The 288,358-nt window shown below is 41.6% G+C and overlaps 1 protein-coding gene, 1 long non-coding RNA gene and 1 pseudogene across 5 annotated transcripts; 2 read left to right on the forward strand and 1 right to left on the reverse strand.

Annotated features, from left to right (window-relative positions):
* Window positions 1-17,746: 17,746 nt before the first annotated feature.
* Window positions 17,747-204,863, forward strand: TAF2 (TBP-associated factor 2). 4 transcript variants are annotated; one of them, XM_087684576.1, is made up of 25 exons: window positions 17,747-18,568; window positions 82,087-82,501; window positions 82,582-82,727; window positions 82,872-82,938; window positions 83,431-83,630; window positions 85,364-85,517; window positions 85,619-85,703; window positions 86,943-87,034; window positions 104,180-104,296; window positions 104,416-104,469; window positions 104,554-104,622; window positions 122,681-122,778; window positions 156,494-156,841; window positions 156,946-157,033; window positions 157,125-157,250; window positions 157,350-157,406; window positions 158,683-158,762; window positions 158,843-158,885; window positions 159,056-159,142; window positions 159,887-159,976; window positions 177,555-177,613; window positions 202,919-203,009; window positions 203,089-203,272; window positions 203,346-203,523; window positions 203,654-204,863. In XM_087684576.1, the coding sequence occupies exons 1-25, from the start codon at window positions 18,432-18,434 to the stop codon at window positions 204,777-204,779; spliced, it is 4,191 nt and encodes a 1,396-aa protein (XP_087540702.1). In that variant the 5' UTR covers window positions 17,747-18,431; the 3' UTR covers window positions 204,780-204,863. The 4 variants fall into 4 exon arrangements, with proteins under 4 accessions (XP_087540702.1, XP_087540703.1, XP_087540705.1 ...); XM_087684577.1 differs by having other exon boundaries at window positions 203,104-203,272; XM_087684578.1 differs by lacking the exon at window positions 17,747-18,568 and adding an exon at window positions 81,869-81,946.
* Window positions 204,864-232,621: 27,758 nt separating this feature from the next.
* On the reverse strand, window positions 232,622-235,299 carry LOC148031063 (uncharacterized). Its single transcript, XR_015691976.1, has 3 exons — window positions 235,235-235,299; window positions 233,279-234,910; window positions 232,622-233,056 (listed from the first exon to the last, which is right to left on the reverse strand). It is a non-coding gene; the product is annotated as an uncharacterized LOC148031063 (long non-coding RNA).
* Window positions 235,300-276,485: 41,186 nt separating this feature from the next.
* On the forward strand, window positions 276,486-278,940 carry LOC148031064 (uncharacterized; annotated as a pseudogene).
* Window positions 278,941-288,358: the final 9,418 nt, after the last annotated feature.

Consider the following 288,358-nt stretch of genomic DNA (forward strand, 5'->3'; position numbering starts at 1 on the left):
ATACGATAGAGACTGCTCTCTCATTGGGTTGATCAGTTGTAGGTATCCTCTTATAGTAGAGACTCCTCATACATGGGTGACATAGTCTTCTATGTTCTCTTTGTCTTTATGGTTGACATTCATTAGCTTAACAATGAGGTATTACAGTATCCTGCCTCTGATAATCTTTTAATGAAGAGATCCTTCAACTGGGTGAAGTTATTACATTTAGCGTTGTCTAGACTAGTGAACCAAGTTTGTCCCTTATCTCCTAAGAAAATACCGAATGCTTATGCTCGCTGAGCAAGGTCCATGAGGTTATTAGCCTCGCATACCTACTCAAACTACTCGACGAAGCTATAGGCCTCATTCCCTGCCTAGTATTTATCTAATTGCTTTGTAACTATGGGTATTTTCATTTAGCTCCTGGCATTTGGGGTAACTCCCAACCTGGTTAGTAATGATGCCGCCAAGTCTGCCCCACTCTGCTCAGCACTAGTATTATCTAGCAATATTTTGGAACTTCCATTCGAAAAAATAAAACTGATGAGTAGCTCTCTTTGTGTGAGATCGGCTTCCAGAACTCTATTGTGGCCGAATATGACCTTACTTCCCATAGTAATGACATCTCAAAGAGGACTTGTGACTATGGAACTTACTGTGAGACTACCCATGAGACTAAAACCTTTAGAAGTCTCTACCATGGTGGTCATTATCACTCTTACCGTCATGTCTACCTCTAGCAGTCAATGCATGAGATGTGTGGACTACATCCACATTCTTTTTGTTTATCTCCTTTGTAAATAAAGCACCCTCAACATCTTAGAGTTTCAAGCCATCCTTAGGCATATTAGCACGCATGGTTGTATGTCTCATGACTTGGGAAGTATAACAAGCAAGAACAATGAAGGTAGGTTATCCTTGAACTCAATGCCCGATGAAGTCAACTAACTAAAAATTGAATAAAACTCATTCAAGTGAGCAGACACAAAAGTCCCTTCCTTTATGATGCGAAGATCCATAAGCTATTTCAACCAATATTCTTATGATGCAAGACTTTTCTTGTCATAAAGATTGCATATCTTTTCTCATAACTACCAGATATTATCCTCAAATGCAACAGCATTAAAATAAACCTATTTAAACGGTGGCAGTATAAGGGTGGACTTACATAGCTCATCCAACTCGTCCCAATCATTGTGATACATATCGTCGCACTTTACACTCTTGGTTTTCAACAACCTAACCTCCTTCTTTTGGACCAATAACTACCATATGTGTGCCTTTTTCCAATAAGTGAAATTTGTGCCATCAAGATTTTCAATATTGAAAATAGAACTATCATTCAAAGAACTAGCCATGATGACAGTATACCAATGAAAATTTAAGAGAATGGACTATTGTAAATGACTACAAAATATCCCCAAAACTCAATCAAAAGAAGGACAAAATAGGAGGGGAATACCAAAGTATAGAGTTTTCCACCAATTGTAAGCAATACACTACCAAAGTACAATGTCTACTCTCCAAGACAATGCAAAAAATTATCATTACAGCACTACTGTAATAAATCCAATAGTATGACCAAGACCACTATGGACAAATAATCAAAAAATACCAAGCTCCCATTTTCCAAAATATCTAGGTAACAATCAAGATATGTAAAAGCAACCAATAGTGAGCATGCATACAATAGATACTAAAGTCTATCATAAACTCAAGGATTTAGTAACCAATACATCCCATAGGCATAGATATTGTGTATGTAAGAGATCTCAAGATCAAGTACACAGATCCCCGTCAAATACACAACTGATCAAATAGAGAGTAATGAAGCTCAATACATAACCAAGGAACATGTATACATCACTAAATCTTACTAGCAGAGGTAAGTGTCAGTGTCCAAATCATGTAAACCAAATCAGCCCATCAATAGCTATAACTACATCCAAGAGTATCCAAGGGAGCATGTACATAAGGCAAGAGTCTAGGAGCATATATACACCACTAAATCTTACTAGCAGAGATAAGTGCTAGTGTCCAAAGCATGTAAACCGAATCAGCCCATTGGTAGCTATAACGACATCCAAGAGTATTTAAGAGAGCATGTACATAAGGCAAGAGTCCCGATATCTCAGTAAACTAAGCTCAACTGTGTAGAAAATCCAAAGCTCTAATGCAATGTATCCAAGTAAACACAAGTATCTCAAAAGCACATCTATTGAAGCATATTCGAAGTGTAAAAGAGTAATGCAAGGCTTAGTACATGAAGTGCATAAATCTGGGTGCCCATAAACATGAACCGATACATCTAGGAGCATAAAATCCAAATAAGTCTTCAAAGCCATAATACAAATCACTCTAGCAATTGCAGCATATAGCCAAAGCTCCAAGACATCAAATGTAGCTAAAAAACAAGTGCCAAAGCATTCCATAATTATATTTGGGTCCAAGCATCAATGCTAGCCATTAATACATTCAATTGCCATACCCATATAGAGCATGTAGACTTCAACTGCATAAAGTTTAATGTTAATAGCTTGCTATCCAAACTGTTATTACAACAATGAACCTTTACAAAAGTGAGTTAATCAAGCTCTAAAAAATCCAAGTAGCATCCTAAGGCATAAGCATAACATCCAGGCATCAAAACTAACATCACCAAAGCATTGAACTTGCATTATGAAGCTCATTGTTTACTACCCATAAGGTATACACCAAGTTTGTACAAAACTATGAGTCAATAGCTGAGCAAGAAATCTTCAAACGATACCCAGAAACAAGCAATGCCCAAAAACAAGCCAAACAATGTCACAATGATTGCCAAGGAGTATGTCGATTGTTAGAGCAACCAATCGATGAACTGAGTCAAGTGTGACATGCAAGGAGTAACTCACAAAATGTGCCAAAGTTTGTGGGTTGTTCCCTACTCTCTTCCCTCGGTACTACTGACCACATTAGGGCCTCAAGCAATGCCTGCCCAAATAGCCTCTTTGAAGTTTTGGATTCAACCTTGGAAGCCCTGGAGTAGATAAAGTCTCAATGTGTACCTCGAGGTGAAGAAAGAAGCTCCTTGAATGGTAGGTTCTAATACCAATTGAAGGGTGAAGCCTGAGTGAAAGCATGAGCAAGCAAAAGCAAGAGAGATGGGAACTATGGTGGATGGAGCAAGAGAGCAAAAGCGATGTGGGAACTCCAATAGTCACAATGTGTGACCAGTCGTCCCTTATTCAATAGTCACTAAAAGAATAAAGTGACAATAATGGGTGCCACTACCTCCAATGTATAAGTGTACGGTCACAATGTGTGTAGTAAATATAGGGTGGCATAAGTAGAGGTTCCTTTAGGCTTCCCAACAATACATATGGTGCATATAAAACAATCTCAACCCAAAAACTATGTGGCAAAGCATAAATCTTAATCATACATTGTGCCGTATCCAATTTAGCTTTCAACCATGCTAATAAACTACTTGAAATACAAAAACATTTCCAATTTATTTTTTAACCTACATACCCATGCATGCTTGGAATAGTCATCGATGAAAGTCATAATGTACATATAGTTGCCAAAATAGGGTGTCTACAAGGACAACAAGCATCACTATACAAGCTACAAATTGCGAAAATCGCAAAAATCTCTCACTACCCCATTTTTTAGAAATGAAGCACATTGCATTTTACCTAATATGAAGCCTTCACAAATGTGCTTGCTAGGTGATTCAAGAGTAGGCAATGATATTTTTGTAGGCACAACAAACTAGCAAATTTTAGATGACCAAAACACTCATGTCAAAGTTTTGCATTTGAAACTACCTACAAATTTGCAATTGCACATGCCATGTATTACATGAATTTTCTATAATTATTGAGCTTATGTAGCTCATGGCATAGTGACCCACATGCAATAATTATATCACCATAATAGAGATCGTGAATTATGTATCTCTCATCAATAAACTTCACAATGAAGCCAATCTCAGTAAGTGCAGAAATTGAAAACAAAATCTTCTTAATCTTTGGTACATACAAAGCATCCCTAAGTATGAAAATACAATGATTAACAGTAGTCACTACAATTTTTCTAACTCCTTTAACAAGATAAGAGGAGTTATTGGCATATGTCATAGTAGTGTCCTTAGGGGCAGAAGTAATATGCTCCATGGCACCATTCTCAAAGTACCATACATTTGAATCCACAACATACATGCAAGAATAATGTAAAGAGGGCTTATAACAACCACATCACACACTAAATGCCCACTTTGTATCTTGCACAATATTTGCAGACTCTGACCTAGAAGGATAGGTACCTACAACAACCATACTAGCGTCTTTCTCATTAGCCTCTTGCACAACCAGTTTAGGATAGTCCTTAATGACATGGTCGGCGGTCTTTTGCCTTACCATACCTACAAAACATCTAACACTCTTTTTTCTTCTCATCCTTATTAGCCTTCTTTGTCTAAACAGCATTTGTAAATTTCAACTTACTAGCCGAAAAAAAGGAAGCTTATCCTTTACTTTCTGACTAGCCACAAAAGTTGGTTTCACACACATAATAAACATGTTTTGCTTAGATTTTTTCCTTGTAGTAAAATAGAAACCAACTCATCAAATGACAAATCATTCGAATTGCCTTTCATCATCAAACAAAGACTAGATGCAAAACTTTGATAAGAATTAAAAATACCATTAGCAAAATCTCATCAATAATAATCAACTACTTCTTAAGATCTTTTATCTTTGTCGAAAAACTATCCATAGAGTAACCTTCATCTATATGTTTACTCTCTTATTGTGTATGTAAGTAAACAACATGAGGCTCATTTCTTCATTGATACAAATGTGTAAGAGTGTCCCAAGCATCCTTAGCTATCTTACATGAGCGAGTATGTGGGGTTGTGATATGTTTTAACAAACAATGCAATCAAAACATAAGCCTCTTCATCTCTACCATCCAAACAAATCTACTCAAGAGTAAGCGATAGTGGTGTTGCTCTAGCACTAGCTAGAGCAGAATTGGAACCTACAACATCCTCAACAACATTTATTTTTGTTGCTTCTATTGCACTTGCAATTTTTGAAGCACCACCAATATGTTTTTTAATTCCATATACAATATTCCAAAGCCCCTTTGCAACCAAAAAATCATGCATCATGTAAGCACATAATGGATTTTTGGTTCCATCTAACTTATTTTGAACAACTAATATCGTTGTTGTTAGCCATGGACATTAACTATAGTTGATACAAAAATTGTTGTATATAGGAAAATATACATTGAAACAACTTATGCTATGTAGCATAGTATAATGGAGATTGTAACGACTCTCATCTACAGAATTAACCATTGTAAAAAAATTTACACATGAAAATGAAACAACATGCACAATATTGGTAGCAGTGCAAAGCAAGGCTGAAATAAATCCCAAGAAAACATCTAATGATGTTATGGGACTACCCATACTACTTGTCAACTTACGAATGCTCATCAAATCTCATCCCAATCTAACAAAATCAAGCAGAGCATATTATCAACTCTACCTAAGAGGTCAAGGCCTACTCTGTACCAATTGTTGGGTTTAGGGTTGCTATAATACACATACACAACTTGCATAAGAAAAAAATTTAAGAGAGCACAACTCAAAGTGTATTGAGAGATATCAATAGAGAATATTTATAAGACTTACTATGCCTTGAAAGTGAATAGACATGTGTACAATGCCATGGTTTAAAAATCTCCTAAAGAGAGAAAAAAGATGCCTATAGGTCCTAAGTGAGTTCACATACATCACTACCAAAATATGGTAACAATGGGCGATCCTTATATGAGTAACATGTACAATTTATCCCATAGATGCAAAGCTAGGATAGCCAATAAATGTGAGATGTGAATGCCACAACTAGGCGGCTAGCCTCATATAGAGAATAGGATAAACAATTTGGGACGACCAAATACTCCGATTGAGCAGGTATCGAGACAATCTAGAAGAGTGTCTAAACCATTGTAGAGGTGCACCTCGTCTCGTGTTTATGTCATGCTTATAGATTGTAGAGAGCCTTTATTTTATGCAGATGAAATGTGTAGGGATAATATTTGTGAGTGGGAGAAGGCCATGTAATTGGAGATGGATGTATGTGTTACTATGAAAATGAGTTTATAAGTTAAACATGTCACCATCTATTGCATTTCCTAAGTATAAGGCAAGTTTGGTAGTTAATGGGCCTTACTATGGTTGCATTGGTTTGCCAAGAAAGACATGAAGCTTGTCTAGATGGATGTAAAGATACTTTCTTGCATGAGGATATCTATATGCAAGAGCTAGAGGGGTTTATTTTGTAAAGGGCAAGGAATGGTTGGTATATAGACTTCACAAGAACTTATATTGATTGAAGTAAGCTTCTAGGGTACATTCTTACTTCAAAGGAACATTATCATAATGCTTTCGTGTGGTCTCAAGGCTATATAAGAAGTGAGACAGATTACTATCTATACACATGGAAGGCAATGGATGGTAACATTATGATCTTAATCCTTTATGCGGATGGCATGTGTACAACCTAGAAGTCACTATTGAATGTGCACGCATTGAAGAAAAGGTTACATGAAGCCTTTAACATCAAGGACTTGAGGAATGCAATTCATATTCTTAGCATGCAAATTATTAGAGACAAATATAAGAAAGTTCTCTATCTATCTGAAAGGAGCACATTAGGAACATACTTGAATATTTTAATATAGAGAATGGGAAGACTATCAATGTTTTTCTCCCTCCATATATGAAACTCAGCCCCAAGAGGATAGCCCTAAGTTGAATAAGAAAATGGCCAAAATGGCCAAGTTATCTATTGAATGCAGAGATCAAAGGAGTGAAGTTGTAGATGCAGATGAGAGAGAGACAATGACGAATTAGTTTTGTGGTACTCAAGAGTACCCAATTAAGTTTTCAAATAGGTATATAAATCATGTACAAGCCCAACCCTTAGGGAGGGCATGGGCACTGCCTTTTATCCCAACAACCTCCCCCCTAAAGGCAAGGTGCCCAAAGGTAGGGGAAAAGAATCAACTAAGTCTAAGTATGTACAAAGTTGAAAGAGACTATACCTATCCAATACCCATCATCTACCTGCAATGGGAAAACCTCTTTGTTGGGAGACCCTTCGTGAAAAGGTCTGCAGGGTTGTCATCAATGTGTATCTTAACTAGCTCAATGCTCTTGCTATCAAGTACCTCCCTGATGAAATGATAGTTCACCAGTATGTGTTTTGTCTTTGCATGAAAGACAGGGTTCCGTGCTAACATGATAGCACTCTAAACTATCACAGTGGAGGATAAGAACCTCAATGATACCAAGCTCAACAGCCAAATGTGACAACCATAAGGTCTCTTTACATGCCTCAGGTAGCCACATACTCTGCCTCAGTAGTAGATAGTGCAACACACTTCTATAGCTTGGATATCCAAGAAATAGATCCTCCTGTGAAGGTAAACACATACCCTGAAGTGGATTTCCTGCAATCCGCATGTCTAGCATAGTCAGTATCCATAAAGCCAATGACAGATGCCTTCTGCTTACTAAAGCAGATGCACAAATCCCTTGTGCCCTTGAGGTATCTCATAATACCTTTCACTGCTTGCCAATGCTTCTTGCCAAGTTTTGCCATGTACCTGCTAACCACTCCCATTGCAAAGGCAATGTTAGAATGTGTAGCAAAAATGGCATACATCAAACTACCAATAGCTAAAGCATATGGAATCTTGGCCATGTCAATCTTCTCATCATTAGATATAGGAATGTCCTTTGCATTGAGTTTCACATATGGAGGCAATGGAACTCTGATTGCTTTCCCTCCCTCCATATTGAAATGCTGCAAAATCTTGGAGACATACTCCTGTTGAGATAGATAGAGTAATCCCTTTAACCTATCTCTGAGTATTTGCATTCCAATAATGTGATTGGCATCACCAAGATCCTTCATGTCAAAGCTACCATGTAGATTTTGTTTCAATGAATCCAAAGCATGAGTATCCCTACCAGCAATTAGCATGTCATCTACATACAGAACCAAGATAATCAGGTTGCCATCTGCTGCCTTCTTGGTGTACAAGTAGTGATCAACTTGACTCATCTAATAGCCTTAAGATTGCATGAAAGTATCAAACTTATGATACCATTCCCATGGTTCCTGTTTCAACCCATACAAAATCCCATTTTAGTTTACATACCATCGTCTCGTTGCCTTCAGCAACACAAAACCCTTAGGCTACTACATATATATATGTCCTCATGCAAATCACCATGGAAGAATGCAATCTTTACATCCATCTTTATGAGCTCCATATCTTTAGCCTACAACCAAGCCCAAAATGATTCTTAGAGTAGTCATCTTGACTACGAGAGAGAAGATCTCGTTAAAGTCAATTCCATGTTCTTGCTTGTACTCCTTTGCAACCAACCGTGCTTGTACTTTGGCGAAGAACCAGAAGTGACCTTCATCTTGTAAACCCACTTGCATGGAAGAGTTTTCTGCCCTTTAGGGAGCTACACCACATCCCAAGTAGCATTCTTATCAAGTGATTCCATTTCTAACAGCATGGCCTTGAACCACTTGTTGTTCAGTCTAGTCATTGCTTCCTTGAAGCATGACAGCTCACCACAGTCAGTAACCATGACATAATCTATAGCATACTATGCACCAGGAACAAACATGTCAGCTGGCCTTGATGGTCGGGTTGACTTACGGAGCAAAGGCTCAGCATTTGCAAGCTGTGGAACTTGCAAACCTACATTTTCAGCTTGTTGTCTTGAAATTTCAACATCTGCTGACTATCCTAACTGCATATTTTCTTACTGGAACTGTGGATCATCCTAGGCAATACCTTGTTAGTCATTTCTAGTACCATTTCCCACATTTTTAGGGTCATTTATAGTAGGTATATGCTCTGATCCCACTTGGCACAAACGATTGTCTAAAAGGTATATTCTCCTTGAAAAAAACCCTCTTGACTTCCTCAGTCTTCTTGGGCTACTTATGCATGCGATCTTCATAGAAGATGACATCATTGATGTGTACTAACTTTCTTTTCTCGAGATCCCAAAGTCTATACCCCATCTCACCAATGTCACCATATCCTAGGAATATGCATTTACAGGACTTTGGTTCCAGTTTGCTACATTCTTCTTTCTATATGTGCACAAAAGCCTCGCAAGCCAAACACTCGCAAATGAGCTTAAGAAGGTGGTTTGCCCGACCACTCTTCCTGCAGGACCTCCCTCCCAAAGACCTGCTCAGTGACTTGTTAAATCAAATGAACAATTGTCATAATAGCCTTTGCCCAAAAGCCATGGGGTAATGCAGCAAGAGACAGCATCGTACTACGAACCATATCCTATATACTTTGATTCATGTGCTCTATAACTCCATTTTGGGGTGGATTATGAGGGGCAATGAGCTCCCTCTTTATCCCATTGATGTCACAAAATTCTCAAAAGGCTTTGGACACATACTCCCCACCATTGTTAGAGCGAAGACACTTAAGTGCCTTATCAATCTGGTTCTCAACCAATGCTAGGAATTTCTAAAACTTGTCAAGCACTTCATCCTTGCTACGAATAGGGTAAAGCCATACCTTCTGAGTAGCATAATGACGACCGGGCAAGCAACCAAAATGAGAAAGTACTCTCATTCTTGTTTGACTCATGTGTCCCAACTGGCCATGCCACAAGGAAACACTTGGATGCTCAGTCACAGCAACAATATGGTCATGCACACTAGATATATAAAGTGGATATAAAGTATCACACTTGCAACCTTTGGTGGTAATAACCCTAGATCCCTTACAGATCTTCCATTTCCCATTACCAAAGGTGGTATGAAAACCATCATCATCTAGCTGACTAGTACTAATCAAGCTCTTCTTGAGCTGAAGTACATGCTTGACATGCTGAAGAGTGAAGTCAGAAATTGTAGCTGCACACTGCTAATACCTACAATGTCACATTCATAGTTGTCCCCAAGATGGACTGTTTACCCCCAGTGTAGTCAGAAAACCACTCGCGATGAGGGATGACATGAAAAGAGACACCTAAATCTAAAATCCAAGTGTGCATGTCATCATCTATATCTACAATTAGGGCATGTGCACTGAAACAATAAGAGACCAAGAGCGCATCATTCCCATTATCGTTCTCATGGGCTAACTACATTCATCTCTTCGATCTTTACACTAATCTTCTTAGCAGGCCGACTCTCTTTCTTCTCTTCTTTGCTATCATCTATCTTCTTGTCCTTGTCTTTATTTTTCTTCCATCTATAGCAAACACATTTGAAGTGACCCTTCTTGCCACAGTGATGGCATTCAACATCCTTACCATGGGATTTTATGTGTCCCTTGCTGTGCTGTCAGATTTCTCTTTCTGCTAAGATTTGCCTCTGGTATGCAAAGCATTGGAAGACTTGCTAGACGCATTGTTTTGCTCATTCATTTCTTCCATGAGTAGAGCACTCTCTACATTTGAATACAATAGCATAGCATTAGAATTGCTCATAGTAGTCCTAAAAGTATCCCAGCTCTCTAGCAAACTACATAGTAAGAACGTAGCTTTGAACTCCTCATCAATGTTGAACTTCAAGGTGACAAGCTAGTTGAAAATAGAATTAAACTCATTGAGGTGAGCAAACACGATAGTGCCTTCTTTCATGCACAAATCCATGAGTTTCTTTAGCCATTAGACTTTGCTTGCATCACTTTTTTGGGCATACAATTCCTCCAGTCACGTCCAATGGCATGAGTAGTATCAAGCCCTTCTATGTTGAGCAACAAAGCATTGGAGATTGACAGCTCGAGCGTCAAGCAGCGAGCAAGCTCTTTCAGCTCATCCCAATCATCTTGATCTACATTTGCTAGGTTTATCCCCTTCTCTTTGATTGGCTTTGCATGCTTCTTTTGTAACAAGATGTCATAGCACTACTTTTGCCAAACTGCAAAGTTGTGTGCTCCTTCAAGCTTCTTGATGTGCAGTAAATTGCTCCTATCACTACTTCCAGCCATAGTTGCAGCCAAAGGTACATAGATGCAAGCCAAAAAATGTCAAGACAAGTGACCAAGAAGAACTGTAAATTTCAACCAGCAAGAGATTCCAAGATCTTTGATTCAGATCAGTTTACTGGATCATATCCCAGCATATCAATGGCATATGGACTCGGTTACATACATCAGTGTGTATGTCCAACAAGCATGTGATAATTGCATGTATGACCTGTGGTCTGCAGACAAGACTTGCTATCCACCATTTACATCTTCAAAATTGTCTGCACAAACTGATGCATTTTAGCCCAAAGATGACATGTAAAGCATGTCGAATCTCTACCCTAACTATATGCGGCTAATCTAGTATCAAAACAGTCTATCGACTCAAGTGGGAAGCACATAGTCCAAGTAAAACTCTCTTAGATTTGTTCTTTTGACCTACAGTTTTATGATTGTCAAGAGCAAGATTTCAAAACTCCAAAACAAGCATAAGATTTTTCCAAGGCCATTTTCACATACATGACATCAAAGTCAAGCATCAATACATCATTCTGAACCCATGAGATCAAGCCTGGAAGTAATGCATGAGACATGTACTATCGAAATAACATTCAGCCCTGTATGTTCGAGCCAACAAATCCTTGTTAAAGCTAGGTGAAATCTCAATCAAAATTAGCCCAAATGCACTTCAATACATATGCATATCATTCCTCAATGTCTTCACATCACTTGAGCATGTATACTCATCAGCATGCATGTCCAAGGACCAATGTCATTAAAGGACAGAGAGATGCATGTAAATTGTAGGTTGTGGACTGTGTATTCTAGCCACAAGCAAGTCTACAAACTAAGCAAAATGATTGCCAAGATTAGCTCCAAATGACCTCAAGACAATGCCACATGATCCGTGAGACATCGAGTATCCATTAACATCCAATAGCCATCAAATGAGCATGATTTGTATGCACCAAACACACAAATATATGTGCTATCCTATTTCTAGCTCATAAACTGTGTAAACCATTGTCCCAAATCTGAAGGTAGGTGCTCCAAGCCGATGTCAAGACCAACAAGTCAATGCTAGGACTCAATACCAAGTATCCAAGAGCTCAAGTGTGCACTCCTTAATTGCCTATGATGAGGGGTATGTTGAAAAGTGCCAGGAGAGGGCTAACTGTCTACATGCACAAACAATGTGGACTGTTCAGGCAGGGCAGCAACACTATGTGGAGTCAATGGAGCCCAAGGAGGGGCATAGAGACTGAGCCAAAGAGGGCTTACACAATGCCCACACAAGCCTCTATGAGTGAAAATAGAGGTGGAGAAGCTTCAACACACCTAAGCTATGGTTATCCTGCAACCTATGAGAATTCAAAAAAAGATGTATTGACCCTAGTGGCAAGCTCCATATCCAAGTCCTGCACTCTGATAGCACTTTGTTGAATGCAGAGATAAAAAAGGAGTGAAGTTATAGATGCATATGAGAGAGAGAGACAATGACACATTAGTTTTGTGGTACTCAAGAGTACCCAATTAAGTTTTTAGATAGGTATATAAGTCATGTACAAGCCCACCATCCCTTAGGGTGGGCATGGGCAGTGCCCTTTATCCCAACATTATCTTATGCATCTTTGATTGGTTGCTTGATGTATGCTATGGTTGCTACATGTCTAGACATTGCTCAAGGTCTTACTATTTAGTAGGTTGAGTCTAGGTGGTTCGTAAATTTTTGGCAAATCCTCATAGGAAGCATTGGGAAGCAATGAAGAGTATCATGAGATACTTCAATGGAACAAGTATTATGTGCATTTCATTTGGAAGGAAGGATGTATCTATCCTTGGTTATGCAAATGCAAATTTTGTAAGGAATGTAAACTTTAAGAAGTTTGTGACACGATTTGTTTTCACATTCATTGGAGATGTAGTTTCATGGGTGTCCTACTTATAGGCATGCATGATCTTATGTAGCATTGAGGCCAAATATGTTGTAGCCATTGAGCCATGCAAGAAAGCTATATGGTTTACTCGTCTAGTGGGAGATCTATGAAATACAAGATATATGCCCATTTTACATTGTGATAGTTAGAGTGCCAAATCCACTTGGCAAATAACCTTGTCTTTTATGCAAAAATAAAGCATATTGAGGTGAAGTATTACTTCATTAGAGAGATATTTGAAAACAAGTGGGTTGAGCTTTTCAAGGTTCATACAAATGACAATCCTATAGATCTTTTTATGAAGGTTTTACCTTTCAAGCACTTTGTACACTACAAGGTGCTAATGGCTATCGGATAGGATCTTCATGTTTATTTTCCTTTAAAGACACATTGGCCTTTAAGTGGGAGGTTTTTGGGGGTAAAGGCCAAATGCCAAAGACTATTGAACATAGTCCCCTTATTGTATCTAAGTGAAGATAAAGAATAAGGGTATCTTAGTGCCCACCTAAAACTTATTGTGTGCTCTCTCTATCTCACCATGTTCCTCTTAATCCATTAACTTTGCATCCCCACATTGTTTCTCTCACAATGATTATGTGGACATAATATCCATATTATTATTAGTGAGGAATTTCACTTTATATAAAATAAATCACATCACTTTAGACTTCTAGTTGCATAATACTCTACTATTCTTTATGATCTTACATATTCACTTGAGTTTATGCCTTTAACAAAAGTTTGTCTTTTTATGAACGTGTGGATGACTCGTATTTGGACATATAAGCCATACCATAAATTATATTTTTTTGAAGCTTTGATTTGTGCTTTGTATGGATTCTTGCTAGTTTGAACACATGCATTTATTTGCTTCTATCTTCATTATGTCAAAGTGTATTGCTGACATACATAGAGAAAATGGCAAAATGTATTGTTGATGTATGCATATGAAATTGCAAGAACTATGGTTGATAATACACAATATGAGTGCGAGACCACTTCAAGAAATTTGTAAGGCACCATTCAAAAATTGACTTGTCCATCTTTGATTTATCTGATGCTCTATCTTCTCAACATGAAACAATGCATAGGAGCATTTTGTGTAGCATATTCATTGCAACTTTTTTATTTGAGGAGAAAAAACTTAAATAAATTCAAGATTGATTGATTGATTGCTTCAATGTGCAAATTGGTGGCATATACTTTAATATCTAGATCTCTTTGCAAACATTATAGAAAAGAAAAATAAACAAAAGCGAACATTTGAATGAATGGGCTACTAAAAATGACATGCTTTACTATGAATAATATGCTTATAAAGTGTGAATATATTGTGAGAATGCACTTATAATTTGAAATGGAAAGAGAAAACATGAGCACTAACAAAAAGAAGTGAAACTAGAATAGAGAAACTTAGAATGAATAGGCAATGGAAACCTTAAGATGAAGCATGAGATATATAGTGCAATACCTTCAAGCTAGCACTATAATGGCAATCAACAAAAGTGGAACTAGTCTCCCCCTATCTGAGAGGAGGCAAGATGATGGGATGCCACAACTTAGACTGGAGTGCAATATATATAGATGCTTAGGAAGAGACCCTTGAAAACTAAAATAACACAAAGAGAGTCATCTAGCTACCTCTAACAAGTGCCTAATTGTAGGCTAAAAATGCTTAAACCCCATGATATGTGCCAAATGAACACCCTCTTTGGGATTGTGGGTGATTAATACAATAAAATCATACAATGATGTGGAACATATATCCCTTAAGAGCCACCATCATGCCCCATACCACAACGGTGATCTATCAAAGACCTATAACATCATAATACAAACAACAATGACAATTAGATAGGACCATGGATATCCAACTAATGGCTGATCAAGCCACCACCAAGATGCCTTGGAAAGACAATAATGTCAATGTTGATTGTACTCTCTACTCACAAAAAGTGGAAATATTTGATTCGTTGCATGACATGAATAGCCCTGCACAAATACATTATGACCATGGATTCCCCTCCTTCAACCACATCATCAAAGTGCCCCCCCGTGTGAGAAAAAGATGAGAAGTAATCAACCCTCATTGTGTGAAAACCTTCCATTCTAGGTTCGGACCACACAAATCTCCAAGATTTGAACCATCAGACTAAATTGATGCATTTAGAAAGACTCCCCAAGGGTTCACCACATAAAGACATCAACAAGGTTGGGAAGCCCTGCCATCATCCTAGGTACTCACAAGAGATGATTGCACCATCAGGGCTAGAAAAATGATTCATTGGTCACTGCAACCTTAGCTATGTGATCAGAATTGGAGTTAGAGTCATCCATGCCTTTCTCCCCTTCTTCTTCTTTTAAAAAGTCACTATCTTGGTAGAGATGCCTTCTCTTGCTACAAAAGAAGCACTTCACCTTCTTCTTCATGGCACCCATCTATGCAACTACAAAAGCTCAAACATATGGAGTGTTGGGCCTCGGGAGGTTCACTTGTGTGTGTGTGAGATGTAAGTTCAACATAAGGGATTTTTCTAATAACATTTTTACTTATATTTTACATGTACAAGTATATCATATAAAGGGACTAGTTGTAGATTGAATAAAAAAGGGATGTGTTTTATTTAGGAAAAATTCACATATAAGGGTATTTATAAATAGACATTGAACACACATGATGTAGAGGATATATGTATACTAAATGCCTCGAGGTGCTACCTTAAGATGGGAATGTCCCTTGTAGTTATACAAACTTGTCTTTAAAACAACACTCTAAGTAGAGTAATCAAGGTGTTCAAGCTTGTCGTCATCAGCAGAAGAATATGAATGTGTCATGAGAATAGGTGAAGGCAGAAGGAGTTAAAGAGAAATACTTTGGGCACTCATGGTCAAAATAGCCCAATCAAAGTTCACCAATTAACATATGAAAGCTCCATGCGCATAAGGTAGTGGGTGAGAATTTTGTGCAATATGATGGAAACCTCATCATCAAGTTCTATTAGCATTTCTTGTTTTCTTCTTCCTACTATATGTATATCCTGATCTAATAATTGACTAATGTCCAATTTTAGGCCATTGATGTTGAAGGCAACTAGGGAATGGCCCATTGGTCCTATATTTTTCACTAGAAAATATGTGGTTTACCCAAAAGGCCTTAGATCTTCTATCCATAGCAAAATTACTTCATGGGATTGCTTTATTCTTTTATTGAAAGCTTGATCATAAAATGCCACAAGAACCCATATACAAAAACATAAAGATTTACTCAACAAAACTACTTCATTGGCCATTGCTGTAGAGGCCAAAAATACTACAAAAAAATAATTGTGTGTGGCTACCCAAGCTAGATGTTAACAAAGATTGTTTATGACAAGTTCATGTAGAGATTTTAACATTGAACCAAAATGAATTTAAAGCTCCTTTTGTGACAGCATTTTCACCAAGGAGGAAATATTTGAGAGCTCCTATGAGGGTTCATGCAAAATATTTTTTTGTTACATAGAGGAGCTAGTTACGTTAGACCGTAAGTAAAGATGAATTACACTCCAATCCATGGTGATTGTCAAATTTTTTGAAATGAGCAATGTCACAAATGTATTGCCCATTTGTACAACAAGAAATTTCTTGCTCAAAGCCTTTTGTCATGTGGAGACAAAGGCGAAAAGCAAAATTGTGACTAACTAAAAAGTGCTCTTATAAGGTCATAATGAGGCACTTTAAACCCAAAAGCATGATGGCATCTAAACCTAGATCGGCCAATAAGAATGGTTAAAAGCTCTCATACGAGCCACCACATGATGCATTCATGCTACATTATTGGAATTCGTTAGAATAAAAAAACATGTAATTGTATTGATATTCGTTTTTTAATGAGCTCATCTACCCTATGCCCTTTTTTTTGTAAGTAAGATATAGTGTCGAGCCATGTGCAAGCTCCTTGACTTATGCATGCAACTCTTAGTATGTAAGCAAAGCATCCCGTTCAACTCAGTGTTTTTTTGGAGGACACGATTATTGAAGTTTCATAGAGGCATAAGATAGATAGAGAGAGAAAGCTTCAAGACAAGAGAGAACATTGAGAAGGAGAGCGAATTTGAAGTGAGATGAACCACAAAATGGCACGCAGGGTTAATTTTGGAAAGTTAACAGAGTACCCTCGAGGTACTTCGTCAATCGGGTCAAGTCTCGAATTTGGAGGAGTGGAAGGCAAATCCACTTTGAATTTCATTGACTTGTGCAAACTCAAATCGATCAGCACGAGTCTTGGCTCATAGTAAACATGTCTTGAAAATTGGGAGATTGTTTCAAAAAATTTGCAATTTCATTTGGATAAAGGAAAGCAAATCTTCTTCTTCTTCTATTATCCATCTATCTATACTATTAGTTAAGAAGAGGTGGGGGGTGGGTGCCACGTGGCAGCCCCCCACCTCCCCCGCAAAAAAAAAAGAGAACGCGGGGGCGGGTGCAACGTGTCCAGCACCCGCCCCCCGCAAATATCACGCCCGCCCGCGAGTCTAGGCGCGGAGCGCCTAGTTAATATTAACAGAAGGTTTTGTGGGGAGCCACATGGCAACCTTCTGTGACTGCCACGTGGCGAGTGTGCCACCCGACCGCCCGCGCGACCCTGCGCACCAACAAACGCAACTGACTGCTCACTTGTGCAACCCTGCCCACCCGCAAATGCGACCGCCCGCCCGTGCGACCCTGCCCGCAGAGTCATGGAGAACTATAAGCTAATGAAATTGATAAATGCAAAATGTTGGGAAGCTCTATATAAGCCCTCGAGGTCCATATATAAAGGAAGGAGGGGGGGGCGGAGGAGGGGCACTGTACCTGCAGTGGAGGGAGCTCGCATCTGACGGTTCGTCTCTTTTCTCGTCGGGTGCAGCGTTTCGGCTCTTCTATTTTCGCGTGAAACGCATTTGATTGGCAAAACAGAACTGCAAGAAGACATGGTCATCAGTATCTAAAACCCTAGAGCCTGAAAAGCCGATCTTGCGACCGCTCAGGTGGACTCATCCCTCTCTGTGGAGCCTTCCTGTCCAAGAAGAACAGAGACCCGATTGCTTTGCCATAGCTGCAGTTGCATGAATCCAATTGCTAACTCGTGGCGGAACAGGCCTTCAGGTCCTCTTTGACCTGAAAATTTGAAATAACCTTCTGCAACCGCTTCAGAAATATCAGTTTCGGACCTTATTGCATGCCTGGAGCATGAGGCTTTTGTGCATTGCAGTGGAAACACTGTAAATGGGAACAGGGACTGTATACAAGGCGAGCCATACCGAAGCCATTGTTATTGGCCATTGCCCTGTCAATGGCTTCAGCTTCAGCGGCAGGATAAACTCGTGCATGGAAATCCTCGACCCTCCATCGGACAGAATTTCGGACCAGTGTCTCCACCGGTCCCTCAATCTGGACCAGTATTTCCACCTGCCGTGGTTTCTCTATTCCTATCTGTGGTGAATATGAACACTTCAATGCATGGCTAAACTTGGCAAACAAAAACCCGGGGAGCAGAAGTATCGGAGTTTCACGGAGAGCGATTATGTAGCGTGCGCAGTTGTTCGACATGAAAAACTTTGCCTCAGAGTGGATGTACGCAACCAACGGCTTCATGGGTTAGTCCATTTATCCCATGTCGTTTTCAGATAAATATCACCTGATGGATGGCCAATTTACGGCTTCTTGTTTACCCCATACTTTACCCCTTCTCAGTATTTCCTGTTGTGAAAGTTGATTTTCTCCTCCTATATCCCTTATAGACTGACAGTTGTAGCTTGTATAGCGGATCATGAGCAGACCATCTATCAGAGTTCTGACATCTTGCATGAAACATCATAGACAGTTTTGTTAAGAGCTAGCTTTTCAATTCCATGGGCTCTGTAACTAGCAACACGTGCCACTGTACCGAGCTAGGTTCTATTCGCATCTGTTTGCTGGGATCCGGCATTTTTTTGGGCTGGAAATAAATGAGGGGCATGTAGAATTCCCAAGTTCTTGGAGCATCTGTCAGCAAATCAGTGTATATGCTCTGTTTTGGATGGATTGCTAGCATTTAGGTGGCTTTACGTCTGGCTTCTACAGCCTCATTTCTTCATTCCCTTACAGCCCTCCATCTTGCGGCCATCTGTGGGAAATATCAGTCGTAATTCGATGTCCACACCATCATAGTAGATGGACTTGTATCCTCCTATTTCATTATATGGTAAAGGCTAAGTTAGTTGAACTAAATCATAGAGTTTCACTTGTTGTGATCTTCCCAGGTGAGGTGATATTCCTTGTGTTGCAATGATGAACAAGGGAGGAGTGAAGTGCATCTTATAAGTCTACATTCAATGAAGGTCCAGTTTGTGATTCCATTAGATTTGATATATTTCACATTTGCTCAAAATCAAGATATCATTATCGATAGAGGGAAGCCTCAGTGAACACAAATGAAAGGGTAAAGGTAATCCCTGACTAGTATAGTTCTAGCACCCTGCTGAATTTGCAAAAGAACAGCCAGTGGAGGTTAGCTATAAATAGATGAATATGCCAAAAACTGGCTGATTGCATGAATTTGGGCCCAAAAATGCTGGCCAAAGAAATGCTGATTGCCAATATTCAGCTGGTTGCCCTGATTTGGCAGTATGAATACATCCTCTAGTCACTGAAAACAAATGCACTGGAAAATATCCTCAACCAGTGTGAACACATGAAAAAATGACTTAGCAAGAAATGCATGCTCTAGAAAGAGCTGCCTCCTCTTGCAAAACGTGACATGACAGACAAACAGAATGTCAGAGTTCCTAATCTCCTCATTTGACTCAGATTGAGGCTCGTAGGCAAGATATGATTGTGCGTGACACAAATGACTGCTAATACGTTCATCCTTACTCCCACTTGCACTCCTCATTCTAACATATCATTCTTTCACAACTCACTTGATCTCTCCTCTCTTCATCATCCGATCACACATTCTCTGGAGCTAGCAACTTGTTTCCATCACTACTGCCACTCATCCAAAGTTTGGCGAGTAGCCATGACATGTTTTTGTGGCTCATCTCAGTAGACGACTTTTACACTGGTATCTAACTTGGTTTCTCTATCTCAGTTGCTGTGTTTTGTCATCCTAGTGGCCGCCCAGCTGATCAAGAGCCCTTGCAGCATGTCATCTTCAGCTCAGTACTTGCGTTTTGTTGATTAAAGGCTTCTACTAGTTCTGGCACTAGACTTCTTGTGTTTTACTCCAAGACAGGCCACCCTGCAATCTTAGTGCCAATACTATTAGATTCTCATTCTTGTCAGCAGTTTTCTGCTGCTTGATCTGCATGCACTGTTGCCATCTTCATCTGGAGGAGCTCTCATATTCATCATCAGTACTGCTTTGCCCAAAGGATTGCATTTTGCTGCCTTTACATTGCGCATCCCTTCATTTAGGTGTTGCTCTTTGGTCAATCAGGAAAGCACAGGCATCTTTGAGCTTTGATTGATGTTGTTGACTCGTTTGAGATCACCTCAGGTGACTTGTCATAGCTCATCTTAGTACCAATCTATGCAATGCAAAACCATTAGGCTTTGTCTTATATGTCATGGTACATGATTGTCAATTTCATTCTCTAAGTTTTTGTGTTTTCATTCATTGTCTTCGTGTTTGCTGTACATATACCCTGTTTCGCATTGCAAACCCTACTATTTTTCCACATGGTGTTAGAGTAGAGGTGCTCTCAAGAGCCAAAGATCCTAATTCTATGTGAAGGTGCATAAAGATTGTGAGGAGTGGCAACGTCGTCTTTAGATTTGAGATCCTTCTTCATTCTTGTATGGGATACAAGAGAAACCATTATTTTCTTCTCCCCCCCACCCTCACATTACAGATTTGACACATTGGTGCTTTGGCTTTTTTCGCACAAGATGAAGCATGGACCTTTGAGTGCACCTATTGTGGCAAGTCGGGACATTCCATTGAAACTTGTTGTCATTTATGTTTGCTCCATATGCTAGGGTGTCGGCGGAAGAGGTCATTCGGCATCTGCTATCAGAGTTCTATGCTCAAGGCAATAGGACACATAAGATGCACACTAAGCCCTTTCAAACAAGAGGCTCTGAGGAGGTTGTAAGCCCTCCTAGAGACTCTTGCAATGCTATGAAGGTTATCCCCATCTACTTTTGGGCTCAATGGCTTCCATGAGCCTGGTCTTTGCCAATTTGGTCCATTGAGAGACGATGGCTGTTCGCCATCACCTTTGGCTTCATGAGAGAGAGAGAGAGAGAGAGAGAGAGAGAGAGAGAGAGAGAGAGAGAGAGAGATTGCAGCCTGGTACCTTTGGTTGTGAGAGTGCACAAGGGAAGAGGAAACACAAACATTGAGAGAGAAGGGAAGAGAAAGACTGCAATTAAAGAAGAGAATGGAAGAAGAAAATCTGCATTGAACTCCAAAAGAAAGTTGAATACAACGAGGACTGATCAATCATTGTATGCAGCCCAAGGCGTCAGTTAGGGTACGGGATTAGGTTGATGAGACGGAAGACAACAAGGGAATATGGAGGAGAATCCCTGAATGTCGCAGTGTGCTGAAACCTATAGAAGATAATTAGTGAATGTGTGGCAGCAGCCAATTGCTTGGCTATATATAGTAGAGGGCTGAAAAATTGGCCGATGTGATCATGCGGGAGATGAAAAAGCTGGCTGACTTGCAAATTGGGAATAAAATAATGCCTGTTGATTTCCACCGGATAAGTGTGAATAGGTCCTAGTGCCATTGAAAAAGAAATGCAAAGACTGAAAAAATAATCAGCCTAGTGCAAACATATCTAAAACCGCAAAATAAAAGCATGCTCTATATAGAGCTGCCTCGGTCAAAACACGATAGATCGAGTGTTAGAGCTCCTAACATCGCCATCTGACTTAGATTGAGGCTCACAGGTAGGAGATGACTGGGCAAGGCACGTATGACTACTAACATCTCCTCTCAGATGTTGAATGTGGTCGAAAGTCGAAGAAAATAGAATGGATCAAGGGTGTCAGAAGAAGTGCCAAAGCTGATAAAGTTCGTTGATGAAGAAGGTCCTCATGATCATACTGCATCACCAATATCATTTCCCTTGGAAGGGGATAGGGGATATGAGGAAGCCGCCAGAGGAGATTGGGGATAAGATGGAACTTGTGGTATAGAGGGTGCACAATGGGGAACAGTAGGAAGATTGCCTTCAAGGATCTTGCACAATGAAAGGGGAATGGAGCTTGTGTGAAGATATGCTAGGTTTTGCACTGAGAAAATGTAGCACGTATGACCAAGACTAAAATACAAAGACGCAGACAGACCAACAAAACTCAAACCCTAAATGCAAAACGCAAAACTTAAAACTCAAACACAGAGAGAAGAAACTTTGAAGTGAATGAATGCTGTAAATGAATATAAGAGTTTATAGAATTCCCAAGGGTAGAGCAATGAAGTGTCGGAGAGTGACGTCCATTGGAGACGTATCCCAAGTGTTGTGACCACCAGTTGGAGTAATGGAGTAAGAGAAACACCAAATGCTGATCACCAGAGTATAAGGAGATTGAGGCGATTGTAGAGGGTGATGCTTGATGATGTGGGCGAAGCAACAAAATGAAGCAGTAGAACGCTGTAGTAAAACATAGTATTAGAACGTCGTAGTAAAACGCGGTAGCAAGATGTAGCAATTGGATGCCGCAGTAGAGGAGTAGATGAGGTGATAGCAGCAGCTGTTAAGGTTGAACCTCCACCTGGTGGGAGATTGATGGCTAAGATTTGCATAGAAGGGTGAGAAGCTTGCACGGAAGAGATGAGGATGAATGGTGGGCAACCCATTTATTTTTAGATGTTAAAGGGTGCCCCAAAAAAGTAGGGTTTTGGGAGACCATTGAAACTCTCTTGAATTGCGCACCAAATTTGTGCTTTTCATTAATTAAGTGTGTTTTAGGGCTGTTTAAAAATGCTAATCAGTTGTAAAGCGTGGTTTAGCTCAACACCTCTTCTTTGGCCCAAAATTGAGTCTAAATGGAAAGGCCGGCAATATTAACCCCAAGGCGTTCCACCCCAAAGAAGCTAGGGCATTGAACAAAGGGTGCATGTTGTCTGTCTAGTGGCCTATCAAGGCTATAGAGGCGATGGTTATCTTATCAAGGAAGTCCAAGTAGTCACCCAAGAGGGGGACAAGGTATCAGACAAAAGGTGCACACCGGTTGCCTAGTGGCCTACCAAGCCCGACAAAGGCAGATGAAACCACATTGAACCCTTTTTTGTTTTTTTTTGGGTAAAAAGTTAATTTTAGGGGGTGGTGGCCGATTAAGTAATAACGACTTGAAGACGCGCTTAGGGATGGTATACCCAACACATCACAAAATAGTACAAGCTTACCGAACCATTCCAGGGTGTGATGATGAGAGAGAGGTGATGAAGTATATGGAAAGTAGGATGGTGGTGTAATCCAACGATGGAAACACCTTAGGATGTGCTCTAGTGGTACTCTACACTGTGGGTTGCATAGCGTGCTGCATGTTGAAGAATGCTCATGCAGCAGGTCTCACTTGGATAGTGTCCCTCATGGGGAAATTGTTCACTTGCCCAAGTGCCCTAGTACAAAGATGACGAAATTGCGCAATGCATAGGGAAAGGTACAACAGGGGGGAAGGTCGATGCTGAAGACGAGTGTTGAAACTTGTAGAATACTAAGAAGGGTAGGAACCCCTTCTCAACTTGGATGTTGATGTTGAAGAAGAAAGAGAGAGCCTGAGGATGTCGGTCTTCGTGTGGGCCAAGGACCATGTGGATGAAGATGATGAAGCATCCCTACTGGAAGAGCAAGGATAGAAGTCACTACCATGATAGTATCCAGAGAGATGCTACACGATCCCCCCCGGGAGGGGAAGCCTCCATGTTGGTAGAAGAGCAAAACTCCAAGTAGATGAAACCATGAAAGAAACGGTGTGTATCTCCTGTCTCCAGCTTAGGACGGATTGGTGCAAGCTTGCATGTTAGCCCTAAACTAATATACAAAACTTGCAAAAGAGATCAAAATTTGCAAGCATAGAGATGAGTAGTGCGATGCTCTAAAAAACAAAAGTGAAAATAAAATAAAAGAAAGCAAAGCTAAGTGCAATGCAATGAGTATGTAAGTACGTAGTGGGAGTCTGAAAAGGGAAAGGTTGTGTGTGTGGCCACCATTGCGTATGGTGAGGTGGGGAAATGGTGCAATAGGTGAGTCACTAGTAGACCAATCAACCAATCCTTCAAGAGTACTGAAGGAGATAGGTTGTTGAGATTGTCTGCGTCATCTGTGCCATATATCATTTAGCTTTTGGGATAGATGGAGTAGATGATGTAGCAGCAGGGGGGTGTAGCTTCATTGGACTGGTTAGTCAGAGTGGAGATAGTCGTAGTAGTCCATGATGGTTTTCTAGGAGGAAGACCTTGGGCCTTGGTACGACACTCCTCGTCCACATGGCCCGACCTTTTTGCAGTGTGCAAAACCTATTTTTCTTCGGAATTCACTACCAAAGGGGTCGTGTTTCTTTGGTTTCGTTGGAGGAAGTGGTATCACCCTTGTTTTGGCTTGCTTCGCGTGGAGTTCTTGCCATTGTTGGTTTTCCCTCCTGAAGAAGAGACAACTAACTCTTGCCTCTCTGAATGGATGTATGTAGAGGATTCTTGTGGAATTGATCATGCAGCCTCGCATAATGTAAAAATTGGCACTCAAACTTGTAGAAGGTTGGCAATCTAGGTAGTAAGATAATATGTTGGATAAAATGGAAGTATTTGTTGAGCAACTTATTTAAGAAGAAGGTGATTTGATCGTTGTCTGACTTCGGGGAGCTAATAGTGGCAAACTTGGCAAGTAATCGCCAATATTCGGCCAACTTGACTTTCAGATCATTCCCTTTCTTAATGGTAAAATTGAGATTGATACATTGAGTGGAATTGAGGAAGCAACCCTTGCATTAACTCAACATTGGGTGTGGCATAGTGGGCTCTCCATTGATGGATGTGATTAGGGTGAGCTAATTGAGGGTCTCGGTACGAACGATGAGCTTCCAAAGTCCTTGAGATTTAAGCACTTGTTACATGAAGTTCGACTAAGTGGTGAAATTCGATCTGTTAAAATGATGAAGGCATTTTTGGCTATTGCAACATGAGTGGTAGTGCTAGGAGATGGAGAAGGTGTGTAATGGGGGTAGGGTGAATAGGGATGATAGGGTGGGGAAGCGGAGACACCGAGGAAGTAATCCCAGAGTGCCCACCATGCATATGAGAAGTATGCATAGTGGCTCCAAAGGTGGGCACGGGTGAACTGGGTATGGGTATGCTAACCGCATGAGGAGCCCAAGGTGGAGGGATAGGGACATGGGGAGCAGAAGATGAAAATTTCTATCTAGAAGTGACCCAAGGGATGTGTGACAATAGTTCATAAGTAGAGGATGGATATCCTTGCGTTTAAAAGGTTTGTGTAGGGGGATTGCAAGTGTTTGAAGGTAGTGAGGGGGATGCCCATCACAGTTGTCTCAGAGTGAAAGGAGGTGGTTAAGTGGGGGTAGATGGAAGGTACAGTGTTAAAGGGTGGCATTCCCCCTAACAATGTACCAAGAGGTGAAGTGAATGGAGGGTAGGTAGATGGTGGGTGAAACCAGCCTTTCTCCTCGGATAGGGTGGTAAATCCCTTATTACAACTTAATTACACCAGCAAACAATAAATGCAAATCTGGAAATACAAATTTATCTATTGATCTTGGACAATGCACACCCGATTGGCCCCAAAATTGGCGTTCCTTTTGGTATTTCTTTAGCTTTATTAAAGAAGAAGTTGATTTACAATGGGATTCTCCCAATCCCTTTCGGTATTTCAACTCCCCTTGCTGTCCAAAGTGACCAATAAGTCTTCAATCTGATTTGCCCCTTGATTCGGGCAATCAATTGGCCTTCACTCACTTTGATGCAGATAGAAAAATGTCCCAAATTCAATTATTTGTTGGTCCCTCCACTTGAATAGGGTAAAAATAGCTTCAGTCTTGTTGAATCCAAGACTTGGAGCTTCCAATTTCTGGCACACTTCCCGAGGCTGTTGCTAAACCCTAATTTCTGCTACAGATTAGGATTTATAGTAGAGAAATCTGAAATTTCTCAGCCTCCAAGGGTCCTAATGCTGAGATCTTCGGAGCAAGGCTGTGAAATGGCTGGGAGATGAGAGGGAAAGCTATAGAGAGAAAATTCAGAGTTTTGTCGAGAAGGATGACTGAAAATCAGTCAAATGCAGCTGTTGCCGTGCCACAACAGCATGTAAATGCAAAGAATGTTGATTGGTCTTTTTCTGCCTTTGGCTGCCTCAGAAGGTCCTCCAATGGCTGCAAATCAAACCAGCAGTCTCCCCTCTCTCTCTCTCTCTTGCAAGCTGAATTTATAAAAATGCTTCTCTCTAGCCTCCAAAGACGTTTTTCAGTCTTGCATGGGTATTTTTGACAAGTGGCAACCTTCCTAAATTGTGTTTTCAGCATTTTTTATAATTAAATATTAATTTTCAGCCTTTAAATACTAAAAATTAATCTAATAATTATTTTGGTGCTTTGAAAAATAATGACTGGCCAATAATTAAATTGGTTAGGCAACTTCCATTCGCGAGTGTCTCTGCGTTATCTTTGACCATCAGATTGGCGTTAGGTATCATTAAACGCCACTTCTCTAGTGTCACCAACTGATACTTATGGGTAAATGAATGACCTAGGCCAACAACTGGCACCAGATACCACCAAGTACCTGTGCAACATAACTTATAGCAACTTTTGCCTTTGACATCCCGTGATTTCCTCGGGTTCCGGGCCCGTAAATTTACTCTAACCCAGTTACACCTCACACATGCAACATTTACTTAACCATGTGATTAAAAATTAGTCCACATGTTAAATGTGTTAGCCTGCTCTTTTATCATTCTCAGTCAGTCATCTCCTGGTTGTGAGCTCCTGTCAGAGTCTGACAGGAGACAGAGGAGCTCTGTCAGCTTGATAGCTGCTGTTTTTGTCTGCATTCAGCTTCCGGGAGTCACACAGCCCACACTGGGCCTTTTGGTGTGCAGTTGGCCCAGATTTCTGGGCAGGTCGGCCAGATCTGGCCAAGTCGGCCAGATTTGGCAGGTCGGCCAGTTTTCCCCCCAGTCATTTCCAGCATTGTCTTCTGCAGGTTCAGCACACTCTCCGTTCTCTCCCACTCCGGCATTGGTGCTGCCATTGCTTTCAGTCTATTCTGGTGCCCTCACCGACGCTCCGGGCTGCATGCAGGGACTGATCAGTCCATTTCAGTGTATTCAGCATTCATCTCAGTCAGTGCAGACTTTTTTCCTTCATTCCCTGCTTTCTCTCTCCACTCCTCTGTGTTCGTGTTCTTCCGTTGCGCACTCTCACATGGTATCATCGCCTGACTGAGAGCACGGAGGACATAACCAAGTGGAGAGATACCTCTACTGTCATCCCATCTTCAACTGCCCAGGCGGCCCCTCTAGGTGGCCCTTCTTCCTGTGTTTGCTGTAGACGCCTTCTTCCGAGGCTGCCACGTCAACCAACAACCCTTCTTCCTTGCGTTTTCCATCAGGCTGTCCCTCCTTCTGCTGGGCGACACATCATCAGGCTGTGTTTTGCAGATCTGATGGTCGCTACCACTCTTGGCGGCACATCTCCTGCTGGCGACTTATTTCCTGGTTGCGTTTTGGTGCTAGCGCCTTCTTTTCTGGTGATCGTCATCAGTTAGCTTTGCGTTTTGCAGATCCAGGTGTTTGTAGGCTATCACAGCGTGCGTCTTGGTGGTTGGTGACCATACTGCTGGTCATACTTCGGCTTCGGCACAACTTTCTTTGGTTTTTTGGTATTTTGCAGATTGGAAGATGTCTTACCAGTTTTCAGGCTTTGACGACTCAGAGGATGAGCTCCTTTCTCATCATTCCTCTGAGCGGAGGCGGGATTATTAGGAGTTTCGACGTCGGGAGGAGCCTCCTCGCACTCGTCCCTCTTCAGTCCATGCATCTCAGAGGGTTCCATCTACCGTGAAGGTATCTTCCGTGAAGACTGCTTCAGATGTGCAGATGCCTTCCTTGATTCCCTCTATTCAGGTGCCGATTCTCCCTTCCTTTCCGAAGGAAGATAAGTTGGATGGTTCCAACTACTCCCTCTGGTCGTGCAAGGTGGCATGCATCCTCGATACATTCGACCTTTGGGAGCTTGTTTCTTCGCCCATCGACCATCCCCCAGTGGATTCGTCCGATGGCACCTCTCTGGACCGTGCAGCCTTGTGGGATAGGCTCAACTCTCGAGCCCGTTTCTTTCTTTTTATGAGTCTACATGATTCCGTTCTTGTACATGTTCACAGGTTACAGACCGCGGCGGAAGTGTGGAAGAAGCTTGCGTCTTTGTATCAGCACAAGACGTTTGCCCACAAGATTTCCTTGGTGAAGAAGTTGCGGATGCTCAGTCTTGATGATTCTTCTTCCATGAAGGAGCACGTCACGAAGATGGAGGACATGCGAGGCGAGTTAGCCTCTCTTGGTCGTATGATATCGTCTGAGGATATGGCGATGATTCTGTTGACTCAGCTGCCATCACCCCGTTATGATGTCTTCTATATCAGCCTCATCACCTCGAGGACCCGTGAGACACTCCTATGGAAGGAACTTTCCCCGCTTGTCTTGGAGCATGACGAGCGACTCAAAGAGGTGGGTGCCAGTGGCTCCACCAAGGCTTTTACGGCAGGAACAGGTGGCGGGCAAGAAGAAGAAAAAAAAGAAGGAGAAGGCCAAGGACAAGAAGGAGGAGGACAAGAAGGATGCGAAGGAGAAGAAGCCCAAATGTCCCCACTGTGGGAAGGACACTCATCCCGAGGAGAAGTGTTGGCAGAAGTATCCCCATTTGAAGCCCAAGGAGAAGGACTCGAAGGCGGCCCCAGCCACGACAGAGTCTGCGTTTGTGCATGTCTTTATTGAGGAGGATACAGCCCTAGCTTCTACCACTCTGGAGAAGCCTTGGCTGGTGGACAGTGGCGCATCTTCACATATGACCTTTCGACAGGATTGGCTTCAAGATCTTCGTTCCCGAGGGGGTACTGTCACCATTGGTGACAATTCTATAGTTCTAGTTCGAGGCGTGGGGACTCTACCTATGTTTTCTGACAGGCGGTCTTCCTCCGCCAAAGTTCTCTATGTCCCTGATTTGGGTTTTAACCTATTGTCTGTGCATGGCCTTACTCAGCTAGGTACCCGCGTCATTTTTACCCAGGATGTAGTCACAGTGGAGGATGCTTCTACAGGTGATGCTCTTTGGACGGGTACACAGGAGGGTGGGCTTTATACGCTCATATACGCTCACAGCCTTGGTTGCGAGGACCTCCCATGAGCTTGGGCTGCTTTGGCATGCTCGGTATGGTCATTTGAATCTCGATTCACTTTGGCGGGCTTCTCGGCGGAAGATGGTGGAGGGACTTCCAGATTTCCCTCCTCTTCACACTTTGTGCCCTAGCTACTTGAGGGCCAAGCAGCATAGGCAGCCTCACCCTCAGGTTGCTTCTAGGAGGGCTACTTCTCCGCTTGAGTTGGTTCACACTGACCTTTGCGGACCTATGGGCACGGCCTCCCTTGGGAAGGCCAGGTATTTGATGCTGATTGTGGACGACTTTAGTCGTTATGTGTGGCCTTATTTCTTGGAGTACAAGAGCGAGGCGTACTCCCGTTTCTGCGAGTGGCAGGTGTTTGTGGAGACCCAAACAACTTCCAAAGTTCGTGGCGTTCGAGTTGATCACGGTGGCGAGTTCACTTCTCACCTTTTCTCTCAGTTTTGCAGGGATCATGGTATTCGGGTGGAGTATTCCCATCCGAACACACCATTCGAGAATGGTGTGGTGGAGTGTGCGAATCGGACCATGGTGGAGATGGCCCGATCTATGCTGGAGCATAGGAGTCTTCCTCATTTCCTTTGGGGTGAGGCGGTGGCTACAGCGGTGCATATTCGCAACCGCTCTCCGACTTCGGCTTTACAGGACATGGCTCCTTATGAGGCTTTCTTTGGGGAGAAGCCTTCCTGTCCCATTTTTGCATCTTTGGGTGCGATGCTTTTGTCCATGTGGACAAGAAGAAGAGAAAGACGAAGTTCGACTCTAAGTCGAGAAAGCTTATCTTCGTGGGTTATAGCACGACCACGAAGGGATATCGGCTTTATGACCCGACGACACGGAAGGTTGAGGTGAGCAGGGATGTGATCTTTGATGAGGCTTCGGCCTCTGAGGATCCGACTGATGGTTCTATTACAGGTGCTTTTTCGACCTCGACGGACCTTCCCCCACCTTCTCTACCTTCTCTTCCTTCCAGGATACCCCTTAGCACCCCACCCATTCCTCCTCCTCTGGCTTCTGTTACCCCCTTGGTGGATGTGCCTCCATCTTCTACGAGTTCTTCCATCTCTTCCACCTCCCCTCCGGAGTCTTCTCGGGATACACAGCCTTCTTCAGGTGCGGAGGATCTATCTTCATTTGGTGAGGGGGAGTCCCTCTCCGATATGGGTGCTTTGCAGGTTCCGGAGACTACACGGTCTCCCTCGCAGCAGGAGGAGTCTCTTAGGATTCCCTTATGGTATCGCCGGCTCATGCAGGATTCAGGTGTTACTCACTTTCCTGCTTCTTCTACAGGTCCACATCGATCAGCCCGATTACAGGCCCAACGGGATAGTTCACTGTGTGTGAACTATGCTCTTATGTCTCAGATTCTTTAGGATTCCGAGCCTTCCACTGCGGAGGAGGCTCTTGCACAGGATATTTGGAGACAGGCTATGCAGGCCGAGCTCGATTCCATCAAGCAAAACCATACTTGGGAGCTTGTACCGCATCCCGAGAAACGGAAGGTGATAGGTGTGAAATGGGTCTTTAAGACCAAGTATCTTGCCGATGGCTCCTTGGAAGCATAAGGCTAGGCTTGTTGCCAAGGGTTTTGCACAGCGCGCAGGATTGGACTACTTCGAGACTTTTGCTCCTACAGCTAGGATGTCCACCATTCGAGTTCTTTTGGCTCTTGCCGCTCACCACCGTTGGCCCGTTTATCAGATGGACGTCAAGTGCGCTTTTCTGAATGGCGTCCTTGAGGAAGAGATTTATGTTTCACAGCCTCCTGGTTTTCTTGTGCAGGGGAAGGAGGATCATGTCTACAGGCTGCGGAAGGCTCTTTATGGCCTGAAGCAGGCTCCTCATGCTTGGTACCAGAGGATTGACCGCTTCTTTCTACAGAGTGGCTTTGCGCGCTCCGCTCATGATCCCAACCTCTACTTACTGGTTGTGGATTCTCTTTCTGTTTTCTTTATTTTGTATGTCGATGATCTTATCATTACAGGGAGCGACACTCAGCAGGTGGAGCATACTCGGTCCATTCTTCAGCAGGAGTTTGACATGACGGATTTAGGGATCCTTCACTTCTTTCTAGGACTGGAGATCTATCAGATGGCACAGGGCATCTTTATCTCGCAGCACAGGTACATCTCCGAGCTGCTTTCGGAGTTTGGTATGGTCGCGTGTCGGCCTATTTCTTGCCCCATGGACCCTGAGTCCAAGCTTTTGGCAGATGGAGTCCCCCTTACAGATGCCACTCGTTACAGGTGCCTTGTAGGCTCTCTCATCTGGTTGCTTCACACTCGGCCGGATATCTCTTTTGTGGTGGCTTTGTTGTCTTCTTTTATGAAGACTCCTACACAGGATCACTGGCAGGCAGCGTTGCGTGTTCTTCGATATTTACAGGGAACTCGATCCTTCGGGATCATGTATGGAGATGGGATTACCCTTTCTGGATGGAGTGATTCTGATTGGGCAGGTGATGTGGATTCGAGACGATCCACTACAGGTTATGCTTTCACCCTTGGATCCGGTGCTGTCTCTTGGAGCAGCAAGAAGCAGCCTACTTTGGCACTTTCTTCTACTGAGGCTGAGTATCGGGCCCTATGTTCGACCGCTATGGAGGCTGTTTGGCTCCGTCGCTTACTGGCGGAGATTGGCTTTTCCCAGACCGGACCTACGGAGCTGTGCGTGGACAGCCAGAGTGCTCTTGCTCTGGCGAAGAACCCGGTGTTTCATGCTCGCACGAAGCACATTGAGGTTCAGTATCACTATGTTCGAGAGCGGATCGTGGATTCGGAGCTTGTGGTGGTCTATTGTCCTACGGCGGCCAATGCGGCTGATCTCTTCACGAAGCTTGCTCTTTTATCATTCTCAGTCTGTCATCTCCTGGTTGTGAGCTCCTGTCAGAGTCTGACAGGAGACAGAGGAGCTCTGTCAGCTTGGTAGCTGCTGTTTTTGTCTGCATTCAGCTTCCGGGAGTCACACAGCCCACACTGGGCCTTTTGGTGTGCAGTCGGCCCAGATTTCTGGGCAGGTCGGCCAGATCTGGCCAAGTCGGCCAGATTTGGCAGGTCGGCCAGTTTTCTGGCCTGGGGCTATATATAGCAGCCCCCCAGTCATTTCCAGCATTGTCTTCTGCAGGTTCAGCACTCTCTCCGTCCTCTCCCACTCCGGCATTGGTGCTGCCATTGCTTTCAGTCTGTTCTGGTGCCCTCACTGACGCTCCGGGCTGCGTGCAGGGACTGATCAGTCCATTTCAGTGTATTCAGCATTCATCTGTCAGTGCAGACTTTCTTCCTTCATTCCCTGCTTTCTCTCTCCCCTCCTCTGTGTTCGTGTTCTTCTTCGTTGCGCACTCTCACAAAATGAGGTTTCAAAAATACATGTTCTCATGACAGTGGGATGGAGAGAGAGAGTGTTAGAAGTAGAGAGGAAGATCCAACCTCTAGTGTGCTTTGAGCGGAAGTGGAATTTAATCCTAGATTTTGGAATGAAGATGTGAGTAGATTAGAATGTGAAGAAGATAGTGGTGGGATGGGATGGTAAAGATATACTTGATGAAGGGAATCAGCTCTGAGAGCCTTTTCTATTAAAGTTAGCATATTGAAAATCACATGGATCCTGCACAACAGAGGAAGAAGCAAGAGAGGGTTTTGGCTCATACGACTCAAAAGGATTATATGAACTTGACACAAGGCTTAGCGGAGATAAAGGAGATGGATCGCCATGTTAGCGGATTAGTCAGTTCATGGTTTAGTCTGTACATGTGGTAAAGCAGGCTGGGCACATAGATATTTTAGGCATTTTATTTGTCAGCTTTTATTGTGTTTTGACATTATTTGCAGCTAGTCGGCTAGCTTTTAATGCTGGTCGACTAGTCAATATTTTTGGCATTTATTTGGCCTATATATTCTCAGGCTCCCTTCTCCACAATCATTCATCACCTGACATTTCTTGGAGAGAAGGAGCATGTGCCAGTGCCTCCACAGCCGGTGACTCACATTGCTTTTGTACTGTCTCATGTCTTGGTATATGGATTCCATTTTCCGAGCATACATCTGAGTTCTCATGTATATTGTGTTCTTTCTTTCCCTTTCTCTTTTGTCTTGTGTTTCAACAGTTTATTGCAGCTTATGTTTACGCTTTCATTGCTGCACCACTTTTGACATGATATCAGATTTCAGGATTTGCGTTCTTGCTGTGTTTTCTTGCTGATTTCAGGACAATTTTCACTTGCTAAGTAGGCGGCGGCTGCTCTAAGGCTGGGCGCTTGCATTATAGGCCGTTTTTGCTGTTTTTGGCAGTTTTTGATTGATTTCTTGACTTTTTACAGCAGCTTTTGTCTTATTTTGATCAGATTTTGGGTTCACTGTATGTGAACTCTTGCTTTTTGTAGTCTGTGCTCGTGTTTTGGCTGTGTTCCCTCTCCAAATACCTTCTTTTCTCTATTTTTTTTTCTAAATCCTCTATAGATGGCTTCTCCATGCACATCCATTGATGACAAGCTCCATGGACTTGATTATTACACGTGGAGTGTGGTGATGAAGGCTTGGTTTATCCAGAAGCGGTTATGGTACGTGGTTGGCAGAGCTATGGCACGTCCTCAACAGCCTTCTCTGTTCCATCTGATTTTGATGAAGACAACCATGAGGAGGCAATGCTTACATGGGATTCAGATGATGCACGTGCTTATTCGGCATTACTTCGGTGTATTTTCAAAGAAGTCCTATCGGTGCTCGCCTGTAGCAGGACAACTTCAGACGTATGGTTGAAGTTGTAGTTGATGTACAAGGCTCCTTCCACCATGAGGGCCATTACTCTCTATGGCCAGCTCCAGCAAGTGAAGTTTGAAACCAAAGATACGATCCAATCATTCCTACTTTGAGTTACCCAACTCCAGAGCCAGCTTCGCACTATGTAGTCTGCCCTATCAAAGGCACATCTTGTTGGTACGGTACTCTACAAGCTTCCTTGGGAGTTTGATGGAGTGGCAAATGCTTTACGAGCTTAAACATGTATGGCTCCTGTCAGTTTTCTTCAAATGTCCTCGATGCAACTTGAGTATGAAGCTACTTTGCGACTACAGGGGAGGCTTCCGTCACATTATGGAGGTTCATGTGAGGCTCTTGCAACTTCAGAGAAGGGTTCGAAGATGAAGTTGAAGGCCTAGTGTTACCATTGTGGCAAGAAGGGTCATTTAAGGAAGGACTGCAAAGAGTTAGCGGCTTCCAGGAAGAAAAGGGAGCAGAAGACGAAGCAGGATGCAGACTCCTCCGACGAGTCATCATTTGCCTTAGATTCCAACTCAACTCCTCTGGCCAAGGCAAAGTCCAAGGCGCGGAAGTTATCCTCTTCTTCGGATTGTGGGAAGGGCTTAGTGGCTCCTTCCTCAGCTGCTTTGTAGTGGTGGCGATGAGGTCATCCCTCACAACTCTCTAGTACCAGAGGGAGTGTGAGAGTGTGGTTAGATGGGGCAGTAGTGCCTCATCTATATTTCTATACAGATGCACAGGATCTAGCAAGGGATGTTCCTGACGCCTCAAACGAAGTCTGCTGGTAGGTTCAAATCCTAGAGTTGGGATTGACATCCAGGTTCATGATGGGCTGGTTCTTTGACAGAGAGCGGGTGGCTTTCGTCTGGAGCTCAGATGAGGGGACACTTTGGCGGTCTGGCCAAAGAAGGGGAATCCATGGTCATTTATGCGTTGTGGCATTGGTGACAGGATGGGCACGTATGCTACATCAGAGGCATAGTTGATAGACCTTGAGAGTTGCTATGATATTCTCTATCTTCAGGAGCTGGTACGATTGACATCAACATTAGCTTCTCTTCGAGGCACTTTGGTGGTGGCTTGCGTACCCACTACTTGGGTATCCATGGTTCTACTATGATGGACATTGTTGTACGTACTATGATGCGACATTATCATTGTATATTGTATTGTATCAGAACACCCATGATCTGAGCGAGGGTGTTAGTAGATTAGTCAGTTCATGGTTGAGTTTGTACATGTGGTACAACAGGCTGGGCACAGAGATATTTTAGGCATTTTATTTGCCAGCTTTTATTGTGTTTTGGCATTATTTGTAACCAGTCGGCCCGCTTTAAATGCTGGTCGACTAGTCATATTTTTGGCATTTATTTGGCTTATATATTCTCAAGCTCCCTCCTCCACAATCATTCATCACGGGACAGTCCTTGGAGAGAGGGAGCATGTGCCAGTGCCTCCACAGCTGGTGACTCACATTGCTTCTATACTGTCTCATGTCTTGGTATATGGATTCCATTTCCCGAGCATACATCTAAGTTCTCATGTGTATTGTGTTCTTTCTTTCCCTTTCTCTTTTGTCTTGTGTTTCATCAGTTTATTACAGCTTATGTTTACGCTTCCATTGCTGCACCACTTCCGACATGTCAGACGTGCCAAATGTCATAATCCCTTCAAGATCAGAGAGATGGCTAGCCTTACCAATCAGTCCATAGGAAGTATTAGCACTCGTTGGAGGAGTGTAAAACGAATTGTACGTGATGCGCAAGTACTCCTCAAACTCTTCATCTGTAAGATAACCAAAACGAGAAGAAGAAGATGGTAAAGGTGAAGGTGTGTCTACCTCCTCCTTGAGACCATAATGCTTTCTCGGAGTCTCCAATGGTGCAGAAGCTTGATAGGGCTTCATAGGATCCAAAGAAGAAGGTGCCTGAGACATTATGAGTTCGAATTGAGTCGCATGTGAGTCTTGCACAAAGACTAGCCTCCACAATCACCACAGGATACTCTTTAGAAGAGCACCGGCTTTGATACCATGTGAAGATTTGCTAGGGTTTGCACTGAGGAAACACAACATGTACGACCAAGATTGAAACACAAACTGAGACAGAGACAAGCAAAACTCAAGCCCTAAATGGAAAAAGCAAATGCAAAACTCAAAACTCAAACACAAAGACAAGCGCATAGAGAAGAAACTCTGAAGTGAATGAATGTAAGAGTGTATAGAATGTCCAAGGGCGGCAAAGCAATGAAGTGTCGGAGAGTGATGTCCATTGGAGATGGATCCCCAGTGCTGTGACCACCAGTTGGAGTGACAGAGTGAGAGAAACACAAACTCTTGATCACCAGAGTGTGAGGAGATTGAGGCAATTGCAGAGGATGATACTTGATGATGTGGGTGAAGTAGCAAAGTGCAGCAGTAGAATGCCGCAGCGAAACGCTGCAGTAGAACGCCACAATAAAATGCGGCAGTAAAATGTAGCAGTAGAGGAGCATACAAGGTGATGGCAGCAATCATGAAGGTTGGACCGCGTGGTGGGAGACTAATGGTTGAGAGTTGCACACAAGGATGAGAAACTTGCATGGAAGAGATGAGGCTGAATGGTGGGCATCCCATCTATTTATACATGTTGAAGGGTGCTCCAAAAAATTAGGGTTTTGGGGGATCACTGAAACTATCTTGAACCACGTACCAAAATTGTATTTTTTCATTAATTAAGCGTGTTTTGGGTGTGTTTAGAAATGTTAATCAGCTATAAAGTGTGTTTTAGCTCAATAGCTTGTATAGCCCTCTCTCTTGCTAACCTTTCGCAATAATGGCTCATGAAGAAGCATCCTAAAAAAAAAAGGCGTGCTTGGTGAAGACAACTCGTGTACCAAGTCTAGTAAGGCCATGAATTGAGAGGAGTGGGAAGCCCAAGGTTAGAACATGTAGGATGTCCAGAAACGGAGCTCGACTGACGGTCATGCAACAATGGCAAAGTGCCAACACCATAAATAGGCGCAGAGAAAATGTCACCAACAGTGACTATATCCTTTGATGGACGAACATCTTGCAATAAAGATCCTCGAGGAGTCATATGACTTGAAGTAGTGCTGGCAATAATCCAAGACCTCTAGGAAGATGAGATAGCCAATGAAAAAGACTCCATCTCATGGATTAACAATAGGTGAAGAAGTAGAGGAAGGCTCAGATAATTTAGCTCTTGTGAGCCTCCCATTTTTATTTTCATAGTTTGTCATCCCTTGGTTGTGAGTGTTAAGAGTTATCTTGTGCCATGTCACCACTGCCACGTGGCTGCAATCAGACAGTCCGACTGCAGTCGGCTACATTAAATGCAGCCGACCTACATATTTCTGACATTTTCTTTGGCATTCTTTTCAGCCTTTTTAAGGCAGAGTTTCCAGCAGACTTTAACACTTGTATCTGATAGATTTCAGCCTGCTGGTGACGGAGATAGCACTCGGGGGCCGGGGCTGACGGAGATCAAGGTCCTCAAGGCGGAGACATACACGGATATTCTCTTTGCACCCGTGTATAATTCTGCATCCTTATACAACATTCTTCATTGCAGATTTCCTACGTTTCACAGTCTCTTTCTCTCTCTTCTCTCTCCGTTCACTCTTTGTCATGGTCATTCGCTTCCGCATTGCTTCACTCTAACATGGTATCAGAGCATTGAAGGATTGACCTAGGGTGGATCTAACTAAAGAGGAGTTTTCAGCGCGACACAAGGTTGCATTTTCAGCGTTCAAGTGCGAGTAGGTGGGCTGCGCATTAGAACAAGGCTGAGGCGAGCGTGGACGTACGAGAAAAGAGAATATTTGTTGAAGCTGTTGCTGTTTTTCTGTTGTTAGAGAAGGAAGAAGGCTGTGTTTTTAGCCTTCAAGTGCAGATTTTACTTTTTCATCACCTTCAGTGGCTGAAGAAGGTTCGGGACACGGAGACGAGCCCTAGCAGGCTGCATTTTCACAGTCAAAGGGGGTTTCTTTTGCGTTTGTGCAGGCATTGCAGGTGAAGATGTCTATAGAGATTGACGTGGAGTTCCAGGCGATCATGGACCGAAAGGTGCTTGTCTTACCGGCCCTTCCATTAGATCAAAAGCTTGATGGTGACAATTACTGCATATGGCATGTGATGATGTTGGCCATATTGGAGTCTTATGATTTGGCGGAGCTTGTGATGGAGGAGATCAACCGGCCCTCGATGAGAGATGAGTCCAAACTCTCTTCTAGTGTTTGTGCGGAGTTGACCAAAGCCCAGTTTCATTGGAACAAATTGAATGCCAGGATTCGTTCTTTTCTTTTTTTGTCTTGTACAACAGCCGTGATGGCCCATATAGTGCACTTGACGGTGGCTCGGGAGATATGGTTGGAACTTGACTAGATGTACAACCGGATGACCCTTATGAAGAGGGTTTCTTTGGAGGTGCAGATGTGGACCTTGTTCGTGATTAAGTCTTTTTTACTTCGGGAACACATCAACAAGCTTCAACAGCTTGAGATGCAGGTTCAAAATGCGGGGAAGCTCATTTCCTCCGAAGACATGGCGATCACTTTATTGTCCCAGTTGCCGCCACGATTTGGTACTTTTTATTCCGCTCTTATTGCTTCAAGGTGGGAGTCGATCTTTGTTGGGAAGAGTTAGTTCCTACGGTCTTGGATCGAGAGGAACGATTGAAGGGACAGAATGCTTTCAAATTGGAGGCATTGATTGGTCAAGCCTCTCAGAGCAAGGGAAAAGACCAAAAGAAGAATGAGGACAATAAATCCAAGAAGGACAAAGAGAAAGAATTGACATGCCATATTTGTGGTATGACTAGCCATTGGAAGAAGGATTGCCCCGACAAGGACAAGAAGAACTTCAAGAAGGACACGAAGGATTCTGGAGCGGTGGTTGTACCCTCATCAGCTGCTTTTTACACTTAGCGGTCTTTGAGGACTCTACACCGAAGACTTCTAATGGTGCGATGACAACTCCCAAAGCTCGAGAGTGGATCGTGGATAGTTGTGCCTCACGGCACATGACTCCTTCAACCATAGGTGTTGCCCATTTGCGACCATCACGTGGGTAGATTCTCATAGGAGACAGCTCTTCTGTGTCTATTGCTGCACGGGGTGAGATGCAACTAATTCGAGATGGACGTGGTGGTACCCACACTTCCGAGGTGTTGCATGTGCCAAGTTTAGGTTATCATTTGCTTTTGGTCTATAAGATTTGTTCTCTTGGTCTCTTGGTGGAGTTTGGCAGTGATGCTGTTCGAGTTCTTGATCCTGGATTGAGGAAGATTCTCTGTCCAGGGTATGAGGAGAATGGTATCTACAAATTGAAGTCTTCTTCTGCTCTTACCTCTCTTTTTTTTTTTACCTCTCAAACACAGTCCGAGCTATGTATGCTCAGTTTGGGCACTTGAACTATGAGTATCTTCGGAAGGCGTCGCGAGGATCGCTTGTTTGAGGTTGCCAGACATAGTGGTTAGCCAGCAGCCATGTATCTCTTGCATTCGTGGGAAGCAACATAGGGATGTGATTTTCCACAAAGCTTTGAGGTGGTCTACTTCACCTATGGAGCTTGTATCTACAGATCTTTGTGGCCCAATGAGGAATGAGTCCTTGAAGGGGAGCTTATACTTCATGTTGATCGTAGATGACTACAGCAGGATGACATGGGCCTACTTCTTGACGTTGAAGTCAGAGGCTTTCTCTCACTTCAAGGATTGGCTTCTCTTCAAGGAAAACCGATCGGGCCAGAGATTGAAGACCTTGCGATCAGACAAGGGTGGTGAATTTGTTTCTAATGAGTGTGCTCATTTTTGTGCAGATAGGGGCATTCACTAGCAATTTGCTAATACCAACACTCCTCAAGAGAATGGCATTTTGGAACGGAAGAACCAAAGTGTGATCGAGATGGCATGCACCATGATGGAGCACCACTAGACACCTCAGTTTCTGTGGGCCGAGGCAGTGGCTATGGTAGTCCACATTCTAAATCGATCCCCCACTTCGGCCCTTGATGGGATGACACCTTTTGAGGCTTACTTTGAGACTAAGCTTGATGTCTCTTATTTCAGGATCTTTGGGTGTGACGCCTATGTGCATATCCTGAAGACGTAGTGTGACAAATTTGAGGCGGCTTCTTGACGATAGGTCTTTGTTGGCTACAATTCCTAGTCCCAAGGTTATCGCTTGTATGATCTTGTAAAGTGGGATGTCTACACGAGCCGAGATGTGCGGTTCGTGGAAGATCCGGCCACAGAGGGGGGTGAGGAGCACCCTGTACTTGGAGATCCAGGGGAAAGTTGGGCTCCCGAGACAGTTCCTTTGGAGCTAGAGCCTCTTGATAGAGATTTTTCTTTAGATTCCGAGTCTTCTCTTCCACTGGCTACCCTAGTGAGATTCCGCTGGTGGATGTACTCGAGTCTTCAGTAGATGAAGTGCGCCAAGGAGAGATCCGGCCTCCTCCTCGTTGGGCCTGTGACACCCTTCGAGATTTAGGGATCGAGGGGGGTCCTTGAGTAGTGGGAACTGCAAGATGGACCGCAGAGGTCACGGCAACACTAGGCACATTCTACGGAGCTTGTTTGCTCTAACTATTGTTTGATGTCTCGTGTTATGCAAGATAGAGAGCCTACATTAATGAAGGAGGCTTTACAGTCTGATCATTGGCGGAAGGCGATGGAAGCCGAGTTGGAGGCTATTGAGCGGAATGGCACTTGGTTCCTTGTGCCTCGTCCCTCTCATAAGAAGGTGATTGGTGTCAAATGGGTCTTCAAGATCAAGTACCATAGTGATGGCTCTTTGGACAAGCACAAGGCGCGCCTTGTTGCTAAAGGTTTTGCACAGCGCCCAGGTGTTGACTTCCATGATACTTTTGACGCTACAGCTTGCATGGCGACTATTTGTACTGTTCTTGCCTTGGCTGGTCATAGGAGATGGCTTGTTTTTTAGTTGGATGTGAAGTCGGCCTTCTTGAATGGTGATTTGAAGGAGGAGATCTATGTAGAGCAGCCTTCTGGTTTTGGTTTCTCAGATGGGCAGGTTTACCGGTTAAAGAAGGCCTTGTATGGCCTGAAGCAGTTTCCGCATGCTTGGAATGAGAAGATTGACTCGTTTCTCCAGGCCAAGTTGGGATATCGGCATTCTAGGGCTGATCCGCAGCTTTATGTGCACACTTCCAAGGGAGGTCATGTGTTGTTTGTTTTGTATGTTGATGACTTGATTATTGTCGGTGCTTATACCCAGAAGGTCGAAGAGACGATGGCAGCCCTACAACAGAAGTTTAAGATGATGGATTTAGGACTTCTCCATTTCTTTTTGGGCCATGAGATTTATCACTCTCAGAGGGGGATTTTCATCTCTCAGTAGAGATATGTACAGGAGCTCTTGGTGACTTTTGAGATGGAGGATTGTCGGTCCATTTCTACTCCTATGGATCCGAATTGGAAGGCCACTTCACATGCAGATTCTCCTTTGGCGGATGCTACTTGCTACCTCAACTGATTGGCTCATTGATTTGGCTCCTCAACACACGGGTTGATTTATGTTTTGCTATAGGTCTCTTGGCTGGGTTCATGAGTGTGCCTCAGTAGGTGCATTGACAGGTTGCTTAGAGGATACTACGGTATATATCTGAGGGGGACCTCCGGCTTAGGGATTCATTATCCAGCAGGTACAGGTGCTTTTGATCTTGTTCTTGCAGGTTGGAGTTATTTAGATTGGGCTAGCGATGTGGATCACAGGCGGTCTACTGCAAGTTATTGTTTTACCTTGGGTGCTGGTGTTATCTCTTGGAGTAGCAACAAGCAGCCCACGGTAGCCCTATCTTCGACTGAGGTTGAGTATCGGGTTGTGTCTTTTACCACGTGAGGCTATGTGGCTTCCATGGTTGTTGGAGGAGCCTGGCTGCCCATAGACTCGTCTTACTATCTTGCGGTGCTACAATGAGAGTTGCATTGCCTTGGCACGGAATCGTGTATTCCATACCCGGATGAAGCACATAGAGATCTAGTATGATTTTATCAGGGAGAAGCTTTTGGATGCGACCATTGATGTGGAGTACTATAAGACTGAAGACAATCTTGTAGATTTGTTTATGAAGGCACTTTCCCAGGCTTTACTTCATCGACATTCCAGATCCCTACATCTGCTACCTTGTCCAGGATCTGAGAGGGGGTGTTAAGAGTCATATCCTGCCACATCAACACTGCCACGTGACTGCAGTGGGATAGTGTGCAGCCGACCTGCCTATTTTTGGTATTTTCTCCGGCATTCTTTTCAGCCTTTTTAAGGTTGAGTTTCTAGTAGACTCTAACACTTGTATCTGACAGATTTCAGCCTGCTGGTGACGGAGACGGCACTTGGGGCTGACGGAGATCGAGGTCCTCAAGGCGGAGACATACGCAGATATTCTCTCTGCACTTGTGTATAATTCTGTATCCTTATACAACATTCTTCACTGCAGATTTTCTGCGTTTCACTTTCTCTTTCTCTCTCTCTCTTCTCTCTCCATTCACTCTTTGTCACGATCATTCACTTCCACATTGCTTCACTTTGACAGTGAGTTGATGGAGGCATTGGAGCTATGACTGTGTTTTCCATTTAGTTTTGAGTGCATTTCTTTTCCCTGTCTATGTCTATAGCCATTTCTCATTTCCGCCTAGAGGTTGTGCATCATGCTTATCAACGATTTGCTTGAGATGACTGGGATCAGCCCTTGACCTGAGCCCTTGATCTGCCACGTCAGCATTTTGGACTGCATAATGCAATCGGCCATGCAGCACTCAGCTAGTAACCAGTTTTGGCCCTTTTTGGCTCTATATAGCTAGTGCTCATGGTGGGGCGAATCACTCTCTCTTATTTCTTCAGTGGGTGCTTTGACAAGTTGCAGCATTCTTGCTTGTCTTGATTGAGGTTTGCTGGCTGCACGCTCGGTCTCCATCACCATCACCATCACCATCACCATCACCGCCTCCGATGTTGTCATCACTTTCTAGCTTGATCTGGGGCCCTCATTGATAGTCTTTTCTCTTCTTCTTTTCTCTCTGTGTTTCTGTTCCTCTTTCGTTGTGCTCTCTCACACGGTATCACCTCCTAAGTGAGGACATGAAGGTTTCCTAGAGAGAAGACCATCCTACTACTGAAAACATGAAATTTCAGCCTACTGTTTACTGTAGAAAACACAGTTTTTTGGGGTTTTGCAAGGGCTTTTGACAAAGGCGGGATGTCTATAATTGTTTTCTTGTAGGTGTAGCTGATTATTCTATCCTTTCGGGCTTTGCTCCACGCAACAGATTTAGTGTTTTTGTAGGTTTCGCAACATGAAATATCACTGGTTCAAGGCTTTGATGACTTAGATGAGGAGTCTTTTCCTCCTACTCCCTTTTGAAAGATGGCATGATCATCGCAAAGATCAAAGGTTAGAGACCCGTAACGAGAACCCTCTTTGATTGATCGCATCGATCAGAGCAACCCTCTCCTCCTTCCTCTCTTCATGTCTCCCATAGGGCCCATCCTTTTGGCCTTTGAATGCCTATGATGGCATCTTCTCTTCGGATGCCCGTTCTTCCTTCTCTCCCCAAAGAAGAATGTTTGGATGGATCAAATTACTCCCTTCGTCTTGCAAAGTGGAGTGTATTTTTGACACCTTTGATCTTTGGGCTTTTGTCACTACCTCTATTCCTTAGCTGGTGGAGGATCTTGCTTTTGGCTCATCTATGGATTGTGCAGCCTTTTGATATAGGCTTAGTTCTTAAGCTTGATCCTTACTCTTTATGAGTCTTTAGGACTTTGCCCTTGTTCATGTATGCAGGATAAAAACGAGGGTAGAAGTATGGACAAAACTTGCTTCTTTGTATCATTAGAAGACCTGGGTATGTGATCACCTTGGAGAAGAAACTTCAAATGCTCAATATTGATGACTCTCCTTTCATGAAGGATCACATAAACAAATTGGAGGATACGAGGGATGAGCTTGCATCCTTGGGAGGACAATATGAAACTGGTCTTTCTTTCGTGGATGGGTGGTAATTCCCTAATAACAACTTAGTTACAGCAGCAACATTTATTACAAAACTTAGAAATGCAAATTAACTTACAATCTTGGACAATGGACACTCTGTTGGTCCCAAAACTAGCACATTTTTTGGTATTTCTTTAACTTAATTGAAGAAGAAGTTGATGTACAATGCGATTCTTCGAATTCCTTTCGGTATTCCCATTCCCCTTGTTGTTGAAAATGACGAGTAAGTCTTCAATTTGATTTGCCACTTAATTCAGGGAGTCGATTGGCCTTCATCCACTCTGATGGAGATGAAAAATGCCCCAAATTCATTGATTTGCTGGTCCCTCCACTTGAATTTGATTGAAAACAGCTTCAGCTTTGTTGAATCCAAGTCTTGGAGCTTCCAATTTTTGGTACGCTTGCTGCTAAACTCTAGTTTTTGCTGGTGCCATATTTGACCATTAGATTGGCGTTATCTAACGCCACTTCTCTAGTATCACCAACTAACACTTATGGCCAAATGAATGATCCAGGCCAACAACTAGCACTAGATATCACCAAGTACCTGTGTGGCATAACTTATAGCAACTTTTGCCTTTTATATCCCGTGATTTCCTCGGGTCTCGGGCTTGTAAATTACTCTAGCCCTAGTTACACCTTACATATGCAACATTTACTTAACCATGTGATTAAAAATTAGTCCACATATTAAGTGAGGTTTTAAAAGTACATGTCCTCATGACACAATATCTTTAGAGAATTCTCTTAACTCAATTGCCATTTGCAAAGTACAATGTGCTCTACCCCAGTCTTCTTACATCAAGGACAAGAGATACCGTTCCTTGGGAGGAGTTAGCTCCACTTGTGATAAGCATCTTAAAGAGAGAGGAGCTAGTGGATTTGACTCTACTAAAGCTTTTATTGTAGGTTGAAGAGGGAAAAACAAGAAGGGGAACAAGAAGGCAAATAACAAGATACAAGATGTTGAGAAGGAAGGGAAGAAGTTGAAGCCAAAGTGTTCACTTTGTGGGAAGGGCTCTCATTTTGAGAAGTGTTGGTAGATGTATCCCCATTTGAAGACGAAGGATGGTTCAAAGGGCTCGAAGGCTACCCTTGCTACTACAGAGTTTGTTTTTGTGCATCTGTTTGAGGTGGAGGATACTGCTATTGCTTTCTTCACTAAGGAGAAGCCATGGCTCGTTGATAGTGGGGCCACTTTCCATACGACTTATTGTTAGGATTGGCTTAAGGATTTGGTCACCAGTTGATAGTTGGCCAGTTTTGGCCCTTTTTGGCTATATATATTTAGTGGTCAATGTGGAGCAGATCACTCTCTCTTTTGTCTTCCGTAGGTGTTTTGATAGGTTGCAACATTCTTCTTGGTCTCCATTCAAGACTATTGGCTACACATTCCATATTTGTAACTGTCATCGTCTCCTATGTTATTATCATTTTCTTGCTTGATTCGGTACCCTCACTTAACTTTGGGCTGTGCGTAGGGATTGATTAGTCCACCATTGTATGCAAATTTCTCCTCTCTTCATATTATCTTTTCTCTTCTCCTTTTCTCTCCGTGTTTGTGTTCCTTTTCCGTTGTGTACTTTCACAACTCCATCCTTAGCTCCCAAGCGAAGGTGAGGTTATTTTTTCCACTTCTCCTCCAGATGGGTACCCCCCATAGTGTGCGGATTCGGGCTTCTTTGAATTTGTGTTAGTTCGTGGAAGACTCCGAATCTTCAACTTGCTTCTTTTGCTTGTTCTTGGCCTTTTTGTCCTTATTGGTGTCCCCTCCCAAACATGTAGTAAAAACCTTAGTAAGGTTGAATCCACTGTCACCAATCTCTTTGAATTGCTCTTCCCATAGAAGAGTTTCCTACCTTGGAGGTTGTAAGTCTACCTATTTTAGTATTGTTAGCCCATCATCTCTTGGTTGTGAGTTCCTCTTTTGCACTCTCACAACTCCATCCTTAGCTCCCAAATGAAGGGGAGGGCATTTTTCCCACTTCTCCTCCAGATGGATACCTTCCCCACAGTGTGGGCATTTAGGGTTCTTTGAATATGTGTCAGCTTGAGGAGGACTCCAAATGCTTAACTTGCTTCTTTTGCTTGTTCTTGGCAATCTCTTTGAACCACTCTTTACAAGGGGAGCTAGCTCTTTCCATAGAAGAGTTTCTTGAACCTTGGAGGTTTGTTAGCCTACCTATTGTAGTATTGTTCGTCTGTCATCTCTTAGTTGTGAGTTCTTGTCAGAGTCTAAAAGAGACATGGGAGCTCTAGCATTTTGGCGTGCATTTCTTGAGTTGCTTGAGCATTTTATGCATTTCCCAGCATGTGCCACCTTGTCAAACATTGTCTTGCCTCCTGGGAGTTTTTTGCCATGTCAGCTGGTTTTTTTTTTCAGCATTTTATATGCTGCTGACTGCATTAAAATGCAGTTGGCCAGGTGGCAGCTGGTCGGCCAGCATCAGGTCGGTTAGTTTTGGCATTATTCAGCTATTTATAGCTGGCTGGGGAAGATTCAGTCATCTTCTACAGGTTGCTGATTGGCTCCTCTGTCTCTGGCATACTTCTCCAACTCCGGTGCTGCTGTTGCCATCATCATTTCCAGCGTGATCTAGTGCCCTCACTGATGCCTCAGGCTGCATGCAGGGATTGATCAGTCCTCCCTTTGTATTCAGCATTCATTATTCAGTCAATGCAGATTTCTTCCTTTCTTCTTCTTCTTGCTGTCTCTTTCTCTCTTTGTGTTCGTTCCTTCTTCTCTTGCGCACTCACATGGTATCGTGGCCAAAAGAGAGGACACGGAGCCAATCACCATCAAAGAAGACTTCCGGACTGCTGCTGCAGCCTTTCCCACCCTCGTCTTGCTGAAACACAGCCCTTTTGGAGCTAGGTGACAGCCCATACCCTGCACATTTTGCTGCAAACGCAGCCTTTTGGTGCCCATAGGCTGTTCTTGATCAGTGTTTTTGCTACCCACGTGGTGATTTGGTGTAGGCGACAGGTCTACTCTTCCTAGTGGACCATCTACATCATTCCTTCTATGAATCTGTAGTTGTTTTCACCTCTTGAGGAGCCCTCTATTGCAAGCATAGGTTTTCTGGTTCTTTTGTAGGTTATTGGAGATGTCTTATCACTAGTTTGAAGGCTTTGATGACTAGGATGAGGTCTCTCATCATTCCTTTGAGAGACAGAGAGGTTATCATACTAGTCCTTGCAAAGACTAAGAAGAACGAAGGTTACTAAGCCCGTTTGTACAACAACCTTCTCCTGTTAAAGAAATGCTGCAAGGGGCACTGGTTTTGGGGCCAATAGGCTGTCCATTATCTAAGATTAAAGGTGATAAAGTGTGCATTTCAATTTATGTGAATTAATTACTTGTTGTAATAAGTACTTAATCAGGTTTTTACCACCCTTGCCAAGAAGGAAGGTTGGTTTCAGAGGAGGACAAGTAGGATGATTCAAAGGATTCCAAGAAGAAGCCTAAGTGTCCCCATTGTGGCAAGGGCACTCATCTTGAGGAGAAGTGTTAGCAAAGGTACCCCCATTTGAAGCCTAAGAAGGAGTCCAAGGATTTGAAGGCCACACCCGCTACCATTGAGTTTGTCTTCATACACTTGTTTGAGGTGGAGGATACGTCACTTGCTTCTTCTGCTGAGGAGAAGCCTTGGCTTGTGGATAGTGGGGCCTCTTCCCACATGACTTAACTACTAGGATTAGCCTTAGGACATGGGATCTAGAGGGGGGTCTGTCATCGTTGGTGACAGCTCTTTTGTCCCTGTGCAAGGAGTGGGGACCATTCCTCTATTGCCTGATCGGTATTCTTCTTCGGTCAAAGTCCTCTATGTACCAGATTTGGGTTTTAACCTCTTGTCTATTTACGGTCTGACATAGCTAGGTATTCGAGTCATCTTTACCCAGGATATAGTCACAGCAGAGGATGTATCTTTAGGAGTTTCTCTATAGACAGGTATACAAGAGGGTGGACTCTACACACTCACAACCCTTGCTGCATGGTCTTTACACGAGCTTGGATTGCTTTGGTATGCTCCTTATGGGCATTTGAACCTTGATGCTATTTGATAGGCTTCTCGGAAGAAGATGGTGGAGGGACTACTAGACTTTCCTTGTGTTCACACTCTTTTCCCTAGCTACTTGAGGGGCAAGCAACATAGACAACCTCATCCATAGGTTGCTACTCAGAGGGCTTCTACATTGCTTGAGTTAGTACACACCAACCTTTGTGGACCTATGGGCACGGCCTCCCTTGGGAAGGCCAAGTACCTTATGCTGATTGTTGATGACTTTGGTTGTTATGTGTGGCTCTATTTCTTGAAGGGGAGAGAGTGCACAATGGAGAGTGAGATTGAGGCGCGAGTTGCAAAGCTAAGAGTTAGAGAGAGTGAGCTCAGAGATAGGTGTACTGGATTGTGATGGTACACAAAGAATAAAAGAATGTACTTATATGTTAGGGTACATTAAGGGCGTGTTCACACCCGTAAGACTATTTACAGGGAGATGAAGGGACTTTACACCAAACAACCTCCCACTTAAAGGCTCGAAGTGGTACCCTTTAAGCCAACCAACTCCCACTAAATGAATGCAATGCTCATGTTGAGTCTTTGCAAGACACTTAGTGAGAACATTTGCAGGGTTATCTTGGGTTTTGACCTTAGTCAGTGTGACAAGACCATCATCCAAGACTTGTCGAATAAAGTGATACCGAACATCTATGTGTTTGGTACATGCATGGAACATGGCATTCTTAGCCAGACATACTGCACTTTGGCTATCACAACCAAGTATTGGAGTACGTGAAGAAATGACAAAATCCTTGACCAGACGGCCAAGCCAAATAGCTTCCTTAGAAGCTTCTGTGGCTGAAATATATTTGGCCTCTGTAGTACTCAGTGCCATAATTTTTTGCAATCTTGAACACCAAGAGATAGCCCCACCAGCCAAAGTAAAAACATATCCACTGGTAGTTTTCCTAGTGTCAAGATCTCCTGCCATGTCTGAACTCTAGTGTACCCTTTCCATAGCATATACACTTTTCTTGTGTACCTTTCAAGTATTTGAAGATGCATTTCACTGCTTGCCAATGTGGCTTGCCAGGGTTAGACATAAATCTACTAACAACTCCCACTGCATGAGCAATGCTAGGGCGAGTTGCAACCATGGTATACATCAAAGATCCACAAGCTGATGCATAAGGTATGCCCTTCATGGCACTAGTAGCTGCATTATCCTTAGGGTAATCAGATTTGCTAAGCTTTGTATGTGGCAGTAAAGGCACACCAAGAGGCTTAGCATCAGCCATATTAAACCTGTCAAGTACTTTGCTGATGTACTTTTCTTGTGTACCTTTCAAGTATTTGAAGATGTATTTCACTGCTTCCCAATGTGGCTTGCCAGGGTTAGACATAAATCTACTAACAACTCCCACTGCATGAGCAATGTTAGGGCAAGTTGCAACCATGGTATACATCAAAGATCCACAAGCTGATGCATAAGGTATGCCCTTCATGGCACTAGCAGCTGCATTATCCTTAGGGCAATCAGATTTGCTAAGCTTTGTATGTGGCAGTAAAGGCACACCAAGAGGCTTAGCATCAGCCATATTAAACCTGTCAAGTACTTTGCTGATGTACTTGTCTTGTGAGAGGAACAACAAATGCTGCCCTCTGTCTCTTTTAATGCGCATGCCCAAAATGTGTTTAGCTACCCCCAAATCTTTCATGGAAAAGGCTGAACTCAGCTGCCTTTTAAGAGCATTCAAAGTACTCTTATGCTGTCCTGCAATCAGCGTGTCGTCCACATATAAAACCAGCACAATAAGGCTTCCATTATCAGCCTTTTTAGTGTATAAGCAGTGATCTGCATGATTGCGTTTAAATCCATGGCTGAGCATAAAGGTATCAAATTTTTTGTACCATTGTCTAGGGGCTTGTTTCAGCCCATATAAGTGCATTTCAGCTTACAAACCAAATACACTTTTCTTGGAATAACAAATCCTTCTGGCTGCTTCATGTACAACTCTTCATCCAAGTCACCATGAAGAAAAGCAGTCTTCACATCCATCTGATCCAACTCTAAATCCAAGGATGGAGTGAGAGCAAACAAAACACTGAGTGTAGTCATTTTCACCACTAGTGAAAAGACCTCTTGGAAGTCTATGCCTTCTTTTTGTGTACAACCCTTAGCAACCAGCCGTACCTTGTACTTGGGCTGCCCATCAATACATTTCACTTTGTAAACCCATTTATTAGGAATAGCTTTCCTATCCTTGGGTAAAGGAACAAGCTCCCATGTGTTATTTGCATATAGAGACTTCATCTCCTCTTGCATAGCAAGCTCCCACTTTCTCTTGTTTTCACATGACTGTGCCTCTTTAAATGTCAGAGGCTCACCCTCATCAGTCAACAAAATGCAATCCAAAGATGGCTAAAACCTCTGTGGCTGCCTTCTGACACATGTAGACCTTACCCAATGATCTGTATTATCAGGCAGTGGGCCTACTGTTAGAGAGGATCACAGCCAGGCAGGTGCAGTCCAGTCGGACTGCTGCAGTCAGACCTGCAGCAGTCGGACTGCCACGTGGCAGTCCGACTGCCTGCAGCCATTTTATTCCAGGCTGCGCCCTATTTTGGCGCCCCGTTCTAGGTGATTTTTCGCCTATTTATTGCTGACGTTTTCAGCAGTCTGGCTACTATTCTCTGTCGCAGATTACAGACCGGTGCCGTGCAGATTTCTGTCTCTGTTCACAGATTTCAGACAGCAGACAGTGCAGACTGCAGCAGACTTCGAGGTGGACAGCAGGTCGCATCGTCGAGGTGGAGACACGCAGTCCAGCGCACTGCGCCCTTGTATACCTTTGTATTCAGCATTCTTTATACAACAGATCTTCATTGTACACTATCTCTTTCTCTCCCTTTTCTCTCTGCGTTCTCTCTCTCTCAGTCCTACGCTTCCGCACCGCTGCACTCTGACATGGTATCAGAGCAGTGTTTGAGGGCTGACTGAGCGCAGAATCAACCTGAAGAGGAGTTTCCATCGCGACACAAATTTGCGTTTTTTGCGTTTAAGGGCAAACAGGAGGGCTGCGCCTTGGAACAAGGCTGAAACGAGTGTGGGCGCACAGGAAAGGAGTACAGGTGGTGGATTTGCTGCTGTTTACTGCTGTTTTATGCGGAGAAAGTTTGAGTTTTCAACCTAAAAGTGCAGGTTTTGCTTTTTCATCGCCTCCGGCGGGTGAAGAAGCTTCGGGACGTGGAAGAGCCTTAGCAGGCTGAGTTTACTCAGTCAGAGGGGGCTGCTTTTGCGTTTGAGAAGGCATTGCAGGTGAAGATGTCTACAGAGATGGACTTGGAGTTCCAGGCGATTATGGACCGGAAGGTGCCTGTCTTACCGGCTCTTCCTACAGATCAGAAGCTCGACGGCGATAACTACCGCATTTGGCGCGTTATGATGTTGGCCATTCTGGAGTCCTATGATTTGGCGGAGTTGGTACAGGAAGATATTGACCGGCCTTCGGTAAGAGATGAGTCCAAACTCTCTTCCGATGCTCGTGCGGAGTTGGCCAGGGCCCAGTCTCATTGGGACAAACTGAATGCCAGGATTCGATCCTTTCTCTTTCTATCATGCACTGCAGCCGTGATCGCTCACATCGAGCACTTGACGGTGGCTCGTGAGATATGGCTGGAGCTTGATCAAATGTACAATCGGATGACCCTGATGAAGAGGGTTTCTTTGGAGGTACAGATGCGGACCTTGTCCGTCAATAAGTCTTCTTCGCTAAGGGAACACATTAACAAGCTAAGGCAGCTACAGATGCAAGTTCAGAATGCGGGGAAGCCAATTTCCTCCGAAGACATGGCGATTACACTCTTGTCCCAGTTGCCGCCACGATTCGGTACATTTTACTCTGCCCTTATTGCTCGGATGCTTCCAAGACGGAGGCGTTGACAGGTCAAGCCTCTCAGAAGAAGGGGAAGGACCAAAAGAAGAAGAAGGGGGATAACAAGTCCAAGAAGGACAAGGACAAAGACTCCACATGCCATATTTGTGGAAAGACTGGCCATTGGAAGAAGGATTGCCCTGGCAAAGACTCGAAGGACACCAAGAAGAAGGAAACCAAGGATTCTGGAGCGGTGGCTGCACCCTCATCAGCTGCATTTCTACACTTAGTTGTCATTGAGGACGCTTCACCGAATGCTTCTGATGCTGCGATGGCTGCTCCCCAATCTCGAGAGTGGATTATTGATAGTGGTGCCTCACGGCACATGACTCCTTCATCAGATGGTGTTGCCCAGCTGCGACCGTCGCGTGGGCAGGTTCTCATTGGAGACAGCTCTTCAGTTTCTATTGCAGGTCGGGGTAAGATGCAGCTTATTCCGGATGGACGAGGTGGCACCCATACCTCAGAGGTTTTGCATGTACCAGGATTGGGGTACCATCTCCTTTCAGTTCATAAGATTTGCTCCCTTGGTCTCTTGGTGGAATTTGACAGTTCTACTGTGCGAGTCCTTGATCGTGAATCGAGGAAGGTTCTATCATCTGGATATGAGGAGAACGGCATTTACAAACTGAAGTCTTCCACTGCCCTCTCTTCTCTTCTTCTTACCTCACAGTCACAGTCTGAGTTATGGCATGCTCGGTTTGGTCACCTGAACTATGACTATCTTCGGAAGGCGTCACGTGGACAGCTTGTTCGAGGGTTGCCGGATATAGTGGTGAGCCAGCAGCCATGTGTCTCCTGCATACGGGGGAAGCAGCATCGGGATGCCATTGCCCACACAGCTTCGCGGCGGTCTACTTCACCGATGGAGCTAGTATCTACGGATCTATGTGGCCCTATGAGGAATGAGTCCCTGCGTGGGAGCTCGTACTTCATGCTGATCGTGGATGACTACAGCAGGATGACATGGGCCTACTTTTTGGCACTAAAGTCAGAAGCTTTCTCGCACTTGAAGGATTGGCTTCTCTTTGAGGAGAACCGATCAGGCCGGAAGTTGAAGACCTTGCGATCCGACAAGGGAGGTGAATTTGTGTCTAATGAATTTGCTCGGTTTTGTGCAGATAGAGGAATTCACCAGGAGTTTGCCAATACCAATACTCCTCAAGAAAATGATATTCTAGAACGGAAGAACCGCAGTGTGATCGAGATGGCGCGCACCATGATGGAGCACCGACAGACCCCTCAGGTTCTGTGGGCCGAGGCTGTGGCTACTGCAGTCCACATCCTTAATCGATCCCCTACTTCGGCCGTGGAAGGGATGACTCCATTTGAGGCTTATTTTGGGACGAAGCCAGATGTTTCTTACTTTCGGGTCTTTGGGTGTGATGCCTATGTTCACATTCCCAAGGCTCACCGTGACAAATTTGAAGCGGCTTCCCGAAAACAAGTATTTGTTGGCTACAGCTCCCAGTCCCAAGGCTACCGACTGTATGATCCCGTCAAGCGGGATGTATATACTAGCCGTGATGTGCGGTTTGTGGAGGTTCCGGCTTCTTCAACGGGTGAGGAGCATCCCGTTCTTGGAGATCCAGGGGAGAGTTTGGCTCCTCCTACAGTTCCACTGGAGCCTGTGCCGTTTGATTATGATTCTGTTTCTGACACAGAGTCTACTGTTCCACCGGATCCTTCTGAGGAGTTACCACCGGTGGACATTCCAGAGTCTTCTACTGATGGAGAACGACGAGGGGAGGTTCGGCCTCCTCCTCGCTGGGCCCGTGACACACTCCGTGATTCAGGGATCGAGGGGGTTCCTGAGGAGTGGGGACCGCAGGATGGTCCGCGGCGGTCACGGAGGCACCAGGCGCATTCTTCGGAGCTTGTGTGCTCCAATTATTGTTTGATGTCCCGAGTTATGCAGGATCGAGAGCCCACCTCCGTGAAGGAGGCTTTACAGTCCGCCCCATGGAAGAAAGCTATGGAAGCTGAGTTGGAGGCTATTGAGAGGAATGGCACTTGGTTACTTGTGCCACGCCCCCCGAAGAAGCAGGTGATTGGAGTCAAGTGGGTCTTCAAGACCAAATATCTCAGTGATGGTACTTTGGATAAGCACAAGGCTCGCCTTGTTGCTAAGGGTTTTGCCCAGCGCCCAGGGATTGACTGTCATGACACCTTTGCCCCTACAGCTCGTATGGCAACCATTAGAGCTGTTCTTGCTTTGGCTGGCCATAGGAGATGGCCTGTTTATCAGCTGGATGTGAAGTCGGCCTTCCTGAATGGTGATTTGAAGGAGGAGATCTACGTTGAGCAGCCTCCTGGCTTTGGTTCTTCAGATGGAAAAGTCTACAGGTTGAAGAAGGCCCTGTATGGTCTCAAGCAGGCCCCGCGAGCTTGGAACGAGAAGATTGATTCGTTCCTCCAGACTCAGTTGGGATATCGGCGGTCCAAGGCCGATCCGCAGCTGTATGTTCACACTTCCGGGGAAGGTTGTGTGCTGTTTGTATTATATGTTGATGATTTGATTGTCACAGGTGATGATGCACAGCAGGTCTAGGAGACAAAGTCAGCTTTACATCGGACGTTCGAGATGATGGATTTGGGGCTACTCCATTTCTTTTTAGGACATGAGATTTTTCAGTCTCAGAGGGGGATCTTTCTCTCCCAACAGAGATATGTACAGGAGCTCTTGGTGTCTTTTGAGATGGAAGATTGTCGGGCCCTCTCTACTCCTATGGATCCGAACTGGAAGGCCACTTCCCACTCAGCTTCTCCTTTGGCGGATGCTTCCCGCTATCGACAGTTGATAGGGTATTTGATTTGGCTTCTCAACACCAGGGTTGATCTATGTTTTGTTGTTGGGCTCTTGGCAGGGTTCATGAGTGAACCTAAGACGGTGCATTGGCAGGCTGCTCAGAGGATACTTCGGTATCTGAGGGGGACGTCTGATTTGGAGATTCATTACCCCGCAGGGACAGATGGGTCAGATCTTGTACTTGCAGGTTGGAGCGACTCGGATTGGGCCGGTGACGTGGACCACAGGCGGTCTACAACAGGTTACTGCTTTACTTTGGGTGCAGGTGTTATTTCATGGAGTAGCAAGAAGCAGCCCACGGTAGCCCTTTCGTCTACTGAGGCGGAATATCGGGCCGCATCTTCCACCACATGCGAGGTTGTGTGGCTTCGGAGATTGTTGGAGGAGCTTGGGTGCCCCCAGACTCGTCCTACATTGCTGCGATGTGACAATGAGAGTTGCATTGCCTTGGCAAGGAACCCTGTTTTTCATGCCCGGACGAAGCACATTGAGATCCAGTACCACTTCATCCGAGAAAAGCTTCTGGATGAGACCATCACTGTGGAGTATTGCAAGACGGAGGACAATCTTGCGGATTTGTTTACGAAGGCGCTTCCTTAGGCTCTACTTCGGCAACATTCCAGATCCCTCAGGCTTCTGCCCTGCCCAGGCTCTGAGAGGGGGTGTTAGAGAGGATCACAGCCAGGCAGGTGCAGTCCAGTCGGACTGCTGCAGTCGGACCTGCAGCAGTCAGACTGCCACGTGGCAGTCCGACTGCCTGCAGCCATTTTATTCCAGGCTGCGCCCTATTTTGGCGCCCCGTTCTAGGTGATTTTTCGCCTATTTATTGCTGACGTTTTCAGCAGTCTGGCTACTATTCTCTGTCGCAGATTACAGACCGGTGCCGTGCAGATTTCTGTCTCTGTTCACAGATTTCAGACAGCAGACAGTGCAGACTGCAGCAGACTTCGAGGTGGACAGCAGGTCGCATCGTCGAGGCGGAGACACGCAGTCCAGCGCACTGCGCCCGTGTATATCTTTGTATTCAGCATTCTTTATACATCAGATCTTCATTGTACACTGTCTCTTTCTCTCCCTTTTCTCTCTGCGTTCTCTCTCTTTCAGTCCTACGCTTCCGCACCGCTGCACTCTGACACCTACATCCTGAGGAATGTGCACACCATCACCAGATGGCTGATTTTCAGCATTTTCTTGCTGCTGTAATCTGTTTTCAGCATGTTCTTCTGCTGTCCTATTTCATCATGTGCATCTATTTGCTATCCATGATCTTTTGGCTATAGCACAATAGTTTGCTGGTTATTTTCAGCATCGAAAGGAATAGAACTTTCAGCTAATGGTTGCTGAATGGTTGGCTGTTCATGCTGAAATTTGACCTTCTTTTTGTCAAGATCACCATGTGTAGCATTTTCAACAACTTTGCCTCATTAAATACTATGTCTTGGCTATGTACTATCTTCCTGCCTTGAGGAAGCCAAACTCTATAACCCATCTCTCCCTTGATGGATTTCATGTCTAGTTTGGTTCTCTGTTCTACAAATACATGCACAAAGGCATCACAACCAAAGATACGCAAATGGTCATATGAAGCAGGTTTGCTAGATTAAACCTCTTCAGGAATGCCATTTTCCAATGTACAATTGGGAGAGCGATTGCATACATGAACTCTAGTTTTAAGAGCCTCTCCTCAAAACTACTGCGGGAGATTAGCTGTGGATAGTATGCATCTGACTCTCTCACAAACTGTGCGATTAAATCTTTCAGCCATGCCATTTGACGCAGGATTATAAGGGGTTGTCAACTCCCTCTTCATGCCATGCATCTCACAAAACTTGTTAAATTCATTTGAGACATACTCACCTCCATTATCTATTCTTATGGCTTTCAACTTAAGTCCTTTTTGTGTGATAACAAAAGCATGAAACTTTTTAAAAGCATCCAACACTTCCTTTTTGCTTTTAAGTACATATACCCATGACTTTCTACTAAAATCATCAATGAAAGTAACAAAGTAGTGTGCATTCCCATACAAATTAACACGCATAGCGCACACATCAGAGTGTACTAAGTCAAGAGCATTAGACTTCATAACGACAACAGAGTAATAAGGAGACTTCACTTGTTTTCCATACAAGCAATTGTTACAAAATTCGAGACAAGAGCCTTTTACATCAAATCTCCCTAAAGAGGAGAGAACCTTAAGGCCTTTTTGGCTCATATGACCTAGTCTTTTGTGCCTTTTTGGCTCATATGACCAAGTCTTTTGTGCCAAAGCTCCATTTGTGAATGGACTCCAACCACAACCAAGAACTTGCCAGGTAATGCTTTACAATGCAAGTAATATAAAGTCCCCCTTTTTCTGCCTTTAACAATTAGTATAGAGCCCTTATGGACCTTCCAAGATCCACCACCAAAGGTAGTAAAATACCCTTTAGCATCAAGCCGTCCAACTAATAGTAGACTTTTCTTTATGCCAGGTACAAATTTGACATCCTACAAAATCAGCTCTTGGCCATTTTCAAGAGCCAAGTGAATGGCACTAACACCCTCTATCTCACATGCATAGTTATTACCCAAGTAAACCTTGTCTAGGCAACCTGTAGTGTATTTAGAAAATGACTCCAAAGAGGGAGTAACATGAAAAGAGGCACTGCTGTCCACTATCCATGATTGTGACAACCCATCATGAGCTGAAAGTAAGGCATCAATTGCCACCTTTTTGGTGATGTGCATATCACTTGCTGCTGCCATAATATCTGCATCATTACATGAGGCTACAATAAGTATCTCTTCATTGTCAGGAAGCTCTTCAATCACCACACTAGATGCAACATTTGTCTTTGCAACTTCTTTGGAGGAAGAGATGTCATCATCTTTTTTATCATCCTTCTTTTTCTTACCCTGTTGTTTCTTTCTTTCTTGCTCTTTTTTGAAGTACTGGCAATCGGGCTTTTTATGCCCTTTACACCCACATTGATAGCATGTGACATCTTGCTATTTGCCCGCGCTTTTGCTTCGGCTTTTCCCTTTATTGGTTGCATTACTGCTCTTTTCAGACCTGCCTCTTACATGGTAAGCTGAACCACTGCTTTCACAACTAGACTTTCTTTTGATTTCTTCATTAAGGATTAAGCCTCTAACACCATCAAAAGTCAAAGCAGGGTTGTTGTTAAGTGACACAACCAAAGATTCCTAGCTGTTAGGCAAAGTCATCAATAAGAAAATAGCTTTCAATTTATCATCGAAAGCCGCTAAAACTAGAGTCTTGCAACTGACTCAAAACCCTTGTGAAAGCCTTAAATGCTCAGATGCTGGCTTAGACTCATCCAACTCCATGTTCACAAGTTTACGCATAAGATGCACTTGGTTCGCAGGAGTTGTATTGTCATAAGTGTCCTTAAGCTTTTTCCATATAGCATAACTTGTATCAAGACACTTGATATCTGTAAGTACATCATTAGACACTGCGATCTTAATGTCTGCAATGGCCTTCTTATTAAGTCTAGCCCAATCCACATGTGTCATAGCTGTAGGCTTAGTCTCCAAAAGAGCATCTTCATAGTTCTTGAGAAACAAAATGCCTTGCATCCTATCCTTCCACAAGTTGAAGCCAGTGCCATCAAATCTCTTGATTTCAAAGAGGGATTCAGTGTCATTGCTTCTAGAAGCATTTGCAATCATTTTTCAGCAATACACCAGAAATTCAATGCTGCAATTTATGACAACAAAAATGAGCTGAATATTCAGTTGATTTCAGCCCAAATTTTCAGCAAATAATAGCAAGAATCAGTCCAGGTATGTGTACAACAGTAGAACGAATGACTTTCAGTAGTATGACTGCAATTTCAGCATACATTGAATGCATACATCACTGCTAGGTAACTCCCACTTCAGCAATGTCACCAAAAATACATATGCAGCAATCCTAGATTTGCAAATGATCACTAAGACTGCTGCAACATGAATAATCAGCAATATATCGACTCAATGGGAGCTGTCTAACATGTGTACTGCATATGTATGTGCTCGTATCGACTTGTAATACCCAAAAAACCAATACATCTCTGCAATTTCTCCAAAATCACACAAGTGGGAGATAAAAATGCTCAAATCATTCTGCTTATAACCACAAGATTGCTTCAGCAATATTCCCAAAGTGCATTTCATGCATTAACTTTGCCAAAATCCATAGATTTTAGTAAAAGCCCCAAAATTTCACTATCAAATTTGCCCCAATTACATTAATACACGTTCCTGAAAGCATGAAACTGGCAAATTTAGCAAAATTTTGCAAAAGGCCCATAATTTCCGGGTCAAAGTGTACACCAATGTCAGTCAATCTGACTCAGGTGAACAAAATTTCACCAATACAGCAAAAGCCTCCAATTTTATGGGTCCAATGTTGAGAAATTTCACTCAAATTAGCAAAATTTCAGTAAATTTGGCGAAAAACCCAATCCAAACGCGCACAATGTTTGTAATTTCCGACGCAGATGCCTCAATTTTGCATGAACAACACTCGATCTGAAAAGCCCTAAATTTCTGGGCATAATTTTGCACAAATCTGAACTCTGTGCCTGCGCACACGAACCCCGTCAAGCCAAGGGAAAATTCAAAGAGAATTTTGAAGAAAAAATAGATTTGTGACTTAAAAAAATGATGTGACAAGGTTCGTTGACCTGCCAGTCACGTCTGTGACCTGGAACCTCGTTAGCTGCTCGTCTGACACAGTCACGTCGCCCTGTGATGGTCGCGTTGGTGCTTGGTCGTTGGCGTGTCGTGTTTGGCTGCGTGCGTCTTTTGCCGCATGGTCGCTGCCACCTTGTTGTCGCGCTGGACACGAAGTCTAGTGCCATCTTTGCCATCACGCAGGTGACGCCACGACTCTGTGCAGCTGTTGCTTGCACATTGGTTCCCACACTGGACTCGTCTCGTCAGCTCATTTCACTGGCGCCTGGTTTCAATGTCAACTTGCACAACTAGTCGCTTGCCTGATTGTCACGTGCGCCTGTTGCTGGCGCTTGCTCAGTTGCTTACTACTCGTCTCTTGTCTGCTGATGGTCACACACTCGGCAACTGCCCGTCACCCTGACTGGTGCTCTCGACTGACCTCCTTCTACCTTGAGTTGTTCGCCAGCTACCTTTGACCTAGGGAAGTTGCACTTCGTGCTCTGATACGAGTTTGAAGGGGAGAGAGCGCGCAATGGAGTGCGAGATCAAGGCGTGACCTGTAGAGGAGAGAGTTAGAGAGAGTGAGCTCAGAGATAGGTGTACCAGATCGTGATGGTACACAAAGAATAAAAGAATGTATTTACATGTTAGGGTACATTAAGGGCGTGTTTACACCCGTAAGACTATTTACATGGAGACGAAGGGACTTTACACCCAACATTTCTTGGAGTACAAGAGCGAAGCGTACTCCCACTTCTACGAATGGAAGGTGTTTGTGGACATGCAAACTTGTATCAAAGTTTGCGACGTTCGAGCAAACCACGATAGCGAGTTTTGTTCGAGCAAACCACGATAGCAAGCAATACGGTATTTGGGTGGAGTACTCCCGTCCAAACATGCCATAAAAAAATTGTGTGGTAGAGTGTGCCAATCGGATCATGCTTCAAATAGCCCAATTGATGTTGGATCATAGTATTTTTCCTCATTTGTTATGGGTGAGGCAGTGGCTACCGCAGTGTATATCCGCAATAGGTTTCGTATTCCGGTATTGCAAGATATGATTCCCTACTAGGCATTCTTTGGGAAGAAACCTTTAGTTTTTTTCTTTAGCATCTTTGGGTGCTAGACATATGTCCATGTGGATAAGAAGAAAAGAAGGAGCAGAGTCGACCCCAAGTTGAAGAAGCTTATCTTTGTGGGCTACAACATGACCACGAAGGGCTATTAGCTCTATTACTTGAAGACTCAAAAGATCGAGGTGAGTAGGGATGTGATCTTCGATGAGGTTGCGGCCTCTAAAGATCCGATCGATGGTTCTTTTGATTTGAAAACTTGACTCCCCCTCCCCGGGGAAAAAAAAAAACCCACCACCACCATCCACCCCTCCTCTTCTTTCCAGGTTACCCATTGGAATCTCTTCTTCATTTGACTCCTCCCTCTTCTCCCTCTTCTTTTTGCTTTCACCCTTGACGGCTCCTTCTTCTACTACCTTGTCATCGAGTGTTTCTACCCTTTTCCCATCTTCTCAGGTTTTCTCAGGGGGATTGAGCTGTCAGAGGGGGGGAGTCTTCTTCATCGGATGAGGATTTATCTTTCCTTAGTGAGGGGGAGTCCCTTCCGTAGACATGTGCTTTATAGGTATTGGAGGTCTCTTTGTCTCTTGCGTTGCTGACTGAGCCTATCACCATTTATTGGTGGTATTGTAGGCTCATGCAGGATTTAGGGATTACCCAGTTCCTTGGGACACCTCTGGGACCACACAAATTAGCCTGGATTTAGGCCCAGTGGGATAGTTCACTTTGTGTGAACTATGCCTTTATGCCATAGACTCTTTAAGATTTGTGCCTTGAGGAGAGAGTGAGAAGGAATGGTTAGATCCACATCACAAAAAAGACAAGCTATCCCAACCACTTAAGGGTATCGATGACGAGGGAAAGGATGATGAAGTATGGAAGGTGTGGTGGTAAAGAACTGTTGGCAGTGATAGGTCAGGCGCCGCTTAGGTATGCTTTGCACAATGACATGCATAGAGTGTGCCACATGGGGAGAATGCAGATATAGTAGGTGCCACTTCGACAATGTCCCTTGTAGGGAAATTGCTCACTTGTCCAAGTGCCGTTTTACAAAGATGATGATTATGATACAATGCAAAGGAAACGTACAACAAGAAAGGGAGGGCATGTGGAAGACAAATGCCTAAACGTGTAGAATACCAATGAAGGATAGGAATTCCCTCTCAACCATGGATACCGATGCCAAAGGAGAAAGAGGAACTTGATGTTGGTCTTCACATGGTGTCAAGAATCATGATGAATTGGATAATGAAGGTAGATCTTGTTGAGAAACCCTTCATCCTTCACCCGCAGTTTGCATTTTTGCGTTTAGGGTTTGTAGCTCCAAAAAGGAGTGCCACCCTAGACCGACTGTGCCTATTTATAGACCACTCTCTCACTCATTCTTTATGGCTGATTCATTCAGTCCGTCACCTCTTCTCTCTAGCCTCTCCACTACCCTCACACCCCTTCAAGAGGACATTGCGGTTTGTGGTTCGTGGCTGTCTTCATCATCTTCATTGTGCTACAACACCCTTGTTACCTTGCATCACATTCACTCCATGATTCAGAACTTCATCATTCCATTCATTAGAGTTTCTTCTCTCTTCTCTTCTTTTCTCCATGTTTGTTGAGTTCACTCCGTATTTCTCTCCGCAAATCCTACTGTCTCTCTAGTACCTCATCTTTTGATATGGTATCAGAGCTGGATATGCTCAAATAGTAGCAAAGATCCTCCACTTCAGTGAAGGCAAAGGCCGGTGGCGGGTTTGGCATCCATTTCTCTTCTTTTGTTGCATCAAAATCTCGTTTTTGCAAGTTTCAGGTGTTTTTAGCTTGCTGTCCACACTCCTTTCACGGAGAACATCATTGTCTCAGCTGTCCCTTGTTGTCATCTATAGTTTGATACATGTTTCCAGCTTCCCATCTGCAATTTGCAGCCGTTTAGAGAAGAGCGATTGTTGCTAATCATAGTATCTCGAAATGCCGTTTCAGAGCTGCGAAAACGGACCGACTGTTTCGGACCGGAATGGAAACGATAGACTGCTGTTTCGCGATCCTGTGGCTCGTTTCGGTGCTGGTTATCCAGCGCACTGGATTTCGATTTGAGTCCGTTTTCAGGCTTTCCGACTCCTGACTCGCGTGGCATGAAAATGTCAGATTGCCGTTTCGCGATCTTGTGGCTCGTTTCGGTGCTGGTTATTCAGCGTGCCAGATCGCGATTTGAGTACGATTCTAGGCTTCTCGACTCCTGACTCGCATGGCACACTCCAGCTCTTGTCTCGTCCTTCTTGGATCTCCAACTGCCGCCGCCGCCGCCGCCTCCTCCTCCTCCTCCTCCTCCTCTTCTTCTTCTTCTTCTTCTTCTTCTTCTTCTTCTTCTTCTTGGTCCGAGGAGGAGGAGGAGGAGGAGAAGGAGACTAGGAGGACGAGTCTCCTTCTTCTTCTCCTTCTTCTTAGCGCCGGACCCATATCGGAGGTATATCACTCCAATTAAGGGATATGAAGGCTTTGGCAGATCAAAGAAGTGGCGGTGCAACTATTGTGGATTGGAGAAATCGAAGTGTAATGCGCGTGAAAGACCACTTGTCATGTGTACCCAACAAAGATATCGGACCTTGTACAAATGTGTTGGCAGAAGTAACATTAAGTTTCTATCTTTGGCGCCAAAAGCATATGGGTATTGAGCTAGAAGAGGACAAATCCTCTCATCCAACACCACATCAGATAATGAAGCACAAGTGGGGCAAAGAGAGGCTAGTGGGCCTAGTGGCACTAGCCAAATTGGAGGTGCCAGCGGCCCATAAAAAAGAAATACATCCATATTTGTATCAGGTCCAAGTGTAAAAAGGACCCTGTTGAAATCTTCTAGTGGTGGTGGTTAAAAGGGCTTCTTGCATGGTGCAAGTGTCCATGCAGGACTTCAAAGACAAGCAATTGTGGAGGCAACTAGGGAACTCACACACTTATTTATTTGGTGTGTTATTCCTTTTAATGAGGCTACTACATATCAATGGAAGAAGACAATCAAGGCAGTAAGCCACATAGGGTGTGAGTGGGAAGGTCCATCTGTACATGCATTACGCATACAAGAGCTTCGAAAAGAGAAGGCATCCATAGAGGCTCAATTGGAGCCCTTGAAGGAGACATAGGTGAAATATGGATGCACAATATTATGCGATGGATGGTTAGATATGTGCCGAAGGAATGCTTATAATGTTTTGATATCTTTATGTAAAGGCATTATATTCATTAAGGCCATCGATGCCTCTACCTCAGGTCTTACCATCACACAGGAGCTTTCATTTGGGATCACATGCTACAGGTCATCATAGATGTAGTAGTCCGAAATGTGATGTAGGTGGTGACAGATAATGGAAACAATTGTGTGTCGATGGGATGTATGCTTTAGGAGGAGTTTCCTAGCATAGTATGGACTCCATGTGCATCCCATTGCCTTGACTTGCTTATTGAAGATGTTGGGTAAATATCTTGGGTGGATGATATTTTCAAGACAGCAACAAGCACGGTAAGATTTGTGAAGAAGAGGCCATCCGTCACAAGCATGTTTCGAGCCAATAGCACACTTGAGCTATTGAAGCCCTCTACCACTAGATTTGCTTATATGTTTATTGTATTGGAGATGTTGATACAGGTCTATCTAAATTTGATACGGACTATTGCATGTTAGGAATGGCTCACATAGAGTGAGAGAAAGTCTCCAAAGGCTCTTGCTTTTAGGTGCAATATTTTAAATGAGAGTTGGTGGATTGAGGTAGAGGCATTGGTGAAAAGTCTCACTTCTATTTACACTGTATTGCGCATTGTTGGTATAGAGGGGAGTACTTTGGGGCTTCTATATGAGTATATGGATAAAATTAGCGAGGCCTTGCTTTGCAAGAGCTTTTTGCCCAAGACAAGTAAGTTTTTGTTTAACTTTTACACATGTAATTATTTGGTATTAACAACTTCTTGATGATTGATCATTATTCTAAGTTCTAAGTTTTTAACTTATTTTATCTATGATCCATTATCCTTTTCTTTGAAGAGTTGATGAGATTCGTGCAATGTGGAATGTACGATGGGATTGGTTCCATAAACTAATCCATGCTGTCGCACACATCTTGCATCCCCTTTGGCGTAGTTAGGAGCAGTACACTAGCGAGGAGTTAGATAAGGGCTTTATGGAGTACACGAGGCGCCTCATAGGGGATGATATAGATATGATGAGGAGAGTAGATGACGATTTGCTAGCATTCCGCAATCATTCTCTTCATTTTGGCCGACCCATAGCTAGGCTTGGAGAGAGACAGCTTCAGCTTGTCTCTTGGTGGGAGAAATACGACAATTGTGCTCCTACTTTGGTATGTGACTGGTGGCTTAAATATTTTGAATCTTGATTATCTAATGCATTATGCAATCTAGGTAATAATAGGTTCTATAAGCTATTGTCCACTCAAATGTTGATTTTTCGGCTTGCATATTAGCAATTGCAAATTACCTAAGCTCAATCTCTTAAATTTGAATAGAAACGTATTGCCATTCGGGTCCTCTCGCAAGATTGTAGTTAAGGGCTTGCTGAGAGAAATTGGAGCATATGGGTCCTCTTTCACATCAAAAAGAGAAACAAGCTCACAACTGCCCAGCTGGAGTGTTTAGTGTTTTGCCATTGCAATCTCCAGCTTCTTGAGAGGACAGCTCTATCCTTTGAGCCTTCATTGGTAAATTGGTAATGATTAGTATTATGTATAATTAACTTTTTAACCTCGAGTCCTTGACACTTGACATTGCTAATTTGATTGGAAGTTGGATTGTAAATTGTGATATATATGAACATTGAACATGTTGAATCTCCTCTTATATGATATATCTTTGTCTCATTTACCTTTACAGGTAAATGTTGACAAGATTGATATAGAGAAGGTGCGTGACATTCCGCAGATACCATAGGAGGAGCGAGATATCTACTCCATGCTCTATGAGGAGCTATCGGTACTGGTGCATGAGACTCCTGCATAGAGGAGGGTTAGAGTGAGGGCCACACGTGGTCGTGCATCACAGATAGAGTCAGAGCCAAAGTTCGAGGCTGAGGCTGAGGCTGAGGCTGAGGCTGAGGTTGAGGCTGAGGCTACTTCATCAACTTCTCGATCAGGGTCCTCGGAGTCGGATGAGGAGATAGTGCACAGATCCTCAGAGTCCGAATGAGTCATGAGTCATGACTCGTGATATACAGGAGTTAGTTTAGCAGTGCAGAGTCTAGACTACAATTGCCAATTTTTCATTGATGTTGATACTTATAGCCTCATTGGACTTTGGAGTTTTGACAGATTATTCACATGACATAGTTACACGTATCATTGTATCTTGATCCCACTTATTATGCATCTTGATTCTTGTTCCATTGTTCTTGATGTTAGACTGTCAGTCTTCACTGCTCTTTAGATCATAGATTATTCATGAGTCATAAATTCTAATTCATTTTGTTGCCTTAAGTTTTGAAAATTGAGTCTTAATTGTGTTGAGCTGTCTTAAGTTTCAACCATTGAGTCCTCAGTCTTGACTCCTCAATCTTCACTCGTGAGTCGTGAGTTGTGACATGTGTGATGAATCATGATTTCAATCATATGACATAAAGACTCAAAGTTTTGTATGAAAAGTGGGTACATGTTGTTGTAGGCATTGTTATATTTATATACCCACATAATACTGTATGTTCTTTAGTGTACAATCCGAAATGCCGTTTTCCCTGTTTCCGAAACTCCCCATACTATGTTGCTGATCACTTTCCATTCAAAAAACAATCTCGTTTTTGCAAATTTTAGGTATTTCAGCTTGCTGTCCACACCCCGGACGCGAAGGACATCGTGGTCCAAGCTGGCCATTGCTGTCTACAACAGTTTGGCGCCTGTTTTTAGTCAATCACACATTGTTTGGAGCTGATTTTAGCATGCTGATTGGTACTGCTGGTTTTTCTTGCGTTTTTAGTCTCTCTCTCTCTCTTCTACAGCTTGCGTTTTTAGCATTTCTCTCTTCCGCTACGCTTTTAGTCTTTCTCTTTCTTGTAGCTTGCGTTTACTGTTTTCTCTCCTACAGCCTGTGTTTTTAGTCTTTCTCTCTCCTCACTTGCGTTTTTCTACTGGCTGCAACCTCTTACTACTGGTAGCATCCTTCTCCCACTGGCAACTCACTTCTTGTCCTTTCATTCATGCTTCACACTGTCCTCACACCCCTTGAGACGAACATTGCGGTTCATGGTTTGTGGCAGATTTTTTCCACCTCTTTCTTCTTGAGCAAGGCACAGTGACACCCATGGCTTCTTTACCCATAGATGACCAATCTATCGGGTGCTCCTATTGTGGCCTCATCGAACACACCACCGAAACTTGCTGACTTCGATCTTTGCTCCCCACCCCCTTGGAGTATATATGTCTTATACCAAGCACTCCTTGTGCCACCTCTCCTTTTTGGGCCACAGAGATCATTTTGCATTGGCTATCGAGTATTATGCTCAAGACAATAAGATGCATTGGATGTGAACTAAGTCCTTTCGAGCACATGGAGGATCGATTGGTGTTATGATCTCTTGGAGATTATCGCAATCTCAGTGGCAGTCTTTTCCCACCTATTTTTAGGTACAGTGGCTATCACGGCCCGCGGTTCTACAGTCCGCTCCATCGAGAGACAATGATTGTTTGATACCGTCTCCTCATTAGTCCGCTCTTTCGAGAGACAGTGGCTGCTCGATTTCTTTCTCTTATTCGGCTTCCCGGTCCATTCCATTGAGAAGCAACAATTATTGCCCACTCATTGCTCAGTCTGAGCTCCACCCTTCACCCTCGCCTACTCAAGTTCGAGAGGCCACCTCTGGGAGTTCTTCACCACCCCAGATACCTTCTTTGGCATGATGGGCGGCACTTCCTTTATCCTCAAACATTTCGGAGTCCGTGATCCATGAGTTTTTGGATTCCCTATCTACCTTAGAGGGGGATGATCTTTCTTTGCCCTCTGAGGGGGCATCTGCATCTATTGCGACTTCAGAGGTGACTCCTATTCCTCCAGTTTCAAAGGGGGTCCCCACCCCCCCGCTCAATCCTTGGCACACCCTGGCGAAGGCCTTTTACCTTCTTCTTCTACCCTTAGATGGGGTGACTTCCTTCCAGTGGTTATCTCACCTATTGATACCCAGGATCTTGAGGATCTATCTAGATCGGGGCCTTGGAGGTTCAGTCGCGACTTGGTGATGAGGCCTTCGTATTCCTTCTTGCATGGATGTACGGAGCTAGTTTCTTCTCTCACGAGGTTGAGTTTCGAGTTCTCTAGTTCACTTTGTCTACTGTTCTTTACTGCACATTACCTTTGAAGTGGAAATCTTGGATCTTAGGGATCCTGTAGATCTTTTTCCTTCTCTTTTTCTTGCCTTGGTCACTTGGTCAGCATGGAGCGAACTACGGGCATATCCTTATGTTCTCGGTACCACACAAAGTCGAACATTACTCCTTTGCATTGCATGTTTTTATCATCTTTGTACTAGGGCGCTTGGGCCAGTGAACAATTTTCCCACAAGGGACATTGTCCAAGTGGCATGTGTTGCATGGGCATTCTTTAGCATGTAGCATTTCATCTCCACCTCACTCTTTACTTTTTCCCCTTTTTGGGCTTGAGAGGGGGTGTTGAGAAACCCTTCATCCTTCACCGGCAGTTTGCATTTTTGCATTTAGGGTTTGTAGCCCAAAAAACGGGCGCCACCCTAGATTGACTGTGCCTATTTATAGGCCACTCTTACTCTCATTCTTTACAGCTGATTCATTCAGTCCGTCACCTCTTCTCTCCAGCCTCTCCACTACTCTCGTATCCCTTCAGGAGGACATTGCGGCTCGTGGTTCGTGGTTGTCTTCAGAACTTCATCATTCCATTCATCAGAGTTTCTTCTCTCTTCTCTTGTCTTCTCCATGTTTGTCGAGTTCACTCTGTGTTCTTCCTTGCAAATCTTACTCTCACTGGTACGTCATCTTTTGATAGACCTGACACTCGTTAGCCGGATGGCCAAAGGAGAATCAGCCTTTTGGGTAGTGAAATATGCTCTACTCGAACTTCGCAGAGGGCTTCGATGTTGATCAAGTGGTGTAGGCAAGCCTGAATCTCAACCTTGGGAGAGGGGTCCATGCTAGTTAGGAAGCGCCAAAGAGCAGTCCACCATGCAAATAGATCGAATGGATGAAGAAATAAGGCCGTTGGCTGAAGAAATAAGGCCTAATCCTCCCTATCTAGAAGAGTGGGGAAAGTCAGCCGCCAAGGCAGTTGGGATGGGCCCATACTTGGTTTCGAAAGAGGGCTGTAATGCTAACCAAGTGTCGTAGGCATGCCTAAAACTCGACCTTAGGAGATAGCTTTGATGCTAACCAAGAGTATGAATGCACAACCTCCAAAGTAGTAGTCCATCTGTCATGAAAAGTAAAATAGAAGTATAGATAATGATGGTTAAATGATAAAACACCTCAATTGAAAGGATAGAGAAAAGGATGCAAAGAGAAGAACGATGTCCAAGACCTGATCTCCAGAGAGAAGATACTATCTCCATCTCCATGTTGATGGAGACATACATGTGGGTGATTCCACATTCAAGGCATTGTTGGTCTACTTCATTTTTCTTTGGCTATTTTTGTGTTTGTGGACAGTGTGAGAACACATGTCTTGGTTCTCCATAGTTTCAGCAAGCTATTGTTTTCTGTGGTGGTTGGATCATTCCTCACCCTCTTTTTCTTCCTAACAGCATGATAGGCGTATGCCTATAATCCATGAGGATAAGATCTCCTTGGTTGTAGTAGCAAACAAAGGGATTAGTATATTCGTCATCGTCTTTTGCTAGTTTTTCAACATAGTAGATAAGAGCATCACTAGGAGGATGAGTAATGATTGGGCTTGATAGTCCAAGGATCCCGGAGGGATTAATTTCATTCCTCGACACTATTTGTTATTTCTCCTAGGGAGCTGGTAATGCTAACGGTGGTGCTAATTGCGGCTATCGTGGGTAGTGCAAAGCTCGATTGTATTGTGGGTAGCTGAAATTGGGATTGGGCTCTGGGAGTCTTCATGAAGCTTTGCAATAAGTGGCTTCATGCCCAAAGCATTCGCAATGTGTGCAAGTGCATTGTTAGCCTTGAGCACTCCAAAGGGAGGTGATCTCCATTGCAATGAATGCACTATGTATTTCGATATCATGGTTGGGAAAGCTTAAGGGTTTTCACTATCTTCAAGAGCTTTTGGTGCTACTTGTTGATAGCAGCCATCATTAGGTCTTGTGTGTCGCTTGTTTCACCCTTTTTGTGGCTTAGCTGAGGGTCTAATGTGGTACCTATGGCTTTCTTGTCTAAGTTTCTCTCTTGATAAGATGGATTTCTTCATCAACATGGATTTCTTCATCAAGCATGTCATTCATGTTGGAATGGTTAAGATCCAAGTTGCTTGCCATGGTTTCATAAATCCTTTCATCTCAGATAGCCTTGATGAAAGCTTTGGTTACAGCCTTTGCGGTGGGTCTATGGGCAAATTGGGATATGCTTAAAAAGGCTCCTCGCTTTTGAGACAGTCTTGCATGCTCTCTTCCTCTTGTTGCTCATTCCTAGGTTAGTACTAGAGTTGATGGGCTTGTTTGTCTATAAAATTTATTTTCAAAATGTTATTGAGTATAGATTTGTTGGGCAAGGTATATAGGTAGTTGCATATTGTGCAACATCACCCTCTCATTACATGTGTCAAGGACATAATGGAGTATCTTGCAAATATTGATGAAATAATTCTTAATGCCTCTCTTGTTTCTATAGTCTTGGTTGGTTTGCTTGATACTTATTAGAGTTTTGCGACTAGACTTTGTTTACTTGCAAAAGGAGATACTGATGCATGCCATAGGAACAAAGGCAAGTCATGGCAGCCATCAAACACAAAGGGTAAAGGCAAATCAGCTTCTTCCATGGACTCTTTAAGCACCAAGGATGATGGCGCTAAGAAAAAGAGATGTAGTTATTGCAAGAAAAAAGGGCATGCTATTGAGGAATGTAGAAAAAGGATTGCAAGTGAAAAAAGAAAGCAGTCAGACATGATTGTTGCTGAAAATTCAGCAAGTGCGAAGGATGCAACAACACATTTAGCAAGTTTGGACATTGGTTAGTCTTATGCTTTTGTTGTGCATTGTTCATATGATGACTTTTCACATCCACATGCAGTACATGGTATTTTGACAGTAGTGCCTTCAAGTACATAACATCCTTTTGTGACTTGTTTGTATCATATGCAAATGTACAAAAGGGGGGATTGGTGGTATGTGCAAATAATGCTTTGTATGCAATCCAAGGCATTGAACAAATTCCCATTATTGTAGTAGATGGAAAACTGTTATGTTTAAAAAGGTCTTATATGTGCTTGGCATAAAGAAAAACTTGCTTTTAGTTTCAGCCATTGCATGTGCTAGTTTTGTGGTTAAATTCCATATGGATCAATAGAGTGTCTATGACTGTAGTGATGGAGATGTCCTCATTATCATTGGCACATTGTACAATGTTCTCTATCAGCTTGATTTATATGAGAGGAGAGCATTTGAGGATGCATTACGAGTTGGTATTTCGTTAACTTTAATTGCTAATGGATTGACTACAAGTTGAGATTCCACAATCTTCTTTGCTGATCCAAAAGCCCCTTGCTGTACATACAATCGGCAAGCAATTTGGGCCAATTGCCCCTTGATTTTTACCCAAGAATTGCACAATTGCACAAATGAAACTACCAATTGGCCAAATGTTCTTGATGGAAAGCTTAATAGCCTAAGGTGTAGATAAAGTCTTTTTACATAGAAGAAAGAAAATAAGTTTTTTAAATTGAATTTATCCACAATAATCCATATTTTGTCATTGTGGCAGATATCGTAGGTAGTCTAGTAATAAAGTCCACAGAAATTTAATCCCACGATCCATTAGATACATGAAACAATATAAGTAATCCATAAGATTTACTAGAGTGATACTTACTCTATTGATAAACAATGCGCTAAAAAACTCCTTGGTATTGAGGTCCCCAGATGGCTGTCTTTTGCAACAAATTGCTGTCTTTGATCAGAAAATAGACTAGCATCTCTCTTTCTCTCTCTCTCTCTCTCCCCCCCCCAAAGTTGTAGACTAACTGAATGGTTGAGACCCAGCCCAAGAAACGTTTTCTTATTTGCATGGGCGTTTTTGCCAAGTGGCAGCCTTCTAAGCCCATTTTTCAACATTACCTAGCCATTTAATTAATGTTCAGAAGTTGATGAGGGAGTAGTCATCACTCCAAAATCCTTTGAAGATTTCTTTTTCTTATCCTTGTTGAAGCAATCCTTCTTTTAGTGACTTGTCTTGCCACATATGTGAGAAGTGGACTCCTTTTTCTTGTCCTTCTTTGATTTGTTCTCCTTTTTCTTTCGGTCCTTCCCCTTTTTCTAAGAGGACTGAGCGACCAAGGCCTCACATTTAGAAGCATCGGTCCCTTTCAATTGCTCCTCTTGTTCCAAGACCATAGGAAGCAATTCCTCCCAATGAAGAGTCTCCTACCCCCTTGAGGCAATCAAGGTAGAAAAAAGCCCATTGAAACAGGGTGGTAACTGTGAAAGAAGAGTTATCACTATGTCTTCAGAAGTGATCACCTTCCTTGCGTTTTGTTCTTGCATCTGAAGCTGCCCCCAGCTTATTCATATGCTTTGGCATAGAAGATGACTCGTTGACACTCCTGGTCCTCATTTGTACTTCTAAAGAAACTCATTTCATGACAGTCATGTGATTATACATCTGATCAAGCTCTTGCCCTATCTCTTGTTCCATCGTTAAATGCTCTATATGAGAGATCACAGCTGTAGTGCATGAGAAACAAAAATGAGCGGATGCGAGCATTTATTTTGTCCCAGTGTGCTTGAGCTTTTGCCAACTCCAACTTATTACTTGTAGAGAGTCTGGACTCGTCTCACGAAGAAAGACAATGGATAGCCTCTGCAACAAGCTCTGCCAAATCATAGGACTCCAAGATGCCAAGCATTATAACTTGCCAGATGTGGTAGTTCTTGCCATCGAGCTTTTGATTTGATGGTAAAGTTTCTTTCTCGCACGCCCACTCTCGCCTCAATCTTGTTCTAATGCACAACCCTCTTGCTCACCCTTGAATGTTGAAAATGCAGCCTTGTGTCGTGTTGAAATCTCCTCTTCAGGCAGGTCAGTCCTTCAATGCTTTGATACCATGTTAGAGTGAAGCAGTGCGGAAGTGTACGACCAAGACAAAGAGTGAACAAAGAGAGAGAAAGAGACAGTGGAACACAAAATCTGCAATGAAGAATGATGTATAAGGAAGTGGATATGTACATGGGCACAGAGTGTATGTTTGCATATGTCTCCACCTCAAAGATCTCACACTGTGAAACCTGAGGCAATCTCCACGATTAGCAATCTGGAAACTTGTGATCAGAAATTGTGAAAGTGTGTGGTGAAGAGAGGAAATAAATAGCATGTGAAAAAATGAGAAAAATATGCTGTTGACTGTACTACCTGATTGAACTGCTATTGTCCGGCTGTACTTCCAGATTGCCATGTGTCTTGCGCTGACTGCCACCTGCTGATGTCACCTGTATGGCCAGACTGCCACGTGCAACCGCAGAAAACTGCTCACGAATGTAACTGCCTGTCCAGGGAATGCCAATATCTAACAACCCTTGGATTCATTCTATCTCCTTTGGCCTTCCGCCACATCTAGGATTTGAGGGGGGTGTTAGCAGATATTTGTGTCTTCACTGTCTTGTATGGTCATCTTCTATGTGTGAGTCTTAGCTTGAGTCAGATGAGGACATTAGGAGCTTGTGGTCTTTGTCCTTTAGTTTATCTCTTCAAGAAATTTCAGGTGGAGGTCCTTCTTGTGTTTATTGTCTCTCGTGTTGGAGCGCGCGGGTAGCGGAAGCGTGAAGATTTGCAGCAGAGGGAGTGAACAGGTGAGTGAGTGAGAGTAAGAGTGACGAACAGATTTGGGTGTACCAACAATGTGTTGGTACACAAAGAATAAAATGTATTTATACTTAGGGCCCGTAAGGGTGCATTCACATGTACAACATAACAATACACGTGTAAAATACACGGAGGTGAATAAAGGACCTTTACATCCCAACAACCTCCCATTTAAAGGTCCGGAGTGAACCTTTAACCAACTCCCACTAGTCGTATGCAATGCTCATGCTGAGCCTTGCCTAGACTTTTAGTGAGAACATCTGCAGGGTTGTCCTGTGTTTGGATCTTGGTCAATGTGATTAGACCATCCTCCAGAATCTGTCTGATAAAGTGATATCGCACATCAATATGCTTTGTGCGTGAATGATACATGGCATTTTTAGCCAGATACACAGCACTCTGGCTATCATATCCCAACACTGGAGTACTCATGGACATGCCGAGATCCTCTACGAGTCTGCTCAACCATATAGCTTCCTTAGAAGCTTCAGTAGTAGCTGATATGTATTCAGCTTCAGTAGTACTCAGTGCGACAATGTTCTGCAACCTGGAGCACCAAGAGACGGCCCCTCCAACAACTGTAAAGACATACCCGCTAGTGGACCTGCGAGTGTCTAAGTCACCTGCCATGTCTGCATCACAATAACCTTGCAAATTAAGTGCACCTTGCCCATAGCAAATACACTTTCTTTGTGTACCCTTCAGATATCTAAGAATACTCTTGACAGCCTCCCAATGTGGTTTGCCAGGATTTGACATAAACCTGCTGACAACTCCCACTGCATGAGCAATGTCTGGACGAGTAGCCACCATAGCATACATAAGAGAGCCACAAGCTGATGCATAAGGGACTCCCTTCATAGCATTGGCTTCCATGTCATCTGTTGGGCTGTTGGCTTTACTAAGCTTAAGGTATGGAGGTAAGGGTACTCCGAGAGGCTTAGCTTCAGCCATGTTAAATTTGTCCAGTACCTTTTCAATGTACTTTTCTTGAGATAAGAACAGCAATTTCTGCGTTCTATCCCTACGAATCCTCATGCCCAATATATGCTCTGCATTCCCCAAATCTTTCATGGAAAAAGCTGACTTCAGCTGATCTTTGAGAGCATCCAAGCTAGTCTTTCTCTTCCCAGCTAGCAACATATCATCCACATATAAAACAAGTATGATAGGGCTGCCATCTGTATCCTTTTTCATATACAAACAATGATCTGCATGGCTGCGCGTAAACCCATGAGAGAGCATAAAAGTGTCAAACTTTTTGTACCATTGCCGTGGTGCTTGTTTCAGCCCATATAAGCTGCGTTTTAGTTTACACACCAACTACTCTTTTCCAGGAACTACAAAACCCTCGGGCTGTTTCATGTAGATCTCCTCATCAATGTCACCATGCAGAAAAGCTGTTTTCACATCCATTTGGTACAACTCTAAATCCAATACAGCAGTGAGAGCCAAAAGCACACGTAGTGTGGTCATCTTCACGACAGGTGAGAAGACCTCCTGGAAGTCAATCCCTTCCTTCTGTGCATACCCTTTGGCAACCAATCTTGCCTTGTACTTGGGTTTCCCATCAACTGTGTTTACTTTGTAAACCCATTTGTTTGGAAGAGGCTTTCTTCCTTTGGGCAATGATACAAGATCCCAAGTATCATTAGCATACAGAGATTTAATCTCTTCCTGCATAGCTAGCTCCCACTTATTGCTGAATTTGCATGACTTAGCCTCTTTATATGTCAGAGGCTCACCCTCATTAGTAAGCATCACATAATGCAAAGAGGGGTCATACCTATGTGGCTGCCTTCTTGGGCGTGTAGACCTGCGTACCCAATGATCTACATTCTCAGGAATTGGATCTACATCTGGAGGCATGTTGTTTTCAGCATTTATTGGCTGCTGTAAGCCATTTTCAGCATGCTGTTCATGCTGTACAGCACCTTCATTTTCATTTCCAGCACCTGCATTTTCATAATCAGCAAGTCTATCTTGCTGTCCATGACCTCCCTGTGCTTCTATTTGCTGTGCATCATCATCTGGCTCAAAGATAACCGGCTGATCATCAGTTTCAGCCTGTGGTACAGCACCATGAGGCTCATCATCTGAAGTAATAGGTGGCTGCGAATTCTGAAATTTGACATTTTTCATGTCTTCATCAGAGGCTAAAGTACTTTTCAGTAACTTTGCCTCATTAAACACAACATTACGGCTGCGAACAATTTTCTTGGACTGAGGTAGCCACACTCTATAGCCAAATTCACCCTCATCACCATAGCCCATGAAAATGCCTTTGGTGGATTTCGGGTCAAGTTTATTCCTCAGCTCAGTTTTAACATGCACAAAAGCATCACAGCCAAATATTCGTAAATGGTCATATGAGGCCGGTTTGCCAGACCAAACCTCCTCAAGAATGCCATTATTTAGGGACCTGTTTGGAGAGCGGTTGCAAATGTGAACCGCGGTTTTAAGTGCCTCTCCCCAAAATTCGTGAGGGAGAGTAGCAGTGGACAGCATGCACCGCACTCTCTCACAGAGAGTCCTATTGTATCTTTCAGCTACACCATTTGAAGAAGGGCTGTAAGCTCCCTCTTGATCCCATGCAAGTCACAAAAGGACTTAAATTCATTAGACGTGAACTCACCCCCATTATCAGTTCTCAAGCATTTTAACTTTCTACCTGTCTGAGTGGTCACGAATGTATGAAAAGTTTTAAAAACAGCAAACACTTCACTTTTCTTTTTCAACAAATAAACCCAAATCTTCCTGGAACAATCATCAATAAAAGAGGCAAAGTATGCAGCACCACCCAACGATTTCAAAGGCATGCTACATACATCAGAATGCACTAAGTCCAAGACATTTGACTTACGGGAGACACCAGAGTAAAATGAATTTTTCATTTGCTTTCCAAACTGAGAGTCATTACAAAAATCAAGTTTAGAGTCTTTTCCATCAACCCTCTTCAAAGAGGTAAGAACATCAAGACCTTTCTGGCTCATATGGCCTAATCTCTTATGCCATAACTCCAAATGACAGCCAATTTCAGCAACTGCAAGAAACTTGCCATTCAAAGCTTTACAGAGCAGACAATACAGAGTGCCCTTCTTGGTTCCTTTAGCAATCAGCATGGAACCCCTTTTTAATTTCCATAAACCACCACCAAACAGTGTGGTGTAACCATGCAAGTCAAGCTGTCCAACAGATAGTAAACTCTTCTTGATGCCAGACACATATCTGACATCTTTCAACACAAGTTTTTGCCCATTATCCAAAGACAAGTGTATGGTGCCAATCCCATCAATGCTGCAAGCATGATTATTTCCAAGGTAAACCTTGCCATAACAGCCTGCATCAAAAGTAGCAAAACACTCCAAGCATGGAGTCAGATGGAAAGAGGCACCAGAGTCTACAATCCAAGTCTGAGTGACACAATTATCAATTGACAAAAGTGCATCAATCACATCAGCCTTGGTGATCTGCATATCCTGCATGTGACATACAAGGGCATCATAATCCACTGCACATAATACATCAGCCTCTGCATCTGAGAGCTCCTCAATGACAACACTAGAGGCCACATTGGCCTTTTCCTTTCCTTTACCTGCCTCAGATGCATCTGTCTTTTCCTCTTTCTTCTTTTTGTCTCATGCACTCTTCTTTCTCTCTTGTTCCTTCTTGTAAGACCTGCAATCAGGCTTCTTGTGGCCCTTCCGACCACATTTTCCTTTTCTCTTGATCCTGCTTCTCTGTCCAGCATTTGCATTTTTCTTTTCAGCCCTGCCTCTAACATTATAAGCTGAGTTGCTGCCTTCTCCACTAGACTTACGTCTAATTTCTTCATTCAAGATCGAACCCCTCACACCATCATATGTGAGATTGGAGTTATTGCTGAGAGAAACAACCAAAGTCTCCCAAGAGTCAGGCAATGTCATGATCAAAAAGATCGCCCTCAACTTATCATCAAAATCCAAACTTGCATCCTTGAGCTGATTTAAAATGCCAGTAAATGCACTCAAGTGCTCAGCTGCAGGCTTGGACTCATCCAGCCGCATATTCACCAACTTGCGCATTAAATGCACCTGATTAACAGGTGTGGTGATCTCATAGGTAGTCTTCAACTTCTCCCATATTGCATGACCAGTGTCAAAACCCTTAATGCCTGTCAAAATGTCATCAGTGACACCCATCTTTATATAAGCCACAACCCTTTTATTGACTTTGGCCCAATCCGCCTCAGACATTTGTGCGGGTTTATCCATTTGCAAAGCATCCTCACAATCCTTTAAGAACAGTATGCCCTGCATACGATCTTTCCAAAGATCAAAGCCCTGACCATCAAATCGCTTGATTTCCATCAAACTTTTAATGTCAGAATTGGAAGAAGTTGCAGCCATTTTATTACAAGTACAAGTGTAAAAGCACTGAACTACAAGAGCACAAGCTAAATCAGCAAATACACTGCTGTTCTTGCATAACCAGCAATAATCCTCTGCTGTTTTGACATAGACCAGGCACTGCACAGGCAAATAATGCAGAAATTTATCAAATTCTACACAAAATCCCAAATTTCCAGGTCCAAATGTGCGCGAATGTCAGCCAACCTGACTCAGCTGGGCAAAATTACATCAATACATGAAAAGCCCCAATTTTTCTTGGTCCAATGCTAAGAAATTTTACTCGGATGAGCAAAATTCCAACAAATTTGAAAAATCCCCAAATTAATTTAGGTCAATGCGCACAATGTCTGCAATTTCTGACACAGATGCCACTGTCAAGCATAAACAGCATCAAATCTGGGAAAAGCCCCAAATTTCCAGGTTCAAATTTGACCAAATCTGAGAACTGTGCTTGTGCGCGCGAACTCCCGTCAATGGCAAAGGGGTTGCTTGCAGTAAACCTTAGAAAATTTTAAAAAAATTACTGGAAGAAAAATGTGTCGAATCTGCAGCTGTTGACCTGCACTGCCCGTCAGATGCCACGCAGCCTTGCGTGAGCTGTCGCCTGCTCAAAAACATGACGAAACTGCATTGCGTGACCTGTGCAGCCTGCGCCTGATGCCACGTAGCCTGTCGCCGCAGTTTCGTGACCTGCGTTGACCTGTGCAGCCTGCGCCTGGCTGCTCGTGACCTGTTCGTGACTGCCTGCTTGGTCAAAAATTGACCTGTCGCCTGTCTATCAGGCTGTCGCTTGCACAAAACGTGACCTGCAACACTGTCGCCCGATTGTCCAGCACATACACGTGCCTGGAAACAGTGACGACCTGACCTGTATGAGTGACGACTTACTAATTTCTCGCGAGCGAAGAGCTGGTGATGTCTAACACAGACTTCGAGGAGTGCGAGCACCTTAACCTCAGCTCTGATACCAGTTGTTGGAGCGCGCGGGTAGCGGAAGTGTGAAGATTTGCAGCAGAGGGAGTGAACAGGTGAGTGAGTGAGAGTAAGAGTGACGAACAGATTTGGGTGTACCAACAATGTGTTGGTACACAAAGAATAAAATATATTTATACTTAGGGCCCGTAAGGGTGCATTCACATGTACAACATAACAATACACGTGTAAAATACATGGAGGTGAATAAAGGATCTTTACATCCCAACATCTCGAGCAGGCAGCATTGCCATGTGGCAGGGTGGACAATTATCTCCTAGGTGGGCGTTGCTGGGTGGCCATTTTCAAGCCAGGCAACTGATTTATATCAGTTTGTCTTGTATGAAGTACAGATTGGCCAGATTTCCTACATGCAGCCTATTTATAGTTGCCCTTACTCCATGGAGTCTTCAGATTATTATCACCAGCCCTCATCAATTTGTATCCATCCTTCTTGCCTTCATTGGTGCCCTCACTAACGGTCCATGCTGCTTGTAGGGGCTGATAGAGTCTGGCCTCGTATCTTCAGTTTCAGTCAGCTTTTTAAATACGATTCATGATTCCAGCAGGTCCCTCGTTTCTATCTTCTCTTCTCACTCCATGTTCTTGTTCTTTTCCGCAGTGCACTGACAGAGAAACATCATTGCCTTAGTCTGAATAGCACGACTAGGAGTAGGAACAATATGGCAACAATGCAAGGTGACAAATCGGGTGGTGGGAGGCACAATTTGCTTGATTAAGCCTTCATGTGGTCAAAACCCTGTGTTCATTCACGTCTAATGCATTTCTTCTGCTACATTTTGTTTTCTTTCTCATATTTGAGTGTCCCAACTTGAAATTTTGGGCCCTGCTTGAGAAATAACTGTTAAATTACTTGGGATGCACAGAAATTACGGTTTTGTGTATGTAAATATGGATAAGTTAACTAGGATGGTTAGGTTTATTCCAACTTCATTTGGTGTTAAAGTTCTAAAATTGGCTAAATTGTTCATAGAGAACCTATACATATTATATGACCCTCTAGCAAATATAGTTTGAAATCAGGACAGAAATTGTTATAGCCACTTTTGTAGAGTTGTTCATAGAGAGCCTATACCTATTATATGAACCTCTAGCAAATATAATTTCAAATCAGTACAGAAAGTGTTATGGCAGAAGGTCCGCAAAGAGATGATCAAACTAAAAGGGTTTTGCAAATCCTACTACAAGAGATGTCCATTTATGTTAATGTTTGGGTTTCAACCTAGGGCTTACTATGGTATGGGACTGTAAAAGGAAAAGGTTCAGGGAGCTAAAGGTTCCTCTGCCTGAAAGGTTCCTTAGAGGATATGAATAAAATGTTAACTTGCTCAAAGCAACATCAGGAAGGCATAGGATAGAGCCAGGGGCTATGCGGACCCACATAGAAGACCTCTTTGAAAAAGGAGAGCAACTTTATCTTAATGCTTGAGCATTTTGAAGCCAAAAAGATGGGACAATGTCCAAAATTATCACCTAGGTATCATGGTCCTTTCGTGATACTTAAGAAGATAAGAGAAATGGATTATAAACTCCAATTACCTGCCAGCAGTAAGATCTATCCAGCATTTCATGTTAGCGACTTCAAGAGAAAACTGGGTGACATAGATAATCTTTTCTTGGAGGATGAGATAGTGAAACTACCTGGTAAGCAATCACTTCCACATGAGCATAAGCGGACTTTACATGTTCGTCATAGATGAACAAAGAGTACTAACTGTAGGAGTACCTAGTAAAGTGGAAGGTTTGTTGAGAAGAGAGTTCGAGTTGGAAGAATGTAAGCACAGCTCAGAAAGTTGAAACGGTTTATTTCTTGAGGGGGAGGAAGTGTCACACCAATTGACATGACAATACTGGGGGAAAATATATGCATATGGCATGACTAATTATTCAGATGTGACTCATGAGACACTTGTGAAAATGGGCTAAGGCCAAATGATTTATGGGCTTAGTACAATTAACGTGTTTAAATAGGTTCTTAGGCCAAGTGAGTTGGCAATGTGCCAGACCTGCTCACAGTTACTATGTATTAATGAACTAATAAATAGAGTGGTTGTGCAAAGGCTGGGAGGCGATGAGGACAGCTCTATCTCTGTTTTCTTTCATCCTCTCTCTTCAAAAAACTGATAATCAGATCAGACTAGCATCTTAACAGTCAGCCTATCAAAAGGATATTCATTAGTCCTTGAAATTGCTTGCAAGGATCCATTAAGAATAGGCAAAAACTGAAGCAATTGTGCCTTGACTTTTGACATGCAGGACAATTACACCCGTAATCAAGTACACTCTGGAAAAACTTTTGCTAATTGAAGTACTTCTCCAATATGTGCTCATTCTTCATTGATTACCTGCAATTTAACCACAACAATTGTGCAAAAGGAGTAATCTTGATTTGAGAGGTATAGGTGGTCTTGCAAAGCATGTAACCATCCTGAATGGAGTACCAGCCCAAACCTTAGTTGTCACTTGTGATCGCAGGGCACCAATTTCTAAGAAGTGTTCACAATGTCCGAGGAGTATGAACGCTTATGGTTCATCTTGTCAAGGCCTTTACAAGCTGCTATGGCTGTTTGCTTCCATGAAACCGAGGTTTGAGTATCTGGATACTCATTTACTGCCGGAAGACTTCAGTCCATTGTGCATAGGTCTGACTACAATGATATCATTGGGCATTCCAACATACTTGAGTGTTTGCTGTCCAATTTGAGACTGAAATTTATCCTATAAAAGTGTACCTCCATTGCTCGAATGCTTTGGATCACTGCCCACAGCTTCTGTCATAGACTCCTCAATTTTGCTCAACTGTAATTTGTGTGTTTTGAGTATCCTTCATTTCTCCTTTCATGAATTTTATTTCTGACTATTACTTTAACAGCTGAAAATTAATATTGTAAGCCTTGACATGGGTTCTTTTTGCATTGAGGATGTAGTTGGTAATCTTGAGCCTCTCTTGCATTTCTTACCAGTGGGAGTGTTATCCCCAATAGGGACCACTCATCTGAAGATAAAATGTACGATTTTGCTCTTGCCTTAAGCACTTAATTGGTGATCTTTTGTTTTAAAGAGCATGGAACATAATGTGGAATACCTGTTCTGCTCTCTATTCCACTGAACTCTTAATGACTTGACCTGTTTTATGGCATCAAAACAGGTTTGCAGAACTTAGAGTGGTTGCACCAGCAAAGGGAGTTGTGGGTCTTCATGCACAGGGCTTAAACATTGAAAGGGTGTTATATGATGGAGTGCCAACTGAGTTTGAAGTAATTCACACACTCAAGGATGACCATTATGGAGATGGAAACGCCCTATTTGTGAACCAAGATCATCTCTCTGCTTCTGATGCTGCTGATACTGCACATGCAAACTATCTGAGAGCCTTGGAGAAAGAGATGTTGCCAGGGTTGCTTGTATTCATTCCAGAGCTGTCTGTACCATCGCATGGGAATCATGATGTTCCACAGACTGGGTCTGATGCCGGTATAATGAAAGGAGTTGCAGGTGAAAAGAATGGGCCTGAATCTGTTCTTGAAGGTCCAAAAGAAGAGCTAGCTGATCGTACAGAAGAGGTGAGTTGTCACAATAAGCATAAAAGTCTCTAACATTTTTGCCGTTTAATCTTGCTTACAGCATTCTATTCTGCCAACAGAAAGTAAATCTTGTGCATGTGGATTACTGGTTGGAGAAACCCGAATCTGGGGCGTACTTTGTAGGCAACATGTTCCACACAAGTAATCAGTCATCTCGGGCACGCTGTTGGTTTCCTTGTGTGGATCTTGATTTTCAAAGGTGCAGGTGAGTTCAATCATGTCATGAAAGTCCTATCAATCACATTACTTATGATCAAATATCACAGCAGTATTTTGCATTTGTAGAGGGTAAACTTTCCAAACACTGCTACCCACCAATAATTCACCCCATAATTACTTTAATTGACAGCTATGAGATGGAGCTCACTGTGGACTCAGAATTCATTGCTGTTAGTTGCGGGAGGCCACTTTATCAGGTGTTCAGCTTTGTGCAATTTGAATAATTGATATTACTAATCTACAAGGTGCTGCTTCCTAGCATGTCCAGAGGCCTTACTTTGATTAGGGAGCTAATTTGAATTGGATTGGAAAAGTCCATGTAAATTTTGGCTTTAAGATTGTTTCTCTTTTGTAACCAAAGTCATACATTTAATTATATTGAAGAAAATTATGCATGCCATGTACACTTGCGGTAAGGAGAGACTTAATGCCCTCTTAGGCCCAACCAGTCTCTATTATGAACTAGTGTACATTACATTGTTGCAAACATCTGGCTGCATACATTTGTTGAGTATACTGAATGACTGATTTCACTTTATTTGTTCAGGGGTAGAGCTAGATTGAAGTTACATACAGTGTACTTTTTTTGCAACTGCCAGAATCTGAATTCATAAAGGTCTTGGATCCTTGGACAAAATTGTTCATAGTTTGTTTATGAGTATCTGATAAATCATTAAATTTATTACCAGGTTATCAGCAAAGAAGGGAGTCATCTCAAAACTTACGTTTACAAGCTTGACATCCCTGTTGCAGCTCGATTTGTATCTTTGATTGTTGCACCCTTGGAAGTGCTTCCAGATCGCCAGAACATATCTATTACACATTTTTGCATTCCTGGGAACCTTGTGCAGCTTCAATGTACCGGTGCATTTTTCCATTCTGCATTCAGGTACAACATTTCTGTGGGTCATGCAGTTTTGTTCTTTGGTAGGTTTATGTGGGCTTTTGATATTCTCCTTCTTTTCAAAAGTGCTCACCCTTGGTGATCCTATATGAACATGAAAATGGAAATAGAGACAGAAATAGAAACAGGAATGAAAAGAGGAACATCAAGAAGCTGGACTTTAGGGATTTTCTAGTAAGTACAATATTATATGAAATGATAGTGTGGAAATAATATGCTCAATGCCCCACCCTTGTAAGGTGCCACCAATGATCCATAGTTCTACGTTGTAAGGCCCCCATTTTAGGAGAAGCCAGATGATTTTAAAATTATTGGTGGCACCTTACAACTTAGAATGAGGTTGGTGGCACCTTACAACTTGTATGTTAGATGAGGTTGGTTTGGGTCTTGGCTTGTATGTTTGATGAGGTTGATGTGACTAGATGCCAGAGAAAGGTGACCTTTGTGGATCTAACCTTTGGGTTAGATAGAGTAGTTAAGTTGGTGTCATCAAGTTGTGAAGTGTGGGAGTTATTAGGGATCCCTATTTTGGGTTTGGACCAGCGGCCCCCTTGGTGAGGGTCTTGGGTTAGTGTTCCTTGGCCTAACGGTAAAGGCAATATTCCTTGGAATATTTTGTGGTCTACTAGTGAAGGTTCATAATATGGTAGGCTGGTTAGGTTGCCGACTTGATTGCCTTGGGTAAAGGCAATATTCCTTGGAATATTTCGTGGCCTATTAGCGAAGGTTCATAGTATGGTAGCCTGGTTAGGCTGCCGACTTGATTGCCTTCGCGGGCTATAGAAGGGAGACCCCTTCACCTATCATTTTTCTAGATTGCCATCTAAGCTTCAAAGTGGAAGCATACAAGTGTATTAGTTTGTTTGGAATTAAAGAAAATTTCTATTCTTCTCTTATTTGCTGTGTACTCTCTATTCCTTGTTCGGATTCTATACACTACGCCATGTAATTTTTACAGTGAGAATTTAAGCAAAAATTGAAATGGCAAAGTTTTTTCGAAGTTTTCAAGAACTATGATGCTGTCATTGCACATTCTTATGTTGCTGGTTCACATTTTGCAACCTGACTCTAGTAGATCAGTCTAGATTAATGTAGCTGAGCAGAAAAGAGCGAGCTTACATGTGAAGGTTAGAACTGGAGGCAAGCTAACAGGTTCAAAACTGTGGGTACAAGGCAAAAGGTTGAGCTCCAAAACTGAGAGCAACTGTTGGTTCACTCTTAGTTTGTGGCAATTGGCTTTTGTCAAGCAATTGTGTAAGCTGGGAATAGGCATGTATGGCTGTTTTACAGTGGGTTGCCAATGATCTACTTTGCTATTTTAGGACTTTGTTCAGGGTGAAGATCTGGACAGGATGAAGTGTGGTACTGACTAGTGTGGTTTGGCTGCTATATAGGGATTTGGCCTAGTGTGCTACATGGCATCTTTGCAACTCCTTTTAATCATCATATAAAATTAATCAAGTTTCAACCTTGCTGTGCATGAGATCCTCATCATCTACTACCAAGTGCATGAAAGAAGGGATTTTTCTTCTATCTGAAAAAAGAGAAGTTTTTGAAGGCTTAAGACAGTATTGAAAATCACAAAGCATTCAAGATATGTAGAATGGTTTGGATGTGAACAAATGATGTTTACTTTTTTACCTGCAATACTCAGAATTTTTTGTGGTCATAACGTTATCGATTTTTGCCCCTGAAAACTGCACATATATGGAATGCAGTTTTTATGAAGACTATTTGGGTGCGGGTTTCCCCTTTGGTTCATATAACCTTGTGTTTGTGGATTCTGAGTCAATGATGTCGTCAGCCGCAGTTGGCGCAGCTATTACTATCTTCAGCTCCCACCTTCTGGTTGATGAAAAAGTCATTGATCAAGTACAGAACATCTGTTTCTTATTTTTATGGGTTTGTTAGAGTCATTTAATGTGAATCATTGTATCTCTAGAGGGGACTAATGTTATGCCTTTGTTTCACAGACCATGAACACCCGGATCAAGCTGGCTCACTCTTTGGCTCAGCAATGGTTTGGAGTTTATATTTCTCCAGAAACACATAATGATGGTAATACCACACAATCCTTGAAATAAGGGTAATTAAATCTGATTTGACTTGATAGCTATTCTCTTATAGCCAGTAGTTTGGTGGGCATGAAACTTTCATGCATATGATGGATATACTTTGGGGTTGGTTTCTCTCGTGCATTCTGCTCTTCATATTAGCAACAAGTGTGCACAGATGCAAACTGCTTGCAATGAAAGTTGTTCAAGTGCTGGCTGGGTGCTTTGCAGGTGACTTGTATAGAACATTTCTTTCTGTTGTTATGCTCATTTGCCAAGCAATTATTGCAAGTAATGCCTAACTTATGAGTTCATATCTCATTCTCCCAAGTGGGGAGTAAGCTGCCTCTCTTTTTCTGGACCATGATAATGAACACAATTTGAGTTTCCTGGTAAAAGGGAACATTTTCAGGGAGTAATTATGAAGGTGCATGGTAATTGGTAATCTAGCTTCATTCCATCTATCCTGGAATGATTGATTTGTATGGATTTGATAATTAGGTTGGAAGATTAGCTGGAACTGTCAGATCGCTCCCTGTGGTTAGCTTTAAAGTGCCACCTCTTGAACCTTTGAGTAAATGTTTGCTATGTGGAAGCTACTCAATGAATATCTGTTTGTAAGGCAGGGAGCCTACCCTACTACCAATACCAGAAACAACTGAATTTGGACCTTCTACACTATGCTTTGACAGCATATGTCAGGCCTGCCTCTGAAAATCACACTGTTGCAACTGTTGAATTAAAGTTGGATGAACTTAAGCTCATAATACAAGTGATCCAAGATTCTGGCACACCAGCTCTTCTGGGGCACTCTGCTCACCTGACCCATTCCAGGTCCAGTCCTGCATGCCCTGCACAGCGGCACCTACTGCCACATCAATGTGACAAACACAATCTGAATAAGAATGCCACTATAGTGCTGACAATGAGTGTGAGAGAACATATATGGATGATAGAATGCCACTGTAGGTGGGCAATGGCAGGATGTTTACATTGGGTGCAAGTCTTCGCTGCAAAGGGTGCTGTGTTTGTACGTGGTTTAGGAGTAATTGTAGATTTGGTCCTATGGCATAAGGGCTTTGGTCCTGTATATGTGTTGTGTGCAGTGGGCTTTGGTCCTGTATATGTATTACGTGCAGTGACTGAAATGTATGCATTCTCTATGAATTGAGGCACACATGAGAGAGGGAGGGAGGGAGAGATGGAGGGACATTTTGACTTTGATTCTCTCATGTGAATGCAGCATGGCTTTTGGAAGGCTTATGTATATTTTTGACCGACTTGTTTATTAAGCGACATTTTGGCAACAATGAAATGTACTACCGCCGGTTCAAGGTATCAGATCAATCATGGTGCTTGTGTGTGTGGTGTTGAAAGACAGCTTTTTCTATGGACTGTTTAGATTTTTGTAGACTTTTTCTCCTGAGTTCATGAAATAGTGTAAGTAATATACACTGCTATGTTAGTTGGTCTGCATCCATTTTTATGGCTAATGCACACAATTATCCAATATCTTTAAGTTAAGATTATCCCTATTGTATTGATATGCAAAGTATGCCAGGCTATTGGAGGTATTGACTCTTGATAGTAGACACCTATGAGTGCAGATATCAGCAGGCCAAGGCCAAATGAAGATTAAGCCTATCAAATGTGAATAATGCTTCTAATAGCTTCCTGGCTGAGAAGTGGAAGCACAATAACTAGATGTATCAAGTCAGTTGCAGCTGAAAAGTTGCTTCCACAATTAGAAAACCGTTAGTTTCAAAGGGCTTTCCCAAGTGAGATTGTTAGACCAAATCCTTCGTTATCCCTCTTCTTTTGCCTTGTTTGTGTTTGTTTTGTTAGGTATGGAGCTGATGTGTGCCTAGCAGGCTCTGGAGAGAGAGAGAGAGAGAGAGAGAGAGAGAGCAGCCTTTACGAAAAAAAAAGAAGAAAAGAGAGAGAGCAGCCTTCCTTCTTGGAAAGGGTGGTAATTGCCTGATCAAGCACTTAATTACAACAATCAACAAATAAATATAAATTGAAATGCACAATTTACCGTAATAATCTTGGACAACAGACACCATGTTGGCACCAAAACTGGCGCCCATTTTGGTATTTCTTTAACTTCAATTGCCAATGGATATATTACAAGCCAAGATTCAATGATCTCCTTGACTAATCCAAAAGTCCCTTGCCGATCCAACAATCAACAAATAATTTGGGCAATTTGCCCCTTGTTTTTCACTAGGACTTTAATTGGATCCCAACTGGCCAAATGCTGTCCCAAATTTACAATTGATGGCTCGGCATCAGAAATCCGTGACAATACCACAAATTGTAGGTGTTGATTTCAGTGTACAATGCCTTATCTTGTTGGCATGGGTCTCGAGGTGGTTGCTAAATCCTAAATTTATGCACTAAACTTTAATTTACAGTAGAGACCCCTCTGTTGTCCGGTAAATTTGGCTGAGATTTACTTAAAATGACTGAGAAATGCTGAGATCTCTTGAGAATGGGTCAGAAAAGGTGAGAAAGTCAAGATGAAAGAGAAATCTGATTTCTTTGTAAAAAAACCCTAAAATCTACATGTTTCCTGCTCCAACCTATATTTAATATAGTCACCTATTGCTAGGGACCTCCAAAATGCTATTACCCGATCAACAATGTTGTTGCCAGCTCCTAGAAGGTATATTCTTGCTATGCCTTCCTGTTGAGGCCCCTAGATGGCTGCCTTCTGCAACAAATTACTGTTCTCTGATTAGAAAATGGACCCAACAGCTTCCTCTCTCTCCCTCTCTCTTCCTCCTAGGTTGTAAACTACCCGAATGGTTGAGATCTAGCTCCCAAAAACTTTTTTTAAGTTTGCAGAGGCATTTTTGTCAAGTGCCAATCTTCTAAACCCATTTTTCAGTATTATTCAGTCATTTAATTAATTTTTAAAATTAAATAATATTGAAAATTAATTTCAACACTTTTGACCTTGCCTAAAATTAAATGTGTCTATTCATAATTAATTTGGCTAGGCCATTTGGAACCTGAGTGATCCCCAATCTCTGTTGATCCTTAGACTGATATTAATTAATTAATTGATGCTAGTCACTAGTGTCACCACTTATGCTTATTGGCCAAACAAGTATCCTAAGGTCAAAATTGACACCAATTGACTACCAAAACTCAGTTGGCATAACTTATCACAAGTTTTGCCTTTGACACCCACTGCATTTTCAGGGTCCTTGGTCTATTACCATGAAATAACTGCCATATGCATCACATCTGCTAAACAACATTGCACACTTGATTAATATCTTAATCAAATGTTATCGACAAGATTAGAGCATCTCAAAATTTTATGTTCGTGTGATAGACTTTCCCTCTCTCTTCCCTCTCCTCCCCTTGAAATTCCTGCAATCGTCCTCGATTGCACTGTATTGTGCCAAAGGAAAAATATACTACATTGGAATTTCCATACAGCAGCACAGTTACAACATTGGCCACTATTGTCTAACCATGTTACATGTGTCAAACTTGCTAAACATTTTCAACTAGCATAAACATGATATAAATCTGAAAAACAGTCTAGAATTGTTACTAAAAACCCATTGGATGCATCCATAACTCATGTTTCTTGATTGTTCTGGCTTCACAACCATAGTAAAGCATATTCTTAGTATAAACCATGGCTAAAACTATCAATGGCATTTATTAACATGCTGCTCTCTATGAAACTAGTTGTAAACCATTGAAAGCTAGCATAATTTGATGATAAAACTGATCATTTGCTAATCTGAGAAGTGATCACAGACTGCTGCAAATGTGACCCTGCATTGATTACAAACTGATGGCAGAAACTGACCAGTAACTAATGCAAAATTGATCCCAAAGTGACCATAAACAATTCCTAAATAGATTAAAAATTGAATTGAAACTGATTAGAATTTGATCTCAAAACTGAGGCAAAAGCTCATGCTCAACTGATCGTGAGTTGATCCCAAACGGATGCAAAAGTATAGTCTTAGAGCTATCGTAGCAACCATACTCATCTGCGTATTACTGAGTTCTTTTATCAGTTTGTGCTTTGTCGTACGATTGTTATTTGTATTTTTATCTTCGAACAATAGTAGGTTCAAATGACTTCGAACACATCAACACCAATTCAGTCTCCAGAACAAGCTATGTCGAGAACTGAGTGAGAGTGGGCAGAACAACTTACTCCACAAAGTTCTGACATGGTGGAAGATACTTTTGACAACACGGAAGAAAGGCTATACAAGCTTTCCACTGAAGAATATCATGTGATCATGGACTTTAGATGAAAGAAGATTGAGGAGCTCGATCGAAGAATTGCCCTTCAGGAGAAGCTACTCAATGAAGGTATGCATGAATTTCTCCCTTTAGATGTTGCATATAAATCTGATGATATTGTAGGGCTATCGAGATCTCCCTCAGGGATATGGGTCCCCTTGTTGGAGAAAGAGATCCAGAGTATGTTCCATTTTTTCATTCTCTTCCATCCACTCCCGTGCAAGGTACTTTGGATTCGTCTTTTATTTCTTTGTCTTTTAACTCTTCTGCTTTGCAATATACTGGTAGAAATCATGAGGAAGATAGAGTACAATCTGTTGGCTACGGAAAAGATTCTCTTGAGGATCAATTATTGTATATTAACACACGTCGTGGGGATTATAAGAAAAAGACAGGTATCTCTTCTTCTACCCTTCCTTCTCTTCAGTTTACTTCTCAAAATCAGAATGAATTTGGTGTTCCTATTCCTACATTGTATGGTGCATCATTATCATCATCATTTCATTTTTAATCATTAAATGATAAAAATGAACAAAATGCATCTGCATCTTTTATACCACAAATTCAGAATCCATCTATCCTACCACATTCTTCCGCTGCTTCTCCACTTCCTTTTACACCATTTACATTAGCCTTTCAAACGCCTCATGTTGCACATCACACCACACGAGGGGGATTATGGAAACACAGACACCGCCTTCAGGACCTCATCCTTTCCTATGTTGGGTAGTGTTCCACCTTTTTCTCACACACTTGCAGAATCATTGCAGCCTGGGAATCCCCCCAGTCTCTCCCGCGTGTAGATTAGTTGGTACCACAGCTTGCCTCTATAGCATTACCTAGTGGACCTCCTGGTCATGCTGTTGTGCCCTAGCCGAGCTTTGGACAGGGCTTCCGTGTCCCAATGCCTCCATCTCCACCGGCACCTTATGGAAACATTCATGTTATAGTGCCTCTGTATCAATCGGCACTCATTGGACACTCCCCACGTATTTTTGTCTACTCACCTTTTCCCTCTCATTCTTCCTATTAGACTCACCCACCACCTTCATCTTATCCCACTTTTCCGACACCTCATGTTTTCGGCTCATCTTCTGCCAAGCATGCATTTAATGATAAGACTCGTTTTAACTGGTGAAACTTTATCACTTGGTTAAACTTGATGAGCCATGTCCTTGACTTCGAGAACCTATGGGATCTTGTGCAGGGGTTGGAATCCCTACCGGATCCTGCACTTGTTCCATACAAGGTTGTCTGCTCGTGGAAGGCTAGGAATGCCTTCACTATTGTCGGAGCTGATACATGGCTTATTGCTTGAGTTCCATTCTCAGCTTCAGCATTTTGACTTAACGTCAGAATGATGGGCACACTTGACTGACCGCTATGCGGCTCGGGATAGGACCCATCGTATAAATCTTGATCATGACTCCAACTCTTTAAAATCACTGACCGTGATGACTTGAAAGCCAAGTTTGTTGAGTATCAACGACTTCTTGCCGAATTCTCTACTATGGGGACTTCCAAGTCCTCTGATGATCAAGTCACATTGTTTTTGAACAAAATTCTCAGGAAATACTTTAATTTTGTAGAAGGTATAGTTTCAAAGCCTACCATGCCTACTTTCTATGAATTTTAGTGTCAGCTGTTGCGTTATGTATGGTTGTTTGATCAATTTCATATGAATTCTCCTTCAAAGGGGGCTCTTGTTGCTCATTCTCAGAAGGGGCAACAAGGAAAGGGCAAACAACATTAAACCCCCACTCAAAATCAAAAATAAAATTCATACGGGGAATCCCAAGGAAACTTCTAGTTACAACTCAAACAAGGGTGGCTCTGTTGAACCTCGGCGCGGAATGCGAGCTCCAAGTGGGCCATTTTTGGTATGCAGAATTGGCGATGCGGAATGAACTCAAAGCCAGGTTACGGTGCCGAACTGCGCGCTAACCTAGATCCCACAAAGGGTGTTGACTGATTAAGACTGTAGGACGGTGGTCATGGAAGTCGAAATCCACTAAGGAGTGTGTAACAACTCACTTGCAGAATCAACTAGCCCGGAAAATGGATGGCGCTGAAGGCGCGACCTATACCCGGCCATCGGGGCGAGTGCGAGACCCCGATGAGTAGGAGGGCGTGGGGGTTGTGGCGCAGCTCTGGGCGCGAGCCCGAGTTTGAGGCACAACACCCAAATCTAAATCTCAGACTCCCGTCCCTCAGTTGAGCAAACCCTAGTTGGGGAGGCTGGGTGATGGCAAGGGGCAGTTTAAAGGTCAGACTCATACTGCTACTGCTCAGCCATCTCAGTCGACAACATTTTCAACTCTAGAGGGATTGTCTGACTGGTCTGTAAAGGCCCATATCGTCTCCTTAGAGACATCAGATGCGAGTCTCGTCCACATTTGTGAGTTGTCTCCCAATGAGGTTACTGCAGAGGCCCACTTGTCACAGCCGAGCACTTCAGCTCCTATTTGGATTGTGGACAATGGAGCTAAACATCACATGACTCCTATAGAGAACATTTTGCATACCCGAGTCCTTGCAGCCGGGCAGGTCTGTGTATGAAACAACTCCTCAATCAAGATTCAGGCTCAAGGTAGCGTCAGTTTTGCCACTGACAAGGGTCCGGATTTGGCTTCGTTAGACAATGTGTACCATGTTCCCCAGCTTGAGGTGAATTTGTTATCTGTTGAATAGGTTTGCTAGTTGGAGTGAGTAGTTTTCTTTACAACGACTAAAATCAAGATTCTTGACTCTTAGATTGGTTTAGTGATTGCTCGCGGTGAGGCACAGCCTAATGGCCTTTACCACATGACTCACTTTCTGATTGAGCCGACAGTCAGGGGTTTCGTGTTCCACAGCTTCTAGGCATTAGCCACATCTCAGGAGCCTATGAACAATGAGTGTCTTTGGCACTTTCACTTAGGGCATATTGGTTATGACTCCCTTTATAAGTTATCTCGTCGTGAACTGGTTGAGGGGCTTCCCTACCTTAAACTAGCTCGCGATGTATGTAAAGCCTATTAGCTAGCATTGTACCCCATTCCATTAGTAGTCCACACATCATGTTGAGGAGCCTCTTAGATTGATTTATGTTGATCTTTGTGGGCCGACATCCATTGCCGCCTTAAATGGCGCACCGTACTTCTTTCTGATAGTGGATGATCATTTTAGATACATGTAGGTATGCTTTCTCAATCATAAGTTAGATGCTTTTACAGATTTTTCTGCTTGGGTGTTGTTGGCTCATAACCAGACTGGACGTTGTGTTGGTTGCATGAGGAGTGATAGCAGTGGTGAGTTTATCTCCCACGAGTTTTTCGAGTTTCTACTGAAGCATAGTATCTCTCGCCAGCTCACCTCTACTAACTCCCCCTCTTTGAATGGAGTCGTAGAGTATAGGAACCGGACAGTCATGGAAATGGCACGCTCTATGCTGTTTGCAGCAGAGCTTCTTGAGTGCCTTTGGGTTGCAGTTGTTAACACTTCGGTGTACATCCTCAACCGGTGGCCGATTGCGGCTCTTTTTCAGAAGATCATGTATGAGGCATTTTTTGGCTCTCGGTCTGTCATTTTCCACTTCAGAGTCTTCAGGTGTCGTGCCTATACGATCTCCTTATTTTTGTTGGATATTCCTCTAAAGCGAAAGCTTATCGTTTGTTCGATCCTCAGACAAACAAGGTGATCGTTAGGAGCGACGTCGTTTTTTACGAGAGGGGTTTCGTGCAATCATGTGCACAGGATTCCGATCCTATTTTTCCTTACACATCATGGAAGATCGTGTCTACTGAGTATGGTCTACTTCCCGCTCTTGACATTCCTGCAGATTCTTCATTTCCCAGGCCCCTTCCGCGAGGCCCGTTATCTTGCTAGTACCAACACCATGCGGGATTCAGGGATCCTACCACCGGATTTTACTCTGGAGGGATCTAAAAGATCTGATTGGTTTGCTTCTTAGGCTTTATTTGCGTCGCTGTTTATAGCCGATTACATAACGCATTCTGAGTCGGATACATGGCAGGAGGCTCTTAAACACCCTCAATGGCGAGCGGCCATGGAGAAAGAGCTAGAGAGTATTGACCGAAATGAGACTTGGATATTGGTGGATCGTCCAAGCCACAAGAAAGTCATTGGGACAAAGTGGATTTTCAGGACCAAACTAAAAGTTGATGGGACTTTAGATAAGTACAAGGCTCGCCTTGTCGTGTAAGGGTTTCGACAGAAGCATGGTATTGATTGTGAAGAGATCTTTGCTCCTACTGTGCGGTTGACATCTTTTCAGTTGCTTCTTGTGGTAGCCGCTTACCACGGTTGGCTGATATATCAGATGGATGTCAAGAGTGTCTTCCTGAATGGTTATTTGGAGGAAGTCTATGTGGAGTAGCCATTGGGTTTTTCTTCAGGGGACCCGAGAGATAAGGCATTCCGCTTGCAGAAAGCTCTTTATGGGTTGAAGCAAGCTCCGTGATCTTGGTTTCATGGGATGGATGATTTCTTACGGACTCGTGGATACCATTCTACCCCTTATGACCCAAACTTAAATGTTCGATCTATTGTAGAGGGGTCAGTTATATCCAGCTATATGTTGAGGACTTACTCATCATAGGCTCAGATTCTGCTACCCTAGCAAACATCAAGGCAAAGCTTAGTGCTACTTTCGAGATGACAGACCTTGGTTTGTTGTCTTATTTTTTGGTGATGGAGGTAGTTCGTTCTGGGGGATGTATTTTTGTGTCACAGCAGAAGTACACACTTCAGCTAGTGGAACAACACACTTCAGATCAGACATCGCCAGTGGCCATGCCTCTTGATCCTATTGTCCACTTGTCGAAGGATACCCTAGGACAACCCTTCGATGCACATACCTATCGCTCTATTGTAGGAAAACTTCTTTGGTTAATTCACACTAGGCCAGATTTAGTGTATTCAGTGAGCATACTGAATCAGTATTTCACAGCACCTAGGATGTCACATTGGATTGCATGTCTTCGTGTGTTGCGTTATTTGCAGTGTACTTTCTTTTATGGCTTGACATATGGTTCTGGTTTATGTTTGCAGGGGTACACTGATTCTGATTGGGCAAGAGATCTCGACACCCGATGTTCCCATGGCGGCTACCTCTTTACGTTGGGCACTGCTTTCATTTCTTCGTCCAGTCGTAAGCAGGAGACGGTGGCGGCTTCCACAACTGAGGTTGAGTATCGGACTCTCTTCGATGGCACCACCGAGGCCATCTACTTGAGGATTTTATTGGTGGCACTTTATTTTCCATGCGACTCTCCCACCGTTGCCTACTGCGACAACCAGAGTGCCATTGCCCTTGCGGGCAATTTGATCATTATACCCCGGACGCGGCATGTGGGAGTCCACTTTTATTTTTTCAGAGTGCAGGTTGAGCTAGGCACTATCTGCCTAGAGTTTGTGCCTACATTCGAAAATTTTGCAGATATTTTAACCAAAGCGGTCAACCGATCGGTTTTTCAACACTTGATACCCAGGATCGGTTTGGGTACACCCTCCCCTACTTCTTCAGCTTGATGGGGAGAGGGTACTTACCTCTTGTTTTTCCTTCTAGTTTGAGAGGGGCGGCTTCTACTCTTGATAGTGACAGTGATGATACTTACAGTTTTTTAGACACTGATTCATTTATTCTTTTGTATTGTATTATGGACATTTGTAACTTCATCGGCACTATCAGGATGACTTGATTGTAAAAGGGCGCTTGTGCAAGTAAACAATTTCCTTGCGAGGGCACTGTCCAAGTGGCACCGTTGTATTGCATCTTGCGTGAGCATGACATCTTGTATCGCCCTTTGCATTACCCCATACATTGGCATACTGTTCATGTAAATATACATCTGTGCGTATTTATTCATTTTCGGTATTTTGGAGTGGTCGAATCTGAATCCATAATATTCGTGGCATTATCCATGGCAATCTCCAAGGCAGTTTTTCCTTAGCTTGCTTGCTTGCTTTGCTTGTCTTGCTTGCTTCACATATTTGCCATGCCCATAGCCATTTTCCTTCTTCCCCGACATCTAATAATGGTAGGGTTAGTATGCTTGTTTTGTGAAGGTCTTGGGTCTAATCATCCTTATCATTCTCCCGTTTGGGGCACGGATACTCAATAGGACGAGAACTGATTTGAACCTCCACTAAATGCTACATCTATAAAAAAAAAAAAAAAAAAAACCAAACAAACACAGTCCATAGCTGATTCCATTCACTTTTGTAGGGCTTGGTAGGCCATTGGGCAGTCGATGTGCACCCTTTGTTTGATGCCTTGTCCTCTCTGGGGTGATCACTTGGGCTCCCTTGGTAAGATAACCATTGCCTTTGTAGTCTTAGTAGGCCAATGGACAGCCGACGCACAACCTTTGTCCGATGCTTTGGCTACTTTGGGGTGGGACGCATTGGGATAAAAGATCTTTCTCGTGGCACTATTGCTAGGCATGAGGAGTGTTGAGCTAAAAATGCATTAGCTTTACTTAAGCAATCCCTAAACTTGCTTAATTAATGAAGAAACCTTGTTTATTTAAAAGAAACGTGATCCTAGAGAGTTTCTGTGTCCCATAAGCACAAACCCACTTGGAAGGGCCCAAACTTTCTATAAATACGTATGCTGTCCTCCATTCAGCCTACGATCTCGTTTTTGCAGATTTTAGGTGTTTTAGCTTGTTATCCACACCCCATTCGTGGAGGACATCTTAGCCAAAGCTGTCCGGCGCTTGATTTTCAGCCCTCTTCTCGTAGTTTAGAGCTGATTCTAGCCAAGCGTCTGCTATTGTAGAGACCTGTTGCCGTACTGCTTGCCACGTCATTTGCAATTTGCGTTTGGCAGTTTTCTCTCTCTTGCAGGCTGTCATGCTTGCGTTTTTAGCCTTTCTCTCTCTTGCAACTTGTGTTTTAGTCTTTCTCTCTTCTCATTGCTGTTTGTATCAGATTCAGCTTCTCACTGCTATGTTTGTTGGTGTTCGACATTTGGAGGTTACGTTGTTGCGATTTGGGATCCGTTCAGAGTACGACATACTCTCCAGCTCATTACCCCTGCCCTGATCCTTGAGATACAGGAGTTCGAGGTTCAGTATTCATTCACTGCATAGTGTGTTTGCTGCATGAGCATTGTATATTCAGTAGTTATATCACTTCAGTTATTTTTTGTGTTCATGGTCTTTGAGTTACCCTAACCCTAATTGAGTTCTTGTATCGGTCTGTCCTTTGTCGTACAATTATTATTTGTGTTTCTGTGTGAGAGTATTTCTTTACAACGCTCTTACGCTCTACACTGTCTACTCCACTGTTAGCTAAGCTTCTATCTCTTCCTGTTCTTACAATGCATCTACAAGTTGTTAAGATAGGATAATAGTAAATGACTAATTTTCCTAAGTTCTTTGTGAAGAAATTTTGAATTTTCTTTCTCCTCAGTATTCTGTCTCATTTCCTAGTCTTTCTACAACCTTGCCTCGAAAATTACAACATTGAGATCACTAGAGATTGAGAAATTTTAGATTTCTTTGGTTCGTGAAGAAAGTCTAAATTTTCTTTCTTCTCAGAATTTCTTCTCATCTCTTAGTCTTTCTACAACCTTACTTCAAAAACTACAGTATTGAGATCACCAGAGGTTGAGAAATTTCAGATTTCTTTGATGTAAACCCAATTTGCAGCAGAAATTAGGGTTTATAGCAGCCTCAGGAAGTGTGCCAGAAATTGAAAGCTCCAGGACTTGGATTTAACAAGGCTAAAGCTGGTTTTAGTTAAATTCAAGTGGAGCGACTAGCAAATCAACGAATTTGGGATATTTTTCATCTCCATCAAAGAGAGTGAAGGTCAATTGAGTTTTCGAATCAAGGGGCAAATCAAATTAAAGACTTGGTGGTCATTTTGGACAGCAAGGGGAGTTGGAATACTGAAAGGGATTGGGAAAATCCTATTGAACATTAATTTCTTCTTTAATTAAGTTAAAGAAATACCAAAAGGGGTGCCAATTTTGTGGCCAACAAGGTGTCCATTGTCCAAGATTGTGAGTTAATTTTCATTTCTCAATTTTGTAATAAATATTGCTGTTTTAAGTTGTAATTAGGGAATTACCACTCATCCACGGAAGAAAGGCTAGCTACACCATGTCTCCTACTACGATTGCCGCAGTACTTGTGTTTTTGCTTTCTAGCAGTCTATCTATATCATCAAATACCTCTCCTGTTGTCTCCTTAGTTCCTTGACACTCTAGTGATCAGTGTTTGATGCTTTCCGCTCTTTGACACTGATTGATGGCCATAGCAATTCGGATTGGTCTTCGGTGGATGTCACTCTTCAATACTTCATTGCTTTGCTCTTGGGCATTCTGTATACTCTTACATTTATTTATAGCATTGATTCACTTTGAAGTTTCTTCTCTCTATGTTTGTCTCTGTGTTTGAGTTTTAAGTTTTTGCATTTTGCCTTTTTGTGTTTAGGGTTTGAGTTTTGCTTGTCTCTGTCTGAGTCTTTGCATTTCTGTCTTGGTGGTACATCCTGTGTTTCCTCTGTGCAAGTCCTAGCATATCTTTACATCTCTAACAAATAATGTTTCTATTTAGATAGTGCATGAATTATACCCAAGAGCTCTTTCTCATAGACTTGCAAAATCTTCTCTGGTCCGTGGAGAATTCAGCTCTCATAAGCCACAACATGGCCATCTTGCATAAGAATAGTCCCAACACTGTTATCACATGCATCATATTGAACGACAAATGACTTCCTTAGATTGGGTAACACAAGCACAAGATCTGAAGTCATCTTTTTCTTTAATTTTTGGAATGTTGAAATTTCCACTGCTATCCATCTAATTGCACATTTTTCTTCTATAAAGTATTCAATGGAGATGCAATTTTAGCATACCGGTATACACACTTTTTGTAGTAATAATAACATAAATCCAAGAAGTTGCGAATCTTAAGAACTAACTCTTCAGCTTCCATGGCTTCCTTTCTCTCTTTCCCTTCTTTTTTGTCTTTCTCTCTTCTTTCCTAGTCTTTCTCTCTCTTCTTCTTGCTCTCTCTCTCTCTCTCCTCTCAATCTCTCTTCTTTACAATTGGTATTAGAGAATTAAGCTTTGGTCCTTTCTGCCATTTGCTTAACCCAATCTAGCTTTCTTTTTAAATCTGGAAACTCTAGTTACTTAGGCAATAGGTACAGGTATAGCAAGGGGTACTACAGTTAATGACAACTTTCTTGATGACCACATACACTATGGCTGGATGCTTGGATAAATTGGATGGCAAAAGGGTAAAAATAGCATGTTGTTTTTGACTCGATCAAATTTTAAGATGTAAATTGCTAGGAAAGACTCCCAAGACTTGGTGAAGGTTTTGTGTGTGGTTACTTTTTCAAAGTGGGTCTTCTTCTTCTCTTCTCAAGCTTCGTTTGAGAATTGCGACAGCTTCCATGCCCAAGCATAAAGCTTTTGCTTGCAATCAGGTGCCTCAAGTCCACCAAATTAAGGGATTGAGTGGTATGCCAGCAATGGAACCATGAAACGATCCTTCCTTCTTGGAAAGGGTGGTAATTTCCTGATCAAACACTTAATTATAACAATCAGCAAATAAACATAAATTGAATTGCACAATTTACCATAATAATCTTGGATGATAGACACCCTGTTGACTCCAAAACTAGCGCCCATTTTGGTATTTCTTTAACTTCAATTGCCAATGGATGTATTACAAGCTAAGATTCCACGATCTCCTTGGCTGACCCAAAAGCCCCTTGTTGATCCAACAATCAGTAAATAAGCTGGGCAATTTGCCCCTTGATTTTCACCTAGGACTTGCTCTATTTGGACCACAATTGGCTAAATGTTGCCCCAAATTTACAATGGATGGCTGGGCATCTGAAACTGTTGACAATACAACAAATTGTAGTTATTGATTTCAGTGTACAATGCTTTATCTTGTTGGCATGGGTCTCAAGGTGGTTGCTAAATCCAAAATATTGTAGAAATTTAGGGTTTACAGCAGAGATCCCTCTGTTGTCCACCAAATTTGGTTGAGATCTACTCAAAATGGCTAAGAAATGCTGAGATCTCTTGAGCATGGCCAGAGAAGGTGAGAGAAAGCCAAGATGAGAGAGAAATCAGATTTTCTTTGTGAGAAAACCCTAAAATCTACTTGTTGCCTGCTCTAGCTTGCATTTAATGCAGTCATCTACTGTGAGACACCTCCAAAATGCTTTCACTTGATCAACAATGTTGTTGCCAGCCCTTGGGAGTGGCTCCTTGCTGCTCCTACCTGCTAAGGCATGTCTACAGCAAATTGCTATTCTTCGATTAAAAAATGGATGAGCAGCTCCCTCTCTCTCTCCCCTAGGTTGTAAATTGACTAAATGGCTGAGACCTAGCTCCCAAAAGTGTTTTCTTAGTTTGCATGGGCATTTTTGCTAAGTGGCAACCTTTTAAACCCATTTTTTCGCATTATCTAGCCATTTAATTAACTTTCAAAATTAAATAATCTTGAAAATTAATTGCAGTCCTTTTGGCCCCACCCAGAATTAAATGTGCCCATCCATAATAAAATTGGCTAGGCCATTTGTATCCTTGATTTGTACACAATCTTTGTGGACCCTTAGATTGACATTACTTAATTAAGTAATTAATTAATACTAATTCCTAGTGTTAGCAGTGACACTCATTGGCTAAACAACTATCCTAGGGTCAAATTGACACCAATTGACCACCAAAACCCAGTTGGCATAATCTATCATAAGATTTACTTGTGCATTCTAGGGATCCTTGGTCTGTTACCATGAAATAACTGCCATGTGTATGAGATGTGATAAACAACATCTTATTCAAATGTTATCAGCAAGATTAAGGCATCTCAAAATTTGATGTTTGCGCGCGCGCGTGCACACACACACACACACACACACACACACACACACACACAGACACACAGAGAGAGAGAGAGAGAGAGAGAGAGAGAGAGAGAGAGAGAGAGAGAGAGAGAGAGAGAGCAGTCTTGCAAGTATACATCAAGTTGAATAGATTGATGTGTTAGCTTTTGATGAAAGTATAGGTGATAGGGCCTGAATATATAGACTGAGGTATCCATGTACACATTTGACCCTTATTAAAAGTGCTAAGTGGTGTAGAAGGTATTCACACCTAGACACACTTACATTTACACACAACAATGTGTGTTGACAGACCCGGATAAATTAATCTAACATGTTTTATGCTACATATGTATATATTAATGTTTGCAAGAGGCTAGCATGACGTATGGGACCATAAGTAGCAAGCTAAAATTGTTTGCACTATGATACACGACGTGTCTAGAAATTATACAGTACAAAGAAATCTAAATCTAAATAATATAATAGAAAGCCTAGCTGGTAGTGTTATAAATGATGAAGTGGACTTAAGAGGGCCATGAGGATACATATCATCTCAAGAATCCCTCATTGGTTGTTGATGTATAGCTTCGATCTCCTCCCATAAAGAGAAGAATATGACTGGCTTGGCTTTGGCTTGAGCAATGATTTTCTGTATCCTCCTATGCATGTGTCGACATGATGTATTTGTTGGGTTATAGGACACTTGAACCACTTGATCAATCAATGTCCCTTGGGTAGATGTAAGTTGAGATTGTGTAGGGGACTCCTCGATACTCTTCTTGGGGTCATGGGTGTAGATTGAGTTTGGTTTGAGGATGTTTGGGTGCTTTATGCCTTTGCACATTTGCTAAAACACATCTCGAAAAACGGGGAACGGGAACAAGGAATGCCATGAGGCACACTATTGGGATTTGTACGGTTTGTTCATGAGTAGAGATGTAGCCACAACATGGCACAGTTTTCCTCTAGCGTCGCATTGACAATGTGTACCTCCTCTTTTTGGTTGTCCTTAGCCACCACCTTTTTTATGTTCTTCACTACCTCCACCCACTCTTGTTGCATGGCCTGAAGTTTAACGTCCACTTCTTTGGAGATTTTCTCCTTTATGGCGGTGATCATGTCCTCTTGGATCTCTCCTTTCTCTCATCTGGCGCTCTTTAGTGCCACAATCTCCTGTTTTAGTTTTTGAATTTCTGTTAGCATGCTATCTTCTTATCTCTCCATTCTTTGGCTTTACTTTGAAGTTTTGTGATTTTGTCTAGAGGGCCTCGTTGCACTTGATTAATACTATTGTCCCAATTTTTTTGGTGTTGGAGAGGAGCGTTTTCAATGCTTTCTCAAGAGTGTCTAGCTTTGTGTACACGCTCGCCATGTGTCTGTGGTGCTGATGATCTCTGATTTATCTTTGTCTCCCAGATGTGCGTGCAGATGCATGGTTTCTAGCTTCAACAGTGGCTATGGGTCCAGGCAGGGAAGACGAGGGTGGGGTAGATGCAGTGAAGGTGGAGCAAAGGAAGTGTAGGTCGGGTAAAGGAAGGTCCACAGGTTTGTTAGGGTGGGGGTGTGTTAGGTTAGGGCGAGGAGCTGAAGGCAGGAGCAGAGAGAGGGCAGGTTGGGGGCCTAGGGTGTAGCGAAGGCAGGAGTGCAGGGCGGGGGCAGGGTAGGGGGTGTAGGGTGGGGGTGGGGCAGAATGCGGCTGAAGGCGAGGGAGTAGGTCGGGGGCCTAGGGCATAGAAAAGGCGGGAGTGTAAGATAGCGCATTTGGGGGTCCAAGGTGAAGCAAGAGGTTAGGGCGAGGAGCTAAAGATGGGAGCAGAGAGAGGGCGGGTTGGTGGCCTAGGTTCCAACAAAGGTGGGGGGACCGAGAGAGAGAGAATGAAATGAAATGATATATTATCGTTTGCAAAAGGCCAAAATGACCTATGAGACCATGAGTTATAGTCATGTGTATGATGATACAATTGTTTGAGCAAAATATGAAGAGAGAGAGAGGAATATTAACATCTACAAAAGGCCTAATCGGCCTTTGAGAACAAAATGTTACATTTGAAAGTTAGGGAACTTTCCAATGTCCCAAAATAGCTATCATCTAATGTTATGAATTCCTAAATGCAGAAAAAACAATACGTTGTTGATGAATGCAAAATAATGTCTAAACCAGATACGATGTGGAACTGCTATGGGGGTACTCTCATCCCAAGATATCTCTCATGGGTCTATTGAGCATAGAGAGGCTAAAGCGGCGAGATATGGTTCCCCAATGATGATATAGTATCCTCTGTATCTATAGATGACGTCTCTTGCAGGGGTGTGGAGCTATTGGTGTGGACGATGGGCTTTGCATCTCTTGGTGGCTGTGACTCCTTGGGGTGGGGCCACCAGTCAGTCCAATTCGGGGCTTTGTGGTAGAGGGAGTGGTTGATGCTCTGTAGAACTCAGTGAGCGTACACCAGCGCGTGTGTGTGTTTCCATGTGCTTGCTCTTGAGTCCATACAAGGTGCTCTCTATGTTGGCCTAGCTCTAGTAAGAAGAGCTTGAGACATCTCTTTCGGGCAAATCCATCACCCTAGGTAATGGCCCAAATCCCTTTCTTGGGGCTAGGTTTGATTGGAGAGGGGTGAATTGAAGGCCATTCCCTTGTCAAATCAAGGGGCACACAGGTTTGAAGGCTTGCTGGTCATTTATGACAGCAAGATGTATTGGATTTTGAAGGAGATTGAAGCAATCTTTGTGTACTTCTACCAATTGCAAACACGCCCCCCCCCCCCCCCCCAAACCATCCCGGCCCATGTCCCCAGGAAAAGGGGGGGGGGTGTCTTGCAAGAGTAGCTCACGCATCAACCCACAAATGAAAGAAGTCTTGCAAAGAGTGTAGCTGGATTACAAAGATCATCAAAGCGTGCATGGACACACGCACATGTGCGCGCCCACACACACACACAATGTGCATACTTTGATCTATGGTCCTGGCAATGTTTGTTAATGCAAGTCTATTTGCAGTTCATCATTATGACCAATTGAGATTCCTCCTTGCTTTTAACTTTGTACTTGTTTTCTACATATAGCAGTCACCAGGATAAAGCTTTAGCATTTTTACATTCATTTGTCTATGCACTTGTGGTTTTCTAATATGTTTGCTCTGTTCTTTGCATTGTTTGCCAGTGCAATACTATTTGCAGGTCATCTTGAACAATTGAGATTTCTCCTTACATTAACTTTGTAACTTTGGTTTTTTATATAAAAGTCATCAGAATAAAGCTTTAAGGTTATCTCATTCATTTGTCTATGCACTCATGGTTTTTAATGTGTTGGCTCTTGGCTTTTTGACAGGCCAATGAGGCTGTTTGCAAGGTAGATGTTAATGGTGCTCCTCCATTATGCCCTTGTATGAACTTGTTTGGTACAGAAAAGATTGGTGGGTTGGGTCACATTCGATCTATGAAGGCTGTAAGTAAGAACTAGCTATGCTAACTCTTGGTGCATAAAATGGTGTCTTTTCCTTGGTTCTATCTTCTCTTTAATTTCCTAAAGCCTACAAATAAATGTTATGTCTACTGCCTGTGCAGGCTGCTGTTGTTCAAATGCTAGAGAAACAAATGGGTCCTGAGGCGTTCCGTAAGGTATGGACATACATCTATCAAGCTTGTGCTTGGGATCAAATTCAAGTCTTTTGCCTGCTGATTGGTTTGAGTTTATGCTGCCAGATTTTGCAGAGAATTATTTTGAGAGCTCAGGATCCTGTTAGGAATTTAAGAACACTGAGTACAAAAGAGGTCAGTCTACAGATGCATAGACATTAGCACCTGATATTTCAAGAGACTTCGTGAATTTGTGAGAATATATGCTCTATTGTGGTTATTGAATTTGTTAACTCACATTGACAGAACTAATGATTCATCAAACAGGATTGGTATGATACCTCTTTCTGTTTATGTATGGGAGTAACTCTGGTTCTTGTTAACTGTCATGTCCTTGTTAGTTGAGCCCACGCAAGTAAGATCTGCTTAAAAGTAATCAGCTAACTATGTAAGATTCTGCCTGTCATAGCTGCCTATTTTGGATTATTGGTTGTTAGGGCAAGTTGAATTAGCCTTTTCTATTTTGAAGGCTAGAATGGGACCATCCCTGCTAGCTTTTTCTTGTTAAAAGCCATTTTGGATTGCCGATAGTTAGGGTAATTATCTTTTTCTAGTTGAAAGGCTAGCATGGATGGTCCCATTAGGGCAAGTTGAATTAGCCTTTTCTAGTTGGATATCCATGAGAGGGGTGATATCCAACATATAATGCTCTTGACTTGTTGAAAGCTTCTGCATAGAAAAAGAAGTTGTATGTTTCACCACATGGGACATAATAGTGGGGAAAGAGGACAGGGATGGTATAGGACAGTGGATGGTTGTGGGATGGAATGAGTGTGTGCATGTGCATGTGCATGTGCTCCATGTATGATGTGGGATGCATAGTACTACAATTTAACCTGTGTGCGTCTGTGCGTGTGTGTTTTGTATTCCATAAAACCAACAAAAAGTCTCCCCAAAGGATGTGTGCATGCTGTTGGCTGATTTTGATGTGAGTCTATGTGCAAGAAAAGGAGGTTAAACTTTTTGGGAAAGAAGCTGAAAGTTTTAAACACAAGAAGAAGTGCCTTGTCAGCTGCCCTTGACAAAGGGAGGGGTCAGGGATACCTGGGATGGGGAGATAGCTATTGTAGATGGCATAGATTACATCCCCTGTTTTTCGGAGGCATTTTGACAAATTTTTGGGTTGGGATCAGTGTTTCTGCATCCCGAGGGTTGGAATGGCTGTCCCCTATTCCTATTTTTTCATAAAGCTTTCATAGATAACAAAGCCAGATTGGATCATTGGTTTAGTCTTAATGCGATATCAGATGGACGCTGTCAAATTTAAAATGTGGATTGATTGCTTATTGCCGCTCTTATATCACGCTCCAGTTTGGATGATACTATACGGTGGATGAGCTTCAAGTGCTTGTTGAAAGGCTTTTTATCATTAATGAAAGCTATCTTATGTGTCTATTGTCTTAGAAATGATAGCAATTTCTGTCATCTCCAAATTAGAGGGGTGTGAGAACATAGAGGTTGCATGATTGTACTTTGCAGTGCATGTACAAGGAATCACCACATATCCTGGAAATGGTATTTTTTGGGCATGGTTACATGAACCTTCTCAAAACTCCAAAAGCTTGCCCTTTCTGTTTTCATTTCGTTTCCTCATTTCCCACAAGTCCATAGTTATTGGAGACTCTTCTCCAAATTCTAGCTATTTTTCATTTTCTTTCCCATTCTGTTCCCAGGTATCCCATGTATCCCATAGCTTTGAAAATAGTGAGCAGAGGCAGAAAATTCAGCATTTGAGGCAAGAACTGCAACCTTGGGAGGAGTTGAGCTCTACTTGTGCTGACAAAGGCTGTCATGCTGCACAACATTGATGTAATTTGATATTTTTTCAAGATTTTTAGACATTTTTCCTTAATAAAAAATTGTGCCAAGGATTGTAATGGCCTTCACTTTTGGCATACCAAAAAGAGAGAGGGAGAAAGGGAGGGGGAGAGAAATGTAAGGAAATGGTGGCATTGTAAGAGTTTACCTCAGAGTACATCGTTGTATTAGAGCATTGGTTGGGGGGGTGCACAGGCTGCCTCCTATTTATAGATGAGTGGATCCTTCCAAATCGGGGTTTGGCTTATGGGACATAGACACTCTCTAGGAAAGTGGTCATTTAATGAAACTTTTGGTAATAAGCATGCTTTGTGGCTGTAATAAAGTGCTAATCAATATACAATGCTTAAGCTAAGCATCTAGCAGAGGTCAAAATCAGCCTACTACACAAATCAATGAAGAACAAAATTCTAGGTCTTTAGCACCATGTAAAAACTAACAAGAAACCAAGTCTATCAAATGCATTCTAGAATGCCATAACTGTATAACCATGATGAGTAATGAGAAATTTAACACTAGGTCCATCTAGTGGGGACAATGGAGTATACTATGTCGTATATTGGGCAAGGGGTAAGAAGGAATCCCATATCTACTTCCCATTGTAGACCTTGCCATCTCTTTGCCACGCTTCTTCAATGTTGTTCTAGGATTTGATTAATCCACGCCTGATAGGATCACATTGGCTTGTGTCTAGGTCGTTTGGGTCTCATGGCTGCCTTGACATCTAAAGCTGCCTATTTTGTGAGTCCCTGTTGTGAAGTGGATGACGTAGAAGGAGATATGGTACATTGGAAGGTGTGCAAAAGTTGGTGAACTGTGGCTAAGTTCTCTAGCTAGCCTTGTTGATGTTTCTATAGCTCCATGAGGAAAAGATGAAGGCACTTGCGATCGGGATAGTGAATCACTTGACTAAGTGGGCCAAAGCTGTCATGAGGACATGCATTTTTGAAACCTCACTTAACATGTGGATTAATTTTTAATCACATGGTTAAGTGAATGTTGCACATGTGAGGTGTAATTGGGATTAGAGTAAATTTATGAGTGTGAGACTTGAGGAAATCACGGGATGTCAAAGGCAAATGTTGCTCTAAGTTATGCCGCATAGGTACTTGGTGGTATCCAGTGCGGATTGTTGGTCTAGGTCATTCATTTGGCCATAAATGTCAATTGGTGACAGTAGAGAAGTGACGTTTAATGGTACTTAACACCAATCTGATGGTCAAAGATGGCGTAGAGACACTTCGGAATGAAAGTTGCCTAGCCAATTTAAATATTGGCTAGTCACATTATTTTTCAGGACATTGAAATAATTATTAGATTAATTTTCAATATTTAAAGATTGAGAATTAATAATTAGTTATGGATAATGATAGAAAAACCATTTGGAAAGGTTGCCACTTGTCAAAAATGCCCATGCTAGATTGAAAAACGTCTTAGGGGTTGTAGAGAGGCATTTTAGTGTATTCAGCTTGTAGGAGAGGGGGAGGAGATGTTGCTGGTCTGATTTGCAACCATTGGAGGATTTTGAGGCAGCCAGGGGTAGGAGAAGATTAATTAGTAGCAGGTAACAGTATCTATAGGCTGTTGAGACAGCGTAACATCAATAAAGGACTGATTTTCTTTAGTTCTTTGCATCTACAAGCTATTTAGACAGGGCAGCAACAATAGTAAATGACAGATTTTCTTTAGTTCTTTGTGAAGAAAGTCTGAATTTTCTCTATTCTCAACATTCTCTCTCATCTCCCAGCCTTTTTGCAGTCTTGCTCCGAAGATTACAGCATTGAGATCACCAAAGACTGAGAAATTTCAGATTTCTTTACTGCAAACCCTAATATGCAGCAGAAATTAGGATTTAGTAGCAGCCTCGGGAAGCATACTAGAAATTGGAAGCTCCAAGACTTGGATTCAATAGGGCTGAAGCTGTTTTTTGTCAAATTCAGGTGGAGGGACCAGCAAATCAATGAATTTGGGGATTTTCCATCTCCACCAAAGCGGGTGAAGGTCAATTGCCTGTCTGAATCAAGGGAAAAATCAGATTGAAGACTTGTTGGCCATTTTGGACAGCAAGGGGAGTTGGAATACCAAAAGGGATCAGGAGAAACCCATTGAACATCAACTTTTTCTTCAATTAAGTTAACTAAATACTAAAAGGGGTTCCAGTTGTGGGGCCAAGAGAGTGTCCAATATCAAAGATTATATGGTACAATGTGCATTTTTGTTTTGTGAATTTGTTAATTGCTGTAAATAGTGCTTACTCAGGTTATTTGCCACCCTATTTTAGGAGAAAGACCGGTTTCAAAAGCCCTCTCCAAAGAAGCAATCAAATCTCCCTTTGATTTCATAATATATTGTGAATCCAGAGATGTAGTGCCCCTTTGACTCTACCTTTCCATGGCAAAGCTTGCATGGCTTGACATCCTTGACCATTCATGTTGCTCTACCTACCTCAATATGAAGGATGCTTGATGATACATTGATGGGTCGCTATAGTGTGAAAGATATGCACATCCATATGACATGGTGTGTGATAAAGGAATCAATTGTGAGTCTAAGGAAATGATCTTTATAGTGTAGCATTGAGGGGTAGGTGTCAAGAAACGATTGAGCAAGGAGCAAGGAGACTGTTGAAAAAGCCTCTAAGTCTGCAAATGTACGAATGATGAGGTGTCGCTTGTAGTAGGGAGACTGCCGTTGAAGAGGAGCCTTTGAATCTGCAAATGTAGGGATGGAGTCTGGTGCATGGAGCAGGGAGACCGTAGAAGAAGCCTTCGAGTCTGCAAACGCAGACTTGATGAGTTAACACTAGCAGTTGGATATGATGTCAGGTGGTGAGGATGAGTCAGAAGCTGAAAATGCAAATGAAGATGGCCTCTGATGATGATGATGCTAGTAGGATGTGTGACGCCAAAGGATGGAGGAATCGTTGGAATGCAAATTGCAAATAGTAGAATGATATAGTAGAAGGTCACTGCAAAACGCAGTAGTAAAACGTGATAGTAGAACACTGTAGTAGAATGCGACAATAGAACGCCGTAGTAAAATTCAACAGTAGAATGCTATAGTAGAACACAAAGCGGAGATGGCGGATGGAGAGGAGAAAGAGAGATGATGGTCTCATGAAAAGAAGTGAGGTGAGTGGTGAGGAATGAATGGGTGGTGCTGAATATATAGGCACAAATAGTCTCAAATCTCGCCCACTGAAGTCTCTGGAGTGGCATTTTGACTATCTCAGAACGCCTTTTTGGGGTTGGAAACGAAAACAAAAAATGGGAATGAAGAAGGGAAATTGTAGAGATGATGTGGTTTCTCAACATCCCCTCTCAGGCGTAAAAAGGAGAGCCAAAAGAGGAGCGAGGTGAAGAGAAGAAGATCCACCTTGTAATATGAGAATACCACCTGAAAGGAGGCGTGTGAAGACAGTTAGGAGACGGGATGAGCAATAGAACGTGAAACACAAACTCAAGTGAGAAGCCACTAGATTTGTTACACCATCCTAGAAGGAATATGAAGGCGTAGTCACAAAGTGGCTGTTGAAAATCCAAGGGCCCCCATTGAAGATAGATCCTTTAGATGTTGGGTTTTAGTGGAGGTAAAATTGCTCAAAGGAAGCGTGAAGATGTAATAATAATCCATGTCTCTTTTTCATTGTGAAGGTTACTAGAGTAGGTTTATGGTGTTGTATGAGTTGACAATTCTCAGATAAGCTAGAGAGGATTTTTGCACGTATGTGTCCAAATCAGACCGTGCGCTTCAAAGATAGAGCAGATGTAGATTTATTTGGATTTACATCTTCATGTTCTATCTTTGTACACTCTGATGTATGGATCTCTAGTAGTAGGTAGAGTCGATGCTCTAGGTTGGCCCTAAAGGGAGTTCTTGTCATGCTTATCTTTGTGAACATCGTTTGCACTCGAGGTAAGGTCACATACTACACTCAAGGTGATTCTCCCTATAAGCACTCAAAGTGGTTGGGTTGATCCACTTGAGGTGAAGATCAACTTTCTTCGTACTAGGTAAGCTTCTATCTCCTCGCATTTGTGTTAACCCTCCACCCTCTCTTCACTCGAAGTGAGTGATCCCATATACATGAGGTGGCTATTACAATCATCACTAAATGTATATACCTTTCCTTGTTCATTTGAGGTGAACTTGTGTTTGTCTCTATGAGGGGATTTGAATCAAGCACGAGCACAAGCATTGAGGTGCTTCGTGCCGGCATACTCACTCGATGTGCCCTACTCCTTGATTGAGAGGGCACAGTGTTTTTCTTGCCCAAGGTGTCATTTGGGCTAGGAAGAAACAAACATTTAATGTTTACCTGAAGGCTAATTAGGGCTAGAACTGTTAGTAGTCATGGTTGTCATGCACTATCATCTTTTGCTTGTGAGCCTCTGTTTGAGTTAGATGGGGACATTAGGAGCTCTAACATGTCTGTCATGTGCTTTGACAGAGGAGGCAGCTCATTCTAGAGTCTACATTTCTTCTTTCAGTCGATTTAGGAGGTGTTTGTTAGCTAGTTTCCAGTCATTCTGCTGCCCCTGCCACATTGTGAGTGCTCAAGACTGCATGTCAGCATTACGGATGCCATGGCAGCATTTCGACATGATCAGCTGCTGCTGATGCAGTGGGCCTGATTTTTTATTACTCTCTAGTGGTGATCAGCCATTTTTGGGGGTTTGTGCTCCCCCCCCCCCTGGCAAAAGAAAAAAGAAAAAACAGGTGCTCCGTTGCTGCAGCCTCCTCTGTCTACAGTGTGGATTGCAGGTTGTGTATTCCAATTTCCCTGTCACCATCATTGTTGGTGCTACTGTCATAATTTCAGCCTGATCCGGTGCCCTCACTGATTCCTCAGGCTGCGTGCAGGGACTGATCAGTCCTCTCCTTTGTATTTAGCATTCTTTTCAATCAGTGTAGATTTCTTTCTTCATCTCTATGTGTGTGTGTGTGTGTGTGTTTGTGGTTCTCTTCCGTTGCACTCTCTCATATGGTATCATCACCAAAGTGAGTACACAGAGTTACCCCTTTGAGCACAGATTTTCAGCCATCTGCCTCTTGTTGAAAACACAGATTTTCTGCATTGTTCTGATCCATATGACATAGGTGGACCATCTACAATCCTATCATGGAGGTGTCGTTGATATCCACCATTCGGGACCACTTTCAGCAAAACACAATATTTTGTGGGTGTTTGTAGGTGTTGAAGATGTCTTATCACTTGTTCAATGGCTTTGATGACTTTGACAAAGAGATCTTTCATCACTCCTTTGAAAGACGGTGTGATCATTGCGAAGATCATCGGTCCCAACCCCGTTTTGAACACGAACCCTCTCCTAACATGTCGGATAGATTGGAGTAGCCCTCTCCTCCCTTTCTCCATGTCTCCCAAAGGGTTCGTCCTTCTAGCCCTTGGATGCCTATGATGGCATCGTTAGTACAAGTGCCCATTCTTCCTTTTTTCCCTAAAGAGACTGTTTGGATGGATCAAATTAGGTCTTGTAAGGTGGAATGTAAACTTGACACTTTCGATCTTTGGGAGTTTGTTACTCACCCTATTCCCCGTCTTGTGGAGGATCCCAAAGTGGGATCGACGATGGATCGCGCAACCCTATGGGATTGGCTCAATTCTAGAGCTCAATCTTTCCTCCTTATGTGCTTACATGATTCTGTCCTAGTGTATGTGTATAGGTTGTGGTAGGCAGTTGAAGTGTGGACAAACAAGCCCAAGAAGGAGACACAAGAGCATTGTCTAGGCTTTGATATAGATTCGTGGAAGCCTTAATGCCCACACTGCAAGAAGGGGACACATCTCGAGGAGAAGTGTTGGAAGAAGTGCCCTCATCTTCGTCCGGGAGCGGAGGATGGAGCAATGTCATCTGGGCTTCCTCAACCTCTATACCGGTTGTTGCCCATGAGTTCACGTTCCTTCATATCCATGTGTTGGAGGAGCCTTCTTTAGTAGTCGACTCATCTTCACAAAGCCCTTGGCTCATTAATGGTGGTGGTTCGAGTCATATGACTCCATGTGGAGATGTGTTGTAGGATCTTTGTCCATCTAATGGTCTTGTCACTGTTTGTGACATTTGTTTAGTGCCTATTAGTGGTGTTGGCATTTTGCTGTTATTACCAGACCACTCCTCTAGCTCCATTTGAGAAGTCCTACATGTTCTAGACTTGGGCTTTTCATTTCTCTCCGTTTATGGCTTGACTAGACTTGGTATTAGGTTGTCTTTACCAAGTAGGCTGTGTTCTTGAGGATTCTTCTTCAGGAGTTGTTTTAGCAACAGGTTGGTAGGAGAGTGGGCTTTATAGGCTCCATTCCCCTTGTCTTATGTAGGGTCCTCCGAGGCAATTGTATATTGCTACACCCATTCTTGCTTTTGCACCATTTATTTCACAAGTTCTTTCTCATCCCCCACCCTCTCCTTTGGTGGTTCCCTCGTACATCCCATCCCATATAGAGGGGAACGATATGGGTGGTACAGTTGTGGATTCCAGGGCCCCTAGTGTATCAAAGGGGGATTCCGAGGATTGTGAGAGAGGAGCTTCTTCATCGGCGGTCTACATTGATGGACTCCATTGGTGTTGGCACTCTTCTAGTCACCCTTAGATCCATCTTGTCTTTGGCCTTCGGCTACATCTAGGGTTTGAGAGGGGGTGTTAGCAGTCATGTTTGTCATGCCCTGTCATCTCTTGAATGTGAGCCTCAGTTTGAGTCAGATGGGGACACTAGGAGCTTTGACATGTCTGTCATGCACTTTGACCGAGGAAGCAACTCATTCTAGAGAGTGCATTTCTTTTGGTGTTTGTCAGTCACTTTCTTGTCATTTTGCTGCCCTTGCCACATTGCGAGTGCTCCAGACTCCCATGTCAGCATTGTTGATTCGGCACGAGCATTTCCAGCAGGATCAGCTGGTGTTGACTGCATTTGATGCAGTTGGCCTGATTTTTTGTCACTATCTGATGCTGGTCAGCCAGTTTTTGGGGGTTTGTGCTATTTATAGCGGTGGCGGCTGCTGCCCCCCCCGGCAAGTGCTCCGTTGGTTGTTGTAGTCTCCTCCGTCTCCAGTGTGGACAGTAGGCTGGGTATTCTCTGTCTTTGTCACTGTTGGAGCTGCTGTCATCATTTCAGCCTAATCTGGTGCCCTCTTTGATGCCTCGGGCTAGGTGCAGTGACTCATCAGCCCTCTCCTTTCTATTCAGCAATCTTTTCAGTCAGTGCAGATTGCTTTCTTCATCTGTTGTTGTCTCTCTCTCTTTCTCTCTCTCTCCATGTTCATGGTTCTCTTCTGTTGCGCACTCTCACAAGAACAACATTCAAGTTCAAATGGCTTAGCACATTAAATATGGATGTGAAGAGACAAGAGAATTATGAATTTCCAGCCATTAATTAATTGCTGGAAATTAGAGTGTAGGGGTTGATTCTTGCATTAGAAGCTATGCCACTTACCAGTTATGGAGAGAACCTGCCATGCAAGCCTGTGGGCGGCTGTTTGGGGCTGGCTGAGGCTGTTGGGGGGACAGACCGACAAGAAGAGGATTATGAGGCCCAGCTTAAGGACAACAGCTGGTATCTTTGCACACTCGCAAATGATCTGCATTTTGTGGAATTTTTGCATACTCTAAAGAAAGGTAGCCAGGGAGAAAGGAATAAATCGTTGTCCAAAGCTTTTTGGCAGCATGATTTCTGAAAAGGTAAGGCAGTTCAGCCTCAATAAGCACCAAATGTTAGCAATGAGCAGAAGCATATGTTGGCTATGGGGCAAGGACAATAGATGCATGGAAATATTGGAAAGGCTTTGCTTCCTATCATGCTATCCCCCTCTTGGGGCAAATAGAGAAGTATTTTTTTGGGCTACCCAAAGAAATTTAGGACTTTTGCATTGAGACAACAGTGACATCTCTTTGTTGATTGAAATTTTGCTTACAACAGATGCTTTGCTGTGTGGGAAGGCTTATTTCCAAGGGAACAATGAGAAGTGCGATAGAAGTCTTCCAATGGAGAGAAGTGGGGTAGGTATGAATTGAAGGCTGAAAAGAGGCAAAAACAATAAAGGGGACAATGGAAAAGTGTTGCCCAATGAAGAGAATTGATGGTTGCAAATGAATGCTTTGCTTGTGAATAGGAGAGGCACATGGCTAAGGATTGCCTTAATAGGCAACAAAGTGGAAATGTCGAAAATAAGGGTAATCAGAAGGGGAAGAAGCCCAAAATCATGCTGGTTTGTTTCCCGATGTACTTAGTGAATAGCCCAATGATGATATAGCAGAGCTATATGGAGCTTGGAATAAAGTTAGGGATCAACATGCATCGCTTTTCTTTGATCGAGATGCTTATGCAAACTTTATTGCCATAGTCATGGCTGCTCGTTTAGGCATCAAAGAGGGTGAGATGGGATCTATTGAGGGGGATTCATACGGTATGTAAGGGTCACTTAGCATCACCAGGTGTGATAGTTTTTACAGTTGCTTTTCTTATTTACTTATATAAATATTTTATTTTTCTTTTCTTTAGTTGCTGTTGTTTTCTACCCCGAGAGTTCTCTTGGATTAAGTCGAGATCTTTGCATGGCCAGAAGAGGCAGCCATTGGGACAAATTGGACTAATGGTTTGTTTGAGCCTTACTACCGGTTCCATATTGAATGGGCATTGAAGAATAGAATGCTAGTGGTTTGGGACTGTGTGCTTAGCCACTGGAGATTGTGTAGGACAATGAGCCTGGCCAAGACAAAAGATGCACATGTGAGAATGCTCACGGAATAAAAGTCACCGTAATTGAGCCACATTACACTTTTTGATGTGGTTGCAATGATAAAAGTTACTCAGAACAACTTGACGAATGCAGGGGTCACCATCCCTAAAATTTAGGGAGTGACCCCAGAATCTGTTCGCGTCATTATCTTCGTTTTTGCACGAGGATTAATTCTCTGGTCTATGCCAAGGTCAAATTTTGCACTGATCATGGAGAATTTTAGACCAGAAGGTTTAAATGGGAAAATTGTTACATGTATGCCATGTGGCACAAATTCCCAAAAGAGAGAGAGAGAGCATTAAAGAGAAAACGTAATAGGCATGAGGGGCAGGTCTAAGAGTGAAGTTTTGAGGAGCTGAGGGCAGATTGCTGCAAGTTCATCAGCTATGGAGAGTACTTCTTCATCTGTGACTCATGTATGGAGACAGAGCTGGCTCCCTCTAGTCAACTCTCTCTCGATTCTCAAAGGAAATGCTCTTCATGATGGGATGATTCCATCGAAGGTACAATTCTGTGTTTTCTTGCACTTCTACGGAGGCAAGAGCCTTACTGTCCAAGTTTAGGAGCAACTATCGGTTTATCCAATGCAGGAACTAAAGAAAGTGATGGCCATGCCACACAGGAACAAGGTTTTTCAGCTCTGATTTAGTGCTGCTTGTGGGACTGTTTTACTGTTGGAATGATGCTAGGGTAGAAGGGATGTTGTTATGGATATGCTGGACAGTAAGAAGAGTGAATACAGAGTTTTGCAGACTGCAATTCTGCACATGAATTATTGAGTTATGGTCACAGAAAATGCTTTCCTAAAAGGGATGTTGTTTTGGATACGCTGGATAGTAAGAACAGTGAATACAGAGTTCTGCAGACTGCAAATCTGCATATAAATTATTGAGTTATGGTCACATAAAATGCTTTCCTAAAAGGGATGTTGTTCTAGTCATGCTGTACTGCCCTTATGCAGGTGGGATTTACTCGGAAAAGAAGAAAACCAATTGTTTATAGGTTATGTATTTTGGAACATTTCATTTTTGTAACTTTCTATCTTTTAATTGATAAAGAAATACCAAGAGGGGCACTAGTCTTCGGGGCCAATCTGGTGTTGAGCGAGGGAGTGAGGTCTCTATTTGTGTGTGTGTGTGTGTGTGTGTGAAAAGACCAGGTGTTAATTGAAGGAACTACCGCTTTATGTGAGTCATAGACCGGTTTCACATAGAACGTGCCACAACCATCATTGGAAAGCTTGGGTTCCACATCTAGAGTTACATGGACAGTGAAGGCTTTTCCATTGCACCTTTGGAGGGTTGTAATGTATTGTTGGCAGGTATTTGTGCCATTGTGTGCATGCAGCCATTAACACACATGACAAAGAGGTCACTCTCTACCACAAGGGTGAAGTACATATTTTGGATGTAAAACTTAAAGGGGAATTTGTTCCCATTGTATCTGCTTCAACAATTCCCAAAGTAATGAAAAATTGCCCTTTAGCTTACAGAGTGTTTACAAAGGATAAATAAGTTAATGGAATTGTGGATAATGTGTCTTAGTTAGTCAGAGATCACATTGCATTTTTGAAATAATACGCTGGTTGCTTCTCACAATCATCACCGGGATAGTTACTACTTAAAAGGCCTAAGGATCATGCCATATATTTGATCTCAGGCAATAGTCTTCCAAATAAGCCAGCTTATAGGATGCATGCAGCCCAAGAGGAGGAGATTACGAGGCATGTTGATGAGCTGTTAGAGAACGGTTGGATTCAGCCTAGCTCATGTCCATATTGCTCTCTAGTGGTGTTGGTGTAGAAAAAATATGGTTCATTTCGTATGTGCATATATCGAGCCTTAAATAATATCACGATCAATAATTGTTTTCATATTCCTAGAATTGATGATGCTATGGATAGTTTATAGGGATCCACCATGTTTAATTGCATAGATTTGAAAAGTGGTTATCATTAGATTTTCATTGGGCCTGAGGATATGCCTAAGACAGCTTTTTGCATGTTTTTTGGTTTGTATGAGTTTTTGGTTATGCCATTTGGGCTCATGAATTCTCCAACTACTTTCAATCGCATGATGGATAGAATTTTCAAAAAACATATAGCTTTTGTTGGGACATTCTTTAATGACGCGATTGTGTGCTCAAAGAATGAGGTGAGGCATGGTAGACACTTGGTTGTAGTGTTCAATGAGCTAAGAAATCATCGATTGATCAATAACGATAAAAAAAAAGAATTTTCTCGAGATTCACTTTTTGGGGCACATTGTATCGGCTGATGGTAGATGCATGGAGCTTGCTAGAGTTGAAGCATACATTCATGTATTAGTTATTTGCCACCTTTGTGTGTAAATACGCCTTGGTCGTGTTAGTGTGTGAGCACACTTTAGGGTTAGGGTTTGGTGTCATCCCTAGGCCTATAAAATAAGGCCCTAACTTGTTCTTTGCAACTCACTTACTCATCAATTGGTCATTTTCATTTTGCTACAATTTTGTGTGTACGTGCAAGATCTCTCTCTCTCTCTCTCTCAGAGTTAGTCATAGCATTAGACGACAGGTATCTTGGGAGTTGGAAAAATTCCTTGGCTTTTCAAATGTAACATTTTAGTCTCATGTTGATTTGGCCTTTTATAGATGTTAAAAGAACACACCTCTCTCTCTCTCTCTCTCTCTCATTACGGAGTCCCCACACCAATGCCAGTTGGGCCAGTTTCTAGGTGAGATGGAGAGGCTCCGCACATCACTACTGTAGGTTGACACTACACAGAGAAGGAGATTTCAGTCACAACTTACTGATTTTTTCCAGACAGTGACCACCCACACATCTACAGAAAGAGGGGTGACAGTCTAGAGTGTGAAGGAGACTGCTAGGGTTTGCACCGAGGACACAGAGTATACGACCACTACAGAAACAGACACAGAGGGCAATACTCAAACCCTAAACACAAAACTCAAAACTCAAACACAAAAACTTAAACAAAAACAGAAGAAGGGAGAGAGAGAACATAACTCTGAAGTGAATGAATATTGTAAATGAATATAAGAGTGTACAGTGTGCTCAAGGGCAGAGCAATGTCGGAGTGTGACGTCCATCGAAGATGGATCCTAAGTCTGTGACCACTAATCGGAGTGTAGGAGTACTGAATAGTGAATGGCAGCAGGCTGGTCACCAAAACGTAGCACTCTGGAGACTGGAAACTGATAAACACAGCAATGTACCACCGATTGGAGGCTGGAAACTGTGCACAGTTTGCTGTAAACAACAGGCTGAAACAGTGTCTGAGAGTGTCAGGGCTTGCAATGCTGAAAACGCAGGCTGGCTGACCTTGAAGATTATGGACAGCAGGCTGAACAACAGTCTGGGATAGTCTGGAGCAGTCGCTAGTAGGTGAGGGCTGTCGCTTACAGCAATGGATAGGCTGAAGATAATGTGCCTGCAGTTGATGATGACTGGACAATAGATGGAAGCGGGCTGCAGGCTGGAAACTGGGTGCCAACAGCAGCAGAGGGTGTGTGGGCTAGTGTAACTTGCAAACAAGGATAATAGCTGAATGGGGGCAGTGTGTCTATTTATAGATGTGGAAGGGCACCCCAAAAATTAGGGTTTCCACTAAACTCTCTCGAACCGCTCCTCGTTTTAGGGTTTCCAGTGAACTCTCTTGAACTGCTCCTCGTTTTAGGATTTACTCTAAAAGAGCATTTTTAGTGTGTTTTGGGGCTGTTTAAGAGGCTAATCAACAAGTAATTCATATTTTAGCTCAACATAGAGAGCCGAGGAGATTAGAGCAGCATGCTGCCCCACGAATATGGGGTACCAAACACAGATACTACATCAGAAGGAGATGAGGGAGATTCGCTAGCAACACGAGCAATAGCATTTGAGAGAGTTGAGGGCCAAACCCAAATGCTACCCTCATACTATTTCATTGGGGGGGTGATCTTGATTGGGTGGAACTAGATATACGAGTATCATTCAACCACATAGCTATACATGTGCTATCTCATCCTCCCATTGTATCCCTATATGAGCACTATTTGGTCTTGTACACTACCTTGGCTTCTTTTACAGTATGTCACTTCTAGTAGGTCACATTTTGATGTCTGTGATGATCAACATTGTACATGATTTTGTCTCATAGGTTGATTTTGGCTTAGAAGACCTCTCTCTCTCTCACACACACAGACACACACACACACATGAACTGTACCTAGCCTATATACCATGTTGTACCTATTCAATTAGTTTATCATAGCATTAGATGGTAGCTTTATTGGGACGTGGAAAGTTTCCCAGACATTTTGTATGTAATGTTTTGGTCTCCTAGGCCAACTTGGCCTTTCATATATGTTAATATAACTTTCTTTCTTCTTTCTTTCTCTCTCTCTCTCCCCTCACCCCCCACCAAAAAACAAAAAAAAAAACACCAAAAGACACATTGATGGAGTTCCATCTACCTAGAACGGTGTCCATCCTTTGTGGGGTCCATCCAAAAATGGTATCAGGGCAAGAGAATGCTATACTCTTTTTGTTGACATCAACAATCTGTTGAAGAAGAAGAATAAGAAGAAGAAGACGTTGCCTCTGCATTGTGCATCACTATGCTGAATGCCTTGGGATTCTCCACTTCTTTCTTGGTTGGGAGATTTATCTATGGCACATGGCATTTTCATTTTCCAACATAGGTACATCTTTGAGGTACTTTCGGAGTTTGGTACGGTTGAGTGTGGACCTATTTCTTATCCCATGGACCTTGAGTCCAAGATTATGGCAGCACGTGATCCCCTTCTTGATGCTACCTAGTATAGGTGCCTTGTTGGCTCCTTGATTTGGCTTATTTACACTCGGTTGGACATTTCCTTTGTGGTGGTTTTGTTGTCTTCTTTCATGAAGATGCCTACTCAGGCCCATTGGAGAGCCCCTTTACACATTCTATGCTATTTATCGGGGACTCAATCCTATGGGATCATGTATGGAGAGGGGCCACTCTTCTGGATGGAGTGACTTTGATTGAGCATGTGATGTGGATTCGAGACGGTCCACTATAGGTTTTACTTTCTCCCTTGGCTTGGGAGCTATCTCGTGGAGTAGTAAGAAGCAGCCTAGTGTGGTGCTTTCTTCTATAGAGATAGAGTACTTCACCCTTTGTTTGATTGCTATGGAGGCAGAGTAGTGTGGCTCCATTGTATGTTGGCGGAGATTGGCTCTAGACTGGACCCACTCATGCTATGTGTGAACAACTAGAGTGTCCTAGCTTTGGCTAAGAACCCTTTGTTTCATGCTTGCATGAAGCACTTTGAGGTTTAGTACCATTATGTTTGAGAGCGGATCGTGGATTTTGAGTTATCGGTGGCCTATTGTTTCATGGAGGACATAGCAATGGATCTCTTCACATGAAGCCTTTGCCCAAGGCTTCTATGCTTCATCACATGGGATTGTTGGGTCTTCAAACACTCCTAGGATCTAAGAGGGGGTGTTCATCTGTCTATTTTAGAGTTTGTTAGTTTGTCATCTCCTGGTTGTGAGCTCCTGTCAAAGTCTGATGTGACAATGGAGCTCTGACAGCTTATTGTGCTTTTTCCATGTGTTTCTTAGGTTTTCCAGTCATTTTGCTGCTCCCTGCCACATGGAGTCTGCTATAGACTGCCACGTTAGCATCCATACAGCCATATCAGCATTTGTGCAGTCGGATTGAATAAACTGCAGGCGATTGGCATTTATTGGCAGGTTGGCCAGATTTGGGGCTTTTCAGCCATTTATAGCTGCCCTCCTCCACTTGGCTGATTATTCTCTTATGCATGTTTCAGGAGCACAATCCGTCTCCGGCATTCTCATCTGTCTTCACTGCTGGTGCCATCAACATTCTTAGTGTGATCTGGTGCCGTCACTGACGCCTCGCATTCCGTGAAGGGACTGATTAGTCCAGACTGTTGTATTCAGCATTCATCTTCAGTCTACAGAATTCTTTCTTCCTTCTCCTGCTGTTTCTCTCTTCCTTTGTCTTTGTGTTCATGTTCTTCCATTGCGCACTCTCACAGCATCCAGCACCTTCAGATGGTTTGGCATTCTTGGTGGTTGTTCACACGACCATTGTATTTATGATGAGCTTAGCTATTCTGAATGTGGTTATTTGTACTTTGTATTTCACATCAGGGGATTTCCTTTGAGATATATGTTATTAATAGAATTTTCTTTTCATTGGAAGACAAGTTAGCATTATGGAATGTAAAGGGTGTTTCGTTCAGCAGTAATAAAAAATGTAGGATTTCGAGGACTAAATTTTGCTAGGGATGTATTTTGTGCTGTGGAACAAACAACATTCAATGGTTAGTTCCATCTATGTATATAATAATATTTTGTACATGGTATTCAATATACTTGTCTTTCCACGAGAAAAAAGAGTGTGTGTTTGTGTGTTGTGTTCAAGTTGTCCTTCGGCGGAAGAGCGTACTGATTGGGTGTCCTCTTTGGCTTTAATTTCTTTCTTTTGACTTGATCAACTAGATTTGGGTTTTTTGATCAGTAGGATTAAAGGATTATGGTACTTTTTTTTCATCTGAGGACCGTTGGAGGCTTGGATTCATCGGAGCCATCAGAATTTGGTTACTTTTGAGGCTACTATTTCTGATGGTTCCACTTTTTGCATAAGATCCTTGTGCCAGTTTTTCTCTGACAGCCATGTTTGGCAATGATTGGATAGACCTTAATATGATCTTTTTCAGGAGTGTTCTTGAGCTTTCTTGGCTATGCTCCTTTAGAGTGTTTTGCTATTCTGTATGTTGATTATGAATGGAATATGTTTTCACCCCCCAAAAAGAAATAAAAGAATGTGAACATGCGTTTGTGGCATTAGCTATGTTGGATGTCACAACTCAAAGGCAGAGCTCTTTGAACAATACTTCTGGCTTTTTGGCACATTCTGGCACCAGATTTCCCTTACTTTTTGAAGGGGATGGTCTTTGGGCCTGATGGACAGTATGGACATTACACAATTATTCCAATTTTTGGCCACCCCCTTGCAGTCCATTCTCTGCTTCTATGTATCTTTGCAACGCACATAATGAGAATCACTCTATAATGGTGTTCTGCTTGTTGATGTTCAGATTTCATTCCTCTACTGGCTTCCGGGTTGTTTCTTATAGGTTTTTATAATGTAGCCTCCTTGTTAGCATTACCCATTGGCTGGTATACATTTCGTTAACTCTGAACATTGGTATGATGAAAAAGACATCGAAGTATGGTAGGGAGAGACCTCTCTCTGCTGCCTTTGCATGCACCCTGACTTAAGTTTCCTAGCTGGCACATGCCTCATCATAACAGTATCATCTTCCAATAACATAAGTAGGTCTTGTTGCTACAAACATTTTGAAAGACCTCTTCCTCTAAACACTTGTAAATGTTGGCCTCGTTTCCATTTTAAAAGCTGTATTTATTGACTTATAAAGAAAAGTTCTCAAGGTTAAGATTGTTTTAGTTAGCCTGTTTGGATATGCGTGAAGATTAGTGGCAGCTGTGTCTACTCCCTGGCAGAATTGCTTTATGGTGTTTAGTGATTCATGTCTGTTTTGACTCGATTCAAAAAGTGGACCATTATGTTATTGTTGTCTTATTTATGCATGTCTGATGACAGTTTCGCCACTTTGCTAACAAGCTCGGAAATCTTGAGAGACCTTTCTTAAAAGAATTTTTTCATCGATGGGTGGAATCACCGGGATGTCCTGTCTTGAGGTTGTAATTCAACCTTTCCGCAGAAATATTACAAACTACCTTTTGCTTCAAGTAGTTGCAATCTGGTTATTTAGTGGTTAAGGCTAAAGTAGATAGATTTCTATGGTGTGGTCTGGTTTATTGTAGTGTTGTGGGTGTGAGTTATTGCTGGTAGAACAATATCCAGTCTTCACTGCCTTTTGTTATTAATCATAGTCTGTGCTTTTATGGAGGTCAAGGATGAAGTGTATAAATCATTTCGTGTGTGTCTGAGCTGAGGTTGTTTCAAGGAGGGGCTATTTGAAGCAGGGGGCCTGCCTACACACGCGTGCGCCCGCGCCGGGGGGGGGGGGGGGAAGAGAGAGAGAGAGAGAGAGAGAGAGAGAGAGAGAGAGAGAGAGAGAGAGAATGAGAAATGATATATTAATGTCTACAAAATGAGAAAATGAGATAATGAGAAATGAGATATTAATGTCTATAAAATGACCTATGAGACCATGAGTTACAATCATGTGTATGATGGTACAAAGTGTCTGGGCAAAATATGTAGCACAAAGCAAAATAGGAATGGAAACTATGGCTATGTGTAAAACATAGAGCTCTATCTAGTAATAATGAGCTCTCCTGAGGCGCATGTCACGAAGCCGTCGTATCTCAAGAAGAAAGAGGCCAAGGCATCGCTGATCGGTATAATCCATGACTTTGGATACTGGTCCAAATCCGTCTCTAAAGAGACAGTGAAAATGACCATGGACCTGATAATATGCTAGGCAGTGGCAGATATAATACTCCTTTGTCTCTGGCTCTAATTGGCACATCTGGCATATGCGCTCCTTTGGTGGGGTGAATCTATATTTGCAAGTCTCAATCTCGAGCTGATGTGAGGTGGTGCGCAACTGGCCAATAGTACATCTGATCCCATGGGAAAGGTGGGCGTCCATGTATCTTGGGTGAACAGTAAATCCATCGTCTATAGTATGAAGGAAATGCTCGTGGTAGAAAGCCATCTTTGTCCCTGGCTATTGCCCTGGCATCAACCATGTCCCTAGCGAGAGAGAGAGAGAGAGAGAGAGAGAGAGAGAGAGAGAGAGAGAGAGAGAGAGAGAGAGTTTGCACCCTGAAAAGCATGGGTGGTGGGGCTATTTTGGATGCTGAGACTCATATAGTGGCTCTTTGTTGGTCACTTTTTCATGCTATGTGCATTGATGATCACTCTTGGGTCTTTATCGTCCATTTCTTTATGGAGGACCAGAGTCTTCTGCAAGGTATTACCAGCATTTAGGGCTTGTGGTGGCATGTCCTTAATGTCAAGATTGTGGGAGAGAAGGAAGGAGTCTCACTTGTAGCTTTCTTGCTTGCACAATGGGGGAATACACACAAAGGTGGAGGTTGAAAATAGTTTTCCTCTTTTTAGTTGTGTAAGCCAAAAAGAACTCAAGTACATAGAAATAGAAGAACCCTATATATGGATCTCAAACCAAACTCAACTAACTAAGGTGGCATACTAACTGACCCATGAACTAGAGTAGATAAGGATAGCTGTCATCTAGCTATTATCTATGGGCGGTGTACCAACCGCATCTGCAACTGACAAGTCGGTGATATAAATGCACAACGGTCACCCTGGCATATCACGAGTGGAGTTCGATATCTCAACACTCCCCCTCGAGCTCAATCCCAATTCCTGCACACCAAGCAGGTCTCTGAACTTGCACAGCTTCTGTGCGCCCAATGCCTTCGTAAATATGTCAGCTACCTGATCCTCTGTGCTGACATAAACTAGATCAATAAGACCTAGTAAAACCCTCTCCCGCACATAGTGATAATGCACCTCAATGTGCTTTGTTCTAGCATGACAGATTGGGTTATTTGCCAAGTGTATACTGCTCATGTTGTCACAATAAATGACAACTGGCTCATCTGTAGGCTGATGCATATCATAAAGTAGCTTATGCAACCAAGCTACCTCACATGCAGCCATTGCTGCACCCCTGTACTCAGCCTCCGTGCTCGACAAGGCAACTGTAGGCTGTTTCTTGCTGCTCCAAGTGACTGCAGCACTCCCAAAAGAGAACACATATCCACTGGTAGATCGTCTATCAGAAATACTACGAGCCCAATCAACATCAGTGTATCCATACAACTGTATTTGAACCCCAGTCTCATAAAGTAGTCCATACTGCAATGTGGACTTCACATACCTGAGTATGCGTCTAGCCGCATCTAAATGCGGTTTCCTTGGAGCCTGCATAAATTGACTTACCAATCCAATAACATAGCTCAAATCTCGCCTGGTAATAGTCAGATAAATCAAACTTTCTACTATGCGTCTGTACATAGTAGGGTCTTCCAGAAGCTCACCTGCATCTGCGCTCAGCTTCACATTCTACTCCAAAGGAACTGAAATAGGCTTACAGCCTGTCATCCCATATTTGGACAGCATGTCCAATTCATACTGCCTCTGTAAGAGCCATATTCCACTTGGTGATCTAATCACCTCAATGCCCAAGAAATAACGCAGCTCTCACAAATCCTTCATCTCAAACTTCTGTTTCAATAGCATTTTCACATGAATGATATCTTCATTACTATCACCTGTGATAATCAAATCATCAATATAAATGACAAGCAGTATAATACCTTTCTCTGTTTTTCTTAAATAAAGTGAGAAATCTGCCTTGGAAATTTGAAAGCCAATAGTGACAAGATTCTGTCCTATCTTGTCAGACCATGCTCTAGGTGCTTGCTTCAAGCCATACAATGCTTTCTTCAACTTGCAAACAAACTCAGGATGAACAGCATGGACATAATCTGGTGGCTGCTCCATATATACCTCTTCTTGCAAATCACCATGCAAGAAGGCATTCTTTACATCCATCTGATGTAAAGACCATTCCTTTGATGCAGCCATAGCAATGACTGCTCTTACGGTTGCCATCCTTGCAACCGGATTGAATGTTTCTTCATAATCAATGCCATATGTTTGTGCATACCCCTTGACTACTAATCTTGCCTTGTATCTGTTCACAGAACCATCTGCATTGTGCTTCACCTTATAAACCCACTTACAGCCAATTGCATTTTTACCTTTAGGCAAAGGTACCAATTCCCATGTAGCATTTGCTTCCAAGGCATCCATTTCTTCATCCATGGCTTTCTCCCATTTTTCTTTTTCCATGGCTTGCTCAAAAGAAGTGGGTTCTGGTTCATGTATCACTTTGACCATATAGGCATAGTGAATGGCTGTAAATCCATTATATTTCAGCCTATCCACAGGATGCCTAGCTCTGGTAGACCTGCGCAAAGAAGGTTCACTACCAGGTGCTCTCAAAATATCCCTGGTCTTCCTTACTCCAGGTGTAACAATAGAAGGAATACCCAACTCATCATCAATGCTCTGTTTTGAGCCACTGGATTTACCATCCACATAAGAGTGACCTGCATTCACATTGAACATGGGCTGATCTACCTTCTCTTTTCCTTTTCGTGATACCTGAATACCACTATCTGCATTGCTCTGAGAAGATTTTCCTGATCTCAATCTGCATGTCCATGGCGAAGAATGTGAACCACTGCTAGAGGACGTTCCAGGTCCACTAATATTTTGTGACTGCTGTTGTGAATTCTATGCAGCATTACCATTTTGTACATCTACATTATCAATCACATTTACTGGTTTATACCAGCTACTCATCTCATCAAAAACATCTCTGCTCACTGTAAACTTACGAGTAGAAGGGTTATAGCATCTATACCCTTTCTGTTACAGAGAGTAACCAATAAAGATGCACTTCTCAGCTTTTGGATCCAACTTGGATCTCAACTCATCTGGCACATGAACATAAGCAATGCAAAAACAAATTTTCAAATGAGAAATATCTGGTTTCCTACCAGTATACCTCTCCTCTGGAGTCATCCCATGTATTGCTGCAGTGGGAGTCCTGTTCATTATGTAGACTGCTGTAGCAACTGCCTCAGCCCAATAAAAATCTGGCAGGTCTTTTTCATTGAGCATGACACGGGATACCTCTCCAATATGCTTGTTTTTCCTTTCTGCAATTCCATTTTGTTGTGGGGTATGACTGCATGAATATTGTTGCTTTATGCCATGCTCCTGCAGGAACCTTGCAAACTCATTTGAGAGGTACTCTCCCCCTCCATTTGACCTTAGGCATTTTATTTGCAGGCTTGTTTCTTTTTCAACCATAGCTTTAAGAGTTTTGAAATGCCCAAAAACTTCACTTTTCTTTTTCATAAAATACACCCAAATTTTTCTACTATAGTCATCAATAAAAGTGACAAAATAATGACAGCCTCCAAGAGATGCAGCTTTAGTAGTCCACACATCAGAGTGGATTAATTCCAATGGCTTCTTACTCTCTTGAACATGTCTAGGAAATGGTTTCCTTGCCTGTTTTCCAAATTGGCAGGCTTCACATACCTTATGCATTTCTGCAATCTTGAATTTAGGCAATCCTGCAACAATATTTTGGGCCTGCATTGATTTAAGTCGCTGTACATTAACATAACCAATGTTTTTATGCCAGATATCAATATCTGCAACTACACCGGTCCCATGTGCAAACATTGCTGCACTCAATTCAGACATATCTGCATCCAACGTAAACAATCTACCCTTCTTCTTTCCTTTTGCTATCAAGCAACCTTTATTTTTCATATCCTCAATTAAGCATCCATGAGAGTTAAATTTGACCTGTAAGCCCTGCTCAACCATTTGACCAACATAAACTAGGTTCTTGGTGATATTCGGGACATGAAATACATCTGATAGGTATTTCTTTTTCCCATCCTGCATAGACAAATGAATTTTTCCAATCTGCACAATAGGATGTGCAGTATCATCACCAGTCTCCACAAAGCCTGGTTTTTCCATTTTCCTTGCATCCTGCATCCATTCTCCATGACCTGTCATGTGGTTTGATGCACCTGAGTCAACATACCACACATCGTTTCTTTCTTCTGCACTTGTCACAGAATTGGTCATGTGCTGCACCATAAACAGATGCTCATTTCTGTCATCACCCTGTCTACTAGAAGATGCATAATTCCCTTGTTGCAATTTCCCATTCATGATGTCATTCTGCTTTTTATAGCAGTCCTTAGCCATATGACCCATTTTACCACAGTAGTAGCATTCAACATTGCTGTTTACATTTTGGCCTCTTTGCTATCCACCACGACCTCTTTGGCTCCCCCTACCTCTAGAGTTACCATGTCCTCCTCTATAGGACTGGTTTTCTTGAGTTTGCTGCGTATTTTGATTTCTACCACGGCCTCTAGATCGACCTCCTCTACCTCTGCCTCTACCTCTTCCAGCATTTGAGTAGAAGACAGCTTCTTTTGAAGTTCCTCCTGAAGAAGATGCACCACCATTTCTCTGCTCCTCAGAAATTGGAAGAGCAATCAACTCCTCAAAATCAAGAAATCTTTCACGGACAGAAATGGATGTTCGGAACTGTGCATAATCCTTTCCTTAGACCATTCAAGGTCACAGAAACTAAATCATCATCTTCCACTGGCGACCCAATGAAAGCAAGTGCATCTGCAATCTTCTTCACCTTCATGTGGTAGTCATTGATGCTCATATTTTCTCTTTGCACATTATGCAAATCTTGCTTGAGCTGCATTTTCCTGGCTTGCGTATTTGTGCTATACATGTTTGGCAAAGTATCCCATGCCTCCTTTGGCGTACTTGCATCTTGAATATGCACAATCATAGAGTCTGAAATGTTGATAGACAGCCAGTACATAACTTTCCTGGCTCTCTCATGCCATGCTTTAAATGCCTGCATTTGCTGTTGATTGGGAACATCAGGAAGAACTGGTTCTTCTTCATTTCCTGCAACAAATTTCCAATATCCTTTTCCTATAAGGAAATTCGTCATTCTAAACTTCCATGCTTGGAAGTTGTTCTTGTCAAGTTTTTCAGTGAAAATCTGTGAAAGAGAATCAGACGCTATTATAGAACATTGCTAAAAATTCTGTCACTGCAAAGAACACAGCTTCAGCCTCACAAGGGCAAATCTGCAAAACTGACGAAAGTGGTATTTGACCACACAGTCACTTCCTAGTGACAATTTTGCATCAACAGGCAACAAGGATGATTTTGTAACTCCCAATGTCTCTGCGCACAGGCATACGATGCAATTTCTACAGTAACTTTTCATCGACCTGTAGAACAGTGGTCGCATAGCATAAAACTGGGCCTTTTCCTGAGTGCGTGCAGAAAACTTCCGCCTCCAAAATAGGCCCCGAAATGGCCTCAAATCAAAAAAACTTCCTGCAGCATATACTGCCCTCTTGCTTCACCGCGAAGGGCGTCTCAACCTGAGACAATGCACTCTTGCACTTTCCGGCTGTGCTACCTGCAGAGACTTGCTCCCAAACAGAAGAATGAAAGCAACACTGGTCCTCTTACCAGAACACCGCGAACTTGGCTTGCTTTCTTAAGCTTCTTACCACGAACAAGGCTCTGATACCATGTCAAGATTGTGGGAGAGAAGGAAGAAGTCTCACTTGTAGCTTTCTTGCTTGCACAATGGGGGAATACATACAAAGGTGGAGGCTGAAAACAGTTTTTCTCTTCTTAGTTGTGTAAGCCAAAAAGAACTCAAGTACATAGAAATAGAAGAACCCTATATATGGATCTCAAACCAAACTCAACTAACTAAGGTGGCATACTAACTGAGCCACGAACTAGAGTAGATAAGGATAGCTGTCATCTAGCTATTATTCATGGGCGGTGTACCAACCGCATCTGCAACTGACAAGTCGGTGACATAAATGCACAACGGTCACCCTGGCATATCACGAGTGGAGCTCGATATCTGAGCACTTAACACTAATATCCATTTCTTGATATCTTCCTCTTTTTTGGTGGCTCATTTGGTTTCTTGATGGAAGTTGTTGCTTTGGAAGCTGCATTAGTATAGAGGATTGTTTGGTGGCTAAACCCTACAAGATGGAATTGTTGACTTTGTTGAGGCTGCTCTCTTGGGATGAGAAATATGACTACTTGCCAAAATTTATTCGTATGTCACATTTGGGTTTGTCTTACATTGCAGATGCCACATTGGTGAGCCAAAGTGTATTGATATCTTTCCACGGGTAGGAGGCTTTTCTAGATCGCTTGTGGATACTGTCACTTATGGGGCCCGATTGAGAGGGTGTTGCAGCTTATGTAGTCATTTCCCACCCATGATTTTGATTGTTCTTGGCAAGATTGGAATTGTGCGGACAGGCTTAATCTTGAAAAGGCTTTGGCTAATTAGGTGTATCATCTCATCACTAAAGATCATCATTGGCTGATCACTAAAGCCTATTCGATTTGGGGCTTTCATAAATCAAAGACTTGGTGGAAAATGACTGTGATGGAATGTTGGCTAAACACGACCTCGTTCAAATGTAAGGTCTTTCTTTGGAGAGTACTCATTGGCTTTTTCCCCTTGCCTCAGCTTTTTCAAAGCGATGAACCTCGAATGGCACTTACTTTTTTTGCACTAGCAATGTGGAATCCTCTGCTCACAGATTTATTTCTTGCCCTTTAGCCAAGAAAATCTGGACCCTCTCATTTGATATTTGGATAGTTGTGGTTGACTCATAGTTGTGTCCCTCTGACTAGGAGTAGATAAAGAGAGAAAAACCTCCACATGTAGATAGGTGCATGTACTAACACTGCACATAGGGGTCCTCAAATTAGTGTTCAACAAACTTGGTTGATCGATTCCAACCCTAACCCCCCCTAGCCCACTTACCCCATACAATTTAGAGCACCATAAGGGAAAGACATCTTGGACTCCCCCCCTCCTTTGATTGTGTTCTCAATTATGGAACATACCCCTATGGTTTTTAATTACCTAGTGTTAGACCCATGGATCCAAAATATCCCACTTTGGCACAACCACATGTGAATATTTTGTTCCACTTTGTTAGATTTTGGGCTATTGGCATAATTGGGTCACCCAAATTGCAATGGCTTTGACTCCGCCATTGGTGTCTTGGGATATGTTGGTAGGCTTAAGGGTTTTCTACATTGGCAATTAGATCTTGTTCAGCATGTTGATCTTCTCCCTAGGGAGGATTTGTCTCCTTGGAATATGACAATCTCCTCTATTTCTTTGTTATGAGTTTTGTATTCATTTTGTGCACGTAAGGAGGAGTATGTAGTGTACATGGATGGTAGGGTGATTATTATAGAATGTTGATCACAATGATGATGCATGGATTATGAGACACTTAGAATGTTAGTATGGAACAATGGACGATACATGTGGGTAAGGACATACATAGGAAAACAACATGACATCTTCATTGCTATGTGCTAATTTCCCCCTAGAAACTTAGGCTATGCTTCATGAGATGGGTGACCCTTTGATGTATTATATGAGGATATCATGAGATATGCTCGCTTCGGAAATGCATTATTGGCAGGGCATTCTAATGCACAAATTTGAGCCAGATAGAGTGACTTTTATACATAGGAGGATGCATGTTCAAATAGATTGATGTAGATGAGGTGGGTATTGTACATAGGATGGCTGAGGAGAATGAAATGAGTACATATGGGACGGACTTACTAGCACTAGGAAATGCACACAGATTAGTTGTCATGGCGACATGGATTTTTGATACTTTGCTTAGCATTCGGCTTAGACATTAATTATGTTGTATACATACGAGGTGCACATTTGATGTGTAAGTCAATTAAGTCAAAGTGATGGGCCCACGACAGCGAGAAGTCGATAGGTGTCAAAGGTGTACATCGCATGGGAACATCACATATGAGCTACACAACATGGGGAACACCACATATGAGCTCTTTTGTATAGCATAGAAGCAAGTTTAGAATTGTATTTTACGTTTGTATACAACAAATATTCGAGTTGTACTCACTTTTGTATATTGCATAGCAATATTCTTATTGTTATGAATAAGGCAATTTAATAGTTTATTTTTTAATTGCTGTCACTTGGATGACTTAAGAAAATTTGGAGACTTTTGTTGTCTAGAGACTTCTTAGACTTCTATAGAGACTTTTTGTACGTAGACTCTTCTACCCGGGGATAGAGGCGGGGACCAGCCTTGGACTTTTCTCTTGACTTTTTGTTTGGAGACTTTGTGGACCTTGATTAGTCTGAGGGAGAGTTTGGATCTGACCTGCAAGGACCGCCTTGATTGAGAGATATTTTGGGGCTGACATGTCTAAGTAATATCTCTTCCACCGCCCAAGGTCTCCAATGTTGCATGCAGATCTTTTTGCCTTCTCTCTTCAATTGTAAAAGGAGAGGGGGGGAGAACCATTGTAACAATCAATCATTTTGTGCTAATAAAAGTGTGGTACTTTTGTATTATTTTGTACTTCTCCTTCTTTCTCCACTTCACCGCATTGTGTACAATGCTCCACGTTGTACGCCACTTCATTCTTCGGTCCATCACTTCTCTCTAGGTAGATGCAGGGCTCCAAGACATTGATGCCAAGTCACATGGTAAAGAGGCTAAGGCTGAGAAAAGGGCAGATTTGAAATAAAGGCTGAAAATCAGGGCAGATCTTAAAATAGGGCTGGAAAGAGAAATAGATGGTAGAGAAAGAGTGGGAAAAATGATGCACGACGCAAGGAATTGATGGCTGCAAATAAATGCTTTATTTGTGAGCCAGAGGGGCACATGACAAGGAGCTATCCTAATAGGCAGCAAACTGAAAAAGATGATAACAAGGAAAAGAAAGGTTAAACCAATACTGGTTTAGTGTTTGATATAGTGGCAGATCAGGCCAATGATGATGGTACTTAACTTTGTAGGACATGGGGCAAAATAAGAGATCAACATGCATTGATTTTTCTTGATCTAGTGGCACGATTAAATTTCATCTCTCTTGATATGGCAGCTCGTTTAGGCATCAGAGAGGGTGAGATGGGGCCCATGAGTGAGATTGGTATGGCATGCAAGGGACACAGAGCTGGTTACTCCTATCATTGGAAAGCTTCGTTTGCACATTCAGAGTTATGTGGATAGTGAACAGTTCTTTATTGCTCCTTTGGGAGGATGTGATGTCTTGCTTGGCATGCCTTGGTGCTATTGTATGCATCGAGTGATTGATGCTCATGATAAGATTGTGACCCTCTTTCATAGAGGCAAACTTTGTACTTTGGATGTAAAGTTGAAAGGAGAATCAGTCCCTGTTGTATCTGCTTCTACTATTTCCAAAGTAATGAAAAATCATCTTTGAGCTTACTTGGTTTTCAATAAGGATAAGAGTGATAATGAAAATGTTGGAAATGTGACTTGTTTGGATAAAGATTCCATGTCATTGTAATCTTGCCGATAACATTTGATTAAGTTATTAATCAAATATGCAAGGTTGTTTAGTACATGTGATACACATGGCAGCTATTTCATGGTTACATACCAAGGACCCCGAGGATGCAGTGGGTATCAAAGGCGAACATTGTGAAAAGTTATGCTAGCTAGGCTTTGGGGGACTTGTTGGTGTTAGTTTTGACTCTAGGACAATTATTTTGTCAACAAGTGTCAACAGTGACACTAGGGACTAGCATTAGTTAATTAATTAATTAACGCTAGTCTAAGGGTCAATAGAGATTGGGGACAATCCAAGTTGCAAATGGCCTTGCCAATTTAATTATGGATGGGCACATTTAATTTTGGACAGGGTGAGAAGGGCTGAAATTAATTTTCAGGATTATTTAATTCTGAAAATGAATTAAATGGCTGAATAATGCTGAAAAATGGGTTTAGAAGGCTACCACTTTTGGCAAAAATGCCCATGCAATTGAGAAAACATTTTTGGGGGTTGGGTCTCAGGCATTTAGTTAGCTTACAGCTTGGGAAAGAGAGAGATGGAATTGCTAGTCCATTTTCTAATGAGAGAATAACAATTTTCTGCAAAAGATAGCCATCTGGGGGCCTTAGTAGGTAGGGGACAGCAAGGAGATACCTTCCAAGGGCTGGCAATAGCATTGCTGATCAAGTGACAACATTTTGAAGGTGTTGGACAGTAGTTGTTTGCATTAAATGCAGGCTAGAGCAGACATTAGGTAGCTTTTAGGGTTTTCTTGCAAAGAAAATTAGATTTCTCTCTCATCTTGGCTCTTGGTCATCTTCTCCAATAATTTTTCAAAAGATCTCCATACTTCTTAGCCATTTGGAGCAGATCTCAGCCATATTTGGTGGATAGGAGAAAGATTTTTACTATAAACCCTAATGTTTTGCAGAAATTAGGGTTTAGTGTTTAATAGCCACCTCGAGACCTGTGGCAATAGGAGAAGGCATCATACACTGAATTTATCACCTGAAGTTTGTGTAATTGTCAGGAAATTCAGATGCTTGTCCATTCATTGTTGATTGGGGTAGCATTTGGCTAGTTTGTAGTTCCAATTGTGCAAGTCATGGGTGAAAAGTCAAGGGGGAAGTGGTGTGAATTACTTGCTCATTGTTATTATAGCAAGGGGCTTTTTGGAACATCAAAGGAGATTGTGGTATCTCAGCTTGTACTCATTCCATTCGCAATCAAAGTTAAAGAAATACTGAAAGGGGTATCAGTTTTTGGGCCAACATGGTGTCCAATGTCCAAGATTATGAAGGTAAATTGAGCATTTCAATTTATGTTTATTTGTTGATTGCTATAGTTAAGTGCTTAATCAAGAAATTACCACTCTCTCCAAGAAGAAAGGTTGGTTTTATGGTTCCCTCGCTAGGATACCAATTCCCTTGAGTTGGTGGGCGAAGGCACATGATTGAAGGTTAGAAGCTTTGCTCTAGTGCTGAAATTGTATTCAGCTGAGTATTACAGTAAGAATGTCTTTAGATGGCGAGATGGGATCAAGCAAGGATGATGCCTCTCGATTTGAAAACTCACAAAGTGTTGGGAAAAATGCAATACTTGATCTTGGGCAAGGCACAAAGCATGGGCAAGAAGCTAAGAATGAGGGAATTGGACAAGAGATGAGTTCTTTTAGGTCTCTTGAAGTTGATGACCAGCAAGAGGAAGAGGAATTTGATGACCAGTCTAAGATTAGATGAGGATAGCAGCTGAAATGTTTATGCAATTGGCAAATGATCCTTAGCTCATGCGCTTTTTTATACCCCTTAAAAGAGGGCAACAAAGACAAAAAGAGAAAATTGTCTTCAAGAGATTCAGGACAGCAAGATACATCAAAGGAAAGGCCAATACAACAGTGTGATGTTCCAAATGTGGGTAGTGGGCATAAGAAAGTGATGCTAGTGGGGCGATTAATGCATATGCAAGGCCACCTTGGAAGTGCTAATCCAATGTTTTTGGATAGTAGGGCATACATGCAATGATGGAACAACCATGATACTTTGGTGGTGGCACTAGTGTCCATGCTATGGTGGGTCAAGGACCGCATATGGGGATGTATGACACAACTCCTTATCATATGTAGCAACTAATGCGTAGTGTGCAAGGCCGAATGTATCTGGGTATGATTGGTAATATGCATAACTCCATATATCACAATGCTGTTGGGGCACAATGTGGTAAATTTGGCAATGCATATATGTAGTCCACTGTGTTTGGAACTCATGGCATTGATGCTGGTCATGCAAATGCTCTGTATAGTGTTGGTTATGAGAAAAATTGCAACTAGTAATGCTTGCATGTGGAAAAATGTAGCTAGCAATGCATGCAATGTATGGGAAAATGTATCTTGGTATGGATGGTAGTATGCAAATTCCTATACATAGTTACATTGCAATTGTCAAAAGTATGCAAATAAGAATGTTTCCTAATGTATCTGGTGCTCGTAGGATGTCAGGTACAATGAGGGGCTAGTCAAGTGGATGCAATGTTGCATAGTAGTTAAGTTGGAATTGCAACAATGTGAAAGTACAAGGCATCGCAATGCTTAAAGGGAAGAAAGACTTACAACTTAGTGGAGGTTTAAGGCAAGTATAGTTAGAGGTAAAGTTTCCATATGCTTCTTCGTGAAGCTTCAACATTGTTTCACTAATAGATGCAAAGTGGATGGAAGAGGATGAGTTGGTAGACCATCCTTAGTTGTTGCAGCTCTATCTAGATACCTTTCAATTACAGTTGACTTCAGTTCGGGCTCAGTTAGGTTCAGTAGAGTAGGGGTTTAGAGTGTTGCCTGATGCTTAAGGGGGACGTAGCACTTCCCCTCCTCTAGTTGTGGACAACTCTCATATGTAGTGGATCTCGGATGTCTTTAGCATGCATCCAAGGTATTGTGTTGACAATATGTTTGCCATGGTGTTACTAATCAGTGTGCTACTAAGTGTGATATATACAGATGAGTATGGTTGTTACCATGCTTTGAGGCTATATTTTTGCATTAGTTTAGGATCAATTCATGATCAGTTGGACATGAGTTTTTGCCTTAGATTTAAGATCAAATTTAGATAAGTTTCAGCTCAATTTTTGATCAGTTTGAGAACCGTTTATGGTCATTTTTGGGATCTCGTGCCAGGTCCGTTCTGCCCCGGTGTCTCACTGCGCCCCACTTCTGCCGTCCCGTCATCCCCTGCTGCTTGCGGGACGTGACCTGCTGTCCCCTGGAGCCTCGTTTCTTGCGCGAGACAATCGCCTTCGCCTGGACGTTTCGCCTCCTGCGTCTACTGCCGGACCATCCCTTCGCGACGTCAGACACTCGTCTGTTGAGCCTTGCTGCAGACTCCCACGGCTTTCGCCCGCCCTGTTGATCTGGGGCTCACCTGCTCGAGTCCGTCCCCTTCTGCACTGGCGCCCAGTTGCGGCCCTGTGGCTGTAGCCCTGCGGTGTCCTAGTTTTGCAGGTACCTGCAGTGCCCTGACACTCTGCACCGCTTGTGCCTGATCCCTCGGCGCTTGCCCCGTGGACTGCTCTGCGTCAGCGTGCAGGCTTGCCGCAGCCGCGTGTAAGCCTCACCTGTGGTTGACCCGTTGCCCGGCACCCCGCTTCATCTGCGCGTGTCGGCTCGGTTCTCCGTTGCAGTCCAGTTGCTGCATCCGGGTGGTGCACTGATTTTGCAGTCCTGCCTCTGATCAGAGAGAAGCATGGCTGGCCTGGATATGGCTTTTATTGAACAAACGGTAGCCGCTCTTGGTCCGGATTCTGATGCAGAGGAACCGGAGGATATGGTGCCGTGTACAGAGGAGATGCCGCCTGCTCCTGACTTTCAGCCTGCGGGTAAACGCTCCAAGCCTACGCCCGAAGAGATAATCGGTCATCAGGATCGTTCGTATGCTCAGGTGGCCTCTGATTCTGTGGATTCCCAGGAAATTGACTGGGAGCATTTGTTGGAATTTGCCAATACGTTGCTTGGCGACTATGTCCAGCATAATCATGAAGCTTTTTTTGACGCGGGAACTGAAGAGGTTCTGGAGGCAACGGTGGATCCGAAAACGGTCCTACGCTCTTTTTCAGTGTTTTATGACCGTGCAGTTATACTCTTCTTCACTGGCAGGATCCCAGTGCTTTCCCATATTCGCCAGTGGTTGCACCATTTATTGCAAGGGGAGTGTGTGGATGAGATTTTTGTTGGACCTCGAGGCTTCTATGAGATTCTGCTGAACTCGGACAAGCATCGGACTCTGAGCTTCTGTCCAAACTACCATTATTCTTTGATCGCCGCTTGGTTCATGTCGTGCCATGGCGCCCTATGGCAGACTTTCAGCGCCTGCTTCAACGTGAATGCCCGGTGTGGGTTGAGGTGGAAAATTGCCCGACTGTTTATTGGCCATGTTAAAGGATGCCATGGCCGTTGTGGGAACGGTCCTGGTCCCCCCAAGCCTAAGGGCAATGAATAGAAACCGTTTGTGTATGTTATGGGACACTACTAGGAAGAGGCCTGCGTGGCTACACCTTAATTGCTCTGGCATGCATCCTTTACATTTTCACTTGAAATGGGGTATCTTTGCGGGACACTGCTTTTCGTGTGGTAAATTGGGACACTTTATGGCCGAATGCCCAGAGAGGCAACCGTCTTCCGATAATGTGCATGTTGTGCCGCCCAGGGATGACATGGTGCTTGATGCTCCCTCACAGGAGGAAACCCAGCCATCCAGTGTTTTGGATAAAGGTAAACAACAGGTTTTGGGTTTGGATTCTCGTAACAATGAATGGATAGAGGCACGTCCCAAAAAAGGTAAGAAGTTGGATGCTGCTTTGCTGGATTCTGGGCCTGCTGTGTCACAGGATTCAATGCGCACGTATATGTGCAGGAAAGAAATGTCCTCTTTACAGCATGTTGCGCGTACTATGGCTCCTTCTGCTCCCCGTAATCAGTCTACGAGGAAAGTATATACAGACGGGCCCAAGGCCCACCTGCTAAGTTGGCATTTGATTCTAAAGGCAATGTGATTACATCCTGGGATCGTCGTTATCTCCGCGCCACCCATAAGACAGTGGATATCCCATCTACTTCTAAAGCTGGCCGGCCGAATTCTTTTGCAGTCTTAGCTGATTTTCTGGAAGATGGTGTCGTTGACATTTTAGCAGACAAGGTGAAATCGAGGCAAGCGGTGCCTCCTTCCTGATTTTTCTTTTTTAAGATATATGAAGATAGCCACGTGGAATGTGCGAGGCATTTGTTCTCGCCGTAAGCAACATGGCATGTGGACTCTCTTGCATGAAAATTAGTGGGATGCCTTGTGTGCGGTGGAGCACAAGAGTCACGATGATGCAGGAAAAGTGGTGGATTGCCATGGTTTTCGCTTATTTTATGCAGGGACACATGTTGTGCATTATTCTGGAGTGCTTATGATTGTCCATGAGAAATATCAGCCTATGCTTATTAAAAATGATGTGCAGGGCCACTTTGTGGTAATTGAAATTTTATTTGAAGGAGAGATCTTATGGTTGCTGGGCCTCTATGCTCCGAATGACCCTTTATCTCGCCGGGATCTTTGGAAGACTTTGCAGAGCTCCATGTCACTTGGCAGAAGGGGTTTCGTGATGGGAGATTTCAATATGTGTGTTGACTCTTCCCAGTCCACTTCCGGGCATTCGGTGATGGATGCTCCGGAAAGCTGGGCGTGGAATGCCTATGCTCTTGCGGCTCTTAAGCAAGATCTATGGTCTTGGTTACATCCGTCCTTCCCAGGGTTTACTTTTCGTTCAGCACAGTATGCATCTACATGGTCGCGGTTGGACCGAATGTACATCATGCAGGATGATGACTTTCTTCCTGAGATGCTGGAAATGAAAGTATTGCAGCAATATGCCTTGTCCGACCATTTCCCTCTCCAACTTGAGATACTGGCACAACCTATTGCACCTTTTATGCAGTTGTTGGATAGACTCCCTTTACGTTTCAACTCTTCTTATTTGAAGCATTCAATCTTTCAGGGCTATATGCAGCAATTGATTGAGAGATTTTTATCGGACTTTGCCTCTGAGGGCACAGTTTCTTTTGAACGACTAGTCTCTAATGTGCAACGGGTCGCTCGCCAGTATGGGATACATCATGCCTCTCTTTGTCGGCGGTGTCGCCATGCAGCTGAAGGCTTACTGGCTTTGGTTCATTCGCTTCTGATGGATACCCCAGATGGTGATTTTCTATTATCACTGGCGCAGCGTTTGGCCAATCTTATTAAAGAATTCCAGTTGAAATCCTATCAGCAGGCCAAATTACACAATTTGACTGACAATTTGCAAGATAATGCTTGCCAGACTCATAAGTTCTTTCGCGCCTTGCATGCTTCTCCTGCTCGAGAAAGTATGACTAGACTTCAGGATTCAGAAGGTCGCATGGTTGCTGATCCGCACACCATTGTCGATCTGTGCAGGAATTATTTTCGGGATCTTCTTGGTTCTTCTTCGTCGCCTTCTGACCAGGTTACGTATGCATGTTCAGTTTTCTATGATCTGGTCCGCCATCAGGTTCCACTTGATATGCGAGCTACCTTGGAGGCAGATATTTGTGAGGAGGAGGTTATGGATGTTTTGTTACATCTGCCCAAGGATAAAAGCCCTGGCTGGGATGGCCTCACCAATGAATTCTTTGAGTGCTCGGCTACACAACTGGTGAAGCCATTGGTGGCTATGTTTCAGTAGGTCTGGGAAACAGGGGTCATGCCTTCCTCATGGAAAGAAGGCATTATCAAATTGCTTCCAAAGGTTCCTTTGCCGTCAATGTTGCAACAGTGGCGACCAATTTCATTGATGGGCTTGATGTATAAAATCTTTTCCAAAGTCCTGGCGAATAGGCTTCACAAGCACCTTCTAGCTATTGTGCATCCTCTTCAATATGGTTTCATTAAGGGACGGAACATTCTGGATAATATCTTAAATTTGCAAATGGCCATTGACTATGCAAGGCACTCTAGCCAGGAAGTGGTATTGATTCAGTTGGATCTGGAAAAGGCCTTTGACTATTTAGATTGGTCTTTCATTGTTGAACTTATGTCCGCTATGGGTTTTGGGGCGCGGATGTCCCGATTGATCTACACAATTAGTGTTGAGGCTTCTTCTCGTGTTATGCTCAATGGAGGGGTTACAGAGCCATTTGTCCTTGCACGCGCAGTGAGACCCTTTGAGTCCTCTCTTCTTTGCCCTGGCGACTCACCCGGTTCTTTCAATGTTATCTTCAATGGCAGCTTTTGATCAGCTGGCCGGTTTGTCTCTTCCTTTGGGGCAGCACTTCATTAGCCAATCTTTGGCTGATGATAGCTTTATGATTTTGCGTGCAGACAAGGACAACATTCGCAAGGCATTAGATGTTTGGACACTCTTTGGTCATGCTTTGGGTCTTCGCATCAATGCCTTCAAATCAGCCATTCTCAGCTGCACGGAGTCAGATTTACAGCCATTGGGTTGGCAGGGTCAGGTTGTTCCCTGTGGCTCCATTGTCAGGCATCTTGGGTACCTGTTGGGTGTTGATGTTCGGCCAAAGCAGCTACTGGAGTGGATTTCACAAAAACTGGCAACTAAGTTTATGTATTGGAAGTCGCAAGCGTGGCCCTTTCGTGTCTGCCTCAAAGTGGCGCAAACAATTATGCTGCCAATGCTCACATATTTCTTGCCATTGTTGCCTTGGACTCCTACTACTTTGAAGGCTCTCACGCGCCCTATTCGTTTCATGTTATGAAAGAAGGATTCCTTGCATACAGGTATTTCGTGGATTTCGTGGTCACATACATGTACCCCCAAACGCTTGGGTGGTGGGGCTATTTTGGATGCTGAAACTCATATGCTGGCCCTTCGTTGGTCACTTCTTCGCGCTATGTGCGTGGACCATCACGCGTGGACCATTATAGCCCATCATTTTCTGGAGGATAGCGGGCTTTGACATGGCAATACTCAAATTCGGGGCTCCTGGTGGCATGTCCTTAATGCAGACTCTCGGTTTTCCAGCCCCACCTCCTCTCTATTATTACATTTGGTCGGCTCCTAGAAAGTGGTGCTCCAAAAGGCGAGCTGGCATCCAGCGCAGGACCGCTTGCATGCTAGCTCCTTTCAACTGGAATTGTTGGTAGTCTCAAGATTACTTTCGTGGGAAGACAAACATGAGCTTCGACCAAAATTTAACCGCATGGCCCGTCTGGGGGTGACTTCTGTTGCGGACGCCACCCTTGCCAGTCGTAATGTCTTCGCATCATTTTGCACGGCTAGGAGACTTTTCAGAATCCCTCGTGGCTACCATGACTTATGGGAGCAGCTTTTGCTGGTACTTCAGGCCAGACAACCTTTTCCTACCCTTGCGGTGGATCGTCCTTGGCAGGACTGGGACCTTGCAGGCCGGTTGAGTCTGGAAAAGGCCTCTGCTAATCAGGTGTATCATCTTCTGATGAAAGATCATCAATGGCTGGCTGTTAAAGCTAATTCTGTATGGGTTTGCGGAAATCTCAGTCATGGTGGAAGGCAACGGTGATGGAGGGCTGGTTGAATAAGACGCCGTTTAAATGCAAGGTCTTTCTTTGGTGGGTGATGATTGGTGGTCTTCCTCTTGTCTCGGCCCTCTCCAAGCGTCGAATCTCGAATGGAAATTGTTTCTTTTGTACCACTACTGTGGAATCGGCCCGGCATCGATTTATTTCTTGCCCGCTGGCCAAGAGGATCTAGTCGCTCTTGTCACAGGTTTGGCGTACAGTGGTGGGGTCCTCGCTCACCCCGTTCGATTGGGTTTTTGTGCGACCAAAATACCCCACACCGCCACAGTCGCATATGAAGATCTTGTTTCACTTCTTCAGATTTTGGGGATGCTGGCACAATTGGACCACTCGGAATGCCTTTCTTTTTTATTCCGCCTCTAATGTACTGAAACACATTGCCCGGCTTAAAGGTCTCTTGCATTGGCAGATAGTTTTCATTCGACACTCGGACTTGCTCCCTTGGGAGGACTTGCTTACCTGGCATATGGCAATTTCCTCTGCGTCTTTGCCATCGCTTGTGTAACTTTTGTGTGGCTTAGTACTGGGATTTTACACCTCGGCTTAGAGCCCTTGTGTATCTTGTAATCATGAAAACTTGTACTCTTTTTTCGTAATTAATACAATTACCTTCTACGAAAAGAGAGAGAGAGAGAGAGAGAGAGAGAGAGAGAGAGAGAGAGAGAGAGAGAGAGAGAGAGAGAGAGAGATGCTGGTCCATTTTTTGATTAGAGAACAACAATTTACTGTAGGAGGAGACCGCCATCTAGGGGCCTCAGTAGGCACATGATAGCAAGGAGACACCTTCTAGGGGTTGGCAATAGCATTGTTGATCAGATGACAACATTTAGGAGGTAAATGGCAGCAATGTAGGGTGGAGCAAGCAATAGGCAGATTTAAGGGTTTTCTCACGAAGAAAATCAGATTTCTCTCTCATCTTGGCTTTCTCTCACCTTCTTTGGTGATTTCTCAAAAGATCTCAGTATTTCTTAGTCATTTGGAGTAGATGTCTGCCATATTAACTGGACAATACGAGGATTTATGCCGTAAACCTGCAACATTTGGCCAATTTGCGATTGCAATTCTGCAAGTCTTGGGTGGAAAGTCAAGGGGAAAATGGCCGGAATTGCTTGTTGATTGTTATTACGTCAAGGGTTTTTGGAATAGTAAAGGAGATTGTGATATCTCATTTTGTACTCATTCCATTAGCAATAAAAGTTAAAGAAATACTGAAAGGGGTGCTAGTTTTGGGGCCAATAGAGTGTCCAATGTCTAAGATTATTAAGGTAAATTGTGCATTTCAATTTATGTTTATTTGCTGATTGTTGTAATTAAGTGCTTAATTAGGGAGTTACCACCCTTTTCAACAAAGAAGGTTGGTTTCAATCATGGCATAGATTTGATCCTTGGTAGTAGCCCTTCTAATGAGCCACCATATGGAGTCAGTGTAGCCCAAGAAGAGGAGATAATGAGTCAGGTTAAGGAGCTATTGGAGAAAGTTCTGATTCAGCCTAGTTCATATTTGTTTTGTTCTTCAGTGCTTCTAGTGCAGAAGGAGGATGTGTCATGGCGCATGTGTATTGACTATCGTGCTTTGAACAAAATCATGATAAAGAAGAGATTTGTGATCTCCAGGATCGATGATATCTTGGATAGATTGCAAGGGACGGCCATTTTCAGCCACATAGATATGAAAAGTGGTTACCATCAAATTTGGATTAGGCTTAAGGATGTATTCAAGATAGCCTTTCAAATATCCTTTGGTTTATAGAGTTTTCTGTGACGCCATTTGGGCTTACCAATGCTCTTGCCATGCTTAATAGAGATGGATTGTATCTTTCAGCAGCATAGAGCATTTGTGGGCACTTTCTTTGATGATGTGATTGCCTTTTCGAAGAATGAGGCCAAGCATCACAAGAATTTGGCAATAGTATTCAATGAGATGTGGAGCCATCAGTTGTTGATTAACGACAAGAAAAGTGAATTATTTTTGCATGAGATTCACTTTTTTGGCCATGTTGGATCGGTTGATGGCATTCGTATGGATCCTGCTTAGGTTGAGGCAATTCGTTCATGGCTATATTTTTGGAATGCTCATGAGATCCGCAGTTTTATGCGTCTTTGTTTGTACTACAAGAAGTATGTATGGAACTTTGCTGAAATTGCTTCTCCATTGCATGCTTTAAAGAAGAAAAATGTGGCATTTAGATAGACAACAATAGAAGTTTCAACATTTAATGTATTAAAGGATAAAATGACTTTAGATCGTGTGCTTGTATTGGTTGATCTTAGGAAGTCCTTTGTTGTGTAGTGTAATGCATATGGAAACAATATTGGGGCTGTTTTAATGCAGGATGGTATGTAATTTCTTATGAGAATCGTGTTTTTCGTGGTCCAGAGAGGAATTTGCAGGTCTATGGAAAAGAGCTCTTGGCTGTAATTCATGCACTTTTCACATGGAAACACTATCTTTTAGGGGCTGATTTGACAATGTAGATAGACCCTCAGACTTTGTGCTACTTCTTGGTTGGGACGAAGTTGTCTAAGAAGCATATGCGTTGAGCAAACTTCTTGTCTATGTTTTGCTTTTAAATTATGCACACTGATGGCAAAAAGGATGTAGTAGCTGATGCATTGTCTTGTAAGCCTCAGTTATCGGTTGTGTGTATGATTTATCACATTGAGTTGGATGCCATGAAGGGTCGATATGCTTTTGATTTGGACTTTGGAAATGTATATGGTAAGCTTTGCAATGGCCAAAGGCATGATCACTTTGTACTTTGAGAGGGCTTTTTTATGATGCATGGACTGTGTGTCACAAAGCGGTTGAGGGCCAAGGTGCTAATTGAGAGTCATGCTCCTCCCTATGTGGCTCATAGAGGTATTGATACCAGAGTTAAGGCAATTGAATACTTCTTTTATTGGCCTCAAGTATGATAGACAAAAGATGCTGGGTTTAGTGCAGCCCTTGCCTATTCGTGACAAGCTTTAGCAGAGCATTCCTATGGATTTTATCTTTGAGTTTCCACGTACATCTACATGGAATAATGGGATATGGACTATCATATATCGGTTCAGTAAGTATGTCCAGTTCATTCTAGTAAGAAAAAAGATAAAGGTTGATCATATGGCACATCTTCTTATAAAGCATGTGTTTAGTGATTGTGACCCACGAATGACAAGTTTGTTTTGGAAAGGATGGTTTGAGAATATGGACACAATGTTGAAATTCTCTTCAACAGTTTTAGATCTTTTGAAGTGCTATGTATTAGACCGCAAAGCACAATGGGAACAATATTTGCCATTGGTTGAGTTTGCATATAACAACACGGTGCATAGTTCCACTGGTAAGGCTTCTTTTAAGGTCGTAGAAGGTAGTAACAAAGTACCCTTATTTTGCACACAAAAGATAAGATCTTTGAGGCTGATTGCTATGTGGAGAGCATGGATGTAGTTCATCAAAAGGTTAACTATGCGCTTTAAATATTACAGGATAAGTAAAATAGAGCAACTAATTGTCATAGACTTGCTTCGCACTTTGTAGAGGGAGATTATGTGTTGCTTCGTTTTGAAAAGGCATGGCTGAAAAAGAAAGAGAGATTACATCTGAAGCTGAGTATGCAATACTATGTGCCATTTCAAAGTGTTGGAGAGGATTAGTGATGCATGTTGTAGGCTGAAAATGCCTCCACACTGGTTGGAAAAGCAAAAATGAAGGTAGAGAGAGAGAGAGAGAGGATTATTCATTCTTACTGGAAAGACATCGTGAGGAGTTGGAGCAGCCATCCTGAGCTAAGTCTCAGCAATTAACAACAGGCGTTTGCAAATTTGGAGCAGCTGACAGCTGCACAAGATCCTAGGCAACTAGGCGACAGCGTCAAGCTGAAGGTGTCATCAGATTTTGGATCTCTAGGTGTAGGTGACAACATTTATTGCTCTTGGGATAGGGAAACAAGTGCATTTGACTGATTTTTCACTCATTTCTCATGACCAAACTCTGAATTTTCTTTGTCCTCAGTATTCTCTCTCATTTTCTAGCCATTTCGTAGCCTTGCTGAGAAATTTTTGTTTTCTTTGTTGTAAACCCTTATTTATAGTAGACATTAGGGTTTAGCAAGTGCCTTGGAAAGCGTGCTAGACATTGAAGACTCCAAGATCTGAATTATTCAGACTGAAGGTAACTTTAGCTGAAATCAAGTGAAGGACCGGCCAATCATCAAATTTGGGGCATTTCCACTCTTCTCGAAGTGGGTGAAGGCCAATTGATTGTTCGAAGCAAGGGGCAAATCAGATTGAAGACTTGCTGGTCACTTTGGACAGGAAGGGGAGTTTGGATTTCGAAGGGGATCAAGAGAACCCATTGTAAATCAACTTCTATGTCAATAAAGCTAAAGAAATATTGAAAGGGGCGCCAGTTTTGGGGCCAATTGGGTATCTATTGTCCAACGATTAGTAGGTAAATTTGTATTTTCAGTTTTGTAATAAATGCTTGGTACTGTAATTAAGCTATAAAGATGTAATTGCCGCCCATTCATTGAAGAAAGGTTGGTTATACTAGTACTCATTGGACTTTTGACGGATTATTCACATGACATAGATACATGTATCTTGATTTTACTTATTATGGATCTTGGTTATATCTTTCTTGATGTGAGTCTTCAGATGATTCATGAGTCATAAAATATAATTCATTTTGTTGTTTAAAGTTTTAAAACTGAGTCTTAAATATGTTAAATTGTCTTAACGATTGAGTCTTCACTTGTCACATGTGTAAAGAACCATGATTTCGATTATATGACATGAAGACTTAAAGTTTTGTATGAAATTTGGGTACATGTTGTTGTACCCATTGATATATTGACATATCCACGTAATAACATTTTTATTTTAGTGTACCGTTTGAAACGTCATTTTGTTGTTTCTAAAATTTGACAGAAACTATGAAACTTTGATTTTTTTCTGGTTTTCTTTTTCTTATTTTTGAAACCTTCCCCCCACAGGGTTGAAGATGAGAGTGAAGCATGAGAGTGTGCACAAGAGGGAGAGGGAGAGCTCAAGTATAAGAAGATCTTTCTTAGTGAGTTGTTCACAAGTACAACTGGTACACTCTCCTCTACATTGAGAGTGATCTTTAGGCTATTTATATAGCCTTTGGATGGTTAGTTTCCCCTGTCCTCCAGTTCATTCACACCCAGCTACCCTTATCCACCCTTGCATACATAGGGTTTGCATGCCTATTTCTCAATACCTCCCCTCAATGCCAGAGTGGCATTAGACTATAAGACATGTTAATGCCTCCCCTCAAAAGTGGGATGCCTTTTTAAATCAGGCTACAAGAGTGCTTATAAGTAGAGGATTTAGAAAAGGTAGTGGGATGCCTTTTTAAATAAGTGCTTATAGATAGAGGATTTCTAAGTGGGATGCCTTTTTAAATCAGACTACAAAAGTGGGTTGGAGACAAAGTTGACCTCCAATGCTATTGGTACTTTAGGAATGGTAGGACATTTACTGGTAATATGCATTGTCTTCTTACGTTTGTTGCACTTCATTTGTTAGGATATTTTTTCCAACAGTTGCTGACAGGATGTCCCTTTTTGTTGCAAAAGGAACATTTAGTGGATACAATATGAACCAAGACTTGGTCACGGGCTGTTGAAGTGGATGCTTGACTAGTGCTACATTCTTTCTAATTTCTTTTCTCCTCATCTAAATAAGATTAGATGGTGCTTTCCAAAGCTGGATTAGGGATATTTTTAAGAGTAGTTTTAAGGGTTGGAAATACCTTCTTTATAGCCTTCAAGAGAATTGCAATGGCATCTTCATTATGAATTGGAGCTTGAACTGAGGATAGCTGTGCCATGAGCCTGAGCCCCTTCATGTGAGAAATGAACTTATCTAGGTCTTCTCCTCGTTTATATTCCAGACTAAAAAATTCAATCTCAAGAAAGATTTTAGAGTTCTTTCCTATAGCACCATAAAGCTTTTCAAGCTGATTCCATTTCTCCTTGGCAGTGGAAAGTTGGTCAATGTGATGGATTAGTGATTTATCTAGATGAAGCATTATTATGGCTTCTTTGATCATCTTCTACATCAAGTGGGTTTTTTGGATCAATAACCTTGGTCCTTTTGATGAAGGGCCAATAGTCATGTTCCATCATTTTATATTTCACTAGTACGTGCCATGGATGAATTTTTTTTGCATTAAACTTGCGGATTTGAGGTCTAATATCGGCATAAGCCATGGCCATGATAGGAAGGTCTTATCGATTGCTCTAGGCAATGGCAATGTCTAGCCCTTTACAGAATGACCAATAAGTGCGGAAGCAAAAGGATATGATTAATACATAGCATGCTCAAATGTGATGAGATGAGGGATGAGGACAATTTGTTTATGCTAGATTTAACAAATATCGAGCAAGTGATTAGAAGGTTAATCAATAGTGTGCTTAGTGAGATGCTTGAGTGAAGACCGGTTGAAAGTCGGCTTCCGAGTAAGTGCATTGATGTCCCTGGAGTGTTGGAGCTTCTCCTAAATCTAGAATAAGCTTAAGAGAGTATGCTTCAGTGATTAGAATCACTATTAATGATTTCAGTAAGTGGAAAAATTTAAAAAACAAAGCATTCAAGCTTTGGCTATGGCTTTTAGTAGGATAGTCAATTAGGGTTTTGCTTTATATGAGCAGTAGGGATGGAATTTTACCAAACTCTCTTAGGTGGAGATAGCTCTCTTGGGGGGACCAACAAAGCCCTATAGTGGCTCAGGGGATTGTGCCTTCTGCTGGTTGCACCATACCGGGCTGAACAGGCCGGTGCGAAATTTGCGCTGTTTTTGGGAAACACACAATGCTGTGCTCTTTGTTGACCAATGTTAGTGTTTAATGCGCCGTGCTGAAGAGGCCAGAGGTGGGGATGAAGTCTCCAGAAGAAATCATGAGCTAATATGGCCTCCTTTGCACGCACCAAGTCCTCCAAGGTTAGGGGGTCAAGTTGTGGCTATGGAGGTCAAGGGATAAGATGAAGAAGATGAAGACTCATGTGCACTTAGTTGAAAATGTGGTTGAGGGAAGCTTGTTGGATTAGAGATCGCTTTGATACCATGTTGAAAATCAGAGTGAAGCATGAGAGTGTGCACAAGAGGAAGAGAGAGAGAGAGCTCAAGTACAAGAAGAAGATCTTACTCGGTGAGTTGTTCACAAGTACAACTGGTACACTCTCCTCTACATTGAGAGTGACCTTTTGGCTATTTATATAGCCTCTGGATGGCTAGGGTTAGGGTTTCCCCTTGCCCTCAAGTTCATTCACACCCACCTATCCTTATCCACCCTTGCATACATAGGGTTCACATGCCTATCCCTCGCCCACGTGGTGTCTTGTAGGCAATCCCTTGACCCACCCTACCACACCCCTTGCACTACTATTACTTGGCCCCAGCCACAACACACGTCCTTGCCATATGTACACACACAGCTGACCACAAAATGCCCCTCTCCCTTTGACCCCTTGTGCTCCTCTAACACATAACCAACAAACATGCCATAAAACACACTAATTTCTTTTTTCGACACAAAAGAAGAAGAAGAAGAAGAAGAAGAAGAAGAAGAAAGAGTAGATCGAAGAAAAAAGAACGAAAGAAAGAAAGAAAATAAAAAAAGGAAAAATATAGAAGAAGAAAAAGAGAGAGTTAACAAAGGCCTCAATGCTGCTCTTATATCTTCTACATGTTGAATGATGTCTTTAAGCCAATTGATATTCTCTAGATCCAACCTTTTTGTCTCCCTTTCCACCTCCTATTTTGGTCACATGGTCTTTGCTAATTCCCAACATACTTGCGCTGTCGCGGAGCGATTGGTATCAATCCATCTCCTCTATTTAGCACTTTCCCTCTTTCCACTTACTCGACATTTCTTCAACCTTGTCTTGTTGGCCCAACACAAAATCTGTTCGGTACTCTCTTGCAAACCCCTCTTTGCATCTTGAAGCCATTGGATTCTTCTTCTTATTAGGATGATGATGAGGTTAGCTCCTCCATGAACACTATTATAAGCACAAGCGATGACAGCGACGATGAGATGTATCGACCATCTTGTCAATCAGCTTCAACAGACTCCAAAGAAAACTTCCTTTTATTGTAGGCATGCCCAATATTCTTTTCGAGTTGAGTTCCATCTACACATTTGTAAATCACCCCCTTCCTCTTCTCTCATCCATCCGTGCTTGCTATGCTTCTCCTTTCTCTCTTGCATATCTTGATACCCTCACTTGTAAACTTTCTGCTCCAGATGAAGATCTTTGTTAAAACTTTATACATAGGTAACTTGAACTTCCCAAATGTTCGAAACTTGATTTTGACGCTATCACTACCATCCTTAGTTCTCCCAAGAAACCATAAGCCGCTGCTTGTTTATGCCGCATTAATATCATCAATCCAGCCATTCATAACCATGTGAAAAATATACTCAATAATCCCTTCTCTTCCACTCTTAAGCTTTACCACTTATTTCACTATTATCTTTATCTTCATTCCCCACCTTCTTCTCCCACATTGTTTGGAGCTTCCCAAGCCTAAGAAGCCTTCTATTACCTTTCAACAATAGCCAAAATCTATCCGTCGACAACTTTTCTCGCATGGTTACTTCAAGACAAGCTTGAAAGGGCCGTTCAAAACATAGAGATATCATTGATGATGATGATATCATGCATGATCAAGAGTAAGCCCTCCACTCGACATTCTATTATCAAAGCAATGTTAGAGGCAATACTGATGGTTGTGGAGGCACTCGTTAGGGTAGTGCCATACACAAGTTATGGGAGCTCCTTCATAGTAGATATCCTAGATTGACCTTGTCTAGACAACCAACAATGGTGGGTGAGAGGGAACATTGGTTGTCATATGGACGTGAAATTTTGATGCTTTGCTTAACAATTGATTAAGTATTAATCATTTAGGCAAAAGTTGTAATAAGTTGTACTGGACTACTACATGGTACCTGGTGTCACTTTGGACCTAGGATAGGTACTAGGTGGCACGTGATGTTAGTTTGGGCTAGAATAATTATTTGACCAATAAGTGTCAGTGGTGACACTAGGAACCAGACATTGATTAACAAATTAATGTCAATTCAAGGGTCAAATAATGCATAGGACCACCTGGGTATCAAAATGGCCTAGCCAGTTTAATTGTGGATGGGCACAATCGATTTTCTAGGTAGGGACAAATGGCTGAATTATTTAATTCTGAAAAATAATCGAATGGCTGAAAATTGCTGGAAATGGATTAGAAAGGCTGCCACTTGGCAAAGCATTCCTAGGCAAGTGGGGAGAAGGCTGTTGAAGCTTGGAGGGATCTCATTCCAGCTTGGAAGAGGCTGATTGAGGCAAGAGAAAGACTATCTAGCTGTAGGTACTTGGAAGGGAAGCTGCTACAGCCATTTGAAGTGAAATTTACATTAGACAACAATTGCTTAGGGGTCTATGACTCTATAGGGGCTGGCAGTATTTATGGTGATCGACCGCTAGTAGATTTTGCCCTCCCTAGGGAAGGTGGAAGTATTTTGAGCACTTGAAGGGGCTGGGCTACAATGAATTAGCCACGCAGCAGGGTTGCAACAAATTCCAGCCCATTCCGCCTTTGCACTATAGCCTAGATTGTCCTATACTCCTCAGCCGATTTGAGCTGAGCTTAGTCACTCATTAGGCCAATGTTTTGAGAGTTGAGACAGTTAGAACTTGGATTTGGCTGCCTCTCCCTCTAGGACCAAAGATGGAGCTTTACTAGATGCTCTTCCTACATCTTTGAGGATTGATCTATTGTATAACTCCCGTTCCGGTGCATAGGAACGGATTAACGCGTTCCGGGAGGTACGAGCCCAGGAAACGCTGGCGAAACGTTTCCTCCCGTTCCCTGGCCGTTCTCGCCCGTTCCTTGGCCGTTCCCTGTTTGGAACGGCCGTTCCAGCAAGATAATTTTTAAATTAAAAAAAGAAACAGTCGCCCGCTACTCTCGCCTGTCACCCGCTACTCCCGTGGCTGCTCCCGTCCACCTGTACGCAGTCGCGACTCGCCTGCATCTTCCGCTTGTCGCCCGCGAGCTTCTCTAGACTCCCGCCTGTCGCCCACCTTCTCTCGCCTGTCGCCCGCTGCTCCGCCTGCTCCTGCTGCTCCGCCTGCTTCCGCTTCACTCACCTGCTCTGCCCGCCACACCTACCTCGCCAAGGCCGTGCCTACTTCTGTGCACGTGACTCTCCCACCTACCTCTCCCGCCTACGTCGCGTGCGGCACACCTCTATTGATTGCTTGGCCTGACTTCCGCCCGCGATTAGGTGAGGTCCGAGTAATCTAGATTCTCGATACTCATGTTGAAATTTTGGCTGAAATTTCTGCAATTTCATTGGACTTTCAACTTTGGTTGAAATTTCTGCAATTTCATTGAACTTTGACACATGGATGTTGAAATGTTGGCTGTAAATTTTTGTAATTTCATTGAAGTTCACTGATTATTTGTCACTTCTATATAGATGGCAGCATTGACATCTATGGGATCTTCGTCATCCTCAGCAGGTACTTCGTCAACAACTGGACGAAGTCGAAGCACTACTTGGTCATGGTGGGATGAGGTAGATACAGGGGTGCCATTGAGAGGTGGAGGGGCTCGCCCTTGAAAATGCAAACTTTGCCCTTATGCTTGCACTAGTGGGGCTGATAAAGTGAGAGCCCATCTTCTACATGAGGAGGGGAAAGAGGTGCGTTTTTGCACCAATGTATCAATTGAGAAAAGGCAGGAGTTACTTGACCGCATAGCCACTTCTATGGGGAATTCACATGCCAAGAGGACGCCAAATATAGCAGTGGATCCAACAACATGGACTCCAAGGCCAGCAGGGCATGGTGCTTCATGCAGAAGACCACCAGGATTAGTGGCTACGCAGCCTTCTTGTGGGCCATCAATGGCAACAGGTCGTGGTGTTAAACAGAGTTCATTACACACCTCATGGGAACCAAAGAAAAAAGAGGAAACAGATGCAACAATGGCACACTTTTTTTACCATGACCATATTGCATTCAAATCAGCCAGGTCACCTTATTTTTTAAATATGGTGACAAAGATTGCAGAGTATGGATCCACATATAAGCCCCCTTCATCAGAAACTATCAGGACTACATTGCTTCAAAGGGAGAAAGTAGCCATAGAGATTGCAACAGCAAATATTCGCAATCAATGGGCAAGAAATGGAGTGACATTGATAGCAGATGGATGGAGTGACATACGCCATAGGTCCATACATGGTGTTGTTGCATATTCTCGTGGAGATGTATACTTCATTGGTAGTCATGATGCTTCAGAGACTGGAAAGAGTGCAGATGTATTGACATCCGAGTGGTGCGAGGCAGTGCAGGCTGTTGGGGCAGAAAATGTAGTGCAGTTTGTGGCAGATGGTGAACCTACAAACAGGGCAGCAGGAAACATTTTAATAGCAATGTATCCACATATCACTTGTAGTCCATGCATGGCGCATTGCTTGAATAACTTGTTGAAGGATATTGGGGACTTTCCATGGATTGCTTCTCTTATTGCGAAAGACAACAATATTATCACATTTATATGTAATCATCAGTACTTGCACGTTGAGTTTCACAAGAGAAGTGACAGAGAACTTCTTAAATACTCGGATACATGATTTGCATATAACTTTCTTATGCTTGGTCGATTGCACCATTGCAAAGGTGTAATTAGGGAGCTATTTGCTAGTGATGAGTACGAAAATTGGATTGGGACTGCCACTGCTACTGCTGTGTTATGTAATGCATATGTTTCTGATAGAGATTTTTGGGATGAGGTCAATCGCACCAACCAAATGGTTGATCCTATTATGCACATGTTGAGGCTTGCAGATGGCATGGATCAATGCATTGGAAAGATCTATGAAGGTATGGATCGCATGATTGAGAGGTTGGAGAGTTTGGAACCAAATGCAGATAGGTATGAGTAGATCAAGGAGTTATGTATCAGCAGATGGAATGAGTATGACTCTCCTATGCATGCTGCAATATATGTGCTCGATCCTGAGTTTCAAGGAAAGATGCAAGAAAGAGACCTTGAGGTGGTCAAGGCTTGGAACACATTGCTTGCAAGGCTTTATCCTAGCCTTAAAATGCAACGCTATATATATGTGTGTGTGTGTGTGTGTGTATGTATATATATATATATACATATATATATGTATATATATATATAACATATATATATGTATATATATATACATATATATATGTATATATATTATATATATATATGTATATATATATATAACATATATATATGTATATATATATATATACATATATATACATATATATATGTGTGTGTGTGTGTGTGTATGTATATATATATATATATGTGTGTGTGTGTGTGTGTGTGTGTGTGTGTGTGTGTGTGTGTGTGTGTGTGTGTACCGTTCTCTCCGTTCCCGTTTCGGCGTTCCCCCCCGTTCCCATTCCCCGTTCCTCGTAACTATGACCATAGTATATGGACATGCACCTCTCACATGGTGTGTAGACTTCTATTGCACATGTGTGCACCTTTTCATTAGTTGAGGATATAGATAGGCAGATTGTTAGATATTTTAGTGGAGGATAGTCTAGATAGGGTAGGTCAGCTCTGTGACCGAGCGTCTGAGATGGAGGAGCACTATATATGTAGATGTATAATATACTATGATGCATGGGGAAGATACCATTGCCTTTTTTGCGAGGGCTTTAGATCTCTTTGTTATGTCATGGTGTATGAGGAGAGATGCCTAGTGCCATGCAACACTACTACAACACGAAATCAACTTGCTTAGAAGGACCTAGATAGAGAGCGGTGAAAGATTTCTTCCATAGATGATTTTCCATAGGCACTTCTAGTTCAAAAGACACATTCATGATGCCAGATTGCACCTAGCCTATGCCATGGAGTCACTCTAGACAGGTCCATGGCCCATTGCACTTTGCCGAGCATGATGACCTTGACCATCTAGTTGATGAATAAGGGGCCGATAGTTAGATTTGAGCTATCATTGCGAGGCACGAGAGACTCACCCCTCAACACATCTGCAGAGTGGCCCTAGAGCATGTCACATCCGGGATGATGTGTTGACCTTGAGATTTAGAGAGAAGCTATTGTATCTAGCTATCTTATACGTACAATTTTTAGACTTAGAGATCTTTAGAAATGAGAGTTATACTAGGATAAAAAATTTTCACTTTCATGATGAGATGACATCAAACACACATGCACTTTGATTTTGTCTCATAAGCCACATTGGCCTTTGCATGCATTAATCTCTCTCTTTTTTTTTTTCCGTAATGGATTAATCTCTCTCTCTCTCTCTCTCTCTCTCTCTCAGATAATTGAATTAGATAGTGAATATTTACATCAGACCATCAAGTCAACATTCTCTTTGTATCTCTTACTTTCTATTACATCAGACCATTAGGTCAGCATACTTAATCTCTCTCACTCTGTGTGTAACTAATATTTACATGAGGCCTACATGCCCTCAGAACAACCAGAACAACCTATTACATGGAGAGTACTAACAGATCACATTGAAGGAGCAGCTGGAGTAGAGCGAACAATCACCAGCCAGGGAGTAGCAATATCCGGAAGAACTAGGCCCGCTGACATCATAGAGGAGATTTGCCATAACACTATTCCTCGCACACGGGCCAGATGCCCATGGATGTCCGATGCAGAATAAAAAGTAAAGGCATTGCGAGTATGCCATATATGCCATAGGGCTGTCCATCTAAGGAAATGAAATAGGCAGGAACAATTTGAACTTAAAGAGGGCATAGAGGATATATCTCCCATAATCCACGAACGAACTGATAGGTGGTGCTGAGTCACCGAGGACCACACATGGGAAATGAAATTCCAGATCTGTCACACAACGGCGTAGGAGACAAAGAGGTGAAGCAATGTCTCATCACACATAGTGCAGAAAACACAACGCCCAGTAGAGATCTTTCGAGCACGGAGCACTTGTCCCGTTGGAAGACCCCCAATGAGCAGCCGCCCATGAACACTTTTCCCTGATACGGGACCTTAGACTTCCAAAGCTGGATAAATCTTTCCCGCCACTTCTTTCTATTGTCTACGATGCCATAACCTATTCACTTTCCCCATGACCCATCTCTTGGCTTCCACCATCTAATGATATATCTGATTAGTTGACCTTTTCCCAAAATCATTAGGAATCACAAACATCCAGTCACGCCAAGGATCCAATGGCTGTATCTCTCTCTCTCCCTCTCTCTCATGCATGTGCATAGAGCTTTGAAGCTCTCTACTCCCATTCTCTCTCCTGCTCAAGCACAACATTTTCAAAGTAAAGGCTAAATGTTTGAAGTATATTGTTTTGAGTCTCGATGTTAAAGTATTGGTCTTAAACTTTCCAATTTGAAAAGAAACTAGATCTGATGAAAGGCATCCTATGTCTAGTCCCTATTTGGCATGCTACCAAATACAATCATGATGAGTTACGAGTAATATACCACAAACTCCAACATCTTTAAATGTATTGCTCCTTTGTGTTTGCAATTTATTGAAGAGATTGTTAAATTTATTAAAGACACTGAAGATAGATAATGAAGAGGTTGCCAGACTGCATCATAGAAGCAGCTTTTTATACAGGTTAGAAGATAACTGAGCAGAAAAAGCTGCAGACAAGTAATAGCAGGCTTGCTCAACACAAGTCACAACATAGAAATCTCAGTTTTATGAGTATTAGCTATGAGCTAGGAAAGTGAAAGTGTCGGTAAGATACATAGAGACCAAATCTATGACTGTGGCTTGCAAACATACATACTTAATGTGATTGTATATTGGCAGGATGGGTTTTGTTTACAGCAAACGAAGAAATATGATTGAGCTAGCTGTCCATCGTGGTTGCACAGCAGTTATTGATAGTGATGTGGAATCAAAAGGGGAAGCAGCTATTGACAGGCCGAGACTAGGAGATGTGGGCTGGCCGGGCATGATGAGTATACGTGTCCATGAGTTGGATGGGATGTTTGATCATCCAAGTTTGCCAATGGCTGGTGATCCTCACCAACTTTTAGAGATACATTGCCATTCTAAAATGGCGGGGCGAAGAATTCCTCGCCCAAAGAAAGGAAACAAATTAGAAGGAACAGAAGAAGCAGACCAGTTACACACAGCAGCAGATGGACGTCAGAAGTAATTGTTTTCCCTCATTGTTGATTTATGTTGCCTTTGCCTACAGCTGTGCTCTATATTCAGAGATGTAACTGGTTGCTACATCTATCATGGCATTCTGGCAGTGTAGAGTCCCCGCTTTTATGGGTTCGCGCAGATCCTCAAATGGAGTATCTAGCTGAAACTCAGCTACAGCAGCCGGAACAAATGTGGGTAAGATCCTTTAAGTCTGTTTCGAGGTGTATACTGGTCTTGGAGTTTACGGATAATCTATAATTATGTTTTCTTTCTGGTATAAAACTAGATAAACCAGCTGGAAAAGGACAGGGATGTGGTGGCACAGCTTCAGGCTATCACTGCATTAAGTTCTCTTCCTCAGATGTCCTTCATGGCAGTGAATGCTCTGAATCATTGTTTGCTGGATTCAAAGGTCCTCGCATTTCACATCCTCTCAAATTCTTGTACACCCCTACCTGATTCAAGTTGGTATTTCAAAAATCAAGGATTCATACATAATTGGTGTTTGCAGATATTTTATCATGTCAGGATTGAAGCAGCTTTTGCACTTGCTAATACTGCGACAGAGGTCTGTATCCTTCAACCTTCTAATTCTTTCCTATATTTTGTCAAAAATTTGGCTTTTTAATGTTAGATACACATAGTACTCTCATGTCAAATGTTTAATTTCTCAATCTGGCTTAGACTGCACTAGTGCTTTTATGTCACACGTTGGTGAGGTTTTTTATTACAAAGAATATCTGGTTCAGGTCCTTCACTGATTGTTCTTAGGGTTACTGAAGGTTTGGCCAAAGCCGTGAATAGCATGGGGATGCTGTCTCCATGAACATTGGTTTTGAAATTCTAAACATTTCCTCTGTCCCTGTTTAGGTCTGAAAAATTCTTCATCTCATTGGGATTTCCTCAGATTCCTGTCTGGTTCAACTCTTTCTTGTTACTTTGGTCAAAGGTCCTTTACTTCGCTTTGATGTTTTTGTCAGATGTCACTTAATGATTTACCCCTTGTTAGTTTAATTTATTTTAGTTTCTTTTTTTTTTCTTTTTTGGGGGGGGGGGGGGGGGGGGAGGTTTTGGGTTTTATCTGGGGGACTAAACTGTTGGCCATTTTTTCTTGGATGGTTGATCTGACTAGAGGCAAATTGAAGAGAATGGGATGCTTAGGTTAATGCTCAGACATGACAATATAACTATATCCTGGAATTAGGAAATGTTGGATGATCCTACCAATTCTGTAGCACATGCCAAGTCCTTCCTTTTCTGAGATGCAACCTTTTGCAGCCATCCATCAGTTTATGTCAAAAACAAAATAGACAACCTTATATTCTATGTTTTGGTTCTGTTCCTTAGATGATCAGACCTGTCCTTTACTCTCTCACGAGAATGATAGGTCATGGGTGGTTAGCAAATAAGCTGATATTGCAGCCCAGTGACAAGTGAGTCCTGTGCTTTTAGAGAGAGGATGGTAGGCAATTTCCAATAATACAGTAACCATTGTCTGCCTCTTTTGATTTTATTTTGATTTTGGAACTAAAACAGAACAATCAAAAATAAAACAGAAATCTCACTAGTCTCTTTTTCATGAGGAATGGGATCTCTATGTAGGATTGCCTTCAAGTGAGGGACTTGATATCCTGGTTATCTTGAGTTTTCCTTCTCCTTTGTATTTACAAACTCATTTTTTCAGTTCAGCACTGTATCCATATCCTCATGTTTCCTGCCAATATTCCCTTTCTCACTCGTAACTGCTTTGTTAACTCTGTTCCATAGGTTGCTGCTCTCTGGTTTGTTGTATGAGTGAGCTATGAATGTTCTTGGTGTAACTACTACTGCTGAATTTTGTACAGGCTAATGGCTGGGTGGGGCTCTCACACCTTATAAAGATGTACAAACATCGAAGATATGATCCAGAAATTGGACTACCAAGGTCAAGACAAAGAGTTAGCATATATGTGGTATATGCTGGTGTGGATCCATACAAGTACTAACAGATTTTTGATTTCACAGACCCAATGACTTTCATGATCTAGCCGAATACTTCGTTCTTCAGGTAGGTGGTTGCTTGCAGTGATCTGAAGATTGATTTGAAAGGTTGTTTGTTTTATGAGGTATTATTTAGCAGGTTCCATCCAGTTTGCTAATCATGCCAGAGGTTTTTGCATTGACCTTTTCATTTGTTTGTCTTTGGCCTTTTTTTTGGGGGGGTTGTTTTCAACACAGGTAATTCCAGGTGCTATTGCGACCATAAGGGGGAGTGATGGGAAGAGTCCGCCAGAGGCTGTAGAGTTCATTCTCCAGCTTCTCAAGGTGGGAGGCTTTAGCTACACACCTTTGAATGCTGTGGTATACTTAATACTTTGAAGAGAGGCATTTGGAGCTATGTATCATTTAATATTGAAATTGCTTGTATATGTCCCAGGTGTCTTCTTCACTCTGTGGACTTACCTAGAACTATTTTGACCATAGAAAAAGTAAAGAAGCCTCCGACTATATTGCTTCAGTAGATGGAACATGTGAATGGACTTGGAACTTTGATTTAATATTGTTTTTAAACAATATTCGATATTAAAAATTCGTCAAACAAAATGTCAATCAGGTAGTTTCGTGTGTTCTATCTCCAATTTATAAGCATCAGGAAATTTTTTACCCCCATATGGCTGTCCTCTTGGTTTTGATGAAAGACATTGAGGACATGCTATTCTCATGGCTGGACATCTGAAAGTTAGTTCAGAGAGGTTTGGCAAAACAAGTAACACATTACTTTGTATTATTTGTGGAAGACTTAAAGCAAGAGGGAATTACAAGACCATTCTACTTAGCAGAGTAGCTAGATAAAATTTTTGGTTAGGTTGTGAGTAATGAAGCCTGATGTTGTGCAATTATTCTAAAAATCATGTTTTGTAACTACCTTTTGGGTTTATAAAAGATTTTCCATATAGTAGGCACCAAATTTGTCTTCCATTTGAATCATTTTTCTATGGAGTTACTTGTCTATTTTGCATATTATGAAGGAAGATCATCATTTAATCTCTTGCCACATCTTCACTACAGCATAATGACAACAGTGGCAATCAGTTCTCAGATGTCTATTGGCTCTCCTCAATTATAAGGTCTATTGGCCAGCTAGAGTTTGGTCAGCAGGTAACTTTCTTGCAGTCCTATCTATAGCAAACATGATTTTTTGGTTCAGGATTCAGTTTGAGTTCTAGTCGTGAGAGTGACTTTGGGGTTTAAAGAAGCTGTGCATGCTCATGTGCATGCGTGCATGTGTGTGTGCGTGTATGTTTTGGGGGGAACTTATCTCCAGGCTGTGGTATGATCTGCTGCAGCGCAGCCTCATCCTGGATGAGGTCTTTAACAGCTGACTAAAAATACTTTTTTTGTTTTTGGGTGGGAAGGGAGGGGGCACACTTGAAGAAAGCAAAAGAGTACAAGGGCTCAAAATTGTACCTATCTCCAGGCTGTGATATGATCTACTGCAGCCTCATCCTTGATAAGATCTATTAACAGCAGACTAAAGCTACCTTTTTTTTTTGGTTTTGGTGGGGGTGGGGGCTCAAAGAAAGCGAAAGAGTACAAGGTATGAGTGGAGCTAATAGGGGAAGGCTGAACAATGAAGATAGAGTTTGATAGTGGATCAACTGTATGAGTGGAGCTGATAGCGGCCAGCTGAAGAACAAAGATGGAGCTTGATCCTTTCATATAGAGGGCCTCTCAAAATGGTTAGGGGAAGGCAATAAGCCAATCAGAAGGGACCCGCAGGGGGGGGGGGGGGTGTGTTGTCCTTTTGCTCTGTAAACAAACTATGCTTGTGCAAGTTGTTTAAACCCATGTTGATGGCATGAAACCCTTGTGGTCCTAGTGGCCACACATTTGTAGATCTTGCTAAATATATGCTAGCATGGAGGTATGTCTTCTAGATATGCACATTACAAGGCTGGGATTATAGGGGCTCTAGAACCATCTTGCTAGAGGGATCCTTCAGCCCAGCCATAAGGCAGGAACCTCCCTCTTTGACAATGATTGCTGTCCTTTATAGTGGGTATGTATAGAAATTGGTGCCTTGACTCATAGAGAGGCACCAGAAATCTCCTCATATGATAAATCCCAAGCATAGTCACAAGTGACAAGGGAAAGCTAAAAGCAAGGGATAGAGATAGGGGGACAGGGACAACTGAAATGAATTGAAATTGCCCGTACAACAATCAAATCCAAAACCCACCAACAAAACTCCACCCAAAAAATGTGACTTGGGGGCAACTGTGAGGATGGGACAAGGGACTCCCTCCCTTCTTTGGGACACCTCCCCTCCATATTGTTTTTTGAGAACAACATTCCTATGTCCCAAGGTCCTGTTTCACCGAATACTTGTGACCATGGTCTGAACCTCAGCATATCTCGAAGAAGGCTTCTACATGCCCCTGTCCAAAAAGCACTTTTGCCTTAACATAGTCCAAGAGGTAGTGCTTTGCAGTCTACCCACCAAAATGGCTATTCAAGCAGCTTAACTTGATCATGTGTACTCACAGTTGAAGATATTGATATTGGGGGTAAAAGCGCCTCTGCCTAGTTGCCCGTGTATTAGTTACATTGACAGTACGTGCACCGTGTATTAGTTATCTGCACACTTGTACACTGCAGGTGGTGGGTGCTTGTCACTGTCACTTCATTCTTTATTCTTTTAGTGATATTTGAATAAAGAGAAGGCTGGTCACACTTTGTGACTATTCCCGGATATTAGTCTTGTAATCTTACACATCATTTGAAGCTCCTTGATCAGCCATTGGTTCACAGTTTGTTGTCATACAGTTTAGGACAGCACTTCACTCATTGTCTGGAGGTTACTTATGCTTCCCGAGATGTCTATTTGATGCTAGATCATATGGGGATGTTACGCCAATGTCTGGGAATGCTATGGGACTGATTTGAGTACTCTTTTGCTCAATTCTATAGAGGTTGTTTTAATGCTGTAATAAGCAGTGCTGAATGCCCTTTTATCACGGATCTTGTATGCCTATTGTTATTGGATGCTTCTTGAGCACTTTGGACACTACACTAGGACATACCATTGATATTACATGCTTGGTTATGCTCTTCACATGTGTTTGAGCTGAGATTGGATCTTTGACTCTTCACATTGGTTATCATTCACTGTTATGTATGATCTTTTAATGCTCTAGTAAGAGCTTTGCAAGCTATTTGGATCGGATGCTTCCGGATATATGCTACTTGGATCTTGGATGTATGGATGCCTTCCACATGATGTTTTGAGCTTTGTTTGCTCGTTTGGCATTCGATTTTTGTTCCAATGGGAGCTGCTTCTTGACACTTGGATGTCACATTGAGCATTGTGGTTATATAGTTGAGCTTGAGGGTCTTATAGTGAGACCGTGTGGGACTTGGTGATATGTGCATGCTCTCATAATGCTTTATGTACGTAGTTGATGCTTTGTGGGCTGATCTGACTTTACTTTTGGGCCGCCGCCTATCTCTGTCATGATGTTGTCAGTGGTGTATGTATCTTGGTTGGCTATGTATTGAGCTTCCATTACATTGCTCAATTTGTTGTGCCTTTGGTTGGTCTCTTTTGTTACCCGCGAGACCCACTCTATGCATGATGGTTATGCCTATTGGATGTATCTCAGTCCGACACATTGATCCTTTGATAGTTCCTGGTTCCAATTGCATATTCACTCACTGCTAGTTGAATCTATCCCTTGGTAGTTGTAGTTTGTCTTGTATTAGCGATTGCCCCTCTTTAGCATTGATCTCTTACTGTTGTACTTCATTTTCAGCATGCTGTAATTGCAGTTTACTGCACTATTTATGTGAGCAGTCACCTCTTGACAGTTCTTCGCATTGAAACTTTTGTGGATAGGTCATTAGTTGATTAGTACTACTTGTTTTTAGCTTGATCTAGTAGTGGTTTTGGGGCTGATTTGCAAGTTATTACATTAACTTGTTTTCTCTTCTGTGCATTTACTTGGTCTCAATATGGTTGATGGTTCCAATGATAGTGCTATCTTTAATATTAGCAAATTGGATGGCACCAACTACAGCTATTGGAAGGTTCAAATTTGACAAGTTTTAGTGTAGAAAATGTAGGTTAAGCCTTTGAAACATCAGGGTATCAAGCCTGAGCATATTGATGCAAAGGATTGGGTTGAATTAGATGAGCTATGTAAGTCCATCATCATATTATCATTCTCTAAGCAGGCGTTCTATAGTATTGTCTCTGATGGGCAGTTCGGATGGGACTTATGGGATAAGATTCATAATGTCTATGACAAGCAAAGCCCTATTTCTCAGATGTACTGGCTAAAACAACTCATGGACCTTCGCATGAAGGAGGGCACTTACATGTCAGGCCACTTAAATGAGTTTTATTCTATTCTTAGCAATTTGTTTTCGCACGGGATTGAATTCAAGGATAATATTTCCCCTTTGTTCCTCTTGGTTGCATTGCTTGAATCATGGGATACATTTCATACTACTATGTATGTAAAGATGCCTACTGATGGGCTGAAGTTATAGGATGTAGAGGGTATACTCTTGAATGAAGAGGTTAATAGAAATAATTTTGATGCTTCTTGTACCTCTCATACTTTGACCGCCGTAGGACTTGTTCTCAAGTACGTGGATAGTCTTGCAGTAAGTCCTATGGTCGTAAGTTCTCATTGACTTGTCATTACTATGGGAAAGTAGGGCATATTCAGCCCCAGTCCCATAAAATGTGCAAGGACAAGCAGAAGGAAAAGAGGAAGGGTAAAGTACATGACAAAAATGATGATTGCAACATTGTTCCTAGCAAGTCCAGCGTTAAGATTGAAGAGATTAATGTCGTGCATAATGATTCTAATGATGATTTCATACTTGCAGCTTCTTCTCTTGATATTTCATAGCTAATCGATTGATGCTTTATCAGGGTATACTCAGTGTTGGCTGATAGATTCAGGGGCTTTCTTTCATGTAACCCCTCATAGCGAGTGGTTCCACTCCTACTGCAGTTTGATTGGATGTGTCCGTTTGGGTAAATGATTTGGCATTAGAGCTAGTTGGTATTGGTGATATCCAACTGCAGTTTGGTTCAGGTAGTATGTTTACTCTTCATGATATTTGTCATGTACCGACTCTCACGAAGGGCCTTATCTCGGCTAGCACTTTAGATGATGCAAGTTATGAAGTTTCTTTTGGTGATTCTTTATGGAAGATTATCTGTGGGAATCTTATCAATGTACGTGGTACTAAGTCGAATACTCTCTACCCCTTGCTTGTATCTGGGTCAGTTGACCATATTTTGGCGGTGGATACAGTTCCACATGTATCTCTGTGGCATCATCGCCTTGGGCATTTGTCCTTGAAAGGAATGAAGATGCTTATTTGTTTGTATGATCTTCCATCCTTTGACTATAAGTGCTTTGAGTTTTGTAATCATTGTTTATATGACAAATAGATACGTAATACGCATAAAAAGTTTGGTATGACACGCATGAGTAATCCATTGGCTCTCGTTCATTCAAATGTATGTGGTCCATGCCCTGCAAGTCGTTAGGTGGCATGAAGTATTTTGTTACCTTCATTGATGACTATACGTATAAGGTCTAGGCATATCTTATCAAGCTGAACTTGGAAGTCTTGGCTATATTTCAGCGTTGGCTTGCTTTTGTAGAGAACCAGTTTGGGTATAGGCTGAAATGTTTATAGTCAGATAATGGGGGTGAGTGTATGTCTCTAAAGCCTTTGAGCAGTTTTGTGACAAGAGGGGTATTAAGTGTTAGTTAATCACCCAGTACATTCCATCCCAAAATGATATGGTTGAGTGCATGAATAGGACAACTCAGGAGCGATTCGTAGTATGCTTAGTTAGGCAAGCTTACCACAACATTTTTGGGTTGAGGCAGTTACTACCACCGTACACTTGATTAATCAGTCTTTATATGTTGCAGTTGACTATCAGGTTGGAGAGGAGGTATGGTTTGGAAAACCTCTCTCATATGCTCCTTTGCGTGTTGTTGGTTGTGAGACTTTCTGCCCTATATCCAAGGACAAGTGTACTATATTGGATCCTAAGTCTAGGAAATATATCTTTCTTGGTTATGGAGATGTAGGTGAGATGGGCTATCGCCTATGGGATCTGCAAACTCAGAAGGTTATCTACAGCCACAATGTTTTTTTTCCATGAGGAGAAAATGCATAAGTAGCATGAGCATGTTGTTGAGGTACATAGGGTGATATTTCAGGAGGAGCCTCTTGCTACTATACAGCCAGTTAGATAGCTTGCAGCAGCGGGGGTTGATGCTCTAATGGCCCAGGTCGCTGATGCTCCATAGGATGTCTAGGTTCCCCAGTCTGTTTTGATGCGGTCTACTAGAGATAGATGATAGCTTGTGTAGTTTGAGTCCTCTATGGATTATGTTATGGTAATAGATGTTGGTAAGTCTCTCACCTATGATGAGGCCATGTGCAGATGTGATAGTCACTTTTAGGAGAGGGCCATCCAGTTAGAGAATGACTCACTGTATAAAAATTATACATGGAATTTAGTTCTCTTGCTTAGTGAAAAGCGTGCTTTGCTATGCAAGTGGGTGTACAAGTTGAAAGGTACTACTGGATGCCCCAAGCGGGCATACAAGGCCAGATTGATTGCTAAGGGTTTCAAGTAGTAGCATGGTGTGGACTTTGATGAAGTCTTTTCTCCTGTTGCGAAGATAACTAGCCTACATTTGGTACTCGCTTTGATTGCTTAGCTTGACTTGGATCTTTATGAGATGGATGTCAAGACGACTTTTCTTCATGGGGACTTGCATAATGAGATTTACAAGGAGCAACCTAAGGTCTTTGCTGAACTAGGAGAAACCACCTAGTGTGCAGATTGAGAAAGAGGCTTTATGGCTTTAAGCAGGTACCTAGGAAATGATACCACAAGTTTAATGCTTTTATGCATTTACAAGGATATTTCCGCAGTGATATGGATCTGTGTTTATATATGAATAAGGCTCATGATGGTAGCCTTATGATTTTGATTTTCTATATGAATGATATGTTGATTGCTAGGAGTGCTCATGATGAGCTGGATGCCTTGAAAGGTCAGCTTAAGAAGAGCTTTGAGATAAAGGACATGGGACATGTCTCATATATTCTTGGGATGCGTATTACACGCGATTGCTCTAAGGGGCTCCTTTACAAGAGTATATCTAGAAGGTCCTTGAGTGGTTTCATCTCTAGGATGTTAAGCCTATTGATTGTGCTTTACCTTCTCATATGAAGGTTAGTCAAGCCGATTGTCCGCAATCTAATGAGCAAAAGGTCGATGATCAAGATCCCTTATGCATCCGCAGTGGGTAGTTTGATGTATGCCATGATAGCTACTCGCCCTGATATAGCATTTGCAAGGGGAGTTGTGGCACGCTATATGGCTACACCTGGCCGATAACATTGGGGTGCCGTCAAAGGTATCACACAGTATTTGAAGGGCACAGTAGCTATGTGTATCTGTTATGGTTGCCAGGATATAGAAGTTCTGGGATACATCGACTCTGATTATGTAGGATATGTAGATAGTAGGAAATCTTGTTGGGTTCGACTCATGTCTACACTCACAGAGGAGTGTCAATGATCTTCAGTAGGACATTGGGGCACTTTTTACTCTTTGTATGAGAGGTTTTTTCTTGCAGATTTATTTATTTTATTTTATGTGTCTATATTACATAGTTTTAGGCACTTATCGTGTTTCACACTCTTCGGGTGTGATCACCCTTTTACAACCCTAAGGTTTAAGGGTTGTGCTTTGTACTTGCACCACACACTTTAGACTATTGCATTGAGTGTTTTCTCATACTCTACATTGTCAACTATACTCTCAACTAAGCTTTGATCCATCCTTCATTCTCACATCTAGTATCAAAGCTGAGCCTCAGCTCAACTTACCTCTAGGCTATCGTCTCGAGTTCCTCTGCCATTGTTAGCAGCTCCGCCATCAGCAAAGCCACCAACAAGCCGCCAGTTGCAGTGCCTCGTTTGCCATGTCCGCCTTCCATGATTGCAGAGCTCGCCAGCTGGGCAAGCTGCTCTAGATATATGCTGCGAGCACCTGGTCGTCTGTGTCACCACTAGGCAGGTCCGCCTCCAGCGTTGCCACAGCTCCCTACGCTCCAGCTCTGCGCCGCCGCTTTTAGTGTAAGTGCTGACGCCTCCTATCCCAGCCACCTGCATTGTTGATGCCAACAGAGATAGTTGTAACCCCCCATTAACTGCCCTAGTTGCACCTCAGGCGTTGATAGATCATGCACAGGTGGTTCAATCTGTCACTTGCCTCACCCCCGGCTCAGTGTGTTGCCACAATGCCGCCTGTTTGCCCTACACCTTTGCCACAACGCCGCGAGCCAGCAGATGTCGGACACTCTAGTTCGACTTTCAAAATCAAGGTAAAAAGAATTTCTTATTATTTTTAAATTCAAATTTAGTTCTCTGGAAGGGGCTTGTTGCTTAGGCATGCAATATCAATTCCATCTCATGTCTAAGTCGCAATTACAGCAAAGATTTTGTGCATATTGGGTTTAACATTTGGGGCTTTTGCAGTCAACTCAGTGATTGATAAATGTATATCTATGATAGTCTGAAATATAATGATTTAGTGCATTTTGGGGCTTTTGCATTTTCAGTGCTGCAGAGCACTTATTGCACCTTGGATAGCGTGCATTTAAGGCGGTTTTGACAGAGTGTGATTAAATTTTCTAACTACAGCATAGTACTTGCTGTAACTTCTAGAAATTCTGAGATTTCCAAGTTGGTTCAGCTTGAGGATTCCTTTTTTACTCTCTGATCAATGACATTTTATCATGGCAAATTAGGGAGGTGATGTATTTACTTATGTATCCAAGGAGGATAGGTTGGATGGCAACAACTATTCTCTTTGGTTCTTCATGATGAAGAATGAGCTGATTGCGAAGAATCTTTGGGATTATGTCAGCGGTAAAAAAGTTAGGCACGGAGTTGTGGCTCCTGCTCTCAGAGGATGTGGACAACGGGCAACTCAGCTTGTTCTTGCTCCAGTTGAGCCACTTTCCTAGAGATTAGCAGCATAAAAGGCATGGGATATATGGGATGCATAGGCTTTGTCGGTGATCGCATTGGCAGTTCAATGGTCTATCATCCCTCACATTACATCTGCAGCTTTTTTACGAGAAGCGCAGCTGACCTTAGAGCAGATGTTTGCTGGAAAGAATGAGACATACATCTCTTTCTTGAAGAAAGGGCTTGAGATAGTGAAGATGGATGAGGGTGATTCTATGTAGGATCATCTGAATGAAACTCAGGACTTGCATGAGCAACTTATGAATGTAAATGAGTATTACTCAGATGCGCAATTGATATCTACTACCTTGAATTCATTGTTGTCCTCATACTTGGCCTTTCGTACAGCTCCGAATCTCACCATCTGGATTTTCCCACAACCACTTATTTTCATTTAGCTAGTTAGTTTGCTCTTAGAAGACGAACAGATATTAAAGAATAGTGGTGTGGATGTTATAGCCTCTGAGCAGACTTTTATGGTAAGGAAGAAGGGCAAGGGTAGCCAAGCTAAAAATTCTTTGCAAAGCTCTGGGAATTCAGGCACTTCACAGGGCAACAAGAAACAAGACACACACAAGCCAAGAAGGGCAAGTGCCACTATTGCAAAAAGCCAGGATACTACATTACTGAATGTAGAAAGCGTATAGCTAATAAGAAAAAGGAGTCAGGGATGTCTGTTTCTGATACACCTTCTATTGCTACTGAGTCTGCGTCCTTTGTTGCAGATAGAGGCTATTGTTTTTATACATATAGTTATGACTCTTCTTGGGTTGATAGAGTATTTAGCTCTACTTGAGGATGCGAGCACATGGTTCTTTGACAGTGGTGCTTCCAGGCACATCACATCTCGCAGAGATTGGTTTGATCTGTTATTGTAGCCCCAATTGGCAAGTCTATACAGTGTGCCAACAGTGCATCATACTCTGTTAGAGGCATTGAGGAGATTGTGTTAACAACCATGGATGGTTCTATTCTTTGTTTGCAGGATGCTTTGTTTGTGCGAGGCATGAAGAAGAATTTGTTATCTATTTCTTCTTTGGCCAGGTGTGGTTTGTAGGTCACCTTTGATGATGACAAATGTATGGTGAGAGATAAGGAACACATGACTTTGGTTTTGATTGGCACTCTATATCATGGGTTATACGAGTTGATGCTTTTTCAATTGATCAGTCGGTCTGTCTAGTGTCCACACTTACTCTTGCTATGTCACAGGTGGAGTTATGGCATGCTTGCATGGGGTATGTAAACTATGGTAGGTTGATTTTTATATAGCGTAGATAGATGCTGGATAGTTTATTTCCCTTGGAAAGACCTCATGAGTATATATGCGAGAGATGTATTTGGGGAAAAATACATCATTTTTCGTTTCCCCGTGATGTTGCTTTTAGAGCAACTGCCAGGGTACACATTGTGCACTCAGATGTATGTGGCCCTATGCAAGCAAAGTCATTGGGTGATTGTTACGATTTTGTCACTTTCATTGATGACTTTACTCATTTCTACTAGACCCTTTGGTGAAAAAGTCAGAAGTCTATGATGCCTTTTTGGCTTTTGTAGCACTTGCTGAAAATCAATCTGGCTGCAGAATCAAGACTTTCCGTTCGGACGAAGGGGGGGAATACATGTCCTCTATGCTGAATTTCTTTTTTGAAGGAGAAGGGCATTGTTCATCAGTACACTATTGCTTATACTCCACATCAGAATGGGGTTGGGGAGAGGAAAAATTGGGTCACACATCTAGATGGCTAGATGTATGCTGAAAAGCAAAGAGCTTGCCACACAGTTTTTCGATGGAAGCAGTCATGTGTGCTTGCCATGTCATGAATAGGTGCCCCACCAAGGCATTAAATAATGTCACGCCTTTTGAGGTTTGGAACAACTGGAAACCTTCTGTTGGGAAATTTTGTACTTTTGGGTGTCTTGCATATGCCCACATTCCCAAGGTACTACGGAAGAAGTTGGATAACAAGACTGTTAAATGCATTTTGTGGGGTAGAGTAATGAGAACAAAGGATATAGGTTATATGATCCTGTCTCTAAAAAGGTATTTGTCAGTAGAGATGTGGTTTTCAATGAAAAATCAGAACTATCCCTTGTTGGTTTTTGACACATATCTGGGTGTCAATGATGTATTTGAAGGGTTGTTGCCCATTTCTTTCGGGGATACAGCTGGAGCTTTAGCAAGCGAATGTAATATTCAGCCAATTGCTCGATTGGGTAATGGAGAAAATCAGCTCATGGTTGATGAATATTCAGCAAGGTCCTGAATTTCAAGCTTGTACACAGTTAGGAGGCTAGACAAATGCCTAGATGGTATTTGGATGCTCCTATTGGTGGTCGTACTAGAAGGCAAGCTCATATACATGAAGGTGCACATAGCATGGAGTTTGTTATGGCAGTAGATACATTTGATGATGAAAAGCTTGAATGTTTTGAGGTTACATAACATAGTGTGCATTGGATGGCAACAATGCAAGTTGAGTTTGATTCCATCATAAAGAATCAAACATGGGACTTGGTGTCTTTGCCTATTGGGAAGAAAACCTTTGGTACAAAGTGGGTTCTATCAATTGAAAAGGAATGTAGATGGATCCATTAACAAGATAAGGCCGGGCTTGTGGCCAAGGGCTAGGCACAGAAGAAAGGCATTGATGAGGAGACAATTGCTTTTACCTTCCACATGACTACCATTAGATGCATGTGTAACTAGCCTCTCTCCTCGGATAAGGTGGTAAATAACCAGATTAATCATTATTTACCACGATTAACAAATTGACAAAACTGAAATACACACTTTTCCATATAATCTTGGACATTGGACACCTTGTTGGCCCCAAAACTAAGTCCTCTTTCGATATTTATTTAACTTAATTAAAGAAGTTGATGTACAACGGGATTCTCTAAACCCTTTTAGTATTCGAACTCCCCTTGTTATCCAAAATGACCAGCAAGTCTTCAATTTGATTTGTCCCTTGATTTGGGTAATCAATTGGCCTTCAGTAGCTTTGATGGAGATGGAAAATGCCCCAAATTCAATGATTTGTTGGTCTCTCCACTTGAATAGGCTAAAAATAGTGTCAACCTTGTTGAATCCAAGTCTTGGAGCTTCCAATTTCTTGTACGCTGCTTCTCGAGGCTGTTGCTAAACCCTAACTTCTACTGGCAGATTACAGTTTATAGCAGGAAAATTTAAAATTTCTTAGCATCTCGTAATCTCAATGTTGTAATCTTTGGAGCAAGGTTGCAGAAAGGCTCGGAGATGAGAGAGAATGTTGAGGAGAGAGAAAATTTAGACTTTCTTCACGAAGAACCGAAGAAAATTTATCATTTACTGCTGGTGCTCTATCTCAACAGCTTGTAGATGCAAAGAATTGAAGAAAATCAATCATTTACTGCTGCAACCTTGTCTCAACAGCGTGTAGATGTTGTCATCTACTATTGATTGGTCTTCTCTTGCCCTTGGCTGCCTCAGAAGGTCCTCCAATGGCTGCAAATCAGACGAATAGCATCTCCTCCCTCTCTCTTGCAAGTTGAATATCCTAAAAATGCCTCTCTCCTTCCTCTAAAGACGTTTTTCAGTCTTGTATGGGCATTTTTGACAAGTGACAACCTTTCCAAATGGTTTTTCCACCATTATCTATAATTAAATATTAATTTTCAGTCATTAAATATTGAAATTTAATCTAATAATTATTTCGGTGCCCTGAAGAATAATCTGATTGGCCAATAAATAAATTGGCAAGGCAACTTCCATTCTTGAGTGTCTTTGTGCCATCTTTGACCATTAGATTGACCTTATGTACTATTAAACACCACTTGCCTAGTATTACCAATTGACACTTATGGCCAATTGAATGACCTAGGCTAACAACAACTAGCACCAAATACCACCAAGTACTTGTGTGGCAACACTTATAGCAACTTTTGCCTTCGACATCCCGTGATTTTCTTGGGTCTGGGGCTCGTAAATTTACTGTAACCCCAATTACACCTCACATGTGCAACAGTCCTCATGATAGCCCTCCCCCTTAAAATCCTTGCAATCGTCCTCGATTGCATTGCCAAATACACCAAAAGCAAAATAATGGATTGGAATTTCCACAAGGCATCATAGTTAACACAACATTGCGCATTGTTGTTCAACCATTCCATATGCCCAACGCATGCTGAAGATTACCAGCCAGTGGTAACCTAACATAAAACTCACAAAGAATCTTAAAGACATTGCCAGATTATCATGTGACATGTCTATTTCTCATGAGCTCAACTCATTTGGAAAAACCAAACCATAGCATAGCATAACCAAGCATAAACCATGGCTAAAACATCAATGGCGTTATAACATATGTTGGTGTCTATGGAACCAGATGTAAACCATTGAAATCTAAGCATAATCTGATCACTTGCTGATCTGAGAACTGATCACAAACTGCTGCAAATGTGACCCTAAACTGATCACAAACTCATTGCAAAAAATTGATCAGCATTCAATGCAAAAATTGATGCAAAACTGATCCCAAAAGTGACCATAAACGGTTCTCAAGTTGATAAAAAACTGAGCTGAAATTGACCAGAATTTTTGTCTCAAAATTGAGGCAAAATGCATGCCAAATGAATCATAAGTTGATGCAAAAGTATGGTTCCAGTGCCCGGGTGAAACTCATACTCATTTGCATATCTTTGAGCTTTCTTTCCTTATGTGCCAAAATCTGCTAAAGTACCAAAGTCTCATCCACCTCATTAACCTTAGGTTGAATTTCAGCCATAGTGACATGGAACGTTTAGAACGGCCCCTCGATATGCTGAAATTCCATTTTAGACCAAAATCCGTTCCAAATCGTGTCCTTGTTGGGTGGGACGTTCCTTGTCACGTTCTTGATCAGGAACGCAACAGGCAACGTGTGTCCTAATGCAACGTGTGACACACAACTTACACGCAAAGTGACCACTTGATTATCTCACTCACCTGCCTGTTTTGGCTCTGCCCACGGCACCACATGAATTGATTGAAATATTAATTTGTCATCGTGGATTATAGACCTTAGCTTTAGTACTCCACATGAATTATGAATGAAATATTATTTTTTAAAATTAATTTAAAAAAATTTAGTGCAGTTTTTGTTCCCATGTCCCCGTTCTCTAAGTTTGGCGTCCCCGTCACCGTTCCCATCCTGTTCCCCCCTTTTATGTTTCTATGATTTCAACAGACATATCCTCTGGCACGTCACCATGAAAAGGCCTCAACAAATTGACATGAAAGGCATTGTGTATCCGCCAATGTGGAGGTAATGTTAGCCGATATGCTACATCCTTGATCTTCTTGCATCTTTGGTGTCCCGAAGGTGTAGAAGACGTCGAGCATTCAAACATTGCTGTAATTTCTTAGCTGAGATTAAAAATCAGCACTAGAACAAAGCTTTGGCTTGCAATCAGGTGCTTCAAGCCCACCAAATCAAGGCATTGAGTGGGATCTGAGGCCGCGGACTACTAGCTTGCCCAACAGGGCCATACTCTGATACTTTGGGTCTATGATCCCAAGTTCTCCCTTTGACCGATGCCGGATGATGGTCGCCCACGCTACCTTGGCCCGAGAGTCCCTGGCACCGTTTGACCTAGACCAAAGGAAGTTCTCCACTAGGCGGCGAAGTTGCTCTACACATGATGAGAAGCACCAACACGAGGCGATGTACCTTTGCTAGGAGGACTTGGTTCCCTATCAGGGCTTGCCCTGCTAGGGATAGGCGAGCAGTACTCGAGTAGGTCGGCTTTCTCCGAATAGAGTCGAGAACTGGAAGAAACTGTTGGGTGGGGTTGATGTCGAGTTCCACCTAGAACCCTAGGTAACGGACAGTTTGCCCTTTGCTCACCCATCTAAATCCCAAGTGGACACCCCACTCCGTACTAGAGTCGGGTTGGGTATTTCACTCACGCCTCACTTACGCCTACTCTCACATAGGAGTTTCGGTTATCAGTAGGACACTGGGGCACTTTTTACTCTCGGTAGGAGAGGTTTTTTCCCCCAGACTTATGGTATTATTTTGTATGTGCTTATGCCTCATACTTACATGCACTTACTGTGTTCGGGTATGAACACCCCCCTACAATCCTAAGGTTTAAGGGTTGTACCTTGTACTTTCAGTCTATCCTATTGGGTGTCGTGCTTCACTCTCTACTGTCTACTGGTCTTCTGTGCTGAGCTTCGATCTTGTCCTCCCTCACATTTGGTATCAGAGCATTGGCTCAGCTCTGCTTAGCTCAGGTTCTGCCCAGCTCCGCTCAGCCTCTAGGAGCTTCTTGCACAGTCCAACTCTGCCTTGGCTCTGTTTAGTCCTTGCGGTAGCTCCTGCCCTTTCCTTGCTTGCTAGCACCAGTGCTGCCCATCTCTAGCAGCTCCTCGCCCAGCACTACCAGTCCTGCTGCGACACTCCCTTCGCCACGTCAGTTTGAAGCGTCTTCAGTCAACCTGCTTGACACTTGACGTTAATGTTAGTCGTCAACGTCAATCACTTTGCTTGTCGATTGTGCCCCTGCCCTGCGCCGTCAGTTGCTTCGCCTATCCACAGCTCTGACGCCCGCCAGCTGGCTTGCGACGTCCCGCCCAATAGTTAACACGTCACCAGTCGCACGCCCCGCCAGTGCTTGCCATACATCTCTTGTGCCGTGTGTCAACGGTCCATAGCTGTCCGCCTGCCTAACGCTAGTCAATCCGCCTGATACTTGCTGCTAGTTAACCCGTAAGTTTCTGGTAAATTTTCTTTTTAAAAAAATGTAATTCCATCTGCAATTTCTGGAAGCAGGGGTTCCTACGCCACTGGCGCAGCATTAAAAAACGTGTTTGGGACACATTGAATGCAATTTCTAGACACATTCTTAAATTTTTTTTTGGGGTTTTTATGTTTTCTAGGAACATTGGCATACGCACTGCAGTTACAGTCGCTGCAAAACTGTTTTGACAAATCCGAGGCAAGAAATTTTGGGGATTTTGCTGGTACAGTGTTGCTGAACACTGATTGCACGTTGGACTGCGTGCATAACAGACAGTTTTGACAGAGTGCATCTGCGTACACTAATTGCAGAAAGTTATTTCCTGCAATTTCTGGAAATTTTCAGATTTCCAATATAGTCCTGCTCCGACATTGCTCTTTTGCATCTTTATTTGATAATTGAAAATCATGGCAAATCAGGGAGGAGATGTTTTCACCTATGTATCCAAGGAGGACAGATTGGATGGAAATAACTTTTCACTTTGGTCCTTCATGATGAAGAATGTACTTGTGGCAAAAAATCTTTGGGATTATGTCAGTGGAGAAGAAGCTCGACCTGGAGTTGCGGGGGCAGGTTAACAATGACCGGCAGGAGAAATAGGGGGTAGCAGGGGGCATGGTGGCAGGTCAGCGGTGACGGGCTCAAACCCATTGACATAAGCTAAGAAGAGCCCATTTTATCCAGCCAGTATCATATACACTAAATCATATTTTGGCCTTGAGGAGCCTTATTTGTTATGTTGTGGATTTCTACAAATCATTTGAGATAGTACCATGAGTCTGGCTTCTCTAGGACTATAGATGCTGAGGATACTATTAGAGGTGATATGGGGAATCATTGCACTGAATGAGAAAGTCATGGCATGAGTCAGATGTCCTGATAGTTTGTCAGATGCAATACAAAGTACTGTGGAAGGGCTGTCCACTATCCTCGACACTCTTTTGCTTGTACATTGAAATGATTGCTTAGTTTATAGATAGAGGATGTGGCAGTTGTGCACCACTCTCTGGATATTTAGTCACTTCTACTGCTTTCTGTTGATGATATGATCGTGATATTTGACTGACAGGTGGGATTACAATGCTGCATCGATGCATTGGATGATTTTGCCACACAAAGAGTCTCTTGGTGATTCTTGGAGAAAAACCGAGGTCATGGTCTCTCACACTTATATACGAAAATATGTGGAGATGATAGACTATATGCATATACTTGGGCACCACATTTACCAGCACAAAGAGCTGCTTTTCCATGAGATAGGCAGCTCAAGACAGACTTACACAAGGGTATGCGGCACCTCCACAAATGGAGCAACAGTGTTGTAAGACCCATTTTCAGTTGATACATTAGGCACTGCTGCTGTGATGTGTGCAGCACCCAGTTTGGATCCTAGGCTGTTCACCTATGATTGGCAACTGTTGGAGAGACCTCGAATCCTTATGATATTCAGGACGATTCACAGTAAATCCTCAGTGCCACATGAGATTATCAGAGCAGAGTTTACAATACTCCTGATGGCATTCGAGGCTCTATTTCAAACATCCGTTTCATTGGACCCATGAGATCCATGGCTCTAGACAAGCTGCCACACTAGAGCACTTGGTTGGTCTCATCCTTGGTAGGGTCACTGAGAAAGGTCCCAATGTGATGAAGCTTCATTGTTGATTTGGCTTGCGAGCTATCCTATCTGTGCATGGGAAATGCTAGTGTGGCTCTTGCCCACTCTCTCAGCTAATATTTGGAGGGCAGAGCACCCACCCCCTTGTGGGCATTAGATTGTGTGTGTGCCTTTTCTCAGGGAAATAGAAAGGACAGGCTGCCACTTTGAACTCTAGAGGCATCACAGAGGATTGCCACACATAGTCACCACTTGTCATGATATTCTACAGTACTCCATTGGTTTTCGAAGCATGGATTGGATAGAAAAAGATCACCACCCTTCCAGTATGATGAGAACTTCACATACTTTACACTTCATGAGAGGAGAGAAACAGGGTTCTGAGACAAGATCTGAACAAATGCATACTCTAGATACTTGTTCAGGTCCCCTTCCCCCAAGATGTAGCCCTACAAAGATCATTTCCTTAGCTCATAAATGATGGGTTTATTCCTCAAAATCGAAACCAGACATGGATGCGCATATGTCCCGTGCTATGAGGATTGTTATCAGCTATTTCAAAGCATCATCATACACTCTCGAGATTGAGGTAGGAGCAGGAATGGCCAGGAAAGACAGGATATGCAATCTTTGTTATGGAGAGGTAGAGTTAGAAGAGCTTTACATCTGGAGATGTCAAGTATACTTTGAGATTAGGAGGAAGTACCGTTGCTGGTTGAGAGGGGTTTTGGCCCACCTAGTGGAGTGATTGATTATCTTGATCAAAGATGCCTTGATATTTTCTTCATGGAGCTATGGAGGCACTGAGATGGGATACTCACATTAGATCCTCAGAACTCAGTTTACAGACCAACTTTTTTAGGCGCACCAATGCTCTGTCATCCACTTTGCAATAGGAAGAAACCATACAGAGAGCCTTGAATATAAGGGCAGTAAGGAGACCAAGGCTACTTGGATGCTTTGAAAAGAGACCATATCATTTCTTACTCTCTTTGGTTGCTTGATTTGCTTGACGGGGGTTTTGAGGTTGGGTTAGTTGAATTTCACGTAATGGATAGAGTATTTTCTAATGACAACTTACAGGAGACCAAGGCTACTTGGATGCTTTGAAAAGAGGCCATATCATTTCTTACTCTCTTTGGTTGCTTGATTTGCTTGACGGGGGTTTTGAGGTTGGGATAGTTGAATTTCACGTAATGGACAGAGTATTTTCTAATGACAACTTATTTTTTGAAATTCTCCAAATTATGTGCTTAATGGCAGGGTCTACAAGCTTTGCAGCGGATACTTAAACGTGTAGACAACTTCCTGCAGTATGACAGGTACATGGTTTTGTAGTTCTTGTCTGTTTGTAATTGAGATTGTGAATGTGTTTGAGGAGTTTTTCAAGGGCTTCTTGAGACGGATTTGATATGCTTTTTCTGATCCTCACCACATAATTGTTGTTTTTTGTGATCATCACTTCATAGGGTTTTGTGCTCAAATGCAACCTTCATGAAAGATATGTTTCAGTTTAGAGTCTGTCTAGAGGATTGTCTGCTGAACCAAAGCCTTATACAGTGTCTTTTGTATGAATAGGAAAATACTTTGAAAACTACCACTGTATGTTTTTATTTTAATGTCTCCTATATGAGGCATCAATATTCCACCTACTAGCTAGGGCTAGGGCTTATGGGGAGCAGACCAATACTTTAACAAACTTTCTGACTTCACTAGGATAGAGTAGTATGTTCAAAGCCGCTTCCAAGAGATGCAAAAATTATAAATTGCATTTTCTCTTACTGTCTTACTGGCTCTGGCTTTTAGTGAAACCTCTGTCACTATGCAACCTTAAAGGGCTCTCTGAGATGCTGATTCTTTCAGCATTTGCAAGATTTCCTTCTTAGCAATTGCCAATGAATTGACACTCTGAGGATGATTGATGTGTAGAATAGGTTCTGGTTTAAAGTCTGATTATGTATTTTGCATCAACAATGCTGCCTGCAAAATAGTAGGGAGAAAGAATAACAGTGTAGAATAGGTCGTGGTTCAAAAGTCTGATTATGCATTTTTCATCAACAGTGCTGCCTGAAAAATAATGGGGAGAAAGAACAACTACATTGGCCAACTGAGTTCTCATTCTCAAATAGAATAATATCTTTCGCAAATTGTGTAGTCTATCAACTATAGATGCCTGTTGTTTGCAGTTATATGTTCTTTTTTATTGCATCACTTGAATTGTTGCCTCTTATTGCTGGCACTCCTGCTGCTTGTCTCTTTGCAGGCAAGGTGGGACACCTTTCTTTGGGCTCTTCTTAGCTGGATCATTCCATAGTTTCTTTGCCTTTGTCTTATTTCAAGAAGTTTTCCTCTTTGGATGGAAGGTGCAGCTCCATTGCATGGTGCCTTTTCTTTGTCCTTTTTCAGCTTCATTTGGAGTTAAAATCTTTGAGGGGAATAGACCACGCTGTCACACTTAGCTTGGTTTGTTGGCATTAGAAGTAGAGGTATCATTTGAGTGTTTAGGATGATGCCCATAGTTAGTACTCGGAGAGTTATGGATCCATAGGATTTGGATGACACTGCCTTGCATTACTTGTGGCATGAAAATCAGAATCTCCATCTTTCCCAACATTGAGTATGAGTCCAATGTGTTCCATAGCAGATAGACATTCACCTTAAGAGTGAGTTGGAGGGTTCTCCAAGGCTCAACTGACAAGAATCATTCTGTTCCATGTGACTAAGTTAGCTTGGTCAATTCATTTTATGAGCATTCCCTCATGCTCACCCTTCATGGATGCTTCTTTCTCTAACTCCATCAAGTTAAGCATACAAGGTTGTACCTCATGAGTTTCAAAGGAGTAGACGGTATCTTCAGTTGAAGTGCACTTGTTTCCTTTTGTCACCAGGTGGTGATACTTTTTGCAGTTGCTTTCCTTATATAAATATTTTATTTTTCTTTTCTTTAGTTGTTGTTCCTTTTTACCCCTAGAGTTCTCTTGGATTAAGCCGGGAACTTTGCATGGCCAGAAGAGGCAGCCATTGGGACAAATTGGGCTAATGGTTTGTCTGAGCCTTAGGACTAGTTCCATATTGAATGGACACTGAAGAATAGAACGTCAGTGGTTTAAGACTGTGTGGTTAGCCACTGAAGATGGTGCAGGACAATGAGCTTGGCCAAGATAGAAGATTCACATGTAATTTGCTCTCGGAATAAAAGTCACCGCACATAGAGAATTTTAGACCGGAAGGTTTAAATGGGAAAATTGTTACATGTATGCCATGTGGCATAAATTCCCAAAAGAGAGAGGAAGAGCATTAAAAAAAACGTAATAGCCATAAGGTGCAGATTTGAGAATGAAGTTTTTGAGGAGTTGAAGGCAGATTCTACAAGAACATCAACTATGGAGAGTACTTCTGCAACTCTGACTCATGTGCAATAGGCATAAGGCGCAGATTTGAGAATAAAGTTTTTGAGGAGCTGAGGGCAGGTTGCTGCAAGAACATCAGCTATGGAGAATATCTCTTTGACTCTGACTCATGTACGGAGGTAGAGCTTACTTCCTTTGGTTATCTCTCTCTCTTTTCTCAAAGGAAATGCTCTGCAGGATGGGCTGATTCCATCGAAGGGTTTTTCAGCTCTGATAAAATAAGTTCCTGCAAAAAGGCCCTTACCTAAAGGCCAAGGTCTTATTAGGCAGGAAACAGGCACACAGTCTATACACTAGTGCTGTTTGTGGGACTGTTTTAATGTTGGAATGATGCTTTCTTAAAAGGGATGTTGTTCTGGACACGCTGGACAGTAAGAACAATGAATTCAGAGATTTGCAGACTGCAGTTCTGGACATGAATCATTGAGTTATGGTTACAGAAAATGCTTTCCTAAAAGGGATGTTGATTTGGTCATGCTAAACTGTCCTTATGTAGCTAGGATTGAATCAAGATTGAACCACAGGATGAGGAGCAAGAACAGGAGGACTTGTTTATGGCACAACTCCTCAATATGGTTGGCTCTTTCCAACAACTTGTAAAGAATCCTCAGATGCAAAAAATTTTGAAGGCACATAATGAGGATTCTCATGCTAAGTCATCACATCATACCATGAAGCGCTAAAAAAGCCAAACCTCTAATGTGTGTGAGCATGTGGAAAAGACACCAAATATGGAGACAGGTCCAGTGCAACAAGAAGCACAAGCACAAGACTAGGGAGTGAATGGTCAAGGCAGTGTTGCACAAGCGGCACATCAGACTATTCCTCCTCACTTTGCTATTTATCCTAGTTACTTTGGTGGTGGGGCAGTTTTTCAAGCAATGGCAGGATTACCCACTGGTTATCACGGATACTTGCCTTGAGGGCCACTAGAAATGATGCCGATTGAGGCAGGGAACCCACTTAATGCTAATATTGATCTAGAGCCCGGTTATCATACTTTGCAGAGTCCTTATTTGATGCTTGGAGTACAAAATGCAGCGTCTGATTTTTTTCAGCCTAATGGGCATATGGCAGCTAAGACAGATGAAATGAATACTGATAATGGGCCTAAGGGACTCCCCTTTTTACAACCACCTGTCTATGACAACCTAATACCAAAAAGTGCAAAACCTAAAGACTATAAAGAGGGTGGTCAGGCATTAAAGTTTGAAACCTTTAGTTGTATGGAAGATAAGCTGAAAGCTTTGATATGTATACAACAGTTTGATGCAGCTTACACTAAAGGGAATTTTACTGAGACTTCTAAGGTGCAGAAGGTTGCAACTTTTTTGAAAGGTAATGCTTTGCAGTGGTGGAACATATTGTTGATGCAAGGATGTGCACGTGTCACTTGGGTCCATTTTAAACAATTGTTTGCAGCCTCATGGTTAACTAAGACGTTTGAAGTAGATGTCATGACTGCATGGCATAAATTGGACATGGCAAATTGTGCGGATTTAGAAGAGTACAATAAGAAATTTTGGGAAGCACTTTTGCACGTGAGTTATTACAGGACAGTGCCCCTGTCAGAACAAATTGAAAAGTACTATTGCAGTTTGCTCGAAGCCATCAAGGATTATCGTACCAAGACCAAGGTTACAAATATGGTACAGTTAATTGAAAATGCTTGTGTGGCAAATGCATTGTTGAGAGGAAAAGATGACAGCTTTAAAGGCATTGAAAAGAAGGATTCTCAATTTAAGCAGGATCTTGGGAAGAAGAAGAATCAATTTCCGGAAAAGGCCAGCTTTACAAAGAAGTCTTTTTGGAAGAAAAGATTTCAGCAGCAACCTCAGACTTCTTTTAAACAAGGTAAAGGACAGAAGAGGCCACTTTTTGGCAAATCATTTGAAGAAAGAAAGGCTTTAATGATGGTTAGGAAATGCTTTATATGTGAACAAAAAGGCCATATTTCTTCTAAGTGCCCACAACAATCTTCTAAAGATGCAGAGGATAAACGTGCGCCTAGTAAAAAGAAGCCCAACATTGGTTGAGTGCCTGATATGGTGGGAGATCAATTAGTTGATGATGCTAGAGAATTGTGCAAAGCTTGGGGAAAGATCAGAGAATACACTTAGCATTAACATGTGCATGATTGAATGAAAATCTCAGTGCTTTGAAGTTGTATTCGTTACACTTCAGTTGAATGAGTATACATGTTGTGATACTAATAGTTCGTGCATTTGTGCTATCGCCCTGTGTTGCATCCCGAAATATGTATATTAGAAAGGCTCCTAGTAACCATAGTTGGATAGAGGATGTGATCCTCCACCTATGTGAGACTTGAACTTGCAATGGCACAAATGGTAGTGGGGTAACTCCTACCATCGCCCCGTGTCATCTGTTAGCAAGTGATACATGTGATGGCACTAATAACATGGAGAATCTTGTTATTGTCCAGTGTCATCCGTAAGCATGTATGGCATGCAATCGAGGTCGCTTGCGTCTTTCAAGAGGGGGGTATGCCACTAGGTGGTGATACTTTTTACAGTTGCTTTCCTTATTTACTTATATAAATATTTTATTTTTCTTTTCTTTAGTTGCTGTTGCTTTTTATCCCCAGAGGTCTCTTGGATTAAGCTGGGATCTTTGCATGGCCAGAAGAGGCAGCCACTAGGACAAATTGGACTAATGGTTTGTCTGAGCCTTAGAACTAGTTTCATATTGAATGGGCACTGAAGAATAGAATACCAGTGGTTTGGGACTGTGTGGTTAGCCACTGGAGATGGTGCAGGACAATGAGCTTGGCCAAGACAGAAGATTCACATGCAATTCGCTCACAGAATAAAAGTCACCGTAACTGAGCCACATTACACTTTTTGATGTGGTTGCAATGATAAAAGTTTCTTAGAATAACTTGAGGAATGCAAGGGTCACCATTCGTAAAATTTAAGGAGTTACTATTTTTGGACCCCAGAATTTATTCGCATCATAAGTTTCGTTTTTGCACGAGGATTAATTCTCAAGTTTGTGCCGAGGTCAAATTTTGCACCGAACATGGAGAATTTTAGACCGGAAGGTTTAAACGGGAAAATTGTTACATGTATGCTGTGTGGCACAAATTCCCATAAGAGAGAGGGAGAGCATTAAAAAAAAATGTAATAGGCATAATGGGCAGATTTGAGAGTGAAGTCTTTGAGGAGCTGAGAGCAGATTGCTGCAAGAACATCAGCTATGGAGAGTACTTCTTCGACTCTGATGCATGTACGGAGGTAGAGCTGTCTCCCTCTGGTCAACTCCCTCTCTATTCTCAGAGGAAACGCTCTGCAAGATGGGTTGATTCCATCGAAGGGTTTTTCAGCTCTGATTTAGTGCTGTTTGTGGGAGGGACTGTTTTAATACTGGAATGATGCTTTCCTAAAAGGGATGTTGTTCTGGACATGCTGGACAGTAAGAACAGTGAATTCAGAGATCTGCAGACTGCAATTCTGCACATGAATCATTGAGTTATGGTTACAGAAAATGCTTTCCTAAAAGGGAGGTTGATGTGGTCATGCTGAAATGTCCTTGTGTAGCTGGGATTTTCTCAGAATAGATGAAAACCAACTCCTCACAAGTTATGTATTTTGGAACATTTCATTTTTGTAAATTTCCATCTTTTAATTGATAAAGAAATATTGAGAGGGGCATTGGTATTCGGGGCCAATCTAGTGTTGAGCGAGGGAGTGAGGTCTCTGTGTTTGTATGTGTCAAAAGACCAGGTGTTAATTGAAGGAACTACACTTTATGTGAGTCATAGACCGGTTTCACCTTTCTTGATTTGATTTGGCTAGGACCTCCTTTGGGTCAAAGGAGTGATATGTAAATTTATTGCTGAAGTGTTAATGTTTGCTCGTATCCTATTTAGTGCGGTGTGGCCTTTGATTTGACACTTATCTTGCTTTCCTTAGCCACTTATATAGCTTGGGTTGTGGAGGCATTGTCTTTCTCATTTGCCAACTTAGCATATGCTTGTCTTCATTCTTTGATTTGTTGGCCAAGTTGAGTGCCAATGATCTCCACCCTTGATATGGCTTCTTCTTTGTTGAGTATATCCACTCCTTCCCCATCCCCCTAGTTGTTGTTTAAAAATAATAATAATAAATTTTTTTTGGGGGGGGGGGGGGAAGAGTACCTTTACTAGTGATGGAGAATCCCTATCTTGGACATGTGCATTATTGTTTGGAGGCATGTTGGTCTCCATCACAATAGGATCAGTTTGTTGCTTTTCCATTGTCCTATCAACAACTTATATAGGATGCATGGGTGATTGATTTTCCCATTACATCATCATGCCCATAAATCAGCCATGATACTAGCCAGGCAAGGTAGTTCACTATGTGTGAACTATGCTCTTATGTAAGGGATTTTACATGGTCATTAGCCTATCACTATTGATGAAGCTCTTGCATAGGATATTTAGTGCCATGCTATGTAGAGGAGCTTGATGCTGTCAAGCGTTATTAGACTTGGGGGTTGGTTCGCTTTCAAAGAAGGGAAAGGTGATAGGTGTGAAGTGGGCCAATAAGACGAAATAAGTGGATGATGGCACCTTGGAGAAGTGCAAAGTTGGGCTTGTTGTCCATGTTGTCCATGAAGCATCCTCAGCCAATGGACAAACTGAGATGACAAATCAGTCCATGGAGGATATGTTACCTATATATGACTCTTGTAGGTAATCTAGTTGGGAGTGTTAACTTGCACATGTTGAGTTTGCTTATAACAATTCTAACCATTCGACTATTGGATGTACTGTATTTTTACTAATATATAATCATGAGCTGAAACCATGGATTGCTGTTGAGCTCAAAGGAGTGAAGTTGCAATTCGTAGTTGACCTTTCTTTTTCCTAAGAAAAGAATTTTCTATTAATAATACCTTGGCAAATAACTTGAGGTATAATACAAACTACAAGGAACTTTGTGAAGAGTAAGTAAGTACATCACAAATACAATGGTTGTATGAACAACCAATCCGGTGGGTTGTAATGCCAAACCATGTGAGGGACAATGTGAAAGAAATTGACTAAATCCCATGTTTGCAAAAACCCTCTATTCTCTTCCTCATCCTCTCAGAGCTACCTTGCATCCTCTTCCATCTCGCGCGGAGAGTGTGAATGATCTTTCTCCACATCCTTGATAGAGTCTCTCTTGTGGATACATCCAGAAGGTTGATAGCATGGCTGCATCTATGGCAATGTCCTTGGGTCCGCTGTGCCTATGAGTAATTTGGAGTGGGAATCCTGCTCAAATGTTGTCCAATGATGAGAAAAGAGTAGCTGCCCCCCCTAAACATGCTCATAGCCACATGTTGGGCCTCTTTCTGTAACCTATGTAACAACCCTCTAGGTAACTACCATGGTCTTTGTTGTGCCGTGAAACACCATCCTAAGGGCTCTCCTCCAAACCTTATGGGCTCTAGGGAAGTCCCATAGGCAATGTCTTTGTGTCTCCATTGGCTCGCCGCATCTCACGCATGCTATTGGGTCCCTTCTGTATCCAATCTAGCTTCCTAGGACTGAAGCTATCGTGTAGCCTCCTCCAAAAGTTACCAAGGAACTCCTCTATGATTCCCTCTCTGTGCCAATGGGGGGAGGTTGTTGCATGTGCTCTAATCGTGCTCATTTGTATTCTCCTCCCCAACTTGGTAGTGTAACGAAAGAAGGGCACATTGCAAGATTTATCAAGGAATGGATCCCTCCACACCCACTTTCTTGGATCCCATTGTAATCTTTGTAGAGGTCTCCTTTGGTAAGCCCAATATCTCCATCAACCAAATAGGTGGTTGGGTCTGGGTCTACTTGTCACTTCCTCTCAAAGTGAGCCAATACTCTGATCCTTTTTTGGAGCATCCAATGAATTCTGCTTGGTCGAGGTCCTCTCCTGGAGACAGCCATCCTCCTCAATCATAAAAGCAAGTGTCGTCTCTCTACTAGTCGCAAAGATTGCTAGAAGAATGTCCCCTCTAGAGAAGAAACCAATCCAAGTCTAAGCCATGTTTGTATTTGTCTGCCAATTTGGTGAAACTCCCTCCGTCACGGCCTCAATCATATCTCTAGCTCCCATGAGCCCTTGTAGTCTCTATCTTTGAGCCTCTCGTGATAGCTCCTGGAATGAAAACCAATCTCCCACAGATAAAATCACCTATAAAGAAATGCTCCCCCATCATAAGTATGTCCTTTGTGCAAGAGAGTGGTCGGAGTCTAATCTGAAGAGGTGATTGAAGAGGAGAGACTGCGCTTCTCTTTTCTTCCTTTGTAGTGGGGGGTAGCTGATGAAGCCTTGGTAGTACAGATATCCAGATATCCATGCTATGATAATAGCAGTTGTGAATCTTACCTCAAAGCTCCTCCCTAGGTCCCTAGTCTTGATCTCGTTAAAAATCCTAGTGGATGTTGGGCTGCCATGGTCCTCTGTATGTAGGTAGCATAGCTTCCCTATCAGAAGTTTTTCCCAATGCTTCTCACTTGGAAGCAAACCCCTAACAATGAGCTAAGCCATCAAGGCTTTGCTCTGGCTGTCTGGGTCTATGATCCCCAACCCTCCCTTGGATCTAGGTCGTAGGATGACATCTGAAGCAATCTTTGCCTGGTTGGGCTTCCTCTCCTCTAGACCAAATGAAGTTCGTGATAAGGCACTTCACTTGGCCGATGCATGACCTAGAGAATGCCCAATAAGAGGAAGTGATGTATCATATGGTTGCAAGGACCTGGTTGGTGGTTACCACTTCTCTGGTAGTGAGACTCTCGTTGAGCTCCAATAAAGAAGCTTCTGTCTTATGCTCAAGAGAAGAGGTGCCAGCTGTTGCTTTGAGGCAATGTCAATCCCTACATGGCTTCCAAGTTATCTCACTTCGGTCTCGTGGGGAACCCACATGAAATCCTCATGTGGTCGTCACTTTGGTTGTCTAGTGTCACATACCCAAAATCCATAGGACTCGTGCCAATTAATTAAGGCACTTGTTGCTCTACAAAATATGTCCATGGCCGATACAAAGGCCCTAATGTTACTCTCATCCCCATCTAGATAGACTGTTGTGTTATCTACAAACTCCACATCCATAAGCTCCTCAAACTCAAGGATGAGTAACATGATGCCTTTAATACCTGTAGATCACTCTCTCAAGGATGAGCTCATGGCCTTTGGTACAAATAAGAATAGGAAGGGGGCTAGTGGGCAGCCTTGTATAATTGATTTCTAAACACGGAAGTTGTCTCCTTGTGCCCCACTAGTCATAACCTGACTATGAGCTGAGAATTAAGGAGCTGCTATTCCCCTAACCCACTGCTCTAGGATTCCCATCCCTAGCATCGTACACTCTTAAGAACTCCATGTCGACGTGGTTATATGCCTTCTCAAAGTCGAGAAGCAGCATGATAAGGTCTTGATGCCTAGATCGAGCCAAAGTTGTGGACTCCCAGAAAGTGAAGATGTTGTCCAAGATGTTGCGCTCTTGGACAAAACCTGTCCATGTGGGTTGGATGATATTTTGCATCAATGGGGCTAATCTGAGATTGATTGCCTTTGCAAGGATCTTATGGACAATTCCAAGCAAAGTAATTAGTCTCCACTATGTGATCTCCAATCTATCTCCAGTGCCTTTGAGAATGAGGTGTATCAATCCCTTGGAAAGTCTCTTCAGCACGACCCTTGATAGCTTAGAAAGGGCCATCAAGTATCTAGTACGTCTTCTCTTGGACAGCGCCTTTTGCACCTCCTCCTCTGTAAAAAGGGCCATCACTTTACTGTGAACCATGGGTCCTAGCCTTTGATCTAAAATAGTAGCTCCTCCTAGGCAGCCTGCTCTCCTCCTCTAATAGTTTTCGTATATCTTCCTCTTATCTCCTCGTGAGCCTCCACCATGTTAAAGTCACCCCCTACCATCTAATGATCCACTAGTTCTTTCTCCTATCTCACTGGCCATTCAGGCAATAAAAGACCAACAGACTAAAAAGTGACTCCACTCTCATTGAGACCATAGTACCCCAAAACGGCGTTTCGGGTCCGTCGAAATGGACTGGCCGTTTTGAACTGAAATGGAAACGACAAACCAGTGTTTCGGCATCCTACGGTTCAAAATGGGCAGCGTATTGTAGGTGGGTTATCCAGGGAGAAAACACGAGCACATCCAAATCACGATCCCAGCAGTCCTCGTGCATGCCACATTCAGCACTCCAATTCTTGCCTCCTCCTCCTCTTCCTCTTCTTCTTCTTCCTCTTTTTCCTTTTTTTCCTCTTCTTCTTCTTTCTCCTTCTCTTTTTTCTCTTCTTTCTCTCCTAATACTCTTTCTCCTCCTCTTTCTTCTTCTTCTTCTTATTCTCATAATCCATTATCTAAAAGCTAATAATGGCGCCAGATCCATATTGGAGGCACATCACTCCAATCAAGGGATATGAGGACTCCAGTGGATCAAAAAAGTGGTGGTGCTAGTATTGTGGATTGGAGAAATCAGGGAGCGTAACGCGCATGAAAGACCAATTAGCATGGGTTCCCAACAAAGACATCGGGCCTTATGCAAATGCACTAGCAAAAATAACAGCAAGTCGGGCTAATGAAGCATAAGTGGAGCAAGGAGAGGCTAGTGGACCTAGTGGGGCTAGTGCGGCTAGTCAAATTGGAGGTGCCTGTGGCCCATAAAAAGGAAATGCATCCATATTTGTATTGGGTCCAAGTGTCAAAAGGACCTCGTTGCCATCTTCTAGTAGTGGTGGGCGAAAGGGCTCCTTACTTGGTGCAAGTGTCCATGTGGAACTTCAAAGCTAGACAATTGTGGAGGCAACTAGATAACTCATATTCTTATTTATTTGGTGTGCTATCCCTTTCAATGTGACCATTACACATCAATGGAAGAAGACAATCAGGGCAGTGAGCTGCATAGGGTGTGAGTGAGAAGACCCATCCATAGATGCATTACGCATATGTGAGCTTCGAAAGGAGAAAGCATCCATAGAGGCTCAATTGGAGCCCTTGAAGGAGACATGGGCGAAATATGGATCCATAATATTTTGCGATGGATGGCCAGATATACGCCGAAGAAATGTTTACAATGTTTGGGTGTTTTCATGTAAACACACCATGTTCATTAAGGCCATGGATGCCTCTGCCTCAGGTCTTACCATCACAGGAGCTTTCATTTGGGAGTACATGAGACATGTCATCATAGACATAGGAGCCCAAAATGTGGTGTAGTTGGTGACAGTTAATGAAAGCAATTGTGTGTCTATGGGATGTATGCTTGAGGAGGAGTTTCCTAGCATAGTATGGACTGCCCATTGCCTTGACTTGCTTATTAAAGATGTTAGGCAAATATCTTGGGTGGATGACATTTTTAAGACGGCAACAAGGATGGTAAGATTTGTGAAGAAGAGGTCGTCTGCCACAAGTATATTTCGAGCTAATAGCACACTTGAGGTATTGAAGTCCTCTACCACTAGATTTGCTTATATGAATATTATATTGGAGAGATTCATATGGATCCATCCAAATTTGATACGGACTATTGCATGCTAGGAATGGCTCACATGAAGTGAGAGAGTCTCCAAAGGCTCTTACTTTTAGACGCAATATTTTAAATGAGAGTTTGTGGGTTGAGATAGAGGCATTCGTGAAAAGTCTCACTTCTATTTACACTGTATTGCGCATCGCTAATATGAAGAGGAGTACTTTGGGGCTTCTATATGAGTATATGGATAAAATTGGCGAGGCCTTGCTTTGCAATAGCTTTTTTTCCCAAGATAAGTAAGTTTTTGTTTAACTTTTTACACATGTAATTATTTGGTATTCACGACTCCTTGATGATTGATCATTATTTTAACTTCTAAGTTTTTAACTTATTTTATCTATGATCTATCATCCTTTGCTCTAAAGGGTTGATGAGATTCGTGCAATATGGAATGCACGATGGGATTGGTTTCATAAACCAATCCATATTGTCGCATATATATTGCATCCCCTTTGGCGCAGTGAGGAGCAGTATACTAGCGAGATGATATATATATAACGAGGAGAGTAGAGGATGATTTATTGGTATTCCACAATCATTCTCTTCATTTTGGCCGACCCGCAGCTAGGCTTGGGGAGAGAGAGCTTCAGCCTGTCTCTTGGTGGGAGAAATACGGCAATTGTGCTTCTACTTTGGTATATGACTGGTGAATTTTATATTTTGAATCTTGATTATCTAATGCATTATGCAACCTAGGTAGCATGTTCTATAATCTATTGTCAACTTAAATGTTGATTTTATGGCTTGTATATCAGTAATTGCCAATTATTTAACTTTAATCTCTTCAATTTGAATAGAAACACATTGCTATTCGTGTTCGCTCGCAAGATTGTAGTTTAGGGCTTGTTGAGAGGAACTAGAGCACATGGGCCCTCTTTCGCACCAAAAAGAGAAACAAGCTCACAACTTTCCAGCTGGAGAGTTTGGTGTTTTTTTATTGCAATCTCCAGCTTTTTCAGAGGACCGCTCTGTCCCCTGAGCCTTCACATGTAAATTGGTAATTATTAGTATTATGTATAGTTAACTTTTTAACCTTGACACTTGACATTGCTTGAAAGTTGGATTGTAAATTGTGATATGTATAAACATTGAACATGTTGAATCTTCTCTCATATGATATAATAGAGACCCACGCAACTCTCCTTGGATTTACAATACCCCACTCCTGTACAGACTAGGTCCACTACTCCCCAACACATACACAAACTCCAGCCTGTATTTCTGTACCTCCCATAGTTGTTGCCCAATAAGTGTAACTTTGGCCTGGCAATAGCTTCCCACAGCAATGGGATATCCTCTCTACCAAGAGATGGTGCTCCTTTAACATGAGAAAATCAACTGCTCCTATCAAAGCTCTATGCAAATCTTGTCGCATGAGACTCCGACTCTACTTGAAGTGCTCTACTTGAAGTGTAGTCCACTAAAGCCTCGTATGTTCCATGAGAGTATTCTCATGGAGTACCACTCAGCCTCTTAGGTTGGCGTGGCTTCTCTACCTATGCCTGTCTCTATTGTCTCCTAGCATAAACCCTCTCATGTGTCCTCTGCTATCTTTGCTGTAGGGTGGAGTGGTGGGAAGTTCTTAGAGCATGCGTCTAAGTCCTCTTGCTGACTTTGTCTTTCCTTACCTTTCTCAAGTTGCTGGGTATTAGGCACTTGAGATGGGATGAGCTCTAGAATTACCACTTGGCAAGGTAGGAGGAGTCTAGGAGACGGTGGTGCATCTACAGCCCATTGCATCTCGTGAGTCACTATTGGTGTATCACTGCCTCTGTGGGCTGTGTCGCATCTATCTATGGTACTATTTGTGGTGCTACTATAATTTGTTATGGAATCTCAAGCTTGTAGATAACCAAGGGAGTGGATGTGGAAGCCAGAGGAGGCTGAGATGGCACTATATGGGCTAGTAGTCTAAGGTCCCTAACCACTCTTCATTGTCCCTCTGCTTGTCTCAGCTTTGGGCCTCTCTACTCCTACCCTTGTCTCTCATATGCACACACTCACTCTCATTGGCACAGCCTCCTTCTTTGTCTAGCATTGCATCGTTTCTGGCTCTTTGCTTCACTCCTCCATGTCCTCCGTCTATTGCCTCCCTCATCTTTGAAAGAGGTTTGGCATTGGTGAGTCTTGGGGCACTCCGTTGCAAGATGTTCGATCATTCTACATGTGGAGCACTGGCCTGGAAGTCTTGTGTATGTGACGGGCTAGGTGAGAAAACCCCCATGGACAAAGGGAATCCTTATGGTCTGAGGAACGGAATGTAAGGACTCCGTGAAAACAATAACTTGAATCGATGGGTATCTATGTGGGCCTTCCAATATTGCATTGGCAAAGGTCCTCTCTTTTTATATGACATGGCCGAAAGGACTGCCAATCTCGGAGAGGTATAGTGTGAAGTAGTCATTGAGACCAAGAAAAGAGATGATAATGGCAGTGCCATCTTTGAGTGATGAGTAGTCACGCTCCTCGTTCCGTCGGTCTAAGTATGCCATTGATGATCTAACATCAAGCGGGCTGGTAGCAAGCGTCACCTCCATCTGTTTGGGTGAATGGAATCGGAGCTTGAAGCACCCTTTTCTTGGGGGTACCACTCGTGTGACCTTGGCAGGAGTACCGGTAAGAACCAATTGAAGGGAGTCCTTCAAAAAGTGAATAGGCGGGGGATCACCAGCCAATTTGCAGGCCGCCAGAGAAGAATTTGCAAGGGTTGTCACTCTATCCCTAAGTGCTAGCTCTGTATTTGGAGTGAAGCAAATCAGAGGAGAAAAGACATTGGTTGAGTGTGTGCAGGGGATTGCATTGAAGGCCCCTAGTGTTAGTAGGAACCGGCTGCAATCTTATGCGATGCGCTAGCTCCATGTGACTCTGGTACTGACCCTAATTGGATGACTAGTGTCGAGCTTTTCTCTAGCGATTTTGGCACATGAAGGGAGGTGCTAAGATTGATGCAGCTTGAGCAAGGAATTGGAGAAAGGCTGCGAAAGTGGATGAAAAAGTTGAGGATGTTGTGTGAAGGATGTGGTTGGTGGAGGATTGCTAGCTTGTGGCGTCAAGTGAGCACGAATTCTAGCAGAGGTGGTGGGCGATATGGTAGATGAGTTGCAGGAAGGTTAGAGTGTGGGGGTGGAACTGTGGCAGAGGTGGTGGGTGAATGTGGTGGTAGGATGGGCGGAATATGGTAGAGGTGGCTGCCGGCTGCTGTGCCAAAGGTGAGAGTTGCTGTAACCAACCTTCCTCCTCGCATAGGGTGGTAAATAACTTGATTAAGCACTAGTTACAGGAATTAACAAATTCACAAAACTAAAAAGTACACTTTACCATATAATCTTGGACATTGGACACCTTGTTGGCCCCATAACTGGCGCACCTTTCGGTATTTATTTAACTTAATTGAAGAAGAAGTTGATGTACAATGGGATTCTCCCAATCCCTTTCGGTATTTTAACTCTCCTTACTCTCTAAAATAACTAGCATGTCTTTAATCTGATTTGCCCCTTGATTTGGGCAATCAATTGGCCTTCACCCGCTTTGATGGAGATGAAAAATGGTACAAATTTAGTTATTTGTTGGTCCCTCCACTTGAATAGGCTAAAAACAACTTCAGCCATGTTGAATCCAAGTCTTGGAACTTTCAACTTTTGGCACATTTCCTGAGGTTTATAGCAAAGAAATCTGAAATTTCTCAGCCTCTGGTGATCTCAATGCTGTAATCTTTGGAGCAAGGCTATAGAAAGGTTGGGAGATAAGAGAGAATGCTGAGGAGAGAGAAAATCTGCCATTTACTGCTAGTGCCCTGTCTCAATAGCTTGTAGATGGAAAGAATTGAAAAAAATCAGTCATTTACTGCTGTTGCCCTGTCTCAACAGCATGTAGATGCTATCTCTTGCTGTTGATTGGTCTTCTTCTGCCCTTGGCTGCCTCATAAGGTCCTCCAATGGCTGCAAATCAGACCAACAACATCTCCTCCCTCTCTCTTACAAGTTGAATACACAAAAAATGCCTCTTTCTAGCCTCTAAAGACTTTTTTCAGCCTTGCATGGACATTTTTGATAAGTGGTAGCCTTCCCAAATGATTTTTCCAGCATTATCTATAATTAAATATTAATTTTTAGTCTTAACTGAAAATTAATATAATAATTATTTCGGTGCCTTGAAAAATAATCAAACTGGCCAATAATTAAATCAGCTAGGTAACTTCCATTCTCGAGTGTCTCTGTGCCATCTTTGACCATCAGATTGGCCTTAAGTACCATTGAATGTTACTTCTCTAGTATCACTAACTAACACTTATGGCCAAGTGAATGACCCATGCCAACAATTGGCACCAGATACCACCAAGTACATGTGTGGCATAACTTATAGCAACTTTTGCCTTTGACGTCCTGTGATTTCCTCAAGTCCCAGGCTCGTAAATTTACTCTAAACCCAATTACACCTCACGTGCAACGTTTACTTAACAATGTGATTGAAAATTAATCCACATATTCAAGTGAGGTTTGAAAAATACATGCCCTCATGATAGCTTTGCCCCTTAAAATCCTTCCAATGGTCCTTGATTACACTACCAAATGCATCAAAAGCAAAATAGTGGATTGGAATTTCCACAAGGCATCATAATCAATAGAACATTGCGCATTGTTGCTCAACCATTCTATATGGGCAACACACGCTGAAAATTACCAACCAATCATAACATAACATAAGAATCTCAATAACATTGCCAGATTATCATGTGACATGTCTATTTCTCATGAGCTCAATTCATCTAGCAAAACCAAACCATAGCATAGCATAACCAAGCATAAACCATGGCTAAAACATCAATGGCATCATAACATTCTGTTGTCCAGGAATCAAATGTAAACCATTGAAAACTAAGCATAATGTGATCATAAATTGATCACTTGCTGATCTGAGAACTGATCACAAACTGCTCCAAATGTGACCCCAAACTGATCACAAACTCATTGCAAAAACTAACCAACAATCAATATAAAAACTGATGCAAAACTGATCTCAAAAGTGACCATAAACGGTTCTCAAGCTGATCAAAAACTGAGCTGAAACTGATCAAAATTTGTCTCAAAATTGAGGTAAAATTTATACTAAATTGATCATAAGCTAATGCAAAAGTATAGTTCCAATGCTCGAGTGAAAGTCATACTCATCTGCGTACATCTCACAGTGACTAGTACACTAAGTAGTGACCTGATGGCAAACATACTATCAGTGTGGTACATTGGATACATGCTGAATACATCAGAGATCCACTACATATGAGAGTTGTTCATAGCTGGAGGAGTGGAAGTACTACCTACCTCTTGAGCATCAGGCAATACTCGGACCCTTACTCCGCTGAACCTCACGAAGCCCGAACTAAAGTTGGCTCTAAGTGAAAGGCATCTAGGTAAGGTTGCAACAATTGAGGATGGTTTGAAATTTCACAAAGTATCTCCTGGAAACTTTACCTTTGACCTTTCTTTCCTTATGTGCCAAAATTTGCTCAAGTACCAAAATCGCATCCAACTCCTCAACCTCAGGCTGAATTTCAGCAGACATATCCTCTAGCACATCACCATGAAAAGACCTCAGCAAACTGACATGAAAGGCATTGTGTATCCGCCAAGGTGGAGGTAATTTCAACCGATATGCCACATTACTGACAACTAGAAGGGCCCATAGTATCTCATACTCAACTTCGGATACAATCTTTTTCTTCCTTTCATCTTTTTTAGTCTTGCCTTTTCAAAACGTAGCAATACATAATCTTTCTTTGCAAACTGCAAAGCACGTCTATGGCGATCAGCTGCTCTCTTTTGCTTTTCATGCGATCTCTGAAGTGGATATTTGCCTGTAGAACTATGCACTATGTTATTGTAAGCAAACCCAACCAAGGGCAAATATTACTCCCATTATCTCTTGTGGTCTGAAATGTAGCACCTCAAAAGATCTAACACTGTGGAATTTGCATCCTCAGATTAACCATCTATCTGCGGATGGAAGGATGATGAGAATTTTAGTATGGTACCCATATTCTCAAACAAGCCCTTTCAAAATAAACTAGTCATTCGGAGATCTCAATCACTAATAATCGACTCTGGCATACCATGATACTTAAATATGTGTTATAAAAATAATCGTGTCATATGATTAGCCTTTATTTTCTTTCTCACCGGAATGAAATGGGTTTGTTTACTAAACTTGTAAATGATAGTCCATATCCCATCATTCCCTGTAGGTGTCTTAGGAAGCTTAAAAATAAAGTCCATTGCAATGCTTTGCCAAGGTCTATCTAGAATAGGCAAGGGCAGCAACAAACCCGGCATCTTTTGCCTATCATGCTTTATCTTTTGGCATAGAATACATGTCTTAACAAATTGTTCTACATCATGCCTCAAAGCTGGCCAATAAAAAAAATGCTCCATTGCGTTGATCGTGGCATCAATACCTCTGTGTCCTGCATACGGAGGAGCATGACTTTCAGTGATAGCGCTAGGCCTTAACTGCTTTGTGACACATAGTCGTCCATGCATCATCAGAAATCCACCTCTTAGCAAAAAGTGTTTATGTCCTTGGCCATTGCAAAACTGATCATAAACATTAGCAAAGTCTAAATCAGTAATATAGTTCTCTTTCACGGCATCCAACTCAGTGTGATAAACCATGTTGATGGCTGAAATTTGTGGTTTACGTGGCAGTGCATTAGCCACAACATTCTTTTAATCATCAATATGTACAATCTGAAAATGAAACATAGAGAGAAAATTTGCCCATCTCATATGCTTCTCTGACAACTTTGCCTACATTAGAAAATACCCCAAAGTTTGATGGCTTGTCTGCATTGTAAAATTAGTCCCCCAACAAATAATGTTTCCATGTAATATGTACAATTTGAAAATGAAACATAGAGAGCAAATTTGCCCATCTCATATGCTTCTCTAATAACTTTGTCTACGTTAGAAAGTATCTCAAAGTTTGATGGTGGTTGGTCTGCATTGTAAAATCAGTCCTCCAACAAATAATGTTTCCACGTAGATAGTGCATGAATTACAGCCAAGAGCTCTTTCTCATAGACTTCTAAATGAAAGTCAAAGCTTTCAGCCTATCTTGTACACCGTTGAAGAACTCGAACTTCACTGCTTTTCCACCCTTATCATAGTCTTTTGTTGCCCCTTTGGGTGTCAAGTTGTGATACATTGGTTGCTGCAAAAAGGTTGCATTTGTTGAATTTACATCAAAACCTATGCTAAACAAAGCATTTGCATCACCATCATTCATTCCTTTTTCCTTGAGCCCCATAAGCATTTAAGGGTGTAAATGCAATACCAAGCATGCTACTTTGTGCCCCAGGCATCAAGTCAATGCTGCCATACATAGGGTTTTGCATATTTCCAACCATGCCTGAAAAATTTGGGCCTTGCACACCATGCATTGGTTGTTGCATACCTTAGCGATTTGTGCCATACATTCCCATATACGGTCCTTGTCCAACCATAGCATGAAAAATTGTGCTTCTAGCAAAATATCCTAGCTACCCCATCATAGCATAGATGCCCAGTTGTCCAAAATCCATTGGATTGGCACTTCCGTGATGGCCTTGCATTTGCATTTCTTGCCGTGTAGTAGGTACCAACTGTTTTATTTCATTAGCATCTTTGGGAGCTTCAATGAAGGGTTTGGCATTATCTTTAGTGTATCTTGCAGTTCTGAAGGTATAGAAGACATCTTCTTTTTCTTGCCTTTGCGTTCCTTCTTTGGAGCATTCAAAAATCAGGTAAATTGAGAATACTTTGCCAATTCAGCAAAGAGATTTGCTGTTGTCCTCATCCGATTCTTGAACTCGTCATCAAACTCCTCTTCACTTTACTGGTCATCAGTCTCCTTATGCCCTGAAAGCCGTGCATCTTGCCCAACAGCAACATTTTCAGCTTGTTGTCCATGGTCTAAGCCTTATCCAAGGTTAGGCATTGCATTTCTTTCAATCCCATGTGAACGTTCATATTAAAAGGCTTTATTACTACTTGAGTCCATCTGACTGTATGAAGACATATTGCGGTAATTTCTTACCTGAGAGTAAAAATCAACACTGGCACAAGGCTTTGGCTTGCAATCAAGTGCCTCCAGCCCATCAAATCAAGGGATTGAGCGGTATACAGGCAATGGAACCATGCAACCAACTTGCCTCCTCGGATAGGGTGGCAAGTAGGCTGATTAAGCACTATTTACAACAATTAACAAATTCACAAAATTGAAAGGTACACTTTACCATATAATCTTGGGCATTGGACACCTTGCTGGTCCCAAAACTGACTCCCCTTTCGGTATTTATCTAACTTAATTAAAGAAGAAGTTGATGTATAATGGGATTCTCCTAATCCCTTTCAGTATTCCAACTCTCCTTGTTGTCCAAAATGACCAACAAGTCTTCAATCTGATTTGCCCCTTAATTCGGGCAATCAATTGGCCTTCACTCGCTTTGATGGAGATAGAAAATGCCCCAAATTCAATTATTTGCTGGTTCCTCCACTTGAATAGGCTAAAAACAGCTTTAGCCATGTTGAATCCAAGTCTTAGAGCTTCCAATTTTTGACACGCTTCCCAAGGCTACTGCTAAACCCTAATTTCTACTACTGCAGATTAGAGTTTACAGCAGAGAGATTTGAAATTTCTCAACCTGTGGTGATCGCAATGCTGCAATCTTTGGAGCAAGACTGTAGAAAGGCTGGAAGATAAGAGAGAATACTCAGGAGAGAGAAAATTTGGACTTTGCGAAGAACTGAAGAAAATCTGTCATTTACTCTTGTTTTCCTGTCTCAATAGCTTGTAGGTGCAAAGAATTGATGAAAATTAGTCATTTATTGCTATTGCCCTGTCTCAACAACATGTGGATGTTGTCACCTGTTGTTGATTGGTCTTCTCCTGTCCCTAGCTGCCTCAGAAAGTCCTTCAATGGCTGCAAATCAAACTGGCGCTATCTCCTTCCTCTCTCTTGTAGGCTGAATATAAAAAAATGCCTCTCTAGCCTCCAAATACGTTTTTCAATCTTGCATGGGCATTTTTGACGAGTGGCAGCCTTTCCAAATGGTTTTTCTAACATTATCCATAATTAAATACTATTTTTCATTCTTTAAATATCAACTGAAAATTAATCTAATAATTAAATTGGTGTCTTGAAAAATAATTAGAATTGCCAATAATTAAATTGACTAGGCAACTTTCATTCTCAAGTGTCTCTGCGCTATCTTTGACCATCAGATTGGCATTAAATGCCACTTCTCTAGTGTTACCAAGTGACACTTATGGCCAAATGAATAACCTAGGCCAACAACCAGTACAAGATACCACCAAGTACCTATGTGGCATAACTTATAGCAACTTTTGCCTTTGACATCTCGTGATTTCCTCGGGTCTCAGGCTCGTAAATTTACTCTAACTCCAATTACACCTCACATGTGCAACATTTACTTAACCATGTGATTTAAAATTAATCCACATGTTAAGTGAGGTTTCAAAAATACATGTCCTCATGATAGTTGTAGAAAGGGCAGTTGTGGTGGGGGTGACGGGCGGCTGTGGCAAAGGTGAGAGTTGCAGGAAGGGCAGTTGTGGTTGGGGTGACGGGCGGCTGTGGCAAAGGTGAGAGTTGCAGGAAGGGCAGTTGTGGCGTGGGTGACGAGCGGCTGTAGCAGAGGTGATGGAAGAAAAGCGTTGTCTAAGGCAACGTGTCAGGTGTTGTTTCAAGGCTGGTTGTGGTGACAAGTCAGTGTTGGTCAAGGAAGGGGCCGAAAAGGCATCACATGTCAGCTTGTTCTGCAATCGGCACTTGTTGGCCACATCTTGTTTCACATTTGTCAAGCAAGGGGGCCACTTCAACCAGGGGGGACTACTTTGCAAGCCCACCCTTCATAGTTTATTTCTTGCACATATGCAAGAAATATTAATGATTGCAAAGCAAAAAAAAAAAAAACCATGGTTGTGCTACATTTTGACATTTGTGCTAACTAGAACTGTATTTCTCAAGAGCTTCAAGATGTGAGGTGTGGCTTACCTTAAAGTTTTAAAGATGTCTGATTCAATATTTGAGGTATTGAACCGTTCTTGATTACCAAGAAGAATAGTAGCATGTCTTACTAGGTGGATTTACCTTTTAACTTTGGAGTTCATTCGGCATTCCATGCAAGTCAATTGAAAGAACAACCAAGGCGAAGGTGAATTGATTATCGACATCAAGGAATTCTTACGACTAGAAGATAGTGCTTATTACATTCCACTCAAGCTCGAATTAATTCTTGATATAGAACGAAATGACTCCATTGGGCTATTTATCCTTGAAGTATTTAGTCAAGCGGTAGAAGCGTTTGAAGGTAGAGGAAACTTGATAGTTGGTATATTCATTGAAGAGTTATTTTCCCACTTCATCCTTGAGGATAGTACTAAGGACAACATTCGTTCATAAGGGGGCAAGTGTTACATCCTTGGACATTTGGATGGGTGCGGATAGGATTGGTCACAACCTTGGGTCATATAGTGACCTAGTGCGAATGCACCAGGGGCACTTTAGGGTAAGGCCAACTAAGTCATATCCATAGAAGTCAAGGCCCATTTATGCACACTCATTGTGAGACCACTCTTAGAATTCAGGCTCGTCGATTGCATCTGTACACCAGGACTATTTGGGCTGGTGGTTTGGGACATTCACTCAGAGCCATTTCAACTGGGATCTAGCTTTCTTGGCACCGAAACAAGTAAAACTAGAACCCACCTTGGTGTGGGCTGAAACAGACATAGCAGAGTGGAGATGTGGATCATTGCCTAGTGCTCAAGAGGGGTAGTCATTCATGGAACTCTCCTTGGTTGGGGATGAAACAAACTTAGGAGAGCGGGGATGTGGAACATTGCTTGGTGCTTGAGAGCAGATAGCCATTCACTTCGTCATAAATATATTGGCTTTAATATCTAAAAGTTACTTGGTGATGCTATATGCTCATCCAAGGTATTGTCGGCTAGCAATGCAACCTCTTTGGAACTTCTATAATGATCGGTCGTGATAGTCCAATTGTCATCTTTCATATGGGGGCTTACTGCAGCTCTGAGTACCATAATGATTGCTTTTTATTTAATACAATCATTTTTTTTTCTTTTTTGTTTTTGGAGTATATGGGCAAAGACCTATAGTGGCCATAACAGTTGCAAATGTTGTGGGAGCACTCAGTCACATATATTGTGAAGGTATAGCTGCCTTGTTTCAGTTACATCGGATGCAATCAAGGACACTCGCTGTTTTTCCAAGGGGACTATGTCATGGGGGTGCAGTTAATGTTTGGAAATCTCTTTGGTGTATGTCCAAGACATTGCATGAGTCATATTGGGCAAGGGAAGGTCCACCTGTAAGAAACCAAGTTAAATAATGTGGAAGTTTGTGCACACAACAAATTAAAACTGAAATTAATTAGTCTAAGATTGTGCAGACATTTAGTTAAGTTAATTTGATTAGTAGTGAAGGTTCTACAATTAAAAAATGAAACTAATCAATGTGTGAGTTTGTGCACACATTAATTAATGAAAGTTACATATAATTGATTAAATTTGGGTGTGGACCAAAGTTTCAGGGTAGAATACCTATATTTAGTGAACTAAATGTTGAAGAAGTAAATTTTAATGTTAAACTTCATTAAACATTTGAAAAGATTTTAAATTGCATGGAAAAGCTGAACACACAAGGAAAGGCATAAAATGCAGCTTTCCTTCATCAAGAGGGCTTTATTTGGGTAATTGTGGTTGTGAGGGACTAGGAGGGGATCACCATCTGCAGTTGCTGCCAGCTGGTCATGGGTCTTCCTCTGCTGCTTGTGTTGTTTCTAATCAGGGTGGAACCGTCCTGGGCCAATTAGGTTTTTAAGGTTGGCTGGATATGTCCAAAGCAGGGCGAATTTGTCCAGTGCTTGGGGATGCAGTCTAGAGCTGGGCGCTCGCTTCGTGAAGCTGAGTGATGGCTGATCAATTAAGGGAGCTTTAAGGTTAGGCGGAGCTGTCCAAAGCAGCATGAATCGGTCCAGTGCTCAGTGATGCAGTCTGGAGCTGGGTGATGGGTGTTTTGATGAGGGTAGAGCTGTCCCTAAGTGGATGATGCGGTTTTGGGATCTCTTGAGTGGTTGTGGAGTAGTTATGTGCTACTTTGCTGTGATTTGAGGCTCTTTGGAGAGATCTTCCATGACATATTTTATCAGATAGGGTTTTCTTGGCAAGATCTAGCGTTGGGCAAATTTCCTACCCCTCTGTGGAATCATAGTTGTTTTACTTATTTGGCGCTCTTGGTCTTGGCTGGTGAGAGGAATTTCAGACGAGCAGCTGGGGTGACAGCAATGGGAGACAAGTACTTTGAGGACTATAGATCCGTGAGTAGTTGTACTGGATTGGTCGAATAGGGCTGTGTTTGGAAAGCCAAACATCGGAGTTTTCTAAACAGTGACTGTTGTACTGGCAATTCTGTAATAATAAAAAAGACTGCAAGGGGTGCCAGGGTTTGGTACTGATCTTTCTTTGTATCTAGGTGTAGGAGCACTAAGCTCCACTGTTTGAATCATTTTTTGTTGCTAATTTCTGTTTTGGAGATAAAGTGCTTGCAAGTTAAAGTTCACTGTCCTTAGATGCATCAAAGGCTGCTTTCAGTTGGTATGCTGGGTAGTTGCCATGCAACATTGTTCGTGAAGTTGCCCTCCTGCAATAACCTTCCTTAGTATTGGAGTTTTCTTGGGATGATGTCTCGGAGGCAGGCTTCTAGAAGGTGTGTATGTGATGGTCTGTACCTGTGGTGGGGCAGTTGCCCATCTGGGTTTCTCATCTCTTTGGATATCTAGTGTCCTCTTTAACAAATTTTCAGACTTGATGTATGAGCTTGTAGGAGGTGAGACGGAGGGTATGGATGTTTTGGCACAAAGATTGGGAAGCTTGAGGCAGGAGTGTTGAGAGGAATAGTCCAACCCCAGTCTATAGGGCTTGCTACTCCAAAATATGCCATAGAGTTTGGTTATTTTTCTTCCTTCACTCTAAAAGGTGATACTTTTGACAGCTTGAAAATGTGAGTGATTTTTGGTCCCCCTTAAAATAAGCCCAGATTTGAGATGTATTATATGAGAAGCAGAGTCACCAAACATAATTGTTCATTTAAGTGGAGTAGATAATTTAAGTGTCGTGCCAATGGATGGATCAAGTTCATTGGTTTGTCAAGAATTAAGCAATGTCTGCTGCATTCGCAACTAGCTTTTCCGATTAGGAGGAGAGATTTGTTGGGGTTCTTCATGGAAAACTGAAAAAACAAGTATCTGGAATCATACTTGTATGGTTGGTTGAATCATATGCTTTATCAGCCAATCACACTTGGTCTTAAAGCATTTGGCTTTTCGGGACATAAAAGTTTTGTCTGAATTAATTTCATGGTTTGTTTTCTTGCATGGCTTTATTCCACCAAAATGTTTTATCATCTGTGTATTAGCACACCACGAAGTTAATTCAGACATATGAAAACAGCTATGCCCTGTTCATTCAGCACTGCATGATGTTTTCATACTTTGTTCTGCATGACCCATGGAAACATATGAAAACAGCTATGCCCTGTTCATTTAGAACATTTTTTGGGTATTACTGTCTAAGTGAGGACAAATTTTTGAGAACCCTGATTTTGTGTCACATTGCAGAATAATGCCGAGCTATAATAACCTGATTACGGTCAGTTGCATTCACACAATCACAGAGTTGGCATTGAAGTTTTCTGATTTGCTTCCTGTGGTAAGAATTTACTATTTCATTCTTATTAACAGTAACAATTTCTAGTGATCATACTTCTAACGAGAGGATTGATCATTAGAGGATTGATATGCAGGGACATGTTCAGAAGATATTGAATCCCTTTCTAGATTCAAAAACAGTGCGCTGGAGAGTACGGGCTGAAGTGTTGAAGGCACTTGTAGAACTGGAGATTCATCTGAAGGGGCTTGATAGTGGTATTCAGCTTGCCATTCAGTTGATTGATGCAGACCAGTCACCAAGAGGTATCTATCTTTTTGCTCAAAAAGTTTTGATGCAGTAAAAAGACATCCTGACTGTACTTCAATCACATTACAGTGCAAAACAAAGTTATTGCTCATACTTTCCGAATGTGCACCTTAAAGGAGAATGTTGCTCAAATCATTGAGAGAGTGACACTCTCTCAGTTGCTTCACCTCTTTCATTCAAGAAGGGCTTTTAACAATACCTTTTTGCGGCACCATACATTCTCTATCTTACAAGTTCTGGGTCGAAGGTAATCACTTCTGAAATTAATGTGAAACAAACAGGGATTATTTCGCCACTGCAAATGTCGGTGCCTACACTTTGATCATTTTGATTACATTTTTAATGCAAAGAGATGATGTGTTCTTTTGTTGTCACAGGCCAGCCACCTTGTTTCGTATAAAGCGACTTGAGCCAAAGCCGCCAGCAAAAACAGAGCCAGCACTGTCAACAGAGAACACAGCACCACTTGCTGAAGCAAAGGTTAAGGCTTCCTCATTCAAGGTACGGCTTCAACCACCACAAGAAGCTCCTATTGAGCCTGTTCGGATTCGTTTGATATCTACCGGATCACAGCCCCTCAAGGAAAGTGTTCCAACTATGAGTGGGACATCCAGTGGAAAGCAAGAAAGTGACAGAAAAGTAGGTCTTCTCAAGTTAAGGTTGAAACCAACTTCATCGGCTCAGGAAACTGTTTTTGAGACACTTAGAGATAAAGGTTTAGGGTCTGGACCAGCCCAAAGCTCATCTATGTCAGTTGAATTGGGTGCTAAGGAGGTGAATTTGATAGAGTCTCCCCATAGCATCATGCATGTTGGCTTTGGTAGTGCATCTGTGAAAGAAGATAGTGATGACATATGTAAGTTTGATTCTCAGAAAGAACCTTCCTCATCAAATGATGTTAGTGCTGGTAAAAATGGGAGTATGAAAAGGCGCTCCAACACAAGTGCTCAGCTCAGGGACACTATAAGCAAGCATCAAATGAGCAGTCTAGATGCTGTTGTTCAGAGAATTGTGTCAGAAGCTGATGGTTCTCCTCCAGAACAGGAACTTCAAGCGCACGTGGATGAAAGCCATGGTGAGCAGCAGTCAGGCCATGAAGATGCAATATTACATTCAAGACTTAAACTGGAAGAGGAGGGTTCATCCCAAGTAGAACCTGGAGATACAAATGAGGTGTTGCGCAAGCCAAAAAAGAAAAAGCGAGCAGACGGAGAGCACAAGGACCGCGAGAAGAAGAGACATAGGGAAAAGGATGATAGTAGGCAAGACGATGAGCGTGGGAAGCAATGGGACAAGCACAGTGATCCAGAATACCTTGAAAGAAAACGTTTGAAGAAGGAGAAACGAAGACAGGAACAACGGCGGCTTCTGAACCCTGACAGAGATGGGGCATCATCAACAGCTAAAGCTGATTTACCTCTTCCTCTGCAGCAAAAGCCTGTTTCAGGCACCCCAGAAACAGTTGTCCGCTTGAAGATCAAGAAGTTTCAGGCAGATAACTGATTGTAAATACGAGTCTTGTAAATCTGAGGAAAGCTGTAAATTTTGTTGAAGGAAACAGTTCCCTCTCTCTCTCTCTCTCTCTCTCTCTCTTTCGTAAAAGGTAATTGTATTAATTACGAAAAAAAGGTACAAGATTACATGATTACATGATTACAAGAGACACGAGGGCCCTAGGCCAACGTGTGAAAAAATCCCCGTACTAATGCACGAAAAAGGTTACACCAATCATGGCAACGACCCAGAGGCATTTGCCATATGCCAGGGAAACAAATCCTCCCGAGGGAGCAAGTCGGAGTGCCGGATGAGATCTATCTGCCAATGCAAGAGCCCTTTAAGCCTGGCAATATGTCTCGGTACATTAGAGGCCGAATCAAAGAGAAAAGCATTGCGCGTGGTCCAAATGTGCCAGCATCCTCAGTATCTGAAAAAGTGAAATAAGATCTTCATATGCAACTGTGGCGGTGTGGGGTACTTTGGGCGCACAAAAACCCAATCAAAAGGAGTTAGTGAGGACCCCACCACTGCGCACCAGATTTGCGACAAGAGTGACCAGATATTCTTGGGGAGCGGGCAAGAAAGAAATCGATGTCGGGCCGATTCCGCAGTAGTGGTACAGAAGAAACAATTGCCATTCGAGATTCTACGCTTGGAAAGGGCCGAGGCAAGAGGAAGACCACCAATCATTACCCGCCAAAGAAAGACCTTGCATTTAAAAGGTGCCCTATTCAACCAGCCCTCCATCATCGTTGCCTGCCACCATGACTGCGATTTCCGCAGTCCCCAAACAGTATTAGCTTTCACACCCAGTCATTGGTGATCTTGAATGAGTAGATGATACACCTGATTAGTAGAGGCCGTTTCCAGACTCAACCGGCCCGCAAGGTCCCAGTCCTGCCAAGGACGATCCACAGCCAGGGCAGGAAAGGGTTGCCTACCCTGAAGCTCCGACAAAAGCTGTTTCCATAAACCACGGTATTGACAATGGTCTGCGGATCCCGCGCGGATATTGTGGTTTATGGGAACAGCTTCACTAGCTGCGTGGCCGAGTTCTCAAAGAATTCATTAGTGAGACCATCCCAACCAGGACTTTTATCCTCAGGCAGGTGTAACAAAACATCCATAACCTCCTCCTCGCAAATATCCGCCTCCAAAGTGACTTGCATATCAAGTGGAACCTGTTGGTGGACCAGATGATAGAAGACTGAGCGGGCATGCGTAACCTGGCTAGAAGGCGAGGGAGAAGAACCAAGAAGTTCCATAAAATAATTTCTGCACATATTGACAATGGTCTGCGGATCAGTGACCATGCAACCTTCCGAATCCTGGAGTCTAGTCATGTTTTCGCGAGTAGGAGAAGCATGCAAGGCGCAAAAGAACTTGTGAGACTGGCAGGTACTATCTTGCAATGTGTCAGTCAAGTTATGCAGCTTGGCCTGTTGATAAGATTTCAACTGAAACACTTGAATAAGATGGGCCAACGCATCTCCAGTGAGAGCAAAAAATCATCATCTGGGGTATCCACGAGCAACGAACGGACCAAAGCCAGTAAGTCCTCTGTTGCATGTCGACGTCGCCGACAAAGAGAGGCATGATGGATCCCATACTCCCAAGCAACCCGCTGCACATTAGAGAGCAGCCGTGCAAATGAAGCCAAGCCCTCAGAGGCGAAGTCCAATAAGAACCTCTCAATCAATTGCTGCATATAGCCCTGAAAAATTGGATGCTTCAAATAAGAGGAATTGAAACGTAAAGGGAGCCTATCTAGCAACTGCATAAAAGGTGCAATAGGTTGTGCCCGCATCTCAAGCTGGAGGGGGAAATGATCCGACAATGCATATTGCTGCAAGACCTTCATTTCCAGCATCTCGGGAAGAAAATCATCCCCCTGCATGATATACATTCGGTCCAACCGCGACCAAGTAGTTGCATATTGTGCGGAATGAAAAGTAAACCCTGAAAAAGAAGGGTGAAACCACGACCAAAGATCTTGCATAAGTACGCGCAAAGCAAAGGAATTCCACACCCAGCTTTCCGGCGCATCCATTACCGAATGCCCTGAAGTGGACTGAGAAGAGTCAGCACACATTGAAATCTCCCATCAAAAACCCCCTTCGGCCAAGTGACATCGAGCCCTGCAAAGTCGACCAAAGATCTCGTTGGGATGCGGGATCATTTGGAGCATAGAGGCCCAGCAACCATAAAATCTCTCCTTCAAATAAGACTTCGATTACCAGAAAGCGGCCCTACACATCATTTTTAACAAGAACAGGCTGGTATTTCTCATGGACAATCATCAGCACGCCCGAATAGTGCGTAGCATGTGTCCTTGCATAAAACAGACGGAATCCATGACAATCCACAACTTTTCCTACTTCACCGTGACTTTTGTGCTTAACTGCACACAATACATCCCGCTGGTTTTCATGCAAGACAGTCCACATGGCATGTTGCTTATGGCGAGAGCAAATGCCTCGCACATTCCATGTGGCTATCTTCATATATCTTCAAAAAAAGAAAGTCAGGAACGAGGCGCCTGTTGCCTCGATTTTACCTTTTCCGCGAGAGCATCCAAGACACCCTCATCCAGAAAATCAGCCAATACTGCAAACGAATTCTGGCGACCTGCTTTAGAGGTAGAAGGAAAATCCGTTGCCTTGGGAGTGGGGCGGGGATAACGCCGATCACAGGGTGTAATCACATTACCTTTTGTATCAAACGCCAGATTAGCAGGTGAGCCCTTGGGACCGTCTGTATAGACTTTCCTTGTAGACTGATTACGAGGGGCAGACGGGGCCATAGTACGTGCAGCATGCTGTGAAGTGAACATTTCTTTCCTGCGCATATACGTGTGCACGGAATCCTGTGAAGCATTAGGCCCGCCTACATCCAACTTTTTACCTTTTTTTTTACGTGCCTCAATCCAATCAGTGCTACGGGAATCCAAACCCAGGACCTGTTGTTTGCCTTTATCCACGACATTAGGTGGCTAAAGGGCCTCCTATGCCGGGGCATTAAGCACCATGTCATCCTTAGGTAGCACAACATGCGCATCCTCGGACGACGGTTGTCTTTCGGGGCATTCGGCCATAAAATGCCCCAATTTACCACATGAAAAGCAGTGTCCAGCAAAGTTGCCCCATTTCAAGCGAAAATGCAAAGGATGCATGCCAGAACAATTGAGGCGAAGCCACGCAGGCCTTTTCCTGGCCGTGTCCCATAACATGCATAAACGGTTTCGATTCATAGCCCTGAGGCTGGGGAGAACCAGCACTGTTCCCACAACTGCCATCGCATCCTTCAACAATGGCCAATAGACCGCCGGACAATTTTCCACTTCCACCCACACCGGGCATTCTCGTTGAAGCAGACGCTGGAAGTCTCCCATAGGGCGCCATGGTACAACATGGACCAAGCGGCGATCAAAGAACAATGGCAACTTGGACAGGAGCTCAGCTCAATGTGTTTCCGATTTCAACAGCACCTCATAAAAGCCGCGAGGTCCAAGGAAGATCTCCTCAACACACTCCCCTTGCAATAAATGGTGCATCCACTGGCGAATATGTGAAAGCACTAGGATCCTACCAGTGAAGAAAAGTATAACGGCACGGTCATAAAACACCGAAAAAGACCGCAAGACTGATTTCGGGTCCACCGTGGCTTCCAGCATGTCATCAGTTCTCGCGTCAGAAAACGTTTCATTATTATGCTGGACATAATCACCAAGCAGAGTATTGGCAAAGTCCAACAAATGCTCCCAATCAATCTCCTACGAATCCACAGGATCAGAGGCAACCTGCGCATAGGAACGTTCCTGAGGACCCATTGGCTCGTCAGAAGTATGCTTGGAGCGTTTGCCCGCCGCCGCAGGTGGCAGTTCAGAACCCAGAGGCGTCTCCTCCGTGCACGGCACCATATCCTCCGGCTCCTCTATATCAAAATCAGGGCCAAGGGCTGCCATTGTCCGGTCTAGAAAATCCATTTCTAGGCCAGCCATACTGCAGTCTTCTCTCTCTGACGTGACCTGTCCTTGCAATCAGATTTCTGTCCTTGCAGATGCCTGTATGCAAGCCTTTTGACCGTAGGTCTAAGCCTGTAAGTCTAGGGGCCTATAACTGTCTACACAAGGGTGCATAGGGACTGTGCTGAAGTCTGGGCTGCTCGCACAACAGGTCTGTACCTGACGGGCAGTAAGAAGGCTGTTCATACAGGGGCAGGGCAGAACTGCATGGGCGTAAGGTCGTCTGCTGCAATCGATTTGTCTCTCCTCAGCAAAGTCGCCCCTGATGGCGGGCAGGACGGATGGCAGGTCACACGACGGGTCAGAGGGGGCAGACGGGCGGTGCAGACGCAGGGCAGGTCGATGTGCAGAAGCAGGCGAAGTCAGTCGGCTGCAGCAGAAGGGTCACGCGACGGGTCAGAGGGGGCAGATCAGGGCGGCGCAGACGCAGGGAAGGTCATCGTCAAGTGCTCTCTCTCTCTCTCTGCTCATTCTGCACGACTGCAGATCCAGACTGTCGCAGGACTGTTTTGCTCGCGAAAGGCAGGTGGAAACGAATAGGACAATAAGCGGCGCTTGCAGACCGGTCAGCAGGTCGATGGGTCACGGGCACGATGTGGACGACGAGACAAGCTGTATCGCGCGCAAGTCAAAGGACGCCCAGAACGTCGAAATCGCGTTGCGTGGTCAAGGGGGCAGCAGATCCGCCATCGCTCGCTCCGTCCTCTCTCTCTCTCTCTCTCTCTCTCTCTCTCTCTCTCTCATGAGGACCCGACTCGACATACCTGGCGTGATGTCACACCTGTCGTGATGTCACACCTGTCGTGAGGACCTGACGCGACGTACTTGGCGTGATGTCAGACTTGTCGTGGTGTCAAACCTGTCGGGAGGGACCGGTCGTGATGCTAGACCTGTTGTGAGACAATATTCCTCTGACGTGAGGCAGACCTATCGTGTGGCAAACACCTCTTTGGCGTGAGGCGGACCTATCGTGAGCAGGAATGTACCTGGCGTGAAATAGACTTGGAGGTCTTAACTCCTTGAGCTCCCAAGACTAGCATTGGCAAGTCTCTCTCTCTCTCTCTGTGCGCGTTGGGGTGTGTGTGTTTTTTTTTGTGTGTGTGTGGGTGGGGGGGGGGGGGGGAGGAGGATGTTAGGCTGCTTAGGTTTATTTTGCACATCCAGTCACTTCAATGATGAAGGGGCATGGAGCTGATTTGTCAGCCATGGAAACAATAAAGTTTTCTGCATGCTGAAATCTTCATTGATTAACGGGATCTTAATGCAGCCTTTTCTACTTAGTTGGTCAGTGTTTGCCACATGACAACTTGGGGGTCTTAACACAACTTATTCTATTAAACTGGCTAGGGTCTACCCATCTAGACTTTGGTTTTTTTTTTCTTTTGTGTTCCAATCCACCCTGGACTCCAAGTATATTTGTGGTGGCTTGGCACTTATGGCTTTGCATGCCAAGCTTTGTAAGCGTGATCCCAAGTTGTTGCAATGCTGGGGTCAAGGCATGGTAGCATGGTTGTAGCCATGTTGTGCCACACCTTAAGGGAGGCAGTCCATTGAGTTGCTCCTTGTGTCGGTCCTCCCTTTCTTTGTGCCGCCGCCTTGGGCCTTGGGGACTTGGGTCTCTTGGTTCATTTGCCAAGACGCTTTGTCCTCATCGCCAAATCAAGAACTTGGATTGTTTTCCTTGGTCTCCTTGTCGGATCTTTCTTGCTTGCTTTGAACTTGGACAAACCGGCTAGTTCAGCTTGCCTTCTCGCATGGAAGGTGTGGTCTTGGTGCATGGCACCTCTTTGGCTCTTCTTAGCCTCATTTGGAGTGGAAGTTCTTGGAGGGGAATGGACTAAGTCGTTACACTTGGACTAGATTTTGGTTTGCAGGAGTAGAGGTATCCTTGAAGTTCTTGGGGTGGCGCCCATATGTGTGGTGCTTGGTGTGTTATAGATTCATAGGATCAGGATGACAACCCCTTGCATTGTTTGCGGCCTGAATGCAAAGATCTCAATCTTTACCAACATTTAAGTATAGTCCCAATGGATTCCATAGTCCAAAGACATTCATCTTAATAGTGAGTTGGAGAGTTCTCCAAGTCTCAACTAGCGAGGTTCCCTTCAATGGCACTAAGTTACCTTTATTGGATCCTATTGCGAGCACTCCCTCATACTCTCCCTTCTTTGAGGCTTTGTTCTTTGACTCCTGTCCAAACTTCGACGGTTTGCCGCTTCGTATCCAAAGGCATAGCCAATGACTCCATTGCTGAAGTGCACTTGGTTTTTACTTTGATCCGAGTTGGCTAGAATGGGATGTGGCCTTGGATCAAAAGCTTGGTTTGCTCCGTTCTTAGCCATGAGTTGAGTTTGGGGGGTTTTAGAGGCATCTTCATTCCCATCTCTCATCTTGGCTCTAGCGGCTTGCCTCCATTTCTTTGTGTTTGGTTTCGCCTTTTGCTTCGTCTTATTCTCATTCTCTTGCTTCTCTATCTTTTGCTCTTCTTTTTCCTTCCTGTCTTCTATCTTTTCTTCTTTGGTCTTCCTGCCTTGATCTTTCTTTTGTTGCTCTCTCTGTTCTTGCCTATCTTCTTCCTTGAGCCTCCTAGCTCTCCATACTCATTCTTCTAACTTGCCTTCTCTGTCTCTTTCTATTTGCTCAATCTTTTTCCCAACTTTTTTCTTCTTGCTTTCTTCTACTTGTTTTCTTATATTTTGCTCTAGCTTTTCTTTCTCTTCTAGTTTCTTCCTAGCTCTCTGTTCTTGCCTATCTTCTTCCTTGAGCTTCCTAGCTCTCCATACTCATTCTTCTAACTTGCCTTCTCTGTCTCTTTCTACTTGCTCAATCTTTTTCCCAACTTTTTTCTTCTACTTGTTTCCTTATATTTTGCTGTAGCTTTTCTTTCTCTTCTAGTTTCTTCCTAGCTAACTTTACTTTGCTCTTTTATCTCTTTTCTTCTCTCATATTTTCCTTGATCTTCTCTATGGCTCTATCTAATAAATCCTTTTTTTTCTTCTTTTCTATCTTCTTCTATCTCATCCCATATTTGCATGATTTTCTCCTTCAACTCTTTTTCTAGACTATCATCATTGAATTGTGAGGGTTTGGTCGTTTGTTGGGGTTGGTGTTGTCGAGGTCGAGGTTGAGGTGTTCCAAGATCTAGGTTGAGCTTCTCCTTGCTCTTCGCTTCTTCTTTGGGTTGTTGGGGTAAAGGTGTTTCAGGATTTGTGATGAGCTCATCCTCTTTTCTTCTTTCTTCTCTTTTAACTTTCCTCTTCTTTCTTTTCTTTCACCTATATCATCGTCTAAAGTAGAAGTGTTGGCTCCATGTAGCAGATGCCCTGTCCTAGGTGCTTTCACCCTTCCACTCTTATCTTCTAATTCCATCTCTTCATATACTTCTTCATCATCATCTTTATCAAAGCCCTCTTGTGCCTCACAAGAGGGCGCCAACTTGGCCTCACCCTCAATCTCAATGGGTGGTGTTCCAAGATCAAGATCGAGTTCATCCTCCCTCTTCGCTTCTTCTAATGCTGGTTCTTCTTTCATCTAGGCTACAACATGTGGGTGCAATGGTTCCTTTTGACATATCCATCGTGCTTCTTCTTTTTTGTATCCTAACTCCATAATATTTTCTATCTTTCAACACATCCATTTTCCATCCTCTCTTCACATAATATTTCATCATTTCTTCTTCTCCTTGAACTCCTTCGGGTTGGCATTCTTCGAGATAGGGGTAGTCGGTGTAGAGGTATTCTCCTTCAGGGCGGTAGTTGATGGGAACATCTTGAGGATAGTAGTATCCATCTCCTTCAAGTGAATTTTTTTTGTAGAGGTATTGGGCTTCAGGGTAGCCTTCTTGGTAGTAGTCTTTCAAGTAGTAGTCAAGGTAGTAGCCATCGGCTCCTTGGGAACGAGGTGTTTCAAGATCTAGGTTGAGGTCATTCTCTCCGAGGTCTTCATCTTCATCTAACCATAATTCTTCTTTCACCTATTTCTGCTTTTCTTGGCTCCCTGGTCCTTTGGTTGGCTTCACTCCATTCTTCAACTCTTGGATTCTTTCGGTCCGCATTTGCTTCAATATGGTTTGGCCCTTTCTTTGGCTCTTGCAACTTTAGAGACAGTCTCCTAGTTTCACCTTAGCATAATTTTCTCTTGCAATTTCGTGTTGAGGTCTCAAGCCATCTTCACTTGCCACAACCTAGCTCTCTCTCACTCTTCAGCCTTCTCTTCGAGATTGCATAGCGCATCTATTCCTTGTTGGGTCTTCCTTAGCACTTTGATGGTCTTCTTTGTTCGCTAGATCAGTTTGAGCTGTAGTTCTTTCTTCTTGTATGTGATTTTGAGCCAGTGATATAGCTCGTCTTCCTTTTCAAAGAAAGTGTCGTCCCATAGCCTCAGCTCTCTAAGACATTTTTGGATGGTATGCCGCGCGTCCCCGTCACGCTGTGGCTCTCTCTCAACTTTGTTGGCACATTTGGTTCTCTTCCAATTTTCGGCAACTAAAATTCTCGACGGGCATCGTGTTGTGTCGCATCGCATCGCGTCGTGTTGGGATTGTCACATCGCGTTGTGTGATGTGTGATGTGTTATGTTAGGATCTCCTCCGCTCGTGAGCATACTCCCCTCTCAAGCTAGTATGCTCCACATTAGAGTGTTCTGATACCAAGTGTTACGGACCTTCACATGACTTCAAATCATAATTTGTCATGAGACAAAAAAAGGCATAGTGGAATGGCACACGATATATCAATAAAGAATCTTTGTATTCATGATATGGAAAGATACAACATTGAGACACATCTTTTAGTCTAAACCCTTTGATGCCGCACATGTGAGGGTTCACCACTAAGTACAGGAAATCACACGCATAGTGGAAACTAAGTAGAGCTCAGAGTGATTGCTACTCCCTATATAGGTGCTTTTGGCTCCAGCGCCATGGTATAGCTACAAAGCCTATACCCTTACAAGGGGGGGGGGGGGGGGGGGGGGGGGGGGCGCTCTGAATGAGGTGGCCCATGAGTGTGTGAAACAAGCCTTAATAGTTGCAGTGGGCACCTCAATGGGGGTGTTTTCTTTTTTGTAGGGTGCACTTTTTGGTGGCACATAGGAGTGGACAGCTTATAATGTTGGAAGACTAGTGGGTATGTCTACTAGTTTGTCATATTGGCCACATGCGAAAGTGCGCTTCAACTGAGTGATTAGTGCACGATTGCATAGAAACTAATTTCATTTGTTCAAAACATACGGTTTGTTTTTTATGTTAACATGCCATTCTTTCAAGACATTCCCTTGGTGTTCTGAAGTCAAAAACTACGTCCTTCAAGAGGTTAAATGGTTTACCTTCAAGTACAGACAAGCACTCTTCTTATAATAAACTATAAATCTATCTATATGCACCAAAACTATATGACATTCAAAGTCCTATTTATTTGATGTTACAGTTTTTCCATTGCTCTTTTTTAGCACAAGAAACATATGCATTGTTGTTTCTTTATTTTTCTCCCCCTCGAAAAAGGTAATTGTATTGAGTACCAAACATGATCTCAAAAGGACATTTCCAAGAGTACAAAGATACAAGTATGATACAAAGTACAAAAGGTCTATAGGACATAGAGGAGTTGAAGTAATTGCATTGTGCCAAGAAAGCAAATCCTATCAAGGGAGAATATCTACTAACTCAATCATGTCAAGTTGCTAATGAATGCCTCTCAAACAAACCATATGTAAATTTAGACTCCTAAAGAGTAAAAAATGAATGCATTTTGCATAGTCCATATGTGCCAACAATTGTAGAAGCGTAAAAATTAAAAAACCACTTTCATATTAAGTTGCACAAGATCCCAAAACTTTGTGCAAAGCCCTAGTTCTTTGGAAGCATTAATAGCCCTACAACCTCAGATCAAATGGCAAATGACAACTATTCCTCTCACTAGTGGACAAGCAAGGAATTGACGATGGGAAGTTTCCATAGATGTACAAAAGAAACAACCACCATTCAAAATATGATGTTTGGAGAGTGCAGAGGCAAGAGGAATAGACCAATCAACATTTCCCAGATAAAGACCTTGTATTTGAATGGTGTTTTGTTGAGCTAGCATGTCATTACTATAGACTCCCACAAGTTTTTAAAGATAACAAGGAAGTGTTTCTTATTTTTTTAGCTTGCATGAAATCTCATATTTTCAACACGTGGTGGAATATGTTGTTAGGGCCCTAACCAACAAGTGCATGGATAAATTGGTAGCAAGTACTTCTAGCTACAAGAAAAAGTAAAAGCACAAAACATAATAAATATACTCTAGGAAGCTTTGTTTAAGCTAAGCCCCATGTATGAGGAGTTTTTGCTTACCACAAAGGGGGTTTTGATTTGCTCTCCTAGCAATGTATAATTGGCATCATTAAAGTTTTGAGCATGTGGTTTGCTTGGTGATTAACCAATGCACATTGGTCTTTCACTCTAATTGTAGGTATAATATATTAAAATAAGGCATTTGAACAATTTCATTATTCTTAAATAGCCTCCTTGTATTTAATGGGTGTTGGGATAGACCCAAGCACTAGATAAGGAAATTCAAAAATGTGTAGGCAAGTGTGATTAGTTTGATTGGCTGAGTGACTAGTAGTTGTAAAGTAAATGTGGTGGTTTATTGTCTTTCTATTTAGTTAGAGGCTACTTTTGTTATCTTTCTATAATAGATAATTATTGATATACATATCAATTTGATGCAATTGAGTGGTTCTTATGAAGTACACGAACAATACGTATTTCTCTCCTTTCCCCAAGCATTAATCCAAAGCTTGGCTTTGAAAAATAAATTGGGAGGAATGAGTTTATATTTTCTTCATGCTTCTAATTATTTAGTATTGAAATATATGTGGTTCAAGGGGCAACTCATTGTTTGGAGGAATGAATTGGATTTTTTCTCATGCTTCTAACTATTTAGTATTGAATTATATTTAATTCAAGGAGCAACTCAACTCCAACCACCTTGAGCTTGCTTTTTTCAAAACTTGAATGGGTTCCACTTTGAATAAAGCGAGTATCTTTCATGGCATCATGTCTGAACCCTTGGTTGCCTACGAGTTGCATGTTGTAGATGGATAGATGTGTATCTAGGATTCAGAAACTACTAGTTCCTTGAGCTTAGCAAGGTGTACATCTACGCATGATGGAGTGCTTGGTGGCATTTAAATCTAAGTTTTGTTTTTTATGTGCAATGATTTGATGGTTGATTATTGCCATCATGTGCCAATTCCTTATTGCTTATAGTGTGTTTTTCATATGAGCTTATTGGATGGGGTCTCATCTTGAGATCTCAAGTATTCCCTTCCTTACACACACACACACACACACACACATGCACGCACGTGTGTGTGTGTGCGTGCGTGCGTGCGTGAGAGAGAGAGAGAGAGAGAGAGAGAGAGAGAGAGAGAGAGAGAGAGAGAGAGAGAGAGAGAGAGAGAGAGAGAGTACACTCAAGATTTGAACATCCTTGGAATCAATAAGACTACCTTAACCTAAATGTGTGGTTGGCATAAGGTGCTTGCAAATGAAAGAAGGCATTGGTCTTTCTTTATCACTTGGCCTTCTTTTTAGAAATATAGATCCATTTGAGGATTAGCCATGCAAATGATTGGTTAGAGACTCTTATTGACCTTTCTATTGAATTGTCTATTAAAAGTGTTTTGCATCCTTTTATTTGATCAATGAATTTGTCTTATTGATTCATTATGTTAGAGCTAATTTAGTTGGAGCTAAGTGCATCTATGTTATAGTTCAAGACTTCTCATTCAAATGGTTGATCATGTTAAGTAGGGTAAGAGTGGTATGTTTGTGGCACCTAATCACTCACTCTTTTCATTGCTAAATGAAGAAAAGAAATGTGATTTCAAGTGAAGATATGGAAGATGTAGAGCCATGGTTGAAAACAAGTTTTGGATCATTGATGCAAAGTTGTGATGGTCCAAAACAAGGCTTGGAGCATATGATGTAAAGACGTTGAAGTGATGTAAGTAAAATAAGTTTTGGAGCATAGAATGTAGTCATTGAAACTTAAACGTGGAATTTTGAACATTGTTCTTGGTATAGCCCTTTCCTTTGGAAAATGTTTAAAAAATAGGGGTTTGATAATGCTACATACTTCTTATAAGCAAGTCTATAATGAGATGTTGCTAATCGTCAAAATTGTAACTTGTTTGAGGTTATTAGGTGATGATCATGTCTTATTGTTGATGCCTTTTTGTGCCTTTTCAGATGGCATAGTTGCAACACTTGAGCAAAAGCTCAAGGAGATTTGTGAAAACACAATAAATTTGTATGCATGTTTGATTTACACAACTTTAGGTACAATGTTATATAGTATTCAAGCACATCCTTTTATCTTTTTGAAGCTCAATTGCTCTAATTTTTACTTACATCAAGAGGTTAGTTCTTGAAAGCTTTACCGTTGTGCCAAACTAGTTTCACCATTCATGCATGCATCAGTACCTTAGATTGGTGCTTGTTATGAACTTTAAGAATAGTATCATCTCTTTTCTTTAGATGTGCTATTTTTCATCAAGTATTATTTGATTTGAACTAGTATTTTATAACAATGTGGACAATGATGAAAAATTGAATAATGATGAAGATCACTCAATATCCAAAGCACATAATAGTCACTAAGAACACACAATTAGTCAAAGCTGATAGTGAGGCACCAAGAGTGACTAAACGATTAACATAGTAAACTATGTGGAACTAATAGTGAGGCACCAACATTGACTAGATTATGAGCATAGTAGACTATGTGGGGTATCAAATGTATGTCCTTATATAGACGACAAGGGGGACATGATTTGAGTCATATGTACAAGAGACAAAAGGACTTTGTAGTATGAGAACCTCATGAAAAGCATAATCATTTTCTATGCACAATTGTGACTTTCTACAACTAGCACATGTGCCTCCTGAGCAAAGATGACTATACCATTACGTGTTCTTTACACCAAAAATCCCCCTCTAAAGATATGCCCAATATGGATCCACATGAATTTTCATAGTGAAAGCAATCATTTCCTAGCAATTAGCACATTTTCGTCCTTAGTAAATGTGACTATACTATCAAGTGCCTTTGCCAATGCGTAATCCTTCACAAAAAGTACCATCATGAGTGATGTGAAATGAAGGATGCTTGCACCTAGTTTAGAGACAGATGGCACGATGCCCTACGAGAATGCATTCATACCTTGGACATGTCGCATGGTATGTTGCAAAATAAACTGAAGAAATCCTTGTGCACAAGTTAAGAAGCTAATATAGACAATTGGTTATTACCCCCAACAAGTGGATCATGAGAGATGAATAAGAAGTCTGTTGCATATAAGTGGATGATGCATACCATTTACCTAAGAGAGAAGAGAATTGCTCAAGGTTAAGAAAACACACATAAATGTCAACTCATTGATCTTTAGCTTTATGAGCCTTGACTATAATTGTTTTCCCTTGATTACTTGTGACAAGGTCAAGTAAATTGATACCTCATGTGCATGTTGCCATCTAAAACTATGTCTCATTGACCTATTACAGTTGATTTGGTCGACAATGCCCCATGGTTGCCTATGCAGGAGTAACATTTATGCCCAAATTTTAGGGTAAAGTGGATGATTTTCTCTCAAAGCAAAACCCAACCCACCCCAATTTAGTGGCAATTTTGCGAAAGAAAAAGAGTATCTTTTTAGCTACTTAAAGTGATTATATATAATTTTCATATTATATATAAGCTTAATACGAGTTACACTTGAGTCATGTAGAATTTTTAATATTTTGGATTTGGTAAAACCTTAAAACGGTGCATCCTTGAGTGGTACTCTGTTGGCCCCTTATTTTTGTGAACATTTATTTATAACTAGGTTTACTCGCTAAAAATATCAAAATGCCTAAGTTTCTTCTTTGAGCTCAATATGATATATGTAATTTTACTATTAAAAAATATTTGTATAACTCATTTGGACATTAAAATTACAATGGAGAATTGATAGATGACACTCTATTGGTCCCTTTACACTACTCACACGACCTAAACTTGAAGTTGCTTAGCTACCATCTAGGGACCTTTGATGAAGCTAACTTTGTAATGCGTGCGACTCATGTTGTTGAGGTGACCACTAGTTGAATGTGCCTCATTGCCATTGCCATTCGGCTCTTTGACATCAAAGCTAAGCTAGACATGTGTCCTTTTCTACTACCTTTCTTCCCATGGAACCTAGTTGCAGGCCGCTATTTGAGGTTGTAATTGTAACAACAAATTGGGTACCTTCCACAAATCCATTTGATTTCTTGTTGGCTTCATCATCAAATTAGATCTTTTCATTGTATGTTTATTTTCCATAATTGATTTCATTTTAAAAATTGGAGCTTTTGCAAAATCTTGTCTGAATTTATCACAATGAATGCTCGATTCAGCATCCAATGTGACATTTGGTGACATTGGAGCAATAATGGCTCATTATTTATGTAATTTCTTTAAATATTTTGTACATTTTATGGATTTTTCCAAATTTTGTGTCCTAAGCATGTGAACTATCCCTCCTCTCTTGACATTGTCTTCGTGCTTCGCCATCTTTCATTCACCAAAATTTGGGGCTTTTGCCTCAAAGTGCCTTCTTTGGTTATTGCACATTGAAACCTTCACTTTGGCCATTTCATTGCGGACTTCACTTGAATTGAATATACACTTTTTCAGTGGGATATATTTATTGTGAAATTTTTGCCTACACCTCCTTTTCACTGTTTTGGAAAATTTTCAACCTCCAATCTCATGGACCTTAGTGTTTCATTTGCTAACAATGCTAAGCATAATTATGTCTATTTAAATTTCTAGTTGCAACATTCCTATTTTCTCTCAACTCTACTTCGACTAAGCAATAGAAAGGTTAGTGCTTCTATTTTATGTGGCTTCAACAAGCACCGAGTTACTTTAATAGTGATTTAGCACCCTTGTCTCTAGGGGATTTATGTTTTGTATCCATTTATTTCAAGAATATTGTTTTACTAATTCTCCATCCTACACAAAGATAAAAATGATATATTTGGAATGCTTAGCCTTGATAAGAAACTTGGTGGTGTCAATTGGCTAATGTGGGCTTAATACGATGAATCATGTTCATGTTGCAAAGAAGCTATAGAATATAGCTTGTGGCACCAAGTAGATGCAAGTTTGTCACATATTGGCATCACGTTGCTAGCTCCACATAAAGTGATGACTCTCTTAATGCTTAGTTATCTTTCTCCTTTTCTCCAAACCCCACTCAATAACAAATGTAATCAGATGGACGTGAAGCCCCAATGCATGCCCTCATTGCTTTGTTTCTGAAGAGAGTTGTTACTCTTGAGCAAATTTTTGCAGAAGAGAAGATGAAACACAATTGCTATCAAAAATATAGTGACAATGTAATAGATAAAAATAGTAGTCTTTATTCAATGAAGAATGGTAGCGATGGCTACTAAGTACAAGTGATGGGCTAATTCTCGAACCCAAAACTAATGCTAAGGAGCTAAATCACCTCTAACATACAATGATAAGAGTGATGGATAAAATAAGCACCAATCTCCACTCTCAATCCTACACTTCTATAGTATCTCACCACTCTTAGTGCTACAGTTCTATAGTGTCTCACATTGCTTATCATATTGTGTGCATAACAATCAAGAAATGCAATCCAATTGTACAGAACAACTAATGTATCTCAATCTTGAGAAACCCTTTAGTAGGTAGATGCTCCATTATACAGTAGGTAGTAACTTTTCTTGATATTCCATCTTAAGATAATTATTGTAGCTTCAATTATTTAGTTCCCTAGGCAAGCAGATGGGTACATCTTAGATTTGCAAGTAGATACCTGGCGAACTTGGTGGTTTTATGAAATTAACAAGAGATCAAATTTGGAAGATTCTAACAATCATATTGTAGTACATAAAGAGATGACTATTTCATATTTTAACTACTTTAAAGTTTAAGCATTGGATTGAGAGATATGAGCTCTACAAAACAGCTTACCATAAAGGTTGAAACCTAAATTTCACTTTTTGATTGAATGTGACTGTTGCACAATCCAAGCACATGTATTTTATATTATCAATAGAACTTATAAGTCAAACGCATGACCTTGGGTAATATTTTTACATAGTGCTACCATCATAACATTATTCTTTCTTTTTACTAAACTAGAAGGGTTGTTTACGCTTTTGTGAAGAAATGGTGTGACCTTGGATACTTTAACACTTTCCCTCAAGTTGAGAACAACACCTCTGAATACAAGATGAAAAATGTAAAATGAAGAAATAAATCTAATGATCTAAGTAACGATAAGAAGACTTTAGAGCCTTTCATGGGGATTCTTCCCTTCTCAAATACTTTTCCTTAAGGGAAGCTCCATCATGTGAAGTCCCTCTCTATGTTTGAAGGGGATCTCTTTCCCTAGATATTTAGTTTAAAAACATTAGCAACAATGTCCTTAGTAGTATAGTGATAAAGTTCTCTCTCACTTCAACATTTGATAAAGTTATCTCTTACTTCAACATGGATGGTCCTTTGATGCATGAATTTATTTTTTTGGCTAGAGATTCAAGTGAGATATATATGCAGATTTAACTTATCACATGCATATAATATACCCCAATGATGAGTACCTTTCAAGTATCTCAATACTCTTTTGGCTACCACCCAATGAGATATCTTGGGCTTTGCATAAACTGAGCAAGTCAATTGATTGTATAATAAATATCATGGCTTGTCATAGTCAAAGAAATGAGAGAACCGATAAGGTTATTATATACTATAGAATCACAAGAAATACCATTTTTATCCTTAGTTAGCTTGAGGGTTGATTTTGTGAGTGTTGGGGGTAAAAGCGTCTCTACCTAGCCACTCGTGTATTACTACACTGACAGTACCCACCACTGCACATTGCAGGTGGCGGACGCACGTCACCGTCACTTTATTCTTTATTCTTTAGTGACAGTTTGAATAAAGGAAGGCCCAGTCACACATTATGGTTGTTGGAGTTTCCATTTGTGTCTCTCTCTTTTCTTGCTCTTGCTCTCCGCCATAGCTCACTTCCAAGCAAGCTTCGATGCTTCTCACCTTTCAACTAGTATCAGAGCTTTGGATTAGAGCTTGATCATGAAGCTTGGCCCGGCATTACTTCAGTCCAGATTGAAGACCTAGAGCTTGGAGCTTCAATGCCAACCATGGCTTCTTTCCCTCGAGGTAAGATTTCATCTCCTGCCTCTCCCTGGCCCTCATAGGCTCTTTGCAGGTGTTCCTTGGCTTCATTGGGCACCTTGTATGCCCCCATCTGCCTCCTTATCCTCAACATAACTAGCAGGCCCCACAGTCAACTCTTTTTTTTTTGGCGCTTGTTTCAAAATCTGGCTCAAAATTTCCGTTTTTTCTCATATCTCGAGTATCCAGAATCCGATTTATGCAAGATAAGAGTCTAACTTGGGGTTTTTGCACGCATCGGACGCGATGGCGATGTCAGATCTACCAAATTCTAATCACAGAGTTTTCTGCAACAGATCTGAGTTGATCTACAGCAAGAAAATGTCATGCTCTTAGCTTATGTGATGCTCCCGAGGCTTGGTATTTGATATCCAAATACTTTGGGGATGTTTGCCCAATGTTTTGAAATGCTTTGGGACTTGGTTTAAGCTTCCATAGCTTGATTTATGCAAGGATTTATTGTTGTACATTGTTTGGGCAGTAAGGTTTTATCAAGGACGGCTTATGCATAATGCTCTTTGTTGACATTCGGGTATTTTGTTGGATGTATTGATGCTTGGTCATCATGGTTTATGCTCGGATATACTATTTGAGAGCTATTGAGCCTTGATTTGGATGCGGACACTTCGTTGTTGGTTGGGATTTATGCTACCTTGGTTGACAAGTTATTTTACCTCCAGTTTGGTGATGCCTATTGGTTTCGGGCTATGTCTTTGGACTATGTAATGAAGTATTGACCTTCAGGGTACGACATCGAGCTTGCCTTTGGTTCCGGATCTTCATTTGAGCTTGAGCTCGGCTTTGGAATGCATTTGATGCTCTGCCTTGGATGTACATATGGCATGTATATTACCTATGTTTGACAGGTCTTGATATGCTTGGCCTATGCTACTACTACATGCTACTTACATTGTTTGGAGCCAATTGCTACTAGTGCCTTGTCTTGGCTTGCAACTGGCTTTTGGGAACTTACTTGGGATATTTCTTGGCTTGCCAGAGTTGTATTTAGGATACAATTGATGTTTATGGATGCTCTAATTAGAGGCTACAGATCCTATATGCTCATGATGTCTTATTGATGTTTGGTCTTGGATCTTTCGTCACTGGTGCTCTCATATGCCCTTCTTGAGCTTCTTGCCTTGATCCATATGGCTTTTTTGCTAGTGGGAGCATCATTGGATGTTTGACAAACATTGAGCAGGTGGTTTATGCTATTGAGCCTTGAGTCTTCTGAGACTGGGATCTTCTTCACTTGGATGTTGCATGGTTCATATGCCATGGTCCATATGCATGTATTTGGGTTGATTTGGGCTTCACACTCCCTGAGCATACACCTCTTTGTGTCATGTCTTACTAGTGTTGTGTACACTTTGCCCTATTACACAGGGGGTGTGCCGACTTACTGACGGATTCGTTTGACATACTTGGGTGTTTGCTCAATGTTCATATGACTGCCATATGCTGATTTATGCCCACTTGATGCTGGTTATGCTTTGACAATCCGTGGTTGACTTGGTGCATTGGTTTTGCCTACAGTTTGCTCTCATTGTACTTGGCTGTAATTTATTACAGCAAGCAATTATATATGAACTGATGTGAAATTTTCATGGTGAATCATCCTGATTTTATATACTTTTGATGGTACTTGGTGGGCAACATCATTAGCTATCAATTCGTGGTCATTTTGCCTTGGTTTTAGTGGTATTTTTGCTGTTTACAGTAGAAAACAGCAAGCAGTTTTGGATTTTCTGCATTGTTTTGGATTGCATTATGGGTTCTTCTTCCATTGATAGTGCTATGTTCAACATCACTAAGCTTGATGGTACGAATTATGCCTATTAGAAGAGCCAAGTTTGGCAGATATTGGTGTAGAAATCGTAGATAAAGCCACTAAGGATGCATGGCGAGCAACCTGAAACTATGACTGATGACGAATGGGATGACAGTGCTATCTTCAACATCACTAAGCTTGATGGTACGAATGATGCCTATTGGAAAAGCCAAGTTTGGCATGTATTGGTGCAGAAATCGCAGATAAAGCCACTAAGAATGCATGGCAAGCAGCCTGAAACTATGAGTGATGATGAATGGGATGAGTTTGATGAGTTATGCAAGTCCACCCTCATCTTGTCTCTCACTAAACATGTATATTACAATGTGGTTGAGGAAGCACAGAGTGCTTGGCAGCTTTGGGATAAGATCAAAAATCTATATGGCAAGAAAAGTCCAGCAAGTCAGATGTATTGATTGAAGCAACTTATGGACTTGCGCATGAAGGAGAATATGATGATGTCTACTCACTTGAGCCAATTCCATGCTATTATTAAGAACTTGACTTCGTAGGGTATTACCTTTAATGATGAGATTACTCCATTGTTTTTGCTTGGGACTCTGAGTGAGCCATGGGATGTATTCCGCACTGCCTTATGTACTCCTGCTACGATTTTGAACTTGCCTGATGTAGAGAGTACTCTTCTGTAAGAAGAGATCGATTGTAAGAACGTGGATGCCTCTTGTGCATCGCATGCTTTGACTGTTAGAGGCAGAGATGGTAATGGCAAGAATAAGTGTGGGAATGGCCATGGCAGAGACTCGCATAAGTCTAAGTCTAAGTCACATGGTAAGTCACGCAACAAGTCTCATGGGAGAAATGCTAATGTGACATGTCATCATTGCAGCAAAAAGGATCATATACATCCACAATGTTATGAGTTACGCAATGAGAAGCGCAAAGAGAAGGAGAAAGACAAAGTACATGAAAAGTCCTCTGATCGCAGCATTATGCCTACGAAATCTAGTGTGAAAATCGAGAAGATAAATGTCATGCAGACTGATGACTCCCATGAGGAGTACATACTTGCAGCTAGCTGTTGTGATGCTACATCGTTGACCGATGTTCACTCTATGTATGCGTAGTGCTAACTTTTGGATTCCGGTGCTTCATTTCATGTTACACCATGTTGTGAGTGGTTCCACTCCTACCCCATTGTCTCTAGTTCAGTTCGCTTGGGTGATGACAGGTCACTTGCTATTATTGGCATTGGGAATGTACGGTTGCAATTCTCTACTAGCAATACTTTTCTGTTATAGGATGCACGTCATGTACATACGCTTACACGCAGTCATATGTCTGCAAGGCAACTTGATGATGCTGGGTTTCATGTTTTATTTGGGGATTCTGCCTGGAAGATCACCTGTGGCAAACTTGTACTTGCTAGAGGTGCCAAAGCTGGTAGCCTCTATCCTCTTGTAGTTGATGGGTCCTCTGTTGACCATGTTTTGTCAGTGGGTTCCATCCCGCATGTATCTCTTTGGCATGCCCGTTTGCGCCATATGTCCGTGAAGGGAATGAAAATGCTTTCTGGTTGCAGTAGTTACCGCCCCTTGACTACGTATGTTTTGATTCATGTGAGCATTGTCTTTATGACAAACAAACTAGGAATACGCATAAGAAGTCTGGTAGGACACGCATGAGTCAGCCTCTGGCATTGGTATATTCGGATGTCTGTGGACCCATGCCCTGTTAGTCTATGGGTGGTGCCAAGTATTTTGTGACGTTCATTGATGATTTTTCGGGTAAAGTCTGGGCTTACCCCATTAAGCTTAATTCTGAAGTCTTGGCTGATGGCTTGCATTTTTTGAAAACCAAACTGGGCATAGATTGAAATGCCTTAGGACTGACAATGGGGGAGAATATGTGTCACGTGCTTTTGAGCAACTATGTGATGAGAGGGGTATTAAGTGTCAATTGACCACCCCCTATACCCCACCTCAGAATGGTTTGGCTGAGCAGATGAATAGAATCATCCAGGAGTGTGTACGCAGTATGCTTAGCCATGTAGGCTTACCACAAAGCTTTTGGGTTGAGGCAGTCAGTACAGTTGTGTATGTCATAAATAGATCACCTTCTAGTGGTTTGGATTTCCAGGTTGCAAAGGAGGTATGGACTGGGAAACCTCCATCTTATGCATATCTACGTGTCTTTGGATGTGAGGCATTCTGCCATGTGCCCAAAGACAAGCGTACTAAGTTGGATCCTAAAAGTGTCAAATGCATTTTCCTTGGCTATGGGGATGCAGGCAAGATGAGTTACCGCCTCTAGGATCTGCAAGCGTGGAAAGTCATCCACAGCCATGATGTAGTCTTCCATGAAGACAAGATGCATAGGCAACCTGAGAAGGTGGTAGAGATACGCAAGGTTATATTCCGGGAGGAGCCACATGCTCCTGCATAGCCAGTTAGACAGCCTGCAACAGCAGTTGGTACATATGGCCAAGGTGTTGGACCAGTCGTAGAGCCTACCGTGAGACGGTCTACTAGAGATAGACATCCACCTGATAGATTTGAGCCCTTGATGCATTATGTCTTGGTTTTACAGATGCAGGAGAGCCTCTTACCTATGATGAGGCTATACATAGGGGTGAGAGTCACTCCTAAGAGAGGACTATGCAGTCTAAGATAGACTCCCTACACAAGAATATGACTTGGGATTTGGTTGCACTGCCTTAGGGCAAGAACGCTTTGCCATGCAAATGGGTGTACAAGCTAAAAAGTACCCCTAGAAACCCCAAGTCGGCTTCGGATGTCTGTGGATCCATGCCATGTCAGTCTATGGGTGGTGCCAAGTATATTGTGACGTTCATTGATGATTTTTTGCGTAAAGTCTGGGCTTACCCCATTAAGCTTAATTCTGAAGTCTTGGCTGATGGCTTGCATTTTTTGAAAACCAAATTGGGCATAGACTAAAATGCCTTAGGACTAAAAATGGGGGAGAATATGTGTCACGTGCTTTTGAGCAACTATGTGACGAGAGGGGTATTAAGTGTCAATTGACCGCCCCCTATACCCCACCTTAGAATGGTTTGGCTGAGCAGATGAATAGAACCATCCAGGAGCGTGTATGCAGTATGCTTAGCCATGTAGGCTTACCACAGAGCTTTTGGGTTGAGGCAGTCAATACAGTTGTGCATGTCATAAATAGATCACCTTCTAATGGTTTGGATTTCCAGGTTGCAAAGGAGGTATGGACTGGGAAACCTTCATCTTATGCACATCTACGTGTCTTTGGATGTGAGGCATTCTGCCATGTGCCCAAAGACAAGCGTACTAAGTTGGATCCTAAAAGTGTCAAACGCATTTTCCTTGGCTATGGGGATGCAGGCGAGATGGGTTACCGCCTCTGGGATCCGCAAGCGCGGAAAGTCATCCGCAGCCATGATGTATTCTTCCATGAAGACAAGATGCATAGGCAGCCTGAGAAGGTGGTAGAGATACGCAAGGTTATATTCCATGAGGAGCCACATGCTCCTGCATAGCCAGTTGGACAGCCTGCAACAGCAGTTGGTACATATGGCCAAGGTGTTAGACCGGCCGTAGAGCCTGCCGTGAGACAGTCTACTAGAGATAGACATCCACCTGATAGATTTGAGCCCTCGATGCATTATGTCTTGGTTACAGATGCAGGAGAGCCTCTCACCTATGATGAGGCTATACATAGGAGTGAGAGTCACTCCTGAGAGAGGACTATGCAATCTGAGATAGACTCCCTGCACAAGAATATGACTTGGGATTTGGTTGCACCGCCTAAGGGCAAGAAGGCTTTGCCATGCAAATGGGTGTACAAGCTGAAAAGTACCCCTAGAAACCCCAAGTCGGCTTAAAATACAAGACTTGTCGCTAAGGGTTTTAAACAAGAGCATGGAATTGACTTTGATGAAGTCTTTTCTCTTGTGGTCAAGATGACCACCCTACGCTTGGTTTTGGCTTTAGTTGCGCACCTTGACTTGGACTTGTACTAGATGGATATCAAGACTGCATTCTTGCATGGGATTTGCATGATGAGATATACATGGAGCAGCCTAAGGGCTTTGCAGAACCTGGTAGGGAGCACCTAGTATGCAAGTTGAAGAAAAGTCTATATGGCTTGAAGCAGGCACCTAGGGAGTGGTATCATAAGGCTGATGCCTTTATACAGTCACAGGGCTACAACAGAAGTGCTATGGATCCGTGTCTTTACACGAAGAAATCCCATGATAGCTCATTGCTTATTTTGGTACTTTATGTGGATGATATGTTGATAGCAAGGAAAGCTCATGATGAGCTGGATGCTCTTAAATCTCAGCTGAAGAAGGGCTTTAAGATGAAGGATTTGGGACAGGCCTCTCACATTCTTGGTATGCACATTAAGCGCCTTGAGTGTTTCCGCATGCAAGACGTAAAGCCTATCAATTGCCCATTACCTTCTTATGTGAAGGTTTCATAGGACGATTGCCCCCGCAGACAGATGAGCAGAGGGCCGAGATGGTCAAGATCCCTTACGCATCAGCCATGGGTAGTGTGATGTATGCCATGATAGCCACTCGTCCAGATATTGCCTTTGCAGTTGGTATTATGGCATGCTATATGGCTACACCTGGCAAAAAGCATTGGGATGTCGTAAAGGATATCATGGGATACCTGAAGGCCGTAGCAAATATGTGTATTTGCTATGGCAGCCAGGATGATACAGGAGTTGTGGGCTACATAGACTCCGATTATGCAGGACATGCAGATAGTAGGAAGTCCACTTCCTGCTATGTCTTTACCTATCCTGGAGGTGTTGTTTCTTGGATGTCCAGGGTTCAGAAATGTATGGCTCTCTCTACCAGTGAGGCCGAGTATGTTGCAGCCCCACTGAGGCTTGCAAGGAGGCTATATGGTTGGGCCGTTTGGTTCATGACCTTGGGATTGATACTATCCCTACGCTGCATTCGAATTCTATGAATGCTATTCAATTAGCCAAGAATCCGGTCTTCCATGCGAAGATAAAACACATTGAGATGAGGTACCACTTCATACGTGGGGTTGTGGAGGACAAATCTGTTGACCTTGTTAAGATCTCCACTAATGAAAATCCTACAGATCTGCTCACGAAAAGCCTCCCTATTGAGCGCTTTGCCTGCCTCAAGAGATTGATGGGCATTGGATGAGATGGTGTTTTTCCTCATCGTGTTGTACATGTATACATTGTATTATCTTGTCTTTTTCTTTTCACTCCTCACTGGGAAAAATTCACCTTTAAGTGGGAGGTTGTTGGGGGTAAAGGCACCTCTGCCTAGCTGCCCGTATATTACTACACTGACAGTACCCACCACTGCACACTGCAGGTGGCGGGCGCCCGTCACCGTCACTTTATTCTTTATTCTTTTAGTGACAGTTTGAATAAAGGAAGGCCCATCACACATTGTGACTGTTGAAGTTCCCCTTTGTGTCTCTCTCTGTTCTTACTCTTACTCTCCGCCATAGCTCACTTCCAAGCAAGCTTCGATCCTTCTCACCTTTTAGTGGGTGTAGAAGCTATCCGTACCAAATTCTTCAAGGATAGAGTAAAGGTAATTTTATTGAGAAATGAATATGCCACTTGATTCATCATGCAAATTCCAATGCTTTAGATATAATGCAAGTATCCAAGGCTTTCCATTTCAAACTCATGTGCACATTTGGATTTTACATCCTCCACCAAATTATCACTACTCCTTGTATCCATATAAGGTAAAAAGTACAATATCATTGTCTTTAATATTGTATTGGATAGTATGATCAACATTACTCTTTTTGAAACCTTGAGATTTGAGGTACTCATCATTTTTCCCTATTGAGCTTTTGGAGCTTGTTTTAATGCATCTAAGCTCTTTTTGTGCTTGCATACCAAATAGTCTTGACTTACAATATAGCCCTGTGCTTGCTTCATGTAGATTACTTCCTCAAGTTGTGCATTGAGAAAGGCATTGTTTACATCCATCTACCATATCTTCCAGTTTTCAAGAGTAGCCAAATAGCAAAAACTTGACGAATCTCACCTTGCATATAGGAGTATGAGTCTCTTTATAACCAACACCATATTCTTAAGAAAATCTTGTAGTAGCCAACCTAGCTTTACATTTGTTAATATGTTCTTCCTTGCTAAATTTTTGCTTATATTTCCATTTATGTAATATGGCTTTCTTGTTGGGTGGGAGTTGATACAAATCCAAGTGTTATTCCTATGCAATGCAAGCATTCTTTAATTCATAGCATCCTTCCATTCCCTTTTACCACATGCATTCTTGTGTGTTGCAAGTTCATCATGTTGTAAGGTTGAGGAGAATTATTACCTCTTTGATATGTTAGTCTTTGGTGTGTCCCATTTTTTGTAGACATCCTTAAGGATTCTTGATGCTCTTCATATTTTTCTCCAAGTATTCAATATTGCCTCTTTGATATGTTAGTCTTTGGTGTGTCCCATTTTTTGTAGACATCCTTAAGGCTTCTTGATGCTCTTCATATTTTTCTCCAAGTATTCAATATTGCCTTCTTCCATAGCTATTGCTACTTGTGCTTTAAGAGATGTAGAAAGCACGTATCCAAATATGAGAACATAGCTAATTTCTCTAGCTTGCATTTTCATCAAATATAATATTGCTTGACACAAAAGCTTCCTTATTGATTGGATCAAAAAGCTTGTAGGATTTACTCACACTACATGTCCCACAAACACACATTTTTCAAACTTTCATTGAGTTTCTTCATTTTCGCTAAGCATCCAAATAATTTTAGATGAGATACTTGAGGCTAAAATAGTATGTATGTCGACCTATTGAAGGTGTATGAGTTGATTCACATGCATCTATATGAAAGAGATTAAGGACTTTTTTTAATGCTTTTTCCTTTGAGAACCTAGTTCCTAACTATTTTTGAATGCAATATACTTCATAAATTTTGCCAATCCTTTACAGTGGTGGTATGCCCAAAACCATGCCTTGAGACCTCAACACATACATGCTTTTGAAAGTCCATATCTTTTATTCAAAATTTTAGTAGAAAAAATTGAGGTTGGTATTTCATCTTATACGGATGCAAGTGATGATGGTGATTCATCAAGTTTGAAAAGTTTTTCCAACATTATTTTCTTTTGATACTACTTTGTAGTCATCTTTTGTATCTTTGATGAGGCATTACTTGGCTTCAAACTTTATTTTGAAGCCATTTACTATCGTGACTCCAATTGAGAGTAGGTTCATGCTCAATGAGGGTACTAGGAGAACATCTCCAAGTGTATTTTTCTAGCCTTGTGTTTTTAGCTAGCTAGGTATGTCTCCTTTGCTTGTAATAGCACTAGGAGTACTATTTGGGGTGTAAATATTACTATTGTGAGTAGAATCCAACTAAGAGAAATGTTCAATATGAGATGTTGTGTGGAAGCTTGGTCCATTATCAATCCACCATGGTTCTTTTTTAATTCCGAGGTCTACACTATATGTTTGTGTAATTTCGTCAATGGAGAGTAGAGAGCCAAATGAGAAAACCATTAAGAGCTTTCTTCATAATCAACAAAGTTGACTAATTTTCCCTTCCAATAAGCTCACGTCTTCCTATAATCCTTCTCAAAATTTCCATGTTTTGAACAATAATAACATTGAATCATGAGTTATGAGATACTCTACCTTAGAGAAGTGGACTTCTCTTTCATAAGAAGAATGATTATCTTCATGAGATTGTTAAACATTATTGTCATTGGGATAGTTTAACTAATGTCTCCTCTTCTTCTTTGGATGTTGAATCTTCCTCTTCCTCTTGTTGAGAAGAGGGCTTTGTCAATTATGCTTTTATAAGTACTTGTATAGGTAACATCATGAATGTTCTTCATGGTTGATGGTCTTTGATCTTTATCTCTAAGAATCTGCTTCATCTCAACAAGTGAAGGTTCTTCCTTAAATTATGAGGCCTTGTATAAGTCCTTCGTGTCCTTTCTTCAAACCACAAATGATTGTAAAGAGCTGCTTAACATCATATCTACCCATTAGGATGAAAAATGATTCAAAAAAGGGCCCTACAAGAGAATGATTAACTTACTAATTAGTTGAGGTTTTAGTAAAATGGACCCTCCAAATCGGGTCATTCAAACATGAGTTACAAGAGAATATATGGTTCATCTCCGAGATCAGCCATTAAATCCATATGGTCCTTAACTTATGTCAAGGGATCACTTTTCAATTGTTATGCGTTTTCCGAAAAAAAAAGTTAAATATTATGTTCTTAAATTTTTTCACCAAAATCTTGTCCACTTTTTCTTTTATTATCATTTGAAGATATCATTATTGCCTCTTCTCTTTTTCTTCTCACCAAAATCACGCCTATTTTTCCTCCACAATCATTTGAAACATTGTTCTATCCTCTTCTCTTTTGTTCCTTCTTTCCTATATAGTAGCTTCTCACATAGGTTGTTCTCTATTGTAAACTTTCCTCTATATATCTTTCTTCCTCCATGGTCATTTGAAACACCGATCTCCCCTCTTCTCTTTTGTTCCTTCCTTCTCATACATAGTACCTCTGCTGCCATAATGTCATCTTGGAGAAGCTTGCATCATGGAGCATTGCTAGACAAGGAAAAAATCAACATATTATCTTTGAATACAACGAATTTTACAATATTTTTAGATCTTAGGAAAGTACAGATTTTTGAAACATAAATACAATTTGTGAAACATGAATATACTTAATATACAATAAATCTTGTTTTTTTAATGTACATCACATCTTTCATATTCATGGACCTTATACTAGGCAAGAGCAAGCATGTACATTATTTTTTTAAAGTACATGACATGGATAGGGATTACAAAAAGCACTGCTCTGGTGGAGAAGCAAGACTTTGTTAGCACTAAATTGTACCCCCAAGTAGCCAAGAAGGCTAAGAGCTTGTAATGGAGGGAGCCTCTAGCCAGAACTTCTAGCTAGAAAATAGATCTAAGTTGTGCAACAAGAAATCAAGAAAATGATAGAGCCATGGCTAAATCGTATTATGCATATGAGTGAAAATAGCCATAGCCATGGAATACAAGATGGACATGAAATTGCAGCAAGAAACTGACCTCTTGCAATGGTGGTTATGGACACTCACCTCCATGAAAGGTGGGAGGATGGAACCTTGTGAATTGTGTGATCTGTACGAAGGTTCTACTGAAGAAAAAGAAGGAACTGGCCAGATGGTCCTGCCATAGAATTCTGAATTAGTTGTTGTGATGTCTACACTTTAGCAACCCCATAAATCTCAATTGTCATTTCTCCATGCACAACTCTGGTTTCCTGTGTGCATTGAGGCCACAGACATTCTAACTTCCTCTTAAGTTTGGACTGAAGGATACATATATATATATATATATATATATATATATATATATATATGGAGAAAGGCTTGAAAGTATGGAAGGTACCTCAAGGGTGCACCCAAAGTTTGAACTTGCGTACCCATGTACACACCCACACACTCAAACCACTTGAGATAGAACTCTGTTGGCAGAAGGATATTTTCTATGTGGCTAGAATATCAGAAATCCTCCAATGTCCTTTGCTTGAAGATGACTTGAAGCTTACTGCCTCAAATCTGCTTTCAACAGCCATACTCTACTGGATCTTCATTTCTCTATTGTGGTTCTATCTATCATAAAGAATCAGATTAAAGAAGATTCAACCCTTGAAAATGTAGTTGAGATCCTCAATAAAATCAGGGACCTGTCTGAAGTTGATGGTACTTGGAAATATTCTGCAAATGATGCTGAATCAAGTGTCAAATCAGCAGTGAACGCATGTGGAGTACATCATAGGTGGCACAATGTACTCAGGTTGTAAGCTGCATCCGTCTCTTGTGATTACCAGTTACAGATCTACTGGGGTTTATCTTTTCTGTGAGAATTTGAACTCAAGGTGTAAGCTGCATCTGCCTCCTGCAATTACCAGTTACAGATCTGCTGGGGTTTATAGTTTCTGTGAGAATTTGAGAGGTTGGACTTCCTTAATGTGGGATTTTGACATGAAGCAGCTGTTGCATATGAACATGGGGCAGATAATCTTGCCATTAAGGTGCAAGATACATAGGATTTATTTGATGCGATGACAAGTTTCCACTCGCCAACTTTGCTTCATATGCAAACAAAAGCTATGTTTGGAACTCTTTGGGATCAGTAATATTAAGGCAGGGTTATAATTTTCGTGTGTACCTCCTTTCTAAGGATAGCGCTTCAATGATTCAAGAGGCTGCAATAGAGAATCAATAAGATTTCAAGTACCCCATCAATGTAGCTGAATTGAACATGGTGATGCAGACAACAAAGCTGGGAACTACCACTTCTAATGCATGCCTTCAAGAATGGTTATGCTCTAGCTTGGAATGATGCTTCCACAGGTTTCCGACTCCTAATGGAAATGGAGCTGCTAATGTGCCTGATTTGCCATCCCCTGAAAGAGCACAATCTGCTGAGAGGAGAGGGCCATCGACACGGAGCTTGTCCTCTTCAATGCAGGCTAAACCTCATTCTCTACCTCCAAAAGGGCCTGGAAAGATCCACGGTGATGCTAAAGGGAAAGAAATAAATATTCTGCTGATCAGACACTCAGGCCCTCAGCTAATGTGGTGCAGAGATCCAGTGATCATCGGAAGCCAACACTAGAGCGCCAAGGTACACCTCTGCATTGCCATAACACAGATCAAGTTGAAAATGCTAGGCCTCAGGAGGATGTCCATAAATCTGATCTCCAACGCTGGCCAGCCAGTACCAATGCCAAATCCTCTATTATGCCTTGCAGATGAACAATCTTAGGTCGTTGAATAAGCACAGGCTCATACAAATACTTGCGGATGACATAAGTGATGAAGATCTGATGTTTGCTATCCTATAGACAGCAGCTCGATCTGCTCTTCACTATCGATGGCATTTGATGCCTAGACATCAGCTCTACTGCTCCTTAAATGACAAGGATCGAAATTAGAGAATCGTGACTTCCTTTTGTGGATTGTAGACCTGCCATCTGAATCTGCAACAGATCCTTATCCTAAATGGCCGCGTGATCTGCAGAGAAAGTTCATCAGCAATGGTTGTTGATCTCAAGCTTGGGCAAGTGAAGAATGCAACCAACATTTGTATCTCCAGTAACTGCATAACCATTTTTATCCTTGAAAATGACAACACAATCCGATCTAGACTTGCTCTGATACCAATGTAATGAAGGGAGCCTCTCACCAACTCTTCTAACCAGAAAATAGATCTAACTCTTGCAGGAAATCGAGAAATTGAAAGAGCCATTGCTAAATCACATCATGCATATGGCTAAAAATAGCCACAGCCATCGAATACAAGGTGGACATGGACATGAAACTGTAGCATGAAACTCACCTCTTGCAATGGTGGTTATAGACACTCAACCTCCATGAAAGTTGGGAGGTCTAAAACTCCAAAATGGAGATGTCCAAAATGATTAGCCAAAGATTGAAAGATGATATACAATGGTTTAGCACCTCCTTTTATAAAAAAAAGCCCCAACTTTAATGCGTTAGGCTTATTTCCTAGGCCAAGGTTACAACGTGTGTGCACATTTTTCTTTATTACAGAGTTTTTATGCATACCATAGGCAAGTTGTCTCTTTCAAGAAGTTGTTATGGATGTCAGGGAAAACATGTCACATTCATCAATCTTGAACAAATAATATATAAGAGCATTGTCCTTGAAAGCACTATTATTCCTTCATCATCTACTATCTCCAATTCGAAAAACTTGTATGTGTAACAAAATTGCAAATGTAATTGTAGACACCCAATATTTGCACTTAATGTAATATTGTCTTTTGGTTTTTATGACCTTCAAGTATACTTAGTCTACACAATAAATTGTTGTTTGTAAATAGCTTTTCTTTGCAAACACTATATAATTTGGGGGATTTTGGGTAATCTTACTAAAAAATTTTGAGATATCTTGTTATCTTTAAAAAATATTTATGTTTTTAAGGACCCATCAATTCATGCATATCAAGTTTTTAAGTCTTGAACTTCACCCTTGTCGTAAGTAAATTTCTTTACCATAAGTTTTGGGAGACATGCATTTGAGATGAGAGTTTCCCTATGTCTTTTGCATTTAGCAATAAATTTTGAGCCATTATTACACTCTTGAATAAAGGATCCATGCTTATTAAACCTCAAATGCAAGTTTTGCTTTATGATTTTTCCCTCTCACAATTAGTTATTTGTGATGTTTCCATATCTACCACAATAATGGCAGTCCTGCATAATATAAAGCTAAAACATGTGTAACATAATGCCCAAAGCAGTCATAACTATGCTCGAATTAAAGACCGATAGCAGAATCCACACACACCTGAATTCATGACCAAAACCTCAAATTAGAGATCACTAGGAGAATCCACATACATCCAAATTCGTGATCCTACAAAGTAAATGAAATGCTAACGAATGCCCTATACATTACCAAAGGTGGTACTAAGTACATCTAATAGTCCCAATAATAAGGTTGAATATACTCAATTTTACCAAAAATATAAAAAATGAAAAAACAATGGGATATGTGGATCATTACATAACGGGGTCTTCATATTGTGCAGTTTTGTCATTTTTTAATTTTGCTAATTATATAGGCCAAGTTGCCTCTTTGGAGAAGTTGTTGTGGAATATAAGGAGTGGTATTGTTTGATGCTCATAAGTACTATATATCATCCTCAGAAACCCCTTTAAGCAAATCATCCTTTCCATGAGTCAAACTAAATAATCCATCAACGTGTCTCTCATTTGCATTTCTTGTAGAAGCAAATGTAATTGTCATTTTTCTTGTAACTATTATTATTGTCTTTTATGAAATTAATCCTTTCAGATGTTTTGATATTTATCACAAAATTGGTAGTCCCTCATAATATAAAGCTACACCATCTGTAACGCAATGGTTAAATCAATAATAACTATGCTTAAATCAACAATCCTAATAACAATGTTAAATACAAACCATCGCTTCATCAAAAAATATAAAAATATCAAAACAACATGATATTGGGGAAGCCCTCATATCACCTTTTCTTGTTCTTTATATTTTTGAAGATTATATAGGCCAAGTTGCCTCTTTGAAGAAGTTGTTATGGAGCAAAAGGAAAAAGTGTTTATCAATCTTAGAGAAGTGATATCCAAGAGAACAACACTGCATATGCAATGTAAACATGACTTTGTAGTTTCATTAAATCTAATATTATCTTTCAATTTTCATTATCTACAAGTGTACTCAATATGTATAATAAATTGTTGTGCTTTTTGATATCCTTGAGTTGTATACAGTCACTTTGTTCTCCTCCAAAGTTGGAAATTTCAAATCTTTCAAAGGAAAAGCGTCTACATCTTCTTATAAATATTGCCTTATCCACAGGAGAGCTTTCAATTGGTGCATGAATAAAATCATTGGAATTTAATTGCACAAGAGATTTTGCCAAGTCCTCATACTCTGCCAATTGTAAGATGAAAAATGCAAATAAGAATCACAAGTAGGCAACTTCGAATAGAGAATAATGTTTAAATATTTTTTTAAAATAAAAAATATATAAAATAATTATTTTTTTTCCAATATGCTATACGGATTGAGAGATTTATTATCATTTTTAAAGATTTTCTAAATGTATTTTCCTATTTTAGAAAAATATTAACATGTTTTTAAAAAGCATACTTTGAAAAACCATAAAAAATATAATAGTAAGCAAACAATGTGATATTGGGGGTCTTGACATCAAGAGGCCCTTATACGTTGTTGTTGGATCATTTTCATATCTGTAATGATTAAAAATATACTTTCAAAATACAAAATTAGTTTTTAAAATAGATTTAAAAATGTATAGAGAAAATCTTACAATTTTCCCAAATCATGCAAGATTTGTGAAAAAAAATCAAATTATTTCCACAAGTTTGATATTTTTAAGAAATAAAATACTTTAAATATTAAAGTATGAAACTGGATAGTATGCTTGATTTTAAGTTATACTAATTTTTCCATGACTTTGGGAAACTTGTTTTTGGGGAGCTTATCAATAAAGGCTTAATGAAATTCTTAGTCAATGTGACGTGATTTAAAGATTGTTATAGTTAGCTTTAGAGTGTTGTATGTACAGAATTGCTTAGATGTTTTGATTTCTTAGAACTCTAATCATAGGCGAATGCCATGTGACCAGCTACAGTTTGTTTAGAGGTACGAACAAATTTTTTTATTGTTGACTTCATGGGTGATCTATATATTGTTGCTACCCATGCACATAGGATTCCAATTTTTCAAGAAACCAATAAAATAATCACGTAAAGAAAACTCTACTCTTTGAGAAATGGTAGAAGAAGTCATTTATCCAAACAAGGCCCACAACAATGGAGAAGCTAAAGAGTAAAAGAGAGGTGAAAAGTTGCATTGTTTTGATACTTTACTACTATTGCACTAGAATATTTATAATATCATTTTGTATATTTATCCAAGCAATCGATCCCAAGTATAAATTATCATTTGGTACTTCTATATATAACACTAGCATTTTTGTAACTCATATGATTAAATGGAATCCTTTAAGAAATGAAATTCAAGTATTGTTTTGTTTGTGAAATTATATTTAAAAGTATAGGAGTTCTTTTTTGTTTGTGAAATCATATTCAAAAGTGTAGAAATTTTTTGCCAAAATTTTCTCCATAACAATACTAATGAAGAAGAATAAATTCTCAACTGTTTTTTAATTCATGGTTCAAATATTATAATAATGAGATATGTACAACTTTCACAAGACAAAAAAGTCTTTTCCCAATGGTCTATACAGCTAAACTTGAACTTATAATAGTGAGATATATATAACTTTACAAGGCAAAGAGCATTCAAGTATTTTTCTAATGGTCTATACTAGTGAACTTGAGCTTATATTCAAACCTTGTGTTATTTTGTCAAGAGGCCTAGAATGTCTCTTCTCATATCTTCTAATATCCACTTTTGGGAGCAACTATAACCTTTATTCATTCTTCATGTTAGATAATCAATAGCTCAAGTTAAAAAGCATGAGCAAGAACACGTAAAACTATTGGTATATAGTGTGTTTGTAAAGAAACATATTTTGTTGGAAGAAAATATATATCAAGCCATGTAAATATACTAAACCTAAGCAAACCATCCTTGAGATGTAGCTTTGAAAGAAGCAATACATCCCTTCTAATGATATTTTACATCCTCTCATTTTATTCTTTTCACCTTATGAGAGCCCTTTTTAGATAGCAATATAATGGCCCAATCATTTATAGTAAAGGTGTTGGGATCCTAAGTTTCACCCCCACTTCTATGATAGATGATGCAAGAGTTCATGGAATGAGAACACCTTGTGGATACAATAGCAAAAAAAAAAAAATCATAGATATTGTGTAGAGAAAGAAAATCAAAGAGAAGGTAAAGAGAGGAGAATAAGGAGCTTAGATGTATGGGCATAAAAAATGAGTCATGTAGTTAGATCCCCCTTTTTTTAAAACATCTAATATTTTTGGCCAAAAAAGAGGAGAGAATTACGAAATATGGGTAAAAGAAGTCATGTAGTTAGATCTCTTGATTCTCAAAACATCTAATATTAATTTTGAGTCCCATCTTTATCACATATTTTGAGTCTCTGTTAGTAAGAGTAGGACCATTGTAATCACAAAACACGTTAGCCTTTTGAGATTGCAATTTTAAAAAAAAAGGGTGAGCCACAAAATGGATTCTACTATCTCCAAAGTAGAAGAGAAATAATACTATATTCTTGTATATGTGGCAAACTCTCTTTGGCCCTTACTTTAATCTAGGGATTATGAAAGGACCATTTTTTAAGCATTTTTTACCCTAGTGTCCAATAGATAATTATTGATTTAAATCTTTTACTCTTTTGGTGAAATCTATAGCATTCTCCCCTTGATTTCTCTTTGCATTGGTAAGATTAAATCTCAAGGAAATTTTTCTTGATGTACTATTTGACTCATAGTTCCTCGATACTCAACTTCATCATATGGATAACAAGCATGGCCTTCTTATCTCATTTGGTCAATCCCTCTTCATTGAACTTAGTTGGTTTTGTTCTATCCATAGGGATGAGATCCCAAAAATCATGAAAGAATAGGAGTGATTCAATTAGTTTCCAAGTAGTATAGTTAGTTTCATTAAGCTTTCTAATTGACTCCAACCATAAACTAGGTGCCTTTTTTAGCTTGAAGCAAACAATGTAATAAATGGGGCATCATGTGCACATAAGGCTCACATATAGGCAAAGAGTTCTTCACATTTATTTTTGGACAAGGTTGGGATAATGTGGATGGTATGCATAGAGGTAATGTGTACTCATCTAGAGCGCCTAGCTAGCATTATATTTTATTACTTGATTGCGGGTTCTTCATTATTGTGTATGTGCTTTCATTATCAATGATGGATGAAACAAGAAGAAAATTAGATCCCTTTGGACTTAAACAAAGATGGTGAACCAACCTTTAACATTGACATTCATATACCAAACAAGTTGGTAGAGAAAGTCTCAATGAACAAGTATTGGGGCTTGTTAAATATGCATGAATATCTAACTATAAGGAGAGTGTAAGTATTGCTCTTTTTAGCTTTTGATTTGGACACAAAAGGGTAATTTTTTTTGTGTTTTGTCTATCATCTACTATGTTATAATGCTTTCATAATAGGTTTGATTCTTTTTCTAAGTGGAAAAAATCATAGAGAAGTGAGAGGAAAGCAATGGTGGGATGCAAGGTAGAAGCTATGGAGTGCAAGAGGGTTGAGAGAGAGAAGAGCACAAGAGAGTTATGTGGGTGCAAAATGAATGGTACCCTTATTCTTTGTAATCTTTACTTTATATATGGTTGTATAGTGTATACTTATACAAGGGGCACCCACCTGACTATTAGCCATTGGCCTCCTTTACCCAAACAGCCTCCCACTTTAAAGACCAATATACCATTATGAAAGTATAAGAAGAAAGTGAAGATACTATACAATGCCCATCAACACTTTTCAATGTACAAAGTGCTCAAAAGATAAACTCTTTGGTAAATGTAAGCACCTCTCCGATAATACCAAAGTCTGACAGAGTAAGCCATATAGTTTCCTTGTGGGCCTCATCGGCTACAACTTACTCCTCCTTAAGTAGTAGATAAAGCAATACATGGATGCAATAAAGAGATCTAAGAGACCACCACTTGTGAAAGTGAAGACAAAACTTATAATAGACCTCCTAGAGTTTACACTCCCTGCAAAATTAGTATCTATATCCAAAGACATATACATATTTTCTTCTAAAGTATATGCACATAGATCTAATGCCATTCAAGTATCTCATAATACTCTTTACTATCTCCCAATTCTTCTTGCCATGGTTTGCCATGTACTTGTTAACAACTCCCATTGTATAGGCAATGCTTAGATGTGTAATAATTATGGTGTACATTAAGCTACCAACTATGGATGTTTGTAGAACTTTTACCATTTCATCCTTTTTCTTATCTGTGACTTGGGGCTATTTTCTTGGATAAGTTTTAAATATGAGGCAATGGAGCATTGATAGCCTTCCATGTCTCCATATTGAAACACTAATACCTTCCCCAATGTATTCATTCTAAGACAAATAGAGTATATTTTTTCCTTGATCTCATATAATGCACAAATCAAGAATGTGAACAACATTTTTCAAGTCCTTAATGACAAAGGTTTCATGCAATCTTTTCTTTAAAGAATCCACATGCATGATTGACTTTCTAGCAATCAATATGCCATCCATATAAAGAATTAAGATCATAAGGCTACAATCCCTAGCCTTTATTGATCTCACTTCAAGTATATCCCTAAGATTGTATAACTGCATCAAACGTATGATATCATTCCTTGGGATCTTGTTTCAAACTATATAAGTTGTTGTTATGTAATTTATACACCAACTGCCTTACCTTACACAACAAACTTCTCAAGCCGTTGCATGTAAATATCCTCATGCAAATCTCCACACAAGAAAGTGGTATTTACATCCATTTGAATCAACTCCATATTATTTTCTCTAGGAAGCAAGCAAGAACCATATGAAGGCAAGAGTATTTAACTACTATTGAGAATATATCATCAAAGTCAATCCCTCCTACTTAAATTCTTTATCCACCATTCAAACTTCTGAAGCCATTGCATGTAAATATCCTCATGCAAGAAAGTGGTATTTAGATCCATTTGAATCAACTCCATATTATCTTCTCTAGGAAGCAGAGCAAGAACCATATGAAGGCTGGAATATTTAACTACTAGTGAGAAGATATCATCAAATTCAATCCCTCCTACTTAAATTCTTTATCCACCAATCTTGCCTTGTACTTAGACAATGCATCAAATGGAGATATCTTCATCTTGTAGACCCACGTACATGGAAATGCATATTTAACCTTAGCCAAAGAGACTAACTCTTATGTAGTAGTATTTTCCAACGAATCCATTTTTAACTGCATAGACCTCTCTCACTTATGATGAGTCATAGCATATGCATAACAAGAAGCCTCATCACAATCCATGGCCATGACATATTCTAGAGATGGGATGTATCTATTTGGTGGTCTAGAAACCCTCATAGATCCGCATAAAGCTTACTCAATAGGAGCCTCTCCTTGTTCCCTATATCTATCTTGTAAGACATGAAGTTGTTCACTATCCCATGGCACTCCCACGATAGCATTAGCAAGCTATCCAAGTCTTGCATCATGTGGAACATGTCACACAATCTTGGTTGCCCATCCTCTTAAAATATCACTTTATGAATCTCACTTGTATTAATAGACTATTTATGCATCTTATCCTCATTAAGATCCTTCTAGATTCAAGATTCTATAATCAATATCCCATTTCATGTAATTTTCTCCATAAGAAAAATGCATTTTTAAGACTTGGATCAAGCTTATCTTCTTGTTTCTAGGTATATCCATAAATGCCTCCAACAAAAAATACGCAAGTGATCATAACTACATCTATTGGCAAAGCATAACTCTTGTGGTATTCTATTATCCAATGGCTTGCTAGGAGATGTATTGATCAAATGCATTGCTATCTTTATAAATTTAGCCTAAAATCTATTAGTAAATCCAACACTAGACATAATCTATATGCAACCCAAATCCGAAAGTAATTTGAGAGCCTCCAAGTACAAGCTAGTATCTAAAAGTCTCCTCCAAATTTTAAAAATTTTATTGTTTAAAATAGATAATTGAAAACTGTACAAAATTAACTCTATGATTAGTCAAATCTATAAATCTCATTGGATTTTAGATTTTGAGCTATAGAACAGCTCAATCCAATATTAGATGCAAAAGTCAATCGGTAAAATATTAAAGTGCTATCAAGCTATCATAGTTGTCCTCAATGACTCCTACAATATGTTTTTTATCCACTCAAAATGGATAGACTGGCTCCCAAAGTGAATGCTTGAGAGGTACTCTCACTTTCTCCTTTGTTGCACATATATTTGAGAGAAAGAAAATGGAAGAGAATGCCAATTCCTCATCTCTAATACCTCTTTTCGAACATCCAAAGGCAAGCCATTTTGCTCAATTCCAACCATTAATGACTATCCAAATACAACCAAATCGGGCTATTGCAACCCCAATCAAGCCCAGATGGCTCAAGCACCTAGTTGACTCAATTCTAGATGCCAATGGTGAGACTACTATATCTATCAATGTGTAAGTAGTGCATATCAATGTCAAAGAAGAATTTCAAATCCTTGACCTTGGAAAAAAACCTTCACTCCTTATGTTCTTGGCTCCAACCACAAGCTCTCACAAACACAAAATGCGACTCTAGTACCAATTGAGAGGGAAGCAATGGTGGCATGCGAGGTAGAAGTTATAAAGTATAAGAGGTCTAACAGAGAGAAACCAAAGAGATTTATGTGGATACAAAATGAATGTAAACCTTGTTCTTGGTCATCTTCACTTATATATAACTATATAGTATATATTCATACAAGGGACGTCCACCTAGCTATTAGCCATTGGCCTTTATCCCAACAAGAAAATCCATATGGTATCTCCTACTGTAAAAGAGTGGGGATAGATGGGTAGGACACGGGTTAGCATGGGAATACCTAGTTATACTAACAGGGTATAGAAGGTGTTGAGAGACCCAATTAGGGCATCAGTTTTATCAATAATCAAGTCTCTTTTCTCCTTCCTTCTAGCTTTCATGGCTTCCCTCCTCTTTCTCTCTCTTTTCATGTCTTTCTCTCTCTTCTGCTAGTCTTTCTCTCTATTCTTCTTTCATCTTCTTCCTCTTTCTCTCTCCTCTCTACAGTCTCTCCCTTCTCTCCTTCTCTCTCCTAGGTCTCCTTCATTAAAGTTGGTATCATAGCCTAGTTTTTAGATCCTTCCTTTCTCTCTCATTTCCCTCAAATCTAGTCTCATTTTCCAACAATAAACCCTACTTTTCAGGTACACAAGCAGAGATGGCAGCTTTCTTGGAAGACACACAGGAGCTATGATAGGAGGCTTGGCCAAATCTAGAGGCAAGGAGACAAAAATGGCAGCTCGTTTTCAACTTTGAGATGCAACCACATTGTGTGAACAGATGGGTCCGGCACGATTTTAACCCACCACTGAGGCTTTTATTGGTGTCCTGAATGCTTGTGCAAATTCAACAGCGCTTGAGCAAGGCAAAAGGATCCATGCAGATGTGACGAAGCATGGCTTTTGGTTCTGATATTGATGTGTGTAATGCAGTGGTTGGGATGTATGCAAAATGTGGCACATGGAGGTTGCACCAAAAACTTATAATCAAGTCCTTTGACGAGACACCACCACCACTTGGAATTGCAACAACGGCTGCTCAGCAAGGGCTTGGAACAAGGTTCTCCAATTCTTCAAAGGAATGCTATGTGCTAGCTTGAAACTGAATGACAGATAAGTGTGTTCTCTCTGCATCCAATGACCTTCGTTAATCAAAAGGTCACCACTATTTCAGTGCTAATGTGCTGAGATCATTGCACCACACCAAGACCCCAAGATTGTTGCTGTGTGGTTGACCTTTTAGGTCAGGTAGGACTTCTAAATGAAGCCAATGACAAAGTTATAGGAGTAAGCGGTCAGCATGGTGCTTCAATGTGGCTTTCTTTGCTTAGTGCTTGTAGGAAGCATCAAAGTATAGCCATGTAGAGGCATGCTTTTGAACAGGCCCTGAAATGTTTGGAAGCACACATCGTGCTCTTTAACATCTATGCTGCAGCTTGCAACTAGGACGAGGTAGCTTAGCTTAGGAAGGAAATGTCTGATGCAGAAATGAAGCAAGCAGAATGTACTTCGGCTCACATCAATAACTGAAAGTTTTCATGTGAATACAGGGGATGAAATCCTATCCACAGTTTTGCAAATATGATGACGAGTTGAGAGAAGGTTGGGGATGATAAAGATGGAAGGATGTACACCTGACTTTAGCTCTGTCTCCCTACGATGTGACAGAATTAGCCAAGAAGTGATGCAATGCAATTCAATGAATGAGCTTGATCGTACATTAGGATCAGAAAATGTGAAGGCCAATGTCAAGAAGAGATCCTCTACCACTGCATCTGGACCTTTTCCTTTGTCCAATAGAAAGTAGTAGTAGTGGGCTCAATGACAGAGCTGGAGCAAAGACACATAAGATAGAAGTTCTCTCGAGGTGCTCCAAGAGAATACAAAGCCTGTAGATGATTCCAATGTGCTTTACAGCACTGAATGATGGAGCTTCAAAGCTCAGCTAAAGAAGTCGCCAAGTGGGCACTGGGATTTCCAGTAATGCATGCATTCTGTAGCTCAGCTCATAGATAATCTCCAAAAGATAGGAGGCAATCCTACTTAAAGGAAGGACATTCCTCATGCTATTGTGGATTGTGGCCTGAGTCTTCAAAAGACAACAGAGAGACTATTGTTCAAGCCACTTCCAACCATGATGAATTCGATTAGGACACTATTGAAAAGTTTGAAGTGGAAGAACAACCTGAATGTGTAGATGTTCAGAAGTACATGAAATTTCAATTCTCTCAGAACTCTACAGATAAGTAAAGTTTCTTATGCCAAGAAATCAAGCCAGTCCTGTGCAGATGATTGGTACTAAGTAGAATTGTAAAAGCTTGTGTATTCAATAGAAAGACCCTTAAAGCACAAGCATAGATTGAAATTGTTCATTCCATGAGACTCCTCAACAACATCAACTTCTACACCTGCAGAGTGTTCATTTTGGACCTTCTTCATAAAATAAGATAGACTTCATCTATGCAGACCTGGACTAGTCTTGTGAATTGTATACAGAGAGCTTGCACTACGTTGGTGACTACGGTGGTGAAATGCCTGACCTACTCTCTAGGAGACCCTTCCTTCAATCATTCTTTTAGGAGGACAGAGTTCTTGCAAGATTTTGGGCAAAATCTTGGTGTTGGAAAGCATAGTTGGAAGGGACTTTTGCACAAAATAGACAAAGGAACAGAATATGCAGAATTTCATGCAGAATTCCTTCTATCAAAACCAGGGAAAGCATTTGGATTCATAAGTGCATAATAGTATCTTGTATACTTACCAATTTTCTAAAGCAACAAGCTCACAAGCTCAAGCATGCTGGTGGATTTTGTAAGTTTGAAGCATATTGGCTAACGAAACATATTGTACAAGTTACATGGTTAACAATTCTTCAGCTACTAGTAGTGCCAAAGGATACATTACAGGAAATTGTTGTGTTGGCATAATTATAAAAGAGTTCTGAGACTGATGCATTTGTTTGGAAATTGTTGTGTTGGCATAACTAAGGATGCATTACATGCAATTGTTATACTGACATAATTATAGAACTACTTGACTTTATGATGAATGCAACTTCTGAGAAGGCTGCTAATGTCAAAAGGACAACGGATTTTTATGAAATCAGAGAATTCAAAACTACACTTCAACTTCCATCAAATAAAGTCCATCATAATATAATGGCCTGCAGGGTCCAGTAATGCGGCCATCTCCACACAACGCTTTTGTCACCAGGGGTCCTGTGGGATAGGCAGCAGTAACTTTCTGTACAGTCCTGAAAACTCAATTGCAGAATATTCTAAATACTTATTGTCAAAGATGTTTTGATAGAGTGAGCAACATACAATAGCAAACAGCAGTGTGCATATCTGATTTTCAGTAGTAACACTAGGGATCTTTTGATGCTTTGATGTGGCAAAAAAATATAGGTCAATTGCCGGTGCTAAGCTAAATCACATATGGGCAATTTTGATAACCAAAGTATTGTACAATATGACTTTGGGCAACACCTAGGCAATGTACCTTGTCATGAGAGGGTGGATCATACTCCAATGGATTTGATCAACAGTATGGCCAATATGGACAGCATGATTATGCTTACAAGCACTCCTTTATGCAGCAACATAGTTCTTATGCAAGTCATGATCATGGACATGTATATGGTAGCTCATACAACATTGGTCAGCAACATGCATATGGAGATTCTTATGCAATGTAGGAGCAGCAAGCCAGTGATTATGACCAGCATCATGCCGATATCTATGCTCATGGACTTGCTACTCATCATATTTATGGTCAGCCTAGGATGCGAGGACACCATTGTAGTCATGTTGGACAATCATCATGCAATCTTGGGCGGCATGTTTATGGGCAACAATATGGCCAAAGTTTTGGTAATAGTCAACATCAAATAGATGTAAATGAGCAGCAGGGCTGTTATCACCATATGCAATATGGACAGCATGAGTATCATTATGAGCAGCAGCCACATTGGTATGACCCTCCATATGGACAACATGAGCATTATGGTCATGGGCAGCCATCTATTGTACATGAGCAGCATGTTAGAACTATTACTGAGCTGACCAATGGTGATGAGCATGTGTGTCGATTGCTATCTAAGGCTAAACACATTAGACACCTTACTAGTGATACGATACGGGAACTGCATGTTGCGGGCTTATGCTATCGATGTGCTAAGCCGATATCTTGTGATCATCAAGACAAATGTAGAGCACAGAATCCAAAACTCCTATTTGTATTCGAATATCATTATGCCAAGGATAGGACAGATCTTGCTGAAGACCATTTTGATGTGGGTCCAAAGCAAGACAAACTTTCATTCAAGAAAGAAGATCATGTAGATCCTAAAGATCATGCTCATATTACGGATCAAGAAAACATGTCCTTTCAGGAGACCCTTCATTTTGTACACATGTCACATATAAGGGTTGATGTAGTACACTTTTCAGCTTATGCAACCCCGTGTGTTATTGACAGCATCCAAGCACAGACCGAGCTTAATCATATGATGCTTGTGGCATACTTGATGCAACAACTAGTGGTACTAACCATTCTAGCTTTACTTGTGGATGGTAACCCAATGCATGGAAAGGATAACCACTTTCTATTTGACCCTGGTGGTAGTGCAAAGACCTAGGCTTGCAGGGATGACCTGTATGCTAGTGATTCTTACCATGCAAGTTATCCATTTGATCCCGGGGGTTGAAAGAAATCTCTATCTACATCAGCACTTCCCCGGTGCAGTCCCCTCACCTTGAGGTGGCAACCTTGGCTGAAGATGACTCGATTTGGGCCTATTTTGCAGTAGAGCACGGTGCAGTCCCCTCACCTTGAGGCGGCAACCTTGGTTGAAGACGACTCGATTTGGGCCTGTTTTGTAGTAGAAAGCCATCTATTTTCGAACAATTTTGGGCCCGCATTAATTGCACCCACCCATGACCTACCTAGGCTGAAAGTACGCTCAACGAGCTCCATTTTGACATGTGGAACGTCTCGTTTGGAGTTGCCTATGGCAAGTTATGATCAATTTTCCACTGCATGCCTGTTTGGGACAGCATGCCATCCAATCTTGTCCAGCCTTCTTGTTTGGAATTGGTGCCTATCCTTGTACTAAGTTATCTTCTTCCCTCATGCTCACACTGCATACATGCTCATAGACCACCATTCCACAGGATTTCACCCGCCCCCCCACCCAGCCATACCAATACGTCCTCTTTTTGTTTTTGAGGGCAAAAACCTCCCGGGTCAGGATGGAATGTAAAAGAGTGGGGATAGATGGGTAGGACATGGGTTAGCATGGGAATACCCAGTTATACTGACAGGGTATATAAGGTGTTGAGAGACCCAATTAGGGCATCAGTTTTATCAATATCAAGTCTCTTTTCTCCTTCCTTCCAGCTTTCATGGCTTCCCTCCTCTTTCTCTCTCTTTTGCTAGTCTTTCTCTCTCTTCTTCTTTCATCTTCTTCCTCTTTCTCTCTCCTCTCTGCAATCTCTCCCTTCTCTCCTTCTCTCTCCTAGGTCTCCTTCATTACACTGACTTTGCATGGAGTTGAGATCCATTGAATGTACCCAACCCTAAATCGTAGGGAGGATAGTTTGGTAGACAATGAAAACATTTAAGTTCCAACACAAACTTTCCTTTCAGAATTTTTCGCACTTTAATTCAAATTTTTTGTGACATTTTTCCTCACCTGCAAACTAATATGTTTCTTTTCTTCCCGTGTTTAAATGTTGACTGAGGTTTTCACCACTGTGTGGATTTTCCTCACGTGTTTATGTGTCTACTTGATTTTTATTGGTTACCTTCCTTACCTTACCTTACCCCCCTTCCCTTCCAGATCTGGGGAGAATCCTTCCTAGGATTGAAAGCTAGTAGGGCCAGGGCTGTTAGCTTATGGTCGAGTGTTTACCTTTGCATGAGAGAAGCGTAGAAGTTTGGATTGTACTCTAGTTGAGCATCACGATCCAGATAGAAGGGTCGGGTACCTACGTGTGTAATGTAAGTAAGGACATCTGTCAGGACGTCATCGGAATCAATGCGACTAGCAATATTTAACTCTTCCTCTATCAAGAGGCAGTCAAGGTAAAGGTGTCCTTTGATGTGCTCTTCTAGGGGTCGGTCATGAATAGTATTATAACTTTGAACTTCAAGTGGTAATAGGCATGAATTTACTATGATTGCCGTGGTTATATATAATTCCCATATGTCAAGTAGACATAGCTATATGTGATCCTTGATATTTATTAATTCAACTCTATCTTTTTGCATCTTTCTTTTTGTGTGATCGTTAATTTCTATTAAAATAGTTTTTAAAAAGTTGTTACATCGATGAATTTTTAACCAAGAAGTCTAACATTGGACTTGACTAGCTAGGGTGTCTTGCCAATCTCTATTAACAATACTAACCTGACTTGAGACAAAATTGACCTCTTGGAGGTAGTCACACTGGCTATTTTGTTGGTAAGTCCAAAGTTATGTATAATAATTTATAGTGGCATTCATTAGTGGTAGTCTTGTTCAACGATTCATTTGATTTGAATGAATATGCAATCCTATTCTCTCTCAAGAAGGGTGTCCATTACTTCATCATAGGACTTAGTGGTGATTAAGTATTCCATCAGAGCCTTTCTCTTTCCAATCTCTATTCTACAAGCCTCCAACTTTCATTTCCATGCAATCTCCTGATTTTCATCCGTAGCTCCTAGCTGATCTGCTTTGGTGTCGAGCTATTTGTTGTGTTCCTTCTCCAACTTGACCTACATAACCTACACATGAACTTCAAAAATGAATGTGTGGATTAGATCTTGCATACTCTTTTTAGACATTTTCTTATTCCTTAATAACCAGATGCACCACAAAAAGAGGCCTCTTAACCAGTTCTAAATTACTAGGGGAAAATTTCCCCCCAACTTCCGAATAGGCAGGAGGAAAGGGAAAGGGAAAGGACGAAGGGAGATGACGTCAGAGTGGGGAAGGAAGCCATCGTGAAGGGAAAAGAAGAAGTCAACGTGGAGGAAGAACATGACGATGACGTGGAGGATAGCGAGGAGGACAAAGTAAACGATCATGACGAGGAGAAGGGATACACTGCATGGTGACAACCCAAGTTGGCCACCTAGATAGGCGGTAAGGGGAGGGGCCTCGTGTCACAACCCCCCCTAATAATAACCCCCAAAAAACCTTATAAAACCCCCCCTGGAAGGCAAGGGGCATCTCTCCTTCCCCCCCCCCCCCCCCCCCCCCATAGTAACACTCTTCCCCCTCCCATCGTAAAGGGGTACCTCTTGTTCCCCCCTCCTAAGGGGGTCAGGTGATACCACTCTTTCCCCCCGCCCCCGCTGTTGGCTTGAGGTAAGAAGAAGAAGGAGAGAAAGAGGAGAAGAAGAAGAGGAGAAGAAGGGGAAGGGGGAGAGAGAGAGACACACACACAGAGAGAGAGAGAGAGAAGGATAGAGAAGGTGGGAAAGAGGGAGAAAGAAAGAAAGAGAAAGAGGGTGTACACATGCATTTCTTCTCTTCTATTGGCATCGAACCCATACCCCGTTTCCTCGTAATTATCCTTCGATCGCCAGCTCATCTTTCTTCCCAACTGGCCCTCGCTAATCAAGTACAAGATGCAGAAGTCTTGTGCGAAGCATGTCTAAAAGAGAAGAGATCGAGGATGGCACCCAAGAGAAAATTGTCACACCCAAATGGCAATCCCTCAACAAGCAACGAAGCCTCGGGCGAGGACATCACTGCCAATCTGCATGAGATACCACTTGTAAATAATGTATTTCCGAATTAATAGATGCTTGCTTGATTTTCGCATCAAACATGCTAGGGCCGTAGTATGCCGCACGAGAATAGGACATTGAGAAGGATAAATTGCATCATAAGTATTTGAAGGATTGAATTCCCTAAATACGGGTATTGAGAAAAGTTAATTGTATTTAGATGCCATACGATAAACTTATAAAAAACATGTAAGGCTTCAAACATTGCCGTCTTCCCATCCTGGCAATAATAGGTGTGTTTCCACCACACCATTGATATGATGTAGCTCGCACACTTGATGGAAGGCATGATAAGCGATTTAGCCTAAGGAAATTCATTTTCAAAGCTCTAGGCTTTGCCCAAGCTCTCACTAACAACACAAACTAATCGCTCATGTGTGGTACATTGGAACCTTGATGTTAGGCATAGTTAGCACAAATAACAATCATAAGGCCTAAAAACCAAGATGCCTTGGGGACCTTCTGACAACTACTGCCTTCATCAACCCAACTCGGGGGATTGAGCTAGGTACAAATTACAATCCCAATCTTCAAAGGTAAAAGGAGAGCTCTAGGGATTGGGAAACCTTTAGTCGAAGGAAAGAAATATGCTTTTGTACCTATTGGGAAGAGGACTAGGATATTGATCAATGTAAGTAAATTTTATGTAAAACTGCTCCTAATCCCAAGGGGAAGAGTAAATACGTGATGGAAAGATTATCGTGAATCCTCCTGCAATGTTGGAAAAGGACACCATTGTTTTTTTTTAATGATGAAATAAGTCCTAAATGCTTTTTTGCATTAAACTGATTATTGGAATGTGATCTAATGATTATTCCAAGTGCTTGTGCTTGATGGTAAATGCATGGTTGGAGTCTGTGATGACAAGTTGCCATGGGAAATATGTGAAAGATGCGGGATCTAGGACATGACAGTGAGTTATGGTGGATGGAAGGAGAAGAGTGGACTCATGATGGAGAAGACAAAGACACTATTTGTTACACAAGTGAATTAGGTTCCAAGATTGAGACTTGGACTCATAAACACAATCTTGTGTATGTGGACAATGACACTGACACTTTACTAAAAAGAAAAGAGTACTATCATTGCATTAAGAAAAGGAAGCAAGTACAATGCTTTATAGGAAATTAGGAAACTGCAATAGGCACCACTGTGCATATGGGATAGGTAAGCCTGCATGTCCTTGGCCCTGAAGCTCCATACAAAGAGGCTGCCAATGAGTGTGATTGCTAAATCTCAACACTTCTCCTCAATCACAACTAGAAAGGCACAAAGTGTATAGAGGCTGTAATGAGAACCACCTGCAAAGTGTGGGCACACCACAAACATGGTAGACACCAGAGGCTGTTGCAGAAAAGGCCAAGTGTAGGCACCAAAACATGATGGACATCCAGAGGCTGTAACAGGGGCCTCACAAAGTGTACAGGGACTGTAATGCCAAGTTACATGAGGAGTTTACAAAGCTTATGGCAAGAAGCATTCGGGCAAGGAAATACAAGGCTTTTAAAATAGTCTATCAGAGTAATGAGAGTAGAAGGACTGATGAGTCTTGTCCTTCCGATCCTGGTGGTCTTCACCTTCATCTTCTTCTTCATATTTTGGTCCATGGTCTTCTTCTTCTTTCACAGCTGCAAGATAGGCCTTTTGGGACCTCTTTCTAGCATGACAGAACTTCTCAGTGTGTCCGGTCCTTTTGTAGAAGTCACAGAAGAGCGGTTGCTTTTTACCTTTGTATCTGTTGTTTACATATAACATTTGTTCATCCTTTGAAGTGCTAGGCTCTTCTTTGCTTTTAAGTTTCTTTTCTTCCTCTAGCAGAGAGGCTTTAATGTCAACAAGTTGAGGATCAGGCATATTGGTTAGAGTGGTTGATACATTATCATAAGCAGGAGGCAAACTTTTTAACAAGACACCAATACAAACATCTTCATCCATTTTTAGCTTTATCCCTGCAAGTTGAGTAAGCAGGATTTCCATGTAGTTCAAATGGGACACCAGGGATGTATGAGGCTTCATATCAAGTCGGAAAATTTCAATTAATAGACCATACTTAGACGACTTTGACTGTGCACCAAATAAGGTATCCAATTTGTCCCAAGTGTCATGGGACGTGTCACAGGCATCCACATGATGGATGTAGCTGTCATCCAATTCCAGTTTAATGATGGCTTGTGCCTTGTCATCATTCTTCTGCCAAGTAACTGCAAGGTCCACATCCCAAGGTTTCTTCTCTTTGCCATTTGTGATGGCCCAAAGACACTTCTTCATCAGAATGAGCTTGATGCGGGTTTGCTAGGTGTGAAACCCGACTCCCTTGAACCGAGCATTTGGAGAGTCTTTTCCCATGTTGAGGTTGCAAGATCAGCAAAAAATCAACTCCAAAATTTTGAGATTTTATCAGTGGAAGAGCAGATTACAATGTGTCAAGAGACAAAGTAATGACAGTGTGAAAACACACTATGTCTGTGTTGATGTTGAGCTTGAATCTTCTTGTTCGGGGTCGTTCGGTCCTTCTTCAATCTTCTCAGGTCCTTCCCCTCCTTGATTTGGTGCTAGGACAGTGGATTAGAGTGGGCTTAACTTGGTTTAGTGTCAGGAGTGAGAAAATGAGAGAAAAAATGAGCTTTGGGAGATTTTGGCTATGGTGGAATTAGGGTTTCTGAGACAGGGGCCTGGTTTTTCAGCTGCTGTGACCTCAATACTTGATCATTTTCAAAACTTTTTACATGTATAGGAAGTTTATGTCAAGGACTATCAAAGCCCCATGGAGATCGACCAGATCGCGGGCAGTACGGTGCACGCAGAGCAACCGATCAGAATCGGCACAAATCAGGACAGGCGCAGTCGATTTCTGTAATGTCAGGGCCAGAGAGCAACAATGTCATCAATTTATGTGATAGGGAGTTGCGCCTAATGTTGGGGAACAACTTCCAAGAAGAGGTCATAGGCTGATTTGACCTATAGAGGGAGATCTCAGCCCTCTATCAGAGGTATGTCCAGGCTGGCTATGGTGGCCACAGGACAGAAGCACAGAAGAATGACAATACTGGAGCTATAGGAGCCCAATGTTGGACTGTTATGCAACAAAGGGATGCTCAGGGAGTTTAGGAATAATTCTCCAGAAGAGAGCTTGGGGAGATATTGCGTGGTTCAAGAGATCTAAGAGCTCAAAGGCAGGTAGGTGCAGGTTTGGCTATGGCTGCCAAACAGGGCAGTGAGAAAAAAGAGTAGAAGATGAAGTCTTGAGCTGGACTGAGCTCAAGCTGAGCTAGATGAAAGTGAAATGAGCTGAAGGAGTAGTGCCATGCCCGTCTATGCTCTGATACCATGTGAAAGATGCGGGATCTAGGACATGACAGTGAGTTATGGTGGATGGAAGGAGAAGAGTGGACTCATGATGGAGAAGACAAAGACACTATTTGTTACACAAGTGAATTAGGTTCCAAGATTGAGACTTGGACTCATAAACACAATCTTGTGTATGTGGACAATGACACTGACACTTTACTGAAAAGAAAAGAGTACTATCATTGCATTAAGAAAAGGAAGCAAGTACAATGCTTTATAGGAAAGTAGGAAACTGCAGTAGGCACCACTATGCATATGGGATAGGTAAGCCTGCATGTCCTTGGCCCTGAAGCTTCATACAAAGAGGCTGTCAATGAGTGTGATTACTGAATCTCAACAAAATAAAGGAATGTTTCCTTGGAAGATGACATTAAGCTGATTGCTTTGATTGTGCTTGATGCTTAATTGGATTAATTAAGGAAGGATATTTGCATGGGTGGAACATCTCCAAGATCACACCGCAGATTACTCTAAAAGGCCACTGCTCGATTCATAGGCCGAAGGTCGAGTGGTGAAAAGGCCAACCACAGAGAGTGTGTCTCACTCCTAGGTTGCTTGGGGTAAATGGAGCTCTGGAAACCCCTTGCGGAGAGTCCGGAACGGAGCTATAGACTACCATGAGCCCAACGTCTGGGGCATTGGAAGATCCTATTCTAGATACTGGATAGAAATTATAGTGCCATGTGATTTGGATTGGGTACTTCTGTTGGACAAAAGGGATACATTATGGGCAAGAGACAAACAGGTCTGTTCTATGGCAGGGTGGTCCCAAAGAACTAGGAGGCTTCTCACAAGGTTTTACTGTCGTTCGACTTTTAGGTATGACTAAGTTAGAACCCGACTCATGCCGTTTTAGGGGACTGGAATGGGACTATGCCCTACGGGCAAAGAGGTTGAGTGGCGCATCCCTCTCGTTTCACATTCTCTTTGAACCAACTGCGGTATGGATTTGCTTTGGATTGGGTATCTCTGCATAAAGTAGGATGTCCAAAACCCGACGCTAGGATGCTGTCAAGAGACCTTGTCTACTAGAAACCCAAATTTTAGGTCAATCCTAGTGGATTCCGGCCGTGGACATTTCATTGCGAGGCGGACTTGGGAAACCCTAGGCGACAAACCCCATGACATTCCATGGGAGTGCCGAGCAGCATTGCTTAGACTTGTCTCTCAATGGACTGCTAAAAATGTGCCTGGGCAGTCAATAGGCGGGCACATTACACTAGCCTATTAAAATTGCAAGCATCATATTTTCAATAAGCTTTATTGTCATTAAGGGAGTTGACTATGACATCCTAGTTGGTCAACCTTATATGAGAAATGCATGACCAATCTTGAGGATTGGCATAACAGCCTAATGTTCTTAAAAAAATGCATAGAGGCTATTAGGATTGAGATGGATACTTGGAAGTCCTCACTTGTTGACCTAGATGATATCTCTGTCTTGCTAAAGGGAAACACCAAGACCGTATCAAACTATGGTCTGCTCACAAAATACATCCCCTGTCCTGACAACTTGCCTTTCTTAGATGGCAAGGAAGATTTTAAGTGAATGGCCACCACATCGAAGAGTGAAGAAAAACAGCAAATTCCATAAACCACACTTTCCACAAGAAGATTGAGTTGGAAGAAAAGGCAATGATGGATTATGAGTTTTTTGACTCAAAAGACATAGAAAGTGCATACACACTCATTGTGAATCAAGGGACAAAGACTCAACCATAGGAATCTAAACAATCAACTATGACACTAATGGGCATGCAATTGAACAAGTCATTGTTGACTTCAAGCCTAAGGAAATGTATGCATTGCTTGTCGGCAGGGTAGTCAAGATGGATTGTGATAGAACTTGGTTAGAGTACTTGGAAGTGCTAGATGATGAGTAGGTAGGACTTGCTCAAACAAACCTAGTAACCTTATATGAAATCGGGACCACTTTTGAGCTATGACTACTAAGAGAAACACTCTCATCCAATGAAGGCTGCAATTTTAACCACCCCGAGTCGAAACTCGGCCCAAATATATTCAAAAAAGGAGATCAAGTAGTGGTGCTACTTGGGACTAATTAGGAAGAACAAAGTATGAGCCCAATCCTCGCCAAAGTCAATAAAATCACTTTGGTTGTAGAGGTAACAAGTCTAGACATGTTTTCATTGTTGATGACCTTCCTAAGACAAGGAAGCTAATCTTATGCGTCTCTTATAAGAGTGCAAGGACATGTTTTTCCGGTCATGTGAGGAACTTAAAAGAATAGACCCCAACATTCTCACCCATAATATTCCCATGTTGTCAAATGCAGTGCCAATTAAACAATGTCGTTATGCAATGAATGCTAAACATGCCAATATATTCAAGAAGGAAATTGCCAAGCTCCTAAATGTTAGATTTATCTAGAAAATCAAGCATATAGAAAGACTAGGTTTCCCCCATCATCATTGTGTTAAAGAAAAACAAAAATAAATAAAGTGTGCATAAATTACAAAAAAATCAATGCAACAACGAAAAGAGACAATTGTGTATTGCCTTATACCAAACCCGTGTTGGAAAGAGTCACGGAAAAGAAAGCCCATAGCTTCCTTGGCAAGTTTTCATGCTACAACTAGGCATAAGTTCATCCAAATGATAGGCACAAAACAACTTTTTCCATCAAAGGGCATGTTCACATACATCATAATACCCCTCAAGCTAACCAATTTTCCTATCACTTTTCAATAGCTATTGTGCACAATGTTTAAAAACATGCTCCACAAATGGTTTGAAGTATCTGTGGATGATCTCTAAGTAACATCACAGGGTAGAATATCTCAAAAAACTTAAAGAAATATTTGAACAATGTAGGAAATATGGTCTCTCTTTGAACCCCTTAAAGTGTTAGTTTTGGATCAAGCATGAATACATTCTATGGCCCCTATATCATTTTGGTTCCTTGCATTGGCATGGCCAATTGAGGACAACATCCTACTCCACCCTTACCAAGAAAGACTTCTCAGTGAGAGGAAAAACTTCATATTGCTAGCCGAATAGGTGTTGTCTTGGTAGATTTCTTGGCCTATATAACACTTGTGGGTATCTTTTCACATGACATGGATCATTATGCAACTTTTGAGTATAACCCTCACCTTTACGACTACTTTCTACAAGCCTCACCATATGACACATCACCTTTTCCATACATAAATGTGCAAACATACTTGGTTTATTATTTATAATTTATTCAATGTAAAATAAAAGCACACGTCATGTGTGATTTTGTGATTGAAAGATTTAATTTAAAGTAAAAAATATGATTTTGAAAGTGCCAAAGCTAACTCCCATTTTTATATCAAATGTCAAATTCTTAAGGCAAAAATTTTTCTTAACTAGAAGGCATTCATATTAAGTGGGCTCCCTATTCAAATGGCAACTCAAGCACCACAATAGGGAGTAAAGGCAATCAGGGACACCAAGTATGATGAAAAAATAGTGTTTTCAACCTAGAATAACAACAAGATTTGGCTATTGTTTGTAACTGTGGAGTGTTGGGGAGCTGAGGTCTTGCCTTTTGGAAATTTAGATAAAGTAATAGAAAGTAGTAACATGGCCAAGAAACTCAAAGAAGACTATGGACTAGCCACTTATGTCAAAGAAATGTGTGGACCTACATAATTATTGGGATGCTTAACCTTCATTCAAACCTTCACACTAGAAGCCAAGATAGGTACGATCAGTATTGGAAAAGAAGCTAGAAGAAAATTGTCATGTGGCCTTTACACCAAAGTTGGTTGAGCTTGCCCTAAACATAAACAAGAAAGAAGAAATATATGATCTAAGAAAGAATGCAACATTGGTCACTGCTAGGTGGAATGAGCACATAGGGCTGAATAATGATGGAGTGTTGTTCATCACAATTCAAGATGAAGACTTAATAGTTATAGCTTAGGTATTCCATTCCATGTTCACTTACTACAACTAGCAAGATTCCAAATGGACTCAAGGAAGACATATTGACTAGGAACATTACCAAGAAAAATCTAAATCACTTTTGGATTGATAATATTGTGGAATCACTTACAAGGGCTAGGACAGCACTATAAAAGGCTCACGAACACTAACAAGTGCAAAGACTAGGTTTTGCATATAACCCACACATTTGCACTCAATTGACTAGTCTGCACTACCTTGGGAGATCCTTTTGCAAGAACCTTCATGGCAAAGCCTAGAAATAAGAGCAAAATTTAGTTCCCCTAAAGAAAGCACAACCATTATAGCCATAATAATCACTACCACATAGGATAAAGAACAAACTATAGGAGGACAATGCACAACAAGGATAGACATAGGAGAATGAGGAAAAAGGAGAAGGAAAATGGAAGAGGAGAATGATATAGCAATAGAAGACACCAGAGAAGAGGTGAGAAGGGAGAAAAGGATAAAGGCATGATGGTCAACCTCACTCCAATTATACAGAGGCACTAAGAAATTTAAAACAACAAGAGCTAGTAGCATGCTTGAAGGAGCATGAATATTTCCTCACACACATGTGTTTATCCTTCCAAGAAGAATTACGTAAGAAGGAAGAAGAGTTATATAGAAAGGAGGAAGATCTACGTGAGAGGGAGGAGGAGCTAGCAAGAAAGACTAATGCAAAGTTAGTAGAGGGAGGTGAAACTACCAGCATGGAGAAGGAGAAAGTCAATTGTTCTAATACCCTTCAAACAATGCAAACAAAATTCATGGAACTAAAGAAAAGGTGATTTGTAGAAGAGTCTATTACCTCCAAAAAGGATGGGCAAGCAGCAAATGACTCCATAGCTAGCTTTCATGAGCAAGGTGGTCAATTAGTATATACAAGAGGAAACATGTCAGTGCTAGAGCAACTATGCGACAAGCTAAAGAAGAAGAAAGCCCAAGTACTTAAAGACAACTCAAAATTGCAAGTCAAGGTTGGATAAAGTACTGGAAACATACAAGGACATTTGAAAGCAAACTAAAATGCAACAAGACCTCCACAATCAAATAGAGAGTAAAAGCAAGGAACTAGAAGAGTTGAAGATACAAGCCAAAGGGATGGAAAATGTGTAAAAATAAAGTGAGGAGGCTAGAAAAAAGTTGGTAGAAAAACTGGAGTGCAGATGGAGCAAGAAAGGAACAAGGTGGCAGGACTACCCAAATAACTTGCAAATATTCAACAAGCCCACGTCCAACTACAAATCACCTTCATGAGCCTATAAACCATCCTAGAGGCCAACCTCACAAAGATAGTTTTAAAAAATGGTAGATAAAGCCAAATAGGCTCACTTGGATACATTGCAATGCATGGCTACTAATATGGGTAGTGTCGTCTTGCAACAATATAAAGAGCAGGTAGCTATGTGCAAGAATGGCATCCCTACCTAGCAAATAATGTATCGTGAGGCAATAATTGATGCTATAAGGTTCCAAACAAATTATGTTGAGGAGCTCAAGGCCCAATTGGAAGTGGCCACTGCAACCTTGGAAAACTATGATTTTGGAGCAAATTTCATATTGATGACCTATGAGCATGCAAAGGAGAGACTAGTGGCCCATCTTTGCCGTCCAAGTACGATGAGCTTAAATTGAAGGACATGGGGTTCTTGGTAACTATCTCTTCATCATCAAGTGAAGGCCATGAACTATTGATAGAGGAAACTTGGAAGCCACCCTCAGTGATGACCCCTTCATAGGATTGGGTAGAGTTTTTAGATTATGATCCACCACCCAAAGGAACGAATGATGAGGTTCAAAATCCATAACAAGACATAGACAACACCCAAATAATGGATGCCTATAAGAGGACCTTGAAAATACAGAGATCTGAGCTATAGAAAGTGAAGGATATTCCTTTAAACATACAAGAGATAGAAGAGCAAGGGGAAAGCCCATAAGAACTTATGCATAGGTATAGTGAGAGGCAAGAACAAGGTGCCATGGTCATATTTGATTTTAAAATATATGGGGACTTTAAATTCAAGAGACCCCCCCTTGAGAATAGTGCACTTATTAAGATAAGGAAAAGATTGGTCAACAGGATATGGAAGCCCTTTACAAAAGTTGCAAACTTACATGCACTCAAAGGAGCAGCCACATTGCATTGAACAATAGCCTAGAGAAGCATTCCCAGTGTAGCCAGAATGGCACCACCCTATTCTAAAAATTGAGAGGATTTATTGGGATGCCTTTTGCTATATACATGAAGGACAAGGAGCTGATCCTATGTATTGTCCCCATACCCTCATAGGCACAAAAGATATAGTGTAAAAGGAAGAAAAGATAATGAAATAGGTCACTTGAGTGTGCCAACTTTGTGTGAGCTTTCTTTCTCTAAGTTTTTGCCTCTACTACTTTGAACTCCCATGTACTATTGAGAGAGGGAGTGTGTGAGAGAGAATGAGGGAGAGAGTGTGACTATGAGAGAGTAAGGGAAATGGCATGAAGTTCTTGGTGTTTCTCTTCTCTTTCCTTGTCCCTGCATCCTTCTCATGGTGACTTGAGGCTCATGATGGCAACCACATCTAGGTCAAGAGCTTATAAAATAAGATGGCAGCATAAAGATCGTGAGATATCCTTCAACATGCAAGAAACATAAGATCGAGGTGTGTCTACTATAATCTTAGTACTATTGGTTACTATTATTGTTTATGAGGGTAGCTAGTGATTAAGAGAGAGAGGTAAGAGATGAGAGCTGGTCTACATCTCAAACTCTTGAAACAATAGGAGCTCCACACTTATCCTATCATCAAGCACAATTGTGGTCTAACAAGCATATATAAGGATTAAAATAGTATCCTTCTCATTGATTAGCTCCATGTCAAAGATATGTATAGGCAATAAAGTACAATTACCTTACTTATGCTAGCCTTTCATTTCGGAAAATTGGGGTATAGGTGAGTGATTCCACACTCAACACAATGTTGATCTGTGTACTAAATCTAGTCTTTAAGGGAATTTTGTAGTCATGTACCATATCCATCTATATTTCAAGATTTCTATTATTTTGCAATGTTAGATCATTCCTCTTCCTCTACCACATCCTAAGATCATGACATGAATTGGGTTGTAATCCATAAGGATTGCATTGCCATTATCACCATATGTAATATAGAGGTTTGTGTATTCCTCTTCCTCTAGGTATTCCTTGATAAAATGTATAGGAAACTAAGGCAACAACTAAGGTGGTGGCCAAGGCATACTTGGCAATGGACTATGTAGGCTTTGTTGGCGCCATTGGCTATGCATGAGAAGCTCCCACTAGCTTGTAGGAAAATCTTCCCGAGAGGTCACCCATTTGGGCAATGTCGTCACCCAAATGCACTTAACTACCAAGTGACTATCCACTAGGCTAGTTCTTTTTGTTATTCTATACTACAAACGTAGTTTTAATAAGCTATTCTTGGGAGGGTTTCCCAAGTCTTTCTTCCATGAGTTGGCATATAATACCTCATTAATAATAACAATTATGTTCATATTTAGAGCTAGTTTTAAAAATGTGCAATTTCATTTTCAACATAAATCATTTTTTGGAATGTATACACACATTGTCTATTAAAATAAACTACGTAATGGGGACATTACAACCAACCAATGGGTCATTACTTAGATAAGAACTAAAAACCCATACTTCCAATCGACATCAACAATATTCATTTCTATACTTTGGATTACAAAAGGCCAAGTTATTCTTAAGGAACATGCGTGGCAAGTCCTCAAAGCTAAAATGGGAGCTTCGAAAAGCTTTATATAAAAGTAGTACAGATTTGGAAAGAGATCCCAACATTAAGAATGATTGTGTCAAAGTTTGGTATTTCTTTGATAAGCTTGTGTCCATATAATGTTGAAATCTTGACAAAGCCCTTCAACTCAATCTAAATTCCATCAAGAAGTTAAAACTTTTACAAAAGTAGTTATCAATGCATGAAGAGAAATGAACTTCGCTTAGTACATGTCACAGTATCAACTTCACTTCTATTTTATTTTGTATATATAATTTAGTATTGCAAATCTAATATCAATACCCAATGTCTTTGCAACATATATTGTGCACCCACGAATCATACTTTTTGGAGAAGTATGGATCTTTGTTAATTGTAAGATATGCTCAATGCCCCACCCTCGTAAAGTGCCACCAATGGTCCATGGTGCCTCACAGAGCTAGGGGGTCTCAAGGCGGCTTACGGCCCCCTGACAAGGGTCTAGGGGTAGCATCCTCAACCCATGCCAATTGAGAGGGATAGCCATGTGAGCTAGGAGATGTAAATGCCATCCATGCTAATGGACCTCCCTAGGAACCATAGCATTGCAAATGGGGAATCAATTGTTGGGGCCTAGATATAATGGCAACTACCTTGTTGGGATCCACAACAATGCCATCACCTAAAATAATGTTACCCAAAATAACCCACCTTTCACAACAAAGACACATTTCATGGGGTTCATAGATTGACTTCCCCATGGTAAAAAGAATATTCCTCAGAATATTCCCTGACTGGCTAGGGAAGGTTCATAATATGGTCGGACATGCTGACTAGACCAGCTTTTTAGGCTATAAAAGAAAGACCCCTCCAAAGCCATTGTTAATCTATCTTTCGCCCAATCAGAGTTATCATAGCTACCCTTAAGCTCTTTCCCTATCATCTATCTAGTGAATAGAGCCATCTTTTTATCAATTCATTTGAAATTAAAGTATTTATGTTCTTCTCATATTTGATGTGTATTCTCTACTCCTTGCTTAGATTCTATCTACTACACCATGTAATTTCTACATTAATGTGGAGCACGTAGAGAGAAGTGACATTACATGCTTGTGGTGTGTATTTCAAGAATTCTTGCCATAGAGGTCACAGAAGAAGGAGTTACCTCATTGTAACACTAGAAAATGCAAGGGTCATTGCCCTGGAAAAATCTATTAGAAATGAAACAAGTTCACAAAAGTGAAAGATGGAGAACTAGTAATATAGCATTTACACATGTTATATGGCATAGTAGAAGTAGATGATACCAAGCTCCAAATTGGCTTCTACCTAAACCTCATAAATTTGTTTCTCTACATCTGAACCCCCCCTTAACTCACTTACAATTTAAACAAAAAGGACATAGTTAATTTTCATAAATCACTCATTATTTATCTCTAGGACTCTAAACTTGCTCTCTCTAAAGAAATGGCTCATATAAAGTGGACTGCACAACCCCATCCGCTTCCTAGCCAAATATCAAACTTCTCACCATGGCAAGGGTAAAGCATCCCAAATTTCTCATGCCATGAAGGCTCATATTTTGCCATTGGCCAAGATCATTGGACAACAAGAGAGAAGCTTGTGCCGAATAAATTCAAAATAAAGAGACCACTTGAGAACAATGATGACACCTTCGCCAAAGATGAGACCTATATGCCATCTAGTTGGGGTAGAGATATAGTGTCTAGCAATGAGAGCAAAGTAAGTCATAGTGGAAATGAGGGGCATGGAGATGAAACAAGCATTGAAATGGATCATGATCAAGACCACATTTCTAGGAGCAAGCAAACCCACTCAGATTTCAAGCATGGAGATAAAAGAGAACATCATGGCCATGGCAAAGGGCCTATGATGATGCTTGTTATCAAACACCCCATACTTCCACGACCCCTTACCCTTCCTACACAATAATAGCCATCTCCATTAGCACCATCCATTGCACAAGCAACACAACCTTACTAAGAGGGCCAAAGAATATGACCTCCTATAGTAGGACTACCAGGGCAATGGATATGGAGGCACAGGAACTACCACTTGAAGGCCTTGAGAGAGTAGGAAGTATCAAAAGAGCACGTACATGTTGATTCATAAAGCACCATTTTCTTGAACTATCAAAGAGATCTTGTGGAACTATGAAGATGACAAGCGAATGCAAAGTGCAGCTTTGGAGGCCCTGCAAGGAGGCGGCTAAAGCTAGCTTACTTAGCTTATTCGAAGACAGGTGTCTCTATGCCATCCATGCAAAGTAGAGATGTGGAATTGGCTAGAAGAATTAGAGGTGAACAATGTAGTTTTTAGACCATTTTCATCATTTCTCTTTTATTTCAATGCATATAATGTATTTACTTGCATAAATTCATTACATTACATTTCCAAAGTAATAAATCCATTAGTATCAATTAGCATTCCCATTAAAATGTCTTGCAAATTAGGCCATGAGAGAAATATGTTGATAATTAAATTTTGATTAATCAAATACTAAATTTGATAATACAAAATTGCACTCCCTCCTTTCTTCTTATGTTGGTCACTACATTTTTGCTAATCTCCCTTCATCATCATTGATCCTTTCTAATTACTCCTTAATCCTATTGAATTCTCCTCTCTCCGTACTCCACCAAGGGCTTTAAGAATAGGAACAATGAGTAGGAAAGAGAAAGAAGGGTAGAATGACCATGTTATTCACTACAAATGTGCATTTGTTTATTGTCAACATCTCCAATCCTCTCCAAAATATGATGTGTGTGTTTTTAATGCTCTTTTCTTGATTCCACAAATTCCCTCTTCATATGAAACTCAACTTCTTATCCTTCTTAATCTTGGAAACCATTCCCATTGTCCAAACTTGTTCCACTTGTACCCCTCCACATCTCTATCCCATTTGACCTATGTGAGGTCCTACTATAGAAATTTTATGGCATTCATGTCTAGACTCTACCCACAAACACATTGACTCATTTTCTAACTCTAAGTTTCCAATGTTTCCCATATAAATATTCCAATCTCCATCCACTCCAACTACTCCTTTGCACCATCAAATCGAATAATCTGACCACACTTTTTTTAAAACAATGTAATATATAGACAAAACTCATCCAAAATGATGACAAATAGTGACATAGCTATAATTTAGCAGGTATCAACTCATCAAAATCAAAAAATATGAAAAGTCTTTTTGAAGCAATTGGCTTTACCTTGGAAGCTTATCATCTCTAATTTATAACTTGCAACAAGAAGTATCACCCAAGATGTCCATTACTCTATCAAGGGTAATTGCACCCTTTGATACTTACCTTGAATCCATGAAGGCAACTAATTTTGAGGATTTCCTAACACAAGCTAAATCCTGGATAAAGACTAATGGGATCAACTTCATTTCAACTAAGCACCCATCTTACAAAGAGCATTGATGGTGTACAAAAACGGCCAAGACTAAAAATAATACCAATGCTATGAATTGGGATGACGTCAAACAAGATTCTCCACTCATTGATGCCTCTCATGTGATGAGATTGGACACCCTTAGGCAAACTGTCCTACACTAGCTCAAGTAGATGGTAAGAAAACAAGAAAAAGAAACTTCAAAAATGATATATGTGGTCTAGGTCCTCGGCCATTCATGCCAACCATCAAAGATATAGTAGAATTTACTATAACAACTTCAAAATCCTAAGGAGTTCCTTATATCATGTATCCAACATGTAATCATGTAGTACATGTTGAGCAAATTATAATGCAACTTGGATAGAATAAAGTTTGCTTCAAAGAAATTTCCCAAACTCTTTCCTAGATAAGGATATCTCAATTTCTTTAAGGAGGGAGAGGGTGTGATGACCCATCCTATCCCATATGACCTCCTATCTCCCACCAATTTGAAAACAAGCCGGTGCCACCTCTCACCTCCCCCTCCATACAAACTACCTATCCCTCTCCTATGGATTCCATTACCTCCTATCGATCGCATCCACCCCTCCTTTGTTTCCTCCCCTCCTTTGGTTGCCATTTCACCCCCTCATCCACCTCCCCTCCCTCAATTCTCTCCTCTCTTGCCAGCTTGCCTCCCTCTCTTCTTCTTGACTAACACGTGCTCCCCCCTTTGCACTCATCACCACTCTAGGTTGCATTTATATTTCTTGTTATCAAAAAACTTATTTAATATGTTCAATATCCATGTATAATTGTATAATATCTTGATTAATAATCATTGATCTTTCATATGAAAGAATTCTTTTGTGCAAAAGATATGTTCCCCTATATAAGTCTGAACCCATAGTTTAGAATTTCATATGAAAGAAAGAGAAATGATTATAATTTGAGCTCACAATACTATAGCCTATCTTGATGTGATTTTTAAATTTATTTGTATATTTTAAAATAAAAATAAATGTAATTTAAGAAACAAATAAGAAGAAGTAATTTAAGAAACAATGTCAAAAATTAGTAACAACTTGGTTCCATACACCTCAGTTTGTGGTTGCATGCATCCTACATCAACATGTTTAGAAATTAGGATTAGAAAAAAAATGCCCTAAGGTTATAGGACACCTTGGTGCGATATATTTGTATCTTGTAAGTTGCATCATGTTTAGAACAAAGTGAGTTTTTCTTTAAACTCATTGTAAACATTGGGTTGGTGTAGCATGCATGTAAACAAGCCAATAATTATTGTATAGCACGATTATATTGTGCACCAATATCTTTATTTCATACTAGCCATATCGTAGCATGCTTATGGAAAACACTAGCATATTCAAGCTGGAAATATCCTAGGAAGAGTGCTTATCATATAGTATAAATAATTTAGACATCAACATATACTAATCCTAAATTATTTGTTTATGACAACAAAAAGGATTGCGATAAACCTATGATAGTGACTCATATGGATTTTTTAAATGTGATTAATGAGTATTAATATTGATCATGAATTTATATTTCATTTTAATCATGATTTGAATGAACTAAGTGTCAATATTGATCATGATTTGTATTTTCATTTCAATTGTGATTCTATGTCAAAATCATGAACATGAATGTATAATTATTGTAGTGCTTTGGTAAACTCATGGCTAATTATAATGATTGTATCAATCCAATAGAAGCATGGAAAATTAGAGACTAAAGCTTTAAGAATCTAGGGCAAGTAGGACCGTTTGACCTATTGAAGCTTCCTAATGATAGGGATTCTAAGGATTTACCTTCATGCAGTTTGAAGGAGTTGAAATAGTTGTGTCCAAAGCACTTGCTAAGAGAAGAGCTATTTCACAAATCAAACACTTGCAAGGATACCTCCACCTTGAAGTTCATTGATTATCAACATTTCAATTTCATGAAGGTCATTCTCAGATGCATCATTGAAGTGGAGAGGGTGATGCCTCACAATATGCAGTTATCTATATACCTTGGCCAACAAGTCTGTGCTCATGGAATCTTGAAAAGAAACTTGGACTAGACAAACAAGCTTATCAAATTTGTACTAGCCTAGCAATGAGTAGTAAGATGAAGAGATCATGCAAGAATGTGTCTCAAAAGTGAGGGGCCTCTATAAGTGTATCCCAACCTACCAAGAGACCCACCACCAAGGCTGTAACCAAAGCTTTCACCAAGGGTATCTGAGATGAAAGGATTTATGAAACCATGGCAATTAACTTGAGTCTTAGGTGCTCAAGCATGAATGACATGCTTGACAAAGAAATCTACATTGATGACATTTGTCAAGAGAGAAACCAAGACAAGAAAGCCATAGCTACTAAACTAGACCCTCAACTAAGCCATAGCAAGGCTAAAATAGGCAACGCACAAGACCTAATTGTAGTTTAGAGGGTGATGAATGATCTAGCTACCATGGAAAACAATAGCTTAATATTTAACAATTTCGAGTAAAGCTAATACAATGGACCTTCCTTTAGCTACAACAATAGTTTCCCAAACAAAACCACCCTTCCTTGAGCTAGAAACAATGGTCTCCTAAACAAAGCCAACCTTCCATCAGCTATATCTCTATTAATTCTCTAAAAACTCCAAAGCAAATATATATTTGAACACATTTTCCTCTCTCATTCTCTAGTAAATTAGCGATTTGTCTGGATTGGGAGGATATCTTTAGATGGTTATGTTGCACGGTACCGAGACATCATATCCTCATAGATTATAAGTGCATGTCTATCATGATGTTAGGATGAAGAAGAGGGTGAGGAATGATCTAGCCACCATGGCAAACAATAGCTCACTGGAACTGCAGATAACCAGGACATGTGTCTAGACCACTCCATGATGCCCCAAAATGAAGGTGCAGGCACCCCACATGACGTATTTTTTATAGGTTTTTTACATTTTCCCTCTCTAGCTCCCAACCATCCTTGACATTATACATGGCTGCGAGCTGGAATCCTTCTTATAGCCCAAACGATGTCATGAAGGATTGTCTCCACCACCACTTCCTCCAAAAAATTTGGTGATATTGCCCTCGGAAGGCAAAGGGTCCTCAAAGTTTAGCTTTCTTGTACCCTTTCTTCTAGTAGGTATGTTTTTGGTCATATACTCAGGCCTGTGAGAGGCGTTGGCTTCCTCTGACCTCACTTTCCCATCAATCTTGCGTTTTCTTGCTACAGTCACATTGACCCCTCGAAAATCGAGACATTTATGCAATTCAGTTCCTCTTGCCACATCCTCAACCATCCTTACCATTGCTCGAGGTGTGGGGCTAATTCCTTGTTGTAGTCGACTCAAAAGCTTCTCTGCACTGGGTCCTGCACCATGGAACTTTCCACCAATGAATGCATGTCGTTTTGTGCTCTGTAGTAGAGCGTTGGCCAAATCACTGACACATGCATCTCGTACAAGTTGATAGATCCCTTGAATCCCTCCCCTGCCAACCAACTTACATGCATTGGCTCTGCCAAGTTTGTGGTTGGAATATGAGCAATATTCTCTACCACCTGGAGAAAAATATAGCACGAGAAGGTATGGACTATGAGAAGACAAATGCATCATACGTCACATCCTACTATTACGAACTAGTCTTACCCCGACAAAGTGCTGCCTCCAATGTGGATATTTGATATGCCACCGACTAAGCCAACAATCCATTGCTGGTATATTGCAATCCGCAACTTTCCCTGAGGCCCACCAAGCCCGAATGAATCGATATTGCATTGTTGCATCATCTTCCGTGACTGCACACCTCCACATGAGGCACAAGAGCTTATGCTCATCTTGAATACTCTTGTGCACATACTGTGATGTGTGTATTTGGAGACTTTGTTCCCAATGAAATAAGCAAGATCTCTCCCTTCCTTGCATTATGTTTTCTAGACCACCATTGAACACTGTGCGGATGGCCCTCCAATTGGCAATTGCCTCGTCTGCCATGAATCCTCGAAAATCAGCGCTTGGGTGTCCACACTTCTCCATCACCTCATTCATCCTTGTCCAAAAAAGAGCTTGCGCATATGTATCCTCTTCTTTCATCTCACATATTGCCAGAGTCATCAACTCTTGTACACTACAAAAACACAAGAAAGGAATGGGAGAGTAAGGAAAACTATGTTGCTTAAGTTTGTGTTGTGACGGTAGAATTAGATAAGAGAAACTACCTTGGGTCATACACATGTGCTGCCATGGTGGTTCAATCATTAATGCGATGCACATGGTCAAAGCATACCGAGCTATTGTGTAGGTCCCAAGTGCCATTCCTTTGCATACGATTCACTAAGTCAACCCCTGAGGCTGGCCTAGTTGTTGATATTTTGAATATATTTTGAATATAAAGCACCTACTATCATTGTCAACGGCTTGCCCAAGAAATAGACTACCATGGAAAAATCTGTATGCACAAGGTTGCTTTAACTTTACAAGACGAGATTCCATTCCCTGATCACTCTCAGTGCGTGCTGCATGGACCATGTGTTTGAGCCTGCATGCACAAAATATTGATCTTCATATGCATGGCCTTTTAAAGATATTTTGAAATGTGTTGTGAATGGAATAATATGTTACATGTTCCTCTGAATGAGTGGTTGGAGTTCCTTGAGCATCATCGAGAGTTCAATGTCAGATATGGGGACACCTTGCTCACGAACCAAGGCACCCATCACTAGCCTTCTAGCCACAATCATTTGTAGGTATCGAGGTCCAGCTGCACTAAAGTCTCTTACCATTTCCTCTACGGTCTTTCGCACCTCTTTGACATTAGCTCTACATGTGCCTCTTTGCACTTCATGGTTATGTGTGCCTTGATGAATAAATAATCTTGACATTGGCCTTGCTGACATCACATAATATACTACACACTCGCACTTGGAGAGCAGGATGGGGGGTTCTTACAATAGAAGCATCCAAGGCTTCCAAGACCAACAACTGACATTCCAACAGTCGGTATGGTTGTACTGATTTTACTTGCATTGCATGCATTTGGACTTGATTAGTGTGATTTACTTACGATAGGATACTAGAACCATGTCATGTGACTTTGCAATCAATTTAATGATAGTGGAGTGAATGAAGAATCTTGCACCTGTCCATGCCACCTTGTTTGGGGAGCTAAAAATCAACCTGCCAATACAATCTCAATTGGGACACTCTAGCTCTCTGATACATTTGCTTCGACAAACAGTACCAAGGAATGCCATTGATGTTGATGTGGGCTTTGTCCAGCAATGGCCATCATACTTTTGTTCCATACCCTCCATTGGACGCATATTGTCCCCAACCCACAAACCTGCCAGGACCGGCACCCCCTTAACCAACCCACAAGTCCCCCCTCCTGGGTGCCACTCCAAGGCACACGACTAAGGTGGCAACCAAGCATAGACCTTGGTATCTTGTCCTTGGCATACTTGGTAATGGGCTACGAAGGCTTCGTTGGAACCGTTGGTTGTGCGTGAGGAGCTGTTGAGATATCGAGCTCCACTCGTGATATGCCAGGGTGACCGTTATGCATTTATGTCACCGACTTGTTAGTTGCAGATGCGGTTGGTACACCGCCCATGAATAATAGCTAGATGACAGCTATCCTTATCTACTCTAGTTCGTCGCTCAGTTAGTATGCCACCTTAGTTAGTTGAGTTTGGTTTGAGACCCATATATAGGGTTCTTCTATTTCTTTGTACTAGAGTTCTTTTGGCTTACACACAACTAAGAAGAGGAAAACTGTTTTCAGCCTCCACCTGTGTATGTATTCCCCCATTGTGTAAGTGAGAAAGCTACAAGTGAGACTCCTTCCTTCTCTCCCACAATCTTGTCATGGTATCAGAGCCTTGTTCGTGGTAAGGAGCTCAAGAAAGCAAACCAAGTTCACGGTGTTCTAGTAAGAGGACCAGTGTTGCTTTCATTTTTCTGTTTTGGGAGCAAGTCTCTGCAGGTAGCACAGCCGGAAAGTGCAAGAGTGCATTGTCTCAGATTGAGAGACCCTTCACAGTGTAGCAAGAGAGCAATATATGCTGCGGGAGTGGGCTTTAGCCCTTGGTTGCCCTATTTTTTTTATTCGAGGCCATTTCGGGGCCTATTTTGGAGGCGGAAGTTTTCCACATGCACTCAGGAAAAGGCCCTATTTTATGCTGTGTGACCACTGTTCTACAGGTCGGTGAAAAGTTACTGTAGAAATTGCATCGTATGCCTGTGCGCAGAGACATTGGGAGTTACAAAATCATCCTTGTTGCCTATTGATGCAAAATCGTCACTAGGAAGTGACTGTGTGGTCAAATACCACTTTCGTCAGTTTTGCAAATTTGCCCTTGTGAGACTGAAGCTGTGTTTTTTGCAGTGACAGAATTCTTTGCAGTGTTATGTAATGGTGTTTGATTCTCTTTCACAGATTGTCACTGAAAAGCTTGACAAGAACAACTTCCAAGCATGGAAGTTTAGAATGACGAATTTCCTTATGGGAAAAGGATATTGGGAATTCGTTGCAGGAAATGAAGAAGAACCAGTTCTTCCTGGTGTTCCCAATCAACAGCAAATGCAGGCATTTAAAGGATGGCATGAGAGAGCCAGGAAAGTTATGTACTGGTTGTCTATCAGCATTTCAAACTCTATGATTGTGCATATTCAGGACACAAGTACGCCAAAGGAGGCGTGGGATACTTTGTCAAAAATGTATAGCACAAATACGCAAGCCAGGAAAATGCAGCTCAAGCAAGTGTTGCACAATGTGCAAAGAGAAAGTATGAGCATCAATGACTACCATATCAAGGTGAAGAAGACTGCAGATGCACTGGATATGCAATTAGTTTTTTCGCCAAAAAGGGGTCGTCGGTAGCCCCTTAATGGGCGAAATAAAAACCACAAATCTAGTTGGGCGAAGGAAACGAGAGTAACAAAGTGATGGAAGAGAGAGAGAGAGAGAGAGAGAGAGAGAGAGAGAGAGAGAGAGAGAGAGAGAGAGAGAGAGAGACAACATGAATAAAGCAATGTTTGAATGAGTGTGTATAAGCTTCTACTTTGTATGATTATCTCATATGATGCTTCTAGAAGTGTAAAGATCTACTATTTAGAAAATTATATCTCTCTCATTCACTCGTAAAGTTAATTAGGTAAATATTTGTTAATTAGTTGAGATAATGGGGGGGGAGAAAGGGTGATGAGAGAGAGGGCATGTGATGTGTGTAATTTTTTCTTACCAGAAAGGGGTCGATGGTATCCCCTTATCAAATGAAAAATTTTCTGGCAACCCATTTCTTTCCAGAGTAACTTTTCACCCAACTGGATTTGTGGGTTTTCTTCGCCTAACAAGAGGCTGCCGTCGACCCCTTCTTGGCGAAAAAACAAACCACAAATCTGAGAATAGGGACCAATAGGGTATGTGTTTTTTTTTCCCCGGGTGGAAAAAAAACCCATACCCTATTGGAATCTATTCTCCCCATGTTGTATATTCTCAGATTCGTGGTTTGTTTTTTCTCCAAAAAGGAGTTTCCAACAGCCCCTTAATGGGCGAAAAGAAAAACTCAAATCTAATTGGGCAAGGGAAGAGAGAGTAACAGAGTGATGGGAGAGGGATGAGAGAGAGAGACAACATGAATAAAGCAATGTTTGAACAAGTGTGTATAAGCTTCTACTTTGTATGACTATCTCATATTATGCTTCTAGGAGTGTAAAGATCTACGATTTAGAAAATTATATCTCTCTCTTTCGCTCGTAAAGTTAATTAAGTAAATATTTGTTAATTAGTTGAGATAATGGGGGGAGAGAAAGGGTGATGAGAGAGAGGGCATGTGATGTGTGTAATTTGGTCTTGCCAAAAAGGGGTTACCGACAACCCCTTATCGAATGAAAAATTTTCTGGTGACCCATTCCTTGCCAGAGTAACTTTTTACCCAACTGGATTTGTGGGTTTTCTTCGCCTAACAAGGGGGCTGCTGTCGACCCCTTTTTGGCGAAAAAACAAACCACAAATCCGAGAATAGGGACCAATAGGGTATGGGTTTTTTTTTCACCCAAGAGTGGACAAAAAACCCATATCCTATTGGTCCCTATTCTCCCCATGTTGTATATTCTTGGATTCGTGGTTTGTTTTTTCGTCAAAAAGGGGTTGTCAGCAGCCCCTTAATGGGCAAAAAAAAACCTCAAATCTAATTGGGCAAGGGAAGAGAGAGTAATAGAGTGATGGGAGAAGGATGAGAGAGAGAGAGAGACAATATGAATAAAGCAATGTTTGAATGAGTGTGTATAAGATTCTACTTTGTATGACTATCTCATATTATGCTTCTAGGAGTGTAAAGATCTACTATTTAGAAAATTATACCTCTCTTTCGCTTGTAAAGTTAATTAAGTAAATATTTGTTAATTAGTTAAGAAAATAGGGGGAGAGAGAGAAAGGGTGATAAGAGAGAGGGCATGCGACATGTGCAATTTTTTCTTGCCAAAAAGGGGTTGCCGGCAGCCCCTTATTGAACGAAAAAAATTTATGGTGACCCATTCCTTGGGAGAGTAACTTTTCACCCAATCGAATTTGTGAGTTTTTCTTCACCTAATAAGGGGCTGCCGGTGACTCCTTTTTGGCGAAAAAACAAACCATAGATCCGAGAATATACTGCATGAGCAGAATAGGGACCAATAGGGTACAAGTTTTTTTTTTTCGCCCAAGAGCAGGAAAAACCCATATCTTATTGGTCTCTATTCTCCCCATCTTGTATATTCTCGAATCTGTGGTTTGTTTTTTCGCCAAAAAGGGGTCGGCAGAGCAGCCCCTTAATGGGCGAAGAAAAAAAACCACAAATCTTGTTGGGCCAAAATTTACTATCCAAGAATGGGTCATCAAAAAAATAAATTATCCGACAAGGGGTTGCCAGCGACCCCTTTCTGGTGAGAAAAATTTACACATATCACATGCTCTTCCTCTTTCCCCCTCTCTTTCATCACTCTTTCTCTCTCCCCCTATTTTCTCTCTCCTTCACCTATAAAAGGACACATCCCCCCTTTTCACATTGCAAATAGTTCCACTCTCGATATGTGACTCTCTCTCTCTCTTTCTCTATCCCTCCCTCACTCTCTCTCCTTTATATTTAAAAGGACCCCCTCCCCCTTGCAATTCAACTTCTTATTTTCTATCCCCTACCCTCAGTACGGTTCCGTCTCTCTCTCCCCCCTCCCTCTCTCCACACCTCTCTCTCTCTAACATAGTCACACATACTCTATCTCACCATTCTATCCTAGGTTTTTCCCCTCTCTCTCTCCCCCTCCCACTCTCTCTCTCTCTCACTTATTCACTCACTCATACACACACACACACATTCTCTCTCTCTCTCTCTCTCTCTCTCTCTCTCTCTCTCTCTCTCTCTCTCTCTCTCTCTCTCTCTCTCTCACCTTCCTCCCTCTCTCTATCTCCTCCTTCCTCCCCCCTCTCTCTATCTCTCTCCCTCTCCCTCGCTCTGGCTCTCACTCTCTCTCCTTGTATCTACCTCGCACTCTCTCTCTCTCTTTATCTCTCACTCTCTTATCCCAATGTCATCTCTTCCTCCCCCCTCTCTCTCTCTCCCCAATGTCATCTCTTCCCTCCCTCATTCTCTCTCTCTCTCTCTCTCTCTCTCTCTCTCTCTCTCTCTCTCTCTCTCTCTCTCTCTCTCTCTCTCTCTCTCTCTCTCTCTCTCTCTCTCTCTCTCTCTCTCTCTCTCTCTCTCTCTCTCTCTCTCTCTCTCTCTCTCTCTCTCTCTCTCTCTCTCTCTCTCAATTGGTATTTCATTGGTAGGAAATTGAGAAAGCAATATATCTGTAAGAAGTAACCCTAAGCCCCTCTATTATGGCCAAATCTGATTTCAAAAGGCAAGATCATGTCACCCTTTACGAGGGCGATGAAAGGATTACAGAAGGTTTAGTCCGACAAACGTTCCCCTCACTGAGCTTGCTCCCTAGATGAGTGGGAGTTCTTATCACCATCGTGCATCAGAGGGGTGTGAAGGCCCATGGCAAAGGCAATAGTGAGATTAACATTGAGGAAAACACAATTGTGCAGTGGCCAATTGAACAGACGGTAAGCAGATCCTCTCTTGATTTTTGTTATGATTGCTTTATCTCTCCCTCTTATCCTATTTCACATCATTGTTTGCAGGAAAGAGAGTGACGACCAGACGAGTCTCCCAAGGACTCTGACTTGCCTCCACGATCTACAATAGGACAACAGGCTATTGCCACTGGCAACATGCAATCACAAGGGGGGAGTCGCCCTCCAAGAGCGAGAGGAAGAGTAACACAAACACGATCATTGACTTCTACCGAGCTACAAGCAACCGTTGCAATTTCATGTGGGGAAGGAGTGGCATTAGGAGAAGGTGGGCATGCTTCGATGACGCAAGCAAGGAAGGGCAAGAGAAAGCTTGTACTATCGGAGAGTGATACTGACGAGGAAAGCAATGGCCATCAAAGCATCGAGTCCCCCCTTGTAGCTCGGTAGAAGTCAAAGCATGGCTATATGCAACCCAAGAAGAATCAAACACAAAGAACCAAAAAGAAGCACATGCCACATGCCAGTAAAACAATTGGCGAGACTGCTCTCACAGTCACTTGTGATAAACGTATTGTGCAAGCATGTATAGAAGATCAGTTGGAAACGTTGACAGTGAGTGCTTGTAAGAGATGGTAGCATGATTTAGATTATGGTTTTTATTTATTCACGTTAATTGGACATTAATTACTTCATCATTTCATTCAGATGCACACATCCACCCCTTTGCCACCCATCCCATTGTGTCATTTGGTTTCCATGCCTACAATTAGACAAGTCACATCGAGGTACAAGCAACTCTTGGAAACCTTTTTTAGTAATGGGTATGTTAGAGGGATGGGTATATTTATAGTGTCATTAGAGACTCCAAGACACCAGTGCAAGGAGGTTGATGATATGATTAGAACTAAGTGGGATCCCCATTGGCTAAAGAAGCATGAGGACTTCGAGGTAGAAATTAGTGGCACCTATTGGGCCTTTTTGTCAAATTGCATGTTTTATGTTTGGGATGGTAACCATTGTCTCACATCATGAATGAATGAGATATGCACATGTGAGTGGCCCTAAACTCTAGGACCTTAACATTCTATAATGTGTTTGTTTCTTACATCATCCTTTACATAATTGATTGTTTGCAACAGCCTTTCCAGATAATGCGAGGCAACATGTGCGCGTTGATTGTCGCCTTGTGAAAGTGACAAGTGTGGCAGAGGGGGAGATTTTGTCAGTTATTTCTCGTACAAACATGTATGCAATGGACCATATTCATGAGATCCTAATATGCATGAGATCCTAATATAGAATGTACATAGGCTGGCACAAAAGGGGGTTGTCCATACCTCGTATCCAGACCTTGTTTGTGAAGTAAAGATGCTAGGGCAGGCAGACCACGCAACTATTTTTGACAAGCTAATTGATGAGGCAAAGGCATGGGTGCAAGCGCACAGAAAGCCGGCACCCATTCCCGAATGGTACAAGGCACCATTGATTGCACTGGCCCATGTTATGTGGAAGGTAGGTAGTTCTTCAAGCTATCTTAACAATGTTTTTCCTGATGCATTTTTTCCTAATGTAATGATGTTGTCCCTAATTACCAAGTGCAGGACGAGTATGATATGGCAGTGCGACCGATCGAACAAAAATGGACACAACTCTCCGACTCTGAGTTTAGAACCAAGTGGGGTGAGGCGTACTATAGTGTCAATGAAAAGGGAAGATTTCAAGCCAGACAAAGATATAGAGTCACAGAAGTCAACGAAGTTGGCAGCATGGAGGCTTTTGTATAGGTAGTTCACAATATTCTTCTTTAGTAGCATGTCTACAGTGCTATCTTGCCAATCCATTCAAGATTTGTAATGGTTACTTTGTAAGTCAGGTTCATGTATAGGCAAATGGAGAGGAGGGCTATACAAACTCTGCCAGGAGAGTGTGAGGACTGGGTAAATGTTTAGGAGGATCAGTGCATGTATGAGGATTACCAGATAGAGCAACAGCGGGATGAAGAGGTATATCGAAGATGCCCTATTTTCCTCGACTATCCAAAAGGTGAATACCCCTCCAATGAGAAAATTTTGTACCAAAAATACTCAAGGAAAAAGTAAACACAAGAGACACAAGGATCCAGAGGCATGGTAAGTGAAATGAGTTACATTCTTAGGAGTATATTGCACTTTGTTGTTGATGGGTTCACAGGAAACTGATACTAGTAGTGCGGTAATTATAAAAAGAAAACACAAGAGCAAGCACACATCCAATATCATTGAAGAGAGGCCAAGCAAAGATCATCCCTCATCACCAATTAATTTGGTTTCTCCACACCTAAAAGGTTTGATGTTTTGAAGTACTATAGCCAAGACATCTCTTGTGTCCCTCGAGTAAAAATATTTTCTTGAATATGAATCGTAACCACCAAACCATGTAGGCCCCTTCATTGATACCATTTAAGAGCAGATCGCAATGGAAGGCATCACCGAGGAGGTCTGTGACATTGGCATGGATAGAAGGATACAACAAGTTCTTTCGGATCTTGTAGTGGAGAGTGTTACCTTACACACCACTATAGAGAGATGCACGACAATGACGAGAAGCAGCGAGGCATCACATGGAATTGACACACGTACTATAGAGCACCAAGATGGTAAGCTTGCTTTTGTACAAAACTCATGATGTGAAGGCACGTAATTCTTATTCGTCACCAAAGTAATATCAACAATATTTTTTAACATGTAGAGGGTAGAAGAATTGAGTGTCTTGAATTTGAGGTCACATCAGACGTGGCGTGTGCGCAGAGAGGTAAAGAAACAATGCTTGTGAATTCCACACATGTCATGATTGGATGATGTTAGAGCTTTAAAATATTCTATCATTATATGATGTTAATAATGATGTGTGTCCTTGTGTAGGGAAGGAAAGAATGCAAGAACATGGACTAGCTGTGCTAGGGGACGTGGCAGTTATCGGTAAATAAGCGTGACTCATGGTTTTTTTTTTTCCCACAATACAATGCCAATAAGAATGGTCTATACTTTTGCAGAGGGGGATACAATTTTTGATTTTCAACCTATAATGCTAGAGGATACACCAGCCACAAACATTGGTGAACTTACCAAAGTTGAACTTGCACAAGTCAAGCAAAATCAATAAGGTAGTTTATCAAGGATATGTAATGTTCCTACTAGAGTTCCATGAGATGCGAGAAGGATTCCTTGGGTGGCCACCTACATAGATGGCAAACATGACATGAGAGAAGGATTCCTTGGGTGACTACCTACATAGATGGCAAACACAAAGCTTGCATAATTGGAAGATGGTCCATGGAAAGTCTCTATCAAGTTGGAATATGCAATAGTTCTTCATCTTCTATGAGTTATTAGATTAAACTTAGCCACAGTAATCAATAATCTTTTAGATCTCATGTACATTTTCAAGAATGTTGGTAGCTTGTTGTGGAACCACATCATAGGAACTAGAGATACTTTAGGGACAATGATGGATTTGAAAGAGATAGGTGCTATGGAGGCATATTAGTCTCATAGACCAACCCAAATGGTTGTGTACAACTATCTCCTTGGATTTTTTCCACCAAAGAGGAGTGCAGGGAGCAATGTCCCTAGCGTGGAGGAGGAGGACATGCAATAAGTGGAGGAGAAAGGCTTGCAAGAAGAGGAGGATGAGGTGGGCTTGCAACCTAAGTCTATTTTATGTAGCCTGATATAATACCTCTTATAATGTGTAACCTAAGTCTAATTTCTTTAGTTTGATATAATACCTCTAAACCCATGCCTACAAAGACATGGATACTATTCGCCCTCATTATACTAGTACTTGTCACTTTGGTATGGTTGGCCCCATGGAGACATATATGCTATGACCCCCCGTCATGTTGTTGAAGTGAAGCATCACCTTGATAGCAACAACTAGTCTACATATTAAGAGGATATTGTAAACTCTCTTGTGAAGAGTCACCTTGGTAGTGGCAATTGGTCTACATATATGGGGGGGTTTTGTAGACTCTCTAGCTTTATTATTAAGTATTTACTCTTTTTTGTGTTATTTATAGTGCTAGTGTGGCTCTAACATTGGTCATTTATGCTCTTTGTCACAAGTTGATATCCCTTTAGGCTAGGAAGAACATATGGGAAAAAGCATGCCCGATGCTCTTAATCTACAACCTTTATGTGCACATGGACCAATATGACATCAATGAGATATATGTGTGCGACTTACGTTGCATCTAACCCTTTTGAGGAGCCATTGCATCTCAATGAGATATCACATGGCAATGAGCTGTAGTAGATCTTGGAGTCCCTCACTAGATGTTATTTTTGGAGTCCAATTACCTAGAGCATCCCCTTCATTTTTTCTTAACCTTCCCTAGAGATTCTTTTTGGACCATAGTAATCTTAAAGTTTCTCTTTTTAGAGAAATGTGCATTTTGGAGACAAGAATCATGCTAGCATTTTTCCTATGCATAGATAGGATATCTTGCAAGGTATATGAAAGATGCATCTCAAATTGGAAGACTCCTTGTTGACCATACCAAGGAGATACCAACCGAGTGTCCTAAGTAGGTTAGAACCCAAACTTACATAAAAACACCATATAAACATAGGGTGCAACCAACTAATGACCTCAGTAAGACTTGAACCACAAACCTCATGGTAATGATATAGTATTAATAACTACTTGACCATCACCTTCAAGATAATATGTGGAAGATCCCAAGATTACTCTTCCAAGAAATGGCCACATATCTACATGTGGTCTCACAAATTCATAATTTTAACTAGTTGTGATTTTGGAATTCCCAATTTTCCAATCAAACTTATTTTTCACCATCAATGAATTCATACTTTCATATAATTGTGTGTTTATATACTACACTTGTAATATGATGATCTTCAATGCATGCAAGCATGAAGACACCCACATTGACAGGATTGTCAGTGTAGATAAATAATGTGTTGAGCAAACACAATATGATTGTAGCTAGAGTCTAAATCCTTTTAGACCTTTTTATGATACAAAGATCTAGAGAGATATTTTCATGTTACCTTATAAAAGGACATGTAGAAAGTTTGTCTTTGGATGTGTATGTGTGTGTGTGTGTGCGCGCACACACACACACACACACACACACACACACACACACACACACACACACACACACACACACACACACACACACACACACAAAAATAGACAAACAAACAAAGATATGGACTATACAATATCCAATAATATATGTGCTCACAAAAGTGGAATGTCTTGAAATGACTTTGATTTTAAAACCTTATATCCATGACACAAAAAGAACAATCTAAAAGGGTTTTCAAATGATATAGTTTATTATAGGTGGAATGAGGAAGTGTGCAAAATGACTTTGAATGCCTAATGGAATGAGGAAGTGTGCAAAATGAATTTGAATGCTTTATATTAAAAATGATTTGAGCCACTTGATTGAGTCATAGGATGATCCTTTGAAGAATCTATCATATGTACCTTTTTCTCTTAAAAACTTGCATTGATCCACACCAAAAAAATATTAGAAAAGGGTTTTAAAGCATATAGTTTATGTTGGGTAGAATGAGGAAGTTAGTAAAATGTGTCTAGATGTATGGAATTCAATATGGTTAGAGTTACTTGATTGACTCATATGATGATCCTTGAAAGAGTCTATCCATATAGTAGGTATTTTTTATGAAACTATTTGATATGATTGGGTCACTAAAATGATTTATAGAATGGTCCATTTGGTAATCCATCTATATTTTAGGCGTCACCCCCTTCATCTTGTTAAATGTTTGCTTATGGCCTTATATTGCTACCTTATAAGTTACCAAATGCGTAAGTGATGGGATAGACCAAAAGTCAAATCTATTGTAGTAAGGATAGATCTCATTCACTTTTTGCATATTATTCAAGACAAAAGATGACTAACTTTCTCATTTGTTGTTAATAGCTTTAGTGATATGAAAGCCCAAAGTTATACTCAAGAAAGAACTACACCTCATCATTCACACAATGAGCTAATGTTAGGTCTTTTATTCCAAAGATTCACAATTATTTGTTTTTTGGGTGTATTTTACATTGAGCAGCATCCTTCACCCTCAACAGCACCATAAGCACATTTATGAGTTAGTGTCATTAAGAAGGAGATGTTTTGAAATCTTTTAATATGTGGGTGAGATGTGACACGTTTGAAAAGTGTCATGCAGTAGCATATCATGTGAAGCATGCTAGTGATCTCATTAAGCATGAGTGAAATCATCTACTTGTACAAAAGTGCTTACCTTTGTTTGATGTTGTATTTTTCTAATTTCAAAAGAAGCATAGGAACGATAGTTTTCTATTAGCAAAGAAACCTACAAACTAATCAATTGTGTCCAACTGGCCTTTCATGGATCACATGAAATGCACGTGTAGAATTTACCAGAGCATACAAAGAGACTTTAATAATCAAAAAACTTAGAAATTGATTGATTTTGACAATTTCAAGCTACTAGGCACAAATTTTCCAAATATTCATCTATAACTAAAGACAAGGGTGCTTGATCCAAACTTGGTGTATTTGAAGTTACATTGTTGTAAAGTAACAACCAACCTTAGATTATCCACACCTTCTCCTCAATCATCACGTCCTCCTTATTTTTGAACTTCCCTAATTGTAAATCTATATAACATAGAAAGCAAAGAAGCTATCGATCAAACCTATATGACAATTATTAAGTGTTTCCAAACCTCTATTTCCTTCTTTTTTGACAAAAAAAATGTGGGTCTCCATCTCTCTCACATTCTTCTTCTAGTGCATTCAAAGCACTCCACCTCCACAACTGGCCCTATGTGCAAGCCAACAGTAGGTCAATGCTCTCTCTCTCTCTCTCTCTCTCTCTCTCTCTCTGCACATACACATCAATTGTAGATTTCAATCCTCTACATGTCATTTGTCTCTATAGTTTCCTTCTCCCCCTACCACTTCTCTCTTGCATGGCACAAGAAGATTAATTTCTCTAACTTCAAAAATTGAATTTTGTGTATCCCTATGAAGTAAATTTTGCTTTCATCAAAGGCATCCTATGAGAACATGGAGGCTATGAACTTTGTGTTAATGAGTACAAAGAATGGGTCCAAAACTGAGAGCTCTTAGACTATGTCACATGTGTTATAGAAATTACTATGAAAATATGATTTTATTTATTTATTTGGATTTTATTTATCTATTTGTCACATGATCTTGACTTGTTATGCATGGGCCCCTGTGTGACATGAATCACATTGTGCTTGGTAGATAGATGGCAAGGAACTAGTGTGTTTTGTGTTGTGCTAATGTGTTTTGTTTTGTGTTGTGGAATAAATATTTCAAAGAAGTACATTTTAATGCATAGACATGATTTATGGTTGGATATTTCATAGCATGGAAATATGATAGTTCTGGATACTTCTTAGCACCAAAACAATTTATTTATTTGAATGTAACTAGATGCAAAACCTGGAGGGAGTGATTATTATTTTGTAAACCTAGAATAGGTTTATTAGAAGAGGATATAGATAAGCTATTAAGATAAAAGCAAGGCATTCATGGAAAGAAAGCAAGTTCCGAAAAACTTGCAATTTGGTGTTCTTCAAAAATTTTGTTAATAATTATTATTGTATGATGAAAAACCTCAACATCGTGTATCAAAGCAAGGTAGTTGGATTGCTTGTCATCATCAAGGAAGAGCTAAATATCCATCCAAGAAGGCATCCATATCATCCCATCAAGTATCTTCCTATTGTTTGCTGGGCAAATCCTTTAGCTTGTGATTCATATATTTAAAATTCTTGATTAATGCAACTTCAAAGTGAGAAGACGCTTCCAAAGAAAGCTTAATATTACCCTCCTTTCTCAAAACCACAAGACGACTAACAAAACCACCTAGCTAAGTGGTTTTGGAGAGAGAGTGGTGTTGGACTATAGATGGAGAGATGAAGATCAGGAGCCATCAATGTATTAAGGCAACAGCATGACTTCTAAACCACCCTCTCCAACCTAAATATTTGCCATCATTGCCATTCCATTTGATGGACACCCATCTTCATTCTATCTTCTTTCTTCTTCTCCATGACTATCTACTTTGGTTTAAACTTTTCTTTTTCATAAAGCTTTGTTTTCTCTTTAAAGAATGAGGGGAGGAGGTTACTATTTAGGTCCCCTCTCCTAACACTTAATCTTTTTCCCCCAAAGGTTACAAGATAAACTAATTGTCCATGTCCTTGTGCATCTAAGAAGACTTGATCTATACGCAATGAATTTCAACAATATCTAGTGTACAGGTAGTGTAAGCTAGGAAGAAATTTTGCAACTACTGAATTTTCAACAATATCTAGTGTACAGGTAGTGTAAGCTAGGAAGAAATTTTGCAACTACTAAATTTTCTTGAAAGCATGTTCACACATAAAGTCTCTATTCTATGGGATTATTTTGTGGGATTTTCAAAAGCTTGTCCATATGGATGAGCTTTAATCTTTAAAAATATCGAGACATTCCAATACAAAAAAGTAAATATGAGATCAACTTTTCCAAAGATTACCTTGCAATAACAAATTTATCTCCTTCAACATAACTTGAACAAAGTCACAAAAGTGCTTCAAGAGCAGGAGGGAAATAAATTCCATCCACATGAGATGAAGATAATCCTATCACTCATATCTTGAGAGGCAACTTCAAAGCATAACAAACCAAGAAGAACTAAAATCAATTGTAAGTCTTTTCAATTCTCTAAAGTTGATGGTAAAAAGTATGGAAAAACATATTTGTCTTGGTTGAGCTAGTTTGAGAATTACTTCAATGAAGAAGCTTTTTTAGAGAAAGATAAAATCAAGTATGCTACCAATTATATGATAGACAAGGCATTACTTTGTTGGAATGTTATTCATCATAGCATCAACCTACCAAATGTGGGACAAGTTTCAAGAAAAAGTTAAAGAATATTTTCTTCCCCCTTAATTGCATCTTCATGCAAGCTGAAATTGAGAAAATTTGTTGTTCCAAAAGGCAATAGCATGTCTACATACATGAAAGATTTTGGCAATGACTTTTGCTATTGCCCATGCTTGAGGAAGTTCTCAAGAATATATTTCAATGCAAACATAAAGACGATCATCAATCTAGCATCTAAGCTAAGTTGAATTCCCTTAAACCTACTTCGCTTCACAATGTTGACTCTTATGCCCATGATGATGAGAAAGAATTCCAAGCCATCACTCAAATCCTTTGTGAATAACAATCTAACCCATGTTGGCCTTTCAACAACAATCACATCCTGGAGAAACCTTTCAATCCTTACCACCCTAATTATTTTCTACCCAACCGACCTTCTAACTTCTAGCCAAAACTTGACTTGAATAAAATCCTAGAGATAATAAGTTAACGTCTCAAGCTACAAATCTTAATGCTCAATGCAAAAACTTCAAGCCTACTTGCTACCGATGTGGGCAACCCAGTCAACTTTGAGTGAATTATTCTTGAATGCAAAAACTTCAAGCCTACTTGCTACCAATGTGGATAACCCAATCAACTTTGAGTGGATTGTCAAGTCAAGTATTTGGCCAACAATAGCAATACCACATTCCAACTACAAAAATTTGAGAAGCTGATTATATTCCTAATTGGATTACTATAGACACATTGCAAACAAGAGGTATCAAAATGAAGGAAAATCAAGTAAAGTGTCCCTTTATAATTTTAGAAAGGAGGTGTGCTATAAGATCTTTAGTATATAACCTTTCATCCAACCAAAGATCAAGATGATCAAAATGTCTCTTCCCTTGAAATCTCAATGTATGCTTCATGGACTCTAAAATAATATTAGGTTTCATTTTTTCCTCGATTGGTTCACAGTTACTTTCTAGCTCAATATGAACATGATAATGAGCTATTTTACTAGCAACATAGAGATCATTGGATGATTGATCCATAATAATTGTGCGATTTGTATGAATTTGGAAAGAAGAAGAATGAGGAAGTTACTAGCAAAGAGGAGGAGAAAGGCAAAAGGCAATGAGGATGGAGGGAGGCAATCAAAATTAAATAAAAATTCAAATTAAATATTCATTTTCACTTTTATGATGGAAAAGTAGGAACTTTAGTTTCCATTCGTTGTCAATTTTATGGAGGCTTAGATTTCTATGCTTCATGTAAGCCACAAGAATGTAGTATTTATGATATTTTATGATTTTGGATGTGTCTATTTATTAAAAATAGAGTTTTGAAAAACCACAAAATCTTTTTTTTTTCAAATCTTTTCTCTCTCTAGGACTTCTTACAGGATTATTTCAAGACCTCAAAACTCTCCTAATTCATGAGTCACTACTTGAGTAATAGGGAGCAACTTTTGATTTATGTTGGTTGTGTGTGTGTGTGTGTGTGTGTGTGTGTGTGTGTGTGTGTGTGTGTGTGTGTGTGTGTGTGTGTGTGTGTGTGTGTGTGTGTGTGTGTGTGTGTGTGTGTGTGTGTGTGTGTGTGTGTGTGTGTGTGTGTGTGTGTGTGTGTGTGTGTGTGTGTGTGTGTGTGTGTGTGTGTGTGTGTGTGTGTGTGTGTGTGTGTGTGTGTGTGCACATTAATGCATGTCTATCCCTTTGTTCTAAAGTAAACTTAGCAACTATATTGGGGGAATCTTGCAGTCAAATTTTGGAACTTCGATAGGGCTATCTTTTCTCAACCACTTTAAGAATTCATAGCCATTACATTTAGGAGGACTCATTGAGGATCTAAGTCCTTATCTTATGAAATCCACAAGAGTCATAATCAAGTGAGGAAGCACAAGGATTTGGTAGCATCTTGATGAGTCTAGAGGCGACATTCACCCACACAAATGCTCCCACTATTAGTATATAGGGAGCTAATGCTCAACCGCTAAGATCCACAGATTACTTATTCCTTCAATCATTTCAAGCGAGCACATATAGCTATCTCTCACCTAGCCAGCGTGCCTTTGATCCTACCGGGGTGTAGTAAGGTTACCTTGATGTCCAAATGAGTTGCCTCCTCCCTTAAGCACTCCGGTAGCTCCACAATTCGTGCAAGCTCAAGCATCCTCAAGCCTCCTCCTCCAAGCTCCATCCTCTATAGCCACGCGCGAGATGAGAGAAGAGAAGAGAAGAGAAGAAGAAGAGAGGAGATGATGGAGAGCTTCACCTCCAAGATCCCTCACCCTCACACACTCACTCCCTCCCTCACTCACAATCCCTCCTTCAATCACTCACAAGTAAGCTAAGAGAAGAGAAGGAGAGAAGGAGAGAAGCCTCCTTCCCTACAATCATTGCACCTAGGGGTTCTCAAGTGGGGACTGAGCCAGTCGAAGCCATGGACGCACCTAACTTGAGAACCCCTAGGTGCAATGATTGTGGCCTATGTGAGGTGAACTGCTTTTCATTGTGATTTCTTCTCTTTTCATCATTGTTTTCTTCTTTCTTTCTTTCTTCCTCTCTTTTCTTTTCTTTTCTCTTCTTCTTCTTCTTCTTCTTCTTCTTCTTCTTCTTCTTCTTCTTCTTCTTCTTCTTCTTCTTCTTCTTCTTCTTCTTCTTCTTCTTCTTTTGGCCCTTTCTTTTCCTTTTTCTTTTGGATTACATAGGCAAGACAAGAGCTAAGCTTCGTGATTGAGTGGGGTGGAGAAGGGGCCCTAAGAGATTTATTCAAGAATTGCCAACTCTACAAGTACCCTTTGAGGTTCAGCCAAACTTGCAAAGTGGTAAGATTGCAACGTGTAAAGTAGCTATCATTCATATCTTCTAGAAGGGATAAACAAAATGAAAGGAGAAGAGTAGTGCGCATTATCAGTCGAGCCATGGCGCAACTGTCTATGGCATTGGGATCAAAATAGAGGGGTGAAAGGTCGTGTTCTTGTGGAGTGGGATTTTGCCTAAGTAGTATTCTAAGTAGTCTAAGGTAATTGCATGTAGTAATGAATGCAGGGTCGGGACACCAAGAGAATTCATCACAAAAGAAACTATGGAGTCATATAGATCTTTTGGCGTAAAGACAAGGGTCTCTTCAGGCTTAGTATAATTCGCATTGTAGATTACGGGGAAGTCGTACCGCGGCTATGAGCATTGGGGTCAAAATCCACTTCCATCCTTTGAGGGTATGGCATGAATGATGGGTTGTTGGGTTTGAATGGAAGGGTGTTGCAGAAGGCCATCCAAGTGTCCATGTTTACATGACATATATGCCTTCTCCATGTAGGCTGGCACTCATAGCCCAGCACTGATCTTGAGACCTCAAAAACCTTGTTTTTCCAAAAGTCTATATCCTATGTGCCCTAGAGGGTGGGGTTTTGTTCTCTCTCACCCAACCAATTCTTCTCGAGCCTACTTACAATATTAATCACTTCTTTTGCCACCTTGAT

Source organism: Lygodium microphyllum, chromosome 9, assembly GCF_053477565.2.
Source record: "Lygodium microphyllum isolate KBCC chromosome 9, Lygodium_microphyllum_v1.1.10, whole genome shotgun sequence".
Lineage (NCBI taxonomy): Eukaryota > Viridiplantae > Streptophyta > Polypodiopsida > Schizaeales > Lygodiaceae > Lygodium > Lygodium microphyllum.

Coding starts and splice junctions, on each gene's coding strand:
- TAF2 (XM_087684576.1), top strand. CDS start 18,432: ATGGCTAAACTTGGCAAACAAAAACCCGGGGAGCAGAAGTATCGGAGT. Junction 82,502..82,581: donor TAGCTGATCGTACAGAAGAG/GTGAGTTGTCAC, acceptor TTCTGCCAACAG/AAAGTAAATCTTGTGCATGT. Junction 203,524..203,653: donor TTACAAGTTCTGGGTCGAAG/GTAATCACTTCT, acceptor TTGTTGTCACAG/GCCAGCCACCTTGTTTCGTA.